Source organism: Harpegnathos saltator, unplaced genomic scaffold (genome assembly GCF_003227715.2).
Source record: "Harpegnathos saltator strain DR-91 unplaced genomic scaffold, Hsal_v8.6 scaffold486, whole genome shotgun sequence".
NCBI classification, from domain to species: Eukaryota; Metazoa; Arthropoda; class Insecta; order Hymenoptera; family Formicidae; genus Harpegnathos; species Harpegnathos saltator.
This window is the reverse complement of record NW_020230300.1, coordinates 44,254-287,875: the sequence shown is the minus strand read 5'-3', so window position 1 is coordinate 287,875 and position 243,622 is coordinate 44,254. Positions and strand designations below refer to the sequence as shown.

The window sequence follows — 243,622 nt, the reverse complement described above, 5'->3', positions numbered from 1 at the left end:
TTATTACAGCAATTTTTGTGTAACCATAGGTAAGTAAAAAATTCGTGTTATTTTCGGGTGGGTCCCGTCATGGAACCAATACAGCACAGACAACTCGAAATATCAACGAAGTATTTGGTGAAAACGTGGCTAATAAACGCACAGTACGTCGATGGTTTGAGAAGTTTCGTTCTGGCGATTTTAATATTGAAAATGATCCACGTGGACGACCCGAGACCAAAGTGGATAATAATGAACTGAAAGCTGTAGTGGAAGCGGATACACCTCAAACTACGCGAGAATTAGCAGCAAGGTTTAACGTTACTATTAGAGCATTTGAAACAAATCGGTAAAGTAAAGAAGCTGGATAAGTGGGTGGTTCCGCGTGAATTAAACGAGCGTTAGAAGAAAAATCGTCTCGAAATTTGCCTTTCTTGATTATCACAGCGTAAAGGCGAACTATTTTTACATTATATTGTTACGTGTGATGAAAAATGGATTCTTTTCGACAATTGCAAGCGTTCGGCACAATGGTTGGATAAAGATGAAGTACCGAAACACAGTCCAAAACCAAATATTCACCAAAAAAAGCTATTGGTGTCAGTTTGGTGGTATTATCTACTTCAACTTCATGAAACCTGGTTAATCGATTACAGCAAATGTCTACTGTAACCAACTGGACGAAATGATAAGGATGCTTGCGATTAAGCAACCGAGACTGGTCAATAGAGACAGGCCAATCCTCTTGCAAAACATTGCTCGACCACATGTCGCACAAACAACGTTGTTCAAACTACAAGAGCTGGACTTGGAAGCTCTCCGTCACCCACTGTATTCACCAGACCTTGCACCAACTGACTACCACTTCTTCCAGGCACCGCACCATATCTTGCAAGGAAAAATATTCAATTTTCAACAAGCTGTGGAAAATGCTTTCTGCGATTTCATCGTCACCCGCTCTTCAGGCTTCTTCGCTACTGACATGAATAAGCTACCGTTAAGATAGCAGAACTGTGTCGATGGTTGGACGTATACTTTGACTAATGGTACTATTTCTAGTTTGAGATATAATGAACCAAACTTTTGATTCGAAATCGAACATTTTATACTTAATAACCTAATAATTTCTAGTTCGTTTCTTACGAATTCTTCCTGAGAACTATCAACTTCCCTCGGACCTGAGTCGAATTCGAGACTTGTCTTCCGCGACAGCTTCGCCGATTTGCCCGGAGCTATGCGTACCATCGCCACAGGCCGAGTCGTCCCCAAGAACGCTCTCCTCCGAGGAAGATCGACCGTGATGGTGCATCATCGACATGCGCTCCATGTCGACGAATCTCTAGGATAGACTCGCCGGGTCCGCCAGCGCGAATACGCGCGTCGTACGCACCCTCTCTCTCTCTCTCTCTCTCTCTCTCTCCCCCCTCTCTCTCTCTCCCCTCTCCCTCTCTCCCCCCCCTCTCTCTCTCTCGCGTGCGCTTCCTCTATATTTATAGCTAAAGATAAATATACATCTTGGCGCAGGTCCAATCGCCCATATATCTACACGCAGTTCGGCTACGGGAAACGGACAAACTCCGTAATAGCAGCTGTGTCAGTGCTATTAGTGACGTCGCGTGCGACGTAGGTAGGAATCGCCGGAGGAGCGGATTACGGACGCGTGAACAGGGAAGAAAAAATGCAGCAGGAGAGTAGGCGCGAGTAGGAGAGACGTGTCAACTTCCTGTCGAACTCTCTTTCTCGCGGACTCTCCTTTCGCCGAGGGCATGTAAAGCCACCCCCGTTCAAGTGCGCGAGTGTGAGTCACGTTTGATTGGAAGATTACGAGATGCGACCGTGTCTGCCGAGGATGGAGGAGACTCTGTGCGCCGCGACGAGCGGCCGTTTCTGACCGACCGGCGTCTAGGATAAATTTAATTCACGCCGAGCCGCTGAATTTGGGTTGATATCGAGTGCTGATTGAGTGAGTAGAGCGTTGCAACGCGCCTTGCGATATTGCGTAAGAGCTCTCCACTTCAGTCGACGCTTCATCGGTGGATATCGCGATCGAACAGCTCTGCTTTGCTCTGATAGACGTTCGTCCGTATCATCCGGCGGTCCGTCTTGCGCGGACCTCGGATCTCTTACGTACGTGGAACATTGGGGAAAAAAGGCGCACGCTACGTGGCATTGAAATTTTATAAATAAACCGCCGGTGTGTGCTTGGCGCATGGTTCTCCAAGTGTCACGGTTGTCGTGCACGCGTGTGCCCACATTGTCCGAAATATGCGCGACGAGCGGAGCGACATGATCGCCTCAGCGAAGAGCTGAAACCGTTCTGCTCGTTTTTTCCATGATTTTCTCTGCCAACTGCACATCCCGATCGTCTTACCTCGGCTACGTGCACCGGTAAACAATGTCGTGACATTCTTAAGCGTAGATCACAGCAACACGTCGCAATTAAATAAGTAAATTACGATACGCTCAAGATTCGTCTGAGAAAACGCTCGTCCGTCGTCATTCCGTTTCGCGATATGTATCACTATCTTGGCGCAGGTAGCATAAGTTGTGACTAAAAGATGTGACCTTCGCGCGCAGGATGCACTCCATGTATTCATCGAAGAAAGGCGACCCTCTTTGCCCCTTGGGTTTTCACCCGCAAGTTCGGTGGCCGACACGTTGCAAACGCTGCTTCAGGTAATGAATCCGCAATTAGACGAGACTGAAGGATCATTAGATAGGATGACAATCGGTATGATAATATCGGTATAATAAAAACGCGCGGTTCGAATGAACGATTACGATCTTCAGGGACTACAAAGAGCATGGCGGCAGGAGAAACAGCCTCGGAGACATCACGGCCTCGTCTCCTAGTCTCTCGTCGGACTCGACGCGGTAGGTTTCGTTGTTGTACATTACAAAATTGTCCATTGTTACATAACATGTGTTTGTTGCCGGCGCACTCCTCAAGATCAAGATTGATCGCTATTCATGTTCATTTCTATGTTCTACGATAAACATTCGAAATACATTACATGTTGAATGACATTTTTCTTAATTAAAATTAAATTTAAATTTAATTAGATTTATTTGAACTCAACAAATTAAAACTAAAGCTAAATTTAATTATCATTTTCTTTTCAGTCGGAGGGTATATAAATGAAAAAAACTTGCAAGAATAATTGTATAGTAATATTTTTGCCGGAATCATTTGCAAATCGACAATGATTTCTGTGGACTACGTTTTTGAGCCCGCGTGTCGCCATTTCTATGAATTTTCGGTGTTACGGATTTTCTTTTGTCGAAATCTTTGAAGATGGATGTCCCTGGTTCAGTGAACGTGTTATTTGATAAATACTTGGTTACTCGTATAGCTTTTTATGTAAGCTTGCAGATGCATCTTCAATATTTCTATTCGATTAAATCAACGCGAGGTCTTTCTTCTGTGAACAATAGAACGACTCTCGGTTGTCGGTAGAAACGGTGCGGTTTCGTGACACAGAAACTTTGAAATTGATGATGGTGTCACTTAGTGAAGATTCCAACATTTCTTGGCAAAGACTCGAATGAAACGTAGTTGAGATACAAACCAGTTAGAGCTACAAGCCGCTGCCATTTCTAACGACGACTCGAGACAGCTATGATTCAACCGCAAGTTAGGATTCATTTTAAGTACGAGTCAACAGCGACTGAGCTGACCCTTTTATTTTCAATGGTATCGATGGTAGAGTCAATTCGATGTGGCGCAATATGGGAAGCTACGTTTTCGAATATCATAGAAAAATTGATTGTTGTCTCGCAATTGAATTATTTTGAAGTGGCTCCGAGAGCAAAAGGACGTGGTCTTCTGCTACGAACTTGGCGAAAGATGAAACCAAGAATAATTATTCACAGCCGGCAGCAACGGCTGGTTGGACATCCTTGATGGATCTCTCTACCATAGATAAGGATTCAGACGATAGTCACAAATTAGAAGGTAATCAAGGCAAGATCTATAAATCAATTAACATCAAGTTCAAGAATATCTCTTTTTCCGATAATCCCATTTTGCATATGATATTTATAATGATATATAATATATGATATATAATTCCTGATTATTTACGCGTGCCAACGCGTATAGATATCAGGAGACCGGCGAAGCTCCAGATAAAGAACGTGATAAGCAACAGCAATGGGGGCACATCGGGCAACGACGTGGAATTTATAATTCAGGTATCTCCTAGCTGTTTAACTCACTAATGCATGGAATGCTCTTCTTTCTGTTATTGCCATAAACAGCACAAACACACGCATGCAAACATCTTCCTCGTAAGAGACGTCCAAGGGTTCAGACAGGTTTTGATACAATTTAGTTGTACCACAGACGGTAGAGTAGCGACATTCGTTGATAACAACAGTCGTGCGAATGTAAAATTCCATTTTGCGCTCTCATTTTTGTCACACCACTTTAGGTAAGGAAATCACGGCCGGCACCGCCGAAACAGGTGGTCCACGACGGACTGGATAATGTGACGGTAAAAGGACAGGAAACTGAGGAGGTGAGACCGCCGAGACACTTTTTTGTTAATACGAAACGTTTTTATTAATGACGTACACGGAAACTTCTAGGATCGATCATAATCAAACATATGTATCGTCATATACATAAAGCAAACCTTGTACATAAACCAATCTAATAATATTACATATCGTGAATTGTGAAACACTCGCGACAGCCCCATCAGGACTTTAAATGCGCTATCTTCATTTACGTGTTATTAATTAACTCGTTCGACTATTAACTAACTGTATGATCGTGCAACATTATGTCTATCTTTTATATAATCCAAATATATATTTCTCTCTGAAGAAATTCCTGGATTAGCATACAGCCCTTCTATAGATATGGATTATTTTTGACTTTACTTGTTTTTAAATGAAGAGAAATGTTTTTCAGCAAAAATACCGAAAATTTTTATGACTAAATCGGGTACACTCTATCGAGTGGTGATATTTTCAACTTCCAGTACTGAAAATTGACTATGCAGACCGGAAGTTGAGTTTTCTAAATGAAACACTTTTTATTGCATATTCGAATTACATACAAAATAAAAATAAGAAACTTTTGTTTCAAACATTTTTTTTCTAAAATGCCTCCAATGATCTTGAAATGATATCCAGTCAGAACTATAATGTTGATTCGATGATGATTTGACGTTTATTGGAAATAGTCGATAAACCGTTGAATCGACGTTAATTCAACCCTCATAGAAGTATGATATGACAATGTTTTCACGCAGCCGCTGCGAAGCGGCATAAGTCGGGCCTGCTATCTCAATAAGTGGATAAGCAAATATTGTTTGATAAATTATCCACCCCGTTTACCGGGTCTCACCGTCCTTGATTACAGGACTATAGAATAAAAAAAGTGTTTTGTTTCGGAAGGAAGACCAACTGTTTCCTGCATATTTTGACGTGCTGAAACAGAATTTGTTTCCCAAAAATTCGTATTACGTCACATTTATAAGATACACGTGGTAAGAGGATTCAAAATCAAATTGCAAATTATTAGGAGTGTGATTTAGTTTTAAGGGTATTTTTCGAAAACTGATTTATTTAAACAAGATAATAAACGAATGCCTTAATCAAAATATTTTCCTTCGTTTTCTAGTATTTTTTCCTATTTTTCTGAGATGAATTCCGCGACGAGATGTTGATTCAATTTTCAACAAATTTTCGTATTTGTTCGAAGTTATGAAAGTATATCCTCTAGAGACATGTTGCATCGACCGGAATAAGTGATAATCGGATGGAGTAATGTCTGGAGAAGACGCGGGGTTAGGTTAACGATAAGAGTTCCCATTCCAGCTCTAATAGCGTTTACTTCACTGATAATGCAATATGAGGTCGAGTATTGTCGTGAAGAAGAATCACTTCGTTTATTCGTAATTGGTAATCGTTTTTGGTCCAATGCTTGCTTCAATTGGTATAATTGTTGTCGATAACGATCAGCGGTGACAGTTTTATTCGGATTTAACAGTTCATAGTACACAATATTTTCTTGATCCCACTAAATATACAGCGGTTCCTTTGACCGTGCATATTGTATTTTGAAGTGAATATTGCTGATTGGCCTGGATCAACCCATGATTTTTTTCGTTTGGGATTATCGAAATAGATCCATTTTTCTTCCCCAGTAACAATTCAATATAAAACACTCTTCATTTTTTGTCAAGCAATCGATGAATAGCAAATATTCAACCGGTTCGCAATGGTATTTTCCGATAATTAATATGGAATCCATTTTCTTTTTTTGTGAATCTTTCCCACATCATGTAAACATTTAGTAACTGTTTAGTCCGATTAACATTTAATGCTCTGGCAAGTTCTGAAATGGATTGTGCTGAATTTTCGTCCAATAATGTTTGCGAATCTGCATCTTCAAGTTTTTTAGGTTCCCCTGAGCAATCTTTGTTGTTAACATTGAAATTACCACTTTTGAATCATTTAATAAAATAATATTTACATGTCTTAATTAACACATTGCATGCAGGAAACGTACTTTTACGTTTTTTGCTGTCTGTCACTAGAACGCGGGTCACGTAAAAGTACATATTTAGTAGATTTGTGCGGAGAGCGAGTATCGTATAAATACGATAGACATTGTAAGTGTGTATGGTATTTGTGTTGTTAGGCAACGATTTCCATTGTTTCTTTAAGTAAAATAAAAAAAGTTTCGTTAAGAAAAACATAATAGTTATCGATTTATTGCGATTTTACTGAATGACCAAACTCCCGTGAAATTCACGAAAAAACACCCGCTACACGCGTAAGTCCGCGGCGAAATATACCCGCATGCAATGTGTTAATGGAACAATATTACCATAAGTTTCTATCAGAATTCTATGTCCTTCAACCGCTGTTTTCTTTTGATTAAAAAACAAAAGCAACGCATGTCAAAAATACTCTTTAAGAAATTCTATTTTTAAGATGGTATCAATACCATTTTTACTGCGTCTGTTGTTAGTAAATGATTACACATCATGGATTAATATTAAAGCATTAGAAACAATAGCTATGATTGGAATGTCTTCGACAAAACTGACCTTAGTGCCATGCCATCTCTTGTAGAGTCCTCAAAACTAAATCACACTTCTAATAAAATAGATTATAAATTCCTATCTGCGTAGAATCATAATCATAAACTATAAACTAGATTTTGTTAATTTACACTAAGGGGTTCCTTGCTCAACCCATAAACCCCAAACCCATACATCCCAAACTCATATATATTTGAAGGCAAGATCTCGAAATGATCTGGTCAGTGAAAACAAAATCTGGAATTAATCCGGCCATTGAAGGTAAAATCTCGAAATGACCTAGCTAGCTAGACTTAGCTAGATGGCAAAATCTGGAATTAATTCAATGTGAAAGCAAGAAACAGATAAACTGTAAAATCATAAAAGAATCGTCGAAATCATGTTATCAAATTATAACAAATTAGGATGTCTTATGAATTTAACATTGCATTTTCTCCATTTTCATCTCAACTACTTTTCCAAAAATGTAGAACACTATAATGAAAAACAAAGCGAGCGGTTTCACCAAGACCTGAAAGAAATTGAGAGAAGTTACTAAGGTAAATGGAACGAAAATATGATGACGGATTACTATTGGTTACTGAAAAGAGACACTAAAAAGAAAGTGATACATAAAAAGAAAGCAATCCCAAAATCATTTGAAGAAAAAAAGGTACGATCGCACAAAAATAAAAAAAACAGAGGGATTAGTGAAGTTATTGGTTTATCTGTATCTTATCTTCACTGACCGGATTAATTCCGGACCTTATCTTCACTGGCCGGATCATTTCGAGATGTTGCCTTCAAGAGTATATGATTTTGTATAGGTTTGGAGTTTATGGGTTGAGGGTTCAAAGGACTTGGTTTGGTTGGTTTTGGATTTTGTTTCAGTCAAAACATGTAAGATACAGTTGATCTTCCTTCTGGTATAAAATACTTTTTTTATTTTGTGGTCCTATGTTATTATTTGTGAAAGATAAAAAATTTGGTGTGAACATCTACTGTGAACATCTGATTACAAATAACAATATCATTTGTAAGATAAATGAAACAATTCGATCGTTAGGTGCTAATGAAATTCTTCAAACTAATTCTTTCCAAAGCAGAATAGATGTTTGCATCGCACAGGACAGTGCTCAGTTTGAATACTTAGCTTAAATAAACGCAGTTAATAAACTCAGAAACGCAATAAATGCAGTAAAAGTTTATTTTTTCATCATCATATTAGGTTGCATTGAAAGCCGCTATTTACGCTGCATATGCTGTGGGCAGTGATAGATATCTCTTATCTGATTTTGAAGTGTGAACATTTCCCACTAAAATTCAGTTATTAGACGCCATCCTTTGTTTACACAAGTGCTTTTTTATAACTGAATTAAAATGGATAATTGTTTTTCCGATATGTACTTCTACATTACTTTGATTTAAGAAAAAGTGCAGCTGAAGCTCATCGATTGCTTGCGAAAACTTATAGTGAATCTGCTCCATCGAAAACAATAAATAGAGATTGGTTTCGACAATTCAAAAGTGGTGATTATGACATTTACGACAAACAACGACCAAATCAATCGAAAAAATTCGAAGGTGAACAACTGCAAGCTCTATTGGAAGAAAACCTTGCTCAAACACTCAAAGAATTGGCTTAGCAACTCAAAATCGATAAATCAACCATTTCACGACATTTACAAGCCATGGGAAAGATTCAGAAAGAAGGGAGATGGCAGCCACATGAATTGATCGAAAATGTCATTGCTAATCGTTTAAACATCTCGATTTCTTTGCTTGCAAAAAGAAGAATTTCTTGTGGCGTGACCGGCGATGAAAAATGGATCTATTTCGACAACCCGAAACGTAAGAAACCATGGATTGATCTTAGCCAATCATCATCAAAACGACGTCATCATCAAAACGTCATCACCAAAACGAAACATCCACGGTCACAAAGCAATGCTCTCTATTTGATGGGATATGGAGAATATCATGTATTATGAGTTATTGAAACCGAACGGAACAGTCACCACCGAACGTTATCGACAACAATTGAAGCGTTTGAATGATAATTTGATGCAAAAACGACTATCAATTATATCAAATCGTCGAAAAATGATTCTTCTCCATGACAACGCTCAGCCCCATGTTGCGATAGCCGTGAAACAAACACTGATGGAATTCGAATGGGAGCTTCTCCCGCACTCAACGTATTCTCCGGACCTGGTCCCAAGTGATTACCATCTGTTTCGATCAATGCAACACGCTTTGGAAAACATTTCCATAATTACGGAGAAGTCGAAAATTAGATTGCTGAATGGATTGGCTCAAAAGACAAACCGTTTTTTCGTCGCAGGATTCAACTTCTGCCATAAAAGTGGAAAAAAGTCAGTTTCTGAAGGCAAATATTTTGATCATATATTCATATATTTTGTTATTAAAATAAATGCTCAAAAAACACAAAACCAGCAACTTTCAATGCAACCTCCTAAAGGTAGGTCCAGACTTGTGTCGTATCACCGTATCGTATCATGATCGTAATCGGCCAAGTATGGACGAGACACTATATCGTATTTGCGTATCTAGATGATACGCAAGAACGATACGACTATGATCGACTTGGTCGTCGATGATGGAGTCGGTATTGTTGGGTAGGTGCTCCGTTGCAGCGGAAACACCTATTAACCGAAAATACTTATGGCGATAATGATGATGAAGATATTCTATCTTCTTCTGATCTTCCGGTGTCACGTGCAATTTCTTCCCATGTATCATTTCTTTTTAATTTATTAAAATGATGGGGATCCGCTGAATTCCAAAGAGTACTTTTTGTTTATAAAAATCTATTAATTCTAACACAACTTTCTCTCGTGACCACTCCATAGCATCAGCTATGACTGCCAGATACGAAGTGATACGACTGAATAAAACGAGAGATCCCATGCTGGCAAATTGATACAAGATCTGGACAGGATAAGTTATGTCTACGCTCATTGTATCCGTATCACGTATCCGTATCACGTATCATTTCTTTAATGTTCGCCGAAATACCGACCAAGTCGATTACAGTCATAGCGTGTCTACGTTTCATTTCTTTGATGTTTCGGCGAAAGACTTCAAGTCGGTCATAGTCGTATCGTGCCTGCGTATCACCTTGAGAGCAGATACAATACGCAAAAACGATACAGTGTCCCGTCCACACTTGCCGATCATGATACGCGATTATGATACGATACGGATATATGACACAAGTCTGGACGTGGTTTACGGGATCCCGTTCAGATTTGGCCGATCATGATATGCAATTATGATACGATACGGTGATACGACACAAGTCTGAACCCATTTTAAGAGATTCAACATCATTTCAAGCTCATTGGAGATATTTAAAAAAAAATTTTTAGGATTAAAGTTTCTTATCTTTTTTTGTATGTAATCAGAACCCAGCAAACACAATATTACATGTAACATGCATGTCAGTTGTAATTTCCTACTCAACAATATAACTGTTATATTACACATATGTTACATGTGTTATATAACAGTTATATTGTTGAGTAAGAAATTAAAACTAATATGCACGTTACATATAATATTGTGTTTGCTGGAAATATATTAGGTAGTAAATTTAATTCCTGCCGCTCGCTACTAGAGAGTGCCGGCTCCAACGCTGGCGAGTTTCGACGGTGAAGTCGCATGTTTATTGTAGTTCAAACATTACTGAAAAGAGGTTGTTCGCCTCCGTGGCGGTTGGATGTGGTTCCTGTAACTACGCATATTTTTTGACCGTGGGGACTGCGTACGCGTTATCCCTGTTTTTCTTTTACCTCCATACTACTGGAAAATAGCCTTACAGAATTTCATCTATCTACACCGTGAGAGTGGCGTTGAAGCAGTACCCTATCATGCCCAGAGCCGTTTATTGAAAAAAAAGACATTACTGAAAATGATTCAATCCTCACAGGTTAGATTTCTCGACGCCAGATTTTCTAATCGATTGAAAATGAACTGCGATAAGCTGTTTTTCTGACATGTGCTTCTTTACTACTTCAACCTCAAGAAAACTGTAGCTGAAACATATCGCTTATTATCTGAAACGTATGGTAGTGAAACTCTATCATGAAAGAACAAGTAGGAAACATGTAGAATTTGATCTGAACGCTTTTGAAACGGTGATTTTGACATAAGAGACAAAAAACGTCCCAGCCGAAAAAATTTGATGAAGATGTTGAGCTGCAAGAATTGCTCGATGAGAATTCAGCTCAAATGCTTTTAAAGTTATCGAAAACGTCAAATGTTACTCCAATGATCGTCTCAAAACGCTTGCATGCCATGGGAAAAATTCATAAGGGATATAGCTATCATGAGTTGTCAAAAAATGCCATTTTGAATCGTTTGTCTATCGCGACTTCCTTACTTGCCAGGCAAAGAAAAAAGAGTTTATTGTAGCGTATCGTGACTGGCGATGAAAAATAGATTTATTTTGATAATCCCAAGCGGAGGAAATCATAGGTAGACCATCCACTTCAACGCCGAAGAGGAATATTCACGGGCATAAGATCTTGCTCTGCATTTGTATGCTGTATTACGTGCTATTACGTTCAATGAAACCGTTACAGCTGATCGCTACTAACAACAATTATGCCGATTGAGTGACAAGTTGATGCAAAAAAGACCATCCGTAGCCAACAATAAATGCAAAGTCATTCTTTTGCATGATAACGCTCGACTATATATTGCGAAAAGCATGAAGCAGACACTTCTAGAACTTGAATGGGAAGTCCTCTCGCATCTAGCGTATTCTCTAGACTTGGCATCGTCGGATTACCATCTCTTTCGGTCGATGCAACACGCATTTACGGACACACATTTCTCCAGTTACGAAGAAGTCCAAAAATCGGTGGATGAATGGATCGCCTCGAAAGACACCGCGTTCTACCATCATGGGGTTGCCCTGCTGCTGAAGAGATGGGAAAAAGTAGTAGAAAATGGAGGAAATTACTTTGATTAAGATTGATTCATCTTCCCTTCGAAACAAATCAATTTTGGAGACGAAAAGGCGGCAGGAATTAAGTTTACCATCTAACATAATAAAAAATGCTATGTTCCATTTAAAAAACTCAATTTTCGGTCTATGTAGCTAGTTTCCGGTCAGTATCGAAAGTTGAAGATATCATCACTGGATAGAACGTGCCCGATTTAGTTATGAAAATTTTCAGGATTTTTGCTAAAAACCATTTTCCTCCACTTTAAAAATAGTGGATGAGTAGTCTAAAACACCCAGTGTATATATTTAATTATTTATTTATTTATTGTTTATCGCTTGATATATATTCCACCTTGTCTCTCAGGTCTGATCTGCTTGCGTATAATGGAAGAGAGATTCGCGTCCACACATTGACACGCTCATAAAGATATGAATTCAACTACCGCGATACGAGCGCAGCGCAATTTTCATAATTACGCCGTATACATGTTTACGAATTACTTTCAAACATTGTGTGAGGCTGAGGGGATTAAGTACGATTAAGCACATAAGTAACGTAATCTCAAACGATTAACGGTGACACTTGCTCCCCGCAGAACGAGATACAGAAATTGCAGTCTCAGTTGAACGATATGAAAGCGAGATGCGAGAAGGCGGAGAAAGAAAAGAGCGAAATACTGATGCGTCGTCTGACGACTATGGAAACGATGTCGAATAAAACGTCATCGAGCGAGGTGGCGAAGCTGCAGAAGAAGAACGAAGGTATTCGTCTCGATCTAAGAAATATTGCCGTTTCTTGAATATTTCTTTCTACTCGGCGAGATGTCACATGATATGTAACAACGTCGGCGCGTGTTCCAGCGCTTGTGCAAGAGAAGAATGTGCTGTTGGCGAAGATAAAGGGTCTGGAAAAAGAAGCGAATATTAAACCGTACAGAGGCGAAAGGGACAAAGCGCACGATGAATTGCGGTCGAAGCTGAAGGCCGCGGAAAATCTCTGCGAGAGCTTGATGGACGAGAACGAGGACATGAAGAAGGAGATCAGACAACTAGAAGAGGAGATCTATGAGCTGCAGGATAATTTCAGGTAATGTATCTTCTTTCGCGCGGAACAAGGTATACCATGAACACACAGAGCTTCCTTACTTAACCCATTAACACCGAAAAGTCCAAAATTTTTTGTTCATTTTCAAGCTTTGTGCTTACTAAGTAAAACGTGAGCGATTTATATGTAACTCTATTTCCTAGTGTTTTTTGGTGTGCTCTTTCGAATGGCGGCGTCAAAATTGAGCTATCTCTACTAGAAAAATAAATATGACGGTTTAAACAAAAAAAAAACACGGAAAATACACTTTTTTTTTAACGATTTTTTTTTCACATCGAAATAATATAGGTAACTGAAGACCAAGTGTACTAAAGGGGGACAAAATAGTTGTACTTTGAAAATCCAACCCGCAAGATTATCATATACAACATGGCGACATTAAAAATGGCAGCTGAAGCGAAAAAACTTAATATTTCACTTTTTTCATAGAAATTGGATTCGACTGATATATATTATTTTTCATCCCAAGATGGTAAATTAAGTAGTTCTATTTTAGATTTACAAAAATATGGAGTTTTCAAAATGTCGGATTCAATATGGCAGTTAATAAATTGAAAAAAATCATTAATATTTTAATTTCTGAATTTTTCTTTATTTCTACTGGAAAATTTTTATTATGAAAATACAAAAAGGACAAGCAGAAAAATAAAAATAAGCCAAACAATATTTTCGTCCCCTAGCCAAAGTTTGACGTTGCCCTACTCTTACCACGTGGAGGTAGACCAAAAAAAGGTCTTGTTTTTTTTGTTTTCTTTGTTTGGTTTTTTATATTTTTTATATTTTCTATTTTTTTATTTTTTTACTTTTTATTCTTTTTGCTTTATTTTTTTAGTTTTTTTAGATTTATAAAATTAAATATTTACTTAAATTTTTTTGTATTTGTTCTGCAAATTTTAAGTTTTATAAAAACTTTATGACATGGAGTGTCTGATAAAACATGATTTACAAAAGTATAAAATGCAATCATTGCAGAACTTATACGTTTTTAAAATGTTTCCGTATTACACTTCCTTTTCAGATTAAAATGAAAAGTAAAACAAATAAAAAAATAGAAAATATAAAAAATATAAAAAACCAAACAAAAAAAATAGAGAATATAAAAAATATAAAAAACCAACAAGAAAACTAAAAAAAACAAGACCCTTTTTTTCGTCTACCTCCACGTGGTAAGAGTTGGGCAACGTCAAACCTTGGCTAAGGGACGAAAATATTATTTGGCTTATTTTTATTTTTCTATGTGTTCTTTTTGTATTTTCATAATAAAAATTTTCTAGTAGAAATAAAGAAAAATTCAGAAATATTAAAACATTTATGATTTTTTTCAATTTATTAACCGCCATATTGAATCCGACATTTTAAAAACTCCATATCTTCGTAAATCTAAAATAGAACTACTTAATTTACCATTTTGGGATGAAAAACAATATTTATCAATCGAATCTTATTCAATTTCTATGAAAAAAGTGAAATATTAGGTTTTTTCGCTTCAGCCGCCATTTTTAATGCCGCCATGTTGTACAGTCTGTAAAGTAAGAGCGTGTACATAAATGGTAGTTGGTTTCAAATATCGTCCTAGTTTTTTTTTTAGCCGTATTGTGAGGCATATCTCAAGCACAAGCTTCGAGGAAAAAGAGTGTGCATTTTGAAGCAGCTGACACGACAAATTCGTCTCATTTAAAGGTCTTTATCGAACGAATACGCAGTCAACTTAGTGGAAAGTATGCCTCGGAGATGCCAGGCAATTATCAATACCGGTGGTGACTGGACTCATTATTAATGGTATAGCATTTTTCTTCTCATGGAGTACAACAAATCCATGTACTTAAAAATCATTAAAAATAAATGTTTCTACACATTAACCCGTACACACTCTTACTTTACAGACTGTAGTGGAAAATAGTCTCGGAGATGCTAGGCAATTATCAATGCCGGTGGTGACTGGACTCATTATTAATGGTATAGCGTTTTTCTTCTCATGGAGTACAACAAATCCGTATACTTAAAAATCATTAAAAATAAATTTTTCTACACATTAACTCGTACACACTCTTACTTTACAGACTGTATATGACAATTTTGCGGGTTGGATTTTCAAAATACAACTATTTTGTCCCCCTTTGGTACATTTGGTCTTCAGTTACCTATATTATTTCGATGTGAAAAAAAATCGTTAAAAAAAAGTGTTATATTTTCCGTGTTTTTTTTGTCTAAACCGTCATATTTATTTTTCTAGTAGAGATAGTTCAATTTTGACGCCGCCATTCGAAAGAACACACCAAAAAACACTAGGAAATAGAGTTACATATAAATCGATCACGTTTTACTTAGTAAGCACAAAGCTTGAAAATGAACAAAAAATTTTAGACTTTTCGGCGTTAATGGGTTAATACGCATGCCATATATTCACACTTTATAGTTTTTTAGATAATCTGCAATTTATTTGGATTCGTCTAACTGCGAAGTGCGACTCACTGCTCTGTGAGACTTTTTGTAATTAAATTATTCAAAGTTAGATGTCACTTTAATATATCACGTGCACGTCATGTGTTCGCACATCGAGATCAGTATCTCTGTTCCTTTTAATAGATGCTACATTTCGATCTTTGAGTAAAAGATATCTCTCTCTGCGCCCGGAACTTTGATTTGGAACACTACAAAATTGAGAATCTATATACCGGCGACGACGCGTCTCAAACGAAGAGATCAAAATTTCTTGCAAAATGAGCTATATGGATTGTTGCGGGACAACGATTTGGACGGGAAATGTATATGTGATCCCAATACATGACGGTACCCTCGCTTTTCGCCAAACACGGAAACCATTGGGGTACCTTTGTTTGGTAATCAAGCTTACGAAATCTGTGAATTTTTTGTCGTGTTTTACGTCACTTTTCTGGGATCACATCCACTTTTTTGCAAACATTTCAATTGAAGGGAGTAGCGAGACAGAAAGAGTTCTATGTTAAGATTTCGCAATAATTAAGAAATTTTTACGAGGGATCACCCTCATCATCGTAGGCTTTGTACAAATTTCTTTATGCGTCTCTATGAAGAACAGAGATACTTAAAAGACGAATCGAATACTACGCATTTGGATACACTACATCGCAGCATACCCTATACGTGTATCGTTTATCACATAAATATCATTTTCGCACGTAAGGGACGAACAAGCGGACGAGTATACGCGTTTGCGAAAAAGTTTGGAGCAATCTAACAAAAACTGCCGGATATTGTCGTTCAAACTGAGAAAATTAGAGCGCAAATCTGAAGAATTGGAAGGCGAGCGGTCCGCTCTAGAAAAGAAGTACGAGGAGGTAAATTTGCAATACTGAATTATTTTTTCTACCTACATATTATTTTTATGTGTGGCGTTTGTATATCTTAGGTGAAGAAAACGGAAGAAATTCTGCAGAAAGTGAGCAGTGCATTCCAGAACAGAACGCAGAAGAAGCCAACGGAGCTCATGACCAAAGTGCAACTTAAAAAGATGGTCGACGAAGTGGAGAAAGAAATAGGTTTGTTCGTTACTTTGCTTTCTCGTTAATCTCGCAAAAAGGTTGGATACATTACTAGATTATTAATATTTCAGAGGACATGCTCGGTGTCTTTACTAATATAAAAAATGGACATAACGTGGACATACCAGATGTGATGAAGGAAAATAACTTGAAATATGATATGCTCCTGAAAGAACACGAGCTGCTTAAAGAAAAATTCGAGACTGCTGTAAAGGAATTGTCTAATGAGAAAGAAAAGAAGAAAGCACAATCAAATGTAAAGAGGGAAGATACAAAAAGCGTGGATTTGCAAAATAGTAAACTAACACTCACTTTACAATCTAAAATTTACAGAGAAAGACGATAGAATGTGTGGAAAATCTCGAAATTTTGTTATAGTGAAAGGAAAGCTAGAGGAAGCACTTACTTTACGGGAAAGCGAGAGGAAAGCATGGGAGAAAGAAAAACTGGCGCTTTCAGACGAGAAGGATAAATTGAAATCTAAACTTCTTTCGCTATCTGCCGAAAAATTGAGAGTTTACAATGAGGTTGTACAACTAAAGAAAGATCTCGGTAAAATTTGAGCTTCATTCTTAATCTATTCGTGCAATTATTCAACTTTATAATGTCTTGATAAAAAAAATTTTTTCGACATTTTCATTTTATATGTAGGGGAAAGTCGTCTATTGGATCAGCTTTCAATTTTCTTTTATACTTTACAAATACTTAATAAAAATGAGATAAAGACTAATTAGAAGTTACTCTTGATTTGTTTGTGGCATTCTATAATTTTTTGAGATTTTTTGTATAACATCTTTCGTAGATATGTCTTTTAAAATCTCTGCAAGTGGTACAATTTTGGCAATTAGTTGCTATTAATAATTGTTTAATTGTTTAATTGAAATTACAGTTGGTATAAAAGACTAAAAAAATATTTTTCCAATTGAGTAAACATGAAGATTACAAAGATAAAATATTTTTGTTTTTAGAAATTTAGTTACGAAATTAATTAAAATTACAGATTGTATGAAAAATTAAAACAAATATTTTTAAAAATAAATATTAAAATTACTTATTAAAGTAATTATTAAAATTATATTCATTTTTATATGAAATTTATTTTATATGAAAATTTTATATGAAAAAGTTGAATTTATATTCATAATAATATTCTTTGACTATATAGTTAAAAATTGCGGAATTTATATATATATATATATATTTATTATATCTTCAACTTAAAATTATAGAAATAAAATATTTTTGTTTTTAAAGACTTCGACGAGAATTAAAAAATAAACAACTATTAAACAAAAATTAGTTTTTCAATTAAAACAAAAATAAATATAGATAACACAAAAAAAAGTAAATTACTTTCTATAGCCTTTAAGAACAACAGTCACAAATGTAGTTTTCCTTGAAAATTCTTAAATTATACCAGTACAATACAGGCAATCAATAAGTGGTACGATTTAAGAGACTAGTTATATTTTTCAAATTATGGCAGTAAAGCATACATAGAAGAAAGGTTATGTCCAACCTATGTCATGTAAATATGTTTATTTTAATGTAAAAATGATAAGCAGCTAAATTAATACACTTTTTGAAACTTTCCAAATACCTTATGTAAAAGTGGATAAAGCTTACTTCTAAAACCAAAAAGAACCTTTACTTGCTTCTTTTAACAAGATGCTTTCGCGCGTAAACATCCACTTTCTTCTATTAACTTTAGGTCTGTTTTTTATTACTGAACTAGTGTACATTCAGGGAACATAAAAAGAAATAGATATACATCTAGGAGTTAGTGAAAGGGAGAGGAGAAGAGAATAAGTGCAAGTTAGTGCAGCCAGTTCAGCAATAAAAAACCAAACCTTTTATGTCGATAGATGAACCTCGCATAATACGCAGATGGCGCTAGGCTTCCGGATTCGGATGAAACATAAAGATACTATAATTTAAAAACTGGTACAATATCGGTGACTTTCCTCTACTCAACGTACGAAACACACACAATAGCGATTATATGTAACACAATTTTTGTTCAAATACAGAAACAAATAAGACATCGGAAAAAGATAAAATGGAAGCAACAATAAAAGAATTAAAGGAAAAGCTATCTCAAGAAGAAGAAAAATGTAAGAAGATGCAGGGTGATTTATCAGCATATACCGAGAGAGAATCGAAACTCTCGCAATCAATTACATCTGTAAGTAAATATATATTTTATAATCCTAGAGCGTATTTTACTTTTAGTATCTGCTCAATCGTGTTATTATCTTTTGAAACAGGTAGAACAAACCAAAGCCAAGCTCGATGCTGAGGTGAAACGTTTAAAGAAGGAATTGGAAAATACGAAATCCTCTACATCAACAAAGATCACGGATCTAACTACCGAGCTTATGAAGTTTAAGCAAGAAAGTGAAAAATTAACAACACAATTCGACAATGAAAAAGAAGCAATAGAAGCTGAAATAGTGGCTCTCAATAAGAAGATATCTACCTTGGAAAAGTCAGGACAGAATACAAAGCGCATGAATGAGATGAAACAGATGTACAATGAAAAAATTTTGAGTGAAGTATCATTATTTGGAAGAATAATATTAATCTAAGATAAACAACATACTTGTGCTATATTGTGCATTTTGTCACATTTAATTTTATTATAATGTGATAAAATAATTTCAGATCTTGAGAATGAGATGAAGAAACACGAACAAGAACAACAGACTTTACAAGAAAAGTATCAAGAGCTTAGCAGCTCAAAGCTACAACTTGAAAGGGAAAATGTATTTCTGAATAGGTAAACAGCAATTCAACACTAACAGTGTGAGGAGTAAGAATTCACTACCAACAATATTAAATATCTCATGTGATCTATTTCATTTTATCTTACGTTTCATTATAGTGAGTGTGCAAAGCATAAAGAGGATTTAAGTAATATTCAAGCGGAGCTCGAAGAACTGCGTAAATCGATGAGAATGAAAGAGAGCGAATGGCGATCAGAAAAAAATTCTCTTGAGGTGCGTCAATTTCACACAATGGTTATTATAATTAATTTTCACATACTATATTTTCACATACTATATTTTTTCAACTTACAATCCCAGAGCCAGATTCGCGAGAATCAATCACCAAATAAACTTATTATAACTGAACTGAACAATGAAATCAATGCATTAAAGAAGGAGAATTCTACTCTACTGGAACGATTGGAAGATATGAGGAAAATAGTAAGCACACAATACAATATTTTGTTGATTCTTTCATAGTTTATTTTGAGATTTGCAAGAATAATTATGAACTTGGAAAGAATTTCCTTATTAAGAAAAGAAGAAAATATAGTCATAAATTCACAGAATGACGATCTGTCTGCAAAACTGAAAGACTACGAAGCGGTTTCTAAAATTCATCAAGTGTTGATACCCGACACGACAGCGCTGGAATCAGAAATTCGGAAATTAAAGAACGCCTTGACGAATACGGAAAAGGCCAAAAAGGCAGACTTGGCACAATGTAAAATGCGCTACGAACACAGAATCACGGCAATCAACGACGAAATTCAAGCGATTCAGAACCAGTTGTCACGTTACAAAAAAGAACGTGACACTTACAAGCATATGTTGGAGGGTGCACAAAAAACGATAGGCGAACTAAAATCTGCAAGACAAGGCAGACTATCCAGTGCATCTTCTGGGAAGTCGGACGAGGTTCGTAAAGAATGACAGAATTTTGCACTGGTCATTTTGAATAAAATTATATAATTACACTGACATATTTAAATAAATAATATTGCTAGCATCAATCGTACATATTTAAACAAATAATATTGCTAGCATCAATCGTATCATAAATCTACTATTTATTCAATCTTTAAGAAGAAGATGATATCTCTAATAAAAAGATGCTCTGTTATTAGGATGAAGAATCGTCGAGTACCAATATATTAATATTAGAAAAACAGATCAGTTCTATGGAAGATGAGCTTTCCGAAACAAGGCTCGAAGCTTCCAGACTGAAAGCCGAATTGGTTTCGGAAAAGTCAGCTAGTCACGTTAAGGTGTCCGAGTTGCAATCACGAATCAATGAGGTAATGACGAAGACCGTAAACTTCCAAAAATATTTTCCCTACTTTATATTCTTTATGTTTGTAGCTGGAGGAAGAACGATTGCTCACCAGTGGTCGTTCGAAAATTCCAGGATTAAAAGTGCGAATGGAATTAGCTTGGCAAAAAGAGAGAGAAGAACATCAAAGATTGCTACAGGAAACGGCAACGTTAGCGAGGGATTTACGGCAAACATTATTCGAGGTACCCAGACAGCACCGGACATCCAATGGATGTACATTTCATATCCAATTTATGTCCGTATGTCTGATTTACGTCCGTGGACATAAATTGGACGTAACAAGGCTGTCCTTATTAGACATCGGACTTGTAGGACGTCCGATGTACGTCCATTGGATGTCCTATGTCCGAAGTTGTGACAAACGTACGTCCTCTGGACGTCTTTTGTAAAAAAATGGATATATAACGGACGTCCAGTGGACATCCGTGTGCTGTCTGGGTATTGACCAATAATCTAACATTCGTTAAATGAAAAGATATAATTGACTGAAATTCTTTATAATTCCACGAACGTTATTCTTACAGATAGAAAGAGAGCGTAGCAAAGAACGGCTGGAAAATAAAAGAAGACAGGATCAGTTGAAGAAGGTATTCGATGAAGAGAAAGATGAAAATAAGAAGAAATTAACGGAGGTGATTGAGATTACATATAACGCTAAGTTGAATAAACTTAAGAGAATAACAATATATAATACCCACTTTTTCACTTGCGATCAACTCTAGTTGCAATGTGATTTACTTGAGCTGAGAGACGCGCATGCGAAATTAAGAACAAGCAACGAGAAGATGAGACGCGAAAAGGAGCGACATGAGAAAGAGAGGCAGGAACTTAAAGACGTGATATTGAACAAATGCAAACTAGAGCAGACCGAGCTGCGAAACATCAACATTCTTATGCAACAAGTTCAGGATCTGTTGCAGCTTTTCCCTGAATTGAATACTGTAGCGGAGAACGGAACGCCCGATGCTTATACGCCAACCCCACCGAGACGATTGAGGGTACGAAAAGTAGAATGTTTCCCGTATTCTAATAATTACGATATACAAGATATCCCATTTTAATTACCCCAGATAAATACGAGGGTAGTCTCAGAAATACCTGACCTAACAAAGAAAACAAAAAATTTGGGAAAAAATATCTTTATTTCTCTACATAGTCTCCTTTTCGCTCAATACATTTTTCCCAGCGATGTTCAATAGCTTCGATACCCTGTTTATAGTGGGAATCGTCGAGCTCCTCAAAATAGCCATCAAGCCACCTTGGTCCATTGTTTTGACTGTTCCTTCGTCTCAGGTGTGAAGTGATGGACCCATGGTTATGAATCGACACAAAAACTCGGCTTTATTGCTGCGAAACTTCGCCAAACATTCGATTGAAACATCCTCACGACGCTGTTTTTATTCCAATCGCGGCACCCATCTTGCGCACAGCTTTCTCATGTCCAAATTTTCAATCAATATGCGATGTACAACACTTTTTGAAATGCCTACCATGTCTGCTAACTCGCGCACTTTCAGTCGACGGTCATCCAATACCATTTTGTGGATTTTCTTCACCATTTCTGGCGTGGTCACCTCATTTGATCGACCACTGCGATGTTCGTCTTGGCAGCTTGTATGGCGTCGTTTAAACTCTGCCACCCAATATTTTACTGTTGTAAACGAAGGAGCAGACTCCCCCAGAGTAGAATCTAGCTCCGCTTTGATATTGGTTGGACTGAGGCCTTTCAAATGAAAGTATTGTATCACATAACGATGACCAATTTTTTCCATGTTTACAAATTCACTGAGAGCGTTCACTATTGATGGCTGCCAAACAAATACTAAACAACGTAACGTCGTCAAACTTCAAACTTAAGCTTTATAAGGTTGGTACTTTCTACCATAGTCATTCTTTTCAAACAACAACCGCTATCTATATGTCAGGTCAGGTACTTCTGAGGCTACCTTCATATCTTAAAAAATATGGAAGATACGGGAAAACGTTTCAGACAAGAGTTGTAAGGATATCAAGAAGGGGAGACGTATAATACTGACATTTGTTTGACTTTGCGGTTACTTTAAAAAGTGTTTTGAAAATGTTTTGACGTCATCTATGAGAATATGCAATAAAAAATGTAGGTTGCTGTTTAAAAATTCAAGGTTAACCTTGACGGATGTTTTCAAAGTGATTGCAAAGTCAGACAAATATGATACCCTTGATATTCTATAACTTTTGTCTGAAACTTTTTCCATGTCTTCCATATTTTTCAAAATATTTGCCTGGTGCAATTAAAACGAGACACCCTGTATAACAATCTTAATATAATCTCTGTAGGGACCAAAGTCAAGAGAGTCGTCGCCAATGTTGGAAATGTTGGAACCAAAAAGCGATGTAAAAGGTATTTGTTTAAAAATAAATCAGCTTAGATTTATCGCATAGATGATTCACTTTACAAACATGTATTCGTATTTACAGTTACTCCGATACTCGGAGAAAGAACAGAAAAATTAGAATATACTATTAAAAAATTAATGGACGTTGCAAAGGAACTTAAGGAGTCAAAGAAAGCAGCGGACGAAGCGAATGCAACACGATTGAAGAAGCTAGGAAAAAGGTGAGCTCTTCACAATTTATGCGGCTTGATTACTCTCTAACAATCCAGAAAGTGTCACATTGTTGTAATTTTAGATCGACGTCAGTTGAGAGTGACCCAGGAAAAGGAGTACTTTTGAATCGCAATAAACCGCGTTTGAAGAGGAAGAGTCTGTCCTTGGAACAAACCTCTGGGCGCCAAGAGGTGAATACAGATTGCATCGTATACATTTCGTAGAACATTTCGTAATACATTTTGTTTGTTGTAATTTTATGTTGAAGTCAATTAATTTCTGAGATTCAAATTCCTACACTTATGATAATAATCGCGATCTTTGCGATCATGCAATTCAGTCTCCAGCTATTTGGGGTACGGACAGCAACATGTCGAGCATGCAGTCGTTGGAAGGATCGGAAACAGGGTCTCACGTAGTCAATCGACAAAGGGATTCCAGCGTAGACAGGTATGGTATTCATGATATAGGCGATATCTCAAATTTACGGTAAAATTAATAATTTCTCTATATTCAGCCGACTTTCCGGAGGGTCGACAAAGAGCGAGATGTTGGAACGCGATAAGAAGTACGGGAAGGGAATAATACGGAAATTAACGCACAAATTGACGAAATCGTCAAGTGTTGATGACCCAAACATGACTGACTATTCCCTTCAGGCAAGAGAAAATCTAAATATTTAATATTTCTACACAAAATGTTCATTTATATTAATGTGGCTAAATGCTTGTACAGACGTCCGGTTCTGAGACCAGCATCAACGAAACTGTCAAATTGGAGAAGAAAAATCTAAAGAAGAAATTAACGGCCATGTTCAAGAGAGGTTCGAGAAGCAACAGGTATCCCGAAATAAATAACAATCTAATTTAAATTTAATATTTAGTGTGGTACGTTTTTTCCACCTGACGAATTTCTGTGAAATCTTGCATTTCTATATTTTTTTGAATCACTGATTATAAATCTGAAGTTAGATTTCAAAAATTCAAAATAGATCCGATATGGCTGCCATATAAGAATAAATACAAATAAAATTTATATAAAACTTACCTTTTTAGACAAAAAGGTAAAAAAAGGCGCCAAGTACAAGCGTATTGTGTTATTTTTAGAAATTTTAAACTCAAATTATTTTTTTAAGGCATATATGTGTATATAACATAAGTTTCTACAAATAAAACTTATCAAATTATTTTTCTTTCAAGATATATATGTACATAAGCTTTTAAAAGTAAAAATTATATCGTATTATAAAAATTTAACACGTTTATTAATAGTGTCCAATATTAAAAAAAATATATTTTTAAAGGTTATTGTTATTCAAGGAAAACCTAGCTACAAAAAATGTCCATGGCATATATTTTTACAAGTAAAATTGATCATTATTTATTAGCACACTGAGTTATATGGTTATTTTACTTGTTATTATAACAAGTTAATTATTATAACAATGCAATAAAAAAATTTAATACAAATAATTTGGCGCAGCTGCACCAAAAATTATATCGAACTAAAACTTGTTTAATACATACATGACAGCATTTTTATTATAATAAAATGTAACTTATAAATTCTCTCTACACATATACGGTGTAATGTTTTATTTAAGTTTATATAGTATTATATTAAATTATAAACCTTCACTATAGAATATAGATATCGAAAGGTGTATATATTCTACATATTTCGATATTTTTTTATTCAAAGATGTTATTCTTATTATAATTGACGAAATGTCAATGATATCTAATTTGACTTTTATGTACATACATCTTCGATATAGTTTTTGGTGCAGCCGCGCCAAGATTATTTGTATTAAATATTTTTTATTGCATTATTATAATAATTAATTTGTTATAATAACAAGTAACATAACCATATAACTCAGTGTTCTAATAAATAATGACAAATTTTACTTATAAAAATGTATGCCATGGACATTTTTTGTAGCTAGGTTTTCCTTGAATAACAATAACCTTTAAAAAGATATTTTTTTTTAATATTGGACACTATTAATAACGTGTTAAATTTTTATAATATGATATAATTTTTATTTTTAAAAGCTTATGTACATATATATCTTGAAAGAAAAATAATTTGATAAGTTTTATTTGTAAAAACTTATGTTATGTATATAATATATATCTTAAAAAAGGAAATAATTTGAATTTGAGATTTCTAAAAATATTAAGTATACAATAATCATATACAGGGTGGACCATTTTAACCTTTAATGGAGAATAACTCGACCGGTGAGCGAAATAATGAAAAAAGTTTCATATAAAAGTTGTTGGACAAGGAGGGGGACGTATGACCATATCCTCGAATTTGATCTTGACTTTGACCTTAGGGGTTATTTGAAAGTCAAATAACATTTTTTAAATGGAATTGCCTATTTTCGACCCCGGATTTGGAAAGAGCGGGAAATTTTAGAATAGGACATGGTATGATCGATAAGATCAAATGTCATGTTTTGAGGTCATTTCAAAGTCAAAAGGAACTTGTACGTGTATTCATGCGAAAATCGTATCTGTATACGGGGATTTCTAAATTATCTTCTACACTTAGCATTACCCAGAGACAACGACGTGGACGTGGTAGAATTCTGCCTCTTTCGGGGTGCTTGTTTAGAGTGAGTCCCCTTGCCTCTCACTATGCATACTTTGCTATTGTTAATCTAGCTATTCAAAAGGTTTTCGAAAGTTGCACCGTTAGCATTTATGCAATAATTGAGCCTTCTTTGGAAATGGGCCACTGTGCTGAGCAAGACATTTCGTGGAATCGCTTCGTCTTATGCGATTTTCCATATCTTCTCTTGTTGTTGGTTCTTCTTTGAAAACAACTTCTTTCAAATAGCCCCAGAGATAAAAATCGAGTGACGTCAAATTAGGAGAACGAGGAGGCCATGCAATCGGACCCTCTCGACCAATCCATCGGTTCGGGTACCTTTCATCTAAAAACCTCCTGACTATACGTGCAAAGTGCGGTGGTGCACCATCCTGTTGGAAGAACATCCTTCGCCTGGTTTCCAAGTCTACGTTCTCCAACAAATGAGGCAATTGGTCTGTGAGCAAATCGAGGTACGTATTTGCATTCACAGTACGTTCGAAAAAGAATGGACCGACCAAGTATCCATTAACAATCCCGCACCAGACATTGAGGCTCCAGCGGTGTTGATTGTTAATGGATACTTGGTCAGTCCATTCTTTTTCGAACGTACTATGAATGCAAATACGTACCTCGATTTGCTCACAGACCAATTGCCTCATTTGTTGGAGAACGTAGACTTGGAAACCAGGCGAAGGATGTTCTTCCAACAGGATGGTGCACCACCGCACTTTGCACGTATAGTCAGGAGGTTTTTAGATGAAAGGTACCCGAACCGATGGATTGGTCGAGAGGGTCCAATTGCATGGCCTCCTCGTTCTCCTAATTTGACGTCACTCGATTTTTATCTCTGGGGCTATTTGGAAGAAGTTGTTTTCAAAGAAGAACCAACAACAAGAGGAGATATGGAAAATCGCATAAGACGAACTTGTGAAGCGATTCCACGAAATGTCTTGCTCAGCACAGTGGCCCATTTCCAAAGAAGGCTCAATTATTGCATAAATGCTAACGGTGCAACTTTCGAAAACCTTTTGAATAGCTAGATTAACAATAGCAAAGTATGCATAGTGAGAGGCAAGGGGACTCACTCTAAACAAGCACCCCGAAAGAGGCAGAATTCTACCACGTCCACGTCGTTGTCTCTGGGTAATGCTAAGTGTAGAAGATAATTTAGAAATCCCCGTATACAGATACGATTTTCGCATGAATACACGTACAAGTTCCTTTTGACTTTGAAATGACCTCAAAACATGACATTTGATCTTATCGATCATACCATATCCTATTCTAAAATGTCCCGCTCTTTCCAAATCCGGGGTCGAAAATAGGCAATTCCATTTAAAAAATGTTATTTGACCTTCAAATAACCCCTAAGGTCAAAGTCAAGGTCAAATTCAAGGATATGGTCATACGTCCCCCTCCTTGTCCAACAACTTTTGTATGAAACTTTTTTCATTATTTCGCTCACCGGTCGAGTTATTCTCCATTAAAGGTTAAAATGGTCCACCCTGTATATACAGGATCATCGAAAAGTATCGAACCCTCCTAATATCTTCAGTTAGAATGCATTTTGAAGAAAATGTTCAATAGCAAAGTTGTATGGTTTCAAGCGGGGAGTAAGATGATGACCTTGACTTTGACCTTGACCATGTCCTTCAAGGTCATTTCAAGGTCAACCTTATTTTTTTTAATAGAACCCTCAACATTTTATTGCATATTCTTATAGCTTAGCTCAAGAGCTTTCCAAAACACTATAATAAAACATTTTTTCATTAAGTACTTTTTGAGTTATAAAGGTTTGAAGTTAACAATTTGTTAAGTGGTGTGTGATTCCGGCCAATTAAGGCAAGAGTGGTGTGTGATTCCGACCAGTTAAGGCAAGAGTAGTGTGTGATTTCGACCAGTTAAGGCAAGAGTGGTGTGTGATTCCGACCAGTTAAGGCAAGAGTGGTGTGTGATTCCGGCCAGTTAAGGCAGGAATGGTGTGTGATTCCGACCAGTTAAGGCAAGAGTGATGTGTGATTCCGACCATTTAAGGCAAGAGTGGTGTGTGATTCCGACCAGTTAAGCGAATTTCATTCCAATTGGTCAGCTTGGGCAAAATATTCAATTGTATCAAATAATTCACAACAAATGTTCAAATTGTTGCCCTTCAACAGCCTGGCAATGTGCCAATCTGTTATAAACAGTTGAAACCATATTCTGCAACGTTTCTGGCGGTATTAGTTCTATCTCTCGAATTATTCTCCCTCTTAAATAATCTAAATCTTGAGGCTTGGTGGCATAAACTTTAATTTTCAAGTAACTCCACAAAAAAAGTCAAGTGGGGTCAAGTCCGGAGACTGAGGTGGCCACTCAATATGACCCCTTCGCCCTATCCACCTGTCCTGAAAGACCTCATTCAAATATTGACGGACAATGACACCATTGTCCAATGAGATGGAGCTCCATCCTGTTGGAAATAAATTTCATCCATATTTCCACCAGCTATGTCTCGAATAGCTGGAACAATTTGTTCGCAAAGCATGACTGTGTATACTTGTGCTGTCAAATTGCCTTCAATGAAGAAAGGGCCATCTGGTCTACCATTAAGAATACCAGCTCATACGTTAACTTTTTGTGTATATTGGGTATGATTGTCTCTTTTCCAGTGAGGATTAACGTCACTCCAGTATCTACAATTGTGTCTATTTACATTTCCAGTCAGTTCAAATGTTGCCTCATCAGAGAAAACAATATTATTAAGTAATAGAGGATCGTCGACAATCATCTCCATCATAAGACCACAAAATTCGATGCGTCTATCAAAATCGTCTTCGGACAACTCTTGGGCCAAATGGAGTTTGTATGGATGCCATTTATTCAATTTCAGAATTTTACTGACAAATGCATGACCGATTTCGTGTTCTTGTGCAACGCGATTGATGGAAATGTGGGGACTTTCAACGAAAGACTGTAAAACATCTAATGCCTTATCATTATTTGTTGCTGTTTTACGTCTACCAGATCTTGGGCGGCTTTTAACGCTACCAATGTCCTCGAAACGTTGAATAGTACGGATTACAGTACTTTTGGAGATCATATTATTTTCATTCCGAAAATGTTCATTAAATAATCGCGTTACTGTTTTATATCTTCTTTGTTGATCTCTCCATCCTCGCATCATTAACAGTGTTATTCGATCTCTTTCAGAAAGCTCCGCCATTCTTAATTAGAGCAAAGAAGAATTAATCAGGTAAGTGATAGGAAATTGATCTAAATAATTAAGTAGAGAAAAATACTAATTATTAAGTATTGGTCCAACTATCGATTTGTTTATTTCAACCAGCACTAGCAAAAAGCTCGTTGAGCAACTGAAAATCTAATAGATCAATTAATAATATTTACGAAAAAATTCTGGACTATTGGAAACAAAATGAAGATGTTTGGGACAATCAATTGAAGCGCAATGGCTTCTTTTGTTATAAAAACAATTTTTGGGGCTGTTCGTTTTCGTCCACGAGGTGACTGCTGCTCGCTAAGAAGAAGACAGCACTACATCAAAGATTCAAATCAGTGATCCGCATTGTTTGCTCAAGAGCTTGTATTACTATTGGTGCCTGCGAGAGTGAGACAATAAAGATCGGCTCCGCCAACACTTTCGGGCAGATTCCCGCTAACACCTTCGGACATCATGCATTCGAGCAGCTTCTCGCGATCATCTTCGGGCAGTTTTCCGCCATAGCCTACTAGCATAACCGCTTGAAGCCATACAACTTTGCTATTGGACATTTTTCCAAAATGCATTCTTATTGAAAATATTAGGGGGAGCCGATACTTTTCGATTAATGTATTTTCTTTAAACCAATTAATTGATCTCATTATTTCGCGCACAAAAGTATTAAGGTTATGATTACTGAAAACTAAATAATATTTTACAAGATATTTTATATTTTGTGTCAAAAAATTGTTAACTTCAAACCTTTATAACTCAAAAAGTACTTAGTGAAAAAATGGTTTATTATAGTGTTTTGAAAAGCTCTCGAGATAAGCTATAAGAATATGCAATAAAATGTTAGGAGTTCCATTTAAAAAAATAAGGTTGACCTTGAAATGACCTTGAAGGACATGGTCAAAGTCAAAGTCAAGGTCATCATCTTACTCCCCGCTTGAAACCATATAACTTTGCTATTGGACATTTTCTCCAAAATGCATTCTAACTGAAGATATTAGGGGGGTCCGATACTTTTCGATGATCCTGTATGTTAGGTTTCTCAGTTGGCGCTACTGTTCTAATATATCATTTCTTTTGTACAGTAGAATAGTGTTGTAGAGCTTTATTATAGTTATAAGTTTTACTTGTAAACACTTATGCTATGTACACATATATGTCTTAAAAAAATAATTTGAGTTTAAAAATTCTAAAAATAACACAGTACGTGTTGCGCTTGTACTTGGCACCTTTTTTTTACCTTTTTATTTAAAAAGGTAAGTTTAATATAAATTTTACTTGTAAAAATTGTATATACGTCACGTACATACACCATTAATATGTAAATGTCATTAATTTATACTTGTAAATTATCTTCACCTAATTCGCGTATTACCTGCACTATTTGCGTTATAAATTGTATCAAGTAGACCTTAATATTGAAGAGCAATCTCCCTGGACAACGCGTCAATAAGTACCGGTATTGATTTTTCGGTGGCACATCTCATCACATCGTCTGCTCAGCATCAGCTGATCGGCAATCAAATGACGTGCGTCATAACATACCATGACGCATACCAACAGTATTCTCATATATATCTACACACACACATATATATATATATGTGTGTATGTATGTATGTTATACAAATAAGATATAATTTGAAACGATTCTCATATAACTATAGCAAATAATATTTTATATATACATAACATGTTTTATGAAACAGTTAAATGACAGGGTATGTACATACATATATATATAACATATACAATGAAATAATAAAGTATATAATAATAAAATAATATATATATACATACATACATACATATATATATATATATATATATATATACAGGGTGCACGATTTATCTGAAGACATTGAAATATTTCGAGAACTATGCATTGGATAAAAAAAAGTGGTTAATGAAAGTTGTTAGTCTCGAAGGGGGACATCCAATGATACCAAACTCGACCACCCCACCCCCTGGGGGTGGGGGTTGGGGGCAACTTTGAAATCTTAAATGAAAACCCCAATTTTTTATTGCAGATACGGATTCTACGCCACAAAATACGTAAATTTTGTCCGAAACTTTTTTTTTTATTCGTGATAGATGGCGCTGTAATCGCAAAAAATTAATTTTCCGCAATTCTCCAGAAATGATCATTGGATTGAGAAATAAAAAATACCTGTTCAATATTTTTAAAGAACATAATAAAAGTTATTAAAAAGATAAGGTTTATCAACCTAACCTAAAAGATAAGATTTATCAACAAGTGCCAACAACTCGTGAAAACATGGTAGAACGCATAAGAAACGCTTGCGCTGAAACTCCCGCAGATATGCTTCTATCCTGTGTAGTCATTTGAAAAAAGGATCAATAAGTGTATTGAAGTTGAAGGTAAAAATTTCGAACACTTACTCTAATTAATTAAACAGTGAGAGGCAAGGGGACTCACATTAAAAAAGCACCCCGATCTGTGAGAGGTAAGGGGACTCACATTAAAAAAGCACCCGAAGGGAACATAAAACTACTACGTCCTCGTCGTTGTTCCTGTGTAACGCTAAAAGTAGTTCTCGGAAAAATTCAACGCTATCTATCACGAATGAAAAAAATTGTTTCAATAAAAGTTTCACGTACAATCTAATTCTGCAATGAAAAATGTGGCTCCCCATTTGAGATTTGAACGTTATCACCCACCCTATCCCGAGAGGATGGGGGGGAATAACTTTTATTATGTTCTTTAAAAATATTGAACAGGTATTTTTTATTTCTCAATCCAATGATCATTTCTGGAGAATTGCGGAAAATATAATTTTTTGCGATTACAGCGCCATCTATCACGAATCAAAAAAAAAGTTTCGGACAAAATTTACGTATTTTGTGGCGTAGAATCCGTATCTGCAATAAAAAATTGGGGTTTCCATTTAAGATTTCAAAGTTGCCCCCAACCCTCACCCCCAGGGGGTGGAGTGGGAGGTCGAGTTTGGTATCGTTGGATGTCCCCCTTCGAGACTAACAACTTTCATTAACCACTTTTTTTTATCCAATGCATAGTTCTTGAGATATTTCAATGTCTTCAGATAAATCGTGCACCCTGTATATACATATATATGTATATGTATATATATATATATATGTGTATGTACACATGCATACACACAACTCTCTCTCCCGTTCTCTCTCTCTCTCTCTCTCTCTCTCTTTCTCTCTCTCTCTCTCTCTCTCTCTCTCTCTCTCTCTCTCCTCTCTCTTTGTTGTGTGCAATAAATGATATCTAACGATATGAATATTATATGTTAATAATTGCAGTAGGGCACTATCTATTTTGACATTTCTTTTTTCAGTTTCGATTCTTGTAAGTCATGAATATCGATTTATTATGGTCTCTCTTTCTCTCTCACTCTCACTCCTCTCTTACTCCTCTCTCTCTCTCCCCCTCCTCTCTCTCTCTCTCTCTCTCTCTCTCTCTCTCTCTCTCTCCCTCTCTCTCTCTGTCTCTCTCTCGCTCTCTTTCCCTCTGTTACACACTTTTACCTCCTGTATTCTAACAATATTCTTCTCTCTCTTACTCTCTATCACTTGCTCATTCGCACTCGCTGCTCTTTGCTTCTTCAGCGCGCTCGTAACGCCTCTGGTGCCGGAAAAATGAGATGCACAAATCCCCTCTTCTCAGCGGTCTAGCGTTTCTTTCTTATTACTTTCTTACTGAATCGTAATTTTCCGTAATTTGGACTTTGTCTTAAAATATATATGGGGCATTCCGTATGAAGCGATACACCCAAATTTTCAAAGTTATACGATTATGCTGAAATTTGCACAAATTGTAGTCCTATCACAACTAAGATTTTTGGCCAAATTGTTTGACTCACGACCAACGGGTTGTCTAGTAACAGAGGCTTGAAGTTTTAGCATTTGGGCCGTTGTGGGTCCAACTTCAAACGCCGGTAAGTTCCAGTAGATTCCGATTTTCAAAAACAAGGAGTGATTTCTAAAGGTCTTTTTACGCCCTTTAATCCTATGAAATCAGTTTTGTTTTTAAGTCAAAATTTATTTAAAATTTTTGAAGGATAAGAAAGAAATTGTTTTTTCTCAAATTCAGACATCTTTGATTTTCTTCGAAAATATCTTTAAAAAAAGTAGAATTCTTGCCCTTTAAAATGATTCCAAGATCAAAATGGGCAGACTTTTAGTTTTCAAGATACAGCTTGTTTTAGGACCGAGCGCGTCACGCACGGTGCAGCTCGGCCGCTGTCTATCTTCTCCTAACCGAGCCGGCATTGAAGGCGGCATTACTCGCTTTTTATCATGCGCCAACATTAGAAGGAGACCGAAAAAAGTACATCTGTCCTCTTTTACTATCCGAAGCTAGTCGAAGTATGGAGCTCACATATATGCGGCTCTCGATTGTGTGCGTTATCCCTTGTACTAAGGGATCAAAGATGACATATCGAGACCGCTAGTAGATGATGGAGGGGATGGCCAATGCCGTGCTTGCGTACATGTACGTTCGCCAAGATCGGTGATTGCTCGGCGAGCGCATACGTCCAAGGACCCGCGTCCTCCGTGTGGCACCTCTGAACGCCACAGATGAATGCAAATTAGTAGAAAATCGCGTGACTCTTAGTGACTTTGATTAGTTTCTTTTGATTTTGACATTGACTTTTGACTTTATCCCGTATTTTGAGTTTCGACTTAGATTGGGTTTGGCTTTTATTTCGATGTTTCCTCGGATTTTGGTTTTGCTTTTCATTTTGATATATTTTCATTAAATAAGTAATAGCATAAACATGACAACACAGTACATGTATATGATATATGACACAGATCACATCACGTCTGGCCACAAGCAATAGAACTGATCGGATTATCTGTGGCACTTGCAACAGCGGCCGAGCTGCACCGTGCGTGATGCGCTCGGTCCTAAAACAAGCTGTATCTTGAAAACTAAAAGTCTGCCTATTTTGATCTTGGAATCATTTTAAAGGGCAAGAATTCTACTTTTTTTAAAGATATTTTCGAAGAAAATCAAAGATGTCTGAATTTGAGAAAAAACAATTTCTTTCTTATCCTTCAAAAATTTTAAATAAATTTTGACTTAAAAACAAAACTGATTTCATAGGATTAAAGGGCGCAAAAAGACCTTTAGAAATCACTCCTTGTTTTTGAAAATCAGAATAGTCTACTGGAACTTACTGGCGTTTGAAGTTGGACACAACGGACCAAATGCTAAAACTTCAAGCCTCTGTTACTAGACAATCCGTTGGTCGTGAGTCAAACAATTTGGCCAAAAATCTTAGTTGTGATAGGACTACAATTTGTGCAAATTTCAGCGTAATCGTACAACTTTGAAAATTTGGGTGTATCACTTCATATGGAATGCCCCATATATTTGGTGACAATGTACACAAAAAACACTAGGATACTTTTCTTCCTATTTTTTAAGGCTGAATCGACTGGGACTAGAAAACGTCGATTGGTTTAGCCATTGCTGGGATATGAATATCTCACCTCGTTTCAACTCGCAATTTCGCGTAATATAGGCACGGTGTGCCTTTTGATTAACGTAAGCTTGAATAGATGTAAATATCAGATACACGATATAAAAGCTTTTCAAATCGTTAATTACGAATTTCATGTCAGGTTTACGTAATCCATTCAAATAATTTATTTATAAAAAAGACTTAATGTGCGAAAAATTTATGAAAAAATATATATTATATTTTAATACATGTTAAGAATATTTAGTAAAATTTTTAGCCCTTAATCTTACTTTCCCAGAAATTATATTTTTTCAAATCGTTCCTTTCAATTTTATTTGTTTATAAATAGTTATAAAATATAAATACTTGATGTATTAATATATCAGAAAAATGTGAAATCATACTTGTTTTTATTAAACTGTAAACAATATATTATAAAAATGAAAGAGAAAAGAATAGTAAGTATACCTACTACTGTCACACAAATGTTATTTAAAAAGTTAAATAACGTATCAAACTATCTTAAATTATTCATAAATGTACAATAGTGTAGAATACTCACCGGTAATAAATGATATTATTCATCAATGATGTAATGACTTTTCAGCGTAGATAAAAACACTGGATCCGGAAATTCCAGCAGGCCTGCTTCGAGGAACTCCATGACATCGAGCTAAAACAATCCCGTATCACTTACGTAATTTCCCTCAAGGACTTGCGTAATTTCCCTCGAGGACTGGACACACCTCAACTGAAGACCTCACGGCTACTATTTTCCAAGATTGTAGCATTGCATTCGACGACGTTGCGACGAAGAGGCAGACTCAAATTCGTATTTAGACACTACTACGACACACCAATTTCAATTTTCACGAAGAGTATAGAAGCGATACGTACATGTGCGTGTGTGTTCTTGTATATCGATAGCGCGTAATCGAGTAATCCTTAAAACAGAGTATCTGCGGCGCCATAATGTCCAATAGGAAGTAGATCTCGTGTTGATGTATTCGCTTTGCGTTATTTTTTACGCGGGTGTGAGTCTTAACGCGATGGTTTTCTCGCCGCGGGGATCCGCGCGCCAATGCCCGAACCGAAAACGACTCGTGTATGATGATCATGATGATCGTGTGTGAATGTGTGCAGACTACAATGTGCAATACTCACAATATTTTGGAAAATATAATATCGAAGTTGCACGGACTATCCGCAAATTGTTTGTTTATTTAAAACATCAACAATCTAACGCATGGTAAAGGCCTCGTTTATTCGACAATCGAGACAATTCAACGATCTAAAACTCTATTAACTACTTAATAGTAAGTATCAGAACAATATTGGAGATCGGTAGACTCTGCTGTTGAAGTTCAAATCTACCAGAGACTCGCTGGTGGATTCGTCCGAGCGTAACATATATACAAACTGAAGGGATCAATTTGTGATTGCAAGCGCATAGAGAAAGAGAAAAAGAGAAAAAGAGAGAAAAAGAGAAAGAGTCGGACATGTCTATATGTACAATTACATTACTTCACATATTTTCGAAGCACCAGGTAAAAAGCAATAATCAAAACTCAATGCCTCGAGCGTTTCTCCTTCTTCGACTTCTTCTTGTGCTTAGGACTCTTATGCTCTTTGTGCTTATGTTTTTTCTTCTCCTTCTTCGACTTTTTCGTCTTGCTGCGCTCCACCCACTTGCCGGCGAACTTGGAGTCGTCAGTCTTGCTTGTCGACACGACGACGCTGCGGAACAGCGACTTCGGCAAGTGCGTCATGTCATCGTCGGCTTTGTTCGCATTCGTTGCGCTGCTCTCTTGCTTTAGCAACCTCTGCGGCAGCACCGGCCCATACATGTCCTGTGGTATCGCAGCTTCCGTCGTGTCGCTCATGTTGTTACGGTCTGCGGTACGGTGATCACTCTGCGACCCATGAGCTGCGAGCGAGCTGGTCTCTTCAACCTTGGAAGCCGTACTTTCGTTGGACCGATCGTCCTTGGCACATGTTTTCGGTTGTACCAATAGACTATCGAGATCCAGCTTTGCAAAAATACCCCGTGGCGGGGACGTATTTCGTTGCGTATTTATCTCTTTCGAGTCTTTCCCGATCAAGATCGACTTGACCGCTTCACTGTCGACGTTCTCCTCCGACTCACTGTCGGAGGAATCCTCGCTGCTGCTGAGGAAAATCGCCTTGAACAAATCTTTCTTCTCCTCTGACTGATTCTTGAACGTGTTCGCCGGTCCGGCAACTACCCGCTTGTCTTCCGTTTCTTGGTCATGTGTATTCTTGTCCTTGTTGGAATTATCGGCTACATGCTCCTGGCCGGTGTCTTTCGGCGTAGTCGAAGGTGCGCTCTGAATGCCTTTGCCGAAGACTTTTTCATATGAAGCTTCAAAGATCCTAAATTTCTCAGAGACGACTTCTGAAGGTTGATAGATATTAGATGGGATATTCTTGGGGCTGACGGCTGTTTCGTGTACCTCTTCAGTCTTCCTCGACGACTGAGGAATTGGTTCTTCAGTTTGCGCTTTGGACACGGTGTCAGTAGCTTTCGTAAATTTAGACGAGCTGCACCAGTCTAACGAATCGAAGATGGAGAACTTGGCTGTCTTTCGGTCCGTCGTGACTTCAGCGCAGTCGACTTTCGGTTCGGGAATGTTGAATCGCTTGCAAACGGCACTCGCTGGCTTCCATTTCTTCCGTTCTCGAGTGAGTTTGCCAAACATCTTCAGCTTGACCGCTTCTTTCTTATCTTTGTCTGGATCCAGCTCGTCCACCGTATGATTAACGCTTGGTGCAAACTTGTTCGCCATATAATTACTCGATTGTTCGAGTTTGGCCGCTTGCTCAAATTCCGTGCGTTCCTGCTCTCTTTCCCAAGCTGTCATGGAGAACGGTTGAATGCTCTCCAGTTTGTTCAGCTCATCATTCTTCAAGAAAGTAAGATACTGTTCAAATCGTCTCTGTTTGTCCGGGTCAGACAAAAACAATTTTTTCGTTTCGCTTTTGTCCGGAACGTCATCTTCGTTCGACTTATTCGTACTCGATGACGTAGACGCGGTAGCGTCCGTGAAGTCTTCCAGCTTCTTCAAGTTGTCCGTGTCATTCTCTCCGGACCCAACAACACCGCCCTTTACGAAGATTTGTACATTCAATTTGTCCAACCATGAACTGCTTGTCTTCATCGTTTGTTGGGTCTCCAGCTTTTGCTTCTCCTCTGTCTGTTGCTTACCTTGTAAATTCAACGTTCTCGAGATCATGTTCGAGGCGACGGACGTGCTCGGTGGCTTTTTCGAGCGATCGTCCGGGTCTTCTAAAATCCGCGCTCTGTCCACGGCATTCAACTCTCTGCGTTTGCCATTTTCCAAAGTGCACGACGGAGTCGCGATCGGCGGGTAAAATCTACTCTTCCTGACGGCATGCACCGGCGCGAAGTTCTTCGACAATTCCGGTGGCTTAAAGAGTTTCTTGCTCTCGAGTCTTTCCTTTGCAGAGACAAAACCCTCTAGGCAGTCGGTTTGAGAGCTACTCGGGCCGTCTTCAGACCATCTCGTCTTCGTCTTGTGTTCAGGACCCAGAGCGAAATCGTACCGCGACATGTCTTCTCGTTCATATATGTCATCGTCATCAGCCTCGAACGCGCCGACTCCAAACGCCTGGCCGTGTATCGACAGTTTCTTGTTTTTATCTTGAACGCAGAACGCTGGAGTATCAAACAGATCGATGTGGCTAGAAAGAACTTTCCGTCTATCCAAGCCCGAGTAGCCAATGCCGAAATAATTGTCCTTCGGTTTGCACCTGAACGGCTCGTAATCGTCGGGAGCGAAGGTAACATCGGTGAAATCATCGTCCGAATCCTCAGAATTGCTCACTATTATTTCACGGTTCTCCTGTGTTTGCTTTAAGCTCTTGTTACGCTGTTTCATCCTGTGCTTCTCTCTCTTGGTTAGCCTGGAACCCACACCTTGACCAAGTTTCCAGCCCATCTTTTTCAGCAGGACAATGCCAACTGTTTCTCTGTTTTTTGAGTGCAAAATATTAACATAGCTTTAAGTCTAGACATTTCCACCTAATTATTTCCATCTTAGCCATAAACATAATGCTGGAGATTGACACTTAAAAAAAATGATGAGATAAAGATATATCATTACATTAAATCTCGTAGATACTAACTTGACAGGTTTAAGAAGATCTTTCAAGACCGGAGTGCCAGGAATGGGCCCACTATTATCTTGGCTTATCCTTTCCCTCTTCTTTCCTTTCTCTCCACGATCAGCATAATCACTGGTAGCTCGGATTCCTTTTGGAGCGATCCCAAAAAGACTTGTATCTTCCTCATCCATAAAATCTTCTGGCCGTTGAGTAATGCTATCTGCCTTGCTGCTCCTGGAAGACTTGAATTGTTGTGGTCTCCAGCCATCGCGAGTACCAACGGTATTGAAGTATCCAGCGGAAAAGCCACCTGTAAAGGCGCCATGAAACCTGCGCCTACCTTGAGCATCATAGGCGTACTGATCTTCGACTGTAACAGGTTTCTTTCGTGGTATGTTTTCTGGAAAATATAAACTCCGATGTAGCAAATAATGATAAAACGTTGTATGACTACATGACAGTTCGTATTGTCTGCATACCTTCGTCCAGAGGATCAAGAGCCACGCCGAATGTCACATAATTTTCATCCGATGAATCTGACATTGTTCCAATATCTCAATATTTAATTCTCAACATTATATTATGATCAAAACACGATCGAATATTCTTAATCTTGCAAAACGCTGTCAACGTCGTAATTTTAAGGTTAGGTGAAGTATTCGCTGGTATACAAAACTTATCAGACAGTCAGTTCAGTTCAATTCAGTTCGTTTGTTCGTTCGATATATGCCTTGATAGTAAGGCATACCCATACGTTATTCACCAGCTGCGTTAAGGGCAGTTCAGTTCAATATATGGCTCCGGACAAATTAAGGTACGTCCACATGCCATTCTCCAGCTTTTTGGACTTAGCAGACAGCCTCGGAGCATACGATATATTAAAGGTCTACAGGAGCCATACTAGAGACCTCTCGCGGAGACCTGCGAACTAGGCAAAATTATATTGCAAATTATGAACAAAATACGAAGAGAATCACCTTATATGTACGATATTTGCAATCAGGAGAAATGTCGGCAGGGTCGTACAGAGCGCTTTTTTGGAAAAAAGTCGAAATAAAAATCGATTAAATAACTTGAATGAACGTTCATCTCGCGGTGCACGAACCTATATTTTCATTTATTACAAATTTTCAAGAACTTAAATGCAAAATCGGGCTCTGTACGACCTTAGATATTAATATAAGGAAGATGTCCATGTACGATCGCGAGCATAAAGGTTTGTGACCGTTTTTTTGCAACTTTCGGAACGCATCGCGACTCGAGAAGAATGAGAGTTACTGCTCCGCCTGTGAAGCACACCTGCGCAGTGACTCACGACGAAAGGCGAGAAATGAAATATACGCGGTGGGACATATTATAATAATACAAACTCAGATGAAATGAATACTCCAGTATTAAATGGAAATGAGGGAACACGGAACAGACAAGAATCATCCGATGTAAGTCTTATACTCCGGAGAACATCCGAAAAAGGTAAAATACGAACTTAATTAAGAGAATTAAGCTGCATTACGATAGTTACGATTCTGTTATACATTTATATATGATTTATTGTTCCAGCAACAGCCATCTTCTATAGCAGAAGCAATGATATTAGATACAGAAGCAGCTGTTATAGCGAATTTTGAATTTTTGGGACATACAGACATGGACATGGAAGAGGAAGAAGGAGATGGAGACGATGAAATTTATGATGCAAATACAGATACCAAACCAAATAACGCTTACTATCATGTTGCGTTTTAATGATATTGTTTACGCTATTTGTTAACATATATGTTGGTATCTGTATTTGCATCATAAATTTCATCGTCTCCATCTCCTTCTTCTTCTTCCATGTCCATGTCTGTATGTCCCAAAAATTCAAAATTCGTTATAACAGCTGCTTCTGTATCTAATATCATTGCTTCTGCTATAGAAGATGGCTGTTGCTGGAACAATAAATCATATATAAATGTATAACAGAATCGTAACTATCGTAATGCAGCTTAATTCTCTTAATTAAGTTCGTATTTTACCTTTTTCGGATGTCCTCCGGAGTATAAGACTTACATCGGATGATTCTTGTCTGTTCCGTGTTCCCTCATTTCCATTTAATACTGGAGTATTCATTTCATCTGAGTCTATATTATTATAATATGTCCCACCGCGTATATTTCATTTCTCGCCTTTCGTCGTGAGTCACTGCGCAGGCGTGCTCCACAGGCGGAGCAGTGACTCTCATTCTTCTCGAGTCGGGATGCGTTCCGAAAGTTGCAAAAAACGGTCATAAATTTTTATGCTCGCGACCGTATGTCTGATAAGCAAATATGATGTATGCGTGGCAAAATTTGTAAGTGTAAACACGGAAAGTGTAGCCCAGTTGCACTATAGTGCAGTCTATATGACCTAACCTTCCTGCCTTGCGTTCGTGCGAGCAATGCATTAGTATTAGCGTATATATGAGCAGTGCATAAGTATTGCCGTGTGTATGTATATGAATACTTTCCAGCTTCCACTTTAAAACATAAGAAGATATTTTGCCACGTTGACGATATATGTAACCACCAAATTGATATGGAATATTCCTTGAACTATTATCGAGGTTCCTACAGAGCCAAATTTTGCAATCCGGCCGTCAATAATTTATCATATATTAATAAAGCATCCGCCGTATCAAGCATCGCTGCGAGTCACTCGAAATATCATTTTACGAGATGCAATATTTCGTCTCTTTGACGATACATATTATTATCAAATTCTTCGTACTATTTCCGAGATCGATACAAAGCCAGATTTTGCAATCCGGTGAAAAATATATCATAAATAAATAAAGATGTATGAAGCGTCGGAGGGGATCACGTACAATACCATTTTACAAGAAGAGATCCGCTTCGTTGGCGATATATGTAACCGCCAGATTTATATGGAATATTCTTTGAACTATTATCGAAGTCCCAACAGAGCCAGATTTTGCAATCCAGCCGTTAAAAATTTATAATATTTTAATAAAGCGAGCATCGTACGAAACATCGCAGCGACTCCCGCGAAATACTATACAAGAAAAGATATTTTGCCTCGTTGCATTCATATATTACCACCAAATTGTTACAACATATTTCTCGATCTATTTCCGAGGTCTCTATAATGCCAGATTTCGCAATCAGACCGTCTAACTTTTATCATAAATAAATAAAGATGCACCAAGCGTCAAGGCGGATGACGCGAATACATTTTCACAAGAAGAGATATTCCGCCTCGTTGACGATGTATGTATCTGCCAAATTGATATGGAATAATCCGTGAACTATTATCGAGGTCCCTATACAGGGCTAGATTTTGCAATCTGGCCGTCCAAAGTTTATGAAAAATAAATGAGTCCGCCGTACCAAGCATCGCAGCGAATCACTCCAAAAATTATTTTACGAGATGCAAAATTTCGTCTCGTTAACGATATGTATAATTGCTAAACTGTTATAGCATCTTCCTTGAACTATCCCTTACACAGCCAGATTATGCAATCCGGCCGTCCAAAATTTATAATATATATAAATAAAGCATCAGCCATACCAGGAGTTGCAGCGAGTCAGGTGGAATACATTTTACAAGAAGCAATATTTTGCCTTGTTGACGTAATATATGACCATGAACTTGTTTTAGCATCTTCCTACAACTATTCCCGAGTTCTCTACAGAGTTAGATTTTACAAACAGGCCGTCAACAATTTATTATACATAATTAAAGCGTCAGCTGTACCAAATATCGCAGCGAATCAGGCGGAATACAATTTTACAAGAACAAATATATTGCCTCGTTGACAATATATATAACCGCCAAATTATTATGGTATCTTCCTTGAACTATCCCTGAGAACCCTACAGAGCTAGATCTTGCAATTCGGCGGTCAAAAATTTATCATACATTAATTTATCATACAATAAAGCGTGCGCTGTACCAAGAGTCGCTGCGAGTCACTCGAAATATCATTTTAGGAGATGCAATATTTCGTCTCTTTGACGATACTCTCCTTGACGGTATTATTACCAAATTGTTGCAGCATCTTCTTCGTACTATTCCCGAGATCGGTACAAAGCCGGATTTTGCAATCCGGTCGTCAAAAATTTATAATATATAAATAAAGTGTTCGTCATACCAGGCGTTGGAGCGAATCAGTCGAAAAATTATTGTAGGAGATGCAAAATTTCACCTCGTTGACGATATGTTTCACCGCCAAATTGTTATAGCATGTTCTTTGAATTATCCCCGAGAAACCTACAGAACCAGATTTTGCAGTCAGGCCATGAAAAATGTATCATAAATAAATAAAGATGTATGAATATATTTCTCATGTTCCAAAATTGTACGTGACATGCTGCAATGCTTGGTACAGTCTTTTATATACGATAAATGTTAGACGGCCTAATTACGAAATCTGGCATTGTAGAGACCTCGGAAATAGATCGAGGAATATGTTATAACAATTTGGTGCTGATATATGACAGCAACGAGGAAAAATATTTTTTCTTGTAATATGATATTTCGCAGGACTCGCTGCAATGTTTCGTACGACGCACACTTTATTAATATATGATAAATTTTTGACGGCCGGAATGCAAAATTTGGCTCTGTAGGGAGCTGGATAATAGTTCAAGGAATATTCCATATCAATTTAGCGGTTATATATATCGCCAACGAAGCGGAATATCTCTTCTTGTGAAATTGTATTCGCGTGATCCACCTTGATGCTTGATGCATCTTTATTTATTTATAATAAAAGTTAGACAGCCCGATTGCAAAATCTGGCTTTGTGAGGCTTGGGAATAGTTTTAGAGATATCCTATAACAATATGATGATGATTACATCAGTATTACATCAGTGAAGTAATATATCTCATTTTGTAATATGGTATTGTACGCGATCCACTCCGACGCTTCATACATCTTTATTTATTTATGATACATTTTTCATGGCCTAACTGCAAAATCTGGTTCTGTAGGTTTCTCGGGGATAATTCAAAGAACATGCTATAACAATTTGGCGGTGAAACATATCGTCAACGAGGTGAAATTTTGCATCTCCTACAATAATTTTTCGACTGATTCGCTCCAACGCCTGGTATGACGAACACTTTATTTATATATTATAAATTTTTGACGACCGGATTGCAAAATCCGGCTTTGTACCGATCTCGGGAATAGTACGAAGAAGATGCTGCAACAATTTGGTAATAATACCGTCAAGGAGAGTATCGTCAAAGAGACGAAATATTGCATCTCCTAAAATGATATTTCGAGTGACTCGCAGCGACTCTTGGTACAGCGCACGCTTTATTGTATGATAAATTAATGTATGATAAATTTTTGACCGCCGGATTGCAAGATCTAGCTCTGTAGGGTTCTCAGGGATAGTTCAAGGAAGATACCATAATAATTTGGCGGTTATATATATTGTCAACGAGGCAATATATTTGTTCTTGTAAAATTGTATTCCGCCTGATTCGCTGCGATATTTGGTACAGCTGACGCTTTAATTATGTATAATAAATTGTTGACGGCCTGTTTGTAAAATCTAACTCTGTAGAGAACTCGGGAATAGTTGTAGGAAGATGCTAAAACAAGTTCATGGTCATATATTACGTCAACAAGGCAAAATATTGCTTCTTGTAAAATGTATTCCACCTGACTCGCTGCAACTCCTGGTATGGCTGATGCTTTATTTATATATATTATAAATTTTGGACGGCCGGATTGCATAATCTGGCTGTGTAAGGGATAGTTCAAGGAAGATGCTATAACAGTTTAGCAATTATACGTATCGTATATCAGACAAAAGTTGCAGGGCTTCAAAGGATCTATTTACTGACGTTATGAATTTAACCTTGGTCTTAAATGGATATCCCAATTTTTTATTATATCGTCTTTTTCTAGCAATTAATTTGAACAACTTTTGTCTGAAACATTTTTTAATTTTATTTAAGGAAAATTTAATAACTTTTTTAATATTTAACTCACGATATCTCGTTAACTATTTGTCAGAAGAAAAAGTGGTACTAGAATTTTTTGCTTTATTTAGTCTCAAGAATATATTGTTACAATAGCGCTTGACTTTTGTTTGTTGATTTTTTGAAATTTCAAAATCATCAAATTAACCAAATTCATGGCGCTATTGGGACAATATATTCTTGAGACTAAATAGAGGACAAAAATCTAGTACCATTTCTTCTTCTGACAAATAATTAGTGAAATATCGTGACTTAAATATTGAAAAAGTTATTCAGTTTTCCTTAAATATGTCACAAAATATTAGTTAAATAAAATAATGTTTCAGACAAAAGTTGTTTAAATTAATTGGTAGGAAAAGACGTTGTAATAAAAAATTCGGGTATCCATTTATTATAATAACCTTTTTAAACAAAAAGGTAAAAAAGGCGCGAAGTACAAGCGCAACGCGTATTGTGCTATTTTTAGAAATTTCAAATTCAAATTATTTTAAGTATGTATGTGTACACTCAGAGGCAGGTATGGTGTCCCTCGGCGATGTCGTATACGCCTGTAAAACAATCGAAAGCGATGACAGGCATATACGCATATGCATATGGGCGTACTGTACAGCGCGAGAGAAGCGAAGAAGGAGAAGTGGTGGGAGGCGTTCCGATGTTGCATCCTTATCGCACGTCGCACGATCGAGAGAGAAAGCATTACCAGACGTGGTACGGTTAATGGTGTCCCCAATAGCTGTCTCACTCTCTCTACGCTTGAATGCAGGCAATATGAGTGAGACAGCTATAGAGACACCGCGCTGTCTCTATAGGTGTCTCGCTCGCTCTAATAATCATGTATCGCGCTTTCCTCTTTTCTCCTTAGCAGTAATGCCGATTAAGGAGGCAATCCTGTCTGTAGGCCAGAAAAATAAGCTATTTTCGCGAATTTTTTTTTTGGAAACTAAGCAGACGATTGATTTCAAACTTGATAAAAATAATAATATATATTTTATTGATGAGAATGAATTTTTATGGCGTTATAAAAGAGAAAAGCGCGATACATGGCTATTACAGCGAGTGAGACACCTATAGAGATAGCGCGGTGCATATAAAAAATTAATATTTTTTTATTTCGCTAGTTCACACGATAGATAGACATGTTTCGAATATGTAATTAGATGCTGAAGTCAATCGATCGACTTTTTTATATAAAAAAAAAGTTTTTTCTCTGATTTCAGAAGATGCTATATAGCATCTCGTTATTATTATTGTAATTTTTATTATTATTAAATGTCTCCAAATTTTTTTTTATATTTTCAAGAGCGGAACCTATATTGTAAGTAGCATTTTAAGGAAGATGTTGCATTTATTCTCCCTCCTTCTCGTAGTCTTTTCAAAAGTAAAGATACGCTGTGTCTAAAAAAAAATTGCACAATTTGACATATCTTACGGCATAAAATAAGTTTTTTTCGTAAATTTCATGAAATATCATTTTCTTGCAAATAAAATATTCTTAACGTAAAATCATCGATATTTATGATGATTTTTCAAATATAATTTTTAAATGCCTTAAAATATTAAAAAAGTAGTTCGTTTTTTATTTCCTTAATTCAAACGAGTTAGCGGCAAGTTCATAGATTAATTATTTTACTTGCGTTTTTGTCCCAGTCTACCGTATTTCGAGATTTTATAGGAACCATGAAACGGCGCGCGCCTAAACACGTCACGTTATTTTCTGTATATTTGCTACATTATTATTCATATAACGCTATAAAAATTCATTCTTATCAATAAAATATATATTATTATTTCTATCAAGTTTGAAATCAATCATCTGCTTAGTTTCCGAAAAAGAATTCGCGAAAATAGCTTATTTTTCTGACCTACAGACAGGATTGCCTCTTTAATCGGCATTTCTGCTAAGGAGAAAAGAGGAAAGCACGATATATCGCTATTAGAGCGAGCGAGACACCTATAGAGACAGCGCGGTGTCTCTATAGCTGTTTCACTCATATTGCTTGCATTCAAACGTAGAGAGAGTGAGACAGCTATTGGAGACACCATTAACCGTACCACGTCTGGTAATGCTTTCTCTCTCGATCGTGCGACGTGCGATAAGGATGCAACATCGGAACGTCTCCTACCACTTCTCCCTCTTCGCTTCTCTCGCGCTGTACAGTACGCCCATATGCATATGCGTATATGCCTGTCATCGCTTTCGATTGTTTTACAGGCGTATACGACATCGCCGAGGGACATCATACCTGCCTCTGAGTGTACATAATATAAGTTTTTAGAAGTAAAACTTATACAAAAAAAGTGATATATTAAAACAGTAGCGCCAACTGAGAAATTGTATACTTAATATTTTTAGAAATCTCAAATTCAAATTATTTCCTTTTTTTAAGATATATATTATGTACATAACATAAGTTTTTACAAGTACAAATGATATCATGTTATAACAATTTTACACGCTTATTAGTAGTGTCCAATATTTAATTTATCATTATTTATTATAACACTGATCAGTGTTATAATAAATAATGATAAATTAAATATTGGACACTACTAATAAACATGTAATATATCACTTTTTTTGTATAAGTTTTACTTCTAAAAACTTATGTTATGTACACATACATACTGAAAAAAAAATTTGAATTTGAAATTTCTAAAAATAGCACAATACGCGTTGCGCTTGTACTTGGCACCATTTTTTACCTTTTTGTTTAAGAAGGTTATTATAATAAATGGATACCCGAATTTTTTATTACAACGTCTTTTCCTACCAATTAATTTAAACAACTTTTGTCTGAAACATTATTTTATTTAACTAATATTTTGTGACATATTTAAGGAAAACTGAATAACTTTTTCAATATTTAACTCACGATATTTCGCTAATTATTTGTCAGAAGAAAAAAATGGCACTAGATTTTCTTCCTCTATTTAGTCTCAAGAATATATTGTTCCAATATACAAGGTGTTTGATAGCTGATCATGCAGACGAATGTTGGAGATAGATTGGGTGTAGCCGAGAAGAATAGTCATGTACCATAATGTCAAATTGCCAATAGTTACCGAGTTATTAATTAAAACATGTGAGCCAACGAGCGCGTAGAGAGCGGAGGACGGCCGCAGTAAGCACGTAGACATTTGATACAGGCGGAGTCAGCGAGTGACGGTAGGCGAGCGCGCGCGGCGAGGGGCAACGTAAGCGACAAGAGGCGATCGCGCGCGACGAGGAGCGAGCGAGAGCTTTTTCTTTATAGCTTTTTCCTTATAGCTCGCTCGCTTCTCGTCGTTCGCGTTCGCTCGCTCTTCGTCGCGCTCGCTCGCCTCTTGTCGCTTGCGCTCGCTCGCTCCTCGTCGTTCGCGCTCGCTCGCTCCTCGTCGCGCGCGTTCGCCTCTTGTTGTTTACGTTGCCCCTCGCCACGCGCGCTCGCCTACCGTCACTCGCTGACTCCGCCTGTATCATGTCTACGTGCTTACTGCGGTCGCCCTCCGCTCTCTACGCGCTCGTTGGCTCACATGTTTTAATTAATAACTCGATAACTATTGGCAATTTGATATTATGGTACATGACTTTTCTTCTCGGCTACATCCAACCTATCTTCAACTTTCGTCTGCATGATCAGCTATCAAACACCCTGTATATATTCTTCCAAAGAATATATTGTTCCATAGTGCCATGAATTTGGTTAATTTGATGATTTTGAAATTTCAAAAAATCAACAAACAAAAGTCAAGCGCTATTGTAACAATATATTCTTGAGACTAAATATAGCAAAAAATTCTAGTACCACTTTTTCTTCTGACAAATAGTTAGCGAGATATCGTGAGTTAAATATTGAAAAAGTTATTAAATTTTCCTTAAATAAAATTAAAAAATGTTTCAGATAAAAGTTGTTCAAATTAATTGCTAGAAAAAGACGATATAATAAAAAATTGGGTTATCCATTTAAGACCAAGGTTAAATTCATAACGTCAGTAAATAGATCCTTTGAAGCCCTACAACTTTTGTCTGAAATATTTATTTCTAAAATGTTCTATTTCCGAAATAAAAGGGCTGTACGAGTGATCTGAATCACTCTGTATATATAATAATTTATACGCGTATAATATATTAACACGTTTCCAATATTTATTATCTTGTACAGGAAGTTAATACCTCGCCTGTAATAAAATTGGATATCTGAGGTATATATAGTCATTGACAAGTTTCAAAGTCTGCAAAAAACAGTAAATACTATATAATAATAATATATAATATATAAATAAATATTATAATCCGTAACCTTTGAATCTGCATCTGCTTCTGTATAATCAATTGCAGTAGTAAACATTACATTTGTTTATTATTATCTAAAAATAAATACAATTCATTAATTATATTATAAAGATTCAATTAGTTTTAGTGTAATATAAATAAAATATACTAACATCAAAGCTGAATCTGTATCATTCAAAAGATCAGATATGTCCAATCCATTACTTACATTTATTCCTATTTTCTCAGTCATAACATCTATTATTTCGACAACCTTATCGTGTGAAATATTGTAACATGCTTTAGCCTTAGAGAAATTTTTGTAATTATTAGTATCTGATATACAGTAACTAATGCATTTAAAACTTTGTTCTGTATGCCAGATCCAGGAATTACTCTATAAGAATAAGATTGTAAGTTAATTACATACAAATAATATTAATGAATAAACGCATAAAACCTATTTTGACTAAAAATATATTAAAAGTTAAATATAAAACTTTATATTAAAAAAAAATTATACTTACTTGATCGTCTTGTTTTCGGTGAGAATGTGAATATCCTCCATCGGTGACAGATATCACAGATACAAACTATATTATCTGTTATACAAGCAATTGAAAAATTGCCCAGATATAGCGCATGAAGAGGAAGAAGGGGCCGACGACCTTATCGAAATATATTTTTTTTGATCTTTTATTTATTTTTAATATTCTTTCATATAATTAGTTTGTTGTAATTTGAATGTATTACAACTTTCATTTATATTACTTTAATCCATAACCTTTGAATCTGCATCTGCTTCTGTACAATCAATTGCAGTAGTAAACATAACATTTCTTGTATTATTATCTAAAAATAAATATAATTCATTAATTATATTGTAAAGATTATTATACTTGTTTTAGTGCAATATAAATAAAATATACTAACATATCAAAGCTGAATCTGTATCATTCAAAGGATCGTCAGATATATCCAATCCATTACTTGCATTTATTCTTATTTTCTCAGTCATAACATTTGTTGTTTCGACAACATTATCGTGTGAAATATTGTGACATGCTTTAACCTTAGAGAAATTTTTGTAATTATCTGATATACAATAACTAATGCATTTAAAACTTCGTTCTATATGCTAAATCCAGGGATCTGAGATACAGTAACTAATGCACTTAAAACTTCGTTCTATATGCCAGATCCAGGGATTACTCTATCTATTAATGACATACAAATAATATTAATGAATAAACACATAAAACCTATTTGAACTAAAAATATATGAAAAGTTAAGTTTAAAACTTTATATTAAAAGAATTATACTTACTTGATCATCTCGTTTTCGATGAGAATGCGAATATTCTCCATCGGTGGCAGATATTCGGCATCGTTCAACAACAAATGAAATGGTTCTCTTATGCCAAATATCTTAGTGATCAATCAATAAAAATTTAGCAGATCCGACGCACATCGTGAAAAAACTTGGACAAGTCAACTTTCAGTCGAAAATGTGAGCGCAGCATTGTGATATCTTTGAGGTTAGGAAGCTTCAAAACCGAAATGCGCAATTGTCAAACCTTTGCTGTCGCTCATTGCTCGACGTAAACTACCAACGTTGCGATCACGTTGCTCGTGTTCGACTCGAATTCACGTGCTGTATAATACAATATATATAAAATAAATAAACTAGCAATATTTTATTTTTATTTCACCTCCTGTTCTACCAACCCGATATTCTTCTCTCTCTTGGTCTGTTCTTTTTAGCTGCACTACTGAACTAGTGCAATAAGTTAAAGTGAGAAAAAATATAGTTGTCTCATTCTAACTTATTGCACTAGTTCCGCAGTGCAGCTGAAAAGAACAGACCATCTTATTCCCTATCGCTTGCTCACTCGCACTCGCTGCTCTTTACTTCTTCAGCGCGCTCGTAACGTCTCTGGTGTCGGAAAAACGAGAAGTACAAATCCCTTCTCCTCGGCGGTCTATTCTTCTCTCTCTTAAGCTAGCGGCACACGGTGTTTGTTTTCGTGCTGGATTGCTTGCTGGATGAAAATACTGCGTTCTGATTGATGCATTTCCGAAGATGGATGGAAATGCACCAATCAGATCGCAGTATTTTCATCCAGCAAGCAATCCAGCACAAAAACAAGCACCGTGTGCCGCTGGCTTTATTCTCTATCACTTGCTCACTCACACTCGCTGCTCTTTGCATCTTCAGCGCGCTCGTAACGCCTTTGGTGTCGGAAAAACGAGAAGCACAAATCCCCTCTCCTCGGCGATCTAGCGTTTCTTTCTTACTTTCTTAAGCCAGCGGCACACGGTGCTTGTTTTCGTGCTAGATTGCTTGCTGGATGAAAATATTGCGTTCTGATTGGTGCATTTCCATCCATCTTCGGAAATGTACCAATCACAACGCAATATTTTCATCCAGCAAGCAATCCAGCACGAAAACAAGCACCGTGTGCCGCTGGCTTTACTGAATCGTAATTTCTGTGATTCAGACTTTAATCTTAAAATATCTCCACTTAGAGACGTACACAAAAAGCACAAGAACACTTTTCTTCCTATTTTTAAAGGCTGAATCGATTGGGATTAAAAAAACGTCGATCGGTTCAGCTATTCCTGAGATATGAATATCTCACCTCGTTTCAACTCGCAATTTCGCGTAATAATAGGCACTACTACCGTGCCTCTTGATTTGAGTGGGTCTTTTAAAATGGGACACCTTGTATATATATAAATTATATATATATACATACAAATGTATTACATACATACAAACAACATACATACCAATCTATTAATTAAAAATACATGCAATAAATACTAATTATATATAATATATACTTCTTTTTGAATTGTGTGTGCATTCTCCTTCATAAAACATAGGAAAGGCTGTTTGTATAATGAATTTATCTTCCTATTCTTCTGTAATATATATTCTTCTGTAATATATATTTTTATTCGTAAGAGTAAAAAAAATATAAATTAAAAAAAAATAATAAGCCTAGCTAAGCGCGAATACGCAATCTGGCGAGTATCAGCACCGTGGCTAGTCTGCTGCGCTACATCGCCATTTGGAAATAATTCTGCAAATGTTAGAATAACAGCGCATACTTAAAATCGCGAAATTTCAATTTGTAATTTCCCCCAAATGCTTGAATGTTGCATCGTCTCTGGTTAATAGTAGCTCTTGCTGGACCTATACTACATTTCTGCCAAAGCTCGTTAAATCAGTGACTCCAAGTTTGGCAGCAGCCCTTGTCAGATTATAGCCCGGAAAGAATTAAACCAGCGGCACACGGTGCTTGTTTTCGTGCTGGATTGCTTGTTGGACGAAAATATTGCGTTGTGATTGGTACATTTCCGAAGATGGATGGAAATGCACCAATCAGAACGCAGTATTTTCATCCAACAAGCAATCCAGCACGAAAACAAGCACCGTGTGCCGCTGGCTTAATTCACAACGAAAGGCGAGAAATGAAATATACGTGGTATGACATAAGTATGTCAACAATCATTGCGTTCAGCGGAGAAAACCGCTCAGTGAGCGATTAGTGACTAAATAAATACGATTTCACTTAAAATTTAATATATATACCTGTTCAATACCTTGCAAAAGACGCATTCCCATTTGAATGATTTACACTATGACTGCGTTCCGTTTCACGCATTATGCGCGCATTTCCTACAGTATATGTAACATGAACTATATATAAATGCGCGCATATGCGTGAAACGGAACGCCGCCTGTATCTATCCCTCCGCTGCTGATTTTTCAAAATGTAAGAATTGGGTGCGTTCACGACACTCAACGGTTGAACAACTGTTGAATAATTTGTCAACGTTATTGGTCTGAATGTAAGGATCTAACAGTAAGGACCAATAGTCACTAATCGCTCATTGAGCGGTTTTCTCCGCTGAACGCAATAATTGTTGACATACTTATGTCATACCACGTATGTTTCATTTCTCGCCTTTCGTTGTGAGTTACTACGCAGGTGTGCTCCGCAGGCGGAGCAGCAGCTCTCATCTTTCTCGAGTTAGGATACGTCCCGAAAGTCATTAAAAAAAAAGTGACAACCTTTATGTCCGCGACCGTACGTGCGTGGTGGGGAAAATCAGGAAAGAGTCGTGGACATTGGCATCGTAGTTCATGTGCACGGTTGTACAGAGGGCACCTCACACTGGACTCGGCTAAAAGCGGCCCATAACCCATGTCCCATGACACCTCTTCTCCTTCTCTCTAATGGTGGTAACACAATAAAATAAACAATGGGAAATGTTTAACATGATATGCTATAATTTAATTATGTGGCATGAGTTCGTCCGCTGTTCTGGTATCCCTATGCGTTATTCGTATCGAGATCTGTGATTTAGAATTAGAAGAATCAATCAGTGAGTAAAAATATTTTACTGCTTATGTTAATCATGATACAGGACATTAATGGTTTAATAATATAACTTTTACGATTGGAAATTAACTGAAAATATCAGTTTATTTTATAAATATCGTACAATTATTTTTTTATTGTATTTAGAAAGAATGCAATATTTTATATATTTTTTATTCAGCATTTACATAAGAATATGTACCAAACTTTCTTTTAAAAATGTAAAAATATAAACATACAGGTACAATGGCTATGAAGATGAGAGGCCGTAGAGAACCAAGAGATATCAATGTAGAAACTTATACAAATTCAATCTCAGAAGGTACATCTCCACTGTTATCAAGTCAAAGCACAAGTAAATCACATTCATCCTCAAGAGCTAATTCTGATGAAACATCATGCGCAAACTCTAACCATGTTGTAAGTTCTGGTTCTGGAGAGATAACTGGTGCAGCTGCTTGTACATCGCCAGATCAAATCAATTTTTTTTCGGGAAATCCATTTGTTGAAGTCACAAAAGGCATTCTTCATCTTTTCAAGGAAGAGTAAGTTATTAGATTGTGTCAAGTATTATTGATATATCGTGCATATCGATTATGTGTTAATAGGTTTTTACCAAACTTAATATTAGTATAATACTAATTATCATTTTTATTTGTTGAAGTGAATTGACTGAAATGCATTGTGCTGCAGATCGCAGTCATACTATTTGTATGCTGTCAGTACCAGCAACAATGACTTGCCATGATCTTTTAACTTTCACAGCAGCTTGTCATCAGGACATACAACATTTTAGGATACTCAGAGATGGTAGTCCTAATCAGTACATGGCTTTGATCACTTTTAGATCATCGGTAAGTTTATCAATATTTGAACAAATCACTTCTGATATTTAAAATTGAATTTGCTCACAAAAAAATAATCTTAAACACAGAACACTTGAGAATTTAAGAATCATTCCGCCTATCTTCAGATTTAATTATAATAATCAAAATCATAAAATTTAGCTTTTTTTGCATTCTAGAATGCAGCCAGTGAGTTTTATGAAACTTTCAATGGTGCTCCCTATAACTCTCTGGAACCTGATGTAGTTTGTCACATGGTATTTGTGTCCAAAGTTGAAATAGGAGACAATGGGATGCCTTTAAGTAGGCATACAGAATTACCATCATGTCCTGTCTGTTTGGAAAGGATGGACGAAAGTGTGGATGGGATCCTGACGATATTATGTAATCATACGTTCCATTCTAGTTGTCTTGTAAAGTGGGGTGATACATCCTGCCCCATCTGTCGATATGCCCAAACACCAGAACCATTAGCTGATAGCCGTTGCATGGAATGTGGTAGGTATTTGTCTGATTCCTTTGAATTGTTCAAAATTGAATGTTACCATCTTAGTTACTTTTCTCTCTTTGAATTTAATAATTCTTTTATTATATTTTATACTCTTTACAAAAATATTAAAATCGTCTTTGAAAATTCAATATTCATTTTAAAATATTTTTCATGTTTTGAATAATTAGAAAATCACATTTTACAAATTACTTTTTTAAGTTTGATATCCCACATTCTTTCAGAAATTGAAGGAATGATTTCAAACTAAAAATTCTTTTTATATATTTGGAACTTTTTAGTTGCAGATGCCAGCAATGATGCTTTGTGGATCTGCTTGATTTGCGGTCATGTGGGTTGTTCGCGTTATCATCAGGGCCACGCGTTCGAACATTACCGAGATACACATCACTGCTATGCAATGCAACTGGGCAACAATCGTGTTTGGGATTATGTCGGTGATAATTTCGTACATCGATTGCTACAGGACAAAGATGGCAAAATGGTGGAAGGTGGTCGTACCGAGGCCAAGAATGAAGGCGCCGCTGTGGAAGAAAAAGTTGACTCAGTGCAATTGGAATTCACGTATTTATTAACATCACAATTGGAAACACAACGTCAATACTTTGAAGAGAAGCTTAGTCGTTTGGAACAACGTTCTAAAACTGAGATTACCGAGTTGAGGGACAAACTAGGAGAAGTGCTTGAGGAGAATTCGCAGTTCAAGGTAGACAATTCTCTTTGTTATCTTATATCTTTTTGTTTTTCTTTTTCAGTTTCTTTTCTTTTTTCTTTCCTGTTTTTTTATTGGTTCAACTTTCTACAAAATATTTTTTATATTATGTCAGAAACAGTTTTCGATGCTAAATCGGGATAAACAGACATTGGAAAAACGTCTACAACAATCCACCAATAAATTAACGCAAATACAAGCGGAATTAACGGAAGAAGAAGAGCTAAGGAAGGCCTTGCAACTAAATCAAACTTCGTGGCAAATGAAATACAAGACATTGGAGAATGAACTGTCCGAATTAAAAACTGCGAAAGAAACGGAAATCGCCGACTTAAAGGAACAAGTTCGGGATCTCATGTTTTTCCTCGATGCACAAAATCAGATTGAGAAGTCTGTCGATCGCGACGAAATTGCCGCTGGTCGTATTGTCGTTCCTCCAAGTCCTAGCAGTGGAAAATCATCAGGATCTCGAGGACATAAAGGCCACAAGAAACATTGATGCTACCGTAAATATTATTATTGATATTATTAATGTTATTAAATATCTAAATTTGAAAAATTTCTAATTGTCCAAACTCGTATTCTTGTTTAATAAAGGAGGGAAGATTCACTATTAAAAATTTTTGTCGACATGCAAATAAAAATACTAATGCAATGTTTTGACTATCAATTACAAAAATAATTCAGAAAATACCAAGTAAGAGAATTATATTGGAGTTTTTCTCAGTGGTAAATTTAATATAAATAAGGTATTATTTAATTATAAAGATTTTAGCAAATTGTTTATATTTTATCTGATTTATAATATCAATGTAAATTTAAAATTAAAAAATAAAATATTACAAATATCTTTAATATACCTCAATATAATTAGAAATTCTCATAGATTCTCATCGTGTCTGAATGCAGGGTTATCATATTGAAATTGATTCGCATCCAATATTGTTGGAAGCTGAGTATCTGATGGTCTCCTTAAACTATTAGTATCATCATAAATATCATACGATTTTTGAGGTTGTATCTTTTTTCTTTTTGCTAAAATTGTTGATCGTCTTCGTTCGAAAGCGCTGAATGCGCCCTTGGACATTCGTGAGGAAACATGTTCTGATAAACCTGAAAAATATACATTTATATAAAATATAAAAATATTTAGTAAAAATATTTAAAAAATACATGCAAAAATGTGACAAATATATTATAGCATTTACATATAAATATCTTGGCAAATAGAGTGCTTAATATATATTATTCGATATATTTGCAAATATCAAGAAAGCTTAATTTAAAGATAATCTGAATTATAAGCTTGGTGATTAATGCCATCTTTACTCGTCAAATACCTGATAAATTTGGGTTACGGAGTTTTCGTCGAAACAATCTTTCAAAATTTCCGACTTTCCTCAACGGTGATTGTGAATTCTCTGTTAATTCGTGCACAGTTCTTCTTCTATTAGAAGCAGTCATGGTAGTTCGTCTATATTCATCGGTTATTTCATCCTCTGCCATACGTTGAAGTCCTTGTGCTATAACATTAGCATCCTTCTCAACAGTACTGTCTTCAGAAGTCATCTGCGAAAATAGAAGCTATATAATGAATCACTAAATCATACATAAAAGAAATATATTTTTAGATTTATCTGTCTAATCTTTTCTTTACAATAAATCAATTTTTTATTTGTATATATTTCACTCAGTACATTTATTTAAAGAAAATAGCGAAAGAAATATTGAAAATGGTTAAAAATTTTAACGATATTACTTTAGTACAACAAAGTTTGATCTTCATGTTAGCAAGCACATGGGTAAATGTGTCAAATCGATGAATCAGCATAGAAACAAATTGAATGCCTAATATGCTGACAAATCCGATAATAAATAAACAACCAATGGGTTCGAGCCTCAAATATTGTTTTGTCACATGCACCTGTAGAAAATTGATATTGTATATTGTAATATATATCTAAAGCTTAAAAGTTAATTAATTTGATTGTTATAAAATAATTTAGTCCATAAAGAAATAAAGAACAATGGGTAAAAAGGACCGATTTTGGCCCATCGTGGGGAACGGACAAAACATCTTTAGAGGATTTTGACCCGCTAAACATGATGTCGTCGTTAGTTTTCGTCTAAAACTCTGGAAACATGTTCTAATCCGAGGATCTATTATCCCATAATCGAATGGTCTAGCAAGCCCCTGCGTAAACTTTGAAGCTATTGCAAACTTTATTGAAAAAATGGTACTAGACGTTTTTACTCTATTCTCAAGAATATATTGGCTCTGTTTTTTATAGCTACACTGTTGAACTAGTGCAATAAGTTAAAGTGAGAAAAAATATAGTCTCATTTTAACTTATTGCATTGGTTCAGCAGTGCAGCTATAAAGAACAGACCCATTGTTACAATAGCGTCCTGACTTGTTAATTTGACGATTTTGAAATTTCCAAAGGTCGATAAGTTAACAAAAGTTAATAAAAATGCAATATATTCTAACAATATATTTTTCAAATCAGATAGAGTAAAAAAATCTAATACTATTTTTTCTTCCAACAAATAATTAGCGAGATATCGTAAGTTAAATGTTGAAAAAGTTACCAAGTTTTTCTTAAATATCTCGAAAAATATTAGGCAAATAGAAAAATGTTTCAAACCAAAGTTGTTCAAATTAATTGATAGAAAAATATGATATATTAAAAAATTGCAGTTTCCATTTAAGAAAAGTAATGATCAGTGAATATCTCAAAAGTGGTGCCATCTATAAACAAAATGATATAGTTGTTGTATGTCCCCTTTGAAACCATACAACTTTTGTCTGAAACATTTTTTTCTAAAATGTGTTTACAAAAAAATCGGGTGGTACGGATGGTCTGTGACACCGTATATACGAGGGCAGTCTGAAAAGTTCTCGGCCTAACAATGAAAGAAAAATTTTTTGCCGTGAAATATGTTTTATTTTTCAATATAATCTCCTGAAACTTCAATACATTTATTCCAACGTGTTCCCGTCGGGTTCCGCCGACGACGATGGCGCGGTATCGCACAGCGCTGTGCGTGGAGGATGCAAGTACGCGATCTTTTATCGCTATAAGTGCAGGAGGACAGAGAAACCGATCAAGTAAGATTAAGCTTAAACTGAATTTATTCTTATGTACAACAACAGCCATATCCGGCGGCGAACATTTTGCGATCGAGCGGAAATCTTGAGGCACCTTTTTCAGCTTGTAAAACGCGGACGGAGATCTTGGGAAACGTCTGACTGGACGCCCGATCGACGGAAATCTTCGCTGTAGACCGGCGGACGTAAGGTGTTTCGCGACAAGCAGTGCTCGCGGACGCGACGTTCGCCGACGGCGCACGGAAAATGGATATGATTTTAAATCATATAATACAAAACACAAAAGTAATGCAAGTTAAACGCGTTGAGTGCTCGATGTACCGATGGGCACGCGATCAAGCGTCGGAGAGTGGCGTGCGACCCAGGCGCGTAGAACAGAGCGCAACTTCATGCAATCGTAACCGAGTGCAACGATGCAGCCACGACGAAATAAAACACTGATCGCGCGAACATGAATGAAGCTCTCGCCCGCCCGTTGAGATCGGAAGAAAAAGACCGCTCGGAAGAGAAGACAAATAAACCAGAGTGCGAAGAGAATCTTCAGTCTCACTTGTATCTTTTTGCAGCTCTAGCTGGCAGATAATGATTGGCTGTAACTCGTTCACGCCATAATCGCATGTTTGGGGTCTGCCCGGCATACATGGCTAACACGGGAATAAACATTGTTTTGAGGAGTGTTCCTCGCTGGGGATTTTGTGGTCCAACGTTCGGTGACGAAATTTCCGCTAGCGCTGAGCACGCATCGATCACGCGTGAGCTTCGTGATATTGAAGATAGAAGAATCTTTAGATTCTTTCAGAAAACTATCGTTCGCTATGAACTCCGAACACAACGTTTTTCCAATAATTCAATACCATCATGAAAGTGTGATTCCGGAAGGTTCTTTTCACTTTGGTGTATAGTGGTGGATCCAAGTTTCATCAACAGTTATGAAATGACGCTTGAAATCTATTTTATTTTGCTTAAAACGATCCAAACACGCTTGAGAAATACGCATTCGAACGCGTTTTTGATCAATTGTTAGCAAATGCGGCACCCATCTTTTTTTTTTTATAACGGTAGGGAAAATCCATCATGGATACCACCGGCCCTAGAGGGAGCCATGTGGTTATGCCGGACTCCTACCGGCTAAAAACCCTATCGAAGTGTCTTTCATCAAGTCTCAGAGTTGGGGTTTAGGAGGAAATAGTTCCTTATTACTTCTCCACAATGCGGCACCCATCTTGCACAAAGCTTTTTCAACTGGTGCTACTACTCGAATGATTTGACAGATCGAATAAAATTTTACATGGATTTATATCAAGGATGCCACTTTCCAATATAATTATAGTTTGACAGTTTCTAATGCCATGTATGTGTCAGGTCGAGAACTTTTCAGACTGCTTACGTATATTTGTTACAGCAAATTTTGTATAAAAAATGAACATCTTCAACTATTAAATCGAAAATCTAAATTATCTTCAGCTAATACACAAGTTTGCAATAGCTTCAAAGTTTATGTAAAGGCTTCCCGGGCCATTCGATCATTGGGTGATAGATCTTCGGATTAGAATATATTTCCCGGATTTTAGACGAAAACTAACGACGGTATCGTGTTCTGCAGATCAAAATTCTCTGGAAATGATATGTCCGTTCCCCACGATGGGCCAAAATCGGCCCTTTTTATTCATTGCTCTTTATGATTTGTAAATTTTATGTTTGAGAAAAGATTTTGTATTTTGATATACCAAGTTTTCTAAAAGTTTTCTAAAAACGGACTCCCCCCCTATCTCAGAATCTATGCATTATAGGGAAAAATGACTCGAACAAAAGTTTTAGGGTTTAGGGTTTAGGGTCATAAAGTTCTATGTTTTTGTGACCTCAACTTTGACCTTAACCTCGACCTTGAAAGTCGTTTGAAAGTCAACTTGCGTTTTTTAAATGGAATCCCTTATTTTTTATTACACTATTTTTTCTATAAATTAATTTGAACAACTTTTGTCTAAAACATTTTTTTATTCGTCTAATATTTTTTTAAATATTTGAGGAAAACTTGATAACATTTTCAATATTTAACTTACGATATCTCGTTAACTATTTGTCGGAAGAAAAAGTAGTACTGGACTTACTTGCTTTATTTAGTCTCAAGAATATATTGTTGCAATAGTGCCCTGATTTTTGTTAATTTGATGATTTTGAAATTTCCAAAAGTCAGTAAGTTAACAAAAGTCAGAGCGCTATTGTAACAACATATTCTTGAGACTAAATAAAAAAAGAAAGTCTAGTTTTTTCTTTTTCTTCCGACAAATACACTGCTCAAAAGAATTATGGCATAGATAATTTATTGCCGAAAATTGGCTAACTTTGACTGGCGATTCGCGGAAAATTATTGTAGACAATGTAGACTAATGATTTTGTTTCAAAATGAAGCTTGAAGTCTCTACTTTAAGAATATATCTCCATTTTTTGCAACGGCAAAAGTATTTGTTGATATACGTACGCAAGCACGCGCGCATGTTTTTCAGCTCCTGGCTCGTGTTTTGACCACAGCCAACATTCCTAGCATCGGCAAACAAACTCTCTCCGTATTCTCCACAGCTCCGTATGATTTCTGAAGGGCTGTAACTTTGCGAAAAAATTTGTAGCAAAAGAAAATTGACTCCATTTTTCTTTCAAGTTGAAGGGGAACATTTGAACTTTATGATGATGTAAACGGCGTCCCCGAAAAAAAATTGTCCACGTCCGTGAATTCCGTCAAACTTTGCAATTTTCAGTATAACCAAACATGCCTTCAGATGTCAGGGGTTACAAGGGTAGAGGTGCATCGCATGCGAAAAATGGAGATACATTTTTAAAGTAGAGACTTCAAGCTTCACTTTGAAAAAAAATTATTAGTCTACAATAATTTTTTGCGAAGTAATCGCCAGTCAAAGTTGGCCAATTTTCGGCAATAAATTATCTATGCCATAATTCTTTTGTGCAGTGTAGTTAGCCAGATATCATAAGTTAAATATTGGAAAAGTTATCAAGTTTTCCTCAAATATGTCAAAAAATATTAGGTAAATAAAAAAAATGTGTTAGATAACAGTTATTCAAATTAATTGGTAGAAAAAAACAGTGAACATAAAAAATAGGGGTTCCCATTTAAAAAACGCTTTGAAAATGCTTTAAAAAAAGTTGACCTTCAAATGATCTTTAAGATCGAGGTCAAAATCAAATTTGAGGTCACAAAAAAACAGAACTAACTTTATGAACCCTAAAACTTTTGTTCGGGTCATTTTTCCCTATAATGCATAGATTCTGAGACAGGAAGGGTCCGTTACTTTTGGAAAACTTGGTATATAAAGCAGACTATGTAAATAAAATTATGAATTCAGACAATTATGGATTTAATCTTATATTTATATTGAATTTAATATTCATATGAATATACCTTTTCGCAGAATGTATAGTATAATTATCACTGGAATGCTCACCTCATTTCTTTTTTCATCGTATGTAACATTATATTTCATACTCAATGGCCATTGCAGATGCAGTATCTCTTTATTCAACTGCATAAGGAACACGATTAGCACAAATAAGGCATTTAACATGAAGAACCTCAGCAAATATGCGTTTCGACAGTTCATTAATTCCTGAGCTATCTTTTTCTAAAGAAAGCATATTACACAATAAATACACAGAAAAATAACTCACTACCACGTAAGTGTTTTCTTCTATAGTCCTCACATCTTTTTCTTATGAGATAAAATTTTTACCTGACTTTTTTCATCGGTTTCAATAGGTCGCAAATATTTTTCTATCAATTCTTTCCAGAATTCCTCTTCACGATTCGACAAAAAATCTACCTCACCCTTTCGCATTCTTTCGTCTTGGAGCCAGTAAGGACTGATGAGGAAACTGGAGGGTTCATGACTCGAAGTCATTGACATTTGCGTCAAAACGTCGCTGTCTTCGTCAACGTCCCCATTCTCGCTCTTATTATCGTCTTTTATATGTTGAAGCTCAATGTCCTGACATAATTTCGCTTCCATTGTATCTTCTATCGGTGAATACGATCTTATGTATTTATTAGGATGAGAGGACGATTGGATAATGCCGCTAGTCTCCATATGCACTAATCTGTATGTATCAATAATTAAATTGGAATTAAATGAGGTAATTGGCTTAATAAAAATTAAAGATGATTTGTTTTAAACGTGATTAAACATAACGGCTTTATCAAACCTATCCAATAACTTCAAACGTTTGTCTATTTGCTGCAAGGAGTCGTTAATTTCATTTAGCCGCCTCTCTTCATGACTGATCCTCGTATTAATGCAACAGACACATCTGAAGAGATTTCCCAAGGAAAAATCGAATGAACCATCTTTTTGATTCCTATTTTGATTGTTCCATTTTCCTATCATATTTTCCGAATTGCCAATTTTCGGTGACTTTTGTTCTTCTTGAGACTATTTTAAGTTTATGATAATTTTTTATTTTATTACATGATAATTTTTCATTTATAATTGGAAATGGCCTTTTCTAATTATTTCCCGCAGTGGGACGTGCAAGTATTTCCAAATTAATCGAACTTAACGAAAAGTTGAATACTTACAATATTTTTCTTCTTTTCTCTCGTACCCCATGTGACGTTATGCACATTGAAAATGGAGAAAATGATCAGCAACATGTACATGGACGGTACAGTAATGTAATAAATAACGCCACACAATAGGCATGTCCATTCTTGAGGGTGTAATAGACCAGCCACTATTAGTTGCATCGCAACAATGAAAAAGAGAAGACTGCTAGGTGCAAGCCATCCATCTTCCGCAATTTGCAACATGATTCCTACCAGAACGATTATCATCACCAGTCCGTAAATAACGCTGATGATCTCGGCCACTAATAACTGCACAAATTCATATCAGTAAATGCGCATTAGATGTTCTTGTGTTCTCAGCTCAATAATTATAATTCGTGAAAAATATAACGATCTAATAACAATAAATGCTAGATGGTAACAATCAACATTATGCTTATTTACATTTTCTGCATTTATAAAATTATTCGAGTTCTGTACCTGTATGCGCTCCTTGCAAGTAAAACAAACTCCAACGAATACACCAATTGGAATTAGATTATACCAAAAACTGGTCCAATTATCGATATGAAAAGCGGCAACAAATGCACCGACCAACATCAAGAATATCGTACCAGGTCCTAGGATTGTACTCCCTTCAAAAGATATCGATAATCATTACCCGCAAAAAAACGGGCCACTAAATTTTAAGTTTTCTAACATCTTTTAATAGGGATAATTCAGCCAAAAATCATCGTATTGAGATGAAACAAAGCTCACATTAAAGCTTAGACATTTCTTGTCAACAACCAAAAACCTAAAAGTAAATTATAAAAAATGTTTTACAAAATAGCGGATGTTAAAGATAGACTTCGATTAATGGGAAAAAAATTTGTTTTTTAATTGTTGCATTGCTCAAGGGAATCGGTTCTCTAGTACAAAAATGTTTGCGGTTTAAAGCTCATTTATTTTCTAACAATATCCACTAACAATATTCTAACAATCCATATTTTAATCATTTTTCTACGACCTTTTTTGATGAAGTTATACCGTTTTGGAGAAAACGTTATAAAATGGACAATCTTTTCTTGTAAAATCTACAGTTCAGAATAAAAATTATCATGGACAATTTTTTCAAAAAGGAAATTAATATGTAATTTGATCAAGATGCTCCACGTGGTGGTAGATGATCGGATTTAAATCTCGTGTAAGTGTACATACGTGTATGTGTCCTGCTCTTAACGTTACGCTCAGGATGTGTCAACGGCGTGGACGTGGCAGGAATCTGATTCCATATATTATATGTGCGTGCGTGCATGCGTGTGCGTGCGTGCATGCGTGTGTGCGCGTGTATGTATATGTATATGTGTGTATATTTAAGTTTAATAGTGCGTATTGCCTTCTTTCGCAATTAGTAATTCTTCTATTCGTTGGGACATATTGTAAATCAAATTTCTAATTTCTTCTTGTTTCACATTGTTTCATTCTTGCAAAATGCGAAGTGTTGCTAACGTTTGAATATTATATTTTTTTACTCTTCGTTTCAGCATGCTGTCTATAATGATCGATAAGATTCATATCCGGACTCAATATTTTTTTCAAAACGGCATAACTTTATCAAAAAAGGTCGTAGAAAAATTAAAATATGGATCTGTTAAAAAATAAATGAACTTTAAACCGCATACATTTTTATATCAGAGAACCGATTCCCCTGAGCAATGCAACAGTTAAAAAACAAATTTTTTTTCCTATTAATCAAAGTCTTTAACATCCGCCATTTTGTAAAACATTTATTATAATTTACTTTTAGGTTTTTGATTATTGACAAGAAATGTCCAAGCTTTAATTTGAGCTCCTGGCCCCCCGGGTCCGGAAAGCAGGCCTGGCGTTGGCAGGCCTGATGAAGACCTGCCAACGCCAGGCTGCGGGAGGCCCCGGATGGCACGCTCGCCGCCTCTATATCGGTGTGGTACTTTCGATCGCCCTCTACGGGGTGCCCATATGGGCACCCCGGCTTATGGCCTCCGACTGCAACAAGATGCTTTTGCGCGGAGCCATGCGGTCGGTGGTCGTGATCCGGTCGGCGATCCGGGGATACCTCACCATTTCGTATAGGGCGGCGACGACCCTGGCCGGCTCTCCCCCTGTGGAGCTCCTAACCAATGAAAGGCATATCCTTTATTGGAGGGTGAAGGAGCTCCGCGAGGAGGGGGAGGGTTTATCGGCCAGGGACCTGGGGGCCCTGAGATCCCAGGCCAGAGCCTGAGTCCTGGAACGGTGGTCGGCCATACTGGCAGACCCCCAGGGATTTGGGCTCCGGACGGCCGAGACCGTCCGCCCCTGTCTGCCAGAAATGGCGGACAGGAGGGGACGCGGACTCACCTTTCATCTGGTACAGGTGCTGACCGGGCACGGTTGCTTCGGTCGGTACCTGCGCCGGATTGGAAGGGAACCCACCGCGGAATGCCACCACTGCCCGGTGTGGGAGGACACGGTGCAGCACACCCTGGCGGAATGCCAGGCGTGGGAACCGCAGCACCGTGTCTTCGCCCGGGTAGTGGGGTGCGGCGGCCTCCTTTTGCCGGGAGGTCCCGCAAGGAGGCCGGCGAATAGGAGCGCCGACTCAGACCCCGTCGCATGGGGGGGGGCGGTGCTCCCCAGGGATGGGGAGCGGGCCCGAGGTGGCGCCGGCCGAGGAGCAGCCGCCGATCCCTCAGAGGCGTCTTCGGCCGCCTCGGGCCCGCCTTCGACAAAGCGGTGGAAATGGGAGAAGGGAGTTAAACGCGCCCACCCACAGCGCGTCGGTGGCAGGAAGAAGGGGATGGAAGGGAGAAGAAGTGGGACTTGGTTGGGACCAGGCCTCACTTCCCTGCCCCCTACCTACCCAGTAGGAAAGGGGGAAGGCGGGGGCGAGGAGGAAGGGCGGGTGTCCCCTCCCTCCAAAATTTAGAACGAAAGGCCAACCCGGCCGGTTGCCCGGCCGGGGCACCGCACCCTTGACTCCCTCCGTAGGAAGGGCACGGTACTTAGGTGTGGGGCTCCCTGAGAGCTCTGGGACCGGGATGTCGGGGAGGAAATGCAGATGTAGTTCCCCTGACTCCCCCTACTTCAGTCCGAGCGGTAGGCACCCCGGTGGGATTTTAGCCGGTAGGAGTCCGGCATAACCCCCGTCCTCCCCAAGGGGCGGGGGTATCCATGATGGATTTCCCCACCGTTACCCAAAAAGAAAAAAAAGCTTTAATTTGAGCTTTGTTTCATCTCAATATGATGATTTATGATTAAGTTATCGCTATTGAAAGATGTTAGAAAATTGTGCTAAAAGATGTTAGAAATTGTGCTAAAATTTAGTGGTCTGCTTTTTTTACGGATGAGTATCAAGAGACACGGTAGTGTCTCGCGCCAAGTGAACGCGCGAGCGAGGTGACGAAACCGAACTGTGTATTATTACGCGAAATCTCTACCCAGTAAGCAACATGCTAGCAGAATGCGCGCAGATTGACGCCAATTTCGATCAGATCCCCACATCAAAACCATAGCCATCTGTGTCCTCATTAGGCTCGTGTTTTGTCGACAGGACCTGCGTGCAGGCCGTGCGAGCAGATTGGTGCCAGAAACCGCGCAGGTCCTGCTGCCAAACTACGCGCAGAGTCTGCGCGCAGAATTTGCTCGGTTTCTGCCGCCAATCTGCCGTCAAATTACTACAAGTCTTGCGCGGTTTTTGCTACAAATCTGCCGTCAAATATCCGACAGCAAGATCTGGCATATTTGACCGTAGATTGGTGGCATAATTTGATATAACAAATTAAATTTGTTGCCTATTTTCCATCAAACTATGATAGCAGGCTTTGCTCGAAATCTGCTCGCACAGGTTTGGCTATCTGGCTAGTTAATCATAGGATCTATTTTCGTACCACTATAACGGCTAAACCGATTAGGTCCTGCATAAGCTCAATCGATTCCGCAAGGTCTAATTATATAAGAAAACTATCTTCATTTTTGCTCTATATGTCCTGTGAGCTTAGAAATTTATTCTCAAAGTACGAAATCGTGAAATTTACGAAAATCGTTCAACAAATGTCTGACTGACATTTACTTTCACTAGAGGGAGTTACAAAGCTACAAAACGTTAAAAGTACATCATATAAATACATATTCATAGACTATTCTGTTCGCGCAAGGGCGAGATTGTTTTCGACTCGGCCGGGCACGTGAACTACGCGTGCTCTCGGTAGACCAAACAATATGCGCCGTCGATAGTTCTTCGTCGTCGGTCGCGCCAATAGAAGACGGCCACGGGCGCGTAAAATCATCGAAAGAAACGCGTGCTGGACTCGTGCGCGTCCGACGCAGACAAAAACTGCTCGTCGAGCGCCAGTCAATTGACATTTCGTTATTAAATTATTATTGATATAAAAGATTACTTGATAATACGTATAATATTTTTGTGAAAAAGATGTGATATCCGAACTAATCTTTTTTTCAAAAAGAGGTAAAAAAAAGACGCCAACCCATACACCACAGCACCGTTGCAGCAACATTACAGGAACGTTGTTTTGCAAGATTGCAACATTGCAAAAACGATGCGAAATATTGTTGCAAGATTGCAGCAAAACATTAAAATGTCCGCTTACAATATTGCAATGAAATATTGTAATAAAATTGCAGTGTAACATTGCAGCAACATCTGTAGTATAATTTGTATGCAATAATGCTTTATATACAAGATTTGTTAAAAGTGTGGAAACCCTTAAATAATTTTTGTAAAAATGAAAATATAAAAAGACGGTAAAACATGTATTTTGATTTTTCAAAAAAGTTACCCTATGACATGGATACCGATCATTCCCCACCCCCTGGTATGCGGGGGTAAAGGGGAGTTGAAAATTTTAAATTGGACTAAGGGTCGAGTGGGGGCTCATTTGAAAGGTCTTTTCATAACAAACACACTCTTAAAATTTTAAATCGCTACGAGCCCCCCATTAAAAATGGCGGCCGTTCAAATTTCGAAATTTCATGCACTTAGTGTTATCCAGGATCAACCAGCTACTTAAAATCAGTTGTTCTCACTGCTACTTAAAATCAGTTGTTCTCACGGTTACTTAAAATCAGTTGTTCTCATTGCTACTTAAAATCAGTTGTTCTCACGGCTACTTAAAATCAGATGTTCTCACTGCTACTTAAAATCAGTTGTTCTCACGACTTAAAATCAGTTCTCACAGATCTTAGGCAGATTAAAAATTAAACGTTTTAAAAATGGCTGGCGAATTGTCGGAACGTGAAAGAATCACTATCCTCATGATGGGTAGATGGGGTGATAACGAGCGGTCGTACGCTCAATTATTTAATGAGACGTATCCGAATCGTCGAATTAATAAATCCACTATCTTCAAAACAATAGAACGTTTCAGAGAAACTGGTAACGTAAACAATCGCCCTAAATCAAAGAGACCTGCCATTAACGAAGAAAAAAAAGACAACTTGATGTTCTGCAGACATTTATTGAAGGTCCCAATTCTACTATTAACAGAGCCGCTCAAACTCACGATATTGTTCCCAAGTCCGTTTGGAGAATTTTAAAGAAAAGCAAGTTCCATCCATACAAATTACAATATGTTCAAGAATTGCAAGACGGAGATGTGGAACGTCGTATAGGTTTCTGTGAAAGAATGATGGCACTAATAGATGTCCGGCCTATGTTCCCTTATCAAATTGTTTTTACAGACGAGGCAACTTTCACGTTAACGGGAGAAGTTAATAATCAAAATTTTCGTTTCTGGTCAGATGAGGATCCGAATTGGGTGCGGGATGCTCACACACAATACCCACAAAAAATAAATATATGGTGTGGAATAATAGATGGCTACTTAATAGGACCGTTTTTTTTTTAAGAAAATCTGAACGCTCAAAGGTATGACAGATTACTTGTAAATCAAATAATTCCAGCCATACGAAATATTTTTCCAAATAGTTTCGAAGAAATATATGGTATATAATATATGGTAAAAATATGGTTTCAGCATGATGGAGCTCCTGTTCATTTTGGTTTAGGGCCACGTCAAATTTTAAATGAGACTTTTCCATTACGATGGATAGGAAGAAGGAATAGAAATGAGGGAGGAGAGGATTGGCCACCTCGGTCACCAGATCTAACTTCTCTTGATTATTATCTATGGGGACGCCTGAAGAGTAAGGTTTACAAAACAAAACCTGAAAGCATCCAAGAATTGATACAGCGAGTAAGGGATCAAATAGATTTGTATCTTTTGAGACGAATCGTAGAGCCATTTCTGCATTCTATCAAAGATTGGCATATTGTCAGGAAGTATTATAAATGGCAGCCACTTTAAGCATTTACTTTAACACAATGAGTAAAATTTATTTTAAAACACGGAGTAAAAGGTTTTGAATTATTAAAGAGAGATGACAGTTTTCAATCGTCTGTTTTGCAACCTATCACGACTATATATACAACACATTCACACTTGTTTAGCCACAAGCACGCACGCACGCACACGCACACGCACACGCCCACGCACACGCACACGCACACGCACACGCACACGCACACGCACACGCATACGACATGTGCGAAATTTGAACGGCCGCCATTTTTAATGGGAGGTCTTAGCGACTTAAAATTTTAAGGGTGTGTTTGTTATGAAAAGACCTTTCAAATAAGCTTTCACTCGACCCTTAGTCCAATTAAAAATTTTCAACCCCCTTTTTACCCCCGCGTACCAGGGGGTGAGTAATGATCGGTATCCATGTCGTAGGACAGCTTTTTTCAAAAATCAAAATACGTGTTTTAACGTTTTTTGATATTTTCATTTTTACAAAAATTATTTAAGGGTTTCTATACTTTTGACAAACCCTGTATACAGGATGTCCTAAAAATATCGGATAACTTTGCAGGATCAAGTTTTCATGAAAAACTTAAAATACAAAAGTTGTAGAAAATCGAGTAACGGACTTGACGGTGACCTTAAATTTGACTTTGGCTATGACCTTCAAGGTCATTTAGAGGTCAACTTGCGTTTTTTAAACGGGAATCCTTATTTTTTATTACACTGTATTTTTCTACCAATTAATTTGAACAACTTTTGTCTAAAATATTTTTTATTTGTCTAATATTTTTTGAGATATTTTAGGAAAACTTGATAACATTTTCAATATTTAACTTACGATATCTCGCTAACTATTTGTCGGAAGGAAAAGTGGTACTACACTTTCTTGCTTTATTTAGTCTCAAGAATATATTGTTAGAATAGCGCCCTGATTTTTGTTAATTTGATGATTTTGAAATTTCGAAAAGTCAGTAAGTTAACAAAAGTCAGGGCGCTATTGTAAAAATATATTCTTGAGACTACATAGAGTAAAAAAGTCTAGTACCACTTTTTCTTCTGACAAATAGTTAGCAAGATATTGTGAGTTAAATATTAAAAAAATTATTATAAGTTTTCCTTAAATATCTCAAAAAATATTAGGTAATTATAAAAATGTTTCAGACAAAAATTGTTAAAATTAATTACTAGAAAAAAATGATGTAACAAAAAGTTGGGGTATCCATTTAATAAGAAGATGACGCAACCTGTTTCATCGATTTCAACACGAGTCATAGCACACTCGATAGCTATGATGCCGTGTATAAACGCCCTAACATAATATGCGTGAATGCGTCTTTCTTTACGTGTAATTTGCAGTTAAAGTTTGGCTCGCGGAGCTGTGCCACACATAGGGCGCAAGTTACGACACTCTTTCACGAAGCCGGGGTGGCTGAGCAGACAGAGGCTCCCGCGCCGCGGACACTTTTGCGCCGACGACGGCGTTCGAGTCCCGCCAATGACTGGTTCGTTTTTTTTTCGTATGTAAAGACATGTAATAAATATTTTTATATTGTTCTTATGTATAATTCCTTTTTTTGTTTCTACGCTATTAATCAAGGCTAATTAGGAGAGTCTTTCAAATATGAACACAACTTTTTTATTAATTACAATAAAATGTTTTTGTCCGTATCAAAACACATACACACACACACATAAGACAAATATAAGGCACACGTATCAAAGTTACGTATTATAAAATGTGGTCATGCTGTCGCAACTCTGTGGATGGAATGCCGTATAAAAGCATGTAAAACATAATAGTTTTTTGCACCAACTGCACGTAATAAACGCATAATTTTTTGCACAAATACACTTTTGACTATGTATAGTTGGTGGAAAACATATTTGATTGACGTTATAAAATACTTCGCGACTGTCAACAAGACTGGACGGAAATTGTATCAGGACATCTGCAAATATGAATTCAATATAATTGATATTGTATACAAGGCCAATAACAATACGTACAAATATATCTTTCCATTGCTCACACATTCAATATATTTACCTCGAAGATATTCTATTGCGTTCGTCAACTTTTCTTTCGTAATATCACATTTTGCTAGATTTTGCACATAGCTGATCGTTGCTTCATCTACAAACGTGGTTTTCATTTTTAACACGAGTTTTTCACTGTTCATGTTGCGAAGACTGCCCAGAGAATGAAGCGAGCACGTCACAAAACATGAGAATTCCTCTGCGAGAAGGGGAAAGGGAAGAGGGTTCCTTTCCACTTGTAACGGTTCTAACGGCTCTCGGGTTTCTCTCACACAAAATAATCACTGTCTGGCCATTTCTTTTCCATACCATACGAAATATTTATGCGAAATAGATTTACACGAAAAAAACATTTTATTGTAATTAATAAAAAAGTTGTGTTCATATTTGAAAGACCTGACTTTCCTAATTAGCCTTGATTAATAGCGTAGAAACAAAAAAAGGAATTATATATAAGAACAATATAAAAATATTTATTACATGTCTTTACATACGAAAAAAAAACGAACCAGTCGTCGGCGGGACTCGAACGCCGTCGTCGGCGTAAAAGTATTCGCGGCGCGGGTGCCTCTGTCTGCTCAGCCACGCCGGCTTCGTGAAAGAGTGTCGTAACTTGCGCCCTATGTGTGGCACGGCTCCGCGAGCCAAACTTTAACTACAAATTACTCGTAAACAAAGACGCATTCACGCATATTATGTTAGGGCGTTTATACACGGCATCATAGCTATCGTATGTGCTATGACTCGTGTTGAAATCGATGAAACAGGTTGCGTCATCTCCTTGTAAGATTTTTATGTTGATCTTGACTGCACTTTTTAAGGTTATCCTAAGGTCAAATTCATAGCGTCAGTAAATAGATCCTTTGAAGCCTTACAATTTTTGTTTGAAATATTTTTCCCTAAAATGTTGCATTAACGAAAAAACCGGCTGACCTGGATGGTCTGAAACACCCAGTATACAGAGTGTCCCATTTTAATGTCTCACCCCAAATAACTCTTCAGTATTGAAGTTTCAAGGAAAATGATATCAATAAAAGTTGTAGGGATTTAAGTGAACTATCTTATGATGACCTTGACTTTGACTTTAACCTCTATTTTCAAGGTCATTTGAAGGTCAACTTGTGTTTTTTAAATGGGAATCCTTATTTTTTATTACACTGCTTTTTCTACCAGTTAATTTTAACAAGTTTTGCCTGAAACATTTTTTTATTTGTCTAATATTTTTTGAGATATTTGAGGAAAACTTGATAACTTTTTCAATATTTAACTTATGTTATCTCGCTAATTAATTGTCGGAAGAAAAAATAGTACTAGAATTTGTTGTTTTATTTAGTCTCAAGAATATATTGTTACAATAGCGCCCTGGTTTTTGTTAATTTGATGATTTTGAAATTTGCAAAAATCAGTAAGTTAACAAAAGTCAAGGCGCTATTGTAACAATACATTTTTGAGACCAAATAAAGTAAGAAAGTCTAGTACCACTTTTTCTTCCGACAACTAGTTAGTGAGATATCGTAAGTTAAATATTAAAAAAGTTATCAAGTTTTTCTCAAATATCTCAAAAGATATTAGACATATAAAAAAATGTTTTAGATAAAAGTTGTTCAAATTAACTAGTAGAAAAAAAACAATGTAATAAAAAATAAGAGTTTCTATTTAAAAATCACAAGTTGATCTTCAAATGACCGTGAAAATAAAGGTCAAGGTCAAAGTCAAGGTCATCGTAAGGTATCTCACTTAAATCCCTGCAACTTTTATTCAGATGATTTTCCTTGAAACTTCAATACTGAAGAGTTATTTGGGGTGGGACATAAAAATGGGACACCCTGTATACATATACAGGGTATTTAACAGCATCCTTATCAAAGCTAATATACAGTGCCTACCAAAAGTTCGGGGCCCCCTAAATAATTTTTGAACGGTTTGAAATATAGGATTGAAATTTATAAGGATTCAATGGGATCAAAAAGTCTATTATTTAACTACAAAAACACCCACCTCCACATCCCCGGGGGCCGGGGGAAGGGGGAGCCAAAAAATTTCAAACGGCATATTGGGTTGAGTGAGGGCTCGTTCGAAAGGGCTTTCCGAGACGAAAACAACGCGAGGTCGCCGAGGTCTCTACGTCTTTTTTTCGCAGAGTTATCATCATTTGAACATTGAGATTTTGCGAGGGCACAGAAGGCGACAACAGAAGAAAGGTCAGGCTTCACACGGGCATGCGCATTCCTGTGCGTGCGTGCGTGCGTGCGTGCGTGCGTGTGTGTGTGTGTGTGTGTGTGTGTGTGTGTGTGTGTGTGTGTGTGTGTGTGTGTGCGTGCATGTTCGGCCAACTAAGGCAAGACCGCTAGCGTGTCCGGCCAACTAAGGCAAGACCAAGATAGGAACACTGGTGTATGTGAAGGAATAAAAACACTAATTATTTAATAAAATGTTCAAATTGATGTCCTTCGACAACTTGGCAGTGTCTTAAACGAACGTAAAACGTTTCAATTACGTCAGTTAAAAAATCGGGTGTGATTGAATTTGAAACGTTCACTATTTTTCCCGCAGCTCTTCTAAATTTTGGGACCTAGTCTCATAGACCTTTGTTTTCAAAATTATTGCAATTTGCTAAGAAACCAAGTGACACCGGCTATTCAAGGTATTGCTGGAGAAGCTTTCCACAATGTTTGGTTTCAGCAGGATGGGGCTCTAGCTCATTTTTCTCTGCAAGCTCGAAATATTCTAAACGATGTTTTCACTGATCGATGGATTGGTAGAAGAGGCACAATAGAATGGCCACCGACATCACTAGATCTGACCCCATTAGACTTCTTTTACTGGGTATATTTGAAAACAAAGGTCTATGAGACTAGGTCCGAAAATTTAGAAGAGCTGCGGGAAAAAATAGTGAACGTTTCAAATTCAATCACACCCGACTTTTTAACTGACGTAATTGAAACGTTTTACGTTCGTTTAAGACACTGCCAAGTGTCGAAGGACATCAATTTGAACATTTGATTAAATAATTAGTGTTTTTATTCCTTCATATACGCCAGTGTTCCTATCTTGGTCTTACCTTAGTTGGCCGGACACGCTAGCGGTCTTGCCTTAGTTGGCCGAACACGCACACACACACACACACGCACGCACAGGAATGCGCGTGCCCGTGTGAAGCCTGACCTTTCTTCTGTTGTCGCCTTCTGTGCCCTCGCAAAATCTCAATGTTCAAATGATCATAACTCTGCGAAAAAAAGTCGTAGAGACCTCGGCGACCTCGCGTTGTTTTCGTCTCGGAAAGCCCTTTCGAACGAGCCCTCACTCAACCCAACATACCATTTGAGATTTTTTGGCTCCCCCTTCCCCCGGCCCCCGGGGGTGTGGAGGTGGATGTTTTTGTAGTTAAATAATAGACTTTGTGATCCCATTGAATTCTTATAAATTTCAATCCTATATTTCAAACCGTTCAACAATTATTTAGGGGGCCCCGAACTTTTGGTAGGCACTGTAGATAGTTAGAATAGATTGTGGTTAGTAATGAAATCGATTTCTTTTTTAATCTACCACGTGAAATTTTGAGATATTAATGATAAAAAATTTTTATGAAGAATAGAAATTGGTAGAACTTTTTCTCTTGGTAGAAATTTTTTATCATTAATATCTCAAAATTTCACATGGTTGATTCTATTCTAGCTATATACTAGCTTTGGTAAGGATGCTGTTAAACACTATATATATATTGGGAGTCTCTCCTGGAAACTGTGAGTCTTTATTTAATGACGGCAGAAGCGAAAGATCGTATGCCAAAAATTGTTTCAGTTATATAGATACATTCCAGAGGATAATATTTGTGATTGTTCTAACGAATTTATAAAATGTTCTGGACACACTTTCCTCTTGTTATGACAATCAATAATTTTCCATAAAAATTCTGTAACAATAATCATGAGAGATAATATGTTCAACTCAACATTTGTATAAATTTTACTAATTATTTACAGTGAATGATTATCATACAGCAAAAGAAAAGTGTTCGGAACATTTTACAAATTTGTAAAATTGATCATAAGTGTCGTTTTGTAGAAATTTCTTTTATTTTAACGTACATGAAAAAAAAAAGGATTACTATATCATTGTTTTCATTTCTGACATCAAACAAGAATAGTCATAGAAAGTTCCCAAGATCTGTAATATTTCAAAGAGTAAAATGATATCTTAAAAAGACGCCGCTTTATTGACTCAATAGAATGTCAATAAGATGCCACCTTGCTATTTGAAATAATACTGGTCATAAAGATTTGCGGTAACTATTCTTGAATTAATAAGACGTTTAAGTTTGGGATATGAAATTAAATCATTGTAAAACCAAATCGTAGTGATTAAATATGATAATTAGAGCAATATACAAAGTGTCCCATAATTGTAACATACTAACTCCATAGGAGTGTAGAGCTAAGCGAGAGGAACGAAAAAGTCCTCTTCCATTTAGCGATATCTCGTATAATTTTTTAATAATAACCGCAATTTGAAATGTTGCTACAACATTGCAGATATAATAATGCAAAATATTGTTTTTGTAATGTCTCTGCAATATTGCGCTGCAATGTGCAATGTTGCAACATTACAGCAATATTGCTGCAATTGTCTGTGCCATATGGGAAGTTCACGCGCTTCATGTGGAACTATTTTACATTTATAAAAGTAAATGGTCTTACAAAACATATTTTATTTATAAAATAAATCTAAAAATGTTACAAAAAATAAAAAATATTATTAAAACTATTTTCTATAAAAAAAAAGTATCAGATAGTTAGACCAAGTAAAAACAAATTATACAAAGTATGACAAAAAATGAGATAAAGAAAATTAATTTGAAATAAAAAGATATCCCAACCTTAAAAAAATTGGATATATTAAGCATAAATTATAAACCAAACTAAAATAATTTTTATATTAAGTAAAATGTTGTAATAAATTATAATGAAAAGTAGTGAAATCGAAAAACTGCACCAAAACTGATAACGAGAAAATATATAAAAAATAGTTAACTTTAAAACGAAGAAATAATTGGAGCAAAAATATTAAATTTTTGATATTTCCTTTTTACATATTAAGTACAATGTTATGATAACTATAAAACATAGTTAACATTAAAACAAAGAAATAATTTGGAGCAAAGATATTTAATTTTTGATGTTTCTTTTTGACACGAATAATGACAAAGAGGACCCCGCACAGATCTTATAGGAATGTGCCCTCGGTTAAATTGGATGGAATTGAAGTATGTTATGGTTCTCGACATCTCGAACGAAAGTCTCAATAGGCACGACTCTCTAAATTCAATAATTTGTCGTCTAGAGAGGTTTAAAGTAGTAACTTCTCAATAGAAACCTACACAGCTGTACTACGTACGCTTTTTCACGAAACAAATATATAAATATCTCTCTCTCTCTCTCTCTTTCTCTATACACACACACACACACATACACAGACACACACACGCACACGCACACGTACGTACGCGCACGCACACGACAAAAGAGATGTAAATCCGACTGGTTAACTTTCACGTGATACATCTTGGCTAATGCCAATACCAGCGATACGATTTCTATATGTATATAGACACAGATACAGGGTGTTTGATAGCTGATCATGCAGACGAATGTTGGAGATAGATTAGGTGTAGCCGAGAAGAAAAGTCATGTGCCATAATGTCAAATTGGCAATAGTTATCGAGTTATTAATTAAAACATGTGAGCCAACGAGCGCGTAGAGAGCGGAGGGCGACCGCAGTAAGCACGTAGACATTTGATACAGGCGGAGTCAGCGAGTGTCGGTAGGCAAGCGCGCGCGGCGAGGGGCAACGTAAACGACAAGAGGCGAGCGCGCGCGCGACGAGGAGCGAGCGAGCGCAAGCGACAAGAGGCGAGCGAGCGCGATGAAGAGCGAGCGAGCGCGAACGACGAGGAGCGAGCGAGCTATAAGGAAAAAGCTATAAAGAAAAAGCTCGCTCGCTCCTCGTCGCGCGCGATCGCCTCTTGTCGTTTACGTTGCCCCTCGCCGCGCGTGCTTGCCTATCGTCACTCACTGACTTCGCCTGTATCAAATGTTACGTGCTTACTGCGGCCGCCCTCCGCTCTCTACGTGCTTGTTGGCTCACATGTTTTAATTAATAACTCGGTAACTATTGCCAATTTGACATTATGGTACATGACTTTTCTTCTCGGCTATACCCAATCTATCTCCAACTTTCGTCTGCATGATCAGCTATCAAACACCCTGTATATATATATATATATAGGATGTCCTAAAAGTAATGAATTATCCTAATAACTCTTCAATATTGAAGTTTCAAGGAAAATGATCTGAATAAAAATTGTAGATTTAAGTAAGCTACCTTATGATGACCTTGACTTTGACCTCTATTTTTAAAATCAATTGAAGATCAACTTGCGTTTTTTAAACAGAAACCCTTATTTTTTATTACACTGTTTTTTTCTACTAGTTAATTTGAACAACTTTTGTCTAAAACATTTTTTATTTGTCTAATATTTTTTGAGATATTTGAGAAAAACTTGATAACTTTTTAAATATTTAACTTACGATATCTCGCTAACTATTTGTCAGAAGAAAAAGTGGTACTAGACTTTCAAGCTTTATTTAATCTCAAGAATATATTGTTACAATAGCGCCCTGACTTTTGTTAACTTACTGACTTTTGGAAATTCCAAAATCATCAAATTAACAAAAATCAGGGCGCTATTGTAACAATATATTCTTGAGACTAAATAAAACAAGAAAGTCTAGTACCACTTTTTCTTGCGACAAATAGTTAGCGAGATATCGTAAGTTAAATATTGAAAATGTTATCAAGGTTTCCTCAAATATTTAAAAAAATATTAGACAGATAAAAAACTGTTTTAAACAAAAGTTATTCAAATTAACTGGTGGAAAAAGCAGTGTAATAAAAAATAAGTGTTCTTATTTATAAAACGCAAGTTGACCTTCAAATGGCCTTAAAAATAGATGTCAAGGTCAAAGTCAAGGTCATCATAAGGTAGCTTACTTAAATCCCTACAACTTTTATAGAGATCATTTTCCTTGAAACTTCAATACTGAAAAGTTATTTGGGGTGGGACATTAAAATGGGACACCCTTATATACAGGGTGGTTGATTATAAGTTGCCAACCCGAAATGTGAAGGTAGATTGTGTTAAGATAAACAAAAGTCTCATACTGTTTGGCGAGATTCGTAATAATTATCGAGTTATTAATGACAGAAATCTGAAGAATGGGAGCGCGCCGGCATAGATAATTGGAGAAGTGTTGTAGCTACTCAGGCCACAGCGCGGCCCACTCGACCCAGCACTGTTGGCGGCGTGCGGCGAGACGTAGGTCCGGGAGATAAAACAACGAATAGCAGCGTATTGTCTTTCCCCTCGCCGCGCACCGGCAACAGTTGCTTGGTCGAGTGCGCTGCGCCGTAGTCTGAGTAGTTGCAACGTTTCTCCAATCATCTATGCCGGCGCGCTCCCACTCCTCAAGATTTTTGTCATTAATAACTCGATAATTATTGCGAGTCTCGCAAAACGGTAGACTTTTATGTTTGTCTTAACCCAATCTACCTTCACATTTCGGGTTGTCAACTTATAACCTCCCACCCTATATACAGGGTGTCTCAGAACTTTGGCACAAGGGCTCCGTAGGGATATAGAGCTAAGTGAGAGGAACAGAAAAATCCTGTACCATAATGTGAAAATCGTAATATTTTTTTAATTATAACAACGTAAAGTTTGGCGTTTTCCACGCCCAGCGCGGCCTATAGACGCTCCGCGGCAAGCTGTAAGCGTGGGGGCTGAGCGGTAACGCGGCTCGCGCTGACCGTTGCGCGGCGTCAAAGCGCCAAGACGCCATCGCGACAATCAGCATGAGACGTGTTATCGCTCAGCCCCTACGCACACAGCTTGCCGCGGAGCGTTTAAAAGCCGCGATAGGCGTGGAAAACGCCAAACTTTGCGCTGTTATAATTAAAAAACTATTAAGATTTTCACATTATGGCACAGAACTTTTTTGTTCCTCTCACTTAGCTCTATGTCCCTATGCAGCTCGCTCCTCGTCGCGCTCGCTCGCCTCTTGTCGCTTGCGATCGCTCGTTCCTCGCCGCGCGCGCTCGCCTACCGTCACTCGCTGACTCCGCCTATATCAAATGTCTACGTGCTTACTGCAGCCGCCCTCCGCTCTCTACGCGCTTGTTGGCTTACATGTTTTAATTAATAACTTAGTAACTATTACCAATTTGACATTATGGTACATGACTTTTTCTTTCGGCTACACCCAATCTATCTCCAACATTCGTCTGCATGATAAGCTTTCAAACACCCTGTATATATAGAAAGAGAGAGAGATATTCATATATTTGTTTCATGAAAAAGCATGCTACAACTGTAGGTTTTCATTGAGAGGTTACTACTTTAAACTTCTCTGAACGGAAAATGATTGAATTTAGAGAGTCGTGCCTATTGAGACTTTCGTTCGAGATATCGAGGACCATAACATACTTCAATTCTATCCAATTTAACCGAGGGCACATTCCCATAAGATCTGTGCGGGGTCTTTTTATTCTGTAACCAACAATAAAAAAATTATATCACACAAAAAATTAGTTGCAAAAAGAATTAGTACCAAAAAAATAAAATTAAAATTTATATAAAAAACACTTGGCGTGCCCTTTGCTTAAATAATATTTATAATAATATAATAGTGCGCCTGTATATTATAAAGTTTCAGTTCAAGAGACACGGTAGTGTCTCGCGCCAAGTGCACGCGAGAGCGACGTGACGCGCACGGGCCGTGAAACTGGTTGGGTCTCTTTACACGAAGCACTTAGTTGATGGGTGGCAAGATTATTGTACCACCCAAACGGCTAATCTGATCGAGTTCTAAGTGCGCTCAATGGATTCCTTGGGGTCGACTTACACATAACAAAACTATCTTTATTTTTGTCCTGCGTGTACTGTAAGTCGAAATATTTTAGTTCAAAGTACGAAATCGTGAAAAACTATCACGTCCGAAAATTCGTCGTCAAAATGTGCAGTCCCATCAGACCTGTATAGGTGGCGACTGTGAACACGCTTGTTGCTCAGTGCTGAGCCCGCGAACGTGTCAATCGACGCTTAATCTAATCTAACTTTTCTTGATAATTGGATGTCGCTTATCTTATGCAAGTGTATTCTACATGTATTCATCGTTAATCGCAAAAACTATGAGTTATATTTATTATCCAAGAAATATTATTCTGTTATTGTTACAGTTATTGTTACAGCGTTTAAAGCGATTAAATATGTGTACTAAAAATATACAGACAGAAAATTACTTTTAACCTTCTAACGTAACAGCGCTACACAGTGGTTGGTAAACTCATTGTTTATTAATAAACTTGCTATTACCACTACTAGTTCTATAAAAACTACTTGTTACCACTCTAGTAATTTAAAAAGTGAATGAGCTTTTATAGGAAGTAGTGAGTTTGTACCATTAGTGATAGTGAGTAACCACTGTGTAGTGTTGTTATTATATATTATAGGAGGTTGAAAATTATTTTTTGCCTATAATTATTTAGTAAAAACATTAGTCACTTTAAATGCAACTATAACAATAACTTAATTATATTTCTTAATAGTATAATATATAATTAATAGTATAATATAATAAAAACTTTTATGTTTATAAATGCATGTAGAATACAAATATATGAGGTAAGCGATATCGACCTGTCAAGAACAAGATCTTCAAAACTTGCTATCACCACTATTAATTCTACAAAAAATACTTGTCACCACTCTGATAATTTGGGGAGTATTATAGGAACTATTGAGTTGATACCGATGAGATTTTTATCAAATTTTGAAGATCCTGTTCTTGACAGATTGATGTCGCTTACTTTGTACACATGTATTCTATGTGCATTTACAAGGTAATCACAAGTTTTAATTATATTATATTTCTTAGTTAATAGTATAATATAATTAAAACTTTTATGGTTATAAATGCATGTAGAATACAAATATACTACTGTGATAAAAAAATAAGGTGAATTTTTCATTTAAACTTCGCGAGTACAATAAAAGCATGAAATTATTTTTTGGTGAGTTGGTAGCACTGTCTTTGACATCTATGCAGAGTTTCATGTCAATATATTCAATTGCTGCAGAACTATACGTATTTTTGTAAACATACAAGAGTGAGTTTTCCGATTTTTACTATGTCTGATTTTGTTGAGCAAAGAATTTGCATTAAATTTTGTTTGCGGAATGAATATTCTGCCGCGGCAACGTTGAGGATGTTGCAGAAGGCCTTTGGTGATAAGGCTATGTCGCAAAAAAATGTTTACAAGTGGTACAAAGACTTCAAAGAAGGCCGAGAACGAGTTCAAGACGAACAGTGCCCCGGACGACCATCAACATCTACTGATGAAAGCCACATCAAGGAAATCAAAGATTTGCTGTTCGAAAATCGTCGATTGACAATTAGAGACCTTGCTAATGCTACGGGCATTTCATTTGGATCAACCCAAACCATTTTAAAAGATGTTTTGTGCCTCAACCACGTCAAATCTCGATTGGTTCCAAAAACACTCAATTTTTTGGAAAAAAAGCGTCGTGTTGACATCTGTGAAACAATGATTTCTGACTATCAGGACGTCATAAAACGCATCATTACGGGAGATGAGACTTGGATCTATGCATACGATCCGGAAACAACCGACCAATCGAGCGAATATCGTGCAAAAGGTGAACCAAGACCGAAAAAACCGCGTCAAAGTCGCTCAAAAATCAAGGTCATGTTGACAGTTTTCTTCGATTATCGTGGTGTTATGCATCATGAATTTCTTCCGCCAAGCCAAACTGTTAACAAGGAATATTATTTGAGTGTTATGCGCCGTTTGCATGAAGCTATTCGCCTCAAGAGGCCAGAATTATTGGCAGACAATTCTTGATTTTTGCACCACGATAATGTATCGTCCCACACTGCATTGGTTCTTCGAGAACATTTCGCCAAAAATTTGACCCATATCGTTCCACAACCACCGTATTCGCCTGATTTAGCACCGTGCGACTTCTGGCTGTTCAACAAACTCAAAAGACCGCTCCAGGGACACCGTTTCGACTCGATTGAGGAGATAAAAGCCGAATCGAAGAAAGTATTGAAGGCCATCCCTCCACGACCGTCAATATGGGTTCAGACCCGGACGCTCAACGCTGAATGCAATCCAGTGGCTTCGGGACCTGACCCGGACGGTCGTGGAGGAGGGGGCGGGGTGTTACTAGCGGTGTCATTGGACATAACAAACGCATTTAACACCCTGCCCTGGCTGGAGATAGGACAGACCCTCGAGTATCACGGGGTGTCCGCCTATCTCCGGCGCATTCCATCGGCCTACTTCGGGGGTAGGGACCTCGCCTTCCTGAAGGAGGGCGGAGTCCAAGGCCGGCGCGCAATGGAGCGCGGTGTCCCGCAGGGGTCGGTTCTCGGCCCCCTGCTATGGGACATCGCGTTCGACCGGGTGTTGCGCACTCTTCTTCCCCCTGGCTGCCACGTCGTCTGCTATGCGGACGACACGTTAGTGGTGGCCGGAGGGGAGAACTGGAGGGAGCCCGCCTCCGAGCGGAGGCGGCACTAATATCGGTGGTGGGTACCATCAGGGACCTGGATCTCAAGGTGGCGCCCCACAAGACTGAAGCCGTGTTTTTTCACGACAGCAGTCGTGGGGCGCTGCCGGAGACTCGGGTCCTGGTAGATGGTGTCCGCATCCGCGTCGGGCCTACGATTAAATATCTGGGCCTGACGCTGGACAGCCGGTGGGACTTTGGGCCACATTTTAGCCAGCTGGTCCCCCGGGTGCGCAAGGCGGGACTGGCAGTAGCCAGCCTGATGCGCGCCCAGGGGGTCCAGGATGGAGGGCTCGCCGCCTGTACGTCGGTGCGGTGCTCTCGCTAGCCCTATACGGGGCGCCCATATGAGCGCCACAACTCATGGCCGCTGGCTGCAGCAAGCGCTTGGTGCGCCAGGCGCTGCGGCCGATGGTCGTGAGGACAATTAGAGGGTACCGCACTGTATCGTACATGGCAGCGACTACCCGGCTCCCCTCCCGTGGAGCTCCTCGCTGAGGAGCAGAGTATTCTCTATTGGAGGGTGTGAGAGCTCCGCGAGGAGGAGGAGCTAACGGCCAGGGGCCTGATGGCCCTGAAGTCCCAGGCCAGAACCCGGGTACTGGAAAGGTGGTCGGACACGTTGTTCGACCCCCGAGAACCCGGGCTCCAAACGGCCGAGGCTGTCCGCTCCTGCCTACCTGAGGTGGTAGGCAGGGTGGGATGCGGACTAACCTCCCATCCAGTGCAGGTGCTGACCGGGCATGGGTGCTTCGGTCGGTACCTGCGCCGGATCAGGAGGGAGCCCACCACCCGATGCCACCATTGTGCGGGACAAGAGGACACGGTGCATCATACACTGATGACATGCCCTGCATGGAGTCAGCAGCGCCGTGTCCTCGCCCGCGCGGTGGGGTGCCGCGTGGGGGAACTTCGCTCCCGCGCATGGTAAAAGCCATGTGCGGGAGCGAAGAAACTTGGGGAGCGGCGACCTCCTTCTATAGGGACGTGATGTCCAAGGAGACCGTCGAGTGGGAGCGTCGCCCTAAACCCCGCCGCAAAGTGCGGTGGGGGGGAAGGCGACGCTCCCCGGGAGTAGACAGTGGACCCGAGGCGGTACCGGCCGAGGAGGAGCGGCCACCGGTTAACCGGAAGCCGCCCCCTCGGCCGCCCCGGGCACGACTTCGGACGCGCGGGAAGGGGGATGGGTGAGTAAGCCCGCCCGTCTCCCCTGTGCGCCGGTAGGGGTAGGGAAGTGGAAGCCTGGTTGGGGCCGGGCTCCACTCCTCCGTCCCCCTTGACAAACAAGGGGGCGCGGGGGGAGTGTCCCCTCCCTCCAGAAGGTGAACCAGAAGGCCAACCCGGCTGGATAACCAGTCGGGGTCCGCACCCCCGACTCCCTTTGTGGGAGAGGGTGCGGTGCAAAGGGCGGGGGGCTCTTATAGAGAGCCCTGGGGCCAGAGTGTCGAGGAGGGAATACGGGAGTAGTTCCCCTGACTCCCCCCACCACGGTCCGAAAGGTAGACACCCCGCGGGGGTTTTAGTCGGTAAGAGTTCGACATAACATCCGACCCCCCCCCCCCCAAGGATCGGGGGCATCCATGATGGATTTCCTCTACGTGACCAAAAAAAAAAGTTATATTTATTACTATTATCCAAGAAATATAACTCTGTTACTGTTATCGTTGCAATTAAAGTGATTAATATTTGTATTAAAAAATTACAGACAAAAAATTACTTTTAACCTTCTAACAGCGCTACAAAGTAGTCACTCATTGTTTATTGAAAAACTTGCTATTACCACTACTAATTCTACAAAAATTACTCATTATTACTCTGATAATTTAAAGAGTAATGAATTATTATAGAAAGTACTGAGTTGGTATTGTTTTTATCAAGTTTTGAAGATCATTATCTTGACAGGTCCATGCCAACTCAGTGCTTTCTATAACAATTCATTACTCTTTAAATTATCAGAGTAGTTTTTGTAAATATATAACGAATAGTTTTTGTAAAATTAGTAATGTTAATAGCAAATTTTTCAATAAACAATGAGTGACCACTGCATAGTTAGTGCTGCTTATGTTAGAAGATAAGTAACTATTTGTCTGTAATTTTTTAGTGCAGATATTAATCACTTTAAATGTAACGATAACAATAACAGAGTTATATTTCTTGATTAAAAGTAATAAATATAACTGAATCTTTTGTGTTGGACTTGAAAATATACTCTAACATATAGAATACATGTGCATGAGATAAGCGACATCGAACTGTTAAGAAAAGGATCTTCAATATTTGATGAAAATGTTACCAACATAGTACTATTAATAATAATTTAAATGTGTGTAAAAAGAAATGTGAAATCCAAACAAAATTACTTAAAAAAAAAAGAAAAAAGCGCCAAGTACATGCGTTCTAGCGTTTGTTCCGCAAATATAGATTTAAAAAAATGTTATAAAAAATAAGGACCAAGAAAATAATATGGGATGTTATGTTTTAAATTAACTTCCCAAAAATGATTTCATTGCATGGAAAAAAATATTCAGGAAAAATTACTAATGCAAATTTGTACAAAATGTTACTTTTTAATCTTTTTAAAAAAAGTAATGAAATCAAAAAGTTACGCCAACTGATAATGTAAAAATATATTGTACAAAACATGAAAAACGAAGCAACGAAAACAAATAAAATTAAAAATAATAAAACAATGAAAAATAAAATTAGATTAAGATTTAGACAAAAATATTTGGCGTACCCAGGATGCATTAACAAAAGTTGTAATAGATTATACATTTCAATCTTCTAATCATTGATACATTTTATAATTATATAATGACAATCTATATTTCTGAAAGTTAATATTGAATGTGTTAACACTATTTATATATTTGACAGTTTATAATATGTTATAATATCTGGGTACGCCAAGTGTTTTTGTCTAAATCTTAATTTTATTTTTCATTGTTTTATTATTTTTAATTTTATTTACTTTCGTTGCTTCGTTTTTCATGTCTTGTATAATATATTTTCGCATTATCAGTTGACGTAACTTTTGATTTCATTACTTTTTTTTTAAAAAGTTAAAAAGTAACATTTTTTGTACAAACTTGCATTAATATTGGGGACTTGAATAAGTTCTCGCTGTTTCCCGACAGATGGTGTTATCTTAGCCTTTTTGCATCAGGCAATACTATAGCCAACTTCATCGTAAAGCTCCACCATTAGGCTCGAAGTGATAGTATATGTTATTTCGCCGAAACGTAAATAACATATTTTTTCATAGCGTTAAATGTGTCGAATTTCGTGCCAAAAAAAGAGTATTTGCGGGGAATTTTACTGCATTACTTTTTTCAAAAAAAATCTGCAGCTGAAGCACATAGAATTCTTGTGGAGACTTATGGCGACCATGCTCTGTCGGAAACAACATGTAGAGATTAGTTTAGACGCTTTAAAAATAATGATTTTGATGTTGAAGATAAAGAATGCTCTGGCGCACCGAAAAAGTTTGAAGACGAAGAATTGGAAGCATTATTCGATGAAGACCCATATCAGACGTAAAATGGACTTGCAGAATCATTAGGAGTTGATCACACAACAGTTGCCAAACGTTTAAAAGGATTAGGAATTATTCAAAAGCAAGAAAATTGGGTGCCGTACGAATTGAAGCTGAGAGATATTGAACGGCGTTTTTTCACGTACGAACAGCTGCTCCAACGGCAAAAAAGGAAAGGTTTTTTGCATCGTGTCGTGATTGGCGATGAAAAGTGGATACACTACGATAACCCGAAGCGTAGAAAATCGTGAGGTAAGCCCGGCCATGCATCAACATCGACGGCAAAGCTGAATATCCATGGTTCCAAGCTCATGCTCTGTATTTGGTGGGATCAGCTGGGTGTAGTATATTATGAGCTTCTCAAACCCAACGAAACCATCACGGGAGATCGCTATCGACTACAATTGATGCGTTTGAGTCGAGCATTGAAGGAAAAACAGCCGCAGTATGAGGAGAGATACGACAAAGTAATTTTGCAGCATATCAACGCTCGGCCACATGTTGCAAAACCGGTCAAAACCTACTTGGAAACGCTCAAATGGGAAGTCCTACCTCACCCGCCGTATTCACCGGACATTGTTTCTTCCGATTACCACTTGTTCCGATCGATGACTCATGGCTTGGCTGAGCAGCACTTCCATTCTTATGAAGATGCCAAAAAATGGATCGATTCGTGGATAACCTCAAAAGATGAGTCGTTCTTTCGACATGGTATTCGTATGCTGCCAGAAACATGGGAGAAAGTAGTGGCTAGCGATGGACAATACTTCCAATGACATGTTCTTTACTAATTTTTTAAAATAAAATATTCATTTTCACGAAAAAACAGCGAGAACTTATTCAAGTTCCCAATAATTTTTCCTGAATATTTTTTTCCATGCAATGAAATCATTTTTGAGAAGTTTAGAACATTAATTTAAAACATAACATCCCATATTATTTTCTTGGTCCTTATTCTTTTATAACATTTTTTTAAATTTATATTTGCAGAACAAACCCTGAAACGCGTGTACTTGGCGCTTTTTTTTCTTTTTTTTTTTTAAGTAATTTTGTTTCGATATTAACTTTCCAGAAATATTCACTGTCATTATAAATCTATAAAATATATCAACGCAATTATTGGCAAATTAAAATGTACAATCTATTGCACTTTTATTTTTATGTGACATGGGCACGCCAAGTGTTTTTTGTATAAATTTAAATTTTGTTTTTTTTGTACTAATTTTTTTGTAACCAATTTTTTGTGTAATATAATTTTTTTATTCTTGGTTACAGAATAAAATTTTTGTTATTATTCGTGTCAAGAGGAAACATCAAGAATTTAACATCTTTGCTCCAAATTATTTCTTTGTTTTAATGTTAACTATGTTTTATATTTATCATAACATTGTACTTAATATATATAAATATATATATATATATATATAAAAAGGAAACATTCATATTATATAAAAAATTTAATATTTTTTGCTCCAAATTACTTCTTTGTTTTAAAGTTAACTATTTTTTATATATTTTCTCGTTATCAGTTGCAATTTTCAATTTCACTTTCACTACTTTTTATTATAATTTATTATAACATTTTACTTAATATAAAAATTATTTCAGTTTGGTTTATAATAACATTATACTTAATATATCCAATTTTCTTTTTAGATTGGGCTATCTTCGTTTCAAATTAATTTTCTTTATCTCATTTTTTGTCATATTTTGTATAATTTATTTTTATTTGATCTATCTGATACTTTTTTTTATTGAAAATGGTTTTAATAATATTTTCTATTTTTGTAACATTTTTAGATTTGTTATTTTATAAATAAAATATTAAATAAAATAGGAGTATAAATAAGTTTCCGCCGTTTGACAAAAGATGGCCCCACTAGAAGGTTATGTTGAAATTGTCAGATGTAAAACGTAATATCGTAAGTTTGGACATCTGGTAAGAACATAACCTTGAAGTATTAGTGACTCCGTATCAGCAACACATAATTTATTTCGTGCGAATATGTCAAGTTTTGTGCCGAATAAGCGTCATTTGCGGGAACTTTTGATTTACTTCTTTAATTTGAAGAAATCTGCAGCTGAGGCGCATCGATTGCTTGTAGAAGCATATGGTGAGATTGCTTTAAGTGAGAGAAGTTGTCGTGAGTGGTTTCAAAAGTTTAAAAACGGTGAGTTTGACGTGGAAGACAAAGAACGTAGTGGAAGGCCCAAAGTGTACGAAGACACGGAATTGGAAGCATTATTGGAGGAAGATTCGTGCCAAACGCAAGAACTTGCACTTACATTAGAAGTAACTCAACAAGCAATTTCACATCGTTTAAAATCGTTGGGAATGATTCAAAAACAAGGAAATTAGGTTCCATATGAACTGAAGCTGAGAGACGTTGAACGCCGATTTTTCACGTGTGAAATGCTGCTTGCCAGGCATAAAAGAAAGGGTTTTTTGCATCGTATAGTCACTGGTGATGAAAAATGGATCCACTACGATAACCAAAGAAAAAAGAGAAGAAGAAAGAAGAGAAGAAGAAAGAAGAGAAAATCATGGGGACCACCTGGCCATGCTTCAACAGCTCGACAGCCAAACTGAATATTCATGGAAAAAACTCATGCTGTGTATTTGGTGGGATCAGCTTGGTGTCATGTATTATGAGTTGCTCAAACCAAGCGAAACCATTACTGGAACTCTCTACCGAACACAATTAATGAGATTGAGCCGAGCACTCAAGGAAAAACGCACCCATTACTACTCCAGACATGACAAAATTATTCTCCTACATGACAACGCTCGGCCACATATTGCAAAATCGGTCATAACCTATTTGGAAACACTTAATTGGGAAGTCCTACCCCACCCGCCGAATTCACCAGACATTGTCCCTTCCGATTATCATTTGTTCCGGTCGATGGCACATGGCCTGTCTAAGCAGCACTTTACATCATATAAAGATACTAAAAATTGGGTCGATTCGTGGATAGCCTCAAAAGATGAAGAGTTCTTCCGACGTGGTATCCGAATGCTGCCAGAAAAATGGGAAAAAGTAGTGGCTAGTGATGGACAATACTTTGAATAAAACGTAATGTACCGTTCTTTCACAATAAATTCCTAATTTTTGATAGAAAACGGCGGAAACTTATTTGTATTCCTAATATTTTTTATAAGAGCATTTGCTTTTGTAAATGTAAAATAATTCCACATGAAGTGCGTGAACTTGGCGCCTTTTTACCTTTTTTTTTTTAAAAGGTTAGTTTGTACGGATATTTATTAACATGAGACTTAATAGTAGAGACTTGCGTTAGTAACATGTGTGAAATACATACCCATCAGAACCCATTGATAAGCGATATATAACCACGAGATATCATTGTTTTTTTTTCTCGTTAGTCTGGCTGTCATCAGTAAATCAAATATATTCGCGAGAGTAGAAGGAATCCACCTGCGACGTTGTACGAATACGTCTGTAAAAACTTCCGGTGCATGAGTATACGCATCACTAGCTGCTGAATACTCGACCTGATAAAATCAAATTGTAACAATAGATTATGGTTATTTATTTATTGCTTTATGTCTTTTTCATTCTTTAGTATTCTTCAAGTTGATTACTTACTCGTGAACCCACTTGGAGCAACAATGTGCAGAGCCATCGATCCTCACCTTGATCGTACTGAATGTAGTGTCTGGCCTCGGTTGACTTGGTGGCGTATTTTGCCATCACATTATTTTGCATCAATGCATTCGCTCTAAACAAGGAGAAACAACCAGGACTACACAGAACACAACCGATCGTGTGCTCCGTAGATTTCTGTAGCCAATGACCGATAGCATACTCGAACTTTTGTATCCAAACTATTGGACCTATACATAAGAAAACGTAAAAATCTAAAAGATCCTAACAATAAATGTTACATAAAATTTTAAGATCCTATCTCATTTAGATTAAAATATTTAACATCAATTTATCCAATCCTGTAGACTATACCTGATCCGATTGGATGTATCCGACCACATGCAGCACCGAGATCTTTATCTTTTTTCATTAAATCTACCAGAACTTTAACAGCCGATGGTTGAAAGTCAATGTCCCCATCTAGCGTAAGAATGTATGTGTTCTCAGCGATGATCTCTTTCCGATTTACGTCGATTGGCAATGCCATCAAACGATAGCCCAGAAGATAATACATGTACATGACCTAGATGATACAACAATAACGATTTTAAGAATTTATAATTATATGATCTTAATAAGAACTTGATAAAATATCTATTTATTCATTTTATATGTTTCTTATGCATCTATATATTTTTATCTCTATTCCCATACCTGGCTCCATCGTTTTCTTTGTCTAATCTTATTACTATCCTTTAGATGAACTATCAGTTGAGTTTTTCCTGGTAATGTCCACATGAGACGACCACCATAAGGTGTTGGGTATTTGTTGGGAGGCGAAGAACGCATATACATGTTCTCCACATTTCTTTGAACCGTCTCCACCAGCATTACTACATATTGATTGACTTGTGTCTCATTCTCATCGTGGTCACATAAACCAATACAGCCATGCATGCAACAAAACGCGTCGTCGAAGAAAATATGCGCTGATGAAAAAAAATGCAGAATATTTTGTATTCGACAAACATTCGATCAATTTTATAATTGTAGATTCGAAAATATAGATTCTTAGCTAAAATAAAGGGAAAATCAGAAATTTTAATTAAAAGATTAAATTAATATAATAATAAAACTCATTATATTAACTCTCTTATATTAATATAATAATAAACTCATATAATATATACTGCGTACTCAATTTCAAACGTAATAGGTAAAAAATCTCGAAAACTATGAAAGCTATTAAAAAAAGCTAAAACACCTGTTCCATGATTTCGAAGGGTAAAGAGAATGGTAGTATTAGTTTTTTATTTAGAGGGCATTTTCAAGGTCAGTTGAAGGTCTACGTAATTTTTTTAAATAGAAAACCCAATTTTTTTATTATATCATCTTTTTATACCAATTAATTTTAACAACTTTTGTTTGAAACATTTCTTTATTCGCCTAATATTTTTTGAAATATTTAAGGAAAACTTGGTAACTTTTTCAACATTTAACTTACGATATCTCGCTAACTATTCGTCGAAAGAAAAAATAGTATTAGACTTTATTTACTATCAAGAATATATTACTATAATAGTACCCTAATTTTTGTTAACTTAATCGTTAACTTATCGACTTCTGGAAATTTCAAAATTATTAAATTATTAAATATAAAAATTATTAAATATAAAAATAAAAATAATTGAATATATAGGGTGTCCCAAAAGTAGAGGACTACCCTAATAACTCTGCAGTATTAAAATTTCAAGGAAAATGATCTAAATAAAAGTTGTAGGGATTTAAGTGAGCTACCATATGATGACTTTGACTTTGACCTTGACCTCTATTTTAAGATCAATTGAAGATCAACTTGCGTTTTTTAAACAGGAACCCTTATTTTTTATTGCACTGTTTTTTTCTACTAGTTAATTTGAACAACTTTTGTCTAAAATATTTTTTTATTTGTCTAATATTTTTTGAGATATTTGAGAAAAACTTGATAACTTTTTCAATATTTAACTTACGATATCTCGCTAACTATTTGTCGGAAGAAAGTAGTACTAGACTTTCTTGCTTTATTTAGTCTTAAGAATATATTATTACAATAGCGCCCTGACTTTTGTTAACTTACTGACTTTTAGAAATTTCAAAATCACCAAATTAACAAAAATCAGGGCGCTATTGTAACAATATATTCTTGAGACTAAATAAAGCAAGAAAGTCTAGTACCACTTTCTTCCGACAAATAGTTAGCGAGTTATCGTAAGTTAAATATTGAAAAAGTTATCAAGTTTTCCTCAAATATCTCAAAAAATATTAGACAAATAAAAAAATATTTTAGACAAAAGTTGTTCAAATTAACTAGTAGAAAAAAACAGTATAAAAATAAGGATTCCCATTTAAAAAACACAAGTTGACCTTCAAATGACTTTGAAAATAGAGGTCAAGGTCATTATAAGGTAGCTTACTTAAATCTCTACAACTTTTACTCAGATCATTTTCCTTGAAACTTCAATACTGAAGAGTTATTAGAGTGGTCAGTTACTTTTGGGACATCCTGTATATATACAGTCTATAAAGTAAGAGCGTGTACGGGTTAATGTATAGAAAAATTTATTTTTAATGATTTTTAAGTACATGGATTTGTTGTACTCCATGAGAAGAAAAATGCTATACCATTAATAATGAGTCCAGTCACCACCGGCATTGATAATTGCCTGGCATCTCCGAGGCATACTTTCCACTTAGTTGACTGCGCATTCGTTCGATAAAGACCTCCAAATGAGATGAATTTGTCGTGTCAGTTGCTTCAAAGTGCACACTTTTTTTCCTCAAAGCTTGTGCTTGATATATGCCCACACATTTTCAATGGGATTTGCATCTGGCGACTGCGATGGCTAATCAAGTGTGACGATGCCAGACTGCTCTTTTCATTCGGTGCAAAGCTTGCTCTGGTGTTTTGGGTCGTTGTCTTCCTGTAAGATCCAGTCCTCGTTTTTTTGATGAAGCATCGTTCAGCAGTCGGCAACAAATACTTCTCATAAATTTTAAGCATTTTCGGAGCATTTAAATTGTATGTAAACAGATGTAACGCTCCAAAACCCTGTTTCGAAAAGCAGCCCCACAGATGAACTTTTATAGAGTGTTTAACAGTCCGTTGTATTAATCTATTGGTCAAGGTTGACCAGGAACGTCGGATGGCAATATATCCCCAAACAGAAGCTTCGTCCGTAAAGATCACGTTGCTCCAATCTCGGTCCAACTTCTCTTTTGCCCAAGCAAATCTTTTCGTCACATGTTTTTCGTCTAACAGTGATTTCTTCATTGTGCTTCGATATTTGAGGTTATGCGCAAGGAGGTGGATTTGAATAGTTGTATGTGATACTTCTATATCCTTCTGTTTTAATTTTGCTGCTCTTTGTCGCAATGTTAAGGTCGGGTTCCGCTTAAACAAATTCACAATTTTTTTTTCCATATTCGGTGTCACTTTGCCTATCAAGCCACGTTCTGGCAAGTCATCGACATTTTTTATCTTCTTATATTGCTGAACCCACTTAGCGACGAACGATTTTGACTTTCCCATGTATTTAGCAGCCACTGCATATGACATTTTTGGTCCTTTGGGGTTGGAACAAAGGAACACAACCTCGTAGCGCGATGCGTATGCGGAACTCATGACGGTTAACGTGTTTCTCAGGTTAGAGTTCGACGCCAACTGAATCTTTTGTGACAAAGCATTCACGACAAAGATTTCATCTATCGGCTCACAAAAGAACTAGGACGATATTTGAAACCAACTGCCATTTATGTACACGCTCTTACTTTACAGACTGTATATACAGGGTGTTTGATAGCTGATCATGCAGACGAAAGATGGAGATAGATTAGGTGTAGCCGAGAAGAAAAGTCACGTATCATAATGTCAAATTGGCAATAGTTACCGAGTTATTAATTAGCTTTTTCTTTATAGCTTTTTCCTTATAGCTCGCTCGCTCCTCGTCGTTCGCGCTCGCTCGCTCTTCGTCGCGCTCGCTCGCCTCTTGTCGCTTGCGCTCGCTCGCTCCTCGTCGTTCGCGCTCGCTCGCTCCTCGTCGCGCGCGTTCGCCTCTTGTTGTTTACGTTGCCCCTCGCCGCGCGCGCTTGCCTCCCGACACTCTCTGACTCCGCCTGTATCAAATGTCTACGTGCTTACTGCGGCCGCCCTCCGCTCTCTACGCGCTCGTTGGCTCACATGTTTTAATTAATAACTCGATAACTATTACCAATTTGACATTATGGTACATGACTTTTCTTCTCGACTACACCCAATCTATCTCCAACTTTCGTCTGCATGATCAGCTATCAAACACCCTGTATATTATGAGTTTATTATTATATTAAAAAAAAAAAAATATATATATATATACAGGGTGTTTGATAGCTGATCATGCAGACGAAAGTTGGAGATAGATTGGGTGTAGTCGAGAAGAAAAGTCATGTACCATAATGTCAAATTGGTAATAGTTATCGAGTTATTAATTAAAACATGTGAGCCAACGAGCGCGTAGAGAGCGGAGGGCGGCCGCAGTAAGCACGTAGACATTTGATACAGGCGGAGTCAGAGAGTGTCGGTAGGCAAGCGCGCGCGGCGAGGGGCAACGTAAGCGACAAAAGGTGATCGCGCGCGACGAGGAGCGAGCGAGCTTTTTCTTTATAGGTTTTTCCTTATAGCTCGCTCACTCCTCATCGTTCGCGCTCGCTCGCTCTTCGTCGCGCTCGCTCGCCTCTTGTCGCTTGTGCTCGCTCGCTCCTCGTCGCGCGCGTTCGCCTCTTGTTGTTTACGTTGCCCCTCGCCGCGCGCGCTCGCCTATCGCCACTCGCTGACTCCGCCTGTATCAAATGTCTATGTGTTTACTGCGGTCGCCCTCCGCTCTTTACGCGCTCGTTGGCTCACATGTTTTAATTAATAACTCGATAACTATTGCCAATTTGACATTATGGTACATGACTTTTCTTCTCGGCTACACCCAATCTATCTCCAACTTTCGTCTGCATGATGAGCTATCAAACACCCTGTATACAGGGTGATCCGAAATTCGCGCATGCGGAGTATGGGACATGATACTTTATACTAAAATAAACAACTTTTTCCTGTAGCAAAATTGCGTCCGACAAGTAGTTTTTGCAGAAGAGCATGTTAAAGTTAACGAATAAGCGCTCTTGTCTATACACAGTCTGTCCCAGATACGATGAGACTGGTTCCATCAAAGTTCTTAGCGCAGCGATATCTATGAGTGAATGATGGTAGGTGACTGTTCTACCCTTCATCTACTTAACCTCAAAATTTGAGCGAATTCGGTTGATATTTCACTGTGGTTTGACATTTTATGTAAAGTTACTTTGTGTACGTCGGTCGAAAAACCAACATGGAACATGTTTTAAATTGGGTAAAAGTGGTGCAGAAACGTACGAAACGCTAAAAAATGTGTACGGGGATGAGCATGTCCGGTGCACAGGTTTTCCGTTGGTTTGGTCGATTCCGTGACGGTCGTGAGGACCTTGCAGACGATGACCGAGCACCGCCGCCAAAAACCACTCGCAATGAAGAAAACATCGAGAAAGTCGAAGAAATTCTTCGAAGCGACCGCTGTGTGTCTGCCCAGATATTATCTGGGACTCCTACAACGATTGTGGGCCAGAATTCGACGAGTTCGACCGGAATATCGAGAGCTAGGCAGTTGGTTTTTGTTGCACGATAATGCACTATCGCACAAAGCCATCATGATACGTGAATTCTTGACCAAAAAAGGCATCATTGTTATCGATCATCCACCGTATTCACCTGATTTGGCTCCTTGCGACTTCTGGCTATTTCCCAAACTGAAATTGGCGATGAAAGGAAATCGTTTCGATACCATCCCGGTCATCCAAAAGACTTCGACCGCCATACTAAAGGCCATTCCAGCCGATGAGTATAAAAAATGTTTCGAAAAATTTGTTGAATGTTTCCAGCGCTGTATTGACTCAGAAGGAGACTATTTTGAATAAATAAGAATAAAAAATCAAAATAATAAACGCTTTGTATTTTTTTTAGACCAGTCTCATTGGATCTGGGACAGACTGTGTATAGCGCTCAGGATCGGCGTGTATGCCTTATTCGCGTGTACCTAATCAGTGACTAGTATTCATAAGTAGTCTTTTAATATGCTCATACGGCTCTGTTGTAATTAGTTTACGACATCTTAAGACTGTACTTAAGACAATCTTAAATAATAAGAATCAACTATAAACTAAATAATACCGGGATTTCACAATTCGCAAAGCATATTATTAGTTACATTTATTTTTATTTTCAGATGATATTGTGCAATCAGATAATTTTTTATTTATTTATTACGTAATAAATAAAGTAATTATTTTATTAATTTTGCATTATTTAAGCAATACAATACGGAAGAAAGTCAAATTCCGATATTGTCCATAATTGATTCTTATTATTTAAGATTGTCTTAAGTACAGTTTTAAGATGTAAACTAATCACAATAGAGCCGTATGAGCGTCTTAAAAGACATTACTTATGAATACTAGTTACTGACTAGGTACACGTGAGTAAGGCGCGCGCGCCGGTCCTAAGCGCTACATAGACAAGAGCGCTTATTCATTAACTTTAACACGTTCTCCTGCAAAAACTACTTGTCGGACGCAATTTTGCTAAAGGAAAAAGTTGTTTATTTTAGTATAAAGTATCATGTCCCATACTCCGTATGCGCGAATTTCGGATCACCCTGTATATGCAATATAACATAATATATATATATCAATATATATATTAATATAATAATAAATTCATATAATTGATATAATAGTAAGACTCATTATATTTCTTTCAAACACAAATTATCTTACTGCTTGTATATGTAATATCTATTATTAGAGGTAAAATTGTAATTTCTATTATGTCTTTTAATTGTAATTGTAATTGCTTATAATTAGTGGCTTACTTTCCAGTTCGTAATAATCCTTGATGTAAACCTTATAATGTTTCTGCGTAACGCGCATTGCGCACTGATCTTTGTCTAATCGCAAGATGCTGTTTACCAACTGATTCATCTCATTTTTCTCTTCGTGCCACATTGTGGCACATGCATAAATTCTCGTGACTCGGTCCTTGCGCTTACTACCTGTTATGTCCAGATCAATATTGCCCAGGTCCTGTTCAATTATTCCATCACTTAAACTTATATCAATAGTTTCACTTTTCAGGACACCGTTCTGAAATTTTAATTAGTTGGTAACAAATAGAATAATGTCAATAAGTACATGAAATTTTTAAAAATAAGTTATTAAATAATGATTTCTTTAACTTCTTACTGAAAATTTAGTATTATCGTTGATCCTCTTATCATCTTCATTAATATTTTCATACTGTGTTCTTCTATTCAAAGCTAAACATTGATCAATCATAAGTGAATCGTAAATGATCGTGGAGAATATTTTCTCTACTTGCGCTAATCTTTCATTTTCGGTGGTCCACAAATGCATCGTGATCCATATTTGTGATAACAGCCATATTGGCCAGCACCAAACATACCAGCTGGAGAAGAACTCGGTCCAATCTTTAAACGTAGTATCTCCGAAGAAAAGATAATCCGGTACAAGATTATAAAAGGCACAAGTGTCTTTATTCCTGGCAATGCATATTGCTACGATCAAACACATTGTTCCAAGACTGACTAAACTCGTTGGAAATGCGAAACCAAATTGATGCATTTGACTTCTGTAGGCGAATTTACCTGAAACCATTGAAATCTAAGGATTTTATTTCTCTCGGATATTCTTTAAACATTTTTGGGTTCTAGTAGCGGAGAAGATAATATTATGGCCCTTGTAGATATTATGGCCATTCTCAATGTACCCGTTATTAAGTAGTAATTTCAGTTATTTATAGAATGATTTGTTTAATAGTATGCTGTTAGTGCAGTAATACTAATATATCAGTAGATCAGTACACAACAGCTAGCAATTTTTATAACGTATTTTTATTTTCAATTATTTCGAAATGTTTTTTAAGATGTTATATATTGCGCTATAGTGCGTTATATAGTGCGCTACCCCTCACGCGTTGTGCTGTGCTACCGGATTGCGTTCCTGGCATCATTGACAAGGAGAGTGTCACAACTGTCCCTCACTGATTTGAATGGGCTTCGGATATGTTGTAGAGCATCAAAAACTAAGGGATACATATTTTTTTATATCGGCTTCGGAACATGTTTGAGGGATGAAACCACCCCTTGAAAAAAATAGCTGTTATCGTTTTTATCAAATATTTTCTAAATTATGAGTCATATGAAAAAAAGTTTCAGACAAAAGTTTTACAATATTTTATGCTCTTTGCAACCATGTATTTTTAGTATGTAGTTTTTTAAAATTTCAAATGTTGAACTACTCCCCCCCTTCTCGTTCTACTCTGGCAAAATTTTTAAGTTTTTGTAAGGACAAAAATTGTAGAGTATTAAATACCAAATCCATCCATATATAATATTAGAAAATGGCATTTAATATTTTAGACAAAACGCAATGAGAAAACTTCATGGTATATGTGCCGCTCTGCCCGAGTAGATAGATATTATAGGTATAGATAGTTACGCTGTGATATTTCTCTGCAATTGCACTATGCTTCACAACTGCTTGTGCATATTTTCTTATGCTATAATTAATCGTAATGATATGATATTAATCTCACGATGCTCGATTGTGTTAATGATTTTCTATATGTTAACTTATGAAGTTGTGCACGGAGTTCTGCATGGCAACCTTCATGATTTCGACAGAAACAATAACACTAACAATTCAAAATCATGAACGTTATCATATAATGTTCCATATGCAACTTCATAAAAGTTAGCGTATAGAAAATTATTAACACAATCGTGAGACCAGTCCTTTACACAAAATAAACTTGTGAACAGAGATAAATCGCATATATAACAACGTAGCAAATGCGTGTGGGGCGCGCTATTTGTACAGAAATTTCAAATGTATATTTTCTGAATTATCTATCCATAATCAAAATACTCGATAGATTATAATGTACCATCCTGTTTACAAACAGAGTTTTCGAAATATATTTTAAGTCTTTCTGCCATCTGGTACTCGTCACTCGTCCTTGATTTTTGAACGTGGTCGCACGCCAATAATAGTCAATGTTTATTATATCTCTTATCGCACGCTAATAATGGTTATTGTTTATTATTGAACCATGTGCTCGATTTCATTGCGACTGTCTGTGTTTGATTCAGTTGGTGAACGATTACTTTGTTGAAGTTGTTTTTCTTGGCGAATCTGCGTTGCTCCTTATTTTTGTTTAACCTACAGGTGAACCACGTTTGTTATCGAAGCCATTGGGCGCTGTAGGGTTTTGACTTTTCACACATAATACTTGCAAATAGCGGGGCTTCGGCGTTTACTGTTGGTGAGTAACGTTTATCTAGTCATGAAAACACTCAACTTTCGTTGACCGGATTCGGACGGAATATTTTATAAATCCTTCATTGTTACAAATAAGGACTCTACACAGACAAGTTTCGAATAACACAAACTTATATATTGGGTTGACAACTAAGTGATTGCGGATTTTGTCGACAGATAGATTTTACACTTTCTTTTGTTTCGTTAACGTGTTCATTCGGGAAATTGTTTAAATATAATTAAATAAAATAATATTTAATTTGACATAATTATATATGGTTATATATATAATCTCATATATAAATATATGTAATTATATATAACAATTTATATATAATTTTATATCTTTATATATAATAATATGCGAACATATTTTATATATAATTATATATAATTATAAATTATATATAATTATAAGTTAAACATTTATTTCTGAGCATTTATAATGCCGTATATACAAAGCAAAGTCAACTGTGTTGCAGTACATCAAAAACAATTTATTTATACTTTACTTCTATAAATAAATTTTGTTTTCGTTTCGCATGAAACGGTATCATGTGATCGTCATGCGCACTATAATTAGCTCATCTGATCGTATTGCGCACTATGCAGACTATAAAAATGTCTGTAATATTTGGAAATGGGCAGTTCATTTCATGAGTTCATAGTGTAAAGAAGTGTGTTATACACTATAATTTTGTGAAATTATGTAAGTATTTATTGTATTGTATTATTGTCTTACGCTTGTCATTCTTCATATTTATATTATTTAAATTATTATACACTTTGTGGAGTTATTAATATTATAATATACAGAAGACCGGAGCAGCATTAAACAATAGTTAAATTTTAATATTTTGTAGAATGATTCCATTTAACCCATGGAATGTTATACTGTTGCTATATGCAACATTCACTGCTCGTAACCTTCTACAAACTCCGGTAACTTCGGAAGAAATGGAAGTGAAGGAGAAGATTATAAATATGCTCACAGACATGAAAAATAAAATGGACATTCTAATAGAAGAGGAGAAAACACTTGATTTCTATGATACAAATGAGATCTCACAGGCGGAAAGAGTTGATTTGTTGGAGCATGATGAAGATGAGGATTATCTTTCAGAAGAAGTTATTTGTACTGATGTTGAAGCAGAAATATCAAGTGACTATAAAAGGAAGGCTGTGGAATTCTAAAAGAGCGGTAAAATAAGACCAAGAACGATTGAAGGAGTTAGACGAAGGTACAAAAAAGTTACATCAATTCGACAATTACGACGATGGGAGGACTATATCAATGCAGGTGGTAGCAGAAATGAAAAATTAAAAGCAATTTCTGAATATAGACTAAACCGTTTCGCTGAAGTACTTGAAAAAGGAGTCATTATTCATGATATTAACATTGCTTGGTGGGGTAATGGAGCACAAGAAGAGAAAAATATGCCTGGATTCATAGCATCACCTAGCTGGGTACAAAGATTCAAAAAGAAACATAATATTGTGTCTAGGAAAATAACCAAATTTGTCACGAAAAAATCCTGTTATCCAAATCAGAGTTAGAAAATAAATGCGATACATTTATTACAAATGTCAAATATTATATTGATCGATACGGGGTGGAAAATATTTACAATTCAGATCAAAGTAGGTTCCAATTAGAACTTCATACCGGTCGTACCTTAGCACAAAAAGGTACAAAGAAAATGGAATCCGTAGTGCAATCTGTATCAGCAACCACGCATAGTTATACTATACAGCCAACTATTTCCGTTGATGGTAGATTATTGTCGCTTCTGTTAATTGTATTAAAAGAATCAACAGGAACGTTCGGTCCACGAGTACAGGAAAATTTATTCAATGCTCCTAATATTTTTGTAATGGCTTCCAAATCAGGTAAAATGACATCAGATTATATGAAAACCTGATTGAGAGAAATATTTTTTCCGAATGTCGGACCACAATCCGTATTATTATTAAATTCATGGAGTGGACATTGTCCCAATATAAATCAGGAAACTAGATCGGATTTTGCATCAGATATTGTTTTCCTAACTATTCCGGCCGGTACAACGGGAAAAATACAACCATTAGATGTATATGGCTTTCGATTATGGAAAAATTTTATTAAACATTTTTCTGATATTGTAATGCTATTAGACCTTGCAATTGATCTTCATGTTAGAAACAATATTTTAAAACTGCAGTCATTAACGCACCATCAATTCTCGTCACCCAGGTTTCACAATTTATTTAAATATGCGTGGTTTAAAAGTGGATATTTACAGAGTAGGCCAGGCGAATTCGAAACACCGGTTGAGTTTTGTTTCCAAAATGATTCTAAAATAAAATGCGATATTTGTGGCAAAACTGCCATAATTATTTGCTCTTGGTGCAAAAAATCACTTTGTATCACACATTTTTTCCATAATCACCACCTTTACAACGAATATGTGCCACAAACGTAACATTTATTTTTCGTTTATATGCAAATACTATATTGATTTGTTTATTACTATTGTGAAATATATATAATAACGTGTTATTGTTCTATAATTTATTGTATTGTTCCTCTCTATCCTATAAATTATTACTCCATAATTTTTGTTAAGCCCTTCGTTATGTTTCATTCAGCAATTAATAAAATATATTGTATTGTCACACTACACGCTTGCAGAGGTAACATAACGTCGGCCTAATTAAAAAACCTCTTAATTCCAATTTTTGACAAAATTAAGACTCATTTTATTCGACCAAAGTCGACGAGATAAATCGAACAAAATAAGTATCTTAATTTTGTCAAAAATTGAAGTTAGGAGGTTTTCTAATTAGGCTGATGATAATGTGTTTCATTATTTCACGTGCATTGCATGAAATACTTTTTTAATCATTTTAATTATCCTTAATCGACCCTTACCTTTCAGATTGTAATGAACATAAATTTTACACATTAAATGAAGAAAATATACATTTGGAGCTTTTGTACAAATAGCGATGCTGCACACACATTTACTACTGTTATATATGCAAATTATTCTATTGTTCACGTTTTCATCAAGCATTTTTATTTCGTGTAATATTGTATATCATATAATTACGATTAATTGTAGCATAAGAAATATGCACAAGCAGTCGTGAAGCGTAGTGCAATTGTAGAGAAATATCACAGCGTAACTATCTATACCTATAGTATCTATCTACTCGGGCAGAGCGGCACATATACCATGAAGTTTTCTCATTGCGTTTTGTCCAAAATATTAAATACCATTTTCTAATATTATATATGGATGGATTTGGTATTTAATGCTCTACAATTTTTGTCCTTACAAAAACTTAAAAATTTTGCCAGAGTAGAACGAGAAGGGGGGGAGTAGTTCAACATTTGAAATTTTAAAAAACTACATACTAAAAATACATGGTTGCAAAGAGCATAAAATATTGTAAAACTTTTGTCTGAAACTTTTTTTCATATGACTCATAATTTAGAAAATATTTGATAAAAATGATAACGGCTATTTTTTCAAGGGGTGGTTTCACCCCCTAAACATGCTCCGAAGTCGATATAAAAAAATATATATCCCTTAGTTTTTTATGCTCTACAACATATCCGAAGCCCATTCAAATCGGTGAGGGACAGTTGTGACACTCTCCTTGTGAGTCTATAATTGATTAAATAACATATATGTGACAAATGTAATCATTCAGTTCTCACTTTAAAATATTGATTATTGACAAAGTTATCGTACAAAATGTGAATGAAGACCCATAATATCACCTTCTCTTCTATTATTTGGATTGATGTAAAGTTCTCTTATAATGTAATTTCAGTAGACTCGTCTATGTAAACAAGTACTTACAAGCCTGGTACACAATTATGGCACAGATAGATTGAATCACCAAAACATAAAGAGGTATAGAGCTGTTTGTAACTAGAAAATAAGAATTTTCTTGCAATATGATATTGATAAAGTAAGTGAGAATGATATGATCCTGAAAGCCGTTTTTCATAACTGGAATTAGCTTAATCTTACATATTTCGTGAAATTTAGGTGAGAAGAAGTCTTGAGCGTTTATCCCATTACACATACTGACGGTAAGAGCGCCTGCGATGAAAATAAACGTTCTCCAAATGGATACTCCTCCTTGTATAATGTGTTGGCCTGCTTCAAGATTCTTTTTCACAGATGACAAGTAACGCACTAGACCTATTCCAATAATTAAAAATAAAATATTTCGGACAAGATATCCTACTTTGCTATTTACGATAATTACGCCGCAAAGATCTCGATTGACTACGATAAATTAAATCCGTTTCATGGAAAAATAAGTATAAAAATACATGATAAAAAGTAGATTTTGTATATTATGAGAGATACATTATCATTATTTGACATATGTATTGTTGATTCGTCGGTTTAAGACAGAGCTCGGCAAAATGTGCACGCGACGGCCGATTTTCGACTATCTCCGCCCACCGCTATTCCCTTTACCTCGCCGCTCCGCGCGCTGCCCACAAGTCGCTCGAGCCTCAAGAGCGTGTTCCCAATAGTTTTCACGTCACCCATAAGGTATTATTGTTGACGCGTTTTTTTTTAAGTGGTATCCCCAGTAGGCCTCTTCATTTTTCAAAAATGAAATTTATAAAAAATGAGAAGTGTTCTTCTTTAAGCGACGATTCCTTACCACGTCTTATGCGGCTCGCTACATGCAATATCCAAATTAACGTTTCCACTCTTACCAATAAAAGACGTCGAAAATCGAACTGAATATTCTTCATTTAACATATTTTATTTCGCTTCTGTTCAGTTAGTTACGGGTTGTTACAGTCATCAGTGGATTAGGCTTACTGGGGATACCACTTAAAAAAAAAAACGCGTTTACAATAGTACTTCATGGGTGACGTGGAAAACTATTGGAAACACGCTCCTGAGACTCGAGCGGCTTGTAGGCAGCACGCGGAGCGACGATGTAAAGGAAAGCGGTGGGCGGAGATAGTCGAAAATCGGCCGTCGCGTGCACATTTTGCCGAGCTCTGGTTTAAGATAATGCAAAGCTCTTTCTTGATCTTCATAATCATTGTCTTCATAAACTAAAAGATTCTTTTATGAAAATTTATGGAAATAAATTTTTAAAAAGATAGAGTTATTTAATTCATAACAATTGAATATCTCTAAATAATTCAAACGTACCGATATTGCTGTAGGACGATACAAAATTACCCCACCAACGACTCGAGCATAGCAGCAATGCAATGGGAAAGACCCATGTAGAAGTTTTATGAACGTCATGCTCAATCAAGGGCCATAAAAACATTCCACTGAGTTGTGCAATCAATGACAGCACATCGCAAATGATAAACAATGTAAACTTCTTTGCCGTTAAATTCCGATTCTTTCTGTTTTGCGAAAGTAAATCTGTTGAAGATATTAATAATGTTAAGATTTAACAATTAAATCAGCGAGTGGAAGATAGGAATGAAATAATAACATTTTTCATCGTTCTAAGTTGTACTAAGATTATTAACGTATACTTTTGGTCTTGTAAAATTAAATTGAAGCAAAATATTTACCGATTAAACTTACTTAATAATGCTGGTATGAAGCAGAGGCAACAGAAAATAGCAGCACCTTGCACTGCGCCAATATCCGGTAGAATAACAAAAGTCAACAACACTAGTCCGATCGTATGTCCTGTTTCTATCATTATGAGAAGTAGAATACTTTGGATTGTTGGCATTTCAGGTTTCTTCTTAAAGAAATAATGCCATAAGGCGTCTAATAGCCCGATGCATTCCGGCACAAGAAATATCAAAATCAGACACCAAGTCCATTCTATACGGCCATCTTGAATATGTTCCATTATATATCTATGTCCTTCAATCTCTAAGAAAATCAGTAGTTTTATATGAACAAATATCTCTGATAAGAATGTTTACCGAAATAGAATGATAATGAAATGTAAGATAGAGTTGTAACATAATACTACAAACTAACGATAAGATAAGGTTCAATAACATAATTTCTTTCAATAATAGATCAAAATACTAAGTTTCTTTTCTTGTTAATTTTAATTTTCATAAGTTGTATTTCATTCGATATTTCATAATTTAATCGAAATTTCATGAATTTCGAACTTCATAAATACAAAAATTTAAGATTCTACAAATTTTATATTACCAAAAGAAGATTCTATTACATTGGAAAATCTGAAAGCTATTGTATAAAAAAATATTTTACAAATATTTATATAATTTCTGAATCATATAATTAAAATTCTACCTAGATTATAATCGCAATGAGGCAATAATCGAATCTTCTGCAAATGCGATGTCGCAAATAGAACAATTGATTTAGCTGCAACAGCACCACAAAAAACTATAGCGAATAGCAAGCCGTAAACAAATATTTTTATTGTCCAAATGATCTTATCCAAAAAATGATTATTCTGCATAGACCCATCTCTCGAAGGCGCAGGAAAAGTTTTGAACAAGTCCCATGGTGCAAGATCTTTCTGCGAACTGGAATATGCATAATTAGAAGGCTATAACTTTTACATTATCTTACTTTTTACATTTTTACTCTTATTTTTACTTTTTCAACTTTCTTAAAAATTTTCTTTTTGTTACTTTTTCTTTTTTTTTCGTACGCAACGCATACGAATATATTTATCTACTTTATAAGTTTCAATTTTCCCCAAATAAAATTATACTATTTTATAAGAAGTAAACTCTTTTTTCAATACTTTGTAAATAAAATAAACAAATTAAAAGATTACAATTTATCTTTATTTTTTTACAAAATATAAACTTCAAAGTTAACTCCACACAAGTATATTAAGCCTAATAATGCGATAATTGATATCTTTATAGAATATTTACCTTAGTCAATATTTATAAATATTTAGTACTTAGTTTATAAATATTTAGTATTTAGTTCAATATATTTAGTATTTAGTTCAATAGTAGTATTTAGTTCATTAGTACAAGTCAAAATAAAAATCTTATCACATATACCAGGCAGAGAGAAGCCTAAGAGCGGGCATGGCTGCATTTTCAGCGTTATGGAAAAGTTGGCTGATTCGCAGCGCCAACTGGGTCCATTTTTCATGGACATGAACTACTAAGCCAATGTCCACGATTTGTTGGTACTATTCCGTGCTATGTCCATAATTATTTGGTTCTGTTCTGTGCTATGTTCACGAGCGAGCTAGATTAGTTAGATAAAAACGAAGAATCGGTCTTTGTCTCACCACCAGCGAATAGACAATCGCGACGAAGCGAGCCAGCAGCGATGTTATCGTAAGGCAGACGTCGCCGTCTCCCCTTTCACCCCCTTATTTTCCTTTCCACATTGTTTTATATTCATAATTCGGGAAGAAAATAATTTCGAGAGTTCGGACGATTTCTAGCAATGACGCGACAGAGATAACACGCGGCCACATTAATTTGTCATGACTTTTATATTACTTATAATTACATAAACGCCCATATATGCAAATTATAGATAATTATTGCGCGTATGTTTTAATATTGTACAATATAGTATATAATAACAACAACTTCATTTCTTGCAGTAATTTTTTTAAGATCTTCGTTGAGGTCGTGAATTAATTTTTTTCTTCATCAATCAGTTTTCTGCAAAAATTACGATTTTTTAAATAAAATATAAAATGTTTCTCTTCTCCTCTCTCCGAAGAGTTAATTAAAAAATATGTACTCCACAGAGTCAACTAACAAATGTGTAGTCAGAAGAGTCAATTCAAAAGTGTACTCCGAAAAGTCAATTTAATAGCGTATTTCGAAGAGTCAATTTTAAAGCGTACTCTGAAAAATCAAATTATCAAATAATATCAAATAATATTGTAATCCGAAAAGTCAATTTATAATAGAATATTTACTTCGATGATTCAGCTAAAGAAAAAAACATTTATTTATTATTATATTCAGAGAATAATATTTAATTTATTATTTATACTTATCTTACTTATGCTTACCCTACATATGCTTCTTTGAATGAAAAATTTAATTTGTTGACTGATTCAGATTCAGATTTGTTAAAATATCTCTTATGCGCAACTCTTTAACAGGTAGGTAGTAAAATAATTTTTTTCTTTACGAATTTTATAAACTTTTCACGAACATAAAAATTGAAAGATTCTCAGAGGACAAATAACTTTTCTTGGACATTTAAACCAAAGGAAAATATTTTCCCATTAATAAAGAATGAATAATTAATATCTCACACAAGAGGAATCTTCATCCTTGAAATCACCGCGCGATTTTGCTTTTAGAAAAGTATAATATTGATGTAATAGTAACAAATGCTATCCAAAAACGGTGCAAATCTTAAACGTTTTTGAGAAATGCAGTTTGAAGTTTAGTCTTTTCTGTTAATGTCGTTATAGCAGAAGAATTACCAATTTGCTTTAGTAGCGCAGTGGATCAGGCTTTGTGATATGAGCGTAGAGGTTGTTCAAGTGTGTTATTTTTACTATCACAGGGAGAACTGTGTAGAATGTATAATAATACGCAGACAAATTCTTTACATAATCATACTTATTTCTTTTAGCATGAATAAAAATGATCAGTGCTAACGTGATAAGTGTATATCGCAATTGTACGTGTACGCAATTGTACACATACACACACATATACACACGTATACCAATGATGTCAAAACCGAACAATTCGTGAAAATTTTTTATTGATCGCAATTGTACGCAAAGACGAAAGAGAAGTACACGGGTCTCCGCGGGTATCTCGTCATATTAATTGTCTATGAGCTGATAAACAATTGATCTCCGGTATTTACAAGTTACGCTTGTCCGCAGCTTGTCCGCAGCTTGTTCGGTTTTGACATCATTGGTATCAGTGATGCGAATTTGGTGACGGGCTTGCACGAGGATTCTCCTCCCCCCCTCCATATATGTACACAGTCAGCTCGGTCAATCCGTGTGAGCCACGCGATCGGCAATTGTCGACGCGCCGAGCGAGCGAGAGAGAGAGTGAGAATATCATTCCCTCCTTGTCGCTCTCGAGCCCTCGTTCTCGCTCAGCGAGCGAGCCTAATTCTTTCTTACCCATAATCTGAATCGCGGGCGCGACTGTCTCTCTCTCCTTTCCTCTCTATGACAATACTGAAAAGTTTTGTCTACTCGGCGCACTGAAATTATTACAAATAATATTTTATTATTTAATAATATTATTATTTGTAATATATATTATTTGTAATATTATTATTTGTAATTTTATTTGTAATTGTATAATAAGGTTACAAATAATACAAATTTTTACAAATTTTATTTGTAAAAATTTATATCATTCGTAATATTATTTGTAATAGTATTAATAATATTCGGCGCCAAGAAAATGAAATATATTTTATTAATTATTTTGCGGAGTCGGGCAGGTTCACAGGTTTGATTATTGAATTGTTTAATAATATTTTAAGAATAATTTTAAGTTATACAAGGATGTAGTATGAAATATAAAAGAATATTGTAACAGAATCAAGAAGTACGAAATGAAACCTCTTTGCTTTTATTACAATATCCTGTAAGTTAATAAATATTTTTCATACAGTATTAAATAATCTCCAAAAACAATTACATGAACCGTGAATACCGTGAAATTTTCTATCTGCGCAAAAAAAATTCATAAAATATATTTGTTTCGTTGCCCTAAATGAGAAAACTCTCAGAACAATGTTATAGTTGTTCAATGCACTACTCAATAAAAATATAATAATACTATGTTTGTATGTGTGAAGAATATTTGCTAACTTACAGGATATTGTAATAAAAGCAAGGAGATTTTATTTCGTACTTCTAAGGCCAAGACTTATTAACGGCTAAAGACATATTCGAATTGATCTTGCCTTAATTGGTCGGATCAGTGATCGGTCTTGCCTTAAGTTCCAAGCCTCATAACTCGGAAAGTACTCGATGAAATGTAACTTTGTTAGAGTGTTTTGGAATGCTCTCGAGATAAGCTACAAGAATATGTAATAAAAAATCGTAGTTTCTATTTAAAAAAACATTAATGACCTTGGCCTGATTTTGACAAGGTCACTTCACTCAAGGTCAAGTCCACATTTCCGTTATGTGTCGTCCTTCAAGCCATGCAACTTTCGTTCGAAAAATTTTTTAATAAAATAACATAAATTTTTACAAGTAAAATTTATCATTATTTATTAGAAGATTGAGTTATATGGTTATATGGTTATATATATTATATATTATATATTATATATTATATGGTTATTTTACTTGTTATTGTAACAAATTAATTATTATAACAATGCAATAAAAAATATTTAATACATAAAATCTTGGCGCGGCTGCACCAAAAACTATATCGAACTAAAACTTGTTTAATACATGACACCATTTTTATTATAATATATTCTATAATGAAGGTTTATAATTTATTTATTATAATACTATATAAACTTAAATAGAACATTATGCCGTATATGTATAAAGAGAATTTACAAGAACATTTTATTATAATAAAAATGCTGTCATGTATGTATTAATCAAGTTTTAGTTCGATAGTTTTTGATGCAGCCGCGCCAAGATTTTTTGTATTAAATATTTTTTATCGCATTGTTATAATAATTAATTTGTTACAATAACAAGTAAAATTACCATATAACTCAGTGTTCTAATAAAGAATGATAAATTTTACTTGTAAGCTAGGTTTTCTTGAATATTTTGAATAACATAACTTTTAAAAATACATTTTTTTGAATATTGGACACTATTAACAAACATGTAAAATTTTTATAACGCGATATAATTTTTACTTTTAAAAATTTATGTACATATATTACATAATATATATCTTAAAAAAGAAGATAATTTGAATTTGAGATTTCTAAAAATATTAAGTTAAGTATACAATAATCATATATATATATGTTAGGTTTCTCAGTTGGCGCTACTATTCTAATATATCACTTCTTACAGTACAGTAGAATAGTGTTGCAGAGTTTTATTATAGTTATAAGTTTTACTTGTAAAAAAACTTATGTACACATATATACATTAAAAAAAAATAATTTGAGTTTGATATTTCTAAAAATAACACAATACGTGTTGCGCTTGTACTTGGCGCCTTTTTTTACCTTTTTGTTTAAAAAGGTAAGTTTTATAATAAATTTTACAATTGTAAAAATTTATGTTACGTACATCTTTTGTCGTTAGGTTTCTCTTGAATAATAATAACTTTTAAAAAGATATTTTTTTGAAATATTGGATACTGTTTAGGATTCGATTATAATTTGAACGGGGAGTCGTTCGGTTTAGTTCGACAATACCGGGAACGACCTGCCTTTGTCTCGTGTAATGAGTTCTGTTATTATACTTGAACTGTTCTATCATAAACTCGTGCCATTAGGTCATTGGCGGTCGTCTCCCCACTCGATAAAGAAAAACGAAGATATATTTCACACGCGGCGCGGAACGCTCTCGATCTTTTTCGATCGTTATCCGTATTTCGTTGGTTACGTTTTGGAGTCCGTCTCTCGCCTGTGTTCTCGTCACCGCTTATGGGAAAGATCTATAGGCTTCCGATATACATCTCGATGTCGATCTCGGCGGACTATTCCCGGGCTCATCCAGTGGGCACTGACCTCGTCTAAACTCTTTCTGGAGGCTCGCTAATCAGGAACGAATGTCTTAGAGTTGCGTACGCTCGTAACCACCATCGGAGGCCTGGTCACCCATCTGCCTGCGGAGAGCCAGGGAAGTCTCGCCTTGCAGTATGGTCGAAGAACGAAGAGACGCCGTTTTTTAAGGCTTCCAAAGAGTCAAAGTTTTTTCCATTTAAATAATTTTGCAATGGCCGGAACAAGTGATAGTCAGATGGTGCGATATCAGGAGAATACGGTGGATGCGTTAAGACATCCCATTTCAGGCTCTTCAGTTTGCGCAGCGTCTTTTTCGAAACGTGTGGTCTGGCGTTGTCGTGATGAAAGACGACTCCCTTGCGATTTGACAAAATCGGACGTTTCTCTTTTATTTCTCGATTCAGATTGGTTAATTGGCGACAGTACTTGTCCGAATCAATCATTTCGCCAGCGGGGAGAAGCTCGAAATAGATTATGCCCTTGCAATCCCACCAAACAGAGAGCATCACCTTCATCGAGTGCAAACTGGCCTTTGGCATTGCGTCACCATGCTCACCTGATTGTTTCCATGTCCGTTTGCGCTGAACATTGTTGTAGAGGACCCATTTCTCATCGTCACTAGTCGATCCAAAAACGACTCGTTATTGAGCCGCCCGAGTAAAGAAACGGCTGCAGAAATTCGCTTGATTTTGTTCTTCTCGGTCAGCAAATGGGGCACTCATATATCGAGCTTCAAATCGAATCCCATCTTTTTTAAACGCCGAAAAGCGGTTGATCGGTCAACGTTTAGTGCTGTAGCAACTTCTTCTGTTGAAATTCGCGGATTATTGAGCACTAAAGTACGCAAAACATCGTCATCAATGTCAGAAGGTCGACCAGAGCGTGGCTCGTCTTCAAGGTTAAATTCTCCGCGCCGAAATTTAGCAAACCATTTTTCCACAGTTCGTTTAGCTGGTGCTTCATCCTGATAAACATCCTGAATGTTTTTTACGGCTGCGGCAACGTTTATTCCCTTCCGAAACTCGTAAAGCATAACATGCCGTAAATGCACCTTATCGATACTCATTTTTAAAGTGATATTTCTCGAAGCAGTTTGTATGAAAACAGATTTTTTTTTAATAACAGCTAAAGACGTCACCTTTCCAACGTTATATAATATGTAGATGGAAGTATTAATGACAACACTTTACGACGCTTATAACTCCATCTATTGAAACTCCGCACGAACTTTTGCACTCACCCAATATTACGTTACTTTCCGTAGTCGGGGACGTGGACCTTCGTTTTTCTTTATCGAGTGGGGAGACGACCGCCAATGACCTAATGGCACGAGTTTATGATAGAACAGTTCAAGTATAATAACAGAACTCATTACACGAGACAAAGGCAGGTCGTTCCCGGTATTGTCGAACTAAACCGAACGACTCCCCGTTCAAATTATAATCGAATCCTAAACAGTATCCAATATTTCAAAAAAATATCTTTTTAAAAGTTATTATTATTCAAGAGAAACCTAACGACAAAAGATGTACGTAACATAAATTTTTACAATTGTAAAATTTATTATAAAACTTACCTTTTTAAACAAAAAGGTAAAAAAAGGCGCCAAGTACAAGCGCAACACGTATTGTGTTATTTTTAGAAATATCAAACTCAAATTATTTTTTTTTAATGTATATATGTGTACATAAGTTTTTTTACAAGTAAAACTTATAACTATAATAAAACTCTGCAACACTATTCTACTGTACTGTAAGAAGTGATATATTAGAATAGTAGCGCCAACTGAGAAACCTAACATATATATATATGATTATTGTATACTTAACTTAATATTTTTAGAAATCTCAAATTCAAATTATCTTCTTTTTTAAGATATATATTATGTAATATATGTACATAAATTTTTAAAAGTAAAAATTATATCGCGTTATAAAAATTTTACATGTTTGTTAATAGTGTCCAATATTCAAAAAAATGTATTTTTAAAAGTTATGTTATTCAAAATATTCAAGAAAACCTAGCTTACAAGTAAAATTTATCATTCTTTATTAGAACACTGAGTTATATGGTAATTTTACTTGTTATTGTAACAAATTAATTATTATAACAATGCGATAAAAAATATTTAATACAAAAAATCTTGGCGCGGCTGCATCAAAAACTATCGAACTAAAACTTGATTAATACATACATGACAGCATTTTTATTATAATAAAATGTTCTTGTAAATTCTCTTTATACATATACGGCATAATGTTCTATTTAAGTTTATATAGTATTATAATAAATAAATTATAAACCTTCATTATAGAATATATTATAATAAAAATGGTGTCATGTATTAAACAAGTTTTAGTTCGATATAGTTTTTGGTGCAGCCGCGCCAAGATTTTATGTATTAAATATTTTTTATTGCATTGTTATAATAATTAATTTGTTACAATAACAAGTAAAATAACCATATAATATATAATATATAATATATAATATATATAACCATATAACCATATAACTCAATCTTCTAATAAATAATGATAAATTTTACTTGTAAAAATTTATGTTATTTTATTAAAAAATTTTTCGAACGAAAGTTGCATGGCTTGAAGGACGACACATAACGGAAATGTGGACTTGACCTTGAGTGAAGTGACCTTGTCAAAATCAGGCCAAGGTCATTAATGTTTTTTTAAATAGAAACTACGATTTTTTATTACATATTCTTGTAGCTTATCTCGAGAGCATTCCAAAACACTCTAACAAAGTTACATTTCATCGAGTACTTTCCGAGTTATGAGGCTTGGAACTTAAGGCAAGACCGATCACTGATCCGACCAATTAAGGCAAGATCAATTCGAATATGTCTTTAGCCGTTAATAAGTCTTGGCCTTAGAAGTACGAAATAAAATCTCCTTGCTTTTATTACAATATCCTGTAAGTTAGCAAATATTCTTCACACATACAAACATAGTATTATTATATTTTTATTGAGTAGTGCATTGAACAACTATAACATTGTTCTGAGAGTTTTCTCATTTAGGGCAACGAAACAAATATATTTTATGAATTTTTTTTGCGCAGATAGAAAATTTCACGGTATTCACGGTTCATGTAATTGTTTTTGGAGATTATTTAATACTGTATGAAAAATATTTATTAACTTACAGGATATTGTAATAAAAGCAAAGAGGTTTCATTTCGTACTTCTTGATTCTGTTACAATATTCTTTTATATTTCATACTACATCCTTGTATAACTTAAAATTATTCTTAAAATATTATTAAACAATTCAATAATCAAACCTGTGAACCTGCCCGACTCCGCAAAATAATTAATAAAATATATTTCATTTTCTTGGCGCCGAATATTATTAATACTATTACAAATAATATTACGAATGATATAAATTTTTACAAATAAAATTTGTAAAAATTTGTATTATTTGTAACCTTATTATACAATTACAAATAAAATTACAAATAATAATATTACAAATAATATATATTACAAATAATAATATTATTAAATAATAAAATATTATTTGTAATAATTTCAGTGCGCCGAGTAGACAAAACTTTTCAGTATTGTCATAGAGAGGAAAGGAGAGAGAGACAGTCGCGCCCGCGATTCAGATTATGGGTAAGAAAGAATTAGGCTCGCTCGCTGAGCGAGAACGAGGGCTCGAGAGCGACAAGGAGGGAATGATATTCTCACTCTCTCTCTCGCTCGCTCGGCGCGTCGACAATTGCCGATCGCGTGGCTCACACGGATTGACCGAGCTGACTGTGTACATATATGGAGGGGGGGAGGAGAATCCTCGTGCAAGCCCGTCACCAAATTCGCATCACTGATACCAATGATGTCAAAACCGAACAAGCTGCGGACAAGCTGCGGACAAGCGTAACTTGTAAATACCGGAGATCAATTGTTTATCAGCTCATAGACAATTAATATGACGAGATACCCGCGGAGACCCGTGTACTTCTCTTTCGTCTTTGCGTACAATTGCGATCAATAAAAAATTTTCACGAATTGTTCGGTTTTGACATCATTGGTATACGTGTGTATATGTGTGTGTATGTGTACAATTGCGTACACGTACAATTGCGATATACACTTATCACGTTAGCACTGATCATTTTTATTCATGCTAAAAGAAATAAGTATGATTATGTAAAGAATTTGTCTGCGTATTATTATACATTCTACACAGTTCTCCCTGTGATAGCAAAAATAACACACTTGGACAATTTCTACGCTCATATCACAAAGCCTGATCCACTGCGCTACTAAAGCAAATTGGTAATTCTTCTGCTATAACGACATTAACAGAAAAGACTAAACTTCAAACTGCATTTCTCAAAAACGTTTAAGATTTGCACCGTTTTTGGATAGCATTTGTTACTATTACATCAATATTATACTTTTCTAAAAGCAAAATCGCGCGGTGATTTCAAGGATGAAGATTCCTCTTGTGTGAGATATTAATTATTCATTCTTTGTTAATGGGAAAAGATTTTCCTTTGGTTTAAATGTTCAAGAATAGTTATTTGTTCTCTGAGAATCTTTCAATTTTTATGATCGTGAAAAGTTTATAAAATTCGTAAAGAAAAAAATTATTTTACTACCTACCTGTTCAAGAGTTGCGCATAAGAGATATTTTAACAAATCTGAATCTGAATCAGTCAACAAATTAAATTTTTCATTCAAAGAAGCATATGTAGGGTAAGCATAAGTAAGATAAGTATAAATAATAAATTAAATATTATTCTCTGAATATAATAATAAATAAATGTTTTTTTTCTTTAGCTGAATCATCGAAGTAAATATTCTATTATAAATTGACTTTTCGGATTACAATATTATTTGATATTATTTGATAATTTGATTTTTCAGAGTACGCTTTAAAATTGACTCTTCGAAATACGCTATTAAATTGACTTTTCGGAGTACACTTTTGAATTGACTCTTCTGACTACACATTTGTTAGTTGACTCTGTGGAGTACATATTTTTTAATTAACTCTTCGGAGAGAGGAGAAGAGAAACATTTTATATTTTATTTAAAAAATCGTAATTTTTGCAGAAAACTGATTGATGAAGAAAAAAATTAATTCACGACCTCAACGAAGATCTTAAAAAAATTACTGCAAGAAATGAAGTTGTTGTTATTATATACTATATTGTACAATATTAAAACATACGCGCAATAATTATCTATAATTTGCATATATGGGCGTTTATGTAATTATAAGTAATATAAAAGTCATGACAAATTAATGTGGCCGCGTGTTATCTCTGTCGCGTCATTGCTAGAAATCGTCCGAACTCTCGAAATTATTTTCTTCCCGAATTATGAATATAAAACAATGTGGAAAGGAAAATAAGGGGGTGAAAGGGGAGACGGCGACGTCTGCCTTACGATAACATCGCTGCTGGCTCGCTTCGTCGCGATTGTCTATTCGCTGGTGGTGAGACAAAGACCGATTCTTCGTTTTTATCTAACTAATCTAGCTCGCTCGTGAACATTGTATTTTCTATACAAAGTTCCGGTTTCATATTTACATACCTGGTATTTTATCATATTTTTATTTTTATGAACTTCTTAGAAATGATTTCTTCATATTTCATATTTCATATGAACCATATAAATTATATTGTTGCTTTTTTATTATACAGGATAATCCGAAACAATCTCTTGTCCTTAATATACAATATTCTTAAACAAATTCTAAGACTATTTTTCCTCTTGCAAAATGTTATCTGATGCTTAGTTACTAAGTTATTAAGATAAATAATTTGCCTATTACGAGCAAGATATAGAAGTCAAGCAGGGACAATTGACGTTGAGCGCTTGGTACAATGTGCTGATCGACGCATATGATAATATCCATATACATTATTTTTAAAACTTCAAAGTTTTGACAGTCACGGATGTAATAACAAATTTAGTATTATAAATTTCGTAGGATAATATTATAACGTAACGTTTTAGAATATTCGGTATTATGCGAAACCGATTGGTGAGATATGTAAATGAGACCGATTGGAAAATTGTAAGACAGGCAACGAATCATCCGACTTATTGTAAGACGCAAACAAATGCATTTTGAACCTCTGTTCTCTTTAATCTTACCTGCTATGAGAAGAAAGGAATGTCCATAATTCGTGATCAAATCGAGCATAAAATTAAAAATAAAACTCGTTAATCTTAAGAAAACGGATGCGTTAATAAGTCATAAAAACTGTTAAACTCAAGATAAGCAATCCTTACAAAGAATATAAATTCGTAGACTCACTTAAAAGCAAGAATATTTTATGGCTTCTAAATATAATTAACACTCTGTTCTTCTCATTCATATTTTTATAGTTTATGTCGCAATTAAAAAAAGCTCGCGTAATACCGAATATTTTATTCTCAAACGTTATAATATTATATCCTATTAATTTATATTATATTTGCTATTACATCGGTAATTGTTAAAATTGTGAAATTTTAAAAATATGTATGAATCTTATCATATGCGTCGATCAAGCGCCCTACATTAGTGTCTACGCGGCGCGCACGCGAATGGTCAATTGTTCCGTCCCTGACTGCCTTCTATATTCGGCCCGTAATAGACGAACTATTTATCTTAATAACTTAGTAAGCATCGGATAACATTTTGCAAGAGGAAAAATAGTTTTAGAATTTATTCAAAAATATGATATATTAAAAACAAGAAATTGTTCCGGATCACCCTGTATACTATTAAATATTATTACATCTTTCCATTCAATTATTGAAATAAATTTAGTTCTATCATTTTTAATTTACTTAGTCCATAAAGATTTATGAAACGTGACAATAGAGGCTATAATTTCTGAATTTAAACGTACCTCTCTTCTCTCTGGATTTACATACCTTTCTTCTTCAGTATCATCGAACTCGGAACTACTGTCATCGTAGTCATCCAAATTACCAAAGACACTGGCTCTTGAACCATCTTGCACGCTTATTCGTGACATAATTATGAGTTGCACGACATATAGAAATTGATGTATACCTACGTCGTACCTGCCTGCGATACTAACAATGGAACGCGTCACGACGATCGACCAAGACCATCATCGATAAGGCAAGATAAGATTTGTAATTCAGAGCAATTCGGTAAATGGACTATCGATATATTTCCGCATATACTGGTCATTTAGATAGCATATTTTTGTATGCTACAGAATACAAGTGAGTCAGTAGACAGATAGAATAAAATAAACACTGTATATAACATAAATTCTTAAATTGATAAGAAAGATCAGACAAGCAGGACAAATTAGAATTCACATTGAAAGGGAATATAGATTAGTTTAAAACAAATTGACAATTAAAAGATTATTGATATTTGTTTGACTGATTTATCTATGAATATCTTTTAGAAATATACCTTTACAAGCTTTAAAGACCTGCTTTTCATACATTCTGTAACTCGATATAGCATTACTTGTATTACTCTGAAGAGCTCCTATGTAGTTGGTACATTTTTTTACTTTTTAATGTTTCATTTCATACATATATATATATATATATATATATATATATATATATATATATTATACAAATTTACATACTGCAAAGAAATCACCAATATTGAAATATCATAGAAGTACATTTCATAAAATTATAATCTTTATTTAATCTTTCACAACATGTTTTAATCAAATAACTGACGTTTCTTCTATATCATATAAAATAAAATCAAGAACTTTCATTGCTTTTCCTATTATAGTAAATAAGGAATGACGTTTGAATTAAGCTTTACATAGTTGAACTCAAAACTAAATTATAAGAAAATAATATGTTTTATAGAATACCATATAATATATTATATAATATTTCTAATATAACCTCCATTTCTTTCAACTTCCTGATTATTTTTGATATATTTACTGTGCCTTTGTAATACCAATGACACCACAAGCAAGACGAGCACCAGCATTGCCAGTAGTCTTTGAAAGTTCATGACCACCTTGACCCAAATCATCAGGATCAGCATGAACCTAATTAAAGAAGATAAGATTAGTATTTAATAGAAGATAAATTTTCTTATAATTAGAACATAATTGATACGAAATCAGATGTAAAATTATAAGAAGCAATAAATAAGATTTTATTTTATTGCAACAAAAGAATAAGACAAATTTAATATATACCACAAGAGTTCGTCCAATAATACTATGTGGTCCACACAATTGTATTATGGAATCAGTAATGTTAACTTTAGCAACACCATTGGCATCAGCCTCCACATTTCCTAAGTCTCCAACATGACGCACAGCATGGCTTGGACCACCATGTTCTTTTCCCAATGGATTGAAATGAGCACCTGCACTTGTACAACCTACAAAAAAGATAAGAATATTCTTTTATAAAAGGAATTGTATACTTTTATCTAAAGGATGTTTAATTTGATGTAAAATGATTAATGTTGCAAATTAGAAAGCTATAATAAAAGAAAAAGTGAATTAACTTGTTATTAAAGAATCTCCAATTAACAGAAACATATTACAAAGTCATCATATTTAAATTTCCCTGTCATTCCTACTCACTATCATCAAATAAACAGATATCACATATACTCTTATATGTATTTCAACTGACCTTTCTTTGATTTTATAGAGGACAAAAATAATCTATGAATGTAACTAATTTGAAAAGATATATAAATTCAATAAATATATTCCACAAATAAATAAAATATAAATTTATAGATTTAAAAACTGTTACAATAAGCAATTTCAATTTTAAGATATTCATTTTAAGATTAAATTTAAGATATTTTGATATTATAAATCAATAATTTTTTATATAGAACTAAAAACTCAAAGATTAATAAATTTTATAATAATTCTAAATTCTAAATTATAAGACAAGAATAATATGTAGGCAGTCTGAAAAGTTCTCAACCTGACACATACATGACATTAGAAACTGTAATTGTATTGGAAAGTGGCATCCCTGATATAAACTCATGTAAAATTTTATTCAATCTGTCAAATCATTCGAGTAATAGCACCAGTTGAAAAAGCTGTGCAAGATGGGTGCTGTATTTGCTAACAATTGACCAAAAATGCATTCGAACGCATATTTCTCAAGCGTGTTTGGGTCATTTTAAGCAAAATAAAATGGGTTTCAAGCATCATTTCATAACTGTTGATGAAACTTGGATCCACCACTATACCAGAGCAAAAAGAACCTTCCGGAATCACATAATGATCACTTTAATGATAGTATTGAATTATTGAAAAAATGTTGGAATGTATTGAAGTTTTAAGAGATTATATTGAAAAATAAAACATATTTCACGGCAAAAAAAATTTTCTTTCATTGTTAGGCCGAGAACTTTTCAGACTGCCCTCATATAAGTGGTACAATTATGATATACTTGAATTATGTTTTTTTTTAAATATGTACCATTGGTATTATCACCAAATTCATGAACATGGAAACCATGCAAGCCTTTCTGCAAGCCAGAAACTTCTCCAGTCACTTTTACTGTATTTGAACCTTCCTGCAATGCAAATTAAGTATTTATTATATATAAATATTCCTTTTTCTAATCAAAGGTCAATAATTATTCTAAATTATTTAATTAAAACTGTTAATATAGTTATAAATCAGTTTAAAAATATGCAAATAAAACTATTGATGTATTTCGAATATTCTACATAAAACTTAGAAAAAAGAGACGTTATCTACATATGAAGCATTACAATTAGCAAATATGTCTCTAATTAATAATAACGCAATAAACTCGAGATTATAATTTCCGGTATAGTATAAAGTAATTCGGCGATGTAAAAACTTCGACATAATTTAACTGATTAACTTAATATCGAATTTATAATGATTATAAGGTTTACCGCTTGTTCGAAATATAAAGTTCCTTTAACAGGTTCACCCTGAAGGACACAGACTGCTTTGACCGTCATTTTGCGAGTATTACAGATAGCTCGGAACCAGCTGAATGAATCGTTTGCAACAGACTGCGATAAGTCTGGTTATGCAAGAATCAAAAAGATTATATTGCTGAATCACGGCCAATCAGAGTGGTAAGAAAAATGCTGACGCACTATGTAGAACTGGCTGATAAGTCGGCAAAATTTAAACGATGCAAAATAGCTGATAGAACAGTTCAGAAACTAAAGTCGTCCATTAAGCAGGGTCTAAAGGCCGTATCCCACTACAGGTTACGGACGGGTGAGATCATTGGCCGCGTTTAGCAGAACAAAGTGATCAAAGAGCGCTTAGTGATTATTGTCTGTGATTGGAGTATTCTTTTAGATTCTTTGTAGACCCAGAAGTATTTACCAATCAGAAGCAAGATTCAATGGAAAATCTAGTAATGTTGTCCAACTGTTGAGTCTGCTAAATGCAGCAATTGAATAAAGAATATAAAGCCAACGGCATACGGTGCTTGTTTTCGTGCTGGATTGCTTACTGGATGAAAATACTGCGTTCTGATTTGTACTTTTCCGAAAATGGATGGAAATGCACCAATCAGAACGCAGCATTTCATCCAGCTCCTTCCTTAAAGCCAGCGACACCGTGTGTCGCTGGCTTTAAGGAAGGAGCATTTGGTCAAAATACGTGGTGGAAAGTGTAAAGGACGTGACGTAATGATACTACACCAATTTTGACTATCGATATATCAGCGAATCGAGATAAGTTTGATGACGTCGTCATCGAGTAGTCGAGAAAACGACTTGACGTCTTTTGTAATAGAATGAATGGAATTTTTATAAATAGTCTTTTAGAATAAAAAAATGGTTAATTGTTGCTCGTGTGGTGCGATACAAAAAAAAGGATGTTTGGAAACATTCCATATGTGAGTATAGTTTATTCTATTGTTTAAGATTATTAAAATTATAAAAGGTAATTATTTAGAAGAGGCACACGGCCTCCAATTTTTCTAAAACTCACGTATTTTGTATATTTTGACATGTAAAAATCTAAAAGTAAAAATCGTCTTTCAGCTCTACAAAGTGATAATAAAATTATTAAAAATAAAAGTATGATAGGTTAGAAAATCTGTCATTTTAAGGTAAAGTTTGTTCGTTGCACTTTCAGAGTAGACTTTTAGAGTAGACTTTTAGAGTAGAGTTGCACTTACTGTATTAGTGTAACGCAGTGCAACAACTTAATGAAAATATTTAAATTAAGAATATTTATATAAATAATTTTTTCATATATCACCTTGCGTAAAGGCCTTTGCTAATCTTTGCAGAATTTTTCATTTTAGTACATGGTGGACTCATCGATTTAAAAGGTGAAGATTTAAAGATATATTCTTTTATAATCATTGTACACAAGATAGGATTTATTTTGAATTGTACATAAAATAACTCTAATAACTTCTAAATAATTACCTTGTAAAATTTTAATAATAATATACTTCAAAATATAACTCATAAAATATATAATTCTAAATTATGACTGATTAAAGTAGAATTTCGGAATATCTAATTTAGTTTTCCAAAGCAACCATTACAAAGGGAAAAGTGGATAAGTTTTGTTGGTAGAAGACTGCGAAGACTGCCAAACTGGCAGTCTTCGCAGAGGAGCACTTTATGTTCAAAACATTTCACAGTAAATTGCTTTGACAAATTTGGATAGATTACTAGATTGAAAAGTTTAGCTATTTCCACAATTAACATTTCGCATATGAAATATGTACGTAACCACATATTCTGACAAATAATTAGCGAAATATCATGAGTTAAATATTGAAAAAGTTATTCAGTTTTCCTTAAATATGTCACAAAATATTAATTAAATAAAATAATGTTTCAGACAAAAGTTGTTTAAATTAATTGGTAGGAAAAGACGTTGTAATAAAAAATTCGGGTATCCATTTATATTATAATGTACTTAACATAACTTTTTACAAGTAAAAATGATATAAAAATTTAACACGTTTATTAGTAGTGTCCAATACTTCATTTATCATTATTTATTACAACACTGAGTTATATGATTGTTTTACTTGTTATTATAATGTACTTAACATAACTTTTTACAAGTAAAAATGACTACATGTAAAATTTATTATAATAACTTTTTTAAACAAAAAGGTAAAAAAAGGCGCCAAGTACAAGCGCAACACATATTGTGCTATTTTTAGAAATTTCAAATTCAAATTACTTTTTTTGAAGTATGTATGTGTACATAACATAAGTTTTTAAAAGTAAAACTTATACAAAAAAAGTGATATATTAAAACAGTAGCGCCAACTGAGAAATCGTATACTTAATATTTTTAGAAATCTCAAATTCTAATTATTTCCTTTTCTTAAGATATATATTATGTACATAAGTTTTTACAAGTACAAATGATATCATGTTATAACAATTTTACACGTTTATTAATAGTGTCCAATATTTAATTTATCATTATTTATTATAACACTGAGTTATATGATTGTTTTACTTATTATAACACGTTATTATAACACTGATCAGTGTTATAATAAATAATGATAAATTAAATATTGGACACTACTAATAAGCGTGTAAAATTGTTATAACATGATATCATTTGTACTTGTAAAAACTTATGTTATGTACATAATATATATCTTAAAAAAAGGAAATAATTTGAATTTGAGATTTCTAAAAATATTAAGTATACGATTTCTCAGTTGGCGCTACTGTTTTAATATATCACTTTTTTGTATAAGTTTTACTTTTAAAAACTTATGTACACATACATACTTCAAAAAAAGTAATTTGAATTTGAAATTTCTAAAAATAGCACGATACGTGTTGCGCTTGTACTTGGCGCCTTTTTTTACCTTTTTGTTTAAAAAAGTTATTATAATAAATTTTACATGTAGTCATTTTTACTTGTAAAAAGTTATGTTAAGTACATTATAATAACAAGTAAAACAATCATATAACTCAGTGTTGTAATAAATAATGATAAATGAAGTATTGTACACTACTAATAAACATGTTAAATTTTTATATCATTTTTACTTGTAAAAAGTTATGTTAAGTACATTATAATATAAATGGGTACCCGAATTTTTTATTACAACGTCTTTTCCTACCAATTAATTTAAACAACTTTTGTCTGAAACATTATTTTATTTAACTAATATTTTGTGACATATTTAAGGAAAACTGAATAACTTTTTCAATATTTAACTCACGATATTTCGCTAATTATTTGTCAGAAGAAAAAATGGCACTAGATTTTTTTCCTCTATTTAGTCTCAAGAATATATTGTTCCAATATATATATTCTTCCAAAGAATATATTGTTCCATAGCGCCATGAATTTGGTTAATTTGATGATTTTGAAATTTCAAAAAATTAGCAAACAAAAGTCAAGCGCTATTGTAACAATATATTCTTGAGACTAAATAGAGCAAAAATTCTAGTACCACTTTTTCTTCTGACAAATAGTTAGCGAGATATCGTGAGTTAAATATTGAAAAAGTTATTAAATTTTCCTTAAATAAAATTAAAAAATGTTTCAGATAAAAGTTGTTCAAATTAATTGCTAGAAAAAGACGATATAATAGAAAATTGGGTTATCCATTTAAGACCAAGGTTAAATTCATAACGTCAGTAAATAGATCCTTTGAAGCCCTACAACTTTTGTCTGAAATATTTATCTCTAAAATGTTCTATTTCCGAAATAAAAGGGCTGTACGAGTGGTCTGAATCATTCTGTATATATAATAATTTATACGCGTATAATATATTAACACGTTTCCAATATTTATTATCTTGTACAGGAACTTAATACCTCGCCTGTAATAGAATTGGATATCTGAGGTATATAGTCATCGACAAGTTTCAAAGTCTGCAAAAAACAGTAAATACTATATAATAATAATATATAATATATAAGTGAATATTATAATCCGTAACCTTTGAATCTGCATCTGCTTCTGTATAATCAATTGCAGTAGTAAACATTACATTTATTTATTATTATCTAAAAATAAATACAATTCATTAATTATATTATAAAGATTCAATTAGTTTTAGTGTAATATAAATAAAATATACTAACATCAAAGCTGAATCTGTATCATTCAAAGGATCGTCAGATATATCCAATCCATTACTTGCATTTATTCCTATTTTCTCAGTCATAACATCTATTATTTCGACAACCTTATCGTGTGAAATACTGTAACATGCTTTAGCCTTAGAGAAATTTTTGTAATTATTAGTATCTAATATACAGTAACTAATGCATTAAAAACTTCGTTCTGTATGCCAGATCCAGGAATTACTCTATAAGAATAAGATTGTAAGTTAATTACATACAAATAATATTAATGAATAAACGCATAAAACCTATTTCAACTAAAAATATATTAAAAGTTAAATATAAAACTTTATATTAAAAAAAAATTATACTATCTTGATCGTCTTGTTTTCGGTAAGAATGTGAATATCCTCCATCGGTGGCAGATATCGTAGATACAAACTATATTATCTGTTATACAAGCAATTGGAAAATTGCCCAGATACAGCGCATGAAGAGGAAGAAGGGGCCGACGACCTTATCGAAATATATTTTTTTTATCTTTTATTTATTCTTAATATTCTTTCATATAATTAGTTTGTTGTAATTTGAATGTATTACAACTTTCATTTATATTACTTTAATCCATAACCTTTGAATCTGCATCTGCTTCTGTATAATCAATTGCAGTAGTAAACATAACATTTCTTGTATTATTATCTAAAAATAAATATAATTCATTAATTATATTGTAAAGATTATTATATTTGTTTTAGTGCAATATAAATAAAATATACTAACATATCAAAGCTGAATCTGTATCATTCAAAGGATCGTCAGATATATCCAATCCATTACTTGCATTTATTCTTATTTTCTCAGTCATAACATTTGTTGTTTCGACAACCTTATCGTGTGAAATATTATGACATGCTTTAACCTTAGAGAAATTTTTGTAATTATCTGATATACAGTAACTAATGCATTTAAATCTTCGTTCTATATGTCAGATCCAGGGATCTGATATACAGTAACTAATGCATTTAGAACTTCGTTCTATATGCCAGATCCAGGGATTACTCTATCTATTAATGACATACAAATAATATTAATGAATAAACACATAAAACCTATTTGAACTAAAAATATATGAAAAGTTAAGTTTAAAACTTTATATTAAAAGAATTATATTTACTTGATCATTTCGTTTTCGATGAGAATGCGAATATCCTCCATCGGTGGCAGATATTCGGCATCGTTCAACAACAAATGAAATGGTTCTCTTATGCCAAATATCTTAGTGATCAATCAATAAAAATTTAGCAGATCCGACGCACATTGTTAAAAAACTTGGACAAGTCAACTTTCAGTCGAAAATGTGAGCGCAGCATTGTGATATCTTTGAGGTTAGGAAGCTTCAAAACCGAAATGCACGATTTTCAAACCTTCGCTGTCGCTCATTGCTCGATGTAAACTGCCAACGTTGCAATCACGTTGCTCGTGTTCGACTCGAATTCACGTGCTGTATAATATAATATATAAAATAAATAAGCCAGCAATATTTTATTTTTATTTCACCTCCTGTTCTACCAATATTCTTCTCTCTCTTATTCCCTATCGCTTGCTTACTCGCACTCGCTGCTCTTTACTTCTTCAGCGTGCTCGTAACACCTCTGGTGTCGGAAAAACGAGAAGTACAAATCCCCTCTCCTCGGCGGTCTATTCTTCTCTCTCTTATTCTCTATCGCTTGTTCACTCGCACTCGCTGCTCTTTGCATCTTCAGCGCGCTCGTAACGCCTCTGATGTCGGAAAAACAAGAAGCACAAATCCCCTCTCCTCGGCGGTCTAGCGTTTCTTTCTTACTTTCTTACTGAATCGTAATTTCTGTGATTCATACTTTAATCTTAAAATATCTCCACTTAGAGACAACGTACACAAAAAGCACAAGAACACTTTTCTTCCTATTTTTTAAGGCTGAATCGACTAAAAAAAGTCGATCGGTTCAGCCATTCCTGAGATATGAATATCTCACCTCGTTTCAACTCGCTGTTTCGCGTAATAATAGGCACTACCGTGCCTCTTGATATACGTATGACTGATGATGAAAAATAGTTTTATTATATTTGAATTATAGTCTAAAACACTTCTAATATTATATAGATACATACTTTGTCATCAAAAGAAGTCTGAAACAATGTTGAATGAACAAGTGCAAGAAACGATATCAAACCCATCTCATGAAATTGAAACTGTTGTACCGCAAGTAATGGTGAGTTGTTGTGATAATGTGCACTATAATGTTGAAATTTATTTCTATCTGAACCTATCTTTTTATATGATAAAAAATAATTTTTGATACATTTATTTAGAACATCACAATTGATAATACTACACGAACTATTGAAGACGTATCAACTTCTGCAGAAATAATATGTACAACGGAAGTAATGAAATCCAGTTCAACAAAAACGCAAGAGAATGTTGCATCTTGCAGTTATTACCCACAAGCAGACGATTCACCGAGAGAAATACATTTAAAACGGAAAATTCGAGAAATGGCGGACAAAGAAAAATTACTTACAAAACGCGTCTTATGATTGCAACAATTAAATTTTCGACAGAAACATCGAATTAAAAATTTGACATCCATTGTAAAAAATTTAAAAAATAATGGCATGATCAGCGCGGAAGAAATACTGATAAATGGTTTCGGTTGTCATAAAAATCTATTTTCTAGTCTTTTTACAAAAAGGCACAAGAACACAAAGAAATATAACGAAATTATTCGTAAGTTTGTTATAACTTTACATTATTTTTCGCCAAGAGCATATAATTATGTCAGAAATACTTTGAAAGGTTCTTTACCTCATGAAAAACCTTAGCCAAATGGTATAAAACCATTAATGCAGAACCTGGATTTACGTCCGAATGCTTTGATATGTTAAAAAAAAGACGAATATATAGAAAAAAATATTCTTTGTTCTCTTGTGATAGATGAGATAAGTATACGTTAGCATGTCGAATGGGTAAATGATAAAGTTTATGGGCTTGTAAATATTGGGAATAATATCGATGATGAAAGAATAGGTTACGCAAGAGAAGCTTTCGTGTTCATGTTAGTGGCTATAAATGAATCTTGGAAAGTTCCATTGGGGTATTTCTTTGTAAATAGTTTGGGCAGCGAAAAAAAGCGTATTTGATAAATCATTGTCTGCAATTACTACACGACTGTCGGATTACAGTTACGAACATTACTTTTGACTGTTGTCCTACAAATTTAACTATGGCAAGAATTCTTGGATGTACACTTGACTTTAAATATTTTAAGTCAGATCACAGTGCTAAAAAATATGTGCTTACTTTACAGACAAAAATAAAAAAATATAAATCCTACATTTATTTTTCCGGATCCTTCACATATAATAAAATTAATACGCAATACTTTTGCAGAAAAAGAAATCCTGTTAGATTCCAATAATGAGGAAATTAATTTTCATTATGTTAAAAAATTTAATGAACTGCAGGAATAAGAAGAATTGAACTTATGTAATAAACTAAATAGACGCCATTTAAGCGACTTCTTTAAGCAAAAAATGAAGGTGAAATTGGCTACTCAATTATTAAGTAAATCTGTTGCGGAAGCTTTAACATTTTGTTCCACAACATTAAAATTGGAAAATTTTATTAATACTGGTCTTAATTAAATTTATTACAATAATGAATGATGCTTTCGATATTCTAAATTCCAGGAAATTTTCTGATTATAATTACAAACAAGCATTGTGCGAGAAAAATATTGAAAAGTTAAAAGAATTTTTTGCATTTCTAACTGATTATATATGTACATTAAAAGACCGCAATGGAACTTTCATTTTAAAGTCTAACAGAAAGACAGAGCTTTTATGCGTGTTAGCGTCTATGAAAAGTTTGCTTTGCATGTATGAATCGTTTCTGCATGAAAACATTTATACTAGCATACAAATTGTCACAAGATCATCTAGACTTATTTTTTGGGTCCATTAGATCTTGCGGTGGATATAATAACAATCCAACTTGTAGACAATTCATTTCTGCTTACAAAAAAATATTAATTTATGCTGAAATTCGAGAACACGGAATGGGCAATTGTATACTCTTGCAACATATGAACATCTTAAAGTGTAGCTCTACATGGAATAGGAAAACGGATGATACTAACAAACACGTTTTAACTGAAAAATTAATAGATTTAGAAGAAAACATAAATTTCGACCATGACTATGTATATCATACTAATTTATTGCAATATTCGAAATAAATTGTCATTTATATTAGTGGTTTTATTGCGAAAAAATTAGTTTCTACAATTAAGTGCGCAGATTGTTCCTCGGCGATTGTCGGTACTAAAGATAACTTAGAAAATACGTTTTTAGAATTTAAAAATAAGGGAGGTTTAACGTACGTTTCCTAGCGATGACTTAATACGTATTTGTATGGATTGTGAAGTAATGCTACGTACTTATTCATCTTATGAGCTTTATACAGCATCTATAAAAAAGCAATTAGAACAAAATATTTTACGTCAATTCCTTAATAAAGAAATATTTTTAGAATTATTTATTATTCATGAGCAACAAAGTATTGAAGAGCATGTGATTAATTTAATTACGATAACTATTGCGGAATATTATAAATTACGTGTGCATTATATTTGTAAACGTGCAATTAATGAAACTAACCAAAGTTATGTTAGATCATTTTATAACAAATTAATATTGTTTAAGGGGCAATAAATACTTATTAAAATAATTTAATCAGTTTTATTTTGCTTTAGAACATATAATATGCAATTGGACGTACAGCGGGATAGACATGAGGAAATTCTCAATGTATCTTGATAATAATAAGAAAAGTAGGATCATCACTGAAAATTGAATTATGCCGTACAGAAAATACGCAATTGCTTCTGCCATTCAACTTCATCATGTATTTTGCATAATATGTCTTAATAAACACCAATAGAACATCATAATTTCCCATTAAACAATCTAACTACAATGTAACACACCTGTTACATTGCATTTATATTGAGTGAAAAATTATAACATTAGTATTATTCAGTTGTCTATAAAACAAATTTATATTATATATATTTCCTTATTAAAATATATATATTTTTACAATTTATTTATAATCTATATATATATATATTTATAATTTTTTGTAATTTATTACATTAATATTATTACTATTTAATATTACCCAATACCTAATAAATACCTAAACGTGTGCGTAAACATATTTGTAACAAACATATGTTACATTAATTATTCCTATTCTTTCATTATACAAAAGCTGTAAGTATAAAATGAAATTCCCGAGTTATTAAATTTTCTTATAAGAGTTAAAAATTTATAGTAAAAGATATATTTATAGCATTCAATGTCGTATCTTTATTTAAGCATGCACATTTTGTAAATATATATGTCAGCGTGCACGCATATACACATATTTACATAATTATAAACAAAATTTTAAAGTTTTTTCCTATTATAAATTTGACAAAATTCATAATCGTACAATAAGCATATATCAAAAACTTCTTTCACATTATTGTATGTTTTACATTTCTAAACAAAGTTATATTCTTTTATTCAAAGTATACTCTGTTGCTTTGCTTCCGGTAATGTCTACTATGACGTAGTTATACGTCACAAAACTACACCTACTTCGATTATCGATATTTCACCATATATCGCAAAATGCTCCTTCCTTATATTCTTTATTCAATGGGTGAGATCCACAGACTTCTATAGTATAAGTAGACTGCTAACTCCGACTCAATACATGACCCCGAAAAGTATCCACCGTCAGAGAGTAGAAGGAGAGGAGTCACGGGCCGCTTTTAGCCGAGCCTAGAGACCCTCTAATAAGAGTCTGGACCACAGATTTCTATATAATACACTAGACTGCTAACGGCCATCACACACAAATGAACGTAAGTGTAACGTCCCTCCAAATTAAAATTCCCTATCTTCTCGCCAAAACTCACCATACTTTTTCTTATCCAATCAAATCTTTATCTATCATCGACTAATCCAACTGCAGCGCCTCCTACAAACACTTCTGCAATCAACAAGTACCTCTGCCGTCTTTTATTGTTAATACAATATAATATCATTACTAATCGCAACTATTTACTGAATTATCTATCTTTTTCTTTCTCTCTTTTCTACTTTCTTGCTTCGTTTAGTAAGCGATAGATTACCAAACAATTAAATAACATAAAAATAATACTAAATAGCATACCTTGAAATAAAATTAACATTAACATAGGACTGAAGCAGACATCGATATAGTAAATACTTAAAATAGGAAAAGAGAGAATAAGAAAATTTAAGGAATAAATTTATAGCTAGCTTATACACTCAAACGCAAAAAACCCAGTACACTAAAAATTTGGGAAAAAATTACAAAATTTCAAATGATCATAACTTGGTAAATAATGAAGATACAAATATGCGCAGAAATGCAAAATGAAGCTTGAAACGTCCTCTTTAAGAATATCTGAATGGCAATTATGCTCGGCCATTTTTTTCAAAATGGCGGATGATAAAGTGAGAGGATGCAAAATTGATAATCAAAGATCCGTGTTTGCGATGTCCGAGCTCGATGTGATCATTTTTCACTGAGTTGTTCCAAATTTTGCTAAAAATGCGGTTTTCTTGTTAAATTTGCATAATTCAGTGAATAAGTATCGCATCAAGCTCTATAACGAAGTATTTTAAAGAAAACATTCTATACTTTTAGGTACTTTTCGTCCCATTGAACTGCGACACTTACTTTGCTCCATGCGCCGTCGCACGCTCGAACCTTTTTTTAGCAACTTTTCATGTTCTCCTTTTTATCACCCGCCATTTTGAAAAAATATCGTTGCGCACAATTTCGATAGATCTTTCGAAAAGTACGGTTTCAAAGCTTTCAAACCGTTTTTGAAATTTGCTACTAGGATATTTAGGTGTCGAGATATTCAATTTCGAATTTGCAACAAATGTCGATTCAGCGACATCCCGGCCCCAGGGCTCTCTGGGAGCCCCACGCACAAGTACCGCGCCCCTCCCACTAAGGGAGTCAAGGGCGCGGTGCCCCGGTCGGTTGCCCGACCGGGTTGGCTTTCTGGTCTAAATTATGGAGCGAGGAGACACCCTTCCTCCCTCCTCGTCCCCCCTTCCCACTTCCCTACTGGGTGGGTAGGGGGGCAGGGGAGTGGGGCCCAGCCCTAACCGGGCCTCCACTCCTCTTCTCCATTCTATTACTGACGCGCACGGTGTGGATGGGCGGGTGGATTAAGTCCGCCTCTTTTGAAATTGTGCGATAAGCCCGGATTGCACTCACGACCACCGACTGCATGGCTTGGCGCAAAAGCCTTTTGCAGCGGTCGGAGGCCATAAGTCGGGGCGCCCATATGGGCGCACCGTAGAGGGCGATCGAGAACACCGCACCGATATAGAGGCGGCGAGCGTGCTATCCGGGGGCCTCCCTGGGTCCTCATCAGGCCGGCCAGAGCCAGTCCTGCTTTCCGGACCGGGGGGGCCAGGCCCTTGAAATGGGTCCCAAAATTCCACCAGCGTCAGGCCCAGATATTTAATTGTGAGCCCGACGCAGACGTTGACTCCGTCCACCGGGACCCAGGACTCCGGTGGCGCCCCACGACTGCTGTAATGAGAAGACAGCTTCCGCCTTCTGGGGTGACACCTTCAGCCGCAGGTCTCGAATGGCGCCCACCACGAATTCCAGTGCCGGCTCCACTCGGAGGCGGGCTTCCCTTCAGTCCCCCCGGCCACTACTAACGTGTCATCTGCATAGCAGATGACGTGGCAGCCAGGAGAAAGGGGAGAGCGAAGTATCCGGTCGAACGTGATATAGAGGACACCCCATAGCAGGGGACCGAGGACGCCAACCCTGGACTCCGCCTGTCCCCGAGTAGACGAGGTTCCTGTCCTTGAAGTAGGCCGCGAGGATACGCTGGAGATAGACAGGCATCCCGTGATCGAGAGCCCGTTTAATTTTCGGCCAGGGCAGGGTGTTGAACGCATTCTTAATGTCCAAAAACATTGCGAGCAGCACCCCGCCTCCCTCCTCCACGACCGTGCGGGTCAGGTCCCGGACGTGCTGGATTGCGTCCAGCGTGGACCGTCAGAGCTTGAACCCATATTGCTGGTCGTGGAGATTCGGCCCCTCCGAGAACAAGTGCTGGACGAGGCGATCGGCAACGGTGCGTTCCAGCATCTTGCCTGCTTCGTCCAGCAGGCATATCGGCCTGAAGGTCGGCGCACTACCGGGACTTTGCTATCCTTCGGGAGGAGTACCAGCTTGGCCCTCCTCCACTCTGGGGGGAATACCCCCTCCCCGAGGCACCCGTTGATCATGTCCCGCGTGGCCGCGGACAGGCTCCCCTCGCCGAGGGCGAGAGCCCAGGTGTGACCAGGAATGCCATCGGGACCAGGTGCTTTGCCCTTGGCCTCGAGTCTCTTCCTGGCCATGGTGGACTCCTCTGGAGTGACCTCTAGGCTTTCTTCCCAGTCCCCCTCCCGCATCTCAGGAGCAGGGATCTGGGGAGGGCCCCCTTCCACTCTCGGGAAGAGAGTGTCCAGGAGCCCCTCGAGGGTCTGTGGGTCTAAGGCCTCCGTTGGTGGGGGCGCCCACGGGCGAATCTTACCGATCGCCCATTTATAGGGGCGCCCCCACGGATCAGCGTCGACAGAGCGGCCTCAGAGGTCGCGACGGCGCGGTTCAACAGTGCCACGCAGGTCCCCTTAAGGTTTTTCGACCTGCGCGCCACTAGTCGGACTGCGCTGAGTGCGCGTCCAACCTCCACCTCCAACCAATCCTCTTCCAGGGAGTTTACCATTTTCTCTCAGGCTCCCTTCTTGGCCTCGACGATGGCGGCCTTATGGGTTTTTCTCGCTCGGAGGTAGCCCTCTTTCTCCCTCGCGGCTTCCCCGCCTCGTCGCCGCGCCCGGGCATAAGCCCGTCTGGCTCGGACGGAGTCCTCCCGAAGCTCGGAGAGAGCCTCCGTCCACCAGTATGCGGCCTGGCGCTGGCGGGAGTGGGACCGTGGCATTGCGGCGTCGCAGACTGACGCCACGGTGCGCACTAACTCTCTAGCCTCCTCCTGGGGGTTGGCGTCCCACGCACCTGGCACATCGAGGTGCCAGGTAGCCACGAGGATGACCGTCTGGAACCTGTCCACGTCCAGTTGATTGGTTGCCCACTTTCCGGGGAGGAGAGAATTCCCCTCCTCTGGGCGGCGGTCCAGCACCCGCCGAGGGTCGGGGAGACTAAGGGACCACACTATATATCTATAGTCCGAGAGAGGGAGAGAGAGCGTTTCGCTCTCGATCCCCACTGACCACTCCCGGAACATCTGAGTGGCCGAAGGGGAAGCCCACGTTAAACCAATGACAGACTCCCCCTTCGCCCGCACTTTTAAGGTATATATTTCTTTTTTGTTTTTTTTTATCACTCAGGTGGAACCCCTTATGTGTACCTTCGGCCCCTGGAGGGGGCCAGGGGTTATGCCGGATTTGCACCGGCTAAAACACTTGAGGGACGCCGTTCAGAGGGTGCTCTGCGGCAGGGATCGGAATGCTTCCGCATTGCTTCAACCTGACACCGCACCTTATGGCCCATCGAAATGAACCCCTCCACGGTACCGCGCGCCGCGGGACTTAGCGGGGGGATAGTTGGGGAGGAAGGGAGATTCGCCCCCGGCTCGCAAGTCAGGGGATCATCAATCGCCGTTCCGTCAAGCCCCAACCATAGGTTGAGAATCTGCCATTTGAGTTTAACACTCACCACTCTTGAAGGCTCGACCGACCGGGCATGTCCGCACTGCCAGAAACATGAACTGACGGTATCCCCGAGTTCCCCCCGGGAGTCGGTCTATACCGCAGGCCCAGGGAGAGGCATCCTGTGCACGGGGTTCCAGCCCCCTACTCCCGTCCCAACACCCATTACTGGGAGCTGGGCCGGTTTCAGGGGCCCCCAGCCTCCGACCTCAGGAGTACCTCCAGGAACGCCGCCACGCGGGGTGCCCGGTGGAAGGAGTTAGGTCACCGATGTCGCAATCTACTAGGACCGCTCACCCACGGCAGCCAGCACTGAACACACCGCCCGGGGGATGATTTTAGGGATGATGCGATCGCTATCCCCCGAGCTCACCCTGGGGGGCCCCGGCCTCGACCTTGGAATAGGTCCGAGCGGCCGGAGCTCCCCGCCACCTCGGGTACCGTGAGGGGTCCTAAACCCTCACGATGTGCAGACCCGAGTGTGGCCCGTCCCTTCGGGCTGCCGGAGCGTGCAATGCTCTCAGGGAACTCCCACAAACGAGGGTAAGATCCTGCCCCTCCGACTGCCGGAGCACCGATGTGCAATGTCGGAGGGGTGGGGTCCTTCTCCTCGACTACAAAAATGGTCGAGTATGACCATCAAGTCATACCGCCATAACATCCCTAGGCGCACTTAGTCCAGTCTCTCCGTACAGATCACTCCGGCATGGTAGAACCTGCCAGGCCGAAGCCCTCGCCGGCACAGCTCTGTACATTATTGGGACCTTCAAGCTCCCCACCGCGACAAGGAGTCGCCCACGGGGGCGTTTAAGCTATATATGTGTACATAACATAAGCTTTTACAAGTAAAACTTATAACTATAATAAAACTCTACAACACTATTCTACTGTACAAGTTTTTTTATAACGGTGGGGAAATCCTCATGGATACCTCCGCCCCTTTGGGACGGCAGGGACACTTACCGGCTAAAACCCCACCAGGATATCTACCGATCGGGCCGTGACGAGGGGAGTCAGGGGAACTACTCCTGCATTCCCTCCCCAACATCCCGGCCCCAGGGCTCTGACCGAGAGCTCCACGCCCGACTACCGCGCCCCTCCCACAAAAGGAGTCGGGGCGCTGTACCTCGGCCGGGTTGGCCTTCCAGTTATAATTAAGGAGAGGGGGAATACCCACTCTCTCTCCTGGCTCCCCTCCTTGCCTGAAGGGGGGAGTGGGGCCCGTCCCAAAACGAGCCTCCACTCCCCTCTTACCAACCCTTACCGACGCGCGGGGGAGGCAGGTTTCTACACCCGTCGCCCTCCCCCGCGCGTACGGAGGCGAGCCCGAGGCGGCCGAGGTCCCCGACGGATCGGGGGCGGCTTCTCGGCCGGCGCCACTTCGGGTCCGCTATTCAACCCCGGGGAGCGCCGCCGGCCTCCTAACTCCCTGCGGCGGTTGCCAGGTCGGCGCTCCCATTCGGCGGCCTCTTTCAGGGACATAATGTCCTTGCAGAAGGAAACCGCCGCCCCCTACGCCTCCTCGCTCCCGCACATGGCTTGAACCATGTGCGGGAGCGAGTGGGCCTCCACCCGGCACCCCACTACTCGGGCGAGGACACGGCGCTGTCGGGTTCATGCGCGGCATGAACCCAACGTATGTTGCACCGTGTCCTCGTTTGCTGAGTAGTGATGGCAGTCCATGGTGAGTTCTTTTCCAATCCGGTGTAGGTACCGACCGAAGCACCCGTGCCCGGTCAGCACCTGCACCAGATGAAAAGAGAGATCACGTCTTCTCCTGTCCGCCACCTCGGGCAGACAGGGGCGGACAGCCTCGACCGTTCGGAGCCCGAACCCGGAGGGGTCAGCCAGGATGGCCGACCATCGCTCCAAAGTCCAGGCTCTGGCCTGGGATCTCAAGGCCGCCAGGCCCCTGGCCGTTAGTCCCTACTCCTCCTCGCGGAGCTCGCGCATCCTCCAGTAGAGGGTACACCGCTCCTGTGCGAAGAGCTCCACGGGAAGGGAGCCGGCTAGGTATGATACAGTACGGTACCCCCGAATCGCCCATATGGGCGCCCCATAGAGAGCGATCGAGAGGACCACATCAACATACAGGCGGCGAGCTCGCCATCCAGGTCCCCCTTGGGTCTGCATCGATCTGGCGAGGGCCAGACCAGCTCCGCGGAACCGGGACTGTACAGAAGAAGTGATATATTAAAACAATAGCGCCACCTGAGAAACCTAACATATATATATATATATATGATTATTGAATATTTAATATTTCTGGAAATCTCAAATTCAAATTATTTCCTTTTCTTAAGAAATATATTATGTACATAACATACGTCTTTGCAAGTAAAACTTATCAAATTATTTTTCTTTAAGATATATATGTACATAACATAACTTTTCACAAGTAAAAGTTACATCGTGTTATAAAAATTTAACACGTTTATTAATAGTGTCCAATATTAAAAAAAAGTATCTGTTTAAGTTTATTATTACTCAAGAAAAACTTAACTACAAAAAATATCCATAACAAATTTTTATAAGTTAAATTTATCATTATTTATTAAAACACTGAGTTATATGGTTATTTTACTTGTTATTATAATAAATTATTATAACAATGCAATAAAAAATATTTAATACAAAAAATCTTGGCGCGACTGCACCAAAAACTACATGGAAGGTATATGTACATAAAAGTCAAATTAGATATCATTGACACTTCGTCAATTATAATAAGAATAACATCTTTGAATAAAAAAATATCAAAATATGTAGAATATATGCACATTCGACATGTATATTCTATAGTGAAGATTTATAATTTATTATAACAAAAAACGAACGATTGCAATGTGCGCGAGCTATTATATAGTTTACACTCATATAGAAGTTCAAGCTCAAATAAAAGTATACAATATCGCGCTATAAATATAATACATGTCGATAGACTCAAGTTAATTTCAACAAATATATTATATTATTAATATTCAACATATTCTAATATTATTTTGACATATCTATTTTAAGAGCATTTTAGATTACATGTATTTATAAATAAATAGTTTATATTTTACTATTGTACGAGTTTTAGACATTTTAATATTGGAGAAATGTTTCACCCATAAACGAGTAATTACTCTATATGAATTTAAATAAAACACGACACCGTATATATACAGGCTATTATAAAAGTCCCGGAAGAGCAGAATAACTCGAAAAATGAGTCCTAGAAAACATGCGAAGTACTGGGTTTTTATGATTTTTCCTGGCTATCTGACGGTGACCTTGGATTACTATTAGGATTTAACCTTGACAATGACCTTGAAGGTCATTTCAAGGTCAGGTCAATTTTTTTAATGGGACCTCATACTTTTAATCCCAGAAATGAAAAGAGCGGAAAATTTTACGTTTGGATATGACCTTGAACACTGCCAAATTTGACCTCTAAAGGTCACATAAAGGTCTAAGTTTGTTTTAGGTTGAAAACGCGAATATTTTCGAAAATGCACCTGCTAGGGAACAATGTTATGAATAAGAATAAGAATATAGAAGTCAACGAGAGACATTCAGTCGTGACCTTGCCCTTATTCTCAAGGTCATGAGTTAAGATTATTATTAAGGTCAAACCGGACTTTTTTAGGACTAAAAATCCATACTTTTGACCTAAAAGTGTCAAGATTGAAAAATTTTACGTTCGGATATGACGTTTTCAACCTTAACCTGTCAAACACACTGTCAAACGGTCAATGGGGAACATTTTGAACATCTCTTGTAATCTCAGGCCGAGTTACAAGATGCTTTGCCTTCGGTGGCCGGGACTAACTAAACCTTGCCTTCAGTGGTCGGGTTTGAGACACCTTGCCTTCAGTGGTCGGGTTTGAGACACTTTGATTTCAGTGGTCGGATTTGAGACACCTTGCCTTCAGTGGTCGGATTTGAGACACCTTGCCTTAAGTGGCCGGGTTTGAGACACCTTGCCTTCAGTGGTCAGGTTTAAGACACCTTGCCTTCAGTGGTCGGGTTCCGAGACGCTTTACTTTCAAAGTCTAGATTTCACGATCAGTGAAGTAACGTAAAACATATAACTTTGAGAACAAGGTCAAGGTTGAAAACGTCATATCCGAACGTAAATCTTTCAATCTTGTCACTTTTAGGTCAAAAATATGGATTTTTAGTCCTAAAAAAGTCCGGTTTGACCTTAATAATAATCTTAACTCATGACCTTGAGAATAAGGGCAAGGTCACGGCTGAATATCCCTCGTTGACCTCTACATCCTTATTCTTATGCGTAACATTGCTCCCTAGCAGGTGCATTTTCGAAGATATTCGCGTTTTCAGTCTAAAACAAGCTTAGACCTTTATATGACCTTCAGAGGTCAAATTTGGCAGTGTTCAAAATCATATCCGAACGTAAAATTTTTCGCTCTTTTCATTTCTGGGGTCAAAAGTATGGGGTCCTATTTAAAAAATTGACCTGACCTTGAAATGACCTTCAAGGTCATTGTCAAGGTCAAATCCAAGGTCACCATCAGATAGCCATGAAAAATCTATATTTATATTAATTAATAAAAAGTACTTTGCATTTTTTCTAGGACTCATATTTTTCGAGTTATTCTGCTCTTCCGGGACTTTTATAACACCTTGTATAGAGAGAATTTATAAGTATATTTTATTATAATAAAAATGCTGTCATGTATTAAACAAGTTTTAGTTCGATATAGTTTTTGATGTAGCCGCACCAAGATATTTTGTATTAAATATTTTTTATTGCATTGTTATAATAATTAATTTGTTATAATAACAAGTAAAATAATCATATAACTCAGTGTTCTAATAGATAATGATAAATTTTACTTGCAAAAATTTGTTATAGATATTTTTTGTAGTTAGGTTTCCTTGAATAATAATAACCTTTAAGCAGATTTTTTTAAATCTTGGACACTATTAATAAACGTGTTAAATTTTTATAACACGATGTAATTTTTATTTGTAAAAACTTATGTTATGTACATAATATATATCTTAAAAAAAGGAAATAATTTGAAATTGAGATTTCTAAAAATATTAAATATACAATAATCATATATATCAATATATGTTAGGTTTCTCAGTTGGCGCTACTGTTTTAATATATCACTTTTTTATACAGTAGAATAGTGTTGTAGAGTTTTATTATAGTTATAAGTTTTACTTGTAAAAACTTATGTTATGTACACATATATACCTTAAAATAAATAATTTGAATTTGAAACTTCTAAAAATAACACAATACGTGTTGCGCTTGTACTTGGCGCCTTTTTTTTGCCTTTTTGTTTAAAAAAGTAAGTTTTATATAAGTTTTACTTTTTTTTATCATGGTGGGGAAATCCTAATGGATACCCCCCCAAGGGGTGGTGGTTATGCCGAATTCTTACTGGCTAAAATCACATCGGGGTGTCAGCCAGGCGAACTGGGGTGGGGGAGTCAGAGGGACTGCGCCTGCACTCCCTCCCCGACATATATAAGTTTTACTTGCAAAATTTTATGTTATGTATACATATACAGGGTGTACCATTTTAATGCCCCACCCGAAATAACTCTTCAGTATTGAAATTTCAAGGAAAATGATCTGAATAAAAGTTGTAGGGATTTAAGTGAGTTACCTTATGATGACCTTGACTTTGTCTTCTATTTTCAAGGTCATTTGAAGATCAACTTGTGATTTTTAAACTCTTATCTTTTATTACATTGCTTTTTCTACTAGTTAATTTGAACAATTTTTATCTAAAACATTTTTTTATATGTCTAGTATCTTTTGAGATATTTGAGGAAAACTTGAGGATAACTTTTTCAATATTTAACTTACGATATCTCGCTATTTGTCGGAAGAAAAAGTGGTACTAGACATTCTTGCTTTATTTAGTCTCAAGAGTATATTGTTACAATAGTGCCTTGACTTTTGTTAACTTACTAATTTTTGGAAATTTCAAAATCATCAAATTAATAAAAATCAAGGCGCTATTGTAACAATATATTCTTGAGACTAAATAAAGCAAGAAAGTACCACTTCTCTTCTAGTACCACTTTTCCTTCCGACAAATAGTTAGCGATATCGTAAGTTAAATATTGAAAAAGTTATCAAGTTTTCCTCAAATATTAAAAAAATATTAGACAAGTAAAAAAATATTTTAGACAAAGTTGTTCAAATTAACTAGTAGAAAAAAACAGTGTAATAAATATGTGTAAAAATAAGGGTCCCCATTAAAAAAAACGCAAGTTGACCTTCAAATGACCTTGAAAATAGAGGTCAAGGTCAAAGTCAAGGTCATCATAAGGTAGCTCACTTAAATCCCTACAACTTTTATTCAGATCATTTTCCTTAAAACTTCAATACTGAAGAGTTATTTGGAGTGGGACATTAAAATGGGATACCCTGTATACCTTAAAAAAATAACTTGAATTTGAAATTTCTAAAAATAATACAATACGTCTTGCGCTTGTACTTGTCGCCTTCTGTTACCTTTTTGTTTAAAAAGATAAGTTTTATAAATTTTACATGTAAAAACTTATGTTACATACATCTTTTGTCATTAGGTTTTTCTTCAATAATAATAACCTTTAAAAATATATTTTTGTACAATATTGGATACTATTAATACATTAATTTTTCGAGGGCACGGCGCATTATGTCGTCTGCTCAGCGTCAGCTGACTGGCAATCAAATGACGGGCGACACAACATACCGTGCTTAACAATATTCTCACCCTGTTATTAAGTATATAATAATCATATACAGGGTGTTTGATAGCTGATCATGCAGACGAAAGTTGGAGATAGATTGGGTGTAGCCGAGAAGAAGTCATGTACTATAATGTCAAATTGGCAATAGTTACCGAGTTATTAATTAAAACATGTGAGCCAACGAGCGCGTAGAAAGCGGAGGGCGGCCGCAGTAAACACGTAGACATTTGATACAGGCGGAGACAGTGAGTGACGGTAGGCGAGCGCGCGCGGCGAGGGGCAACGTAAGCGACAAGAGGCGATCGCGCGCGACGAGGAGCGAGCGAGCTTTTTCTTTACAGCTTTTTCCTTATAGCTCGCTCGCTCCTCGTCGTTCGCGCTCTCTCACTCTTCGTCGCGCTCGCTCGCCTTTTGTCGCTTGCGCTCGCTTGCTCCTCGTCATTCGCGCTCGCTCGCTCCTCGTCGCGCGCGTTCGCCTCTTGTTGTTTACGTTACCCCTCGCCGCGCGCGCTCGCCTACCGTCACTCACTGACTCCGCCTGTATCAAATGTCTACGTGCTTACTGCGGTGGCTCTCCGCTCTCTATGCGCTCGTTGGCTCATATGTTTTAATTAATAACTCGATAACTATTGGCAATTTGACATTATGGTACATGACTTTTCTTCTCGGCTACACCCAATCTATCTCCAACTTTCGTCTGCATGATCAGCTATCAAACACCCTGTATACAGTGGCGTGCAAAAGTTTCGAGCCATAGTGTCTTTTTAAGATACATGACAATATATTGATTTGCTCTAAAAATTAATTATATAAATAATTGACATAACATTCTTACAAATAATAGTACAGTTACAAAATTTTGAAATTGCATAGTTTCTATTTATTTATAGTCATATAATATTTACATGTGTTCAAAAGTATTGAGCCGTATTCTTGTTGTGACTTTATGAGCCTGGTTTGTTTACGTTTCTTATGAAAATTCTTCGTAAATATTTGCTTTAACTAAGGTTCAGTCTATTGTCTACTGCAATGCCGAAACATATAAGCCTTCAGTTACACGAAGCCGTGATTAATCTTTCTCAACAAGGAAAGGTTTCTCGCGAAATTGCTAATTGTTTATTAATTGATAAAAGTACCCTAAATAAGATTATTGCTTAATATAAGTTGACGAACTCTCTAGCTGATAAACCACGAAATGGTACACCTCGCAAAATTATAAAGCGCGTCGATAAAATGATTAAAAGAAAGTCGATAGCAGATGTTAGAAAAACTACCATGGATATTTCTCGAGAACTACGAGAAGAAAATTTTGCTGATGTTATTCAAGTACAATATCTCGACGTCTAATGGAAGTAGGATTTTTAGGACGCGCTGGTGTAAAAAAACCATTAATTAGTGCAAAAATAAGAAAGCTCGATTAGATTTTGCAAGGAAATTTGAACATTGGACTGAAGTTGATTGGCGAAAAGTACTTTTCTCTGACGAGTCAAAGTTTCAGTTATTCGGAAGTGACGGTAGAAAGTATATACGACAGACACAAGATATAATTCAAGATATCAAATTTCTAAAACATGGTGGAGGTAACATGATGGTTTGGGGATCACTTTCTTATAATGGAGTTGGTCCATTGGTCACTGGTACTATGGACGCTATAATGTATCGAGATATATTGACACAGCATATGCTGCCATATGCAACTCGAAACATGCCACGTGATTGGATTTTCCAACAAGATAACGATCCCAAACATTCATCAAAACTAATAAAAAAATGTTTCATCATGAAAAAAATGCGAGTTCTTGACTGACCCTCGCAATCGGCGGACTTGAATCCTATTGAGCATTTGTGGCAAGAACTCAAAATACATACAGGAAATAAGAAACACTCCAATAAAGCTGAATTGTAGCAAGATTTGCAAACTCAATGACAAAATTTACCTCAAGATCGCATTTCTAATTTAATAGCATCAATGCCTCGCCTTTGTGCTGCAGTGATTGCTTCTAAAGGCATGGCAACAAAGTATTAAGTTTAAAAAATCGTTGATAACATTTTCTGTTATTATTTTTCAATAACATATTTTCCTTATGCATAAGAAAACTTTTTGACGCAATACTTTTGCACTGTTTGTAATAAGACATTGTATAAAAATAAAGTATTAGGTAAATCGGAAAGTTCCGTCCGTTTACAACAAGTAGCTATAGCTAGAGCTGTCGTTAACCTGTAATGTCTAAACGAAGCTTAATAGTTTGTTTTGACATCTGTCAATAACATTCAGTACATAAAAGTATACGTTTGTATCAATAACATTGTTTTTTACTGCATCGAAAATGTCGAAATTTGTGCCAAATAAGCGTCATTTGCGCGAAGTGTTAATTTTTTGCTTCAATTGGAAGAAAACTGCAGCTGGAGCTCATCGAATGCTTATAGAAGTTTATGGTGATAATGCTCCTTCCGATAAAACATGCAGAGAATAGTTTCGACGCTTTAAAATTGGTGATTTTGATGTAGAGGACAAAGATCGTTTTGGACAGGCAAGAGTATTCAAAGACGAAGAATTGCAGGCATTGGTGGACGAAGACTCATGTCAAACGCAAAAGCAACTTGCAGAAACATTAAATTGTGCTCAATCTGTCATTTCCGATCGTTTGAGAGCCTTAGGAAAGGTTTACAAGGAAGGAAAATGGGTCCCATATGAACTGAAGCCAAGAGACATTGAAAGGCGAAAAACCACCTACGAAATTCTGCTCGCTAGGCAACAAAGAAAGGGGTTTTCACATCGTATCACCACTGGGGATGAAAAATGGATTTATGTTGACAATCCCAAACGTCGAAAAACTATTTGCGATCCTGGCCAACCCTCAACATCGACGCCAAAGCGGAATATCCACAGAAAGAAGGCAATGCTCTGTATTTGGTGGTATCAGAAGGGTGTGCTGTACCATGAGCTGTTGAAAAGTGGTCAAACACAGTCAGTGGTCAGTCACAGGGGATCTCTATAAAGAAGAAATGATCCGTTTGAGCCGAGCATTGCACGAAAAACGACGAGAATATGAAACGAGACAGCATAAAGTGATTTTACTTCATGACAACGTTCGGTCTCACGTCACAAAATCTGTCAAGGAAACGTTAGAAGCACTTCGCTGGGTAGTGTTACCCCATGCAGCTTATTCACCAGACTGTGTCTCTTCCGACTACCACTTGTTTCGGTCGATGGCATACGCACTTGCTGAGGAATGCTTCAATTCTTATCAAAACGTCGAAAAATGGGTCTCTGACTGGATAGCCTCCAAAGATTAGTCATTCTTTCGCCGCGGAATTTGCTTGCTGACCCAAAGATGGGAAAAATCGTTAACGATGGACAATACTTTGATTGGTGTACTTTTTCATTTTGTTTTTTAAATAAAGCCATACGTTTTACAAGAAAACGGATGGAACTTTCCGATTGACCTAATATTTAGAATTATTAAAAGTTTGTAAAGTTTATATAATTGTAGAATAAATAAACACATTTTGTTTATATATGTGTAAAATTTCTAGTGCTCATTATGAAATGAATATATAATAATAATTGTATGGCTCAAAACTTTTACACGCCACTGTATATGTTAGGTTTCTCAATTGGGGCTACTGTTTTAATATATTATTTCTTTTGTACAGTAAAATAATGTTGTAGAGTTTTATTATAGTTATAAGTTTTACTTGTAAAAACTTATGTTATGTACACATACATACCTTAAAAAAAATAATTTGAATCTGAAATTTCTAAAAATGACACAATATGTGTTGCGCTTATACTTGACGCCTTTTTTTACCTTTTTGTTTAAAAAGGTAAGTTTTATATAAGTTTCACTTGTAAAAACTTATGTGCACATACATACCTTAAAAAAAATAAGTTGAATTTGAAATTTCTAAAAGTAACACAATACGTGTTGCGTATACAGGGTGTCCCATTTAACCTGACAAATCGTAATATCTGGAAAACTACATGTCGAATCAAAAAAAGTGGGTAATGAAATTTGTTCGTCTCGAAGGGGGACATCCAATGATATCAAACTCGACCTCCCACCTTAACTTTGAAATCTTAAATAGAAACCCCCATTTTTTTATTGCAGATTCGGATTCTACGCCACAAAATACGTAAGTTTCGTCCGAAACTTTTTTTTTATTCGTGATAGATGGCGCTGTAATCGCAAAAAAATTAGATTTTCTGCAATTCTCCAGAAATGATCATTGGATTGAAAAATAAAAAAAAATACCTGTTCGATATTTTTAAAAAACATAATAACAGCGAGGGGACTCACTTAAAACAAGCACCCCGATGGTGAGAGGCGAGGGAACTCACCTAAAACAAGCACCCCGAAGGGAACAGAAAGCTATTACGTCCTCGTCGTGGTTCCTGGGTAACGCTAAAAGTAGTTTCTCGGAAAAATTCAACGCTATCACGAATGAAAAAAATTGTTTCCATAAAAACTTCACGTAAAATCTAATTCTGCAATGAAAAATGTGGGTTCTCATTTGAGATTTGAACGTTACCACCCTATTCCGAGGGGATGGGGGGAATAACTGTTGTTTTTTAAAAATATTTTTAAAAATATTGAACAGGTATTTTTTTATTTTTCAATCCAATGATCATTTCTGGAGAATTGCAGAAAATATAATTTTTTGCCATTACAGCGCCATCTATCACGAAACAGAAAAAAAGTTTCGGATGAAACTTACGTATTTTGTGGCGTAGAATCCGAATCTGCAATAAAAATGGGAGTTCCCCATTTAAGATTTCAAAGTTGCCCCCCATCCCACCTCCCGGGAGTGGGGTGGGAGGTCGAGTTTGAGATCATTGGATGTCTCCCTTCGAGACGAACAAATTTCATTACCCACTTTTTTTATCCAACATGTAGTTTTCCAGATATTACGATTTGTCAGGTTAAATGGGACACCCTATATACTGGCGCCTTTTTTACCTTTCTGTTTAAAAAGGTAAGTTTTATAAATTTTACATGTAAAAACTTATGTTACGTACATTCTTTGTCGTTAGGTTTTTCTTGAATAATAATAACCTTTAAATAGATATTTTTTGTAAATATTGGATACTATTAATAAATTGATTTTTCAATGACACGGCCCATCGTATCGTCTGCTCAGCATCAGCTGACCGGTCATCAAATGACGGGCTACACAACGTATCGTGCTTAACAATATTCTCACCTTATTATCTTTAGACATTCCCTCTCTCCCTTCCTCTCTCTTTCACTCCTTTCTCTCCGTCACTCCTCTCTCTCTGTCATTCCTCTTTATCTCATTATTCCTCTCTCTCACTTCTCTCTCTCTCTCTCTCTCTCCCCTCTCGTTCTCTTTCACTCCTCTCTCACCCCCCTTCCCACCCGCTCACCCCCCCCTCTCTCTCTCTCACTCTCTCTCTCTCTCTCTCTCTCTCTCTCTCTCTCTCTCTCTCTCTCTCTCGCACATTTTCTCCTATACTGTATTCTAGCATATCTCTCATTTACTCGCTCGCATTCACTGTTGTCTGCTTCTTCAGCGCTTTCGTAGCGCCCCTGGTGTCGGAAAAGCAAGATTCACGCGTATCGCCACTCTTGTGCGTCCGACATTCTTTCTTACTGAATCGAAATCTTCCGTGATTCGGACTTTATCTTAAAATACTCTACTTAGAAACAACGTACACAAAAATCACAAGAACATTTTGCTTCCTTTTCTTTAGGGCCGAATCGATTGGAACTAAAAAAACTTCGTTTGGTTCAGCCATTGCTGAGATATGAATATCTCGCCTCGTTTGATCTCGCGGTTTCGCGCAATATAGACACGGTGTGCCTCTTAATGTTGTATTGAGTAAATTACATAGCATAATTTTAATGTATATTTATTAATTATATATTTCATAATAAACTTGTTATACTTTTAAGATTATATAACTCGATGAAAGTCTATACATTATATATATTGTATATTTATAATTGATAGTCACAATTATGAAGCAGAAACTAAATAGTTATAAAAAAGATTTGGGTAAATATGCACATAAGGTCAACCTCCTCATAAGTCCATGACTTTGATATATGTTGTTAAGAACATGTTCCTGAGTGTTATATAAAAGTTGCAGCTGTCGCTCATTTTTCATTAAAAAGTTATTAACAAAAGAAGTTAAATAAAATGTATGTGATTTTGTAACAACGTATACATATTTTACTATTATAAAATAATTCGTGGTCAGATAATATATTTTGAATATACATCAAATCTCGAGTAACATTAAAAAATGTTAAATAGTACATATAAGCGGAGAAAAGGCGAAGCCTCTACCCCACACTCCCTCCCCAAGAAAATCTTAACTTAACCGAACTTATTGCATCTTTATATGTTGTTAGGTATTGAAAAGATTAAAACTTTTAAAACTCACACTGAACAATATGTGAAGATGCAATACGTTGGGTTAGGTTAGGATTTTCTTGGAGAGGGAGTACAGGAGGGACGGAATCCCTCCCTCGCTTATATATACTGTGTTTCAAAGTAACTTTCTGCAAGTTTTAGATGTCAAATGTACTGTGTTGAAAAATTACGTTGGATTAATGAAACTTCTTTTGTTAATAACATTTCAATAAACAATGACCGCCAGCTGGAACCTTTTGTAAGTTATTTAGGGCTATGTCCTTAATAATATATATGAAATTGAAGATCATCGGCGAGGTATCCCTTAATATACATAATTACCTCAACTTTTTTTGGTAATAACTTTTTAATGAATAAGCGACGGCTGCAACTTTTTGCATAACACTCAGGAACACATTCTTAATAACATATGTCAAGGTCATAGACTTTTGAGGTTGACTTTATGTGCATATTTATCAAGATTTGCTTAAGATATTTTTTCATTGTCAGATTATACTTTATACCTATATCATAATATCATAAAAATCTGATAAATTTGTTAAATAAAATTTGAGGTCCTTTGATAAAAATATATGATATTACAATTTTATCTTCTTTTTAACTGAGTGATGCTTTTTTGATTTTTTTCTAACCTTGCCATCATAATTAATACCAAGAAGTGGATGTCTTATTTTCAGCTCATCAGGAAACACTGGCATGGTACAATTTTGTAAAGGTGTAGGCTCCATTCTTAATGCTCCTGATAATTTTCTTCTTACTGTTAATAAGCCAACTGGCTTGATATTCACTATATAAGTATTATAAAACAGATATATAATTTAAAGATATACACATTCTTTCTAGATATTCTAATAAATTAAAAAATTACCAGTCTTATATTGTGGTTCTTCCCTTCCAGTTCTAAAGACACATGTAATATTATATGTGATGTCATGGACAACTGCGCAATATCGTTTCTCTTTAATTTTAAGTTTTGATTTGTCACTTAGGTTTATTTTTTGACCATGGAGTTCCTTTGGATCTATCTATATGACAGTAAAATATATTATAACCTGACAAAAAATGGACTAAAATATTTATCTTATTTTTCCTCCATTTTTGCTATTAGTTTATATTAAAATATCAGACTAAAAATAGACTATATAATAAAAAATAAGTACTGAGGTATTATATACATATAAGATATATGTATTATTTTCCAATTTCCTATCTCAAGCTATTAGAATAAGTATAAAGAATCCCAATCCCAATACTGTTGCTCACCGACTTAGGAATATCCATTATCCAAATTTCTTCATTATCAGTTACATCATCCAAATTAAATGATTCAGAAGATATAGATTCCACATGTAATATTCCTTCTTGAATAAATTCTTCAAGCTATAGCATATGTACAGATAATTTCCATTCAATTATGCCTTATAAATGAAAACTTATAATTACTATCTATACTATTATATCACTTACATTTCGAGGTCTTGCAGAAGCTGGTATTGACAATGCCAATTTTTGTGATACAACATCGTTTATATTTTCAATATTACAACTTGTCTGCATAACTTCGTTGTCCTTTAATTTTTCACTGAATGATCCATCAGGCTTTTTTAAGATACTTTTGCGTAATTTAGCCACAGGACTATTGGTTACGCTAGGTGGTTGTGTTGTTGTACTTATTTTAATAGACTTGCTGCGTCGAGAGCTTGCAGGCAGGGTATATACAGCATCCTCCATTAAAACCATTGACTTATTTAATTGTGTATTCAAATGTGTTATTGAATCTTCTTGATCGTATATATAGTCTGTCATGTTTACTAAATTTATTAAATATCAGACGATGTTTAATAAACTTTGATTATTTGAGTTTGGATTGAGTTTATACTATATATACTTAACATTTATTATATTACCGTATATGCTTATATACATTTAGAAGGTTAGGTTTTTTAGCTTTTAGCAAAACACTGGTGCGTTCAGAAAACAAAGCGCTCACTCTAAAGCCAGCGGCACACGGTGCTTGTTTTCGTGCTGGATTGCTTGCTGGATGAAAATATTGCGTTGTGATTGGTACATTTCCGAAGATGGATGGAAATGCACCAATCAGAACGCAGTATTTTCATCCAGCAAGCAATCCAGCACGAAAACAAGCACCGTGTGCCGCTGGCTTTAGTAACTATTAAGCCAGCGGCACACGGTGCTTGTTTTCGTGTTGGATTGCTTGCTAAATGAAAATACTGCGTTCTCATTGGTGCATTTCCATCCATCTTCGGAAATGTACCAACGTCTCTCTACATATATATATATATATATATATATAATATTATTCCGATTCCGAAAATTATTATTTATTAAAAATTTTCGTTGATCAAATAAATTTTAGGTGTGTGGAAAATGTTTGCAAAGGTAAATGTTTTCAGACTGAATAATATATCGAATCACGTGATCGCTGCAGTTAGACAAGGATAACACGGTCCCAGCTTAACTATCTCTTTCATTCAGCTCTGACCATGCGAGATCAAAGGAGTGCTCCTTCCAGTATGGTTTTATTTCAATGGTTTTTACTGTTCGTTCTTTCTCGCATAGTCCCGATGGAAGGGGTATAGGGGAAGCAGTTGCTGTACAGTACTGTACAGTAATCACCGCCCCTATTCCCCTTTCATCGGGACTGTGCAAGAGAGAACGAACAGTAAAAACAGAGTGCTTCCTTTTCTACGAGAGTTATACCCCCACTCTTGAAATTTGGGAGAACGTGCAGTCTAGGAACCAGAGCATAGACTTCTGCATAACGCATAATACACAACGCATAAGAGAATTAACCAATCAGAGTTCTTCATTTCTGTCCTGAGGAGGGAAATGAAGAAAACTAATTGGTTTATGCTCTTATGCGTTATGTATTATGCGTTATGCAAAACCTGTGCTCTGGCCCTATGGCTGCGTTCCGATATTCACTATCGGTACTGAAAATATATAGTTTGTATCACATATATTATAGATTTTCAGCACTGGCAGTGAATATCGGAACGCAGCTTATGACTATGTTTACACGGCTTCTAATTTCGACTTAGTAACGCTAATGGGTGCATTCAGTACTACAACCGCTCACTGAGCGCTAAGTAAGCTCTTGCATCTGATTGGTGTATATTTTTTTAAATCTAAAGGTATGTACCAATTAGATGCAAGAGCTCACTTAGCGCTCAGTGAGCGGTTGTAGTACTGAATGCACCCAATGTTATAACTCCTACTTAAGGTGAGTTGCGTTTACACATTTACGCTTATCTATTTTAAATAACTTAATAACTTTCGAGTGAGTCAAGGATTTCCATTAGTACCAATATAAAAGGCCGAAAAATGAAATGATTTTCCACGTTTGAGCCTCTTCACCAAATGACTTTGAGTTACTACATCAATGTAATAACTTCGTCGTAAAGGAGTGTTACAAGTCCTGTGTATGTCTCCAGCGCAATCAAAATAAGAATTCCCCCACTACCTCTTGAAACGCGGGCGTTGCCTTTGAAATCGGCTTGCGCTGCTCACTTTATTGCTAGCACTGCACTAGTGCGCTGGAGACGTACATAGGACTTGTGCTGCCACCGTTTATGTTGATGCGTCTACTGTTCTTGCCTTCATTGGCCGGGATATATTTTAAAATAAGAATTTTTAGCGATATTTTCTTATTTTGATGTTTTCTTTGATGATTTCTTATTTTCATATAAGACTCGAATTTTGTTTGTAACAATTAGCTTTACGCGCATATACAGGGTGCACGATTTATCTGAAGACATTGAAATATCTCGAGAACTATGCATTGGATAAAAAAGTGGTTAATGAAAGTTGTTAGTCTCGAAGGGGGACATCCAATGATGCCAAACTTGACTTCCCACCCCACCCCCTGGGGATGGGGTTGGGGGCAACTTTGAAATCTTAAATGGAAAACCCCATTTTTTATTGCAGATACGGATTCTACGCCACAAAATACTTTTAAATTGTAATACTTGTAAATTTTGTCCGAAACTTTTTTTTAATTCGTGATAGATGACGCTGTAATCGCAAAAAATTATATTTTCCGCAATTCTCCAGAAATGATCATTGGATTGAGAAATAAAAAATACCTGTTCAATATTTTTAAAGAACATAATAAAAGTTATTCCTCCCCCATCCTCTCGGGGTAGGGTGGGTGATAACGTTCAAATCTCAAATGGGGACCCACATTTTTCATTGCAGAATTAGATTGTACGTGAAATTTTTATTGAAACAATTTTTTTCATTCGTGATAGATAGCATTGCACTGCCTTTTATAATAAACCGTAGTTCGCCATACACCCACAATGGCGCGTCGAGCAGTTCCCTCTTCGATTCGGGTTCCCATTTGAGATTTGAACATTACCACCCACCCTACCCCGAGAGGATGGGGGGGAATAACTTTTATTATGTTCTTTAAAAATATTGAACAGGTATTTTTTATTTCTCAATACAATGATCATTTCTGGAGAATTGCGGAAAATATAATTTTTTGCGATTACAGCGCTATCTATCACGAATAAAAAAAAAAGTTTCGAACAAAATTTACGTATTTTGTGGCGTAGAATCCGTATCTGCAATAAAAAATGGGGGTTTCCATTTAAGATTTCAAAGTTGCCCCCAACCCCCACCTCCAGGGGATGGGGTGGGAGGTCGAGTTTGGTATCATTGGATGTCCCCCTTCGAGACTAACAACTTTCATTAACCACTTTTTTTTATTCAATGCATAGTTCTCGAGATATTTCAATGTCTTCAGATAAATCGTGCACCCTGTATATATATTAATCATTAACTTGCAGTTCAAGACGCAGTTAATGATGCAAAATTATGCATAAACTATTTTTTGTATAAAGCCGAAAATATTTGCAGTATATTTTTTGCAGAGAATATCCAGTGAACCACAAAATAATGGTAACATAACAAAATATATATATATATATTTATTAAATATACAAATTATTAATTATATATTAATGGCATATTGGTACCTCGTCGTGCTTTTTCTCCATCTTTATGCTTTACAGTTATTTTATATTCCGTATTGTCCTCTGCGTCAATAAAAGTCAACTCCTCTATGGGTTCCGCCATGTTTCTAGTCTGCGACTGCCTCACCTCGCGAGCCACAGTAACAAAAGTAGGAAGTGACGACAAAATCTATGACGTCGTACGAACACGAAAGTGTTTTGAAAGCTTACTGCCGCCTATAGGCCATCACACACAAATGAACGTAAGCAGTAAGACGTAAGCAGTAAAGAAACTAACCAATCACAATCAATTATTCTCGTAAGTTTTAAAATGGCGTCCTTAAATTTCGATTGTGATTCGATTGTGTGGTCGATTTGCTTACTGCTTACGTCTTACTGCTTAAGTTCGTTTGTATGTGATGGCCTTAAATCGGAACGGACTCACAGTACTACCAGTACTGCCAGTACTGTCAGTAAATAATGAAACGCAGCCTTTGTACAGATGTCCTTTATTTGCTAAAGAATCTGATAGTCTGTTGTTAAAAATATATTACAAAGGAGATATCGCATGCAATCAGGAATTGGAAAAGTCAGCTCTCAATACCAACTTTATTTCAAGCTTCGTCGAAATATTCAGATTTCTACTGAACACTAACCAATCGTTGTGAACCCTATGACTTCCCCTTATAACTTAATATAACATGTGAGTGGCGTTCCAGCATCTATTGTATAGTCTGTAAAGTAAGAGCATGCACGGGTTAATGTGTAGAAAAACTTATTTTTAATGATTTTTAAGTACATGGATTTGTTATATTCCATGAGAAGAAAAATGCTATACCATTAATAATGAGTCCAGTCACCACCGGCATTGATAATTGCCTGGCATATCCGAAGCATACTTTTCACTAAGTTGACTGCGTATTCGTTCGGTAAAGACCTCCAAATGAGACGAATTTCTCGTGTCAGCTGCTTCAAAGTGCACACTCTTTTTCTTCGAAGCTTATGCTTGAGACCACACATTTTCAATAGGATTTGCATCTGGCGACTGCAATGGCCAATCAAGTGTGACGATGCCAGACTGCTCTTTTCACTCGGTGCAAAGCTTGCTCCGGTATTTTGGGTCGTCTTCCTGTAAGATCCAGTCCTCGTTTTTTTTTATGAAGCATCGTTCAGCAGTCGGCAACAAACACTTCTCATAAATTTTAAATATTAAGGTCGGGTTCCGCTTAAACAAATTCACAATTTTTTTTTCCATATTCGGCGTCACTTTGCCTATCGAGCCACGTTCTGGCAAGTCATCGACATTTTTGATCTTCTTATATTGCTGAACCCACTTAGCGACGAACGATTTTGACTTTCCCATGTATTTAGCAGCCACTGCATATGCCACTTTTGGTCCTTTGGGGTGGGAACAAAGGAACATAGCCTCGTAGCGCGATGCGTATGCGGCACTCATGGCGGTTAACGTGTTTCTCAGGTTAGAATTCGACACCAACTGAATCTTTTGACAAAGCATTCACGACAAAGATTTCATCTATCGGCTCACAAAAAACTAGAACGATATTCGAAGCCAACTGCCATTTATGCCATGCACGCTCTTACTTTACAGACTGTATGCACAGAGCCATCTATTGAAGATTTATTTTTTATTATCTGTCACCTCCGTGACAGATCTCCTAATCTAAATTGCTGTCAACTTTAACAATTAATATCTCGTTCCATAAGACAGCGACGATATTTCAAATAGAAAAGCTGTTTGTCTTGCAAAAACGCGTCGATTAAGTATTTTTTCGTCGATATTGAAGATGAGGGGAGTATTTTGTATAATTACCCAATTAAAAATCCAGTAGGAAGAAACATACTGGATGTAATGTCCTCTTGTAAGTATATAAACTTATTGTAAAATTAAAAAAGTGTACAATAAATAATGTATTGGAGACTTGAATAAGTTCTCGCTGTTTTTTCGTGAAAATGAATGTTTTATTTAAAAAAATTAGTAAAGAATATGTCATTAAAAGTATTGTCCATCGCTAGCCACTACTTTCTTCCATTTTTCTAACAGTATACGAATACCATGTCGAAAGAACGACACATCTTTTGAGGTTATCCACGAATTGACCCATTTTTTGGCATCTTCATAAGAATGGAAGTGCTGCTCAGCCAGGCCATGAGTCATCGATCGGAACAAGTGGTAATCGGAAGAAACAATGTCCGGTGAATACGGCGGGTGAGGTAGGACTTCCCATTTGAGCGTTTCCAAGTAGGTTTTGACCGGTTTTGCAACATGTGGCCGAGCATTGTCATGCTGCAAAATTACTTTGTCGTGTCTCTCCTCGTATTGCGGCCGTTTTTCCTTCAATGCTCGGCTCAAACGCATCAATTGTAGTCGATAGCGATCTCCCGTGATGGTTTCGTTGGGTTTGAGGAGCTCATAATATACTACACCCAGCTGATCCCACCAAATACAGAGCATGAGCTTGGAACCATGGATATTCAACTTTGCCGTCGATGTTGATGGCCGGGCTTACCCCACAATTTTCTACGCTTCGAGTTATCATTGTGTATCCACTTTTCATCGCCAGTCATGATACGATGCAAAAAACCTTTCCTTTTCTGCCGTTGGAGCAGCTGTTCACACGTGAAAAAACGCCGTTCGATATCTCTCGGCTTCAATTCGTACGGCACTCAATTTCCTTGCTTTTGAATCATTCCTAATGCTTTTAAACGTTTGGCAACTGCTGTGTGGTCAACTCCTAATGATTCTGCAAGTTCATTTTGCGTCTTACGTCTTAAGACATGGGTCTTAATCGAGTAATGCTTCCAATTCTTCGTCTTCAAACTTTTTCGATGCGCCACAGCGTTCTTTATATTCAACATCAAAATCATTATTTTTAAAGCATCTAAATTAATCTCTGCATGTTGTTTCCGACAGAGTATGGTCGTCGTAAGTATCCACAAGAATTCTATGTGCTTCAGTTGCAGATTTTTTTTTAAAAAGGTAATGCAGTAAAATTCCGCGCAAATACTCTTTTTTTGGCACGAAATTCGACATGTTTAACGCTATAAAATAATATGTTATTTACGCTTCGGCAGAATAACATATACTGTCACTTCGAGCCTAATGGTGGAGCTTCACAATGAAGTTGGCTGTAGTATTGTCCGATGCAAAAAGACTAAGATAACACCATCTGTCGGGAAACAGCGAGAACTTATTCAAGTTCCCAATATTATTTATTATATAAAATATATATTGTACATTACTATTAGGTTTCTTGACCACTGGCATGCGCGCACTATTGCACCATTGACGCTCTAACTGACACATACTATTACATTAAATATCTACATCAAACTAATTGAATATTAATGGTCATACTTAACCGACACCCAATACTGATGCCCAATGCTTAATCATTCAATATTCAGTGTCTATACCAATAATACACCGAATATTGATGGTTACACCCAACCGACACTCAATATTGAGTGTATACACCAAGATAATAACGAATATTGCTGGTCTCACCCAATTGACACTCAATATTGAGAGTCTATATCAAAGTTACACCGAAAATTTGATAGTCACACCCAACCACTCTCATTCAACATTGATGCTCAACACTCAATTAATACCGAATGTTGACAGTTAACACTCAATTTTCATAGTAAACACTCAAATTTCAGTATTTACACTCAAAATTAACTGCGTAGTGCATTGATGGCTAAAGTTCCAATTATAAATACAGTTCATGGAGACGCTTCAAAATCACTTTAAGAAATCACTACTATGACCATTCTCAAATTCCTCTCTATCTCTGAGGGTAGCAATCATTAAGCATTCTAAAATATTTTACTTACAGAATGATATCATCGAACTCCGCGCATAAGAAAATGTTTTGAAATATTAGCATATTCTGAGTGATATAGTGGAAATCTGTGGGAATTGAGTAAAATAATTGTTTTCGCCTCAACCAATAATAAATTTAAATTACTCATTTGTTATTTATGTACAACTCATAATAAAAATATGAAATTTAGATTTAAAAATAATTTAAGTTGTATTAAAACATGCAATACAAAAGTAGTATTTCCTTAAATTGTTATATACTTTTATTATAAATTATCTTACAATCTTACCTTATATAGTCTTATCTATCTTTCAGTCCAAAGTTCACTTTAGATAACCATATGGTATTTGAAAAAAATTTACTTTTATTGAAAAATATCATGAGATGTTTAAAATATACATAAATAAAGTTTATTGAAAAAAGATAAATTTTTATCAAACCATAATAAACAAACTACCAACATGTTATTCATGTAGAATATAATTTTGAATAAAAGTATATAATTTAGTTTCAAATGAAATTAACGTTGCATTAAAACATAGAAAGTTTCTTAAACCACATTCTACCTTTATGAAAAAAACCCTGAATTTTGGGTGTAAACACTGGGTGTTTACCATGAAAGTTGAGTGTTGACCGACAACATTCGGTGTTAGTTGAGTGTCGGTTAGGTGTGACTATCAAATTTTCGGTGTAACTTTGATGTAGACTCTCAATATTGAGTGTCAATTGGGTGTGATCATCAATATTCGTTATTATCTTGGTATAGACACTCAATATTAGGTGTCAGTTGGGTGTAACCATCAATATTCGGTATATTATTGGTGTAGACACTTTTTTTTGTCACGCAGGGGAAATCCGTCTTGGATACCCTGCCCTTTTGGGGAGGGCGGGGGTTATGTCGGACTCCTACCGACTAAAACCCCTGCGGGGTGCCTACCGCTCGGACCGAAGTAGGGGGGAGTCAGGGGAACTACACCTGCATTCCCTCCCCGACCCCAGAGCTCTCATGGAGTCCCACGCCCCTCCCTTTTGGGAGTTACGGGCGCGGCGCCCCGGCCGGGTTGGCCTTCCGGTCTAAATTAAGGAGGGGGACATCCACCTCCCTCCTCACCCCGCCTTCCCCCTTCCCTACTGAGTGGGTAGGTGGGCAGGGGGAGTGTGGCCTGGCCCCAACCAAGCCCCACTCCCCTTCTCCCTGTCCTCACCAACGCGCTGTGCGGGTGGGAGGGCCTAGCCCTCCTCACCCACCCCCATTGCGTCGTCGAAGGCGGGCCCAAGGCGGCCTCCAGCGAGCCGGAGGCCTCTCCTCCTCGGCCGGTGCCACCTCGGGCCCGCTCCCCCATCCACCGTCGCTCCCTGCGACGGAGCGGGCAACGCTTTCACTCGGCGGCCTCCTTGCAGGACATAACGTTCCGGCAAAAGGAGGTTGCCTCTCCCCATACCTCCTCGCTCCCGTACATTGCTCTCAGCAAGAGCGAGGCCTCCCCCTGGCACCCCATCGCCCGGGCGACGATACGGCGCTGCTTTTCCCACGCCTGGCATTCAGCCAGGGTGTGCTGCACCGTGTCTTCTCACGCCGGGCAGTGGTGACATCCCGCAGTGGGCTCCCTTTCAATCCGGTGTAGGTACCGACCGAAGCACCCATGCCCGGTCAGCACTTGCACTACATGAAATATGAGCCCGCGTCCCCGCCTGCCCGCCATTTCCGGCAGGCAGGGGCGAACGGCGTCGGCCGTTCGAGGCCCGTATCCTCGGGAGTCGGCCAATATGCCCGATGGCGTCTTGGCGCTTTGACGCCGCGCGACAGTCAGCGCGAGACGTGTTATCGCTCAGCCCCTACGCACACAGCTTGCCGCGGAGCGTCTATAGGCCGCGCTGGGCGTGGGAAACGCCAAACTTTGCGTTGTTATAATTAAAAAACTATTACGATTTTCACATTATGGTAGAGGACTTTTTTGTTCCTCTCACTTAGCTCTATGTCCCTACGGAGTCCGTGTCCCAAAGTTCTGAAACACCCTGTATATAATCTCATTCGAGTATTATACCACATTCGAGTATTACAATTGATGGTTAACTCTATAATTACACTGAAAACGAACACTATCAAAATATATATAATACAGTTAAATGAAAATATATTTAGCCTATTTATTTATTCGATCAATGCCTTATTTTTAAGTTCTTAAGTGGAAGCAATAAATAAACAAAGATTTCACGAACATATTCTTTCATTTGTGTGTATTGCCATCTATTGCAAATTGGGTGCATTTAATTTCAGGGTTTCCTTTTCAGGGTTTTATTTGGGTGTTATTTTGAGAGTTTTCTTAGGTATTATTTTGAAAATTTTCGTTGAGTGTTAATCTTCATTTGGGTGTAACCTTCAATTGACGATCCGAAATCACACCCAATTTGAATGTTTTTTCAGTGTATAACACCCAAAATTGAGCGTTTATTCGGTGTATAACACTCAAGTTGAGCATTTTTTATCAGTATTTAACAACCACAGTTAATCGTTTTTTGAGTGTTAACACCCAAAATTGAGGTTTTTTTTTCATAAGATACTTTTATTATAAATTATGTTACAAAATCTTATTTATTTCTTGTTTATTATGTGAGTTTATTTCAGATAAGTTACGATACATGTTGCTCGAGAAATTGTTTTAAAAGGCCTTTATCAAGAGGTATTATAAGATGTTCAACACCATTAATGTTGCGTTTAATTCGAATCAATTTGTGATCTAAGAATTCAGTTAACTGCGCTCTCAACGCTAAATCGGAACTGACCAGGAACTGCTCTCGCGCTGCTTGATATAGATCCTTGAACGACATTCCTAAATAAGATAATATTAAATTATATAGGGTGTCCCATTTTAAGAAACGCATCCCGATAATTCTTCAACGAAGCATTTTCAGCAAAAATGTTTCGGATAAAAGTTATATGATTTCAAGAGACATAAAACAACTATACTATTTATTTACAAATGACACCACTTTCGAGGTATTCACTGATCATTATTTTTCTTAAATGGAAATCCCAATTTTTTATTACACCATCTTTTTCTACCAATTATTTCAAACAACTTTTGTCTAAAACACTTTTTTATTTGTCTAATATTTTTTTTATATATTTAAGGAAAACTTGATAACATTTTCAATATTTAACTCACGATATTTCGCTATTTGCCGGACGAAAAAGTGGTACTAGACTTTTTGCTCTACTTGGTCTTAAGAATATATTGTTACAATAGCATCCTGACTTTTGTTAATTTGATGATTTTGAAATTTCCAAAAGTCAGTATATATAGGGTGGCTCACGTAAAGTGTTACAAGTCCATAACTTTAAAAATGTTTATAAGGAAGTTTCATATATACGAGAGGCCTCTCTAACTACATAAACGTAAAGTCGGCCCCGTTTCCCCTTTAAGGGGGTTAACTTCATAATTTTAAATGGAACCCCCTATAAAATGTTGCATATTTGGATTCTACGGGTAAAAAATAAGTAAATTTTATCTGAAACATTTGTTTGAAAAATACTTCTATTAAAAGTTATAAGCATTTAAACTTTTAGCAATTTCATTCATGATTGAACTCCATTGATACAAAGTTGCGTTCGCGATACAACGAAAACAAAAAAGACCTCAGAGTACATACTTGATATTAATCAAAAGAAATATAAATAAACACATTTATCGAGAAACGTAAATACAGATCAGTCTGTATATATATATATATATATATATTGGAGATTTCAAAATCAAATTAACAAAAGGCGCTATTGTAACAATATGTTCTTGAGACCAAATAGAGTAGAAAAGTCTAGTATTATTTTTCCTTCCGACAAATATATCGAAAGTGGCGCCATCTGCAAACAAAATAATAGTTGTTTTGTTTCTCTTGAAACTATATAACTTTTGTCTGAAACGTTTTTTTTCTAAAACGTGTTTCTAAAATATTTCGCATTGCCCCATTGCTGTTTATATACTCTATATATATGTATACTATGTATTTACATACATATACACTTACGTATATATACAGGGTGTAACAGCAACATACAGGTCAGTATGACCTGTTGCTTGCTCCTATTCGGATGATAATGCAGAGGTTGCCGAAGAAGTCACTCGTTGACTTTGTTGACAATAATATTTGCAGTGTTCCGAGTTATGACAAATGCAACTAACTTTTCACCGTGATCGTTGTGATAGTTTATCGACCATGTACCGACATGAGTCGAGCTTCATTGAATTAAAGAAGTTGTTTAAAAAATGAAACTGGGGAATAAATATTACGGAATAAAGCAGAATAAGAGTAATATTTAAAGAGATAAATAATACAATATATTTCCTGGTTTTGCATCATTTCTTAATTGTTTTTTCACGTTAGAAAGTTCGATAGAAATTGGAGATTAGAAAGAATGATACAGAAATATTTAAGTCTTACACAGGGTGTCCCATTTTAATTTCTCACCCCAAATAACTCTTCAGTATTGAAATTTCAAGGAAAATGATCTGAATAAAAGTTGTAGGGATTTTAAGTGAGCTACCTTATGATGACCTTGACCTCTATTTTCAAGGTCATTTGAAGGTCAACTTGCATTTTAAAAAATGGGAACTCTTATTTTTTATTACATTGTTTTTTTCTACTAGTTAATTTGAACAACTTTTGTCTAAAAAATTTTTTTTGTGTAATATTTTTTGAGATATTTGAGGAAAACTTGATAATTTTTTCAATATTTAACTTAGAATATCTCGCTAACTATTTGTCGGAAGAAAAAATGGTATTAGACTTTCTTGCTTTATTTAGTCTCAAAAATATATTGTAACAATAGCGCTTTGACTTTTGTTAACTTACTGATTTTTGGAAATTTCAAAATCATCAAATTAACAAAAATACGTTGCGAGATACCGTAAGTTAAATGTTGAAAAAGTTATCAAGTTTTCCTCAAATATCTTAAAAAAATATTATAAGACAAATAAAAAAATGTTTTAGACAACAGTTATTCAAATTAACTAGTAGAAAAAAACAATATAATAAAAAATAAGGATTCCCATTTAAAAAACGCAAGTTGACCTTCAAATGACCTTGAAAATAGAGGTCAAGGTCAAGGTCATCATAAGGTAGCTGACTTAAATCCTTACAACTTTTATTCAGATCTTTTTCCTTGAAATTTCAATACTGAAAAGTTATTTGGGGTGAGGCACTAAAATGGGATACCCTGTATACTATATTTCATCTATGTTTCTACAAAAAATCGCTTCTGCAAAAGTATGAATAGACTACAAACGCAGTATACATATTGGTTGCAACTTAATCGACCTTAAGGTGTAAAAAATTTCAAAAAATAGGCCCTATTTTCGATAAGAGATGCCAAGATACAATACTATAATGTACCTAAAATATGTTGCTTGATAGTTGCGGTCGATTAAATTGCAACCAATATTTATACTGCGTTTCTAGTCCATTCATACTTTTACAGAAGCGATCTTTTGTAGAAACATGGATGAAATACAGTATGTAAGACTTTTAAATATCGTTTTTTATATCGTTCGTATGTTAGACTTTTTATATCGTTCTTTCTAATCTCCAGTTTCTATCGAACTTTTCAACGTGAGAAAACAATTAAGAAATTATGCAAAACCAGGAAATATATTGTATTATTTATCTCTTTAAATATTACTCTTATTCTGCTTTATTCCGTAATATTTATTCCCCAGTTTCATTTTTTAAACAACTTCTTTAATTCAATGAAGCTCGACTCATGTCGGTACATGGTCGATAAACTGTCACAACGATCACGGTGAAAAGTTAGTTGCATTTGTCATAACTCGGAACACTGCAAATATCATTATCAACAAAGTCAACGAGTGACTTTTTCGGCAACCTCTGCATTATCATCCGAATAGGAGCAAGCAACAGGTCATACTGACCTGTATGTTGCTGTTACACCCTGTACATATATGCAGGGTGTTTGATAGCTGATCATGCAGACGAAAGTTGGAGATAGATTGGGTGTAGCCGAGAAGAAGTCATGTACTATAATGTCAAATTGGCAATAGTTACCGAGTTATTAATTAAAACATGTGAGTCAACGAGCGCGTAGAGAGCGGAGGGCAGCCACAGTAAGCACGTAGACATTTGATACAAGCGGAGTCAGCGAGTGACGGCAGGCAAGCGCGCGCGGCGAGGGGCAACGTAAGCGACAAGAGGCGATCGCGCGCGACGAGGAGCGAGCGAGAGCTTTTTCTTTATAGCTTTTTCCTTATAGCTCGCTCGCTCGCTCTTCGTCGCGCTCGCTCGCCTCTTGTCGCTTGCGCTCGCTCGCTCCTCGTCGTTCGCCTCTTGTCGCTTACGTTGCCCCTCGCCGCGCGCGCTTGCCTACCGCCACTCACTGACTCCGCTTGTATCAAATGTCTACGTGCTTACTGCGGCCGCCCTCCGCTCTCTACGCGCTCGTTGGCTCACATGTTTTAATTAATAACTCGATAACTATTGCCAATTTGACATTATGGTACATGACTTTTCTTCTCGGCTACACCCAATCTATCTCCAACTTTCGTCTGCATGATCAGCTATCAAACACCCTGTATAAATTATTGTGATATATCAAATAATATACTCAATGATAATCACCTGTGTAATTACTGTCAGTGTGATTTAATTGGTATTTAACCACAAGTATATAAATCGTCCGTGCGTTTGAAGTTAGAGAGAGGAAGACATTCTGAAGGGAAGATAAGGCGAGTGCACCGTTCTGTTGAACCAATAAAGAACTTTCATACGAAGTTTCAGTTTGATATGGTAAGAATGTGGTCGCGTCCCACCAGTAGAAATTAAATTTCGCACGTTTCGTATGATCCCAGACTGGAAAAGATTGAATGTGTTGAAAATAATTGAAAGAATAGTAAAATATTAAAATAGAAACATTAAACAATTTAGGATTGATAAAAATCAAGTGACATATTTCTGAAAAAAAAATAGATTTTCATAAAAAAGAAAAGGTTTGTAAAAAATATCAGAACAATTGATTCGACAAAAATAAATAACATACGAAGTGGTGCATTGATGTGATCGACGGACGCTAAAATCCGAATATTCTGGATAGCTGCTAGACTAGTGAGAATATTTTGAACTTTACTTGAACGTAACATTATCCCATCTATATTGTGAATTAATAAGTAGAGCCGATCATCTGGATTAGCTGTCAGAACTTTTTCAATAAGTTCCAAACAATCGTTAGGACTTGATGGGCAATCTAATTCTAATATTTCTGTAATTATTTCATTTAATATCTGAAACAACATTCTTTTTTAATTTCATTAGTACAGCACCGTTGTACACTCAAGAACTACTTTCATAAGGAGCTAATAAAATGATATATGAGGTGTTTCAGACCACTAGGGTCACCCGATTTTTTCGTAAACGCGACTTTTTAGAGAAAAATGTTTCAGACAAAAGTTATAGAGCCTCAAAGAATCTATTTACTGACGCCATACATTTGATCTTGAGATGATCTTGAAAAGCCCAGTCAAGCTCAACATAAATGGAATCTTAAATGGAAACCTCAATTTTTTACACCGCCTTTTTCCACCAATTAATTTGAACAACTTTTATCTAAAACATTTTCTTTTTGCCTAATATTTTTTTAGATATTTAAGGAAAACTTGATAACTTTTTCAATATTTAACTTACGATATCTCGCTAACTATTTATCAGAAAAAAAGTGGTACTAGACTTTTTTGTTCTATTTAGTCCCAAGAATATATTTTTCAATAGCGTCCTGATTTTTGTTAATTTCATGATTGTGAAATTTCTAAAAGTCAGTAAATTAAAAGTCAGGATGCTATTGTAAATATGTTCTTGAGACTAAATAGAACAAAAAGGTCCAGTACCATTTTTTCTTCCGATAAATAGTTAGCGAGATATCGTAAGTTAAATATTGAAAAAGTTATCAAGTTTTTCTTAAATATCTAAAAAAATATTAGGCAAATGAAAGTGTTTTAGATAAAAGTTGTTCAAATTAATTGGTGAAAAAAGACGGTGTAATAAAAAATTGGGGTTTTCATTTAAGATTTTTATTTTTGATCTCGACTGGGCTTTTCAAGGTCATCCCAAGGTCAAATTTATAACATCAGTAAATAGATCTTTCAAGCTCTATAACTTTTGTCTGAAACATTTTTCTCTAAAATGACGCGTTTACGAAAAAATTGAGCGACCAGGGTGATCTAAAACACCCTTGTATATGTGTGTCACTTTGTAAATCATATATTTAACTTACATCTTTTATTGCCAAACTAGGAAAAAACCCGTTTATAATCAATGTTGGATGATCATTTAAGACATCATGATGGAAATTATTAATTAAGTTCCTTTTTGAGCCTAAACCATGAAGTAGGAGACTGTAACCTTGCCTATTATTACACATAATAATATACATTTTAAGATTTTAAATATTGCCAGAGAATTTTTTGATAGCCATATAACATACATATTTCATACTCACTCAATTATAAAATGCCACATTGGGAAGAACAATCTATAATTTTCCACTAATAAATGAATACGTTTCCTATGTGTCGTAGAAACATAATTCTGATTTACCAGTGGTTCCCCTAATTTTTCCTCAATAAGATGTACATTCCGAAGCCTGTCTAATGTACGATCAGATGTAATTGTTTTTTCTTGTTGGGATTCGAAATATTCATCAGACTTTATATGCTATAAGTTCCAAAAAATATATAATTAATAAACACTATAGAGAATGAGAATATTACTTACATATAATATTACATATATTATAACTACACATCACACTTTATTATTCTCAACTTACATAATCTTTATAAATAACAGTTTTACAACCATTCTTTGCCTTATGTCTGGGAACATTTTGTATTTCATGTTTTGGTGAAAATTTTTGTACTGTACATTGTTTCTTGTCTATTTTTTCTTGTTTAATATTGTCCTTTTTCTCATTAACATCAGAATTGTTATTCTCTTCACTATTATCAGAATCAGATATATCTGATTCTGTATTAACTTCGTCTGTAGGAATATATTCACTATCCTCAGATATACTTTCGTTGCCACTTGAATCTACATTAGGCAAAAATCGCTTCCGGTTCACTGAAATATACAAAAAGAATTACAAAGTTAAAAACATATAAATATATCTTTCATATTTTTTATATATTATAAAATAAAATATTTAACCTTTTATGTCAACATCCTTGAGTTTAATTGACTTTGTAGTTTTTGGATCTATTACAATCTTATCCAAAACAATTCTCAGATCAGACATTGTCTTAAGATGTACAGGTGTTGAAGGTATACGACACTGATTAGCTTTAAGTATCATACTGTTCTTTTTTATTGGTGTTTGGAATCCATATAATTTTCTTCCACTCACATCATTCTCAGAAAATAATTCTGAAATATTAAAATACTCCAATAACAAATAATAAAAGACTCAAATAATGAATAATAAATTTTTAATACTTTATTACCAAAAGGTTTTTGTACATCCTCTTGTATATCATCTAGTTCTGTTTCCACTTCAGATTTTAATACATTAGCTGGTGCTGCAAAAAATAAAGATATAATAAACACATTCCATATTATAGTAATATAATATTAAACTGAAGCATAATACAAAATAAAAAAGAATATGACCTAAATCTCAAAACAGATATAATACACATTTATAGCAATTTTTGTATCATTATAAACTCACGAGAGTTAGAAGTTGTTTCTAAGTCACTGTCGTCTTTATAGTTCACAAAGGATTTTATTCGCGAAGATCTTCTCAAAGCTCCAGCCGAAGACATATTTTATATACGTTTATATAAATTCTCGTTGATGAATAATTATGTACGGTCAGACAGAAGCCTGAGAGCGGGCATGGCTGCATTTACAGCGTTATGGAAAAGTTGGCTGATTCGAAGCGCCAACTGGGTCCATTTTTCATAGACATGAACTACTAAGCCAATGTCCACGATTTGTTGGTACTATTCCGTGCTATGTCCATAATTATTTGGTTCTGTTCTATGCTATGTTCACGAGCGAGCTAGATTAGTTAGATAAAAACGAAGAATCGGTCTTTGTCTCACCACCAGCGAATATACAATCGCAACGAAGCGAGCTAGCAGCGATGTTATCGTACGGCAGACGTCGCCATCCCCACTTTCACCCCCTTGTTTTCCTTTCCATATTGTTTTATATTCATAATTCGGGAAGAAAATAATTTCAAGAGTTCGGATGATTTCTAGCAATGACGCGACAGAGATAACGCGCGGCCACATTAATTTATCATGACTTTTATAATACTTATAATTGCATAAACGCCCATATGTGCAAATTATAGATAATTATTGCGCGTATGTTTTAATATTGTACAATATGGTATATAATAACAACTTTATTTCTTGCAGTAATTTTTTTAAGATTTTCGTTGAGGTCGTGCATTAATTTTTTTCTTCATCAATTAGTTTTCTGCAAAAATTACGATTTTTTAAATAAAATATAAAATGTTTCTCTTCTCTTCTCTCCGAAGAGTTAATTAAAAAATATGTACTCCACAGAGTCAACAAAAAAATGTGTAGTCAGAAGAGTCAATTTAAAAGTGTACTCCGAAAAGTCAATTTAATAGCGTATTCCGAAGAATCAATTTGAAAGCGTACTCTGAAAAATCAAATTAATATTGTAATATTGTAAATATTGTCCGAAAAGTCAATTTATAATAGAATATTTACTTCGATGATTCAGCTAAAGAAAAAAAACATTTATTTATTATTATATTCAGAGAATAATATTTAATTTATTATTTATACTTATCTTACTTATGCTTACCCTACATATGCTTCTTTGAATGAAAAATTTAATTTGTTGACTAATTCAGATTCAGATTTGTTAAAATATCTCTTATGCGCAACTCTTGAACAGGTAGGTAGTAAAATAATTTTCTTTCTTTACGAATTTTATAAACTTTTCAAGAACATAAAAATTGAAAGATTCTCAGAGAACAAATAACTATTCTTGAACATTTAAACCAAAGGAAAATCTTTTCCCATTAACAAAGAATGAATAATTAATATCTCACACAAGAGGAATCTTCATCCTTGAAATCACCGCGCGATTTTGCTTTTAGAAAAGTATAATATTGATGTAATAGTAACAAATGCTATCCAAAAACGGTGCAAATCTTAAACGTTTTTGAGAAATGCAGTTTGAAGTTTAGTCTTTTCTGTTAATGTCGTTATAGCAGAAGAATTACCAATTTGCTTCAGTAGCGCAGAGGATCAGGCTTTGTGATATGAGCGTAGAGATTGTCCAAGTGTGTTATTTTTGCTATCACAGGGAGAACTATGTAGAATGTATAATAATACGCAGACAAATTCTTTACATAATCATACTTATTTTTTTTAGCATGAATAAAAATGATTAATGCTAACATGATAAGTGTATATCGCAATTGTACGTGTACACATACACACACACATACGCACGTATACCAATGATGTCAAAACCGGACAATTCGTGAAAATTTTTTATTGATCGCAATTGTACGCAAAGACGAAAGAGAAATACACGGGTCTCCACGGGTATCTCATTATATTAATTGTCTATGAGCTGATAAACAGTTGATCTCCGATATTTACAAGTTACGCTTGCCCGCAGCTTGTTCGGTTTTGACATCATTGGTATCAGTGATGCGAATTTGGTGACGGGCTTGCTCGAGGATTCTCCTCCCCCCCCATATACGCACACAGTCAGCTCGGTCAATCCGTGTGAGCCACGCGATCGGCAATCGTCGACGCGCCGAGCGAGCGAGAGAGAGAGAGAGAGAATATCATTCCCTTCTTGTCGCTCTCGTTCTCGCTCAGCGAGCCTAATTTTTTCTTGCCCATAATCTGAATCGCGGGCGCGACTGTCTTTGTCTCCTTTCCTCTCTGTGACAATACTGAAAAGTTTTTTCTACTCGGCGCACCGAAATTATTACAAATAATATTTTATTATTAATATTAGGAGCGCAAAAAAGTTCTGAGCCTTTTTTTGCAAAATTCAAAATTTATTTAAAAACAAACAAAACTATATTAATCAACGAAATATTCCCCGTTTGCATCGATGACCTTTTGCCATCTTTCGGGCAGCTTGCGAATTCCCTGATGGTAGAAGCTCACCGGCTTCAAGGCGATAAAGTCATCAATGCATTTTCGTATCTCTTCAAGTGTCACAAAATGTGTATCAGCCAAGAAATGCTGCAGAGACCGGAATAGGTAATAATCGGAAGGCGCCATGTCTGGGCTATACGCCGCGTGCGGGAGAAGTTCCCAGCCTAACGCAAAGATATGGTCCTGAGTCACTTTCGCAACATGTGGTCGGGCATTATTATGAAGCAGTATCACTTTACGACGTCCTTTGCTAGTAAATGGCCTCTTTTTTTCAAACGCATCGCTCAAATTGCTCAATTGTTGCTGATAGCGATCTGCCGTTACTGTTTCACCCGGCTGTAACAACTCGTAATACAATACACCTATCCAATCCCACCATATGCAAAGCAAAACCTTCTTGGCGTGGATATTGGTCTTTGGCGTCGATGTCGAAGGTTGACCAGGATCAACCCATGATTTTTTACGCTTCGGATTATCATAAAGTATCCACTTTTCATCACCTGTAATGATTTGGTGCAGAAAATCCTTTTTCCGGAACCTTGAAAGCAAAGTGAGAGCCGTGTCACGCCGTCGATTTTTGTCTTCGGACAGTGCATGCGGAACCCATCTGCCTTCCTTTTGAACTTTTCCCATTGCATGTAAACGTGAAATGGCTTGTCGCGTAACGCCAAGTTGTTCTGCAAGCTCCTTTTCAGTTTGTGCAGAGTTTATATCCAACAATGCTTGTTATATCCAACAATGCTTGCAGTTCGTCCGTTTCAATCTTTTGAGGGCGTCCAGCACGCGGTTCATCTTCAAGACTGAAATCTCCTTCGCGAAATTTTTGATACCACCTTTTACACGTAGCATAACTTACAGCGTTCTCTCCATATGCAACACAGATTATTTCAGTGGCTTCAGCAGCATTTTTCTTCAGATGAAACGCGAAGTAGTTGGAAAATCGAATATGCTCTTTTGTTATTGCCATCGTAAACACTGCTGATTTGAAGGTTATGTGCATCAAACGCCAAATCGCACGATGTTTCGAAAGACCAAATGTCACTGCTTTAAAACCGCAAGAGGGCGGGAAAATTAATGTAATTTAAATTGTGGTTTCAGTAGTATGAAATCTAGGGCTCAGAACTTTTTTGCGCTCCTAATAATATTATTATTTGTAATATATATTATTTGTAATATTATTATTTGTAATTTTATTTGTAATTGTATAATAATGTTACAAATAATACAAATCTTTACAAATTTTATTTGTAAAATTTTATATCATTTGTAATATTATTTGTAATATTAATAATATTCGGCGCCAAGAAAATGAAATATATTTTACTAATTATTTTGCGGAGTCGGGCAGGTTCACAGGTTCGATTATTGTATTATCTAATAATATTTTAAGAATAATTTTAAGTTATACAAGGATGTAGTATGAAATATAAAAGAATATTGTAACAGAATCAAGAAGTACGAAAATGAAACCTCTTTGCTTTTATTACAATATCCTGTAAGTTAATAAATATTTTTCATACAGTATTAAATAATCTCCAAAAACAATTACATGAACCGTGAATACCGTGAAATTTTCTATCTGCGCAAAAAAATTCATAAAATATATTTGTTTCATCACTCTAAATGAGAAAACTCTCAGAACAATGTCATAGTTGTTCAGTGCACTATTCAATAAAAATATAATAATATGTTTATATGTGTGAAGAATATTTGTTGACTTACAGGATATTGTAATAAAAGCAAGGAGGTTTTATTTCGGACTTCTAAGGCTAAGATTTATTAACGGCATATTAAAGACATATTCGAATTGATCTTGCCTTAATTGGTCGGATCAGTGATCAGTCTTGCCTTAACTTCCAAGCCTCATAACTCGGAAAGTACTCAATGAAATGTAACTTTGTTAGAGTGTTTTGGAAAGCTCTCCAGATAAGCTGCAAGAATATGTAATAAAAAATTGTAGTTTCTATTTAAAAAAACATTAATGACCTTTTCTTTTTTTCTTTTGTTAATGCAGAGGAAACCCATCATGAGTACCCTCCGTCCCCTGGGAGGGGCAGAGGGTTATGTGAGACTCTTACTCACATAATATACTAAAACCTCTGCGGGATGTCTACCAGTCGGACCGAGATGGGGGGAGCCAGGGGAACTGCGCCAACATTCCCTCCCCGACACCCCGGCCCCAGGGCTCGTTTGTCGAGCCCCACGCCCACGTGCCGCGCCCCCTTCTCCCTGAGGACAAGGTTCAGGGCGCGGCGCCCCGATCAGCTAAGCTGGCCGGGTTGGCCTTGCGGTTACAAAGTATGGGAGAGAGTGGACATGCCTACCCTGCCTCCCCGCCCCCTCCCGTTCGGAGTATCCTACTACGGGGTGGGGCGGAGGAGCGTGGCCTTCTCCCAGAGGGCCTCGCTCCCTCTTTTCCACCCTCTACCGACGCGCGAGGGAGTGCGGGCGGGGGTTCTCAGCCCCTCCCGAGTCTCTCCCCAGCGCGTCCGAAGTCGGCCCCGAGGCAGCCGAGGGGGCGGTCTCCGGAGAACCGGTCGCCGCTCCTCCTCGGCCGGCGCCACCTCGGGGCCGCTACCACCTCCCGGGGAGCGCCGCCTTCTACCTTTCCGCATCCAGTCGGGGTTAGGCCGGCGCTCCCACTCGGCGGCCCTTCTGGGACATAACGTCCTTGCAGAAGGAGGTCGCCGCCCCGCATGCCTCCTCGCTCCCGCACATGGCGCGAACCATGCGCGGGAGCGAGAGGTCTTCCACATTGCACCCCATCGCCCGAGCCAGGACCCAGCGCTTTTGGCTCCACGCTTCGCATTCTGCGAGGGTGTGCCGCGCCGAGTCCTCCGGCTCCGGGCAGTGGTGGCACTCGGTGGTAAGTTCCGTCCCTATTCGGTGCAGGTACCTCCCAAAGCATCCATGCCCAGTCAGCACCTGCACCATATGGAAGGAAAGTCCGCGCCCCCTCCTGCCCACCATTTCCGGTAGACAGGGACGGACAGCCTCGGCCGTCTGGCGACCGAATCCTCGCGGATCGGCCAGTTCGGCCGACCACCCGTCGCGGCTTCCCCTGACCCCGACCATGGAAGAGCATGGCTTGGGTCTTCTGGGGGGCCACTTTGAGCCCGAGGTCACTGATGGTTCCCACCACCGAGTGTAGAGCTGCCTCCGCTCGGAGGTGAGCCTCCCCCCAATCCTCCCCCTCGGCCAGTACCAACTTGTCGTCTGCGTAGCAGACCACGTGGCAGCCGGGGGGAGGGGAGTTCGCAGCACCCGGTCGAACGCAGTATTACATAGCAGGGGACCCAGTACGGACCCCTGTGAAACACCGCGTTCCATTTGCCGCCGGCCTTGGACCCCGCCTCTTCCCGAGTAGACGAGGTCCCTGTCCCTGAAGTATGCCGCCAGGATGCGCCGGAGATAGGCGGGAACACCGTGGTATTCCAGGGCCCGTCCTATCTTCGGCCAGGGCAGGGTGTTAAAAGCGTTCGTGATATCGACCGATACCGCGAGCAACACCCCGCCCTCGACCTCCACGACGGTACGGGTTAGGTCCCGGACGTGCTGGAGTGCGTCCAGCGTCGATCGTCTGGGCCTGAACCCGTACTGATTGTCGTGGAGGTCTGGCCCCTCCAGGGACAGATGCTGGACGAGGCGGTCCGCGATGATGCGTTCCAGCATCTTGCCCGCCTTGTCCAGTAGGCATATCGGCCTGTAGGCCGGCGGCCCACCGGGCACTTTACTCTCCTTTGGGAGGAGGACCAACTTGGCCCTCCTCCACTCTTAGGGGAAGACTCCCTCCTTGAGGCACCCTTCCATTGCCTCCCGCGTGGCTGCGGCTAGGTTTCCGTCGTCCAGGGCGAGAGCCCAGGCGTGGCCAGGAATTCCGTCGGGGTCGGGGGCTTTACCCTTGATCCCGAGCCTCCTCCTGGCCCTGGTGAACTCCTTTGGCGAGATCCCCAGGTCCTCATCCCAATCCCCGTCCTGAATCTCAGGAACGGGGATCCTGGAGGGGGGGCCCCCTCTGCCCTCGGGAAGAGGGTGTCGAGGAGCCCTCTGAGGTCCTGGGGATCCATGGATTCCGTCGGCGGGGGCGCCCACGGGCGTATCTTTCCGACAGTCCGCTTGTACGGGCGCCCTCACGGGTCCTCGTCCAGGGAGTCCACCAAGCGCTCCCAGGCTCTCTCCTTAGCCTCGACTATGGCGGCCTTGAGGGCTTCTCTCGCACGAGTATAGCCCTTTCTTGTCCTCGCAACGTCCCCGCCTCTGCGCCGGGCCCGGGTGAACGCCCGTCTGGCTTGGATACAGGAGTCGCGGATTTCCGCGAGCTCCTGCGTCCACCAGTATGCAGCCCGGCGCCGGCGGGGGCGGGACTGGGGCATCGCGGCGTCACAGGCCAACGCCACGATGCCCACCACCTCCTTAGCCCCCTCGATGAGGGGCGGAGTGTCCTGTACTCTTGGCTCCTGATCCAGGTGCCAGGTCGCCGCGAGGACGGCCGCCTGAAACCTATCCGCGTCAAGTCGACCTAGGACCCATTTATTGGGGAGGGGAAAGTCCCCCTCCCCTGGGCGGCGGTCCAGCCTCCGGTGGGGGGTGGGGAGTCGGAGAGTCCACATCACGTATCGGTGATCCGATAACGTCTCCCTCTCCTTCTCCACCACCCACTTCCGGAATACCCAGGCGCCCGAGAGGGAGGCCTACGTCAGGTCTATGACCGACTCGCCTCCCCCCGGTCGCACATAGGTGCTGGTGGACCTCGTGTCCCTTTATCACGAGGCCCAATCCCGCCGCCTAATCAGCCACAGCTCTGCTCTGAGGGTGCCTTTGCCGGGCACTACAGCCCCACTCATCCGAGTGGGCGTTAAAGTCCCCAGCGACGATAGTGGGTCGAGGGTGCCACTGCCGTACCACATCCCCAACCCTGTCTAGGACCCTCGCTATACGGGCAGGCTCGCCTAGGCCTTCTTTATTACTGCGAGGGTGTAGGTACATCCCCACCACAGTGATGGGCCCACAGTCGACTGCCACAAACGAGCACCCTCTCTTCCTGATCTTACAAGAGGGGCGCCCGTTGCGGAATTAGCCACCGCGGCCACTAAGCCGCACTTGCTACCCAGCCAGTTCGGATTACCGACTGGGATGAAGCGCGGTTCTGTGGCCAATCCTAGACCGGCGCCCATCTCCGTAAGACTGTGAATCCACAAGTCTTGGGCACGGGTGCCGTTACCTAGGTTGGCTTGGGAGACCCGGAGGAGCATGAAAGCTAGGCCTTCATGCCTCCTCTGAGCGTTCCTCCTCCGTTCCCCCTGGGGAGACCTCAGGTGGTGACAGCGCCGCCCCTGTCTCCTCCGGGGGAACTTTGGCCGTGGTGGTGGCTTCCGCATTGGGTGCCTCCATGGTGGCATTCTGCTCTATTGCCTCTTTGGGTGCTTCCTCGGAGGTTCCTAACTGGGGGTCCCTACCTTTGCCTCCCCCTCCTCTCGGGAGTACGAGGGGGGATGCCTACAGTAGAAGCCGGAGATGGCGCGTCCTCCGACTCCCCTACTACAGTTGTTGGGGGTGGGGTCTTGGGGACCTCCACTCTCCTCACCTTGTCCTGCCTGTCCGGGGGGGGGCTGGCTCCTTCTCCTTCTCCTCCGTCGCCTTCCTCTCCTCCGGTGTTGCCGCAGGGAGGGCCGCCTCCAGGACTCCCCTCTTCCTTTTCTCCCTTTGCAGCATTGCCTCCTCTTCCATGGGAACGGTGGAGTCCAGGGCACGACCTTCTGCTGTCTCCACCACCATACTGTCCTCCTCCCACGTGGGAGAGGAGGCCGGCTTGACCTCCTCCCTTGCCTTTGCTCCGGCCGTCCGTGGGGGAGCCTGTCTGTTCTTCCCACCGTCCTTCGCCGGAGTGGGGGGGACGTTCGCCGTCTCCCCCTCTTAGGTCCGGGCTGCCGCCTCCTTTGGTTGGCCTCCCTCTTCCTCCTTTGCCTGCCTGTTATCGGTTTACAAGCGGGCCCGCCGGTCTTGTGGCCGGCTGGCTTGCCCGCTTCGGCGCACACGGGGCAATGTACCGCAGCCGTCCTACATTGTTTAGCGCAGTGGCCGGGGGTACCGCAGCGATAGCAGTTATCGCTGCGGTCGACGGCGCTCTTGTACCGCTCACGCACATGGCCGTGCTCCATACAACGGAAGCAGAGCGCCGCGCGAGCGGGCAGCGCCGTCATCCCGGCTCGGGTCCAGCCCACCTGGACCCGCCCCGCGGCGGCAACCTTCGAGGCTGCCGCCAACAGGCACCACACCACTGTTGTGGCCGTTCCTCGCTGGGTAAGTTGCAGCTCACCCCCAGAGACATCCGTGGGCGAGCAGCCCCCAGCGAAGGCCACAGCGGCCATCACGACCTCGGCCCCGACCGTCGCGTCCAGACCGGTGTGCCGCATCGCCGTGGTCTTCAGCGACCTCTGGACGCGATATCCAGGGCCCTTCTCCGCCGCCAACTTGTCGAGTTCCTCGGCAAGCCGGTCAGCGGAGGGCCCAGCGTTGAGGCCAGGCACCTCAATCAGCAGGGCCCCGGTGCCGGCCGTGCGGCTTTTGAGGGCCCCCGGAATGCCCACGTCCGCCGATTTAATCCGGTGCCTGGCCTCAGTCATAAACTCCTTGTAGGAGTCCTTCGGGCAAGTAACCGTGATGGTCGCCGATCTGGGCGGCCTCGGCACCACTGCCGCCTTCCTTAGTCCCTTGGTAGGCTGAGGAGGAGGGGGCTTGGGGGCGTTCCCCTTCCTTTCCTTCTTCCTCATTTTTTCCCTCTCCTCGGGGCCCCTCACCAGGGTCCACTCCTCGTCCTTCGACGAAACCGTAGGTTTGGGTCGGGTTCGGTTGGCGGATTGGTTGTTGGGCCCCGCCTGATGTTGTCCACCGTCACCCCGTCTCCCTTTCCCTGTCTGCTTCGCCATCTGGGCGTAGGTCTTCTTGCCCTCATGTGGGGGAGAGTGACCTGGCCCCGACTTCGCCGGTTCCGGTTACCTTGTTTCCTCCCTCCTGGTAGTGTTCTTTGTCTCCTGTCTCTCCCTCTCTCTCGTCTCCCTCCTCTTTCTCTTCCTACTCTGAGTTTCGGTCTCCTTGACCATTGGTTTCTGCCCTTCCGCTCCCCCTCTCTCCTCCCTCCCAGATTGGCTTTCACCTATCTGGTTGTGGAGGGGGGAGTGGAATCTGGAGCAGGGGCCCGCGCCGTTGGTCCCAGAGACCTCTTCCCAGGGTTCTCCCTCTCCATCACTACTGCCCTCTCTCTCGTAATTTTTCGGATCCTCTCTGAGAGGGACCGGTGTTCGTCCCCCTTCGGATCTATACCTACCCTTGCGTCCAAGGCCAAGAAGAGCTCCTGCGTCAGCCTTTCGTAGGTCCTCCTGGCCTCAGCGTCCAAGTTCGTCACCGCCAGCGACTCGTCCAGGTCCTTCATGACCCCCTGAATCGGGGGTCTCTGGGCTGGTTTCGGGGCGGTGGCGTGCTCCCTTCCCGGAAACATGTCCAGGTTGTCGTCATGTGATGGTATATCTCCCTGGTTCCCCGTCTTCATCTCCACGGAAGAGTCGGAGGATTCTTATATCGGTGGTCTCACCACCTTTCTCTTCTTCCGCTCCCTTACCTTTCGCCTGGGTGCCTCCTTTTCTTCAGGTTCCCAGGCAGAGGAACTACTGCCAGACGCCACCTCCGCATAAGACTTGCGTCTTTGGCTGGGCTGAGTTGGCTCAGGTGCAGCACCGGTGGTCAGCTTCGTCGCTGTTTGCTTCTCGAGCAACCTTCTGTTCTCCACCCTCAGCTTCTTATTCTCCTCCCTCATTCCTTCCAACTCAGTCTCAATGCTAGACCTATCTCCTGTCCTCCCGTCCTTTGCTGCAATCCTCACTATGAGGGTTTGCAGAATCGCCTCGGAGGCGGCCACGGCGCGGTTCATAAGCAACACGAAGGTCCCCTTTAGAGTTTTAGACCTTCGTGCCACCAACCGAATCGCACCGAGCGCACGGCCCGCCTCCGAGGCTAATTCCGGTGCTGCAGCCTCCCGTAGCAGCGCGGCTGAGCTGGTATCCTTATATACCTCATGTAGGGGGCGCCTGTTCGACAAGTACCGCATCACCACCCTGCTGAGGAGGTCCACGATCTCCCTCTTCAACCGTTTCTCCTCCTCCAACTCCTTTCTCAAGGCTTCCGCCTCCCTTTTTTCCCGTAAGCCCACGCGCAACCCGGTAGTAGATGGCCTACCATGCGGGTCCCTCTTTCGAACCAAAATAGGTTCAGGAGGCGGCTGTTCCTTCGGCGTAGATGTCCTCACGGAGACGACAGAGTTTCCACTCGACGTCGTCTCCCTCGTCCTCTTTCCGCTGTCCCAGGTCCTGGCCTCGTCCGCTTTGGCCCTGTCCAAGACAGAGGCCGCAGTAGCAGTAGGTTTGGACCCCCTGGTCACTCTAGCCCCGTCGCTGGTGTTGGCGACCGCGATGTCAGAGGCAGAGGAGGAGATAAGCCTCCCCAAGCTGTCCCTCACGACTACTTTCGACCTCTGGGAGAGAATGACGTCTGCAACTATTTTTGGCTTTCCCGTTTTGCCAATTGCGTCCGCGTCCGCGTCCCCTCCCTCGTTGGCCTTTGGGCCTCCCCTCTTGCTCGAGAGAGGGCCCGGCCTGTTCTTAACTGGCGTCCCGCCAGTGGCCACGATTCCTTCGCCCCGGGCCGAGATCACTCCCTCGCTGGGCATCCCCTCTTCCATACGGGGGTCTGCTTCACCTTCCTCTCGGCGGGGGAGGTGCTTCCCGCCTTCCGGCGGGGGTATTTTTCCCCCGGTGTGTGGTCGCCCTTCTTCTTCCCGAGAGCTCACGGAGCGAGCCCACCGGTGGGGACCGCTCTTCTGGTGACTTCTCACCAGGGATCTATCTCCCTCGTTGTGCGGCCGCCCTTTCTTGGTTTCGTGAGGGCCCGCTTTACTCATCCCCCGGTGGAGGCAGTCTCTTTGGCTTTGACCCCCAAAGTAGGACTCATCGACCCAATCAGGGTCGTGGCCTTCGTCGACAGGTGAGAAACAGCTCTCGCTGCTACCACCTGGGCTCCGACTTCTGCTCCTGTGGGAGCTGGTTCTTGATTTCGGCCTGTCGTCGGTTGACGACATATCGTGGGTCAGGACCATGTCCCCGACATGACGCTTCACGGTAATAAGTTCGTCGCAGACGCCCGTGGTCAACGTCTGCGATTGCCCGTCGTTGGATGACGACGCGGGGAGGGCCGGGACATTACCCCAACCTCGCGCCGGTTCTCGGCTCCGAGTTCCGAGACATCAAATTCCCTGGTCGTCATAAGTAATCCATATCAATGTCGGGTTGTTACGAGCCCGACCCACTTGGGTTTGATTTCGGGGTTTTCCTTCCCCTAGACCGGCTGCCTACACCAGGCTGACGAGCTCGCTCTGCCCGCGCTGTAGGGACCTTTGGATCGTATGTGTACGATCCTCCAGTCCCTGGGTAAAACCTGGAGGGAGCTGCTCATCCAGGAGTATCATGGATGCTCTTAGTCTGGTCCCTCCGTACGGGCCGGCATGGTAAAACCTGCCAGGGGTCGAAACCCCCGCCGGTACAGCCCTGTACGTCATTGGGACACGCGAGCTCCCCACCACGTCAAGGTGGCGTCCACGGGGGAGAAGGTGCGTGGGAGTCCCAACGGGACCCCCCCAACTCCCCACCCTTGGTGAGGAACCGAGGGGGACTCTGCAGCACCTACCCCCCGGGAGACAGGTCTTCCTTCCCCGGGGCTCCCTTCACCGCTGCATCATGATATCAGCGTTGGGGGTTACACCCCGCGTCAGGGCTGTTCTCTCTTAGCGCGGGTGGGGTTGTTCCCTCGAAAGGGTCGGCCCATCCCCACCCGCTCCTACCTGGCTCATGGATCCCGGTAGGGGGGAGGTGGCTCTAACACTCCGAGGCAACTACCCCACCGGCAGATCCCATGGACCTGGGGTGAGGGAGTGTGTGGGGAGAGCTACACCTTGCTCCTATCCCTCCACTCCTCCCACCCCGCCTCCGCTAGGAGAGAGACCGAGGCCTCAGCCTCCATCGTTAATTCCGTCTCGGAGACCCCCTCCGGTCTAACTGCCGGAGGAGGGTCCGGCGCGTGCGGAGCAGCCGTTGCTCGCGCTGATACCGGCCCTGCACGATCTGTGGGAGGAGGAGACTGGAACACTCCAGTCTCCACCTCTTTGCCTCTTTGCCTTTTCTGCCTCTTTGGGCCTTTTTGGGACTGCCGCAGGGACTTCAGTACTGGGTTTTACATTGGCGGCGGTATTGTGGGAAGGCCGAGGGCCCCGCGCCCTGATCCGCAACTCCCGCCCCCCCACGCGCCGCCTTTTTTCTCCTATGCCTATTGCGGCAAGGAGGAACTCCCCCTCTAGGGGCAATCCGAGGGACCGCTTTGCAAGACCGCCCACCCATGCGGTGAGTGGCCTCCCTCCCCTCTTTTTGACAGAGGATGCACCTCACCTCTGAGGTGCATCCCCTCGCCACATGGTTGGCCCCTCCACAATGGAAGCAGCGGCCTCCCAGTCCGTCCTCGAACTGGCAGGCCGCTGCTATATGGCCATAACGAAGGCACTTATAGCATTGGAGGGGCCGCTCCTTCAACACCCTAACCCTTGCCATCGACCACCCCACTGGCAGTCCCCCGGCTGCCACAATTTTCTGTGCCGGTGCCAGCGGACACCGGATCCAGATTGCTCCCAGCCCTCCGGAAGACCTCCTGACTTCCCCCGTCTGGAGGTCTTCCGGAGGACAACCCATCGCTTTCATGACGGCGGCCCTTACCATGAGCGGAGTCACCGAGTCATCCAGGCCAGGCTCGGCGACCACGACCACCCCGCTTAGCGCATCCTGGAGGTTCCTGGGCAGACGGTCGGCCTTATCCCTACCGTCCTTCCCAGAGACCTCCAAGATCACCCCCCCCGATCCTAGCGCGCTTTATCTTGAGTTGGCCAGGCTGCAGGCCGATTTCCTGGATATCGACCTGCTGCCTGGCCCGCAACATCACATCCGTGATGGAACTCCCCGGCAAGGCGGACACGGTAACGACTGGATAGTGCGGGGTGTTTCGTAGCTGCGGCCTCTTGGGTGGGAGGGTCCCTTCTTCGGGGCCCCTTCTTCCCTGACTTTCCCACCCTTGGGGGGCGGTGCGACCTTCTTTGCCGCACTGCCTCTCTTTTTAGGGTCAGGTGGTTTGGGCTTCTGCCCAATCTCCTTCCCTTTGCCCTTACCGGTGGACACGGTAGTCCACCCGCCACGACCCTCCCCAGCGGCCGCCGGCTGCCGCGGAGGGGGGTGAGGGAGGGCGGCCCCGCTGCCCGCAGCTGCGGGTACCGGAGAGGGGAAGACCCTATCCAGTAACCGCCCTATGCGGGCGATTTCCGCTTTGAGGCCCCTGACTTGGATCTCCAGGACCCCAAGATGTCCATCCGGACCTCACTCTCTTACCATCCCCCCGTAGTCCGCCAGTGCCTCCTCGATCTCCTCGAGGCACCGGTGGACCATGTCATTGAGACATGCGAGGGGTTTCCTCACATAGCCCCTCGCAGTCTTCCGCCCGGTTCGACCCTGAGCTCGCGGAGGCATCGAACTCCTTCGATCGCCTCCGCGGCCAGGGTCTCACCCAGCCGTGAGGGCTTCCGCACAGGCGGAATCTCCCACTGGGCTCGCTTACGCCCCACTTCAGCACCCCCTCCCGCGCGTTTCGGAGAGGAGCCCCACCGGCCGAGGACTCTTCGTCATCGGCCGGTGGGAACTCCTCCCTCGGGAAGTGCCGCTCCCATAGTTGCGAGGCGGACAGCTGTTCGGTCCCACCCTCGCGTACACAGGAAGGTCCCTCGGAGCAAGAGGAGGGAAGTGTACCTCCCTATCCCCCCATAACTGGGAGGCGGACGTCTCCGTCTTCCGTTTCCTCTTTTTTAGACACTGGAGACAAGGCTGGGGCTGAGAATAAGTCTACTCGACTTGCGCTCGGTCGCAGCCTGTCCTCCAGTGCCTCCCTTCGGGCGGTACCACTTTCCTCTGGCGCGCTCGCTTGGCGCGCGCCACCTAGCCCATCGCACGATGACGACGGGGGAGGTGCTGGGACGATACTCCCCCTCCCGCCGTTCCCCGGCTCCGAGCACGGGGCGTTTGCCTCCTTATATGACATTACTCCATCAATGTGGGGGTTTTACGTGCCTCCTCACACATGGGTTTATCTTCGGAGTTTTCCTTCCTCTAGACCGGCTACCTTCACTAGGCTAACGAGCCCGCTCTACCCGCGCTGTAGGAACCTTTGTGCCACATAAGTGTGACCCTCCAGTTCCTGGGTAAAACCTAGAGGCAGCTGCCCATCGAGGAGTATTATGGACGCTCTTTGTCTGGTCCCTCCGTACAGGCCACCCCGGCATGGTAGAATCTGCTAGGGGTCGAAACCCCCACCGGTACAGCCCTGTACGTCATCGGGACACGCAAGCTCCCCCACCACGGCAATATAGCGTCCACGGGGGAGAACATTAATGACCTTTTTTTTGGGTGACGCAGGGGAAATCCATCATGGATACCCTCGACCCTTTGGGGGGTCGGGGGTTATGTCGGACTCTTACCGACTAAAACCCCTGCGGGATGCCTACCTATCTGACCGGTTTGTGGGGGATCAGGGGCACTGCTCCCGCATTCCCTCCCCAACACCCCGGCCCTAAGGCTCCTTTCCAAGAGCCCCACGCCACTTGTTACCGCACCCTGTTCCGCAAAGGGAATCCAGGGCGCGGTCACGATTGGTCTAAGACCGACCGGTTAGCCTTTTGGTTTCACCTATGGGATGAGGGGACATCCGCCCTCACCCCTTACCACCCTTCCCGGTTAGGCGGGGAGGGAGGGTTTCTGGGGGAGTGGGCCCGTCCCAAATCGGGACACCACTCCCCCCTATCCCTACATGTCCGTGACAGGGGGATCCATCTTCTTCTAGGAAGAAGAAGAGCCGGATACTCCCTGTCGACGGAGGCGGGCCCGAGGAGGCCGAGGGGCTTGGACCCCTGCTATCCAAGGGTCCTTCCTCTTCCTCGGCCTGTTCCACCTCATGCCCGCTACCTATATCCCCCCTTGGGTCGCCGATCGCTCCGTCGCAGAATGCGACGGGGTTCGTTCGACCGGCGCTCCCTCTCGGCGGCCTCCTTCTTAGACATAACGTCCCTGCAGAAGGAGGCCGCCGCTTCCCACCCCTCCTCGCTCCTGCACATGGTTTCAACCGAGATGTCCCCTACTGGGCACCCCATCGCCTGCTGGGACACGGCGCTCCTCACTCCAGGCCGGACATGCGATCAAGGTGTGGAGCGCCGTGTCCATCAGCACGGGGCAGTGGTGGCACCTGGTGGTGAGCTCCTTCGAGGGATCGTAGTTGCTCAAAAAGGTGCATACAGTTCTTAAAACAGTTCTTTTCAAAACTTCGTATTTAGCCTTGCGGCAGAAAATACGTCAGTCATTTCTTTCAGAAGTATTTGTAATAAGTGTTTCTACGTGGTCTACGATAGTGGTTTGGAAAGCTCTCGAGATAAGCTACAAGATATGTAAAAATAGGGGGTTCTATATAAAATATTAAAATCGACATTCACGTGACCTTCAAACTATCCAAGGTCAAACCAATGACACCATCTTATGTTCCCCTTGAAACCATCCAATTTTTATCTGAAACATTTTTCTCAGAAACGCTTAGTTTTCCAAAGAAATGCTTGATACGGGCGCGCTGATGCACCATGTATACTTGAAGTATACACTAAATATTTCCGTTTAGGCTGGAATTGACTAAATATTACTTCCAAGGATATAAGGAAGTGATTCCAGCCATTTTGATCCATTTTTGAAGGGTGCCGAAAACAGGCCTTAGGGACCGTCCTCCTTTATCATTATTTATTAGAACACTGAGTTATATGGTTATTTTACTTGTTATTGTAACATTAATTATTATAACAATGCAATAAAAAATATTTAATACAAAAAATCTTGGCGCGGCTGCACCAAAAACTATATCGAACTAAAACTTGTTTAATACATGACAGCATTTTTATTATAATATATTCTATAATGAAGGTTTATAATTTATCTATTATAATACTACAGTCCCTGGCCAAATTAATAGACGCACCTTGTGTTTTTTTATTTTCTTCTAATTAACATGTTATTTATCCCGATTCTACTCGATTACGGTAATTGAGTTGTGAAAATAATGTTAAACAATTGTGTTTAGTATTCAATTACACTTTTTTATCGACGTATCACGTCACTACGTTTCGCTTTTGTCTTCAAACAAGTCATGACACGCGCTAATAGAACTGCCGTGCGCTGCAGGCACAGACGTGTTTAGAGACTGTGTGGCCGAAGTTTTTATATTTACTTGTTTCTTTACTTTGAATTTGTTCCTTTTAAAGTAAAAGAGGTGTTTTTAAATACAAATTATTGATTTTTACCTTTAAAAAATATGGGTAGAAAAAGTGACCTATCACCATTTAAAAAGGCGGAGATAAGAGCGCTTCTGAGTACTGAAATGTATTCCAATCGAACGATTTCACGAAGACTAAATGTGTCTGAAGCATCTGTAAGGCGCATAAAGAAGAAAATTGTTTTAAGGCAAAGTCTCACTCCGAAAAGAAGTGGAAAATGTGGACGGAAACCGATTTTCACTCCGAGATCTGAACGGTGTTTAAAAAAAATTTGCTTAGAAAACAGATTTGCTACCACGAAAGAAATGAAATCCAAGCTTGAAACTGCAAACGTTATTGTGTCTGAACGATCCATGCGGCGAAAATTATCAGCGATGAATTTCAAGGCTCACAGACCTGCTAGAAAACCCAAATTGACAGTTGCAATGAAGGCCAAGCGTCTCAAGTGGGCAAGAGATTATAAAGATAAGGATTTGGACTTCTGGAGATCGGTAAATAAAATATTGTACATTGTAATCAATGATCCCATAACAAGGTGCAGTCATTACCCTTTAAACTAAATTCATTTCGTACGTGTTTCAGATCTGTTTCAGTGATGAAAGCACTTTTGAAATATTTGCGAACAAATCCCAATTCGTACGCCGTCGCCCTGGTGAAAAATTTCATCCAGATTGTGTGGTAGACAGACAGTGAAACATCCCACAAAAGTAATGATTTGGTCCGTAATAAGTGGCAAGGGTACTGGACGTCTATACGTGGTAAAAGGGATCATGAAACAGGATCAGTACAAGCAGGTGCTCAAGAACCAGTTGGTTCCTCAGTTACGCGAATGGTTTCCAAATGGAGAACCGTTCGTCTTCATGCAAGATGGAGCTCCTTGTCACACTGCCCAATCTGTCAAATCTTATTTAGAACAAAAAACATACCTCTACTGAGTTGCCTGGGCAATTCACCAGACATGAATCCCATTGAAAATGTCTGGGAACTAATGAAGAGAGAGATTGCAAAAAAAGTCATTACCACAGAAACTCAGCTAATTGAAAAAATTATTCATGTCTGGAATCATCACCCACAGATGCAGGAGATAGTGCAAGCATGTATTGATAGTATGCTACGCCGAATTGAGGCTTTAATTGCTGCTAAAGGTGGTTCAACAAAATATTGAAAACATTCTATTTTCCCTTCACTTCTTTGTTGCTAGAAATAAATGATTTCGTAGCTTTTTTGGTAGACAATTATATTTTATTTACTGTCTGTAATCCCACAATGAATTATTAAAACAAGTTCAAAACATTTTATTCAAAAATAACAACTTTATGAAGCTTGTATAATTGATTTAGTGAAAAAAATCTAATGCGTCTAATAATTTGGCCAGGGACTGTATATAAACTTAAATAAAACATTATACCGTATATGTATAGAGAAAATTTTCAAGTACATTTTATTATAATAAAAATGTTGTCATATATGTATTAAACAAGTTTTAGTTCGATATAGTTTTTGGTGCAGTCGCGCCAAGATATTTTGTATTAAATATTTTTTATTGCATTGTTATAATAATTAATTTGTTACAATAACAAGTAAAATAACCATATAACTCAGTGTTCTAATAAATAATGATAAATTTTACTTGTAAGAATTTATGTTATGGACATTTTTTGTAGCTAGGTTTTCTTGAATATTTTGAATAACATAACCTTTAAAAAGAAATTTTTTTTAAATATTGGACACTATTAACAAACGTGTTAAATTTTTATAACACGACATAATTTTTACTTTTAAAAGTTTATGTACATATATATCTTACAAAAAAAATAATTTAATAAGTTTTACTTATAAAAACTTATGTTATGTACATAATATTTAAAAAGATATTTTTTTTAAATCTTGGACACTATTAACAAACGTGTTAAATTTTTATAACACGATATAATTTTTACTTTTAAAAGCTTATATACATATATTATAATATATACCTTAAAAAAGAAGATAATTTGAATTTGATATTTCTAAAAATATTAAGTTAAGTATACAATAATCATATATATGTTATCATATACAGGGTGTTTGATAGCTGATCATGCAGACGAAAGTTGGAGATAGATTGGGTGTAGCCGAGAAGAAAAGTCATGTACCATAATGTCAAATTGGCAATAGTTATCGAGTTATTAATTAAAACATGTGAGCCAACGAGCGCGTAGAGAGCGGAGGGCGACCGCGGTAAGCACGTAGACATTTGATACAGGCGGAGTCAGCGAGTAGCGGTAGGCGAGCGCGCGCGGCGAGAGGCAACGTAAACAAGAAGAGGCGAACGCGCGCGACGAGGAGCGAGCGAGCGCAAGCGACAAGAGGCGAGCGAGCGCGACGAAGAGCGAGCGAGCGCGAACGACGAGGAGCAAGCGAGCTATAAAGAAAAAGCTGTAAAGAAAAAGCTCGCTCGCTCCTCGTCGCGCGCAATCGCCTCTTGTCGCTTACGTTGCCCCTCGCCGCGCGCGCTTGTCTACCGCTACTCATTGACTCCGCCTGTATCAAATGTCTACGTGCTTACTGCGGCCGCCCTCCGCTCTCTACGCGCTCGTTGGCTCACATGTTTTAATTAATAACTCGGTAACTATTGCCAATTTGACATTATGGTACATGACTTTTCTTCTCGGCTACACCCAATCTATCTCCAACTTTCGTCTGCATGATCAGCTATCAAACACCCTGTATATGTTAGGTTCCTCAGTTGGTGCTACTGTTCTAATATATCATTTCTTTTGTACAGTAGAATAGTGTTGCAGAGTTTTATTATAGTTATAAGTTTTACTTGTAAAAACTTATGTACACATATATACATTAAAAAAAATAATTTGAGTTTGATACTTCTAAAAATAACACAATACTCTCCAATACGTGTCGCGCTTGTACTTGGCGCCTTTTTTTAACTTTTTGTTTAAAAAGGTAAGTTTTATATAAGTTTTACTTGTAAAATCTTATGTATTATCTTTAAGTTTTACTTGTAAAAACCTGTTATGTACACATATATACCTTTAAAAAAAAATTTGAATTTGAAATTTCTAAAAATAACACAATACATGTTGCGCTTGTATTTGATGCCTTTTTTTACCTTTTTGTTTAAAAAGGTAAGTTTTATAATAAATTTTACATATAAAAACTTATGTTACGTACATTTTTTGTCGTTAGGTTTTTCTTGAATAATAATAACTTTTAAAAAGATATTTTTTTCAAATATTGGATACTATTAATAAACGTGTTAAATTTTTGCCATGAAAAGAATACAAACATTTTTAGCGCCTCTGGGCCAGTGTTTTTTACTTATTTGCGTATCATCAGCTTCAATCCAATCAAATTTACCTTCTCTACATATACTTGTGTAATGACCGCTTACAATGCACGATCCATGATGAAATTTGGCATTCATTACTTTATACAATTGTCCTGCTACTGATATTTCAGTTGTTGGGACAGCACGCAGAGTAAATTTGTTTATACATATATACAGGGTATTAGAAAAGTCTGAAAACGGTCAAATTTCTCGAAAATAAAACATTTCTGAGAAAAATGTTTTGAACCAAAGTTGTAGGGTTTTAAAAGTTCTATTGAATGACGATATCTGTTTGACCTTGCGTAAAGGGATTAAGGCGAGGCGAAGGCCAACATAATTTTTTTAAATGGAATATCCAATTTTTTATCCCACAATGTTAAAGATGACAGCGATTCGTTTCCAAAACATTACTTGATGATCAATTTTTGTTAAGAATTGTCTGAGTTATGAGCTTTAGAATTTACGGTGCCGCCAATATTAGTATTATCCAGGATGTACCGCGTGGAGGTTGCATGGTCGAACTTTCCACCCCCCCCCCCGTGTGTGTGTGTGCGTGTGTGCGTATTTTGCTAAAAATGCGGTTTTCTTGTTAAATTTGCATAATTCAGTGAATAAATATCGCATCAAGCTCTATAACGAAGTATTTTAAAGAAAACATTCTATACTTTTAGGTACTTTTCGTCCCATTGAGCGTCGCAGCTCAATTGGTCCAATTGGCAGAAAAATTTGGAACAACTCAGTGAAAAATGATCACATCGAGCTCGGTAAAGTAGCATTTTAAAGATAACACTCTATACTTTCATGTGCATTTAGTCCCATTACGCTGCGATACCTGATGCACACCATGCACCATTGCAAACACGGACCTTTGATTATCAATTTTGCATCCTCTCACTTTATCATCCGCCATTTTGAAAAAAATGGCCGAGCATAATTGCCATTCAGATATTCTTAAAGAGGACGTTTCAAGCTTCATTTTGCATTTCTGCGCATATTTGTATCTTCATTATTTACCAAGTTATGATCATTTGAAGTTTTGTAATTTTTTCCCAAATTTTTCCGGTATCCTTCCGATTATCCGGTATCCTTCCGAATCGGAAGTGTACCGGGTTTTTTGCGTTTGAGTGTATATATTACAAATAACAATATTACAAATAATATATATTACAAATAATAATATTATTAATAATAAAATATTATTTGTAATAATTTCGGTGCGCCGAGTAGAGAAAACTTTTCAGTATTGTCATAGAGAGGAAAGGAGAGAAAGACAGTCGCGCCCGCGATTCAGATTATGGGCAAGAAAGAATTAGGCTCGCTGAGCGAGAACGAAAGCGACAAGGAGGGAATGATATTCTCTTTCTCTCTCTCTCTTTCGCTTGCTCGGCGCGTCGACGATTGCCGACGCGTAGCTCACACGGATAGACCAAGCTGGCTGTGTGCGTGCATGGGAGGGGGGCGGGAGAATCCTCGTGCAAACCCGTCACCAAAGTCGCATAACTGATACCAATGATGTCAAAACCGAACAAGCTGCCATATACGTAATACTACTATATTGCTAGTCGCCCTATTCTTCCTATAAGAGGCAGCCGTTTCAACACTACGGTGCGGGAATATATTTCCCTTTCTTTCTAAGTGCACTTTGAATGTTATGCGCATGCGTCGGATTGATCGGCTCCGCCAATAGGAAAATCGGATATAATTCCGCGTTCAAGAAATAAACCTTGTAGTAGTTAATCAAACCAATTCAGTCGGAATTGGTTTTGTAAAATGAATTTTGTAAAAATAAATCCTTATTTATTTTTACAAAATTTTGCATAATGCTACTGTATAAGAATACAGTGCAATGTATTTTTATTACCACAGAACAAATGTGTATTATGTGTACATACAAAGTGAATAAACATTATTTTTATTAAAAGTATAGTTTTTTTATTCATGATTAAATAATATTAGTTTAGTAAACTTATTTCTAACATATTTGTTTTTGTTCGACATTCTTTTTGCCTCGTGATGTAATCTTACATTTAAATAAAAGTTTATAACATATTTACAAAGCTGAACCCGGTGATTGTCCAGTATGTCTTGCGTTTTTATGTGCGCGTCCATTACATAATTTGAAAACGGAATGACTATCTGATTGAAAATTTGGTTGAGTAAATTCGTTGTTACATTCTTTACGCTAAAGTTGTTGGAGGACTGCCGAATTACTCTCTCCGAAATTTGGCAAATAAAGCATACATCGGGAGACGGTGTCAAATACGGCCCTCGGTTTTTAATAGCGGATAGCATTGGCATGTCTGCATCTGCACCCAATAGTTGCGCCTGACATATGGTACATTGTACAATACTTCTAACTTTGTAGCTTATGTAGCCTGCGATGTAAAAAACTACGTTTTCAACAAACGGAGTCAATTCCAAAAATGTTTTAACGTAATCGTGCCCAAAATCGATAGCTTCGTGCAACAGTTTCAGATCACCAATTGGGCATTTCAAATTCTTTGACGAGACATGCAATATATCCACTCCGTCAAACAAGCAGTTCCCATTTTCGAATTCTTTAACTTCGTGTCTGACCAGAAGTCGCTTGTACGCACTTTTAAATTGCACAGCATTTGGGTTATTATTAAAACCTCCGCGACTTCTTACAGCACTAAAAAAAGTTTCGAGGTAATCTTGGGACAATTTAAATGTGAGAAGATATGTTAGTCCAATACTCTTCAATTCATCAAATAATTGAAACATATTTCTCAAACATATAATCAACCCAAGAAAACCGGTTTTTCTATTCGTTTTTAAAATGGGAGTACCAAAAGCGTCACGAATTGTGTTTATGTAAGCTTCGAACTCCTCTGCGTACAACTTTAAGTGTGAATAGTTGGCTTCAGTTAGCGGTGTATTATATTTTTCTTTTGAAAATCTATTTTTGCAATTTAACATATCAGCCATGTTATTAAAATTCAGGCAGTATAACGCAGTTGGAAGGGAATCTTTAAATTCAGCAGCAATTGCTGCATCGGGTATGTTCCGAACAAATTGCAGCGAATCGTGAACACTTTTACTAAGCGTCTGCATTGCTACTAACACATTCATTCGGCTGTTTTGAAATTGAACATGCTTTTTCGTTAACTTATTGGCTGTTGTCAAACCTTCCTTATCCTGTAATTCATGTGATCGCTCAATATTCCCATTTAATATTTAGTTTCACCGCTAATAGTGCTTAAAATTTTCTTATCGCCGAAAGTATTCCTTACCAGTTTAAATGCGTGACAAAAGTCCAAGAATACGAAACATTTTTCAGACGTTACAGGGTTAATAAAATATGGTTTGAATTGCGGACTTCCGTACTGAAAATTAGCTCCCAAAGCTGTGCACATAGACAAGTTGTTTGCGGCTCCATCGAATGTTATTGAATATACTTTACAATTGCTCTCATGCAATAATTATAATGCCTGCATTAACAAATTTGCGCGTTCCGAACCATTTAAGGACTGAATTAAAAAATACCCAATTGGTATTTTCCAATTGTCGTTTAATGAAACGGCCATTAATACCAAAGCGTTTTTTGTTGTTAGTACTGAATCATTATCAGTCTCCTGTACAATACCGTAATCTACTCCTCCGTGGAATCTACCTTGGTGAAAAATAACTTGGTCCCTAATGGCCATCTCATCTGACATCAAATTAACTATTATAGGTTTCGACAATTCTGTAGAACGTAGGGCAATGGCATCTAACGCCTCCTTTGTAAAACCCGGTGAGCCATCGACAACTTGATACCACTTTCTTATTGTAGACGGGGCAGGCAAAAGATTATTCCATGTTTTTCGCAAATAATTGTACGCCCTAGGCGAATAAAAATACAATGTTAGCGCAAAACTTCTCAATTTTGGAGAATACTTCCTTTTGCTTTTCAATGTCCTTTGCAGAATCTCCTTAATATTGTCGGGCAACATATTCTGTATACAAATTGTACAATGTTCTCATCAATATATAAACGTAACATATATGGGTATATAAATGCTAGAATGATGGAATAAAGGAAATAAGAAATGTTGAAGAATTAACATGAAATTAAAATAGTCCCTGGTTACACCGAACAGTTTGATACCGGGCGCCAAGTATTTCAAGCGACTCGAGCGAATCGAGTGAGTTGATCGATTTAGTACGGATATAGTACTTGATACGCATATTAAAGAGGATAGCGATCACGCAACTTTTTCCCCTAGAGTGAAAAGTGAAAAATATCACGTTGAAATCGCACATGACATTTTACTCTTTAGGGAAACAAGTTACTTCATCATTGCTCTGCTCGGTGTATAGTAAGGCATAGTAAAAACAACTGTAAGTACTATTGTACTTTCATAATTCTGACTTTTTCATTATACATGATTTCATCGTCAGTACAGTTTTTTATCGATTCTTACAAATATACGAAAATAGTTCTTATTCCCTAATTAATAATAAGGATTACATTTTTATACGATGATTAATTTTATAGTACATACAAAATGTACTATCGTCAACATTTCTTTGTGCAGTTAGAGTTTCTTGCGTTGGACTTTCTACCAGTCAACTGAGAATACAGATAAAAGATTATAAAAAGCAATGTTAAAGAATGTAATTAATGTAACAAAGTATTAGGTTGTTCGGAAAGTTCGTTTCAAATTTCGCGCGCTCCACATTTCTATGTAATTAGTAAGAACGAGGGCGCTCTAAACGATTTTATGTTTGTCAACAAACATTCCCGGATCTATGAGCCCGCTAAGGAAACTTCGCAGATCTTCCTAAGTGCAACTATTTCGTCAGAAATCAGTTTGAAAAATGGAGAACCAAAAAGTCCATTTTCGTCATGTGATGCTATATTGCTTTAAACGTGGCTTCACGGTTTCGCAGACCCTGAATGAGATGTTCTCAGTATATGGAGATGCCTGCGTCACTCACCAGATAGTTCGAAAATGGTATCGAAGATTCGAAGTTGGCGATTTCAACATGGAAGATCAAGCTCGCTCAGGCTGGCTTCAGGAGGTTGATGAAACGCTTCTTATGGATCTCGTGCACGAAAATTCTTGAGTGACAGTTAGAGAACTCGCCGACACTCTGCACAAGTCTGTTTCCGTGCATGACCATCTGAAGAAGCTAGGATTCTCAAGTCGACTGGATGTGTGGGTGCCACACGATGAATGAACGGCAGTTGCTGGAACGTGTGAACGTCTGCGATATGCTGCTTCAACGGCACCAAAAAGAACCATTCTTGAAGAGGATCGTAACAGGCGATGAAAGTTGGATCCTATACAATTATGTTAGCCGCAAGAGGTCGTGAGGAACCAGCGACGCGTCTACGCAAATAGTGGCCAAGCCGGGGGTTCACGCGAAAAAGGTTCTTCTGAGTATCTGGTGAGATTTTAAGGGCGTGGTATATTATGAGCTTCTTCAACCAAACGAAACTATCAACGTGACGAAGTATAGCTTTCAACTGGATGAACTGAAGACTGCCATCACACGGAAGCGCCCTGAATTGGCCAACAGGCGTGGAATTGTTTTCCATCATGATAACGCCAGACTTCACGTCGCAATGTCTATCCGTAGGAAGCTGTTAGACTTCGAATGGGACGTTCTTCCTCATCCTCCATATTCTCTTGACCTTGCCCCATCTAACTACTATCTATTTCTTTCTTTAAAAAATTTTCTTCGGGACAAGAAATTCGAGTCTTTGAAAGTCCGCAAAAGTCATCTTGATAAATTCTTCGCCAATAAGAAACCTTTATTTTGGAGCAAAGGCATCATGCAGCTTCTTGAAAGATGGGCCAAGGTTATTGAACAAAACGGTACATATTTGCTTCAATAAAGTTCCGCTTTGTGTAAAATATTGCGCTCTTAATTTATTTCAAAAATTTGAAACGAACTTTCCGAACAACCTAATACATTATGTAAAGACCTAGGTAGTAAGCACACGTCATTTTGACGTCAAAATTTGGTCAGTTTTGATCAAAAAATGACCAAAATGACCAAAAATGATATGAAAATGACGGCAAAATGACAGTCCTAAATCACAGACAAACGACGACATTTCAAGACGTTTTAATGACGTCTCTTAACGTCATTAAGACGTACGAAAAATTTGATTTTTCAGAGTACGCTTTCAAATTGACTCTTCGGAATACGCTATTAAATTGACTTTTCGGAGTACACTTTTAAATTGACTCTTCTGACTACACATTTTTTTGTTGACTCTGTGGAGTACATATTTTTTAATTAACTCTTCGGAGAGAAGAGAAGAGAAACATTTTATATTTTATTTAAAAAATCGTAATTTTTGCAGAAAACTAATTGATGAAGAAAAAAATTAATGCACGACCTCAACGAAAATCTTAAAAAAATTACTGCAAGAAATAAAGTTGTTATTATATACCATATTGTACAATATTAAAACATACGCGCAATAATTATCTATAATTTGCACATATGGGCGTTTATGCAATTATAAGTATTATAAAAGTCATGATAAATTAATGTGGCCGCGCGTTATCTCTGTCGCGTCATTGCTAGAAATCATCCGAACTCTTGAAATTATTTTCTTCCCGAATTATGAATATAAAACAATATGGAAAGGAAAACAAGGGGGTGAAAGTGGGGATGGCGACGTCTGCCGTACGATAACATCGCTGCTAGCTCGCTTCGTTGCGATTGTATATTCGCTGGTGGTGAGACAAAGACCGATTCTTCGTTTTTATCTAACTAATCTAGCTCGCTCGTGAACATAGCATAGAACAGAACCAAATAATTATGGACATAGCACGGAATAGTACCAACAAATCGTGGACATTGGCTTAGTAGTTCATGTCTATGAAAAATGGACCCAGTTGGCGCTTCGAATCAGCCAACTTTTCCATAACGCTGTAAATGCAGCCATGCCCGCTCTCAGGCTTCTCTCTGTATTCACTAATCATCAATTTTCTTAAATAGAAATCTCAATCCTTTCCCAGACAACACACGGATGTCCATTGGACATCCGTTATATGTCCATTTTTTTTACAAAAGACGTCCATAGGACGTACGTTTGTCACAACTTCGGACATAGGACGTTCGATAGACGTACATCGGACGTCCTACAGGTTCGATGTCCAATAAGGACATCCTTGTTATGTCCATTTTATGTCCACGGACGTAAATCGGACATACGGACATAAATTGGACGTGAAACGTACATCCATTGGATGTCCGGTGCTGTCTCGATTATTATATCATCTTTTTCTGCCAACTAATTTGAACAACTTTTGTCTGAAACATTTTTTTATTTCTTTAATATTTTTTGAGATACTTAAGGAAAACTTGGTAACTTTTTCAATATTTAATTTACGATATCTCGTTAACTATTCGTCGAAAGAAAAAATAGTATTACTTTTTTACTGTATTTACTATCAAGAACATATTACTATAATAGTGCCCTAACTTTTGTTAACTTATTGACCTTTGGAAATTTCAAAATTATTAAATTAACAAAAGTTAGGATACTATTGTAGTAATATTGGGTATGGGAATAAGTTATAATCGTTTTTTATGTAGACAAAAAACATAGTTTGAATATGAAAATATTAAATGATTTTATTCAAAATATTTTCCATCTGAAGCGACAACCTTCGCCCATCTTTCGGGCAATAAACGGATTCCTTGAGTGAAGAATTCTATTTCTTCCGAGGCGATCTAGTCATCGACCCATTTTTGTATGCTGTCATATGAGGTGAAGCGCTTTCCAGTAAGTACCGACTGCATCGACCGGAGCAACTGATAGTCTGAAGGGGCAATGTTTGGTGAATACGGCGGGTGGTGTAGGACCTCCCATTTCACCCTTTCTAGGTATGTCCGGACGGGTTGACCAACATGTGGCCTAGCGTTGTCGTGCTGCAAAATCAGCTTCTCGTGTCTATCGCGCCATTCCGGCCGTTTTTCTTGAATAGCTTGTTTCAAACGCATTAGTTGAAGTCGGTAACGTTGGGAATTGATAGTTTCGGACGGTTTCAGCAGCTCATAGTAGACTACACCCCGCATATCCCACCAGATACGGAGCACGACCTTTGACCCGTGAATATTGCGCTTTGGCGTTGATGGACCTGGTTCACCTGGCTTCATCCATGCTAGTTTGCGTTTAGAATTGTCGTAGTGAATCCATTTTTCATCGCCAGCGATGATCCGATGCAAAAAACTCTTTCTTTCTTGTCGTTGAAGCAACATTTCGCACGTGACCAAGCGCCTTTCAATGTCCCTTTTCTTCAACTCGTGTGGTACCCAATTTCCTACCTTTTGAACCATTCCCAGCGCATGTAGGCGTTTTCCGACGGTGGATCAATCAACATCCAATGATGCAGACAATTCTTCAAGTGTCTGACATGGATCAATATCAAGCAATTTCTCAAGTTCCTCATTTTGGAACTTTTTTAGGGCACCATCGCGTTCTTTGTCGTTGACATCGAAATCACCACTTTTGAAGCGTTGGAACCAATATCTGCAAGTTGGCTCCAATGGTCACCGTAAACATCCACAAGCAAACGGCACGTTTCCGCAGCACTTTTCTTCAAAAGATAGTAGTGAAGAGGAACTTCCCGCAAATGCTGCTTTTTTGGAACAAATTCCGACATTTTCGATGCGATATGAATACTTTCTGTTTGCACTTCAAACAAAAGTCTTATACTGCGTTTAACAGCTTACATATACACCTTTTAAATCCATGTATCGAAAGGTTAGAAAAGATGCAAGCGATACTATTAATGCCATTTATGGGGAAACGATTAAAACTTATTCCCATACCCAATATATTCTTGATAGTAAATAAAGTAAAAAAGTCTAATACTATTTTTTCTTTCGACGAATAGTTAGCGAGATATTGTAAGTTAAATGTTGAAAAGTTACCAAGTTTTCCTTAAATATCTAAAAAATATTAAGCAAATAAAAAAATGTTTCAGACAAAAGTTGTTCAAATTAGTTAGTAGAAAAAGACGGTATAATAAAAGATTGGGATATTTATTTAAGAAAATTGATAATCAGTGAATATCTCGAAAATGGCGCCATCTATGAACAAAATGTTATCGCTGCCTTATGTCTCCCTTCAAGCCAAACAACTTTTGTCTAGAACATTTTTCGATTTAACGCAGTATTTTTGAGATATTTGAGTGGATCCTTTAAAATGGGACACCGTATATATTGAGAGTCTACTGGAAAGCTATTATTTAATGACGGTAGAAGCAACAGATCGTATGTCAAAAATTGTTTTTATTATATAGATACATTCCAGAGGATGATATTTGTGATCGATCTAACAAATTTATAAAATATTCTGAACACACTTTCCTCTTATTGTGACAATCAATAATTTTCCATTAAAATCCTGTAATAATAATCATGAGAGATAATATATTGAACTTAACATTTGTATAAATTTCACTAATTATTTAGAGTGAATGATTATCATACAACAAAAGAAAAGTGTTCAGAACATTTTACAAATTTGTAAAATCGATTATAAGTGTCGTTTCATGAAAATCTCCTATTTTAATGTATTATGTATTTGAATACATGGAAAAAAAAGATTAATAACATCTCCCATATCTGTTGTTCCGTCCTCACCTCCTTTAACTCCTTCACCCACTTCTTTCCTTGCTCCCCCTTCTCCTCGCACACTCTCTTGTATCTTAACTTAATCTCCTTCCTATATTTTTCTCCATCTTCTCCCTTTTACCTCCATTCCCTCAGCTTCCCCTCAGCTTCTTCTTCGCCTCTCAACACTCTTCATCCCACCACTCCCTCTCCTCCTTCTTTTTCTCCTTCCCTTCCATTCCTCTCAGCGTTTCTCTGATCCCTTCCTCTAGTCTCTTCCACTCCCCATTGTACTCCCTCCTTCCTTCTCCCTCTTCTCCTGAACTCCTCCCCAAACCTTTCTAATTCCTTCTTTGACCACCTACTTTTTCCTCCTCCTTACCTCCTTCTCTTCCCTTCTCTTCCCTTTTCCCTTCTTCCCCTTCCCCCTCTTATCTACATTACTACCGGTTGATGATTTGACTCCACCCTCTCTCCCACTTCCGTCCTCTCCACCCTTTCCATCGTCTCTCCATTTCCCATCACGTAGTCTATCACTGATGTCCCCCCTCCTCCTGTGTACGTCTATTCCCCCTTCTCATCCCCCTTCCTATTCCCATTTAATATCCACCATCCTCTGTCCCCCAGAAATTCACATAACTTTCTTCCGTTCCTGCATACCTTCCCATCCTTGGATTTCCTGTTCCCCTCCTCTCCTCTCTCCTCTTCCTCCCCTCCTACTGCTTCTCCTCCCTCTCCCCCTGTTCTCGCGTTCCAATCCCCTCCAACTATCATCCTCCCTTCCCCCTCTTTCCTCCATCCACTTCTTCATCCTCTCTAACTTTTCCTCCATGTCCCCATTCACGTATATCCCTATTACTCTCCACCACTCCCTCTCCATTTTTATCTTCCTCACAATTATCCCCTCCACCTCTTCTTCCTTCTCCTTGCTCACCTCCAACCCTTCTCTTACTCCCATCACCGTCCCCCCTATTGCCCTTCCCTTCCTGTTCCTTCTCTTCGCTCCCTGACATTCCTATCTGAACCCTTTCGGTAGCTCATTTTTTCACTCTCCCCCAACCCCTCTCATCTATCCATGTCTGCGACCATTATATCCCATCCTTTTAGATCCTCCCAGAATTCCCTATCTTTATTTCCCAGACCCGCCACATTCCAGAATGCCACCTTGTACACCTCTTCCCCCTCTCTTCCTCCTCCTTCCCCCGTCTCCTTCCCTCCTTCTGCCTCAACTCATTTTAGTTTCCCTTCATCTTCCACCACTTTTCCCTCACTTCGTCCCAATTCCGCATCTTCTCGTCCACCCACATCTTCATATATCCCATTTGTACCCTCCTTCCCCTTCTTCTTTCTGCCTCCGCCTCCCTTTCTATCCTCCACTTCGCCTTTCTCTTCCCCACTGTTAAATCATCCTCTATCTTCTCCCTCCTCCCTCTCAGTTTTTTCTTTGCCTCTATCACTTTCCTTTTTTCCTCCAGACTGCCTAACTTCACCAATACCATCCCCTTCCCTTCTTTCTGCCCTTTCCCTATCCTTTTCATTTCCCTCATTTCTACCTCCAACTCCATTCTCCTCCATATCTCCTTAACGTCCTCCTCCACCTCTCTCATCCCTATCTCTATCCCCCTCAACTCCACGTTATTTTTCCTTTCCTCCCTCTCCTTCTTATCTATCCTTATCTCCAGCTCCCTTATCCTTCTTTCCCCCTCCCCCCATTCCTCCCTCCTTCATCCTCTCCCCCTCCCACTTCTCCCATCTCCCCAACCTTTCCTCCATCTTCTTTATTTTTTCCTCCTCCTCCCTCCTCTCTCTCTTCAATTCTTCCCATTCTTTCCTTCTCTCTTCTCTCTTCTTTCTCAATTCCTCTCTTAGTTCCCTATTCTCTCTATCTCTTTTCTCTCCCTCCCTCTTCATTTCCTCTTTATATCCTCTCACTTCTTCCATTAATTTCTACACCATTTTCTTCATTTCCTTCTCTCTTATCCAACCTCCTTTCCCCCCTTCTTCCCCCTCCCCCTTCCCCCATCTGATTTTCCTCTTCCTCCCTCTCCCCCCCTCTTGGTATCTTCCTACCTTCACATTCCATTTTCCTATTCTTTCCTCTTCATCCTCCTCTTCCTCCCCTCCCCTCATCTTCCTTTTCCCCTCCCACATCATCTCTATGTAACTCCCCATACTTCCTGTGCTGCTCGTACTATCTCTCTTCAATCTTTCTACATTCGTCAGTCTCCCTCTCCTTTTCTCCCCTCATTCTCCCCCCTCTTCCTCTCCTCTTCACCCCCTTTCCTACTCTCCCTTCTACCTCCATTCTCTTATTCTCCCCTTCTTTCTCCACCTTCTCCTTACCTCCCTTCCAATTTCCCGCGTCTCTCTCCTAATTCCCGACTCTGCCACCAGTCCGCACCACCTCTTTCACTCACCCATCTTTCTCCCCTGTCTACCCTCTCCCCGCTTCCTAACCACAACAGCCTGCTCACTTTTTTCACTCTTCTGTTCCCTTTCTTCCGCCACCCAGGTCCAGCCCTTTCTCATCCTTGTCCCTTCTCCCTCCCGCTACCTCCCACACTCTTCCCTTCTCCTTCACTCTCACTGCTTCCCACTGAAAACCTCGTCCTATTTTTGCCCTGTCACTCACTATTCGCACTAATTCGTCGCCGGAAACGGAAGTCTCATGTATAAATATATATAAAGTATATATATTTGGAATATTATTGGAGAAATTATTATGTGAAAATGTTTATATTTGTTACAGATTCTTGAAGAAGAAAATGCAAATGATATAACTTGGGCTGAATGGACATCAGCCAAACTAAGTTCTAACAAGGGACATGTCACAACTGTCCGGAACCGATTTGATTCTCCTTCCAATATGTTATTAAATATACAAATCTAAAAGACACATATTTTTTTATATGTGCGAATATTGAGTTGTAAAGGGTGAAACGCCCCTTTAAAGAAAAACTGTATTTTTCTTTAGAATCGAATATCTGCTAAACTATAAACGATAGAAAAAGAAAACATGTAATGAAAATTTAATCGCTTGAAGAATACCTTAAAGTTATATGAACAAAAATTTTTTATTTTTATTTTTTTAAGAACCTTCAATACTTAATTTTTGTTTGCAAAATAAAAAAATTTTTTTACCTAATTTAAAGCTTATATTTTTTCAAATTCAACCATATATGATAAAGTTATGTTACGAGATATCATTCTCGAAAATTAATTATAAACGCTTCCATATATACGCTTATCCGTACTATGTGTGTAAGTCATTATCGCCGAAACAATAAGATATATGAAAAATGTTTATGTAAAATTTTTATCTATGTTTTCTATGTATTTATAACTGCATATTGTGTATATTTAGAATTGTAAAAAAATTTTTAAATAATTTAAAAAAATTTAAATTAATAAGAATTTTTTAAATATATCCCCAGCTCTCTTATTATTTCTTAAACATTTAATTTCTTCTATAAAAATTAAAAACAATTTTATTCTAAAATTACCTACTTATAATAAAATTATTTTACAATTAAATCTTGAAAATATACATGTCGCAATAGTTGGCATAAACAATTTATATCTTACGTTAAAAAATTAAGATAAGATTATGTGTACGTGTTCCAGATATGTTAACAGTATAAATTTTTTCATGTAGCAATCTAATACTCACAGTCAGCACACACTGTCTTTTGTTATATAATCAAATCTGTTATTCATCTTTACACATTATATTTTTTAATAACGTTTTATAATTTTTTCTCTTACAATTATTTTTGTTCTTACATCTTACATTTTGTTTATTTGTTATTTACAAATGAATTTATTTACATTTTATATTATTTACTCATTATACACATTACAATAATGATATTCGACAAAAAAATGTTTTAAGCATAATGATTTCTTGCATCAAGAATATCTTACTACAGCTATATTATTGCAACCTTCAATATCACATTTTGTTGATGTTTCGTTAAAACTAAATTTTACTGGATTTTCAAATTCTTCTGGTCTTTCATTCGTATAACCACTTTTAAACCACGAATATTTAAATAAGTTTTGATATCGTGGGGATGATAATTGATTATGTATCAAAGATTGCAATTTTATTATATTATTTCGTTCATGTAAATTTATATTACTTTCCAACAATAAAACCGTATCTGAAAATCTTTTAACAAAATTTTTCCAAATTCTGAATCCATAAACATCTAATGGTCGTATTTTCCCTGTAGTTTTATCGGTATTATCATAGTAGTAATATGTGTTCCTGGAGGGGTTAAATCCGAAATAGTATTGGGGCAATGTCCAGTCCATGAATCGATAAGAAGAACGCTATTAGGACCAATGTTTGCAAAATAAGCTTCTTCTAACCACATTTTAAAATGATCTGTAAAAAATATAAATGATGTAATAGTTTTTATAACTCTTATTAAATTATAAAATGAAATAAGTTTGTTAAAGAAAAAGTTAGAAAGATTAGAAAGAAGTTAGAAAAGTTTAAAAGAAATAGTTAGAAAAGAAAATACCTGATGTCATTTTATCAGATTTCGATGCTTTTACAATGACATTTTCTGGTTTAAATAAATTTTCTTCTACTCTTGGTCCAAATTTACCACTAGCTTCTTTTAATACAATAAATAAAGGTGACAACAAATTGCCATTACAGGATATTATTGGTTGTATCGTATATGAATGGGTTGTTGATGATGTAGATTGCACGACACGTTCTACTTTCTTTTCTCTCTGGTTAGACAATGATCTTCCAGAATGAATTTCCAATTGGAAACCACTGATCTGAATTGTAAATATTTTCAGATCCAAATTGTTCAATAAGAGGTTTTACTGTTTCCAGAAAATCATCAGCTGATTTTTGCAAATCAACAGAATCTTCTAATGTTCTTCTAGTGATAAACTTCGTAACTTTTCTTGAAACAATTCGGTGAGACTTCTTGAAACTTGCTATCCAACTGTGAGATGCTTTAAATATAGGATTTAAATTTCCTATTTCTTCTCGAGCTTGTAAAGCCCATTTTTTTAGATCAATATCATGAACCATGAATCCTGATTCAACAGCTACAGTAAATTTATCGTGTGTAAATTTGGAGATGTAAGATAATTTTTCTATACGACTTCCACCTGAATTTATTTGTTCTTCCCATCGCCTTAACTGACGTTCAGATGAAACTCTTCTACATTTACTTTGCACTACTTTTAAAGGACGATTCCCTTTTTTGTCATTACTGTTTTTATCAATATCTCGATGTTGCCAAAATTCAACAGCTCGTCTTTTATAAAAACTGTCAAAATTTGTATCATCATTTGAACAATGAGGATGAGAATTTAAATTATCTTCATTCCATGCTTCTTCGTCATCTTCAATTATTTCAGAACTATGTAATTTATAAGGTTCTTCATGATCGAGATATATTTCTTCCGTTACTTCCAACGCATTATAATGAAAAACACCAACCAGCAATAATTTTTGTATGTTTTCCTTTAATTCCTTTTCTGCTTCAGTTACTGGTGTTTCTGTTAGATATATTGAATTTATTGACACCAATAAAAGTCTAACAACGTTAAGCGGATTGATAATCATTTCCAAAGATGTTAAATTTTGCTTTCTATTGCAATATAAAAACACATATATGATTACACAGATATGATTACAATGAGAAGACTACACTGACTGTGAGAATTATGCTGCTACATGAAACAATATATATTATCAACTTATCTAGAACACATACACATAATCTTATCTTTTAAAGTAAGATATAAATTGTTTACGCCAAATATTGCGATATGTATTTTTTCGCAAAGATTTAATTGTAAAATAATTTAACTAGAACTTATCTGGAACACGTACACATAATCTAATCTTAATTTTTTATCGTAAGATATAAATTGTTTATGCCAACTATTGCGACAATATATTTTCAAGATTCAATTGTAAAATAATTTTATTATAAGTAGATAATTTTAGAATAAAATTGTTTTTAATTTTTATAGAAGAAATTAAATGTTAAAGAAATAATAAGAGAACTGGGGATATGTTAAAAAAATTCTTATTAATTTAAATTTTTTTAAATTATTTAAAAATTTTTTTACAATTCTAAATATACACAATATGCAGTTATAAATACATAGAAAACATAGATAAAAATTTTACATAAACATTTTTCATATATCTTATTGTTTCGGCGATAATGACTTACATACATAGTACGGATAAGCGTATACAGGGTGTTTGATAGCTGATCATGCAAACGAAAGTTGGAGATAGATTGGGTGTAGCCGAGAAGAAAAGTCATGTACCATGTCAAATTGGCAATAGTTACCGAGTTATTAATTAAAACATATGAACAACGAGCGCGTAGAGAGCGGAGGGCGGCCGCAGTAAGCACGTAGACATTTGATACAGGCGGAGTCAGCGAGTGACGGTAGGCGAGCGCGCGCGGCGAGGGGCAATGTAAGCGACAAGAGGCGATCGTGCGCGACGAGGAGCGAGCGAGCTTTTTCTTTATAGCTTTTTCTTTATAGCTTTTTCCTTATAGCTCGCTCGCTCTTCGTCGCGCTCGCTCGCCTCTTGTCGCTTGCGCTCGCTCGCTCCTCGCTATTCGCGCTCCCTCGCTCTTCGTCATTCGCGCTCGCACGCTCCTCGTCGCGCGCGCTCGCCTCTTGTTTACGTTGCCCCTCGCCGCGCGCTCTCGCCTACCGTCACTCGCTGACTCCGCCTGTATCAAATGTCTACGTGCTTACCGCGGTCGTCCTCCGCTCTCTACGCGCTTGTTGGCTCACATGTTTTAATTAGTAACTCGCTAACTATTGCCAATTTGACATTATGGTACATGACTTTTCTTCTCGGCTACACCCAATCTATCTCCAACTTTCGTCTGCATGATAAGCTTTCAAACACCTTGTATAATATATGGAAACGTTTATAATTAATTTTCGAGAATGATATCTCGTAACATAACTTTATCATATATGGTTGAATTTGGAAAAATATAAGCTTTAAATTAGGTAAAAAAAATTTTTTTTATTTTGCAAAAAAAAATTAAGTGTTGGGGGTTCTTAAAAAAATAAAAATAAAAAATTTTTGTTCATATAACTTTAAAGTATTCTTCAAGCGATTAAATTTTTATTACATGTTTTTTTTCTATCGCGTATAGTTTAGCAGATATTCGATTCCAAAGAAAAATACCGTTTTTCTTTAAAGGGGTGTTTCACCCTTTAAAACTCAATATTTGCACATATAAAAAAATACGTTTCTTTTAGATTTGTGTATTTAACAACATATTTGAAGGAGAATCAAATCGGTTCCGGACAGTTGTGACATGTCCCTTGTAAGAAGAGCAAAGAATTGCAATTATTAAATAACAGTGACAATGAAAATTCGTTGACATTTGAAGATATTGAAACAGTCATATCATCACCCTTGTGAAACTAGCCCCCCAACTTTTGAAAAATACAACTTTCTATACGTCATTCGTTTGCACGTTGGTTGCACATGTATGCACATCTCGTATTTTCGTTTGCACACTTTTCGTTTAAAAGTTACTCAAGAAACAATTTGGGGGGGGCAACTTCACACTGGCCCCCCAACTTCCAGCAAATTAATCTTAAACCGACGAAATCGATAGATCTTTGTTTGCACATTACGAATTAAATTGACTTTTTGTTTGCACACTTCTAGTTCAAAAGTTATTTAACATTAACTTTTGGCATATCCGCTATATGATAGCCATTACTGAAAATGTGCAAAAATGGCTTATAATGAGCTCAATCGATAGATTTTCGTTTGCACATTACGAAACAGGTCGATTTTTCGTTTGCACATCTGTAGGTCAAATATTTTTTTTAATTTAGTTAGGGGGGCTAACTTCACACATGGCAATTTTCGCATTTTTGCAAAATTCTGACATGTGATGATGGCAATCAGAAGATCTTCGTTTGCACATTACGAAACAAGTTGGCTTTTCGTTTGCACACCTCTAGTTCAAAAGTTATTTAACATTAATTTTTGAGATATTTCCTATACGGTGACCACCATTGCAAAATGGATTGTAATAAAAGATCTAATCGTAAAAATTGATCTAATTGTGAAAATAGATCTTTTTTTTGTACATTACCAGCTCTTAGTATTAATCGGAACCAACGACAGGGACGTGGCTGGTGTTTGATTCCATCGGAGTGCTTAATTATAGTGAGTCCCCTTGCCTCTCACTTGTGAATATGTATATAAAAAACTTTAATAAAATAATAAAATATACAACGTCGTACGAACATTAAAATGGAATGATATTGCTTAATCATAAAAAAAAGAAACATTGCTTGATATTATAAAATAAAAACATATTTAATGCAAAATAAAAGCACATTTTCCTTTAATAATATATAAAATATATGAAACGTATATATTATAAACGTATATATCAATTTTATAAAAAATGTTTTTATGGACACTGTTAATTTTATGTAAGCTATGACACTTGGTTTAACTAATATGCGTGATGCTGTTGTTGCTTGTAGTGGTGTATATTTATATTTAAGATCGTCATATTCTTCCCAGGCCTCTGTTACTCTGTGGCAATAAGCAATATAATGACTTGTTTTCTGTTCATCGTCACCATTATAAGAAACTACTCCTAATAATTTGTATCTGTCATTTTTTATTTGTACATTTTTTAGTATTTCAGCTGAATGTTTCTCGGAAAATCCCATCACTGACAACAGTGTGCTGTGATACGTTCAACGTCAATTAATAAATGTGCATTAGGAATGATTTCATGGAATACTTTAGTTCCGCAACGTTTGCACGGGATTTCTTTATTTGAGAAGAAAGTATCTATAGATCTTTGTAATCCACTTTGCAAACCATATTGAAGAATTGGCTTTGAATTGATTTCTATTATCGGAATGTTATTAGTTTCCTCGTGGTGACATTCGAGACATGTGCTTTTCTGTTTAGCACTCGGTGCTTCGACTAATAACTTCGCAATTAATGTGGAGATATTGCAAGTGCAATTAATAACATTATCTTCGCTATCGAATAGCGTTAATAAGTAAGAAATTCTGTCAAAGTAAATTGCGTTGTTAATACCATTGATAGCATAATTTACTACAATTTGAAAGAATATTAATTTTTTATATTCCTTATCCACTATCTGCTTATAGTTAACAGAATCTACGTATGCTGTCATTAATAATTCTGTTATTGCGTCAAAAGCACAAGTTGAAGTCATTTGAATCTTTCTTGTGCCGATCTTCATCGGTCTGAGCAAAGAACCACTTTGAAGACAAATTCTTTTTTTTTTTACGTAGAGGACGATTGTGAATGAAAGTTATATCAGGACAGGCTGTTAACTACTTTCCTCTATATTTTTTATTAACAGATTTTATTACAATATCTTCTTGTGTTTCTTTCGAAGGATTCAAACCATGCCAATTTCCTTCGGCATCCAAATCAGGTTGAGTCGACTTAAGTGATTACTCAGTAGATACTTTGTCAATGTCGAGAGCAGAAATGTCCTGTTTTGATATGTTTGTCTTTATAAGATTGTCTTTATAAGATTGCTTTTTTTAGCAGCACGATTATCAAGAGCTGCCCGTTCAATTTTGCAGATACTTTCAATCGAGCGTATGTGTTTAATAATAAATTTATCTGCTCGAAGGGGCTTGCCTTCATCGCTAAGGGTAATATTCTTTATATCATTAAAATACGCTTCTGATCCAGCTGATGAAGCTACAGAATGTTTTGATTTATTAATGCGTAGCATAACATTAGTCCATAAAACATAATATATTGTGAATCGCAAAAATGGTGCAACGAATTCTGGGCAATAATATGTATTAAGATGCTGACCCGATCGTGTTTTTTTGAGACAAAATTTCCGCGCTAGCACGTAACTCGTCAAAATGAGGTAAATTGTTATCTTCCAATGCAACATTCATTTCATTTAATAAACGATAGTCACTATCATAATTATTATTATCTTTTTCATCGTAATTCTCCTCATTATCAATTGCAAAATTACATATAATTTCTAGGAGATATTCTTGTTTATTTACACATTCTGTAGTTTTATCATCGCACTCACTAAGTGCTACAATTAATAGCGAGTGCAAGATATTTTCGAATTGAGTTTTCGTTTCAATAGTACTTAGAAACCCCACGCATCGTAAATAAAAGTCTTTTATTCGTGGGGCCTTCCCACGAAAACACTCCCATTTGGCTATCATTTTTATTATAGGCGCGATGTCCAAACGCATGAAACATGTTGGTATAATAGTTTTTAAATCTTTCTCGGAATTTAGGCATCTTAAACATAATTTTATATAATGCGCTAAAGTGCAATTGTTAAACGCACGTGCGATAGCATTTAATAGCGCAAATGAAAAATCGGTTATTACCTCGCATGGCACCATTGCTCCAGAACGTAACCATTCATTTATCCAATATTGGATTGTATTAGAATCGTGTTTTTCAGACAACATTTGAAACAATGGTATTATTCCACTTACACCACGTACGACGGCTTGATATAAGAATATTACATTACAATTTTTATTTGGTCTATCTATCTTTTTTACAACAGAACCAGTGGAGTCAATGGAAATTGCATACTCTAACTTTACAAGGTCTTTGTAAATATCTATTTGTAATGGTGACCAATACATACAATAAAACTTATTTAATGCAATTTCTCGTATTGTACCGGCATATTCGGCATTGTATTTCAAATTATTTATCGATTCAATAGGATCTTGTATTTTGTACACACTTAGTTCTTTATCCTTTCCTTCTTGACGCGCTTTCTTCAATACATCAATGCTATATAAATGACCCGGTTCAGGATCACCATATGCCATTTCATTCGTCGCCTCACGACGCCAAACAATTGCTTTCTTGTGCATAAGTTGATTCTGCACTTTAATTCTTTCTGTACTTTCCAGTGCCCTTCTTTCCTCATGCGGTACACCTCTTGTATCAATAGTTTTTACGAATAATTTTATACCACTTCCTAATTTGGGTTTTTTCATACAATAAGCATTGAAAGATGCATTACACTCCTTGCACTTTCCAAATATTTTAATATACGCATTATTTTGCGATTCATATATTTTCGCTCTTTTAAAGCTATAAGCACATGGGATTTTGGTTTTGGTCCAACATGCTCGCTATGTACATAGTCGCTATGTACACTCTCTACGCCTTGATTTGTTATATCAAGACTAATATCGGAAGAAGTCAATGAATGATCAATTTCTTGTTTGACAGTAATACCTTTATAATTCAAAATGTTGGAAAAAACGCCATTCCTATTTTGTTTATATAATATAAGTATAGATTCACAACCTGAATTCTATTTTTTAAGGTTCGGCAAATATCCGCCCATATGGGATAAAATCGAGATTTTAGTTTATTACGTGAAGCTACAAAACACTCGCTATCTTTTGTAGCTTCAAATATTTCTTTTGCTGTTACACAAGCTTTACGAGGCATATTTTTCTTTACAAGATCTGAATTGAAGAAAAAATGTTGTCTAAAAGTATCCTGCAATGCTATGCTTCTCGAACGAGACCTACGCTTTTAGTAGAGACTAAGCGAAAGAGGAACAGTTGCTAGCTGACCGACGCAGCGGGCTTGACCAGTGCTCTGAGTCCACGCACGGTCGCGCTGTACCTCCACTTTCCCCCCTCCATGACATCGGGTGCATGGCGAAGCTAGGCGCGCCGAGCGAGATATAAATTCACTTCTCTAGTATTTTCTCGGCGTGAATCTAAGTCGCGAGCCGCGACTATGATTAATATTCATCGTCTACATTATAAATATATATTTATTTATTTAAAAAAATGTAAAATTTAAGTGAAATCAGATGTTCCTTATTACTATTTGCTAAATATATATTGGCTACAGTATTTTAAGAAAATATAAAACGACGTAAAATATGAGATTGGATTTTATGAATAAATAATACGTATTATGATCAATACATTTAATATGGCTGTTTATTAAGTAATATATAAGGAATTTGAGTGATAAAATTGTTGTATAGCAAAAATGCATCTATCTGCAGTATCTGCCATGTTTGAAGTTACCTCCTCATTCCTGAATTAAAAAAAAATATTTCACTTAAAGGTGTGCAAACGAAAAGCCGACTTGTTTCGTAATGTGCAAACGAAGATCTTCCGATTGCCATCATCACATGTCAGAATTTTGCAAAAATGTGAAAATTGCCATGTGTGAAGTTAGCCCCCATGACTAAAAAAAAAATATTTGACCTACAGATGTGCAAACGAAAAATCGACTTGTTTCGTAATGTGCAAACGAAAATCTATCGACTGGGCTCATTATAATCCATTTTTGCACATTTTCAGTAATGGCTATCATATAGCGGATATGCCAAAAGTTAATGTTAAATAACTTTTGAACTAGAAGTGTGCAAACGAAAAGCCGACTTGTTTCGCAATGTGCAAACGAAGATCTTCTGATTGCCATCATCACATGTCAGAATTTTGCAAAAATGCGAAAATTGCCATGTGTGAAGTTAGCCTCCCTGACTAAATTAAAAAAAATATTTGACCTACAGATGTGCAAACAAAAAATCGACCTGTTTCGTAACGTGCAAACGAAAATCTATCGATTGAGCTCATTATAATCCATTTTTGCACATTTTCAGTAGTGGCTATCATATAGCGGATATGCCAAAAGTTAATGTTAAATAACTTTTGAGCTAGAAGTGTGCAAACAAAAAGTCAATTTAATTCGTAATGTGCAAACAAAGATCTATCGATTTCGTCGGTTTAAGATTAATTTGCTGGAAGTTGGGGGGCCAGTGCGAAGTTGGCCCCCCCCCCGCTGCCCGCTCACGCAACATTGTGCTTCCGCTGCTTAGAGCGGGGGCACGTGCGCGAGCGGTGCACAAGCGCCGTCGACCGCAGCGGTATGTGCTACCGTTGCGGTAACCCCGGCCACCGCGCCAAGGGATGCCAGGAGGCGGTGAGGTGCCCGGTATGCGCTGAGGCGGGCAAGCCCTCCGGTCATAAGATCGGAGGACCTGCCTGCAAATCCCCTCCCGGGAGGAAAAGGGGGGGAAGGAAAAAAGAGGGAGAGAGGCAAATGGGGGGAAACTACTGGCGGGGGGGATGCCCGAACCACCACCGTCAGGGGAGGACCGGACCCCATCAAGCCTGAGGAGAGGAGGAGAAGGGCCTCCCCCTCACCGAAGGAAGAAGGAACTGCAGTAGTTCCGACTACCTCAAAGGCAAAAACCCAGGAGGGAAAGAGGGTTCTAACAGGCAACCTCATCGATTTCGACTGGGAACCGGAGACCACCCAGGAACCGACACCTCTGCCCAGAAGGAAAAGGAGAGGGGAAGAGGAGGAGGCCCATAGGGATGAAGACGACCCGAAGGTAAGGAGGGTGGAGCCCTTGGGCACACCCCCAGCAGCGGTGGAGAGGGGGGAGTCGGTGGGAGCGCTGCCCCTGGCTCCCCCTCAGGTTGGTCCCCCCTCGTACCCCCCAGAGGAGGAAACCACGCAGGTAGGGAGCTCCCATATCTCTGCAGAGACACCCGCGATGGAGGCCACCACGGCCGAAACCCCCTCCGGGGAGACCGAGACGGCGGAGCCGTCGGAAGTCTCCCACGAGGAGGGGGTTGAAGTAGGCAGCCCGGAGGAGGCGTGAAAGGCCTAGCCTTCACGCTACTCCGGGCCCTACAGACCAACCTCGGCCGCGGCGCCCGGGCTCAGGATCTCTGCTTGCAGAGAATGGCCGAGCTGGGCGCCGGGCTGGGGGTGGTCGCCGAGCCGTACTGGGTGCCGGTACCAGGTCCGAACTGGTTCGGCAGCCCGGACGGCTCGGTGGCCATGGTGGCGAACCCTGCGGCGGGGACCCCTCCCTGTACTTTTAGGGAGAACGGGTCCTCGTACATGGCGGTCGATTGGGGGCCCATCACTGTGGTGGAGGTGTATCTCCCCTACCGCAGGAATAAGGCCGGTCTCGGGGAGCTCGCCCCAGTGAAGAGGATCCTCGACAGGATCGGGGAATTGGTACGTAGGTGCCATCCCCGACCTGTCGTGATTGCCGGGGACTTCAACGCCCACTCGGAAGGGTGGGGCTGCAGTCCCCGGCAAAGGGACCCTCGGGGCGAGTCCGTGATCGGCTGGGCAGCGGGGCTGGGCCTCCTGTTAATGAACAGGGGCTCAACCAGCACCTGTGTGCGGCCGAGGGGGAGTTCGGTCATAGATTTGACCTGGGCCACCCCCTCGGCCGCCAGGATGTTCCACGAATGGAGGGTGGAGGCGGAGGGCGAATCGCTATCTGATCATAGACATATAGCGTGGGCCCTCCGCCTCCCCAAACCCGCACAGGTGCTGGCCCGCTGCCTAGGGGAGGGGAACTTTCCCCTCCCCAAAAGATGGGCTCTTAATCGACTAGATTCGGACAGGTTTCGGGCGGCCGTCCTTGCGGCCACCTGGCACCTAGATGTGGGGCCAGGTGAGTGGGACCCCAGCCCCACGGATGGGGCTGGGAAAATAGTGGGCATTGTGGCGTCGGCATGCGACGTCGCGATGCCCCAATCCCACCCCCGCCGGCGCCGGGCCATGTACTGGTGGACGGAGGAGTTGGAGGCCCTCCGAGACTCCTCCGTCCACGCCAGACGGGCGTACTATCGGGCCCGGCGACGAGGCGGGGATGTCGCAGGGACAAAAGAGGGTTACCTGAGAGCCAGGAAAGCCCTCAAGGTCGCCATCGTCGAGGCCAAGCGAGTGGCCTGGGAGCAGATGGTGAGCTCCCTGGACGACGATCCGTGGGGGCGCCCATACAAAAGGGTCATGGGGAAGATCCGCCCATGGGTGCCCCCACCAACGGAGACGTTGGACCGCCAGGCCCTCGAGAGGTTCCTGGATGCCCTCTTTCCGAGGGCAGAAGGGGGCCCCCCATGATCCCGACCCCCCCGTTGGGGGAGGGTGATTGGGACGAGGGTCTGGCGATGAGTCCAGAGGAGCTCACTGCTGCCAGGAAAAGGCTCGGGGCCAAGGGGAAAGCCCCTGGACGGCCAAGGGGAAAGCCCCGACGGAATTCCTGGCCGGGCCTGGGCCCTCGCCCTCGGCGAGGGAAACCTGTCCGAAGCCACACGCAAGGTTTTCAGCGGGTGGGGGGAGGGGGTATTCCCCTAGAGTGGAGGAGGGCCAGACTGGCCCTCCTCCCCAAGGAGGGCAAAGCACCCGGGAGTGCGTCGGCCTATATGCCGATATGCCTGCTGGACGAGGCGGGCAAGATGCTGGAGCGCATCGTTGCCGACCGCCTCGTCCAGCACCTGTCCTCGGAGGTGCCGGACCTCCACGACCACCAGTACGGGTTCAGGCCCGGAAGGTCAACGCTGGATGCTATCCAGTGCTTCCGGGACCTGACCCGGGCAGTCGTGGAGGAGGAGGGCGGGGTGTTGTTGGCAGTGTCGTTAGATATAACGAACGCCTTCAACACCCTGCCCTGGCCGGAGATTGGACGGGCCTTCGAACACCACGGGGTGCCCGTCTATCTCCGGCGAATCCTATCGGCCTACTTCGGGGGCAGGGACCTCGCCTTCCCAGTGGAGGGCGGGGTTCAAGGCCGGCGCGCTATGGAGCGCGGTGTTCCGCAGGGGTCGGTTCTCGGCCCCCTGCTATGGAACATCGCGTTCGACCGGGTGCTGCGCACTCCGCTTCCCCTCGGTTGCCACGTCGTCTGCTACGCAGACGACACGTTAGTGATAGCCGGGGGGGAGAGCTGGGGGGAAGCCCGCCTCCGCGCGGAGACGGCATTGATGTCAGTGGTGAGTACCATCAGAGACCTGGGTCTCAAGGTGGCGCCCCAAAAGACCCAGGCCGTGTTCTTTCACGGCCGGGGTCGGAGGATGCCGCCAGGGACCTGGGTACTCGTAGATGGAGTCCACGTCCGCATCGGGCCGACGATGAGATATCTCGGCCTGACGCTGGACAGCCGGTGGAGCTTCGGACCCCACTTTGGGGAACTGGCCCCCAGGGTGCACAAGGCAGGACTGGCGGTGGCCAGCCTGACGCGCACCCAAGGGGGCCCAGGATGGAGAGCTCGCCGCCTGTACTTCACGGCGGTGCTCTCGATCGCCCTGTACGGGGCGCCCATCTGGGCGCCACAGCTGGGGGCCTGCCGTAGAGGCAAGTGCACACTACGGCAGGCCCTGAGGCCCGTGCTCATCAGGGCGATTCGGGGGTACCGTGTCGTACATGGCGGCGACCACCCTGGCCGGCGTCCCCCCTGTGGAGCTCCTAGCCGAGGAGCGGCATCTCCTTTACTGGAGGGTAAAGAAGCTTCACAGGGAGGGAAGAATGTCGGCCAGGGCCCTAAGGGGTCTGAAGCTCCAAGCCGAGGCCCGGACCCGGGAGAGGTGGGAGGACTTATTGTCCGACCCCCGGGGTCCCGGGCCAGCGACGGCAGCGGCTGTCCGCCCCTGCCTGTCCGAATTGACAGGCAGGAGGGGACGTGGACTATCCTTCCGTCTGGCGCAGGTGCTGACCGGGCACGGGTGCTTCGGTACCTGTGCCGGATAAGGAAGGAGCTCACCACTCGATGCCACCACTGCCCCGCGGCGGAGGACACGGCGCACCACACCCTGGTCGCGTGCCCAGCATGGGCCGGGGAGCGCCGTGTCCTCTGCGGGGCGGTGGGATGCCGAGAGGGGGAGCTCTCGCTCCCGCACATGGTCAAAGCCATGTGCGGGAGCGAGGAGGCGTGGACAGCGGCGGTCTCCTTCTGTGAGACAGTAATGTCCCAGAAGGAGACCGCCGAGTGGGGGCGAAGACAGTACCAGGGCTGCGGGGAGCAGCTCCCGGGCGGACAACGCCCCCAGGGGGACGAGGGACGCGACAGCGGGCCCGGGGCAGCGCCGGCCGAGGGGGGCTCACAGACCCGCGAGGGTAGGGAGTCCCCTCGGCCGCCACGGGCCCGCCACCGGTCGCAAGGGGAGGAGTAGGGGGGCGGCGAGACGCCTTCCCTATCTTCCCCCCCGAGCGACCGGACAAGTAGGGACAGGGGGGAGCGGTGCCCCGGTTGGGGCCGGGCCCGCTCCCCTACAAATCCTCTCCTCCTTGACTAGCAGGGAGGGGGGTAAGGAGGGAGGGCGGATGTCCTCTCCCTCCTTGACAGGAGACACCAGAAGGCCAACCGGCGGGGGGTAAACCTCGTCGGGGTCCGCGCCCTGGATTCCCTTCGTGGAACAGGGCGCGGTACACAGATGGCGAGGGGCTCCTAGAAGGGAGCCCTGGGGCCGGGGGGTTGGGGAGGGAATACGGGAATAGTTCCCCCGACTCCCCTCCTCACGGTCCGACAGATAGACATCCCGCAGGGGTTTTAGTCGGTAAGAGTCCGACATAACTCCCTTCCCCCCAAAGGGGAGGGGGTATCCATGATGGATTTCCCCTGCGTGACCAAAAAAAAAAGTTGGCCCCCCCCCAATTGTTTCTTGAATAACTTTTAAACAAAAAGTGTGCAAACGAAAATACGAGATGTGCATACATGTGCAAACAATGTGCAAACGAATGACGTATAGAAAGTTGTATTTTTCAAAAGTTGGGGGGCTAATTTCACAAGGGTCATATCATCGTCCTTCAAGAAAAATTGCAATCCAGCAGCAAAAAGTAACTTATCAAAGTCATGTGTTAAGCGTAAGAAATCCAAACAACTTCAAATAAATTCTGTTAAACGAAATGAACGATATTATGATCTTGTACAATCTAAAATAGAATTGGTACAAATATTGAAAGCAAATACTTACAAAATAGCAGAATTAGAAATATCAATTCTTGAAATGCAGTTAAAAAAAGAAAAACTTCCCGTTGAACTACTTAAAAAACAGAGTTGAATTCTGATTAAAATAAAATTGTTCAGCTCTCTAATTATATCGAGTGTTTCCTATTTTAGGTCATACATTGAACATGCTTTTTGTTATAAGTATTATGTGTATTCTTTGGATGTCAGTATTATTTTAGTTTATAAATTTATATAGTTTAATAGTTTACATTTATAATTTAAAATATATTAGTGTTACTACATGTCACAGAAACAGTATCATAAAAATACTCCACACATGAAGAGAAAATCTAGTAATAAGCAAGTTTTGTTGACTATATAATTTATTTTGTTTATCACGAGTTTCTCTATTAGTTTTTATTTCGATCTCATATATATTAGATATTATATCCAGAAAGTGCAAAATTTATGTACACATTAAGAAAACTTGTTATTTTATTAAATCTGCTAAACTTTATGCTGTACGTTGTCTTATGTTAAATATACCAGGTCTGTAAATATGAAACCGGAATTTGCCCATAGATGGCCCTAGCTGTCAATATAGTTACCGTTAAACCGCGTCATTGGCACCATTTCCATTTGTTGACATCTGACAAAGATTTTCAACTCACAACAATACAAGTTTCATACAACAGCATAGTTTGTAATAGCGTTGAACATGTTGAATTTTATGCCTGGAAGCTACGATTTGCGGACAGCATTGCTTTTTTGTTACCATTTGAAGAAAACTGCTGCAGAATCGCATCGAATGCTTGTCGAAGTTTACGGTGAGCATGCTCTTGGTAAATCACAGTGCTTTGAATGGTTTAAAAAATTCAAACGTGGCGGTTTTTACGTGAGAAACGAAGAACGTGGAAGACGAATTGCAAGCATTGTTGAATGAAGATGATGCTCAAACGCAAAAACTCGCAGATCAATTAAATGTGACACGAGAAGCCGTCTCCATACGTTTGAAAGCCATGGGAAAGATCCAGAAGATGGAAAATGGGTTCCACATGAACTGAATGAAAGACAGCAGGGAAATCGAAAAACCACTTGCGAAATGCTGCTCGCCAGGTACAAAAGAAAGTCATTTCTCCATCGAATTGTGATTGGCGATGAAAAGTGGATATATTTTGAGAATCCTAAGCGTAAAAGATCATGGGTAACTCCAGGCGAACCATCGACATCGACTGCAAGGCCAAATCGCTATGGACGAAAGACAATGCTCTGTATTTGGTGGGATCAGAAGGGTGTGATCTATTATGAGCTGCTAAAACCTGACGAAACCGTTCATACTGAACGCTACCGACAACAAATGATCGATTTGAATCAAGCTTCGCGTGAAAAACGACCAGAATATAAAAAAAGACAATATAAAGTGATTTTGCTTCATGATAATGCACCATCACACACAACAAAACTGGTCAAGGAAACGATTGAGGCGTTTAGTTGGGAAATACTTTCGCATCCGGCTTACTCACCAGACTTGGCCCCGTCCGATTACTACTTATTTGCATTGATGGGACACACACTTGCTGAGCAGCGCTTCACTTCTTACAAAAATGTACGAAAATGGCTCAATGACTGGTTTGCCTCAAAAGAGCAACAGTTTTTTTGGCGTAGCATCCACAAATTGTCAGACAGGTGGGAAAAATGTATAGCTAGCGATGGGCAATATTTCGAATAAAATATGTTTTATCATTTTCATACAATAAACGTGTATTTTCTGTACAAAAATTCCGGTTTTATATTTACATACCTGGTAGAAGAAATTTTAAGTTTTGTGATGTACCAAAGAGAGGGAGAAAACAAAAATGTAAAATAAGTAAAAATATTAATTTATTTTTTTATGTACATGTAAAATGTGTTTTAAACTAGTAATATTGAAATGTTGATTATACGTATATTTTAAAATAAATGGTTCATAATATTAATGTTTGTATATTTATATGTAACGTTCAATAAAACAATTCTGTTGTTTTTAATATAGTAATTCCGTATTTTTAATACAGTAATTCCGCATTTTTTTCTCATATCAAGAGGCACACCGTGCCTATTATATGCGAAATTGCAAGTTGAAACGAGGTGAGATATTCATATCTCAGCAATGGCTGAACCGATCGCAGTTTTTTCAGTCTAAATCGATTCGGTCTTAAAAAATAGGAAGCAAAATGTTCTTGTGATTTTTGTGTACGTTGTCTCTAAGTGGAGGTATTTTAAGTAAAAGTCCGAATCACGGAAAATTTCGATTCAGTAAGAAAGTAAGAAACTTCGGACGCATGAGTGGAGATATGTGCATCACGCTTTTCCAAGGGAGCTATGAGAGCGCTGAACAAGCAGCCAGCAGCGAATGCGAGCGTGTAAGCGAGAGATATGCTATAGAATACAATATAGGACAAAATGTGCGAGAGAGAAAGTGAGAGAGAGGAGTGAGAGCGACAGAGAGAGAGCGAGAGAGAGAGAGAGAGAGAGAGAGAGAGAGAGAGAGAGAGAGAGGGGATATAAAATAAATATATATACTTACGTATATACGTACATACGTACATAATTATTTTTAGATATTGTCCGCATTTACGTCTACGTGTACGACAATATATTTTATATTAATTAGCAGCGAATGCGAGCGTATAAGCGAGAGATATGCTAGAATACAGTACAGGACAAAATGTGCGAGAGAGAGAGTGAGAGAGAGGAGTGAGAGCGAGAGAGCGAGAGAGAGAGAGAGAGAGAGAGAGAGAGAGAGGGAGAGGGAGAGAGAGAGAGAGAGAGAGAGAGAGAGAGAGAGAGAGAGAGAGAGAGAGAGAGAGAGAGGAGAAGGGGGAGAAAGAGAGGGGAGGGTGGGAAGGAGAGAGAGAGAGAGGGAGGGAGGGAGGGAGAGAGAATGAAGAAGAGTGTGAAGGAGTGAGAGAGTGAGAGAGTGAGAGAGTGGGAGAATGAGAGAGTGAGAAAGTGTAAGATATACGTACACATATGTACATACATACGTATATACATACAATACATTCGTACATACATATGTACGTACATACGTATATAGATATATACGTACTACGTACATACGTATCTACCCAGTAAACACTGTACATTGCAGCAATATAACATGTAAAGAACAAGTAATATAACATACCAGGTGTGTCGGTAATTCCTTTCCGGTTTTTTCGCTAAAGAAAACACATTATTTACAATGGATAGTTAAAATATATTTATTCAAAGTATTGGCCATTTGATTCTATACATTTTGTCCATCTCTCAGGCAATTTATGGATGCCATTCCAAAAGAACTGTTTCTCCTTTGAGCTAAACCATTCATCGAGCCATTTTTTAACTTCTTCGAAATCGGCGAAGTACTGCTCTGCAAGCGCGTGCCCCATCGATGCGAAAAGGTGGTAGTCGGATGGAGCCAGGTCTGAAGAGTACGGCGGGTGCGATAAAACTTCCCATCCAAGTGATTTCAATACTTCTTTGACTGGTTTTGCTGTATGAGATGGCGCGTTGTCATGCTGCAAAATCATCTTATCATGTCTTTGAGCGTATTGTGGACGTTTTTCGATCAATGCACAGTTCAAATTGATGATTTGTTGTTGGTAGCGATCAGTATTAACTGTTTCTCCAGGTTTCAACAGTTCATAATATACGACACCAACCTGGTCCCACCAGACACAGGGCATGGTCTTGCGACCAAAGCGATTTGGCCTTGCAGTCGATGGGCCGCCTTCGCCAGGTGATAACCATGATTTTTTCGCTTGGGATTTTCGAAATAAATCCATTTTTCATCACCCGTTACTATTCGATGCAGAAATGACTTCCTTTCATACCTTTGAAGCAGCATTTTACTGACGATTTTTCGATTTTCCAATTACCTGTCATTCAATTCATGTGGCACCCATCTTCCTATCGCTTGTAATCGTTCACAAATTGCTACTCGGCTCACATTCAACTTTTCTGCCAATTGTTTTTGAGTTTGTGTTGGGTCTTCATCCAATAACTCCTGCAATTCCGCATCTTCAAACGTTTTCGGCCTACCAGGACGCTTTTGTCTTGAACGTTGAAATCACCATATTTGAATTGTTGAAACCACGTTTCACATGTTCTTATGGTTGGAGCATGTTCACCGTAAGTCTCTACCAGCAAACGATGACTTTCAGCGGCTTTTTTCTTTCGATTAAACAAGAAAAGTAATGCGTGCCGCAAATGCACGTTTTCAGGCACAAAACTCGCCATTTTCAAAAAATTATTAATCTATAACGCTGTTATTTTGGCGGAACGTAACTTGTGTAGTTTTGAGGTTAATGTCAGTAGAATAAAATTACATATGTATCAAATTATAACATTGCATACTTATGGCTAGTGACATCTGTTACAAAAACCGGAAAGTAATTACCGACATACCTGGTAAGTTATTTGTATGTTATATCACTGCAACATATTATCTGTATAACAAGTGTAATATTACATTATCGTTGTACGAAACATTACTGCAATGTAACATTGTTACTCTTATAGGATATAACAATATTTCATATATAATTATATTGTTGTGTACGAGCCACAAGGAGTGGAAGCGTCCGTTGTCCGCGAGCCTTAAGCATATGGATTTTGACAGTCGAAGGATATTTGTCTGGTCGACGGGAGTTTGTTGAAAAACAACAGCAGAGAGTCTGTCACGAGCCGTCGCCGCAAGCCGTGACTTAGACATTTCTTTTTGATATTGTTAAGACGAGAGGGTTTTCGTGAGTCTGTACATATTGGAAGTAAAGCGGAGTTCTTCTAATCCTGTGTTCATTTCGTGGGCCCGGTACGCCCATGACGGACACGCGCAACAATATAATCGTTATAGAATATAATGTAAAAATGTAAGATATTATGCAACGTATAGACAGAATAACACATTCAGTAAAAATAACGTCTTCAACAGAACGAGTTACTAATTGTTTACCATTAAAAACAGTTAACGATATCAGACATATGGAAACTCGATTACAAGACGAAGATTTTCTTAAGGAATATGTAAGTAAAACCAGAAAATGTATATAATATGCTAATATTTTTATTGCTTTATTGTTTATTATTAATTTGTAGAAAGTGTTTATGTATCAGATAGGCAGCCATACCCCTAAAGGGAATATTCAAAATGCTTTAGCACGAATATTTTCTAATGAATGCAGTCTTAAGTGCTCATGGAAAGGACAGTGCCAAAACTTCGCTGTACACCAACTACATATGATTGCTGTTATGAAAGGTAATCATAAAAATAAAATAAATAAGCATATATTCAATTACTTATACTTCAATTAAATAATTTAAAAGCAATAAAATATAAATTATTTTTTGTTTCAGAAGTTATTTTAGAGTTGCATGCGACGTTAACTGAGAAAGAACTTGATGATGTCGGTGCTGAATGGTTTCGTTTTGGAAAACAGCGGTGTAACAGAGAGTTGAAGAAAATTGCAGGGCAATCCTAACAAAAGGAATAGTACAAATATCACAACTGTGATAACTACTAAAATCAAGAAAAAATGCAGTATTAATTTCCCAAAGTATTTTAGTTTCTTTAAGTACGTTAATAGTTATACTTTAAATATTCTATATAACATAGATAATCGAAGAAAAACTCTATCGTATGTTACTAATTCATTTTCAGGTGCAAACAGAGTTCTTTTTGTTTCTGAAAATAAACCTATGATTGGTGACACACAAATAAATTATTTGAATTCTATAAATTATAATTATAAATTATTTTTTAATGTTTGTAATGTTTTTGTAATATTTTTTTATATTGGATTGTAATAAAAATTTGTATTGACAAAAATTGAAATAAATCATTAAAGTCAATATTTGTAATTTGATTTACTATTATTTTTAAATAAAATGCCATATAAATATTACATATATACCTTCTCGTAATATAACAAAATAATTCTCTGGGTATGTAACTGCAATATAACAATGTTATGTTACAAGTTATGTTTATGAGTGGGAAATTACAAGAAACTGGTATCTTACTGGTAACATGTTTGTAATATTACTTGTAATATTTAGTTACATTACTGTTATATAACAATTATGTAACAGTGTTTACTGGATACATAGATAGACATATACGTATGTACATACGTACATACATACGTACATTCAGGGTGAAGAAAAAACCACGGGACCCCTGAAAATTTCGAAAAATATACACTTTATAAAAAAATGTTCCAGACAAAAGTTGTAGCGTTGAAAAAGATCTATTTACCGATCTTAACAATTTGACCTTGGGTGACGTCATCAAGGTCAGAACAAAGTCATCTCGGCTTTTTTGAATGGAACTCCCAATTTTTTATTGGATATTCTTATAGACCCTCTTCAGACCTTTTCAAAGCACTATGGCTTTATCAAATTTGAATAAGCTGTTCCGAAGTTATCGAGTTTTTTAAAGTAAGATACCTAACCACCTAAGTCAAGATCGTAAGATGATCTGGCCAACTAAAGCAAGATCGGAGGATGATCCAGCCAACTAAGGCAAGATCCACTCCTGGACACCACCTTGCCGTGGTGGAGTGGCTTACGGGTCCCAATGAAGCGTAGAGCTATGCTGGCGGGAGCTTCGGCTCCTGGCAGGTCTTACCTAGCCGGATTGGTCTACACCGAGGGATCCAACCAAGAGCGTCCTCCCCCGGGATGGGCAGCTGCCTCTCGGGGGTTTACTGGGACCGGAGGGCTACGGCCTAATGGTCTCCACAGCGTGGACAGGTCGGGCTCGTTAGCCTGTGTGGCAGCCGGCCTAGGGGAAGGAAAACCCCGAAGATAAACCCGAGTAGTCCACCTTGTTAACAAACAATTCATGACGGACAAAACGAAGGAGGGAAACGCCCCGGCAGTCGGGCCCGGGGACCGGCATGGTGGTAGTATTGTCCCTGCTGCCGCCTTGTCGTCATCATGCCAAGGGCTAGGTGAGGGATTATCGGCGGGCCCCTCATCTAAGGTGGCTACCGTCGCTTTAGTAGATGGAGAGAACAAGATTCCGAGTTCGGTCCGGTCAAGGGAGGGAAAGACTGGTTCGGATGGAATCAGGACCCATTGTGACCCGGTCCGTGCGTGTACGGAATCAGTGAGGCCTGGGTGTCGGAAAGAGGAAGTGCCTGGTCCTGGTCGGGCGGGCGTTGTCTTTAGGGAGATGAAGCCTGTTCTAAAGAAAGAACCGGGGTCTGTACGGTGTCGCTCTCCCAAGAGATTGGGACATGGGGTGTATGAGGCCTCTGGGGCCCGCTTTTGCAGGTTCGAGTGCCCCCTATGTGATGGGAGGGCCGCCCGCCGTGCAGTATTTGGAGGACTCGGTGTTCTATAAAAAACTGAACAATGGTGGTTGTTTCACGGTTACGGTGCATTCTAGCCATGCGGGTAGAATGATTCGTAACGCTATGTTGCCGGCCTCGGATATTAAGGAGGCGGTAATCGAGTCATACGACGGGGGTTGGTTGGAGATGATCATGTCTCCGAGACTCAGGGAGAGGGGAGATAGGTCATCGGAGGTTAAGAATGGTCCCAGCCCGGGGTATCCTTTAATTATATCTCCGGAGGCGTTGGAGTATAGGCCTCGAAGGAGGAGGAGAAGGAAGAGATTGAGGAGTAGTGTGGGGAAGTATAATCTCGGGGAACAGGGAGATGTTGTGATGCAGGAGATATCGTTTGCCCGTCCCCGGATGCAGCCGATTGGTGTTTACCCGGTGATTACGGGAGAGGACCGATTGGCGAGTGGAGTGATGGAGATGAATGAGAGGAGGGGTGATCGAGAGGTGGAACTGGGATGGGCGGCGGATGCGAGCCCTCCGGATTATATGGTAGGACATTTTGAAATCGAATTGATGGATTGGGAATTTAGGATGAAGAGGAGGCTTGAAGAATTAGAGGCCGTCGGTACTAAGGTCTGGGAGATCTTACGGGCTGTTGGAGACCTTGTGGATCCCCTTGTGGAAACCCGCATGGATATGGACTCCCCGCGGGGCATGGGCAATGATGTGGTGTACAAATTGACAGGGGTGTTGGAATCGGTGGATTCTGATAAGAAATCGGGAGGAAAAGAAGCCGACTGTCATCTCTGCGGTAAGAAAAGTAGTGTGGCTTCAGTTGACATTGGTGTTAAGGCTTCTCCCACCTCGTTCAGTGTTGCCACCAACACTATGTTGGAAGGTTGCTTGGGCGATGATGGTGGAAGAAGGAAGGAGAAATATAAGGAAGGAGGAAATATTGATGAGGAAGTTTTGGGAACAATGGAGGCGGAAGATGAGGGGCAAAAAGCTGCGAAAGGGAAAGCCGCTCTGTAATGGACTTGAGGTTGAGGTCAACCTGGAGGATCAACAGAGCAGGAATGAAGTTTGCGGAACATGGAGGATTAGGAATGGAATAAGGAAATGGATGAGGAGAGAAAGGAGTTTGGTGAGGACAAAGAAACAGGAAGGAAAAGATGTGAAGAAGAGGGAGAAAGGAGGACCCCAATTGGATAACACCTCGGTGTCCTGTTCGTCGATCGACCCAGATAGAGCCAACCAGAGGGATAGGGTGAGGCTAGATGAGGAAATGGAGCTGGTAGTCGGGTCAGGACTTCCGGATTTGGGAGGACAAGATGAGGGATTTAGAAGGAGGAGGAGGAGGAACGTTGGATTTACCAGGACCGTATGTCTCGCATGTGGTTGTGGTTGCAATAATGGTCGATCCATTTGTGCTGTTGAACGGGATTCAAATCATTTACGTGCGCCGACAGCGGTGGCCGGCTTTGTCCGTGAGCGGGATGGGTCGGCCCTCGAGGCGGAGCGGCGGTAGCAGACGACCCCAATGGGGGTTCATTTGAGAGATAGAAATTATCAGGATGGCATGAGAAGAAGGACACCGGGAGATGGACTCTCGGAATGGGAGGTGGTTAGGAGAAGAAGAAGAAGGAGAGAGAGAGAATAGGAAGGAGGAGAATAAGGAGGAGGATATAAGGGATAGGAAAAGCGATAAGGGAGGGTATGAGGTTGGTGTTGGTAAGGGGCGTGTTCGGAGAAGCGACTCTAGGTTCGGGGGTAGTCTTTCTTCGGGTGGATCGCTTCGGCCATCGCCATCCCCATCTTATGCTCGGGTCTGCTGTATGAGTACGGGTGACAGAGCAGGGGGAGGTGGAAATTTTACTCCTCGCCCGGGGCGGGTGAATCGCGCAGAACCAGACCGTGGGGATCGTCGAGGGGATCGACCATGGGGGGGGGGGTTAGGCTAGCGAGATGCCACCGGTGTTAGGAAGTCGGACATCTAAGGGGCAATTGTAGGTCCTCCGTTGACCGAAGTAGGATCTGCTTCAGATGTGGCGACGGGGGACATTTTGCAAGAAATTGCCGTTCAAGAGTCATCGGCTATGACCTGTGCAGAGCCGGGGGCCTTGAGTGGCACCATAGGATGGGTGGGCGGTGGTACGGGAGGGAGAGCACACCGTCCATGGAAAGAGGGGGGGAAGGGCGTCGACTATAGGGTGGGTTCCGGTTCGCCGGAGCTAGCGCTGTGGTCGGCGCAAAGGTCTTGGGACTTTGATGGGATTGCTGGTCCGGGTTGTTCTGTCTACGGCTTGCCGTGGACGGAGGACTCCGTTCAATCGGTTAGGGCGAAGGGGGGGAAGGGGTACGCAGACCCTAGTTGTGAGGGTCTTGGAATGAGAGCCGCGCGGTGACGGGGGGTTCGGACGGGTAGAGACTATGAATTCGGTCAGGTTTATTTCCCGAACTCCTCTGTCGTAAGCCACGTGGAAGCCGGGAGAGGTTTAGTGAGTGGTGGAGTTGAGTGGGTGCAAGTCCCACATTACCTCATGGTTCTGCGTGGCCATGAGGTGTGCGAAGGCATTTTCTCCTCTATAACAAAAAAAAACTAAGGCAAAATCGGAGGATGATCCAGCCAACTAAGGCAAGATCGGAGGATGATCCGGCCAACTAAGGCAAGATCGGAGGATGATCCGGACAACTAAGGTAAGATCGGAGGATGATCCGGCCAACTAAGGCAAGATCGGAGGATGATATGGCCAACTAAGGCAAGATCGGAGAATGATCCAGCCAATTAAGGCAAGATCGGAGGATGATCCGGCCAATTAAGGCAAGATCGGAGGATGATCCGGCCAACTAAGGCAAGATCGTAGGGTCACCCGGCCAACTAAGGCAAGATCGTAGGATGATCCGGCCAATTAAGGCAAGAGCGGAGGATGATCTGGCCAACTAAGGCAAGATCAGAGGATGATCCGGCCAACTAAGACAAGATCGTAGGATGATCCGGCCAATTAAGGCAAGGTCGAGGGAGTTATCCGGCCAACTAAGGCAATACTGGATAGCTTCAAAGTAATTGTTCAAAATGTCCGCCATCAACAGTTTGACAATAAGCTAATCTATCGTAAAAGGATGAAACGGCTTTTTGAATGTAATCAGGGATGAGAGCAGCTTCGTCAAGAATTCGATTTCGTAAGTCATCCAAATTTTGTGGTTTAGTTTTGTAAACTCTATCTTTTAAATGGCCTCACAGGAAGTAATCGTTAGGTGATAAATCGGGTGATCGAGGAGGCCATTCTATAGGTCCTCTTCTACCTATCCATCGATGGGAAAACACTGTGTCCAGATAATTACGGACGTCCCTTCCGTAATGTGGCACCATCTTGTTGGAACCATGTATACTCGAAGTTGTCATCCATGATTGCTTGTATCGCTGGAACTATTTCGTTTCTTAGCATATTCTCATATTTTATCGCTGTTAGATTTCCGTCAATAAAGAGTGGACCTATGAGAACATTATTCAAAATGCCTACCCAACATTCACTTTTTGTGGATACTGCGTGTGTGTTTCTTCAATTCAGTGAGGATTTGTATCTGATCAAAATCCACAATTGTGTCGATTAACGTGGCCATTTAACTGAAATGTTGCCATCTGAAAATACTAAGTTTGATAGATAGTTAGGATCTTCGGCTATTTTTTCCATGATCAAATCACAAAATTCAATGCGCCTATCAAAATCATCTTCATTTAGCTCTTGTACAAGATGGATCTCATAAGGATGAAATTTATTCATTTTCAATATTTTAAGCACAGACATTTGATCTATTTCATGTTGCTGTCCTACTTTGCGGGTCGAATCATGCGGATTTTCGATAAAGGATTGTAGAACGCCTTATGATTTTTCTACACTTGTTGCTGATACTGGCCTATCTGGTATTGCACGATTTTTCACACTTCCAGTTTCCTGAAAACACCTTATCGTTCTTTCAACGGTAGATTTTAAAATGGCATTACATTTTAAAATCTACCGTTGAAAGAACGATAAGGTGTTTTCAGGAAACTGGAAGTGTGAAAAATCGTGCAATACCAGATAGGCCAGTATCAGCAACAAGTGTAGAAAAATCATAAGGCGTTCTACAATCCTTTATCGAAAATCCGCATGATTCGACCCGCAAAGTAGGACAGCAACATGAAATAGATCAAATGTCTGTGCTTAAAATATTGAAAATGAATAAATTTCATCCTTATGAGATCCATCTTGTACAAGAGCTAAATGAAGATGATTTTGATAGGCGCATTGAATTTTGTGATTTGATCATGGAAAAAATAGCCGAAGATCCTAACTATCTATCAAACTTAGTATTTTCAGATGGCAACATTTCAGTTAAATGGCCACGTTAATCGACACAATTGTGGATTTTGATCAGATACAAATCCTCACTGAATTGAAGAAACACACACGCAGTATCCACAAAAAGTGAATGTTGGGTAGGCATTTTGAATAATGTTCTCATAGGTCCACTCTTTATTGACGGAAATCTAACAGCGATAAAATATGAGAATATGCTAAGAAACGAAATAGTTCCAGCGATACAAGCAATCATGGATGACAACTTTGAGTATACATGGTTCCAACAAGATGGTGCCACATTACGGAAGGGACGTCCGTAATTATCTGGACACAGTGTTTTCCCATCGATGGATAGGTAGAAGAGGACCTATAGAATGGCCTCCTCGATCACCCGATTCATCACCTAACAATTACTTCCTGTGAGGCCATTTAAAAGATAGAGTTTACAAAACTAAACCACAAAATTTGGATGACTTACGAAATCGAATTCTTGATGAAGCTGCTCTCATCCCTGATTACATTCAAAAAGCCGTTTCATCTTTTTACGATAGATTAGCTTATTGTCAAACTGTTGATGGCGGAGATTTTGAACAATTACTTTGAAGCTTTCCAGTATTGCCTTAGTTGGCCGGATAATTCCCGACCTTGCCTTAATTGGCCGGATCATCCTCCGATCTTGCCTTAGTTGGCTAGATGTCTTACTTTAAAAAACTCGATAACTTCGGAACAGCTTATTCAAATTGGATAAATCCTGAGTGCTTTGAAAAGGTCTGAAGAAGGGGTATAAGAATGTGCAATAAAAAATTGGGGCTTCCATTTAAAAAAGCCGAGGTGACTTTGTCCTGACCTTGATGACGTTACCCAAGGTCAAATTGTTAAGATCAGTAAATAGATCTTTTTCAATACTACAACTTTTGTCTGAAAAATTTTTTTATAAGGTGTATATTTTTCGAAATTTTTAAGGGTCCCGGGGTTTTTTCTTCATCCTGTATGTACGTATATACATATTGTAACGAAGGAGAATCTTTTACCAGATTCTCCTCCATTACTACCGGGTCGGCGACCATCGAGCCGCCGTCGCCCGAGAGACCTCGCCGTGACCTCTCTCGATTAGCCGACGATCCAGGCAGTGGCAAGCCGCCGAAGTGGTCCGAAGGGGGGTGGCCGTGGGCGCTCGGGAAGATCCCCCCCAGACGGTCCGTCGAATTATCGGGGCGCAAATCGCGCATGATTACGCGGAATCTGGGGGTGAGTCGACCCCCCCCCCCGATTACGAGAGTAGAATAGTAAGGCCGGTTCTGACCCAGGAGTGCTGAGGGAGACGCGGGGAACTCAAGGCGCGGGGTATGACGTCGCGCGGCAAAGGGAAACTCATGGTGGGACGTCACGCAAGATGGCGACCATGACGTCACGAGAAAAAATGTACTGGGATGGAGGTAGACTCGAACCCGGGCCCTCGTGGTTACTATTCAATGCTCCATAGCTCCTAGATCACCGTCGCCTGTTGCTAATAGACGTCTAGTGAAGGTTCTTCGAGTGTGCATCATGAGGTCACGAGAAGAAAAATAAGTCGAAACTAGGTCAGACTCAAACCCCAGGCCCTTCGTTTACTGCGCCATATCGAACATTCATCGAACGTCTATTGAACGTCTATCGAACGTCTATCGAACGTCTATAGAACATCTATCGAACGTCTATCGAACGTCTATCGAACATCTATCGAACGTCTATCGAACGTTTCTCGAATGTTTGTGCTTACAGTTTCTCCAAACGGTAGAGGATCGATATGCATTTAAATGATGACAATCCACTAACAGCAGTCAGTATTCGCTTGGCATTTTGCGAACATGTCGCTAACGCTTACGTTGACTGGCAATAGTAGCATCCTTACGGTGAGCTACTTTCCCGCTATAGATTTAAGCGACGGTGATTATGAGCTTGGATTGACGGATTTCGAAGCATATAATACGATACCAAATGTAAATTCATCGGATAATAAATTTTACTATGGTGCTAACGACGAAGAAATTACGATTCCTGAAGGATCGTACGAATTACGCGCCGTATACGAATATCTAAAACGTGCAATTGCACATTCTTAAAAAACAGTGCGTTTCAAAAATAACCCATATAGAGATAACGATAATAAATATTCTATAATAATTCGTGCCAATAATAATTCGATGAGGAGTGAAATAAAATGTGCTTATAGAATAAATTTTAGCAAACCAAACAACATTGGCTCGCTTTTAAGATTCACATCGCGTCGTGTATTAGAACCGCACCGATGGTACGAATCGGACGCACCGATTAAGATTATCAACGTGAATAGCATTCGTATAGAATGCAGCGTTGTCAGTGATGTGTATAGTAACAGTATGCGTGTACATATGATACATGAATTCTCGTCTAAGGTGCAACTAGGATATAAGATATCGGAAACGCCGGCGCATGTTATTTACCTTCCAATCATCGCACGGAGTATTACAGATTTAACGGTGCGTGTCGTTGATCAAGAAGGACAATCGCTCCATTTTCGCGGAGAAGAGATTACCATTAGATTGCACGTATGACGGTGACGATAATAAACGTAATCTATGAAATGCTTGTGCTGAATCAAGTCGAACAGAAGAAACAAGCTGAAAATATATCTTTTACGAGACACGCGATTAAAAATACAAAATCCTTCGTTCGAAAGAAACAGCTCGTTGAACGTTGAATTTTTGAAATCTCTGGGATTCATCGTACGAAACGATTGAGAAAGATGATTGACATTTTGAACATTGGAAGTGAACCAGTCTTTGACAATCGCATCGTCAAAATTGAGATACATACGTACAATCCATACGCTAACACAACGTTTGGACATAGCGACGAGATACGAATACCCATACAGCAGCAGGATTTATACATATTGCCATGCGAGAGTTATCTCTATGTCGAGGGGAAGGTGACGAAACAAGTTGCAGTCAATGGTGCGACTGTAACGTTGGGATATAATTGCGTTGCATTCATGTTTGATGAGATCCGTTATGAACTGGATGGTGTGGAGATTGATCGTAACAGAAACGTGGGAATAACTTCAACACTCAAAAACTATATATCGATATTTCCAGACAAAAATGCTATCATGAAAAATGCCGCGTGGGATACGACTGACACTATTTCGCCGGATGGGTACTTCAACTTTTGCGTACCACTCAGCGCGTTGCTAGGATTCTGTGAAGACTACAAGCGTATAGTGATTAACGCACGTCACGAATTAATTCTATTACGATCGCGTAACGACAACAACAATTTACTAGGATCTCCAGCGCTGGATCCTAAGATTGAGCTATTCAAGATACAATGGCGAATGCCTCACGTAATCTTGAACGATATCAATAAACTTTCCATGCTGAAAACTTTGGAGAACGGACGATACTTGAGTATGAATTTCTGCTCCTGGGATCTGTATGAATTTCCTCTACTGCAAAGCACGACCAAACACCAATGGACCGTTAAAACTGCTACTAATTTAGAAAAACCTCGATACGTTATCTTTGCGTTGCAGACTGGCCGGAAGAATGTCATGTCAGAAAATATAACTTGTTTCGATGACTGCAAATTGATCAACGCGAAGCTCTATCTGAATTCAAAGTGCTATCCGTACGATGACATGAATTTGGACTTCGCAAAAAATAAATACGCAATACTTTACGATATGTATAGACGTTTTCGTAAATCGTATTATGGATGCGATAGTGCTGAGGTATGGTTAACAACTACCGACTTTCTCCGGCTAGGTCCTTTCGTGGTGATCGACTGTTCGCGTCAATATGAGTCCGTCAAAAGCACCACTGTGGATGTGCGGATAGAATTTGAGTGTAAAGGGAATATACTGGCGAATACTACCGCGTACTATCTCATCTTGCATGATCGTGTAGTTGAATACAGTCCGCTAACCGACATAGTGCGCAAACTCAACTAACATCAGAAAGTATGTACGAGAAAAGAATAATATACGAAACAAAGTACTATAAACGGTATTTCTCTCCCGGATGTGTCGAAGAATGTTTTACCATGGTTGTGCCGACGTTTGTCGACTTGCAAGAATTCATGGTTGGAAAGAGATTTATTGTAAAAGAAGCAGCGATACTGAAGAATGGAATTATTCTCTCGCACTATGTCTTCACGAGTCCCATGCTATGGCATGTGCTCACAAGATCAGACAAATCGAGAGCCTACTGGTTAACGGCTAATCATCATGGATTACGATGGGAAGATGGAACCGTCAAATACTGCAGAGCTCAACATTTGGTTACTGCAGCTGTGACGGGAGATATGTATGGCGAGCTTGAAGACGATGCATCTCAATTTGTATACATGAAGGGGCATGAGAAACGAGAATGGTTGTTACACCTTCTGGATGACAATGTGAGAAGCAGCGTGATCATTAAGACCATGGACACCGACTATGATGACATGCATTCTCTGCAAAAATTAAATGATACTTTTTGATGTAATAATCATATGAAGAATTGTGCCTTACAGAATGTATTAAAAATTTTCGATTGGTGGTCTCGAAGAAAATTGTACGGCGATTAATGAAACATTATTTCAAATGTACAGATGTTTTTTCCAACATGCTTATCCCTTTCACCTCTTAGGATTTTATATGATAATTGTGTTTGATAAAAAATACAATTCTTTATTTGCGGAGTGATGCTTATTAGACGTACGTGAGACGTTCAATAGACTTCGAGACGTTCGAGAGATGTTCGACAGACGTTCGAGAGACTTCTCCGAGGACGCCACCTTGCCATGGTAGGGGAGCTTGCGTGTCCCGATGACGTACAGGGCTGTACCGGCGGGGGTTCCGACTCCTGGCAGGTTCTACCTTACCGGGGTGGCCTGTATTGCGGGACCAGACTAAGAGCGTCCATAACACTCCTGGATGGGCAGCTGCCTTCAGGTTTTACCTAGGGACTGGAGGGTCGCACTCGTACGGCCCAAAGGACCATACAGTGCGGGCAGAGCGGGCTCGTTAGCCTGGTTAAGGCAACCGGTCTAGGGGAAGGAAAACCCCGAAATCAAACCCGTGTTCTAGAGGCACGTAAAACCTCTACAAAATATGGTGATAACAGTAAAAAGGAGTGCAATGCCCCAGTACTCGGAGCTGGGGAACGGCGGGAGGGGTTGTATTGTCCCGGCACCCCCTCGCCGTTATCGTACGACGAGCCAGGTGGCGCGTGCCAGTCGGGCGCGCCACTGGAAGTAGTTACCGCTCGAAGGGAGGCGATGGAGGACCGGCTGAGGCTGAGCACGAGTCGGGTTGACTTGTTTCCGGCCTCTCCCGGCCCAAAATCGTCTAAGAAGAGGAAGTGAAGAGCGGAGGCGTCCGCCTCCCAGCTATGGAGTGACAGGGAGATACACTTCCCTCCATTCAGGGACGTTATTGTCCTTCGGAGGGGGGAGTGTAGCTCCCTGTGTGCGCGAGGGTGGGACCGAAGACCTGTCCGTCTCGCAGGTGTGGGAGCGTCACTTCCCAGGGGAGGAGTTTCCTCCGATCGAGGACGAAGAGTCCTCGGTCGTGGGAGCTTCTCTTCGGAACGCGCGTGGGGGATGTGACGAGTGCGAGAGTAGGCAGCAGTGGGGGATTCCGCGAGTGCGGAGGCCCTCACGGCTGGGCGAGACCCTGGCTGCGGAGGCTATTGACGGTGGTCGATACCTCCGCGAGCTGAGGGTCGAGCCGGGGAAGAAGACGGCGAGGGGCTACGTGGGGAAGCCCCTCGCCTGTCTAAACAACATGGTCCACAGGTGCCTGGAGGAGATAGAGAAGGCACTCGCGGATTGTGAAAGGTTGGCGAAGGAGAGCGGTCCGGATGGACGCCTTGGGGCCCTGGAGGTACAAGTCCGGGGCCTCAAGGCGGAAATCGCCTGTATGGGGCGGGTACTGGAGAGGGTACTTCCCTCTCTGGCGCTCGCAGCTGCGGGCAGCGGGACTGCCCCCCTTCGCCCTCCTCCGCGGCAGTCGGCGGCCGCTGGGGAGGGATGTGACGGCTGGACACTCGTGTCCAGCCGAAAGGGCAAGGGAAGGGGAGCTGGGGTTAAACCCACCTCCTGTCTCCAAGGGATATTGATTTTTCCATTGTCCGCTTCAGTGGTAGAGGGCAAATCGCTGGATAGTGGAGTTGTATTGCGTGTAGCTTTAACAAGCTGAGGTAGCAAGGCGCGGCACCCCCCAGGGTGTCGTGCTACAAAATAACTGTCTCCAAGGGATAGTCCCAATGCTAACGTTTGGGTCGCGCTGACGGCTGAATGGCTGTGGGGACGGTAAACATGCACAGTCGCTAGCGGCCCCCCGGGAAGACTACGGTCGACCCGTGGTTGAACGACATTCTCAAGCTACGGTGAAGGAAACGCGCCTAAGGCTGAATGGCTGTGGAGATGATAAAAATCACAGTCTAAAGCGCTCCCCCAGCCTGTCGACCCCTCTGCGGTACCCCAGACTTGGTGGCGCAATGGTGGCTCTGCGTTACTCGACCTCCTTTCCACCGCACTCGTGGGAACAATATGGGTAAAATTAAAAACTTAGCAAGAGAGAAAAGGAAGGATCTTCGGGCCTCTAAGGCTCCCTATCCTATGCCTGGGCGTGCTGAAGGAAAGCAGTCAGGCAGACTAGAGTCAAAAATAGGGAGCTGCAGTCTTCGAACTATCCGCATTGTATTAGAAAGGTGTGATTCCATGCTCGCGTCGGTACAGGGGAACCGAGCGATGCAGGATAGGAACATTAAAAGAAATTTGGATGAAAGTAGACACGCGCCGGAAATCGTGAACCGCGAAGAAAGAGAGAAATTGTCCCAAACCCATATAGGTGCTGTAAATTCAAATTCAAATTAAAATCTAGTCTCCATACCTCGGGTATCGACCAGTGGTAGTTCCGCACCCGCGTTGTTGAGAACCACGGGAATTAGGATTCTCCAGCAAAATATGAGGCGTTCAAGGGCCGTTACAGGAGAGATCCGTCGATTAATTGCCTGCAAAAAGCTGGATATCCTGTTATTGCAGGTAACTAACACCAGGAAGCAAGGCAAGTTCTACTCGTGTGAAGGGCTAGGATCAGGAGTCAGCATAGCGGCAACCTGGAAGGAGCGCCCGTGGGCGGCAGTCGTAAACTGCAATCCACAAATGCTGACAATCTCACAGCTCACTACCCCACATTGTGTATGTGTGGAGGTGCGAACACCCGGCTTCTCGTTCTACGCAGTGTCGTGCTATTTTCAGTACAGCAAAGAGATCGAGGGGCACCTCAGACACCTCGAGGCGGTGTTTCATTCTCTGAGGGGGCAGAGATTAATAATAGGCATGGATGCTAACGCGAGATCCCCTATGTGGGGTGATCGCAAATTAGATAGCCGAGGCACGAAGCTAGAGGAATTCATCCGCGCTTGCGGCTGGAATATCCTCAATGCTCAGGGACAGCCTCCTACCTTTTGGACAGGATGGGGTTCGTCACACATTGACGTGACTCTGGCATCCGCCGCCATGAGCCGCTTCGTCGGCGAGTGGAAGGTCAGAGAGGGCTGGACTACGAGCGACCACAACTCCCTTGACATCAGGCTGAGGGTGCCGAAGGTCAGGGGCGAGGATCAGCGTACTCTGACCACTGCTCGGTTCGATGTAAATCGGGCCGACTGGAAGAGCTTCGCAGAGAGCCTAATCGATCTATCTAGATCGAGACTCGAGGTCCTCGACCTGGAGTCTGCCCGGGACGTGGAAAGCTTCGCAAAAGTCCTCACAGAAGTCCTCATAGAAGCCTCAAAATGGGCCATGCCCAAAAAGAGGCGATTTAGAAAGTCCAACCCGTGGTGGACAAAAGAATTGACAATCCTCAAGAAGGATGTCTGTAGGAAAAGACGGGCTCTGCAGCAGGAGAGCGATAAGTCAACGCGTCTCGCAAAACGCCAAGAGTACTGCGCAGCTTTGCGAAAGTACGGCGTGAGACTGCGGGAAACTAAGAGCAAAAGCTGGCAAAAATTTGTAACGGAGGTGGGAAACTCAGAGCCCTGGGGATTCGTGTATAAACACGCGGCTCAAAAGCTCCGGGTGGACGAAATGCTAAGCAACCTTCGTACTGAAAATTCCTCGACCATCATCCTAGAGGAAACTGCCGGACGACTGCTGCAGGTGCATGTCCCGGAAGATCGGAAGGATGAAGACACGCTTGAGCAGCGTGAAATTAGAGAAAAGGCACGCATCGTGCCAGACACCGACGATACTCCGATCTTCAAGGAGGAAGAAATCGTCGAAGTCGCAAAATCTCTAAAGTCTAAGAAAGCGCCCGGCCTCGACCTCGTAGAGGTTGCAGTTGTGCGGGAAGCCTCTAAGACAATACCCGGTCAGTTAGTTAGGCTCTTCAACGGATACCTCCGGTAGGGCGTCTTCCCTTCGATCTGGAAGGAGGGCTCGCTTAGAATCTTTCTGAAGGACAAGGATAAGGACGTGGAGGACCCGAAATCCTATAGATCGATATGTCTCCTCCCCGTTATAGGGAAATTCTTCGAGAAGCTCCTAAAGGAGCGACTCACCCAGACGTCATTGGCGCCGGGGATGCTCTCCGATCGGCAGTTCGGCTTCATGCCCGGAAAGTCGACGGAGGACGCGGTCGTGGAGTTGCATCGGGTGGTCTCCGCTTCAGAGCGGAAATACGCCGTGGCGCTGCTCTTCGACATAACTGGCGCCTTTGGCAACGTCTGGTGGCCTCTCGTGCTGCAGGCCTGGAGTGAATGGGACTGCCCCCGCAATATCTTCCAGGTTCTTAGCAGCTACTTCAACGATAGAAAAGTTAAGATCTCTTCCGGAGACATCTGCGTCTCCAAAGAGGCAGAAAGAGGCTGCCCTCAAGGCTCAGTATTAGGGCCAGCTTGCTGGACAGTCATGTTTGACGGCCTCCTCCGCAAACTTGACAAAGAAATAGGTAGGTCATACATCGCGTATGCCGACGATCTGCTGGTCACAGTCGAAGGCGACTCTCGTTGTGAAATAGAAAAGCGAGGGCAGCGAACAGTTGATATAATCAACAATTGGTGCAAGAGGGCAAAACTCCAGATCTCTTCGCGTAAAACTGAGGCAGTGGTCCTCAGAAACGAATTGATCAGGAAGGCCCCAATAGGTAGAAGGGGAGGAGCACGACCGGACCGAAAACGAAAGGCAGTTAGAGCCAAGAAATCTAACCTCGCGGCGAGACCACCGACCATCCGATTAGGCCCAAAGAAAATTGAATTTAAAAATAAGGTTAGATATTTGGGCATCCATTTCGATAAAGAAATGGGAGTGTCCTCCCACTGTAAATATTTGCGCGGTAAGGTCGGGCCGCTATTCAGCAACTTAGCTAGGACCGCGGGATGTCAGTGGGGGCTGCGCTTTAGCGCGCTCTCGACGATCTATCGAGGCGTGTTTACTCCGACAGTGGCTTATGCCACTGCTGGATGGATCGACCGGTGCGGAGAGGGCGGCCTGAGGGATCTTTGGACCCTGCAGCGCCGGGTGCTTGTGTCGGCGGTTGCTGCATACCGCATGGCGTCGACCGAGTCGCTTTGTGTTGCGGGTGCGGTCCCAGTTGATATCCTCCTCAACGAATATAAGGCGCGATACTCAGCTAGAAAAGAAATGGATGCAAAAATAGGGAATGCTGTAATCCCGTTCACCGGGAACATCAAAGAGACCTACGGTCTCATCAGGGATGAGGCGCTAAATATATGGCAGGCTCGATGGTCCTCTTCGAGCAAAGGCCGTATAACAAGCGCCTTCTTTAACAACGTCCGAGACAGGGTGATCGCCAGCTGGGTGAAGCCGGACCATTACGTCACGCAGGTGCTCACTGGACACGGTAAGTTCCGAGGACGCCTCGCGTCTCTAGGGCTCGTAAAAAGTGGCTTGTGTGCGTGTGGAAAGGCCGAAAACACGGCGGTGCATCACTTGATGGAATGTCCGGACTTTAAGCCGCAGAGAGAAGCGCTGCGGCAATTCGTTCCGGCCGGAAGCTGGAAATGGCCGGAAGCGGCACATTACTTTGTGTCAACACCAGAGGCCTATTCAGTGTTCGCGGCATTTTGTAGGGAATCCCTTTGGCTAAAGGGTCCATGCTAGGCTTCCTATTTCACTTTCGATTTCTTCTACTCTCCTTTCTTTCATTTTTCTCTATTCTAGAAACTTTCACCCACTTTATTAACTCTATTCTACAACCCAGTCCGCTAAAACCCACCTACCGTATCATATTATTCCTCTCTAGTCCCATCCTACTCAAGGGTCAGAGCGTGTGCCCGGGCTCGGGACACAAATGAGCGGGCCTCCCCGTGGTTCCCCGTGGACGCGGCGCGCGAGGCGACACCCTGACGGGAGTCGACGCGCGCGTCGCGACTAAACCGCTCATCCTGCGAAGTACGATCCACGCAGGCGCTGCTGGATTTTTCCATTGCCCGCTTCAGTGGTAGAGGACACATCGCTGGAAAGTGGTGTGTAGCGTATAGCTTTTATAGTTGAGGTAGCACAGCGCGGCACCTTACGGGTGTCGGGCTTCACAATAACTGTCTCCAAGGGAAAGTCCCAAGGCTAACGTTCGGGTCGCGCCGAAGGCTGAATGACTGTGGGGACGGTAAACATGCACAGTCGCTAGCGACCCCCCGGGAAGACTACGGTTGACCCGCGGTCGAACGATATCTCAAGCTACGGCGAAGGAAGCGCGCCTAGGGCTGAATGGCTGTGGAGATGATAAAAATCACAGTCTAAAGCGCTCCCCCAGAGGACCTGTCGACCCCTCTGCGGTATCCCAGACTTGGTAGCAGTCTTCATACTGTCCGCATTGTATTAGAAAGGTGCGGGACTGCCTCCGCAAAATCTTCGGGTGACGAGTAGCAGCCACAGAAAAGTTAGGATCTCTTTCGGAGGCATCTGCGTCTCCAAAGAGGTAGAGAGAATCTGCCCTCAAGGCTCAGTTTTAGGCCCAGCTTGCTGGACAGACATGTTCGACGGCCTCCTCCGTGAACTTGACAAAGAGATAGGCAGGTCATCCATCGCGCATGCCGACGATCTGCTGGTCACAGTCGAAGGCGACTCCCGTTGCGAAATTGAAGAGCGAGGGCAGCGCACTGTTGACTTTGTCAACAAAAGATGCGAAAGGGCAAAAGCTCCAGATCTCTTTGCTTAAGACTGAGGCGGTTGTCCTCAAGAGTACATTGATCAGGAGAGCCTGGTAGGTATAAAGGGAGAAGCACGTATAAAACGAAAGGCAGATAGAGTCGAGAGATCTAACCTTGCGGCGCGAGACCACCGACCATCCGATTAGGGCCAAAGAAAATTCAATCAGAAAGTTAGGCATCTGGGCATTCATTTTGACAAAGGAACGAGAGTACCCTCCCATTGTAAAATACTTGCGCGGTAAGGCCGGACCGCTTTTCAGCAATTTAGCTAGAGCTAGGGCTGTGGGATGTCAATGGGGGCCGCGCTTTAGCGCACTCTCGACGATCTATTGGGGTGTGTTTACTCCGACGGTTGGCATATGCCACTGCCGGATGGATTGACCGATGCGGAAAGGGGCGGCCTGAAGGATCTCCGGACCCTGCAGCGCCAGTGCTCATGTTGGCGATTGATGCATATCGCACGGCGTCGACGGGGTTGCTTTGTGCTGCTGCAGGTGCGGTCCCAGTTGATATCCTCCTTAACGAAAATAAGGCGTGATATCCAGCTAGGAAAGAAATGAATGCCAGAATAGGGAACGCCATAATCCCATTCACCGGGAGCATCAGAGACTGATGGTCTCTATAGGGAAGAGGTGCTAAACGTACGCAAGCTCGATAGTCTTTTTCGAGCAAAGGCCGTATAACAAGCACCTTCCAAACAACGTTCTGGACAGGGTGACGCCGAGGGCACAGCGATGCGTCACTTGATCGAATGTCCGGACTACGAGCCGCAGAGTAAAGCTCTGCGACAATTCGTTCCAGCCGGAAACTGGAATTGGCCGGAGATGGCACATTTCTTCGTGGCAACTCCAGAGGCCTATTCTGTGTTTGCGGCATTCTGTAGGGGATCCCCTTTGGTTAAAGGGTCCACGTCAGGCTTCCTATTTCACTTTCGTTTTCTTCTACTCTCTTTCCTTTCGTTTTTCTCTACTCTATTCTAGAATCTTTACCCACTTCACAATTCTACTCTACAACCATGTCCGCTAAACCCACCTACCGTATCATATTATTCCTTACTAGTCCCATCCTACTCAAGAGTCAAAGCGTGTGTCCGGGCTCGGGACACAAATGAGCGGGCTTCCCCATGGTTCCCCGTGGACGCGGCACGCGAGGCGACACCCTGACGGGAGTCGACGCGCGAGTCGCGACTAAACCACTCATCCTGCGAAGTACGACTCACGCAGGCGCAGCTGGATTTTTCCATTGCCCGCTTCAGTGGCAGAGGACAAATCGCTGGAAAATGGTGTGTAGCGTATAGCTTTTATAGCTGAGGTAGCACAGCGCGGCACCTTACGGGTGTCGGGCTTCACAATAACTGTCTTCAAAGGAGGAAGTGCGCCGAAGACAGCCGCACCCCCTCCCAAGGGTGAGAAGGCCAGGGAAGGAGAGGTCCCGAAGAAGGGTCCTCCCTCACCCAAGAGGCCCCAGATAAGGTACCCCCCGCGTAATCCGGTCGTTACGATGACCGCATTGCCGGAGGGATCCATTACCGAAGTGATGGCGAAGGCCAGGCAACAGGTTGACCTAAAGGAGGTCGGCCTGGAGCCTGGCCAGTTTAAAATTAAATGCGTCAGGAACGGGGGAGTTTTACTGGAAGTTCCTGGGAAGGACGGTAAGGAAAAAGCCGACCGCCCGGCCAGGGGCCTCCAGGACGTTCTGTGCGGGGAGGAGGTAGTCGCTAGGCCGGCGAGGCGAGCTGAGCTTCGCCTCGTCGGCTTGGACGACTCCGTCACCCCGATAATGGTGAGAGCCGCGGTCCTAAAGCATGCAGGCTGCCCTCCGGGTGGTCAGGAGGTCGTCCGGAGGGCTGGAAGCGATCTGAGTCCGGTGCCCACTGGCCCCGGCCCAGAAGTTAGCAGCAGGCGGGAGGCTGCCTATAGGGTGGTCATGGGCGAAGTTTAGGATTCTGGAGGACCGGCCCTCCAGTGCTTCCGCTGCCTGCGCTACGACCATATGGCAGTGGCCTGCCAGTCCAAAGAGGGACTGGGGGGCCACTGCTTCCGATCTGGAGGGGCCGGTCACGTGGTACGGGGGTGCACTGCGGAAGTGCGGTGCCCCCTGTGCCACATAGAAGGTAGGGACGCGGGCCACCGGATGGGTGACCACAAGTGCAAGGCAGTCCCCCGGGTTGCACAAAGAGGAGTCCCCCCGCGTTGCGTCAGGCGAAACAGGGGGAGAAAGGCGACGCGTAGACGGGCCGGGAGAGGGAGGAATAGCTCCCCCGTAGCCCCGGCCCGCTGACGGGGCTGCCCCCTAGTAAAAGAGACGTCAATCCCCTTAACGGCAATAGCCAAAAAGACAGGTGCCGGTCTCAGCCGGAGGCTAAGATAGCTCAGCCTCCAGCACCTACAGATCAGGTAGGCCCGGCAGTGGAGGGAGCGACGGCCGTCCCCAAAGCGCCGGACCCACCTCCGGCGGATAGGTCGGAGGGGGTCTCCGAGGCGGTATCGATGGAGGTCGAAGCTTCGGCTGCCTTCTGGCGGAAGCGGGGTGGGAGGAGTGGGAGGGATAGAGCAAGGTGTAGCTCGCCCCACACACTCCCTCACCCCAGGCCGATGGGACCTTCCGGTGGGGTAGTGGTCGCTGAGGTTCCCCCACCGGAGTTCATCGGCCAGGTAGGAGCGGGTGGGGTGGGCCGACCCCTTTGAGGAACACCCCCACCCGTGCCAGGAGGGGAATAGCCCTGACCCGAGGTGAGACCCCCACCTTTGATTTTACGATGCAGAGGTGAAGGGAGCCCCGGGGAAAGAATACCTGCTCCCCCGGAGGGCAGGTCCCCCTCGGTTCCTCACCGAGGGGGGGGGTCCTATTGGGACCCCCACATACCTTTTAGGGGAAGGAAAACCCCGAATTCAAACCCGTCTCACACTTTGCGAGGGGCCAGGATGTTTCGGCACCTTGGTACGGGGGATCCAGGCGAACCCCGGCAGAGCCTAGCCTATCACACCGTAACCTTAGGTCATGCCTCTGGGACCGGGGGTCTTTCCTTTATTGGCCGGACCGTGAGGCGGGTCCTCTATAAAACACTACGTTCTAAGGCTGAGGAATGCCACGCCTATGGGATGAATGGCAGGTGCGAGAAGGTCCAGCAGGTGGTGTATACGGTCACACGATACCGCATTTAGAAGCAGTCTGTCTGGTACGCCGGAAGGCGTGTTTTGAAGGCGTCGGGGTTACATGCGGGATGGACGGGGTCCATCCCCCATGCAATTATCGGCGCAACACCTGGTGTCCGGGAAGCGTGGAGCACACATTCGGGGGTGGTCCATCCGGGAGGGAATACCTTGGTGTTCGGCGGCTGGAGATAGTCGGTAACGGGGAATCCGCAGATGGCGGGCGACTTGATCCGTCAGGCAAAGGTCGTCGAATATTGGGGCCCTTCCGGAAAGGATAGCCGTTGATTGTGCCAGGTTACTGGTCATCGGGTGGGGAAGGAGACCAAAAAAGTGTCCCCTTTTTTCTCCCCCGTAGATGCTACCTTGCCGTGGTGGGGGGCTTGCGAGTCCTAATGTACAGGGCTGTATCGGCGGAGGTTTCGACCCCTGGCAGGTTATACTATGCCGGGGTGGCCTGTACGGAGGGACCAGATTAAGAGCGTCCTTATCATTCTTGGAGGGGCAGCTGCCTCCAAGTTTTATACAGGGACTGGAGGACCGTACTCGTACGATCCAAAGGTCCCTACAGCGCAGGCAGAGCGAACTTGTGAGCCTGGTGAAGGCAACCGGTCTAGGGAAAGGAAAACTCTGAATTCAAACCCGTAGTTGTGAGGCACGTATAACCCCACACTTTTGCAAGGGACTAAGGTGTTTCGGCGTTCTGGTACAGGGGATCCAGGCGAACCCCGGCAGACCCTAGCCTATCACACCGTAACCCTAGGTCATGTCTCTGGGGCCGGGGGTCTTGCCTTAATTGGACCGCGAGGCGGGTCCTTTATAAAACACCACGTAATCCTACGGTTGAGGCATGCCACGCTTATGGGATGAATGGCAGGTGCGTGACCTGTCGCTAGTGGTTCCTCACCCGTGGAACCTGGCGCACCAGGGGGACATGCTAGCCTTACCCGGGGTAATGCGGGGGCTCTACCCAGGGTCGATGATCCCTTCCTGCCGCATTCATGGGACTCAAAATGGACTTCGAACTTAAAAACAAAAACGAGCCTTCGGGCTCACGGCTTCGCACGGATGGGCGTAGCAGCCCGTCCCAGAGCCTACCACCCCTTGTGGGTGATTTTTCAGATGTTAGTATAGGAGTGGAAGAGGTGGGAGAGGTCCAAAGTGCAGGTGCCTCCTCCTCACCCCCTGAGGAAGGTAAAGACGTGGACCTTGGAGGCCTAGCCTCCAAGGGGCCACATACTGAGAATCGACCACCGTCCTTGCTGGCGCGTAGTCGGCCAGTCCCTCCTAACCGCGGGGGTGGACAGGTGAACCTTCCGGTTAGGAAGAAGGCGACCACCCAGTGTGGGACCGAGAAGTCCCTGGGGTCCGGGACCAGAAAGGAACCAGTACCAGCGGCCAGCAGGTCGGGCCCCCTCTCTTCGAAGAGGGAGCTCGCCCCCATAACAACACGGGGGACACGGGAGGGGGAAGTCAAAAGGGAAGGGGTGACCCAAGGGGGAGCTGCAGCGTCTGAACGGAAAACTGGACTACCGGTGATCCGTTCAGACGTGATCCTTTCCCAGGGAGCTAGAATCCCCATTATAAGAATTTCTAGGAGCGCCCAGGCCCAGGCCCTGGCATCGAAGATCGGTCGGCCTTCGATGTCCAGGACGACGAGCGACAGGAGTGTAGTCGCTCGAGCTCCATCCTCAGAGACGACCAGCGGGGCAGTAAGGTCCAACAAGGCGACGCTGAGGGCCTCATACATAGCAGCAACGGCCAGCGGAGCAGCGGGCACGTCAGCGCCAAGGACGGATGGCGGAACCGCCATGAACAACGGTGGCAGAAAAAGGGTGAGGGCCAGTGACGCCAACACTAGCAGCGGCGGCTCATCGGTGGTGGAAGTGAATGTCCCCTCCCTGATACCCGCCCCGAAGAAGCGGGGTAGACCCGCTACAACGGGGAAAGGGGTGGATATTAGGGAGAGGAAGGAGAGGGAGCTAGAGAAGAGGAAGGAAGAGGAGCTGAAACGGTTGGAGAGGGAGGCCTGGAACCTCCTCGGCAAAGGGCTGTATCGCTCTATGGAGGATACACGCCCGGCCGAGGAGGACTTTCGGGATCCCTCTTCAATCGAACTCCTCAGGGGGGCTAGAGCGTCGGAGCCGGCCTCGGAGTTTGGCCGCGCGTTGGGCGCGGTGAAATTGGTCGCACGAAGGTCCAAAACTCTCAAATGGACCTTTATGGGGTTAATTAACCGCGCTGTGGCCACCTCCGAGGCGGCGTTGGCCACCCTGGTTGCTAGGGTGGCCGAGCAGGAGAGAAGGGGGGATGAGACCTCCGCCTTCAAAAAGGAAATGGAGAGGTTGAGGAAGAATAATAGGAGACTCAGGGTCGAAACGAGGCGGCTGGCGGAGGAGCTGCAAGCCCTCAAGGTCGCCGCCCCGTCTGTCCCTGACCTCCGGCAGTTCCCCCTCTCCCCTCCGGCAACAGGAGGCGGACTTATGCCGATGCGACTGACTCCACCTCCACCTCCAGCTCCACCTCGACAGAGGAGGCGCTGAGGGATGCAAGAACTCTGGAGAGGAAGAGGAGGAAGAAGAGAAGAGTGGGGAGAATTTCTCCGTCCCTTCCCTCAAGAGAGGAAGAAATGAAGATGGGGAGAGGGGTTTCCTCCGAGGAGGTGCCGTCGTTTGACGACAACCTCCCGGAGGAGACTGGAGGGGACGAAAGAGGCACCGCCCTCGACACCGCCTTGGCCAACGTGGTCCCTTCGAACGACGTCGAGGCGAGGCTGGACAACCTGAGGGTTGTGGTGGCCTGCCTCGACGTCGAGAGAAGGGGTAGCCGCGTGCCCGAGGCGGCGGGGGCCTCGACGCCCACTCCGGCTCCAAGAAGGAAGGAGATTGCTGCTCCAGGGAAGACACAGGTTCCGCCACCGCCAGCGGAGAAAGGAAGGAGGAAGAAGGAGAGAAAGAAGAGGAACAGGAAGAAGAATAAGGCGCAGCAGAGCAAGGAGATCCAGGAACGGGAAAGGACAACGAATGGCGGTAGCAAGAGTCCTTTCACTGGGACTGCAGCTGCCCGGAGAAAGGAGCCGGGAATGGGAGTCCCGGCAAAAGAGATAAAGGAGTGGGGCCGTTATCCCGTTGAGAAGAAATTGTGGCACTCGCTACACCCCGGATGCGAACAGGTGCCGGCCAGGAAGGAGGAGGAAACCTGGGCGCAGGTAG

At 39.3% G+C, this 243,622-nt stretch overlaps 8 protein-coding genes and 2 long non-coding RNA genes across 17 annotated transcripts; 3 read left to right on the top strand and 7 right to left on the bottom strand.

The window, feature by feature from the left end:
• Nucleotides 1-1,516: 1,516 nt before the first annotated feature.
• On the top strand, nt 1,517-35,790 carry LOC105189996 (kinectin). Of its 3 annotated transcripts, XM_025302343.1 has the most exons (29): nt 1,517-1,942; nt 2,557-2,655; nt 2,770-2,853; nt 3,777-3,934; nt 4,082-4,173; nt 4,413-4,499; nt 12,591-12,756; nt 12,856-13,081; nt 16,263-16,416; nt 16,488-16,617; nt 16,692-16,916; nt 16,999-17,172; nt 18,651-18,805; nt 18,888-19,170; nt 19,285-19,399; nt 19,505-19,619; nt 19,707-19,829; nt 19,956-20,306; nt 20,516-20,686; nt 20,751-20,906; nt 21,249-21,356; nt 21,447-21,722; nt 23,041-23,104; nt 23,182-23,320; nt 23,395-23,503; nt 23,653-23,762; nt 23,830-23,971; nt 24,048-24,151; nt 35,197-35,790. In XM_025302343.1, the coding sequence occupies exons 2-29, from the start codon at nt 2,558-2,560 to the stop codon at nt 35,264-35,266; spliced, it is 4,185 nt and encodes a 1,394-aa protein (XP_025158128.1). In that variant the 5' UTR covers nt 1,517-1,942; nt 2,557; the 3' UTR covers nt 35,267-35,790. The 3 variants fall into 3 exon arrangements, with proteins under 3 accessions (XP_025158128.1, XP_025158129.1, XP_025158130.1); XM_025302344.1 differs by lacking the exon at nt 4,413-4,499; XM_025302345.1 differs by lacking the exon at nt 1,517-1,942 and having other exon boundaries at nt 3,853-3,934.
• On the bottom strand, nt 35,617-39,548 carry LOC105186269 (G patch domain-containing protein 1 homolog). The gene is made up of 3 exons (XM_011146346.3): nt 39,215-39,548; nt 38,757-39,135; nt 35,617-38,600 (listed from the first exon to the last, which is right to left on the bottom strand). Exons 1-3 carry the CDS (start codon nt 39,276-39,278, stop codon nt 36,158-36,160), a joined length of 2,886 nt encoding a protein of 961 aa, XP_011144648.1. The 5' UTR covers nt 39,279-39,548; the 3' UTR covers nt 35,617-36,157.
• Nucleotides 39,549-49,282: 9,734 nt separating this feature from the next.
• On the bottom strand, nt 49,283-49,792 carry LOC112589367 (uncharacterized). Its single transcript, XR_003113501.1, has 3 exons — nt 49,753-49,792; nt 49,496-49,636; nt 49,283-49,365 (listed from the first exon to the last, which is right to left on the bottom strand). It is a non-coding gene; the product is annotated as an uncharacterized LOC112589367 (long non-coding RNA).
• A 208-nt stretch (nt 49,793-50,000) lies between these two features.
• On the bottom strand, nt 50,001-50,760 carry LOC112589365 (uncharacterized). Its single transcript, XR_003113499.1, has 3 exons — nt 50,697-50,760; nt 50,296-50,622; nt 50,001-50,040 (listed from the first exon to the last, which is right to left on the bottom strand). It is a non-coding gene; the product is annotated as an uncharacterized LOC112589365 (long non-coding RNA).
• A 2,348-nt stretch (nt 50,761-53,108) lies between these two features.
• On the top strand, nt 53,109-62,420 carry LOC105180510 (BRCA1-associated protein). Of its 4 annotated transcripts, none has more exons than XM_011136602.3 (7): nt 53,109-53,366; nt 53,604-53,907; nt 54,027-54,216; nt 54,387-54,705; nt 54,997-55,421; nt 55,549-55,933; nt 62,052-62,222. In XM_011136602.3, exons 1-6 carry the CDS (start codon nt 53,288-53,290, stop codon nt 55,924-55,926), a joined length of 1,695 nt encoding a protein of 564 aa, XP_011134904.1. In that variant the 5' UTR covers nt 53,109-53,287; the 3' UTR covers nt 55,927-55,933; nt 62,052-62,222. The 4 variants fall into 4 exon arrangements, with proteins under 4 accessions (XP_011134904.1, XP_011134902.1, XP_011134900.1 ...); XM_011136600.3 differs by lacking the exon at nt 62,052-62,222 and adding an exon at nt 62,338-62,420 and having other exon boundaries at nt 53,288-53,366; nt 55,543-55,933; XM_011136598.3 differs by having other exon boundaries at nt 53,288-53,366; nt 55,543-55,933.
• Nucleotides 56,293-118,415, bottom strand: LOC105191141 (chitin synthase chs-2). Its single transcript, XM_025302347.1, has 20 exons — nt 118,227-118,415; nt 105,971-106,209; nt 105,275-105,574; nt 104,882-105,106; nt 103,724-103,897; nt 103,550-103,621; nt 97,602-98,023; nt 97,232-97,502; nt 90,981-91,255; nt 90,639-90,849; nt 90,267-90,514; nt 89,980-90,172; nt 63,590-63,744; nt 63,122-63,418; nt 62,749-62,975; nt 62,280-62,643; nt 61,995-62,171; nt 57,187-57,351; nt 56,768-56,996; nt 56,293-56,540 (listed from the first exon to the last, which is right to left on the bottom strand). Exons 1-20 carry the CDS (start codon nt 118,328-118,330, stop codon nt 56,308-56,310), a joined length of 4,581 nt encoding a protein of 1,526 aa, XP_025158132.1. The 5' UTR covers nt 118,331-118,415; the 3' UTR covers nt 56,293-56,307.
• A 750-nt stretch (nt 118,416-119,165) lies between these two features.
• Sod1 (superoxide dismutase 1) lies at nt 119,166-121,543 on the bottom strand. Its single transcript, XM_025302363.1, has 4 exons — nt 121,223-121,543; nt 120,774-120,870; nt 119,513-119,700; nt 119,166-119,359 (listed from the first exon to the last, which is right to left on the bottom strand). Exons 1-4 carry the CDS (start codon nt 121,289-121,291, stop codon nt 119,246-119,248), a joined length of 468 nt encoding a protein of 155 aa, XP_025158148.1. The 5' UTR covers nt 121,292-121,543; the 3' UTR covers nt 119,166-119,245.
• A 495-nt stretch (nt 121,544-122,038) lies between these two features.
• On the top strand, nt 122,039-128,476 carry LOC105186429 (uncharacterized). 2 transcript variants are annotated; one of them, XR_003113502.1, is made up of 4 exons: nt 122,039-122,187; nt 125,104-125,183; nt 127,507-127,615; nt 127,716-128,476. XR_003113502.1 is itself a non-coding variant. In XM_025302365.1 (3 exons), the coding sequence occupies exons 1-3, from the start codon at nt 122,126-122,128 to the stop codon at nt 127,941-127,943; spliced, it is 399 nt and encodes a 132-aa protein (XP_025158150.1). In that variant the 5' UTR covers nt 122,047-122,125; the 3' UTR covers nt 127,944-128,476. The 2 variants fall into 2 exon arrangements, 1 of the variants encoding a protein (XP_025158150.1); XM_025302365.1 differs by lacking the exon at nt 125,104-125,183 and having other exon boundaries at nt 122,047-122,187.
• Nucleotides 128,477-148,453: 19,977 nt separating this feature from the next.
• On the bottom strand, nt 148,454-150,299 carry LOC105181949 (uncharacterized). 2 transcript variants are annotated; one of them, XM_011139037.3, is made up of 4 exons: nt 149,760-150,295; nt 149,556-149,672; nt 149,161-149,317; nt 148,454-149,079 (listed from the first exon to the last, which is right to left on the bottom strand). In XM_011139037.3, exons 1-4 carry the CDS (start codon nt 150,096-150,098, stop codon nt 148,871-148,873), a joined length of 822 nt encoding a protein of 273 aa, XP_011137339.1. In that variant the 5' UTR covers nt 150,099-150,295; the 3' UTR covers nt 148,454-148,870. The 2 variants fall into 2 exon arrangements, with proteins under 2 accessions (XP_011137339.1, XP_011137340.1); XM_011139038.3 differs by having other exon boundaries at nt 148,849-149,068; nt 149,760-150,299.
• A 9,400-nt stretch (nt 150,300-159,699) lies between these two features.
• Nucleotides 159,700-167,039, bottom strand: Orc2 (origin recognition complex subunit 2). Its single transcript, XM_011139032.3, has 9 exons — nt 166,850-167,039; nt 166,623-166,697; nt 166,330-166,545; nt 165,950-166,242; nt 165,620-165,834; nt 165,395-165,527; nt 164,168-164,408; nt 163,750-163,980; nt 159,700-159,950 (listed from the first exon to the last, which is right to left on the bottom strand). Exons 1-9 carry the CDS (start codon nt 166,941-166,943, stop codon nt 159,751-159,753), a joined length of 1,698 nt encoding a protein of 565 aa, XP_011137334.1. The 5' UTR covers nt 166,944-167,039; the 3' UTR covers nt 159,700-159,750.
• Between the last annotated feature and the right edge of the window lie 76,583 nt (nt 167,040-243,622).

What these genes read in the sequence shown, in the direction of transcription:
- LOC105189996 (XM_025302343.1), top strand. Translation starts at nt 2,558, where the DNA reads ATGCACTCCATGTATTCATCGAAGAAAGGCGACCCTCTTTGCCCCTTG. An exon ending in GCTGCAGAAGAAGAACGAAG is followed by an intron (nt 12,757 to 12,855) that starts GTATTCGTCTCG and finishes CGCGTGTTCCAG; the next exon opens with CGCTTGTGCAAGAGAAGAAT. An exon ending in TCTCGCAATCAATTACATCT is followed by an intron (nt 18,806 to 18,887) that starts GTAAGTAAATAT and finishes CTTTTGAAACAG; the next exon opens with GTAGAACAAACCAAAGCCAA.
- LOC105186269 (XM_011146346.3), bottom strand. Translation starts at nt 39,278, where the DNA reads ATGTCAGATTCATCGGATGAAAATTATGTGACATTCGGCGTGGCTCTT. An exon ending in TCTTGATCCTCTGGACGAAG is followed by an intron (nt 39,136 to 39,214) that starts GTATGCAGACAA and finishes TATATTTTCCAG; the next exon opens with AAAACATACCACGAAAGAAA. An exon ending in GATCTTCTTAAACCTGTCAA is followed by an intron (nt 38,601 to 38,756) that starts GTTAGTATCTAC and finishes CTCAAAAAACAG; the next exon opens with AGAAACAGTTGGCATTGTCC.
- LOC105180510 (XM_011136600.3), top strand. Translation starts at nt 53,288, where the DNA reads ATGAGTTCGTCCGCTGTTCTGGTATCCCTATGCGTTATTCGTATCGAG. An exon ending in TAGCCGTTGCATGGAATGTG is followed by an intron (nt 54,706 to 54,996) that starts GTAGGTATTTGT and finishes GGAACTTTTTAG; the next exon opens with TTGCAGATGCCAGCAATGAT. An exon ending in AGGAGAATTCGCAGTTCAAG is followed by an intron (nt 55,422 to 55,542) that starts GTAGACAATTCT and finishes ATATTATGTCAG; the next exon opens with AAACAGTTTTCGATGCTAAA.
- LOC105191141 (XM_025302347.1), bottom strand. Translation starts at nt 118,330, where the DNA reads ATGTCACGAATAAGCGTGCAAGATGGTTCAAGAGCCAGTGTCTTTGGT. An exon ending in CGTTTGAAGTTATTGGATAG is followed by an intron (nt 62,644 to 62,748) that starts GTTTGATAAAGC and finishes TGATACATACAG; the next exon opens with ATTAGTGCATATGGAGACTA. An exon ending in TCAAACTTTGTTGTACTAAA is followed by an intron (nt 56,997 to 57,186) that starts GTAATATCGTTA and finishes CTATTTTCGCAG; the next exon opens with ATGACTTCTGAAGACAGTAC.
- Sod1 (XM_025302363.1), bottom strand. Translation starts at nt 121,291, where the DNA reads ATGACGGTCAAAGCAGTCTGTGTCCTTCAGGGTGAACCTGTTAAAGGA. An exon ending in CTTTATATTTCGAACAAGCG is followed by an intron (nt 120,871 to 121,222) that starts GTAAACCTTATA and finishes TTTGCATTGCAG; the next exon opens with GAAGGTTCAAATACAGTAAA. An exon ending in ATTTGGTGATAATACCAATG is followed by an intron (nt 119,701 to 120,773) that starts GTACATATTTAA and finishes TCTTTTTTGTAG; the next exon opens with GTTGTACAAGTGCAGGTGCT.
- LOC105186429 (XM_025302365.1), top strand. Translation starts at nt 122,126, where the DNA reads ATGGTTAATTGTTGCTCGTGTGGTGCGATACAAAAAAAAGGATGTTTG. An exon ending in TGTTTGGAAACATTCCATAT is followed by an intron (nt 122,188 to 127,506) that starts GTGAGTATAGTT and finishes AATATTATATAG; the next exon opens with ATACATACTTTGTCATCAAA. An exon ending in CTGTTGTACCGCAAGTAATG is followed by an intron (nt 127,616 to 127,715) that starts GTGAGTTGTTGT and finishes ACATTTATTTAG; the next exon opens with AACATCACAATTGATAATAC.
- LOC105181949 (XM_011139037.3), bottom strand. Translation starts at nt 150,098, where the DNA reads ATGACAGACTATATATACGATCAAGAAGATTCAATAACACATTTGAAT. An exon ending in TAATGGATATTCCTAAGTCG is followed by an intron (nt 149,318 to 149,555) that starts GTGAGCAACAGT and finishes ACTGTCATATAG; the next exon opens with ATAGATCCAAAGGAACTCCA. An exon ending in AGAACCACAATATAAGACTG is followed by an intron (nt 149,080 to 149,160) that starts GTAATTTTTTAA and finishes ATACTTATATAG; the next exon opens with TGAATATCAAGCCAGTTGGC.
- Orc2 (XM_011139032.3), bottom strand. Translation starts at nt 166,943, where the DNA reads ATGTCTTCGGCTGGAGCTTTGAGAAGATCTTCGCGAATAAAATCCTTT. An exon ending in ATGTGGCATTTTATAATTGA is followed by an intron (nt 165,528 to 165,619) that starts GTGAGTATGAAA and finishes GTGTAATAATAG; the next exon opens with GCAAGGTTACAGTCTCCTAC. An exon ending in CACTGACAGTAATTACACAG is followed by an intron (nt 159,951 to 163,749) that starts GTGATTATCATT and finishes TATCTTATTTAG; the next exon opens with GAATGTCGTTCAAGGATCTA.